At 38.7% G+C, this 234,939-nt stretch overlaps 5 protein-coding genes across 14 annotated transcripts; 1 reads left to right on the forward strand and 4 right to left on the reverse strand.

Moving 5' to 3' along the window:
* Positions 1-10,449: 10,449 nt before the first annotated feature.
* Positions 10,450-14,076, reverse strand: MRPL44 (mitochondrial ribosomal protein L44). The gene is made up of 4 exons (XM_027650502.1): positions 13,883-14,076; positions 13,102-13,570; positions 11,990-12,168; positions 10,450-10,787 (listed from the first exon to the last, which is right to left on the reverse strand). The coding sequence occupies exons 1-4, from the start codon at positions 14,059-14,061 to the stop codon at positions 10,616-10,618; spliced, it is 999 nt and encodes a 332-aa protein (XP_027506303.1). The 5' UTR covers positions 14,062-14,076; the 3' UTR covers positions 10,450-10,615.
* A 1,496-nt stretch (positions 14,077-15,572) lies between these two features.
* MFF (mitochondrial fission factor) lies at positions 15,573-38,115 on the reverse strand. Of its 7 annotated transcripts, XM_027650494.1 has the most exons (10): positions 37,979-38,113; positions 33,506-33,723; positions 32,469-32,641; positions 31,408-31,496; positions 27,829-27,903; positions 24,530-24,688; positions 22,171-22,188; positions 19,058-19,120; positions 16,772-16,856; positions 15,573-16,421 (listed from the first exon to the last, which is right to left on the reverse strand). In XM_027650494.1, exons 2-10 carry the CDS (start codon positions 33,720-33,722, stop codon positions 16,290-16,292), a joined length of 1,011 nt encoding a protein of 336 aa, XP_027506295.1. In that variant the 5' UTR covers position 33,723; positions 37,979-38,113; the 3' UTR covers positions 15,573-16,289. The 7 variants fall into 7 exon arrangements, with proteins under 7 accessions (XP_027506295.1, XP_027506297.1, XP_027506296.1 ...); XM_027650496.1 differs by lacking the exon at positions 27,829-27,903 and having other exon boundaries at positions 37,979-38,115; XM_027650495.1 differs by lacking the exon at positions 22,171-22,188.
* A 2,435-nt stretch (positions 38,116-40,550) lies between these two features.
* On the reverse strand, positions 40,551-101,759 carry COL4A3 (collagen type IV alpha 3 chain). 2 transcript variants are annotated; one of them, XM_027650600.1, is made up of 52 exons: positions 101,679-101,759; positions 88,225-88,281; positions 85,382-85,471; positions 83,440-83,484; positions 82,924-82,968; positions 82,567-82,629; positions 81,817-81,870; positions 80,989-81,015; positions 80,296-80,373; positions 79,152-79,214; positions 78,606-78,641; positions 78,446-78,487; positions 78,168-78,245; positions 76,661-76,723; positions 76,339-76,395; positions 74,266-74,310; positions 72,867-72,920; positions 72,399-72,440; positions 70,970-71,057; positions 70,578-70,613; positions 70,072-70,236; positions 68,851-68,943; positions 68,017-68,112; positions 67,611-67,681; positions 66,261-66,449; positions 65,195-65,363; positions 64,222-64,314; positions 63,040-63,144; positions 62,037-62,134; positions 60,554-60,704; positions 60,322-60,435; positions 59,360-59,527; positions 58,233-58,322; positions 57,516-57,650; positions 56,722-56,820; positions 55,547-55,636; positions 55,035-55,174; positions 54,144-54,270; positions 53,793-53,873; positions 53,030-53,128; positions 52,019-52,069; positions 50,897-51,082; positions 50,072-50,202; positions 49,563-49,635; positions 48,862-48,933; positions 48,621-48,740; positions 47,704-47,802; positions 46,907-47,119; positions 46,101-46,278; positions 44,973-45,087; positions 43,508-43,680; positions 40,551-43,251 (listed from the first exon to the last, which is right to left on the reverse strand). In XM_027650600.1, the coding sequence occupies exons 1-52, from the start codon at positions 101,757-101,759 to the stop codon at positions 43,167-43,169; spliced, it is 5,013 nt and encodes a 1,670-aa protein (XP_027506401.1). In that variant the 3' UTR covers positions 40,551-43,166. The 2 variants fall into 2 exon arrangements, with proteins under 2 accessions (XP_027506401.1, XP_027506403.1); XM_027650602.1 differs by lacking the exons at positions 80,296-80,373; positions 80,989-81,015; positions 81,817-81,870; ... (4 more) ...; positions 88,225-88,281; positions 101,679-101,759 and having other exon boundaries at positions 78,592-78,641; positions 79,152-79,208.
* Positions 101,760-101,905: 146 nt separating this feature from the next.
* Positions 101,906-171,759, forward strand: COL4A4 (collagen type IV alpha 4 chain). Of its 3 annotated transcripts, XM_027650597.1 has the most exons (48): positions 101,906-102,065; positions 107,184-107,369; positions 109,566-109,605; positions 111,652-111,729; positions 120,730-120,864; positions 121,696-121,740; positions 123,381-123,497; positions 126,201-126,269; positions 126,487-126,522; positions 127,232-127,294; positions 127,762-127,797; positions 127,968-128,009; positions 128,947-129,027; positions 130,439-130,492; positions 131,709-131,768; positions 132,401-132,445; positions 133,506-133,559; positions 137,340-137,409; positions 138,819-138,923; positions 139,512-139,676; positions 140,229-140,321; positions 140,649-140,812; positions 142,768-142,840; positions 144,060-144,166; positions 144,528-144,711; positions 145,276-145,344; positions 146,260-146,364; positions 146,883-147,101; positions 148,013-148,174; positions 148,790-148,960; positions 150,143-150,286; positions 150,656-150,763; positions 151,048-151,226; positions 152,338-152,401; positions 152,936-153,010; positions 153,474-153,581; positions 153,784-153,891; positions 157,701-157,772; positions 158,565-158,693; positions 160,467-160,574; positions 161,053-161,208; positions 161,823-161,921; positions 162,226-162,234; positions 163,668-163,799; positions 165,537-165,653; positions 166,382-166,570; positions 168,357-168,643; positions 169,259-171,759. In XM_027650597.1, exons 2-48 carry the CDS (start codon positions 107,314-107,316, stop codon positions 169,520-169,522), a joined length of 5,046 nt encoding a protein of 1,681 aa, XP_027506398.1. In that variant the 5' UTR covers positions 101,906-102,065; positions 107,184-107,313; the 3' UTR covers positions 169,523-171,759. The 3 variants fall into 3 exon arrangements, with proteins under 3 accessions (XP_027506398.1, XP_027506399.1, XP_027506400.1); XM_027650598.1 differs by lacking the exon at positions 162,226-162,234; XM_027650599.1 differs by lacking the exon at positions 127,232-127,294.
* Positions 171,760-178,005: 6,246 nt separating this feature from the next.
* Positions 178,006-213,155, reverse strand: RHBDD1 (rhomboid domain containing 1). The gene is made up of 7 exons (XM_027650683.1): positions 213,098-213,155; positions 205,642-206,160; positions 203,963-204,095; positions 200,514-200,602; positions 198,854-198,904; positions 194,286-194,408; positions 178,006-180,135 (listed from the first exon to the last, which is right to left on the reverse strand). The coding sequence occupies exons 2-7, from the start codon at positions 206,072-206,074 to the stop codon at positions 180,020-180,022; spliced, it is 945 nt and encodes a 314-aa protein (XP_027506484.1). The 5' UTR covers positions 206,075-206,160; positions 213,098-213,155; the 3' UTR covers positions 178,006-180,019.
* Between the last annotated feature and the right edge of the window lie 21,784 nt (positions 213,156-234,939).

A 234,939-nucleotide genomic window follows, 5' to 3' on the forward strand; every position in this document is an offset into this window, starting at 1 on the left:
AGAGAAATTGTGGAACTGATGTGAAGAAAACAAGGATACAAAAACCTCAGCTTTAGGGGACAAAGAGGTGAAAGACAGACCTTGATGGTGGAAAGATAGTTCAACTCTAACTTTTGGTTCTAATTTAGAAGACGGAGAGACAGAATCTAAACAGACATCTAAACCACCAAGAGCTTCTGTAGTGTTTGGCTACATAAAGTACTGAACTAGGAAATGCTCTCCCAGCAATCAGAACAGGAACAACTTAATTTTTCCATTAAAGCTTAAAAACATAAATTATTTCTTGACCTACAAATAAGATTTGTATTTAAAGCCCAATGTATTTTCAAGTTCAGTTCTTCAGTACCTTTTCCACTTGATGCTAAGCATTTCCTGCCTGTTTTCTGTAAAACTCCCATGGGAATAAAGAGAGGCCTTTGTTCCTTTCCTCTGCTGATTCTAAATTATTGATTAACCAGTCTAATTTGTGGAAACCACTATTGGCTTATGCTGCCTTAGAAGTGCTTTAGATTGGGCAAAAAGGATTACAGGTCATTTGACAAATATCTTGACAAATAGTGAGGGAAACAACGTTAAAATAGACGGGAGAAACTAGCATGTTCTTTTGTTTGCCCACACTTTATGATACTCACATATTCTCCTTCAGACTTCCCTAGAATTTTAATTATTTTGATAAACATCACTTGAGAGCTGATTTGGAGAACATTAAAGTAGAACGAACTGTTCTGAGTAGACATCTGTAAGTGCCTGTGGTGATCGTGAAGCAGTACCTACAATTGGAATCTACAAAAGAGGTCCAAAACTTTCTAATTCTTTAAGTCAACCTGAATATATAAAGAATGAAAGAGGACAAAAAGAAAGAAAACAGTGCACTGAGTCACAGATATAAAGACAAGCCACAAAATACCTATCAGGCACTCCATGATCTGGGATGGTAAGTCAGTGACTCCAATGTAGCAGTGTTTATCGAGCCTGATAAACAAAGAGATCTTGTACACTGCACTGAACAAATCAGTGAATGTAACAAGTATCAGAATAACTAAAAATTGTGGAAACATCCCTTTGAATTTGAAATGAGATGCAAAAGAACAGTATCTTAAAGTGATGGAGATGGACATTAAATAGAGAAACTTGGGAAAATAGAGCTTTTTAGATATCAGACATTCAAACAGAAGAATAGAGAAGATAATCTATGTAATGTGGACATAGAAAAGTTAAGTTTTCTAGTCACTCTGTTTCTGACAGAAAATATTTTAGAAGACGACTACAAAAAGAAACCTGGTTCAATGACCTTTAGTGTAATGTTTCTCATTGCTATAATTTAAAATCTGAGACATTGTCACCAAGATTTTTTCCATTAATCTTTGAGAATTTCTCCTGTTCAAAGAGCAGAGAGAAGGGCTTTAGGACTGGTAGCACTAGCAGGTTAAAAGTTAAAGCACCAACTAGATGTACAAAACCCAAAAAGACCCCCCCAGAGAATGTAGCACAGGCCAGTGCAATTGGAGTGAATAGATCTGGATAATCCCTGATAGCTGCAAATATCCTCTTACGGGAGGTTTTCTGCAGGAGAAGCCTAATCTCAATCCACACATGGGAAAAACAGAGCTAAAACTAGTAACGTTTTAGCACTTTCTCTATGTCATTTACTTCCAACTGTTGTTTAGAATAACTAGTTTAACAGGAAAAATGAATCCCCAGATATTCACTCCTCTTGTACCTTCTGCTGTACAGCAAGAGCACCTGCAGTTTCTTGCCTTGATCTGTTTTCAGCATTGTGAGCCATAGTTGTAGTTACAAACAGCCTTAAAAAAAAAAATCAAGGTTTCTTTCAAGAATGCATTCTTTGGTGAAGTGGCAATGACGGGCACATCTCTTTGAAACAAGGTGTGGGAATTTCAACTGAGAATGCAGATCTTGAAAGCATTTGTCTAATAGAAAAACTCTTTCTTAAGCAAGAGATAAAAAAGAGAAATGCTTATCAGCATGTGACTTAACCAGAAGGACTTTACATGAAAAAGAAGCCTTTTTCATGACACCAGGAGTATTGAATATTTACTAGCTACATGCTTAAATAAATTAAACCCAACAACAAAACAACCACCAGAAACATTTAAAGAATTAAGGCATGTTGTGCACAGTAATATTCCACGTACTGTGTTTTGGCGATGGGAAAAGAGTAAGGGTTCAGAATATTATTGCAACCTGACTAGAACAAAACCTTGTATTGGTTTGTAGACAAAGAGTTAATAGAAGAGAATGAATAAATACTCTGAAACAGCATAATGAATGAAAAATTGGGGAAAATGGCTGCTCAGAGCATAAAGAGAAGTATTTTACTGACGTGAACACAGGAATTTTAGAAATACGCCCCCTGATGTCCAAGAGATTTTAAAAAAAATTTAAAAAAAAAATCGAAAACAACAAGGTTCTCTAGACTACCATGGATGAGAAAAATTGACGGGGAAAAGGAATCTGACAGTTAATAGATTATCACAAGTATGGAAACGAAAGTATTTCAGAAGCTTTTAGGGAAGCATAGCATTTTTTACAAATTAGGACTCCTAATGAAGTCTCTTGTAATTGTTAGAATTGTAACATTGTTACTAAAACATTTTTAGGGCTCTCCAAGTCTACTTTGACTTCCCTAAATTATCAAGATCCACTTTATGAATACACAGAGGTTTTACATCCTGCTCCTCCTTGTTGTGGTTGTTTCAGACCTCAGTGTTTTACTACTTAAGGCCCAGCTTTCTAACTTTTCAGGTTTGATCTATTCATACCCAGCTTACAAATACTGCTCTGATGGCAGAACTACCCTTCAGGTTCTTGTCCCCTCCCTGCAGGTCCCTCTGTGCCCACAGATAAGTGCCCAACTGAAATGTCACATGTGCAGGCAGGAGATAGAGGAGTTGTGCCCGGCCATGCCCATCAGCTGCGGGCTGCCCTGTTCCCCTCACAATTTTGCTCATTCAGAGACAGGATTAGGAGTGTTATCATTCAAAATAAAAACAATTTAAGCAAAGTAACAACAGAGAAAGGTTTCACTAATGAAAATTTTCCATTGTTACTGAACTAGACATTTGCCAGGGTAAACTCTTGTTTTACACTCCCACTCTTTCCTTCATGGATAGAGATCGCTGTTCAAACCCACTTGCCAAATGGTTTAATTCTTTCTATATTTCCTCATTATAAATTGAGCACCCAACAGTCAATGAATGTTCAGATTACTCTCTGCAATCCCAGTTTTGCTCTGACGTGTCTTTTGTTTCTTTGCTAGAACCCCTCAGCACTGCCAGGCAATGCCCACAAGTGCCCTCAGCCCCCTCGACAGCCAGTCCCCTTGTACAATGAAATCCAAATAACCATTTGTCACGGTGAACTCTTTGGAATGACATCTTCATGTTAAAAGGATGTATTGTTATGCTTCAAAAATGGAAATTATCTTGAAGCAGAAAAAGCATTCCTTGCAGGTTTCAAAACTCATTCATTTGGTAAGAGTCAGGTAACTCAGCGGTGGGTACTGTCACTTGCAACAAGTCCCTTCTGCAATAGGGGGAATTTTTCTCTAAAGGAAGATTTTGAAACTTATTCCAAATTTTATCATACTTTATTGTTGTTATTATTGTTATCATCTGATCCCTGAAGTTTTTGGTTACTAGGAAATTTTGAGTACAGTACTAAAATCAAGAAAAAAACATTCAAATTTGTTATTTTTAAATAGCCTGGTTTCGTCTCTCACAAGGTAATGAGATCAACCAAATTCAATCTGATCCATGATCATCTCCTAAACCCTTGATCTTACAGCCAAGCTTGCAGGGGGCAATTGAAATAACCAATTAGGAACTAACAAGTTCAACAAGAAACCTTGAAAGAAATAAACCATGAAATAAATGAGCTAATTCTGAAACCTGTGAATAATTAACAGTTTGCTACTGGTCTAGATTTCCATGACCTTCAGCAGCCTGCCTGCTGGCTGTACAGCACACAGCCTGAACCAAGGAAATCCTCAAAAAGCTTACTTGGACATCATGCCTGCAGTCACAGGACACCGAGTGTCAGTGCAGATTCCCAGCCCCTGGGAGAAAAATATGCAATGCCGTGGGTCTTGAAGTGAAACTGTGTGGGTATGTGCATCTAGGGTCATCCTAAAGCAATCAAAGCAGCAGCAGAAGCAATAATAAATTACTATGAGGGGATCTGCTAAATGACATTATTAATGTCATCTTTTCTTTTTTTTTCTTCTCCAAGTGTTGTCTCATTGCCTGGTGGATACAGGTTGTTGAAAACTGCCTGATTAAAAACATGCTGAAATAGCATCACATGATATTTGAGACAAAAATGAAATATTTAACATATGTTTCTACTGCAAAAGAAACATAAAAGCATAACTGAACTGTACTCTGATATTCTAAACAGAAAATGACAGGGAAATCACTCCAATTTAAACCCATCAGTTCCCTAGTGATGAAAGCTCAGTCAAATTATAAAAGGAGCTCTACCAAGCTCATTGTCACAGTTATTACTTGATGTAGAAGGTCTGTGAAATGGAATAAGAAGCCTTCAGACACACACTTTTAGATTAGGCAACCATATTTTTCCTGAGGGACTATAAAAAAATATTTTGTAAACATTTTTGGTTCCCATCACTTGAAATTAAAGAGAATAATTTCCATTAACATTCAACTAGCACTCAACTAATGAAGCCATTTTCTCTCTGGACTCTTTTCCTCCTTAAACATTCTGAGATGTTGCAATTATTTTCACAAATTGTTTTGTTAGTTCTATTGAAATAACCACTAAAGTAACCAGATTTCTTTATTGAACCAAGCCAGCACTTTTAAACAAATCCTTGTCCTCTGGTGGTGGGAATGCTTCCTCTGGTTAATCCTGCTCTTACATGACTAACTCCATGTCACTTCCTCCGTTCATTGGTATTTTATTAATTATGTAGGACAGCCTCTGTGAAGAAGACAATCTGCAAAAACAGATTCCAGAATGATGTCTTTGAAATCCCATTACTCTGAATTTTCTCTCAAAGGTTTAGGTCTAGTGCAGGGCAGTAGTGCTCCACCAGTGTGCTTCCTTCAGCCTTGAGGAACACACACTGATTTTTTAATTCAACCTGGCTTAATTGTTTGATTTGGAAATATCCCCCGCATTGCCTCAGAGATATCCCTCACAAATGCAGACACCCCACAAGACTGCTGTCTCAGTGTGGCACCAGGTCTGTTATCACTCACCATCTACTACAGAAATACAGGCATTACTCTCTAGAAATCGTCAAATAAGCAAGTGCAGAACATTTTAAGTCTTCCAAGCTTAGAAACTTCAGAAATGATCCCCTGTATAAGTCAAAAGTATTTATTTTCTCATTTCAATAAGGTTGAAAAATTGCCAGTGGCACTTTCCCCCCATGTCTCCGCCCCTCTGAGTGCAAGTACAGAAAGCCACAAATACACTGGCATTGAGAAACTGAAGATTTGGTTCAATACTGATCTAAATAGGTGGGAATCATGAAACTATGGAATCTGTTGCCAGAAGCAAAGGCCTACAGCTGACTATTGTCTCTCTTCTGAAATAACTTGCATTAAACAGTGTTGTTTCTTTGAAGATGGATATCAAAACGTTTTTTTTCAGAACTTTTTTCTTGTAAGTTGCATGTTTTTAAGATTTAGAAATGCTACATAAATATTGGCCAAGTCATTTAAATGACTATTGAAAATACCATTTGTAATAGACACATCCACCTACTGATGTGATTCATTTTAGTTTCCTATGTCAAGTACCAAAACTGAGTACTTTAAACCAAAATCATGCCTTCAGGACAAAGAGTACTAAACTAAAAAGGTCAGGTAATGATTCATCTAAAAATGTTACTCAAGTTACAAAAACAAATGTTGCTCTGATTTAAATAACCATCCCAGGCTAATTAATTAATTAAACACAGGACTGCAGAGCTATTAAGATGCCCTATAAAGGGGAGCTCTCAAGCATGTTCAAAACTTGAATTAAATTTCAATCTCATTGGAATTAAATGCAGAATTCCCCAAATGTCAATAAAATCTACATTTCTTCTGATAAAGAACATTGGCATAAGAACAAGTGAGCACAACTGGCAACAAAAACTTCCAAAGGTAAAGCACAAATTTTAATTTCCATATCAGAAAAGTGAGGTTCTGTAATTGTCCCCAGCTGGAGCAACAGGAGCAAAAGATGTAGTGCATCTAAAACAGAGCTTAACCTCTATAGGAAAAGGATCACACCACACAGCTGTGATGGTGATGGATGGATTGATGATCCAGGATGTCCCTGACAGTCAAACAATACCTGCACTGTAGCAATTCAGGTGAGATGTTTGAACATAAACCTGGAAGTCCGAGAGCACAGTCACCAGCAGAGCTGCCACAGACTGGCAGAAATATTACACTTATTACACAAAAATAGAACGGGATGATAACATTTACCTTCTCCCTAGAGCCACCCTTTTCCCAAAGAAGACCAGCCCCAGTTTTCAGGAACACCACAAAGAGCTGCATTGCGGTGTGCCCGTGATTTAAGGATCCCCCACAGCCCTCAGTGCTCTGATTCTGTCACACAGATCAGCTGTTTGCACTGTGCAGCCTCACACTGTGACAGTGGCTATTTACTGACCAACTGGTGAGCATTGTATCTTCAATTTCTCAGGCAAACTGAAATGGGAAACATGGAAAACTAGCCATGAGATCAGTGGAATCGATCAGAAAAGACAAAAACAATCTTGTAGAGGGGTGTTTGCATCTCCACACTAAATGCAACTCTCAATATTAAACTTCAAAGCTCTGATGTAAGAAAAACCAAATAGTTTAGAGCCTCTTTAAAGTTTACCACAGCACTCAGTAAAGTTAAGGACAAGGAAAAGTAGGGCTCTTCTGATGTTTCTGTACCTGCACCATCCCTCTCCCCCTGCCCTGCAAAACACAATGACAACAGATCTTTTGATGTTTCGAATTCTTTGTGGCTTTTTATAGCAACATAACACCAGAGCACCTTATTTAAATTTTTGATTTATCACAAAACCTAAGAGTTTGTTATAAGAAACATCAATAAAAGCTTTAACTTTTCACCAGCAATTTCAAACTCTGAATCAACATGGAGATAACAGTGAATTGACTGCGTTTTAATCTCCTGTCTTTAAGTCACAGCAACAACTAACATAGGAATTATTCCTGGGCTATTTTTTTAAAGAGAAGATGACAGCAAAATATCTGGTTATTGTAACCAGAAGAAGCTGCAGTTAAAAACAAGGACATAATACAGAATGCTCAGTCACATTGCTGAACTGCCAGAGACAAAGGAGCAAAAGCAAAAACTGAGAACAATAGTAATTTAATAACAGTGCATAAAAGTATATTAAGAAGTTTTACTCCAATTACTTAGCTGGGACCAATGCAACAGAACTTCTCTTACCTTTCTTAAAATAAAACCACTTTTAAAACACTTTCCAGAAAAAGACAAAGGATGCAGATGACAGGAACAGAGTAATCCAAGATCACTCACACATTGAATTTATCTAACATTTGGAGAAAAACCAAGTCTAGGCTAAAATCAATAGCAAAACTGCCATTGCAGTATGGATTACACCCATTGCAATGGATTAATCACTAGTGGTCCATTTATTTCATAATTCAACTGATACTTATGTCTAAGCATATTACCAAACTTTTTGGAATCAATACAAAGGTCACAAAAAGAAAGCTAAAAAAAGGGTTAGCATAAAATACTGTACTTCTGTTGAAACACAGCTGTTAGTACATGAGATATATTTTAAGTTACTGCAGAAATATTGTTGTCCTGTGTTCTAGTTTACCAATTTTTCACTTAACATAAAAATCTTGTTTAGGAGACAAGGTTTGAATGAGTTAAAGGAAGGAGAAATGCAAATGCAGTAACAGAAATGTCTGCATCAGGTAGGGCTATAAGGTATTATACAGAAAAGCATAATCAAAGTTGATTCTTGGGATTATGTTAACCTATTCCAAAATTTCATAAATGCTAAAGAACTACTTTAGCATCCTACTGTTAAGTAATTTTACAAACATAATACTCATAATCAATGAGTTCTTCAATGGGTTCAAAGAATAAACTGCCCTGATTCCTTCCTGTCAGTCATTATTGACATGCTGCTCAATCTATTGTCTTCTCTGAAAGATAAATAAAACGTGACTCTGTGAAAGGAATGAGCACTGGGAGGTGGAAATGCACTTGTACTCAGCACCTGTGTCAGAACCAATGCAAGCAGCTCACAAAGCACTTTTCAGACAACAAAACTGTCATGGAATTTCATGAACAATGTTTCTGAGCTGCCATTTCCTCCAGACTTTGTAGATATTGATTTCTGTAAATCTAAACAATATTTTAACACCACTTAGATACTGTTTATGGCTACTGATTCAAAAAACAAGGAAAAAAGTTATTAACCTGAAGTGTGTAAATTATTCCACTACTACAACTGTGAATCCTGAAATATATGCTTAAGTGCCAGAAGTCAAAGCACAGGTACCATATAAAATGGTTTTTTGACCTTTGGAAGCTTGAAAATAGGACATGTTTTCTTACAAAAACTCATTTTTCACTCACACCTCTATAAAAACCCAGTCCTTTCTTTCCATGTCCCCAAACTGTCTTTCCATTTGAGCTCAATACATTTCATACATGTGCCACACAGTACACTGATTCATCTTGCATTACTCAGCTTTTTTCAGCACAGTATTCAGTAATCCTCTTCTCCTATGACTTAGGCCCATATTCCAAACTATAAAGCCACAGCAAGCAGATCTTAAATTAAACTGCCAGAAATTTGCTTTTTTCTCTATCTCAAAATACATAAATATGTATATAAAAAAAGAGTAGGTAAATCAAATTTTGGCCATAAAAAACCCCACCTTCACTACTGTCCTTTTAAAATAGGTAAAGAGAAATAACCTCATCTGGAAACTAAAAATAGCATGAGTAATTTTACCATCTTTTTCAAATTTTGCTATTATTCCCCTGGAACAGACTGACCTTATTGGCTTTGCTTATGTAAGCAGTAATAGATTACCTGGCTGGAATTTTTCACTTAAGCGATTTTATGCACATTTTATGCTCCACTGATCCTTCTGCTCTCTTTTTTTGTTTTCCAGCTTTCACACCAGTGATCCCCCGGCCCAGAACGCAGCAGGAAGCTTTTGCTGCTCTCCAGCCACATCAGCGTTTTGTACAGGGGTAAGATGCAGGTCACAGCAAGTCTGGAGACACTCCTGGATCACAGACAGACCCTTCTTTTGCTTGGATACACCGATAACTGTGTTTGCATCGGGCAGAGTCAGCGCTCACTGTCACGGCAGGGCCGGGAGGGAACGAGCCACAGACCTGCTCAGCAGCCACGGCTGAGCCAGGACCTCTGGCTGCCAAGTGTCCTTCACTGATTCCATCCCATGAGCCACAGGCAAAAGGATGAGTGTTGGACAAAACTTGGAGGAATTGCCATCTGCCTACGCTTTTCCCACCCCCAAAAGTGAAAGTACATTTACCTGGTGTCTTCTTTTGCTCACAATGGGATAAAACAGGAAACACTTCCTGAACCACTGTCCTACATCCAGCTTCTTCCTTTCAGGGTTCAGTCCCAGTTTGTAATAGACCCTTCCACATTTTTTAAGAAAATTATTTCAAAAGAGCCTCAGTCCTCACATATCTGTAGCCCTCTGGTAGACATGCTCAGTTTCTATGGCATTTAACAGGAATATCATGCAGGTACCGGAGTTATCCTTAAGTGTCTTTCCATTTACTTGGAGTTATATTAAAATAGCTACAGATAGTGCAAACAAAACACTGATTTCACTAAATCCAGTACTTTAGTCGTGATCACTTAAATTAAAGTACATGGACTAAACAGAAGTACCAAAAAGAGAAAAAAAAGTGAAAATAAGAAAAACCTTATTTTATAGCCTATCATGAAATCATGTTCCCCAATATCTGTGAGTCAGGCCTTCATGATCCTTATTTTCACTTATTTCTAGTTTTGCAATAGAGACATTATTACAAATTTTAGAAACCTTTCGTGCTCCAACAATAGCAACCAATGTGCATGGCAAATAAAATTTGCATGCAAGCAGTAAGACCTCAAAAGTTTGGATCATCACCAGTGTCAGTATCATCATCACATTTGATGTTTTCACAAGGTTAAGGACAAATTATTCCAGATGCAATCCAAAGACTGATGTTGCACACATAATTCAACTCCTCTTGCTAACAATCCTTTCCAAACAATCACCAAGGAAGCATTCATGACACCTGTTTCTATACAGGTTTTGTCACACATCATTGAACATCACTAAAAAGGTGATATATGTAAAAACTCAGCCAAAAGGCAAAAGTTCATATTAGGGTTATTTTTTTATGTTTAGAAAAATGAGAAAATATTAAACATTGTGCAAAACAAAAAGACTTTATTCATTTTAATACCGCACTTGACTTGAAAGTTTCAAGCTCTGAAGGCCAGAAAAACCAACTGCATTTTGCTTTTCTAAATACATCTATACTCAGCATGGAAGCCTTTAATTCTTACGAGAAACCAGAAATGTCTTTTAGCATCCTAGTTACTGCTGATTGCCTTTTCAGCTGCCAGTCCTTGTTTGGGTTTTGAGTAGTCCCAAGGTCTCCTGTTCTCTGTGTACCCGTAGAGCTTCCGCAGGGCCACCCGCGCAGCTTCTTCCTCTGCAGCGAGCAGCGTCTCCCCAGGGCCTTCAGCTAAAATCTTCTTATCACTTGGGGAAAAGAAAATAAAATTACAAACATTTTCATCGTTCAGCACTGCTGCATACCATGAAAAAAATAGACTGTTTTTTCCTCCGGTGTTCTGTGAATACTGAAGGTAATTTCTATACACACACAATCTAAACATTCCTGTTGGTCTTTCCTGCAAAGATAAGTGATTGCATATTCACAATGGAAACTCAGGTCAGAAATGTGCCCATTTCTTGGAATAACACCACTCTGTTCATTTACATTCCTAGCATATCACTGATTCTTTACAGTATTCAATTTGTTAACCCCGTTAAAAATATGCAAATTCGTTACTCTGGTTCACTTAAACAGGAACTGAAATGCCTTTGTCTTGTCTCCTCCCCTGGTAAGGAAGCATTTTCAAACTGCTTCAAAAGGACTGATAGCAAAACTCTCTCTGTTATGAAGCATGTGCTCAGCTCTGTTTAATCAACACCTGTGGGCACTGAATAGGAGCAGTTTGTGAAGGGACACCAGGGATCCCAGAAGAAAAATAATCCAAGTTCCTTTCTTTTCTATAAGATAAATCTCAGAAGGCATATAAACCAAATAATGATAAATCAGAATAAGTTAAGGCAACCTTCCCACGTGTTTATCTGCAGCTCATTTAGCAAAGCAGCAGTGATGTGGGTTTTGTCCTGCCCCAGAGAAGCGATGTCACCCTGGGGCAAGAGACCACGACAAGGGCTGACCGAACCTGACACAAATGCACCAGGGACAACTGGCACTTCCTAAGTCTTCCCTGGACACAGACACTCCTCTTGCCTAGCTTTCAGTGCCTGTGATTTGAAAGTTAAAAACCTTCTCTGGAATATAAAATGAGACTCTCTTCAATCCCACCTCCCTTGATGACTCTACCCTTCCCAAAGCCCTGGATATGTGATCCCTCCACAGCCACACAGTTATGATGTTCACAAAATTCCTGTGACAGGTCACCCAGAACACACACCCAGGCTCTCTGGTGTACCCATTTAGCCTCTGAAGCCCTTTAGAGACTGTCTATGCATCACCACTGAGCTATGGCCAACACTCAAATGGCTGATTTTATACAGAAGTCACTGTAAGGTTTCTTTTCTCTAACAACTTGACCAAAAAGCATACGAGTAGAAAAGTAAAAGATCATCTTCCCCCTCCCCTCTCCCCCAGTCAAACCCATGTCATTTTAAATTAATATTGTACTAACCAGTACAACCCAACAAAGTACACTGGTAGAACTGTGCTGACTCCCAACTGTCTGGTAATTCTTGGTTCTGGAGCAGAGATGTTCCTCTTGGTCAGTTCTTCCACCAGTAAACCCATAGGATTTACAACTTCCCAGATCTCAAACAGGTCTTTTCCGATCAGCTGGGGAATTAAGAAGTCCTAAACAAGAATATTTAGATATTACAATTAATGGCTTGAGCTTCAGGTGTCTCCTAACGAAAATACAGTGTGAAGAGGCATTAATAGAGTTGACAATAAACTGTGAAATGAACGAGGCAGCTGCCTCAGTGTCCCATCCCAGCGCAGCAGAGCTGATACATTGGGCAGCTCCAGTTCTGGTTTAGCCACTGACAGATGTGTGTCCAGGGCAAAGTGAGCCCCCAGACCCAGGGAACGGACAGCACCAGCCTGAGAGAGGACCTGTGACAACGCTTGTGTACAGACATGAGTTCAGCAACAGGCTGGGGCTAAGCAAGAACTTGAGTTCTGCACAGAGGCTGAAGGGAACAGGCAAACCCTTAGGACTTCAACCTGTTTGGATTATTCTCTTGCCTGTAAACTGCTACTTGCTCTTAAAGAGACCTCCCAATGATTTTAACAAACGTTTCTCCATTGCAAAACTAAAAATAAGTTAAAAGCATGACTGAAATTACAATAGCTACTAAAACTACTTTGTTACACTGAATTCAACACTTTTGTATGAAATATCTTTAGGTGCTCGCACTCCTACATGCAAAACCTATAAACTCAGTCCCTGATTATGTAATTTTTTTCTTTAATTTAAGATATATGTGATCTCACATGGAATAATTTCATTATCTAATAGTATAGGTGCATGGAATATAATGCTTTCCCTTAGCAAGTGTCAGCAAATACTAATATCACCATTATAAACCAGAAATGTGTGATTTTATGTACTCGACCAGCCTGTGCTTCTCAATGAAAAAAACCCCAACACGAAAATCCCAAAACCCCACCTGACCACTGCCACCAACCAACAGATCTCATTATTAAATTGTCTTGTTACAGGTACTGTCAAGCTTCTGCCGATGTCCCCGGATCGAGGTACAAAACAATGTTTACTGGACCTACCCGGACAAAGATGCCCGTTCTCTCTGACCCGCTGCTTTCCAGCAGGGCTCCTATCACCGCGAGGAACGTCCTCTGCAGCACTTGTGGTGGGGCTGGAAAGTCCCTGCAAAGCGTCAGGTCTTGGATAGCCAGGTTTTTAGCCACGTACGAGACCAGTTCCTGACCGGTAAGAAAATTAACAAGCGCTTCTACGCCCTTGGCAGGTAAATGTGGGTAGGCGCCCTCAAAGCACTGTGTCAGGTAATCGCGGGCGAAGCGCAGCCCCTGCTCCGCAAGTTTGGTGTTATCCTGGAGGCTGAGGGCAACCGTGTCCTTGTCCACGCCGAGCTGCCGGCGCCTCGCCTCCTCGCTCTCGATGTAGCAGGAATTGACAAACGCCGTCTTGAGAAGGTCCAGAGAGAAGTTCTCCTGCAGGCGGTGGTTGAAGGCCTGGATCTCGGCGTGGTAATCCCAGTTGGGCTGCTCGGACCTGCGGGAAGCACACGGGCTCAGGGACAGAGCGAGTTACCCGCGAGCAGCACCGCGCCCTTGGGCTGCTCGACAGGGAACGAAAAACTGAACTGTGTCTAAGCACCAAACCCAGTATTTAAATCCGCATCACGTCGGTTCCGCATCACCCCCTGCCTGCCACGTTCAACCGGGGCTACGCCGACCTGCGGAGCCAAACCCATCCCGCTCCAAAGCGTGACGAGACGGTGCCCAAACGTTTCGATTTTCCCGATTTCTGGGGCCGTTGTTGCATCCTTTCCCCAAGCCCCGCCCTCCCCCGCCCGGCCCTCACCGCCGCTGCGGCGGCGCCTGCAGCCGCTGCATCTCCAGGTACGCTCGGAGCCATCGCTTCTTCTCGGGGGGCGGCCCGGAGCTGAACGCGGCGCCGAGCGCGGTGCCCAGCGCGCCCCGCCCGGGCCCGGCCGGGGGCAGGAGCGGCCGCGCCGCCCGCAGGAGCAGCCGCGCGGCCATGGCGGGTGTGGGCAGGGACGGGCAGGGACCGCCCCGGGACCGCCCCGCTGGTTCCGGGAGGAAGCGCTCCCGGCCGGGGCAGCGGAACCGGCCCCGGGCACCGCCGGGGACAGGAGCGGGGCAGTGCAAAGCCGGGTGTCCCGGCTTGGGCCCTCGGGGTGTTTCGGGCCGGGACCCTCAGGCCGGGCTCCCGCCGGCCCTCGGGCAGGAGAGCCCTAGGAGGGCGGAGCGGCGGCGCGGGGAGACCGAGGAGCTCCGGGCAGGTCCCGGGGCAGCGGCGCTTCCCGAACGCGCCCCACGGGCGGCCCCTCCGGGGTAGGCGTTCCTGAAATCTCGTCGAGTTCCATTCCCACGTGCAAGACAAAGTCCGGTTTTGTGCCTTTAGAAGAAGCTTTATTTTTAAGTATCGCGTGTACAATTCTTTGTACAATCTCTCAACCCTCATTTGCACCATCAGAGTTCATACAGTACACCTTCAGCATAAAGGTCGTGGTATAAAACTCATGAAAATACAGGAAATGTGCAAAGCAGGCCTGGCCCTTCATATTGTCTTTCACTAAAAGACAAAGGCACGCACTTCAACATTCATGATAAGAAAACATGCACAGCAAACACCCCAAATTAGCCGATGGAGTTACATAATACAGTAAACAAAGCTCAGAAACAACATATGCCACAGCCATATGCAGAGAAGCCAAGGAAGCAGGGACAGCAGCCTGTACAGCAGGGCAGCAGCCACACACCACCACGAGGACACAGAGCACAGGAAATGTATGAGGGCAGCATTCTTTCAGGCACTTGCAGCACTGATATCAAAATCCTCACGGCTCCTCATGCTGATGCTCCCGGAACCACCTGTCCTTACCAGGACCAGCTGTGCTGGGCACCTGCAGCCATCCCAGCCTGGGGGTCCCTCTGTGTAGAGGCAGCCCCGGGACTGCTCCGTGCCCTCTGTGCTGCAGGGTGAGCGAGGACAGCGCTGAAATGGGCTCTGGGTCCTTCTCTTCTGCAGCCACTGAGGATCATCATCTCTTCACCTGTCTGTGCACCTCTAGAGCCCAAAACACGGTCCTGCACAGTGGTCTGGGTCCAGCTGTTCTAAGGAAGGTCGCCTCTGAGCAGTGTTTTGGTGTCATTGTACACGGACAGTCTCAGTTGTTCCATACGCCCTAGGGAAGGGGCTGTGGCTGTACAGCACTGCAGGGCAGTGGCAGTTGCAGCCTTGCAGGGGCACAAAGCCACCAGCACCCCCCACACAGTGTCTACCAAAAAAGGTGCTGGAGCATGGGATGAGCAGGGGATGTCTAAACTGACCCGCTGCTGGAGGACAGCAGGCTGGCTTCCCAAACACCACCACCACACCAGCAGGGGAAGGGAGCCTACACCTGCCCCCCTGCTGCTTTGGAGCTGTTCAGGCCACCACTACTCATTACTCCAAAGACTAACAGTTTAGACAAAACCTCAAATAACTTTTCTTAAAATAATATTAAACAATGGTTTGGGGTTGGGGGTTTTTTTGAGAGAGTTTTATTAAATATACTACATCAATATCTTGTACTCCATAATCTTCTGACCACTCATAGACTGACTTGCTTAAAAATGTATTTTTTAGAAAAACATCTGCAAAATTAAACCTAAAAAAAGTACATATTACACACCTCTGGACAATCTGCATGTTAGCAAAGAATTCCTTTTATTATTCGACCCAAACAATACTTAAACAAGGAACGTACTCATAAACAGGACACACTCCTTGATTATGGCACACCTCAAACTACTTGGACTAAAGGAAAACTAGTGCAATTGTTTAATTGCATCTAACAACAGAACAATAAAAATGAATTTGTATTCCTTTGTTCTTGTTTTTTTTTTTTTTTTCCAAATCCATTTTATTTGTTCTCTTCACGCCACAACAAAACCTCCAGTGCTTAGTCCTGGAGATTACTCAGGAGTCCTTACACTGCATGAAGCAAACTTCCCATGGGCTGATCCATGTTTACACAGAAGCATGCAAAGGAGGATACTGCAGTATTTGCAATGCAAATCTATTAAATGCGTTACAACTGAACAACAAGGTGTCCCTTTAACACTGCAATTCTAGAGCCTTTATCTGTGGTGGAAGTTTCCAGTGTATGAATTATAAAACAGCATACAATTTCAGAAACAGAAATAAGGAGTTTTGTAAATTGTTTTTGTTTTCAACTATGAAATCTTTCCGAGAGCCATGTCTAGCGCCGAAACCAAAGCCAGCTATTGAGTAGCCAGAAAGCTACAGTAATTGAGTACATGATCATTTCCCTCTTGGCTCGCTCTTTGTTCTCTTCTTCCAGAAGTTGTAGGCGGCGATTAAGTTTGATTATCTAAAAACAAATAAAGGCTTTTAATACTTCATTAAAAGTGGCCAGACTTTTTAGAAGCTTCTGAATAACTACGTAAGATTAGCATCCCAAAGAGATGGATGTTAAACAGTTGATAATTTGACTTTCTATCTTCAGATCTTGCTGCCCCTACTAAGTAGGAACAGAAATGGAGTCAGATTCTCTAGATTCCCAGAACAATATAGGATATGTGAGGGCAGTCCAGCAGGGGCACAGAGAGGATCCCTTACCATACCTGTTATGGATACCTTTGCAGTCACACAAAAAACCTGTTACCCCATTTTACCACTACAGCTTTGGCTTAATATTGTCAACTACTGTGCTTTACGTACCTGTCTTCTTAAGGAAGCAGCATCCACAACTGTCATGTCATCTGGTGTTCCCTCGAGTGTCGTGTCGAAGTTGGTGAGACCATATCTACCAAACAAAGAAGATGGCTTAGCTGTCTCAGCCACACAAAGATTAGTAAGTACCCTATTTTACCAGCATTCCAGTAGATGTATTTCTTGGTGGTGACAAAGAACTACAGAGTTTTTTTGCAGCTGTTACAGGGCCATATTTCAATAGGATCCTAACTGAGTAAAGCACAAACACATATGAAATGGGTAAGTGCTGCACTGAATTGGGGTTGACTGCTCTCCACAGTTAAATATTTTTGAAGATTCTCCACACAGACAGACTTCTTGCTGACATACAGTTCCTCAAAAGACTTTGCAGTTATTTAACTGATTCATGAAACCCGAACATTGCCTGAGCTAAAGTGCCAGTTGCAAGAGACCTGGCAACAGAGTAGAAATATCCAAATGGAGACTTGGAAAGAATTGGGTGTCTTATGCTCAGTACCTACTTAAATATCCCAAGGGGACATTTACTGAGATTAAGAACCTCAGTTACATTAATCTCAGTATTATAGGCAGAGAACCTGGCAAATAAAGAGTGCAGTGCAGAATCACTCACTGCTTGCTGAACTTTGTGTGCATTAGAAAGTTTGTTCCCAGGGTACTCTCAGTTTATGTAGCAATTCAGAGAGAGCATTATTCTAACTCCAGGGCAAGGTAATTAAATACAGAACATTTATTATCAGTTGGCAAGTGGCAGAAAGTCTACACAGAGTATGAGTTTTAATCATCCAAGTGCTATTTCTTAATCAGATTCGTTTCCAACAACTAACAGGTAAATCCACCTGTTAGGATCCTCCACCTACCCTTGAGCTTTTCACTTTCTATCTTAAACCTGTTTTCAATTTTAGCTCCCCTTGACTTGCTTTCTCATTAGGACCCAAGAACAATTGCTGCAAACAGCTTAGGAAATGGAACAAAATAATGTCAAGGCTGCCAAATTCACAACAAACACACCTAAAAGAATGTTTAACATTTAATGACAGTTAATGGTCAACTAATGAGAATATGAGCAGAATTCCTGGAGCTTGCAGAATGCACTTAAGTGCAGAAACTACCTTTACACTTTATGTTCTTTCATCACTTTGAGGAAACTTCTCTAGAATGCCCTTAGCTCAGGCAACACCCTCCCCCCCAAACAGACATTGTCAAGTTTCCATGTATCGCTGTTTCTTAATGCATTGTTTCTTAATAGGAATTGCGATTTCAAGATCAGAATTGCATTAGTCTGGACTTCCAATAAATATGAGATCCTTGAGCTTTGCACACTCAAAAAAACAAATCGAGTTCTCCTTACTCTACAGGTCCTATGAAATCCGAAGAGATTTCTGATGAGGGTCTTCTCATGGACAATTTTTTATTTGTAGTACATGGTAAAAAATTTAGAAGATTCCACCATATCTACAACACAGTTGTCCTTCACCATCTCCTGAAACAGGCAGGGAGGCTCAGCATTTCAGTGAGATGGGCATGGCTCCCTCTCAGGTCACACCAATTTAATATAAAGTCACAGTGTATCACTGCTGCTCTACCAACTTCCAAACCATTCCAGATATTATATTAAGAGGGTTACCAGAATGAAATCCCTTGAGATATCTCTTGGACCATTCCAAAAACTGAATTATGGAGTTACAGAAGAGTCACCTGCTTGAATCCAGTTTCTATTTAAGCCTAAATCTAACCTCCATTTCTATGAAAACACGGAATTGCAAACAGCAAATGGAAACAACAGATGTAGAAGGGACTGGGTTTTTTCCATCATCCTGCCCACGAGATTATGTGTCACTCTTACATCCAGTTCCACTGAAACAATGTCAATCTGCCAGGACAATGGCAGGGAAAAGGCATCCAGCCACAACTAGCAGTCACAGGCATGTTACTGAGAACACCTGCGAAAATTAGGTGATATAAGGCCAAATTTTCTAGCAAGCTCATTACTAAATAGCAAATACCTAAACTGTACTGCCAATGTAATTTCAGAGCCTCCTCTCACATATTAGTCTGAGTCAGAATTCTGCAGCATGTTGTACCTATTGGACAACTGAGGCCTGTGCAGGTGACTTGGATGGGTAAGGAATAAAGGCCTGAAATATCTCAAGAGTTGAGAGGGAGCACAAAAATATTGTGTTTTAAAATAAGATTACTAGAAAGAGGGAAACAGAAACCTGAATTTTAGAATCTAAATTAGGGGGTCATGGCTAAAAAAAAAGTACTCTTTACCTGGTGTTGTCATGATGAGGGTTAGAGGAAGTGGTAGCAGCTGACCCACCACGTAACACTGGCCTACAGCAGGTTTGTGTAGATAGAAAGCACGAGACAGAAACAGGAAACGACAAACAGAGATAAGAGGTAAAACACACAGAACAAAGGAACTTCAAAATACTTCCACATATACTCTATAATGTTTTAATACAATATACCTTCTATTTATTTTCTTGTAAATTGCACTTTCATATTCTTCTTATCAAATTTAATCAACACTGAATGTTTTTTGCAGCTAAGAAGTGTAACAAGTTTTTGATGATACAGCTTCATTTATGGAAGACAAACTACTGGAATAGAGATTTGAATGGAGATTATCAGCCTTATAAATAACCATGGGAAACTTCCAGTTAAGAAAACAACAAAAAAATACCCCTCAAAACTAAAAATCTCACCCAACAACAATGGGTAAACAATAAATGTGTTTACAAATACTTTTAAAAGCCCTTTTAATCATCCTCTCCTCCCTCTAGGGAAAGGGGAGATTTGTCTTTTCTGTATTCATCTATGCTAGATATAATTTAGATATAATTAGAACACCTGGGCTAGTACCTAAGGACCATGGATAGTCTGAAGCGAGGTACACCTCTCCAGGAAGAAGCGACTACAAGGTTCAAGCGGATGTATGAACATCCTTGTAAGTGTTGCTCTTTAAATTTCTTTTTCTTCCTAGGCAAAGAGGAAGGAAAGGTAGGGCTTTTTAAGTTGCTTCAACTCTATAATATACATTAGGTTTGCAGCAAGAAGCTCCTGTGTTGCAGTTTACAGAAGAGGTGAATACCAGCAGTACCTTCTGACCAAGCTGGTACTGTGTGTTTTCAGTGCCTCTGGTAATGAGACATTAGTGTTGCACATCACAGATGTGGAACAAACTGTTCAGGAGCATGAAATCCCTTTCATTTTCCCAATGCCAACTGGAGATACTTGTACCATGCAATTAACCCACGTATACTGCAGGCTGTAACATTAAACACAGAGAGAACCTTGGCAAACTCTGCTACCTGATGCAATACTTACTAGGACTAGGTCCTACTCTAGTCAGCACCATAAATGCATACCAGAGTGTTCTTCCCTCTAGTACTTAAGATAAGCCAGCATGATGTGTTTTACAAAACAGGAAGCCCCATTTCCAATACATACACTAACAGAATATTCTTACCTAAATGCATGAGGTCTTCCAAAAAGTTACCAAAACAAAAGGTATTCCTAATAAGAGCAATAATTCAGGTAGCCTGAAGTATTCACTGACAGATGCTACAACTACATACTTTGAGGAAGTGTAAGAAATGGAGCAAACAGCAGCTATGGAAAAGGTCCCAGAATTTCTCTGCCAACGTAAGTCACCTGTAACTAACTGGCAGATATGGGAATGCCATTGTGCCAGTATCCAGCACGCATTTCCCACACCATTGTCCCACAGGACAACATTTGGAATTCGTGCAAGGAGAACAACAGGTCTCAAACGCTCTCTAAACTCAGCCTTCTGTGCTATTTTTCGGCAGAGTTTTACAGATGTTGTAGAATTAATGACTATTAATTCACAATACCCTTTCCAAGGAAAGCCACAGGCTTGGAGGCAGTTGAGGGCTACAGCAAGGCATAAACCCAGAGCATTCTGGGATCTGTGTAAGTCTTTAATCCCACTTCCCAACACAGCCAGGCTGTTAGGAAGCTGCACATGTTTTCTTCCTTTTCTTTGCAGTTCACATATTTTCTTTACAGGTGGACCCAAAAGGAACACCACAATATTCCCCTACCTCTCCTGCACTCCTTGCTTGGTTTTATATATCAGATTTGATTATACAGATCATAGTGGCCTCATAACTGAGATCACCTTATCCCAAAATCAGCAGTAAGTTTTTTGGTAAATACAGAATGTGCAAGTATAATAAAAGAAAGCTATTAAATATATGGCCTTCTTTAAAAAGAAGTGTACCATAGAACTTTGAGTTTTCTGGCTACTTCTGTGAATTCCATCCTAAACATTAATGCATGATCAGAAGAAGCCATAGCTCCAAGGTCATGTGTACTCCCTGCAAATACAGCAGCAGCCTGAAACTTGAGGGGAATGCACAGTAATAGAATTTAACAACAGTGGGAAGAGTGGCACTAAGGCAATGACCAACTAAGCCTGGTCTGTCTTTTGCTGGTTAGAGCAGAGCATGCAACAAGAATACCACAGTGAGGATGGAATCAAACACATGGGCTGGGAGGAAAACAGCAAAGTGTGGACAATCTCAGTACCTGGGTCCAACCTGCACCACTCCTGTGCCTGCACACAGGGGACACAAACACTCTCTGCTCAGCAGAGGCAGTACCTGTGTTCACTTCTTGCTGTACTTAAAACACCTCTGCAAGTCTCACAGAAGCCATAAGAATGGGCAGTAGGACTTGATGGAGAAGTTCTGGACATGAACTGGGTAAGCTTCTAAAGTACAGAGAGGACAGGAAATCAAACTGCTCTCCTTGCCTCCTGCTACAAGCAGTTACTTCAAACAGCAATAGCTACTGCTTTTCCAGCCTCCTTCACATCTGCAGACCCATTTCATTTTCTTCTGAAATTACCCCAGTCCAAAGTCAGATGTAGCCCTCTTGGATGGCCTTAACTTGCATCCCATTTTATTTCTACAATGAAAAATATAATTAATATTCTCAATATAAAAAACGACCTCATTACATCTCAGGATAAGATTATGTGGGTGGAGTTTGGCATTTAAAAAGAACGGTGGCTTTTTAGAAGAGATATCATAAAGGAAATATTAAGTTTTCATGCTTTTTTATTGTAAATAAAAAGGTACTGACCCAAGAGATGAAGAACACTTTAGATAAAGTACAGATTTCAACACAACTCTATACAGATATGAAACTGCCTTTATTCCTGCGTTTAAGACATCTCTAAAATCTCCTTAAATGCAGGGAGTTTTTTGGGGGCTTGTTGCTTTGGTTGGTTTTGGATTTTTTTGTTGTCTAGAGCATAAAAGATCAGTCTTTGAAGGGCACTCAATAGGCATAGGCCCTACAGTCATTTGAAAGAAACTGAAACAGAAAAAGGGTTAGAAAACAAAACTGACCTATTGTCCTTGTCCAAGCTGAAGGAAATGCAAGAGCAAACAGACAGTGTAAACAGTGATCATTAAATTGTTGCTCATTTAAATAACCATTATGTGAGCAGTGCTGGCTGAACTAGGCATAACTCATTCTCTGCAGCAGGACAATCAGCACCTACCCTTAGCAGTTTTAGTGGATTGGAAAATGTTTGGGGGGGGGGGGGGAAAGACAAGCCATGAAACAAGTTAAAAATATTTCCAGTGAGTAACCCACAGCCAGATCTTGTTAACTTTAAAAGATCCATTCTAGGATTAAGCATAACATATTAAAAGAGATAAGGTTTTGAGATAGAAAGCACGTTACACAGAGCAAAAGAACAGAGTGCAGGTTTGGAGCAATTTAAAATGAACAATATTTTGCAACCATGCAAGTGGATCATCCAAATTTCACATTCCTACGCCAGATGTAATGGTGGGTGTCTGAACACCCAGCCACAAAGAAAACACTTCCACCTTATTGAAGAGTTCATTCGTTTGGCACCTATTTGTCCATAGGTGACTAGAAACAGGTTTCCCATTCCTTCTAGGAAGGTTAGTGAGAAAACCTCAAAAATTAACTCAAACCAGGGTAAGTAATGCAGCTTTTGAAGTATTCAGTATTCTAGAAATTTTCTGATAATGAAAATAAGATGAAAGTGTATGTATGCACATGTGTTTGTTTTCCAGACTCCAAGAAAACATAGGCATGAACGTGCATATTGGAAGCCAGGAATAAAACCTGTAGCTCCACTGCAGACTGAGAAAAGGACTAGAATTTCAATCTATATTTTAACAAGGATTCTTGGCACAATATCTGTAAGTGCTACTGTTCACAGACAGTACAATTCCTCCTTATCTGGGAGCTTTAGTTTAGTAAAACAAACATGTAATTCCATCTAATTTTAATATTGAAAAGGAAAAGAAGTTATTGATGCCCAGCTCTTGACAGGCATCAAAATTTTAACAGCTGCAGTTAAGCACCCAACTTGCAGAATTTCACCGGGAACTGTGCAGCTAATTTTGTTTGTTTGATTTTTTTCAGTCCCCTTTAAGAACATAAAGACCAGCAAGACTGGAGTTCTCTACAATTTGGGGATGTTAATATGGGCATTTATTTACTGTCAGATCAGCAAACATGGTGAGCTATCAGAGGTGCCAGTTTGGCAAGTGACTGCAAACACACAGACATTCACAGTAAGATTGGCTTGATAGTCACATTTAATTACCAAAACAACCAGGAAGCAAATAATTTAACTTCACACTACAAATATTAAGCGTGCTGCTGGGATATCAGCAGAGGCAGATGGCAAATTTCAAAGAACTTGCTAGCACAGGCCACACTGAAGGGCTGCAGGAGCAATGTGCAGTTCCTCCCAATGTTCTTGCCAATTATCTTCTCTAATTCAACCTCTTGGCAAGCCCAGAGGTCTGAGATAACCCTACACTAGAGACTGTCTGCAATTCTTACCTGAATTTCTGTGCTAGCATACTACTGAAATGAAAATTGCTTTTGGTAAATTACCATTGCCATTATCAGCCTTTGTAAATGTCTCTATAGTGTTAAACATGCCATTCTTGTAGTGCTTACAAGTGCCAAATCACAGCAGTCCGAGGATGCATCAAGCGGGCAAAACTCCACTGAAGAGAATGGAAGTACAGGGATTGCCACGAGGCTTGTTCTGGCTCATCACCTCTCAGAATGTCAGGTTATCCATAAAACCAGAGACAGCAATAATCAGAGGAGCAACCAGCTTCTCAGTGTTCATTGCCTTTCTTGCTCTCAGCATCCAAAGTGGCCACCATCAGTCAGGTGTCAGCCAGAGATAACTATTCCCAATATAAACTGAAACAGCCTCAAGTCTCGACACATTACCAAAAGCAGCATCTACAATGCCTTGCATGATATTCTGCCCCGTGTCTGCACATTTGCTTTAATGCTTTATGACAACATCAACCCAATCTTATTGATTTGCACCACTGCTCACCAACAGAAAAGCAGAAGACAAGGCTAGTAAATTTGCAGGCTCAGGGTCAAGTGTTAATTGCAGAAAACGCTGACAATCTCAGAAGAGCAAAACCCCCTGCAGCCACAGGCTAACCCTTCCTATTTTAATTTTTATTTGGAAGGGAACCAAAACAACCCTATATTTGAAACAGAAGCATTTTGAAATGTGAATTTTGGACATTTAAATTGCTTATGAAGAGTGAAAGCAAAGGAAAGCAAAAGCAAATATTTTCATCTCATTATTTTGTAAACAGAAACCAAACTCCACTAAAAAGGAGAACAGAAAAAAAAAAAAAAAGAAGCAGCAAAAGCTGGCAAGAACCAGTGACAACCAATCACCTGCGGTTTTCATCCAGCACATCCAAGACCTGCTGGTAAGCCCTACGAGTGGAAGACTGGATAAACGACAAAATGCCACGAGCAGAGTAAAGATTAGTTCCGTCTTCAGGTAACATATTGGGAGGACAGACACGAGCCTGTTGCAGTGATGGTGTCACACTGTTTGTATAAGCACAGTAAATGAAGAGAAAAATACTGTAGTCAGATTTTAAATTAAAAAAAGCTTTTCAGATAGACCCCATTGCAAAATGCTTATTGCTTGCTTTTGGTTTACCCTTCTCCCACCACTATAAGGTAACACTCTCAAATTTTAGTAGTGTAGGGATTATGAGCTACATTTACATATGTTCTTCAGAAACAAACACGTGTAATCCAAGGACACAGTTTTGATCTGTTATACAAGTTAGTTTTAGAAAGTGCTTGTACAGCTAAACCTGTACCTGTTGAAGTCAGTATTCAAGTCCCCAGTGACATCAATGAGAACTGTCTTAAAAAGCATTAGCATTTTAAGAAAATCCTACACAATCTCTTTTAAAAACACAAGCCTTTTTCAATAGGGAGAATCTCACATAGAGCACCTTCAATAAAATTGTTTTGAAGCTGTGATGAAAGATCAAGATGGTATTTTGGTTTGCACATAAACAAGTTTAAAGGCAACTACAACAAATTCAAAAAATAACACAAAATTCATATCCCAGTGAAAAAAATTACATGATCTAACTTGTTGACCGTGATGCAAAAAATATTACTTAAAATATGCAGGACTGAAATTCAAACATGATCACTTGGATTATACAAACCTTGTCTAGCAGAGAGAAATTAGTTTTGATAAACTGCCTGTGATTTCCTCATGTTTCTTTACATTCAAGTTGACTTTATCCACATTTTTGTACACATATAAAGGCTCTTTATTTTTTTTAATCTGGAAACTTTAATTAAAGGTGAGATGCTTTTTTAATAGGAAGAAATTTGTGTTAACTTAATTGTACATATTAACACAAATGCAAACCAAGTGCGAGCCACTGTAGCCTTTAAATATTGGGATAGTTTTTATTCCTAGATTAGCACCCATAATTCAACACATTTCCTTGCCCTTTTTGCTTTGCTCCAACAGCTTTTGGGTTTAGAATGTCAATCTTTCTGCCCCTGGCATTTTTAGTAAAACATTAGTGGCTGAGTGCTTGGAAGCTGGTTTGATATTTGGATAATCTCTAGCTGGGTCAGAATTCTATGGATACTCTCACACTGAACAGAGTTGCTCTGCAACTGGCTGGCACCAAGATCACAAAATCGAGTAAAAAAGAAAAATCAGTTGAACAGACTGACTGAAAACACGTTACAGGAATGTCACTTCATCCACAGCAGAGTTCAGCCATCCTGTGCTTCAAAGGAACTCAAAGACTGCAGTGACTGGTGCCTGACTGACACTGGGCACTGTTTATTACCTGAACTGCAGATACCTTTTCATGCTGCCCTAGAGTACATTTGGACAACAGCAAGTAAGAAGAAGGATACAACAGTAAATAACTATCGCTTCTCTACAGCTTTTATTGTTCTCCAAGACTTGCAGAATTCACCTTTCTCCTCTATTTACGGTGACTTCTACCTTGCAATCAATGACAGTGGTCACACCTACACATTCTACTCTTGAATTGTGCTGGAAATGCCAATGATCACCAGAGAAATATCAAGTAGGGGCAAGTATTGAAATATTGCCACTAAAGGGAATTTATGAGAATTTTTACCCCTTGTGGATTTGCTGGCTGGAGGCAAACCAGGGAGGAGCTTAAGGCTTGAATTCACAGTATGTTTTACTTCAAAAGCAATTTCTCCTGTTAATCACTTCAGATATGCACAGAATAGGCTGAAAGATAGTTTTGCAAACAGTGTTTAGACATACTGCAAAATAGACGACATTGTGGAATTCCTGTTGCCCAGAATGGTATTACCATAAATACCACAGTAATGTTATCTACATACAAAGACTTCTGTAGATACTAAAAGTATTTTAAGAAGTGAAAAAAACCCCAACCTAATTTAACAACAACTGTACAAAATTCCCTAGAACTAAGTTACATGTACTGATTAAATTCAAAATGTATATAATAAGGAAAGATCAAAAATTGAGAATAATTCCATGAAGAGCACAAATGCCAGGGAGAGAGAAGCCAAATTTTTCTTCCATCTTCTTTTTTCAGGGTTTGAAATTTATGTCCTGTAAACATATAGTACTCCTTTGAACTATGTCAGAGACCATAGAGAAGAAATATTATAAAGCAATTATCTGATATACAAATCAGCCCAGATGACAAAAGAAAAAAATCTCTAACATATACCTAGTATGAGCATGTATCATTGTTGTGGCTATGCCTCTTCTTCATTTCTAGTTAAATGGTCTTAGTTTTAGGTATAACTTTGTTTCAGATTTCTGAAAAGAATTCTTACATACAGCTCCAGCCACTTATTTTACCACTCCCTGTACAAACACCACTCAATTCCAGAGTTTGGAACCCAACCAAACAACATGGAATTACAGTCATTACTATGAAAGTGTACATTCTGCTATATGGAGAGTTCTTAGCTTAGCAGTAATCTCTCCTAAAACTTCTCAAAGCATTTGTGATGTACACAGGCTTTATTTCAGGTATTTCTCTGACTTTCAGTTCTGGAAGTATGAAATGAGAGGTAAACAGATTTAACTAGTTAAGGTTACTTTAAATTCAAGCACATAGACAGACTGTATTCTGGTTAAAGACATGCACACCATCACCTTTTCTCCATGATTTGCATGAAGAACAGAATTTCTCAAACCGTGAAATTGAACTCTAGAGAGAGATGTGTTTTTCTAAGGAAAAGGCTGGAACAGAAAAAAATATTAAGTGCTGTCCACTTTTCCATGCACTCTTGGTGATTTGGTGACTTCTAATACAGAAGTGGAATCCTTGCATTCAACATTGCTGGGCAACGACCAACAAAATGCTTGGTTTCTCCAGCTATTCAAAACCAGCCAAAGAACAAAGAGTCAAACAAACTAAAGCTATTTTGAAATTTAATTTTTTTTACTGTCCCTTTCATTGGCTGTCAGGTATTTTTCCCTATGCTCTTTACGGAGGGAAATGATATGGCCAAGTTTGAGAAACCCTGAAGCAAAATTAGAAACCACATATTCAGTGTAGCAAAGGCTGTTTCAAATTTTATCTTCTAAACTACAGATACTTAGTCAGAATATTAGTATTGCAGAGAGCTATGTAATTAAACACATTCTTGATTTTCATATACCAGGTAACATTTAGGCTTACGTGCAATCCTTAGTCGAAAGAGGTGACTGGAACCGTGGCATTTTATTTCTTGGGACAGTATCTGATCTGTGCCACCTTGAATAATAATTGTAATCTCTTAAGTAAGCATCCTTATAAATAGAGGGATTGTAATTTAGAGAGCTGTCACTATTGCTGTGCAGACAGTTACTGTACCACCAGGTACCTACTTGTTAGTCTCAGGTTTTCTAAGAGCATTTGGGAATTACTGTCTTCAATGAAGCCTAAGTGCCAAAAAATTCTCAGAACTGTCTCTGCATGCAACTGGATGACAAGAAAGACAACAGAAGAGAAACTACTTGTTCCATATGGAGAACACTGTGATAGGGAGCCCAGCCAACTCTGCTTCCATCTGACAATCTACTCCAGAATATTTAATTTTGTCACTTTGTAAGCCAAGCACTGGAATTTCACACAGTACATCTGAATATTTTGTCCAAGAAGGACAACAGTGCCCTAGATTAAAACTTCAGAATCACAGTCTTGTTTAGAAAACAAAGGCATTGAAAGGCAGTGTTCCCTGTGCCTTTTAATGGAGTGGTCATCACAGCATCTGAGCTGACTATCATGTCTGTCAGGGAGTTGAATCAAGGAGGTAAGAGAAACAAGTGTTTAAAAAAAAGGTTTTGGGTTTTGTACAGGAATTTAATATTTCAAGTAAAACGTGGACTTTCTTTCCTATTTGAAGGTGTGAACTAGACTCACACAAGCACAGGAATAAAGAGCTGATCTTTGTCAAGTTACAGCACCATAGCATGTTCCTGCAGAAGTAAACTATGTAGACATGATATGAATTCACAAGTCAAGCCAGTTTTGATGAAGCAGCAATGTATCATTACAGTAATTATAACAAGGCTATTTTTTCAGCCAGCAACACCAGATGTAAGAACTTTAGGTACAGTAAGTTTCTTGTGGCTTTGTACCATTGGAAGATACAGTATTTCTAGATAGTAAAGAAATTTCGAGGTGATATAAATGAGGTAACAGGTGCACAACTACTTTTCTGTAGTACAAAGATTATATTTACATGTATTTACATTTACTGCATTTGTGTGAGCCACACAAGTTCCCCTGGGAACATGGTATTTCAGCAACCTGAATTCACAGAACACTCTCCTGGAGTGAGCCAGTCCAGAGTCACATTCTCCACTTGGAGACTGACAAAACCTAGATGAGGGAGAAATGTCCATAGCATGTTCAAAGTGACTTCATCTTTTGCATTGTACCAAGTCAGAAGAAGCAATTATGTCAGAGAAAGAAGCAATTTCTAGGAACCTCAATGATTTCAAGGCATGTGATCTACACTCGAGACACAGCATAACTTCTCTCATAAGGAAACGAGAACTCAGGAGGACAAGAGAAAAATGAATTTCTACTAAAATACACCATCTGCAGGTCAGCAAGTGTGCAATGCTGCGGTGGGGAAGGATAGCTTCTTCCACATGGGCAGCAGAGTGTGGATACAGCAGGGTCACTATCGGCTAGCTGGGATTTTTCATGCAAGCAAGAGAAGAGATCCTGGATTAATCCAAAAGACATGCATAATGTAAAGTGCTTGGCATTGGAAGTTTGATTTATGTGACAGACCTTATGCAAGGACTAGCATGGGTATCAAGAGAGCAAAACTACTCTCCAGGGGTGTCATAATCTCCTGGCTTTTGTAAATGATAAACTCAGTCACACCAGCTACCAGTTATATGTTCTTTGATCACATCCTTTTTAAATTTACAGGATTCCAAGTGCATATTGTATTGCTAAGCTTCTGAAGGACTGCTAGTAGATTCAAAATCTATGACACCAAATAATATTCAGACCATTTTAAACCAGTAATTCTATACATAGCTACTGAGTGACAGCAAAGCACACAGTTTTAGAGATTTAGGATTTCCACATTCAAGAAACCCCAACATGTGAGAAATCTCACAGCAACTGGATACATCCAGTCCAGAGCTGATCTTGCTATTTCCTCAGATGTCTGGCAGGGCAGACATGGCCCATGACTTTTGTAAGACTAAACTAACCTGGGAGCAAGTGTAAAGCAGTATCAAGAAATCACAAGAATTTCTGTACCATCTGTTCTTGCTTTAAGTGCAATACATCAAATATATCAATACTGGCAAAGCAGCACTGGCAGCAGCAAAGGGATCAACATTTTCTCAAGCAGCTTCCATCACAAAAAGACCATCATGTACCATGTGCAAGCCATCAGACAGGCAAGAGAAAGCCATTCCTGCAGTGAAATTCCAGTATGTCCGGTCCAACAGGACATAACTGGATAACTGATACCTCAGGGAACTTGGGCATTTAGTAGGCTGATAGAACACTTGGAGACTGAGCTGAGCAGGAGATAAGGATGCAAATCTAGTTTTGCCAGCTCAGTGAATAGTCTGATTCTGCAGACTTGAGTGCCTAGACATGTGCAATCCATAAGCTTGTATGAACCAAAAGTCTGATTAAGAAGAGGAAGATATGAAACAACATTTCCATAAAGATGTGGAGGAAGAGAAGGAGACTTATGTCTGGAATGTGCAGAGTCCATTTCACTAGTATTAGACAAACTAACAGGTAGACAGATATGTAGTACACATAGTGCCCTCGCTCTAAATAGAAGAAAAAAAGGCATTTCTAGGGCATAATTCACTTGATCTACTTTAGATTAAAAATAGGTAGATCCAAAGTAGGTCCTGTACTTATTTTCCTCATTACTGAATATTAAGTTTATGGTGATCTAGCAATACTGTTACACACTCTACATTGGGACAAATGAATCCCATCTTTAAGTCTTAAATCTAAAATCTTTTCTAAGGCAAATATTCCTTATGGCAGCTGTATTAAAACTCACAAATAAAAGATTGCTATGTGTTACATTGCAAAACCAGTTATTTCCAGGTGGAGAGATAGTGTCACTCAGAATAAACTGAGATTAATCAAAAGTTATCATATCCAGTAAAACTTTACAGGCATGTATGTCTTCAGAAAGCACCCTAAGAATTACTACCTTGGATGGTAACAGTAGATGAAGTTTCCAATTCTAAATGCTACCTGCTATTTTGGTCTCAAAAGGTTAAGATATATACTGACAGATTCCAATATATTAAATACATTGATACCAAAGAAAAATTACTTATTCTAATATTTATGAAGAAATAAAAATACTCCTTCTTCTAAGAGTGAAAATCATTATAATATCAACAGTGAGAGAACTGGGAACATTTTGATGTACAAAGAACTCAATTTCCTAAAAATTCAGGGAAAAAAATATTCTACCAATTCAGAAACTGAAAAATCTCCTGAAATAACAATTGATGGTAACTGGTGAAACTGTGAACCTACAAACACCCCCAACTATCCACTGCAAGAAAATACTTCATAAATTACTCACCTCACTAAACAAAAAGCATAAGAATTAAGAAAAATGCTGGCCTTGTAACTGTTAAAATGATGTACTTGCCACAACATACAAAATATTAGTTGGAAAAAGCAAATAACAAGGAGATAAGGAACAAAGGAGGTGTGTAACAAAGCTCTAGTAGTGCCCCTGCACTCTGTTGCTCTACTCACATGGAGTCATTCCGGGCCAGTTGGCCGTTCTGCCGCGTGGCGTTTTCGCTCATGGAACGTTCTCTCTTCAGTCTTCCCACTGAGCGGACCTGCATCGAAGGGAGAGAGAGGGACAGAAAAGACAGAGAGTTCCAGGACACAGTAATGTGCAGTGGAGGTCTGTAGGTTAGATCTGCCCTCAGATAAAAGGCACGTTTTCATGGGTTTCACAATGATAAGGAGGAAGACAACTGATGACAGGATCTGATGCTGGTACATGTAAAACCAAGCTCCAACCTTATTGCAATCCTGTTGTTATCTATCCATGTGATCTGACGCCAAAATGATGAACCGACAGAATTTTTAATAGTCTCTGGAGATATTCAAAAGCCCTCTGGACACAATCCTGAATAATGTGCTCTAGGAGACCCTGCTTGCGTGGGAAGGTTGGACTAGATGACCTCCAGTGGTCCCTTCCAACCTTACCCATTCTGGGATTACTTCCTATCACGAGAGAGAAATGTATTTCTATTGTATTTTGTAAGTCTACAGAATATGCAGTTTCATAAATATTTTTCTGGTTTTAAGATGTCAATTACCATCATTCACCTGGATGCCAATGTCATACCATTCTAGAGAGGTTGGTTTTCAGAGTTTTAACAAAACTCATTAATTCTGTGTGGTGTTATATCATCCGGCCATGAACTCCAGAGGTCAACTATACACATTAAAAGAATGTGTAGTTCTCTAGTCTGTTTTCTGATAATCTGTAAATTTAAAAAAAAAATCTTGCAGTTTTCTCTTCATCAAAAGGATGGGTTTTTTAAAGTATTTAGAGTAGTTCTAACTATGACTTTATTTTTGTAAGTACTGAGTAAGCCTACTGAGCATGGCAGCCCCATGCCATCTGCCACTTCAAAGGCATTATAAGTACCACAGAGCTAATAAAAATATTTTTAGATTTTCCCAACTTATGTTAGCACCAAGTTGATCTTCACCACAGTAGAGAAATCATTGGTCATTTCACTGTCTTTAATAGTAGAATGCTTCTCATCTAAGGAAAAAGCAAAAGAAGTACTGGCCTCTTCACTTTGAGGTGTCTGCTGTGGAGGTTTTTCTAGGTCCAAAAAATCTAGCGGTCGATCACTAAGAGAAATAACACGGGGAGGAGTTTTCAGTGCCAGTGGTTTGAATGGAGTAGATTGAAGAATGTCAAGGTCTGCTGGTCTGGAAAATGGAATGTCTTCACTATTACCTGCAAGAACATCAGTTGTCAATAGCAAGTAAACCGTTCTGAGGCCTGAGGGCCAATGCTAAAGTTCAAAAAGACATCACAGCAGTTACTTCCCTGGCCCACGCAAAATAATCAAGTATAACTTTCCTTAACAGGTCTTGTATGTTAAAAACTATTGATAAAGCTCTCATAAAAACCACATTATTGACAATTATTTGAACAGTTTCTCTGGGAACAATGATCCTGAGTAATCCTGGACCACATCAACTGCTATTGCAAGTGAGAGCACTCAAGACAAAGTCCTATTAATGGTGCATTTGACTGGGGATGTCAAGGCATAAAATACACATGTCACATATTTTGCAAATTGCAAGACCTTCAGCAGTTCCAGGTCTGTCACTGTAAAGCCCATGACCATAAATACTATATTGATAGAGTCCACCCAAAACCAGATAAGTTCTTAACATAATTAGAATTCTGATTATGATCAAACAGATTTTGCATGACTAATATATACAGCAGATCCCCAAAACTTGTTATAGTTACTTTAGCTTATAGTTAATTAATAAAAATTAGGTGTAAATCAATAAACATTACCTTTTTTCCTCTAAAAATGGTTTAGTAAGATGAAATGTCAGCAATTAAACCTTCTGTTCATAATTAATTCATTAACTGTCTCCATTAAAAGCTACACCAAAACTATTAATAAAACATTTTCAGAGTTTAAGAAACTTCCTATGTCGAAGTTAATGAGCATTAACTGTTTGAAAACCAGAGAGCATTTTACAGGTTGTTCTTTTAAAAATGCATCAATATATATTTTTTTCCATCCAGAAATTTGGGAAACCAATTTAAATTTTCACCTGCATCGAAATGCAGACATACCTGCCACTACAATCCGCTCTGGAACCTGCATAGTTACACTGGCATTTGGAAATCCTTCTGGCATGTCCTTTTCAAGGTCAGCATTTTGAGGAGCTACTTTGAGTTTTTCGGGGACCCTCATGCGCTGACTGATCCCTTCTGTGTATTCCATCTCATACTGAAGGCGGTTCATTTCTGCCATCTCGGCAGCTGGAGACGGGAATGCGGCTCCACTCATTCTGGGAAAAGAAGACCAAAAACTCTAAGAGCAATATAGGAAAGCAGCAGAAAGTATGTAAAGGAAATGCTTTGTTCTTATTACTAAGCAAGTGGTAGAGACTTATTTAAAGAAACAGATTATGCAGTAAAATTCCTAGGAAGTGTAGTCTCAAAGTGCTGAGAGGTGCAGGTGATGAAAGAAGAACAAATTGATGCTGCAGACAACGCTCAGAGCTGCACTGAGGGTCCTCAAAGAGAGCCACGACAAAAAAACCCCAAACCTAGAAATTCTGCATGTAAGGTATTATTCTTGCACTGGCTGGCACAAAAAGAAAAACAACCAACAAATCCCTGATAGGATTGATAGGAAATCTATTCAGAATTGGCAAGAAATCTAAGTTGTTGGTTTGCATTTACACAAATCCAGTGTGCTGGTATTTGAGAAAATGGCTGAAGCCTTACAAAACTGCATGTTGAAACAGTGGAATGACAAAAGGCTCAGCTTGGGCAGCAGCCTCCTGCTCACATTCAGTCATCCAGACCTCGCCCCATCTTACAAGGACAAAGTTCCTATCAACAGCCTGTCAAATCAGCTTGAACACTGAGTACATTCATAATCATTCCCAATCACAGCAGTTCTGTGAACTTCTCACCTCTGTTTTTCTGTAAATTAAAATCTTACTTTTGCAGAACTGATACAAGACGAGGACAGAGAGAACAAGACTTTATTTAAATTTAAAAGAGTTTGCCAATACTTTATAGATACATTTTCCTAGAAGAGGAGGGAGATTTCAACTGAAGCAGTGGGGGAGTTTCCTAGAAACTGGGCTGTGAGAAACTTATTGATGTATTTGTTGTGAGCTGTGTCAAAGACCAGGATAACTGGGGTTTTGAAGTTGGATTTAAGGTTGAGAGAAAAAAATCCTAGAGCTGCATGTGGAGGTGGGCTGGAAAGGGGCTGCTGACGGAAACTGTGGGCTGGAAAGGAACCTCAGAGGGCTGGGAGAAGTTGTTCACCTGGGCAGTGGCTGGCAGACTTTGCTGATGGCTCATTCTGAGATTATGGTTATGGACTCAGCTAAAAGAGACATGCTAAAGCTGCAGCTGGAGTGGGGCTGGGAAGGGGCTCCCAGAGTAAACAGTGAGCTGCAAGGAATTGGTTGTGGGAAATTTTTTATCCAGGCAATGGCTCAATGGCTGGGGGCCTTGCCAACAGCTCAGACTGAGATAATGGTTATTTTAGGGTTAGGATTGCAAAAAAAAGCGTTTCTAGACATATATGTGCACACACAATATGTAAATACAGTTCTCCCAGCAAACCTGCTTGTGGGAAGCGTGGTTTACTGCAGCAGGACATCTTCTAGTGGTGTTGCTTAAGCAGTTTCCTAAATGAAGTGACCCATTCTGGCAAAAAGGCAGGGTTTGCCACTAATATTGCAACTACATTCTTTTCCTATTTTTGGCAGCAGGGCTCTATCTGCTGCTGTGTGTGCATTTCCCTGAGCTGAACATGCAGAACTCTGAGCCTCAGTGTGGAGACGCTGTGTGGCAGGTGAGGCAGCCCACAAGCCCTTCCTCCCACCAGCACACACAAGCAATACCTTCCAGATTTACCAATAAAACCTTGAACTAATAGTAACCTTCAGACAACAGGAAGAAGCACACAGAAGGATCTGGACTGTGTAACACTTAAATGCACACACTGAGTATATTCAAGATGTGATCCACTTGGCAATCCATCCCGGGATCCTCAGCGTTATTTTCAAGACTTCCTATTGCCATGGATCAAATGAAAGAATCTCATTAATCTCAAAGTCTCACTGGAGCACAGCAGGAAAAAAAAGTGATCAGGGACAAGGCAGGAATGTCACTGTTCTATGTAAACTTTAAAAAAACTCCACAAACTTATAAAGAAAATACCTGAAAATTTAATCCATCTGTATTAATTCTCACTATTTGTATGTATCAAGTGAAATAAAGTTAACCCACTTTGTTAGAAATAAACACTTTATAGGAGTTCAAGAGGTTCTTAAACTTCTCTGCCACTTCAAAGTTTTTAACCTTTCTCATGGAGTTTTTTCATCCTCTGATTTTGCAAGCTGGATTTGTCTCTCTTGCAGACATTGGCTGGATCAGCCAGTGACATGAAGAAAATAGTCTTCTGACATTTCCACATTCCAAACAGTGCTTTTCATTTGAAAACATTCTCTCTGATGAGAAAAGTATCTCCAGATCAAATAAAAATGTCAAAAAAAGAGACCAAATTTTAAGAAGAACTTCAAGTACCCAGAATATCGAGTGGCAGCACTTCAAGCACACTTATTGCTCACAGGACTTGACAAAAGGTGTTTCAGTGCTTGCCCACATCCTCATTTTGAAATACCTGTGCAGCTCTAATTTTGGCAATCAAGTATCCCTTCCCTGCAGCAGTGTTTGCACCACAGCTTCCCTACAACCTGGCATTGCTTTGAGACACAAGTTTACACCACAACTGTTTTCCAGCCGCAAGGTAAAATACACACAAAGCCATAATTAGAACAGTCACTTTATAAACTATTTATACATTAAATAGCACTGTGTGGGTTTAGCTGTACTTTCCAAGGACCTATAGATACAATACCTCAATGTCTTCCTACTTCTTGTCTACTTTCAGTCACTGAGAACTGGATTTGCTGTCAAAGTGATTTCAGTTTTTACTCCTTTTTACAAGAGAATAGCAAAACAAGAAATGGTGAGATTTCACCAACATAAAACTTAAAATATTTTAATGGAGCTTGAGAACAAAACAAACTAATGTTTTCTGTAATGTCTTTGTTACACAAAGCATTTTACAGAAAAACATTAATAATAAATCAGGGACAATGAGGATTTTAAAATTGATATTTACAGACCTAGGTAGTTCTTAAAGAGGCATGAGAATACGAGTCTGAGAACAATAAGACAATAAAAATACAATCACAGATACAGGATAAATAGACAGAAAGCAGCTGAAGTGCAAATGAGCATCAGTGGCATTTAATGAAAGAAGGCAGGGAGGAAAGAAATCCAGAGAAGGACAAAGGAAGAGACAGCAAGAGGCAAGGGGTAGGTACCTCCTTCTCCCTCTCCTAAAAAAGAACATCAACAGGAGAGATGAGGATGAAGCAATGCATAAAAATGTTAGAGATGACTCTTTGCCAGCATTCTGGCAATAACCAGGCATTGGCCATATCTGTGCTGCAACAGGGAATGTTCTGCACAGCGAGGAACCCGAGATACAGGATGAGCACTGGTAACAGTATATCTGTGCCAGCTCTGAGAGCAGGGCAGGTTTTACGGCCGACACCAAACTGTAACTTCTCCAGCTACATTACTGTTTGTTCCTGATGTGGTTACTTTACAGCTCGTCTGTTCATGTGCACATAAACTGCAAAGTGCTCCTTTGGCAAGTGTCCACATAGACAGGAAAAAAGGGGAAGAGGAGGACTTAGAGCAAAGTTAAGGCACGAATGAAGGACCCGAAGTACCTATTAGAGGAGCCTAGAACTGTCAGAACATGTATCACGGAGGCAGCGTGGGGCAGAGGCTGTGCTCTAACAAAGCACCGACAGAACAACCCGAGGGGAAAGAGCCCCAGGAGCGGCCAAACGCTGAAAGCTGTTCTGCACAGCACAGTCACAGGTGCTGAACTTCTAAAATACACTGCCCTCTCTCCTCAGCACATGAACAAAACGTACCCATTATACACGAGGAAAGCTATGCGGTCACAGAACACTAAAGGCTGAGCTCTTTCAGGTCTATTTTACTCCAGCTGAAGGTTTTAACACAAAATATTTTAACAGAAAATAAAAATGCTGAGGAACGTTAGGAGAAAAAAACCGTCACTGTGAGAACCATTTCTCTGAAACACCCAAATATTCCCTGCGCTGCGGCGGCATTAAAAGCATTCCGCAGCAGACCGGGGGAAGGTCCTTCCTTCCCCTAAGGGAGGGTCGTCAGACGATAATGCCCGAGGGCAGAGGGGACTCCGCGGCCTCAGTGCCTCGAGTGTCCCCGTGAGGGCTGAGCGTCCAAACCCCCCCGGGCCGCTGCCGACCCCCAGCGCGGCGCTGCTCCCGCTGCCGAAAGGCTTCCAAGCACTGGGAGCGCCGGGAGCGCCCCCGGCGCGGGGACACACGGGCTGGGGGGCTCCGGCTGTGAGCGCGGAAATGGGGCCGGCTCCGGCCCCGCGGGCAGGCCGAGCCCCCCGCGCGGAGCTGGGGCGCTGCCTCCGCGCCCCGGGCGGTCCGTACTCACCCCGAGTGGCACGGAGAGGCCGGGCAGCACTGCGGGCCCGGCCCGGCCCGGCCGGGGAGCGCTTCAGGCACCTCGGCTCCGCTCGGCGCTCCGCGGGTCAGCCGCCGAACGCGGCCTGCGCGTCCCCATCGGGCTTCCGTAACAGCCGCGCGTCACGTGGCAGAGAGAGGGCGGAAGCGGCGCCCGCCGGTGCCTCACGTGCGAGGCTGCCGCGGGGCATCCATTTTTGGTGAGGGCGGGGGAGCCGCGCGCAGGCGCACTGCAGTGTCCCCGCCAAGGTCAGAGCTCCGGGCCGGGCCCGCAGAGCTCCGTGAGGGAGAGGGGTAGCGCTGCCCGGGCTGGGTAATAGCACTGGGACAGGGACAGGCTGGGCTGTAACATTATGCTACGGGCGTGGAAAGTGTGTCCAGGTGTGTGCTGAGAACAGGCACCGCAGGGCGCGTTTTCTGTCTCTGAGCTGCGGCCCTTTTAAAATGACCAAGCGGCTCGTTCCGCCTCACGTCCCGCCTGCCCCATGGCATTAGGGACTGTGGCAGCAAACCCCGCCACACACCGGCTCCGACCAGCTCAGCCCCATCCCCTGACATCGCTAAAACCCTCCAAGGGCACCATTAGCTGACCCTGCCTGAAACTGGCAGGTTCCTTCTTGAAACTCTTCCTGAGCAGCTGCTTCCTCATGTTACAACTCAATTTTCCAATCCCATCCAAAAAAATAAAATGAAAGATGCTATTATTACTATACAGAGCAGAGCTTTCCCTATCTTTTTGATTTGTGGTCACAATGTTTCGGAGGTCAGAAGGAGTAGCAGTTCCAGAAGTATAGAAGGCATATATTGATCCAAGGCCTGCAACGAGCTAATTCAGCTCTTTACAAGTATCAACAGTGCTGTTTTACAGGGGCAAGTAGTCAGAAATATGATCTCTTACTAAATAAAAGTTGTATAACATTGAGAATTATCCATCAGTTGCCTTAAGATACATGATCTTGCACTTGGCTTCCTTCAAACCCAAGTTGTTGGCACATCTTACCAGGCAATCCTCATCATTCTGGATGAGGAGTCCTCAGTTTTACCTCTTCTCTAGGCTTTAAGATTTACAAACTATCAATAAGATTTCATCTTTAAAAGAAAAAAACCCCAAAAAACAAACCCAAACCTAAACCAAACAAAACCCCAAACCAAATGAACAACCCCCCCCCAAAAAACCCAAAGTAATTATAAGTAGTTTAAAAACTGGTTCTTCAAGCACACTAGAAATATGGGCCATCTTCCGTGTCTCATCACATATAATTTCATGTTGAGATCAATGATGTGACTGGTTTTATTCCATTGAATATGTGACTGTTGTTAATGAAGTCAGTGGTGATGTAATAAAAGTGGTCACAGCCTAGTGGTCACTTGAGTTGTCCTCATTCACAGAAAATCCTCCAGTAGTATCACATTATGAATTACCACCAGGGGATCACAACTGCCCAGCCCCTTGTATTCTGTCCAATCTCCAGAAGAACTGAAATGCATCAGGCTCTACCCCTTCCCTGTCAGGATGTTCTTTCCATTTTTTTCATTGTGTAGAAGTCTTAGCACAAGTAATTTTCTTTGACAGTTTGCAGATCCTGCTGCAGATATCCTTGATTTTCTTGTTCAGAGATTTAAAAGGCCATCCTTAAGAATGTTGCATGCAACACTGTTCTCTTGGTTTGTCTTTCTTATTTTCATGCTGAAATCTTGATAATAATTTTAGTTGGGCCCTCTTCTTTCTGCTGCACCCAATCTGCTGGTACCAAACACCAGGCAGCCACTCGCTCCCTCCCCACACCCCACCCCATCATGGGATGGGGAGGAGAATCGGGAAAGAAAAGAAAATAGAACCCGTGTTGAGATAAGAACAGTTTTATAATTAAAACAAAGTAGTATTAATGATCCTAATAATAATAATTGTAATAAAAAGGAGAGAGAGAGAGGAGGAGATAAAACCCAAGTAAGGCAAGTGATGACAATACAGTTGTTCACCACCTGCTGGCCAATGCCAAGCCTGTCCCTGATCCACCATCCACTTAACTTCCCCAGTTGATGTACTAGGCATGACATCCTATGGTGTGGAATTGCCCTATGGAAAATTTGGGGCACCCATCCTGGCCATGCTCCCTCTCACCTTTCTGTGCACCTCCTCACTGGCAGACGTGGGACACTGGAAAGTCCTTGACTGAGACTAAGCACTACAGAGCAACAACCAAAACATCAGTGTGGTACCAACATCAATTATCAGTTATCAGTTCTCAGACTAAATCCACAGCAGCCCTGGACCAGCCAATAAGAAGAAAAAACCCACAGCTCATCACAGCATCCTGTGTAGGAATATATCTAGGAAGACAGAGAGCATGCAGAAATCCAGCTTGGGCATTGCAGTGAAGTGCTAAACTTCTGGTGTAGTCCAGGTTGGAGAGAGAGAGTGTCATTTTGAGGGTCTTTTAATCAGATGACACTATTTTTTTTGGTATGCACAGGTAGTGGACAAGATCATTAGCTCTGGAAAGAACAACAAAAAAAAAACTAACAGGAAATGGGTCTTTTATTTAGTCAAAATATTTTTATTTGGCTGTATTTAGCAGAGTACAGCCCTCATGGTTTGCTCATTATTTCCCATTTCTCATGCATCCATTCTTTCAGTACAATATATTAACACCTTGCACCTCATCAGCCCTTTCCAGTTAAGGCTCCCAAAGCATTTACAGACATGAGTTAACTAATCCTCACAACAATCGTTAGCAGTAGGGGAGTAACATGATCTGCATCTGCAGAGAGAGGTTTAACACCAACTTTTTTCAAGTTTTAATTTGATTTCCAGTGTCCAGCTTGTAGTATGCCAGGCTTGACGAACACGTGTCCCTGCAGTTGTATTTCATGCTTTGGAAAGAAAGACTGACCTTGAGCAATCAAAATCTAAAGCTATTTATGAACATCTTTCTTTAGTAACTTGTTGAAGGCCACACAAAAAGTGAGCAGCTGAATCCAAAACTGGGAGCAAGGCATCGCTTCCAGTTTTGTGCAATACTATGAAACATAACCCCTTGTAACTTACCTTTTGGACTTTAAAACCACAATCTGTTCCCTTCTCCTTACACATTATCCTCTGCTGGCCATTTCCAGCAGACTTCAATCTCAGGTGCTCACATTTGCATTTTACTAGCAAGTTTTACATGAGGGTTTCCAGGTCATTGATTGTGTATCATATACAAGGGCCTTTGGGTGACTGGAATGAGCCTTAATGAAAAAAACAAACCACTGAAACCACTAAAACCCCAACAACCTAACGAGCAACAGGTGTGGTCTTTAGCTTTGAGTATTTAAAGCAATCTTCAGCATTTATGGAAAAATCTAGTATGTGATTGTTTTAAGGAAAACAACCTCAACCTCAAGCCTGGTTCAAATAAAGGACTAAATATTAACTTGACATTAATACCTTCTTATCAGTAGTGCATCTGCATAGAGATTCTTCATAAAACCCTGCAAATTCACAATTATACCTTGCAAACAGAAGTACTACGACTGTTCAAGCAAACAATAATTTTAAAATATCCATTCAGTCCATGTAAATGTTATCCTCACGTTTGCTCCATCGTAAGGTACTGGCATGGAACACAGACAAAACCTTTTCTTAGTTAGGTTAACACTGAAAATTCAAACAGTCAGACAAACACAATGCAAGTATTTTAACAGAAACAATATAAAATTTCACTGGCTTAAAAAACACCTAAATGAGAAATCTTGGTTATTTCACTGAATTGCTAGACCCTACATTTAAGTGGTGCATTTACAGAACTATTCAGATGAGTTAAGCTTCTTCTGTAACACTAAATACTGGAATTCTGATAGACTGTGCAAGTATTAAAAAATATTAACATTTTAAATGTCAACATTACAATTTTAAATAGCCTTGCAAGTGCAATGTTATAAATATTAAAAAAAAACAAACTTCAGAGCTACAATTTTATATAAGTTATATGAGTAAATGAAAGTGCTTTTCAAGTATTTATGTTCATTTACAGTTGGATTCTCTTGTATAAGTCAGTGCTTAGATGGTACAATTTAAATATCAGTCTTTTTTAAAATTTTGGATGCATACATTTGTCTGGATGGAATAAATGGTTTCATTTCAGAAATGTGTGATAAATATTTAAATACAGAATATAATTTGTGATAAATATTTAAATATGGACTATTATAAAATGGAAATATTATAGATTTTGTTATCTATTAAAAATAAAATAGAAAGAAATCACATCCTGATGGGTGATAACTTCATAATGCCACGGGAGCCCTTGAGCCATACAGTAATTGTTAATTCCAACAGAATCCCAAATTATGATATGGTAAATAGTTTTTCTTCGGGAGAGATGAAAGCATGTGATCATAATACTGTCAGCTTTTGAGGAACTTAAAAGATCTCATGATCTAATCACGGAATCTAATGAAAACTTTCCATCACTTTCAATTAGTCAGCCCTTAGCCACAGTCACTCTGGAGGACACAGCCAGTGCCTGTCCCCACTGTCCTGCCTGCCCAGTGCATGGTGTGCTCCCTCCTGGCCAGTCAGGAACCAGCACAGTGATACAACAAAGATCGGATTCCTGTTTGCCAGCCAGAGGAAGGGTGAGGGAAGTGGGGAGATACTTGTTTATTAGACAAGAAAACCAAACCAAAACAACTCTCAAGGAATCATCATATAGTTAAAAGTGCACTGAAAATATTTCCTATTGAACCCTATCGCTCATAAGTGCCAGATTGTCATCTTATTTAAATATCCACTTGGAACACTGAACATATGTAAGCTGATACAGGAGCTTTAGCTTGTCTTGCTGTTTGAAAAGCACATGACACAAGGCAGCATTAACATCTTTCATTAAAGATCTGGTGATGCTGTGGTTTTATCATGGAGATGCAGCTCAGAAATGCCATGGTTCAGCAGAAGCCCCTGCAGATTGCCTTGACAGGCTTCCTCCAACAAAGTGCTTTGTCATTTGCCAAACACAAAAGTCAAACTGTTGCCCTGCCTCACCACAGTGCTGCACTGGCAATTTATAATTTTCTCTCCAGACGCAGCTGGACTTTAATAAATTATAGCTCTTCAGAGTTAGGCAATTTTTTGTAATAAAAGCAGAGTTTCATGTTCTATCAAGAGTGGCCACTGTTTAGATTGGTCTCTTCATGCAGACCTGACAACGACTGATGATATTTTCTAGTTCTCCTGCTTTCAAAGTCTGTGGCACTGGTCTCCTAAAAGAAAGAAAACATTTAATTTTTTTCTTTAAAAAACATGGAGAGATGATGCAATTTTGGATATGGAATTATTGACAGCAACCTTGAAACGCTTGGCTTATGAAAGCACCTGCATGCTACAGACCCTGAACCTAACAAAGAGGGATGTCTACCCTGAAGGGAATTATGGAGGAAGCCCCCACAAGCACTTAGTGTCTCCTCAGGCACTTGCAGCGTGGGTGTGAGGGGTATGGATGCAGGGAAGTACAGTTACCTGAACATTCTTCTTGGATTTAACGTTGCCAACCAGAAGCTGTAGGAATTTGTGTAGTAGTTGCACGTTCCCCTGCCGTGACACTCTATGAATGGGACGGCCCGGAATTCCTCCAGACAAGATCCAGGAGATGCCAATGCTTGGCCAGAAGCTTCTGAGCCGGCACTCGTGTACTGTAACCAACAACGCATTTTTTAATGAGAACTCGTCCAGCAGCTTTTGGTAAACTGCAGGCAAAAAACCAGTCTCCTTCTAAAACATACCATATGTTCTGTGGTGTATCTTGGAGAAACCAAACTGAACATTGATTAGTTTGATAAAACTTAAAATGAAGCACAGAAGCCTTATGAAAATTCAAACATTTATGGCATTTCTCAAGTCCTTTTTCTGCTGCATGAAAAGGCATGAAACTAACCATTACAAAGACTAGAAAGTGTCTGGCTTCTGTACAGTCGAGGACTACAGTAAATAAATCAGAAATAAGCCAAATGGGTGGGTGTGTGTTTTCATATTTTTTGTTGCACTGATTGCTTCTTGAAACACAAAAAGCAAAAAAAGCATTTTCCTTCTCTGATGTTGGTAAATGCTTGTGAGAAATAGCTCTAAAATAATTTATGACATTAGAAAATTGGCTAGAAAATACCATTCAATTTTGCTGATGTTGGAAACAAGCAAATTATTTTAACCAGATGCTGCAAAATTTCTCTTACTCTTTTCCAAGTTTATTATTATTATTACTACTTAGAGCCAAATTGCAGGACAGACAACAAATTTCACACTAGTCCTAAAAGGACTTTAATTCATTAAAAAAAAAAAGAAGGTTTTTTTTTTTAATTCTGTCTTTTATGTTCATTTGCTGGCATGTCTATGACATTTCACAGGCATGAATAACAAAGATAAAGTGCTACATCCTCTAGTATAGATATGCCTTTATTCCCATAATTAGTTCTCAATTTGCAGTCACATTACGAACTTTCTTCACTCCTATCTCATTATGGCATCAAAATTGCTGAAGCAGTTTTTTGCTTTTTTGATTTTAGCTTTCTGTGTTCAGTCCCAAGTTCTGATTTTTTGAAGAACTTCCTGGCATACAAGTAGGTCAGTTATTTCTGTGTTTTTGTGTTCAGCACCAGTTTAACCACTCCACTCTCCAACTCTTGTCTCCTAGATCTTAACATGACATATGAAAATGAGTGCATGCAGTTATTTTTGTCAGATTAAAATCCTATGGTTCTCTTTTCATCTTTTCCTTTTTCCTCCTGCCACCTATTTCTGAGGACACATCAGAATAGTTGTTTCTGTGCTTTTGGAATGGAATAAGAATTAATAGAATTATTGTCTACTTCTTGGCAAAGGCATAAAAAAATTTAACAACGATTAAGAAACAAATGAGCTATGAACAGCTGAAAATGCCAATGAAAATCAGAGGACATAAAACTAATAAATCAAATCATTATATCCTTACCATTACAAAAGAAAAACCCTTCCAGAGAGATATCCAGCCTTCTGGACATGCAGGAACTACAGTTGTTTGGCTGTGAACTGCTATTACCATTGCAGCTCCTTCACACACAACACACCTGGGAAGGAAAGCACAGTGCAGATATGAGGGAAAACACGAAAGCAGAACAATTTCTCTCTTCTAGGTCAGTAGCTACCTCATGGCAGGGCTTGCTGGAAATGTTACAACTCATAAAGGTTTTCTCTGTTTAAAGAGGAGGTAAGTAAATTGGAGGTAACCAGTATACCTCACTTTGCAATTGCTTTGTAATCACTATGGGTAACACCAAACAAAAAATTGGTTTAGGATGGGAATTAATCCCAGAACATTTGAGCTACCTAATTTTGCCTTTCATGAAGTAAAAAGTGAAATTTTACCTTTTTCATGTGCTCATTACTTTATGTTGCTATGGTTTAGATGAAAGTTCTGTACCTTTATTTGCTAAAATTAGAAAAAGTAATCTTTATTTCCTGTATGAGGAAATTATGAAGCTGAGCTACCAGATTGCAACAACTGGGTAGGGCAGGACAGATGCCTTCCCATTTTGGATTTTGCTGTTCTAAGCCTTTCATGCTTTTTCTGTTAAGTTGCTCTTCATCCTTCTCACATGCTCTAAGCAACTAGAAAGGGCCACACTTGCACAAGGATGTTTCATAGCAGAGACCCTTTAGCCCCAGCTCACAATGTTCTTCACCAACTACAGTAAACATATCGCTCATAATTGAAAGCAGAGTTTGATTTACTGTATTGTAAAATAACATCTTTATTTCATTTTAGTCTGCCTCTGATATACAAAATGACGGGGTTTTAAAAACAATATCACTGCAATCCGTAGGACTGTGCCATCTTCTTGTGTCGGCAGAGAATAGGCTCTGTGATCGGCCCCCAGCTGTATTCTAACTTTTCTGCAGTATCACTGCATATTTGACATATTTAGGTGAGTAATCAAAAATCAGGTTTTTGAACTCAGTGAAGTCAGTGCTTGTACTGGCTGAGATGGGCACGTCTTTGCCTAAGACCTTTGCCACTCGAAACAATTTATGATGTCTTTGTGGTTCCAGGGCAGAAGAGCTGAAATTCTTATCCTCTTACCTGCTTATATGGGGCTCCAGTGCCCTGCCAGAAATAGGTGCCATGTCTGGGGGCATTACCACCGCAGTGGACAGCCAGTAGGAATAGTCATTGCGAGAGGCAAAGCTGCAAACATCATTGGGGCTGCAGAACAGGAATGGCATGGTGGTAAATCTCTGCAGGCAGCTGCCAGCTGTTCCTAAAAGACAAAGGAGGAGAGGTTTGTGACAGACCAGAGGTTATATTTAGTGCAGCAAACAGAAGAGCCACACAATGGCACCCAGTCCACTACAGTAGGAATTAAAACAGCTGGTCTATAAAAAGTGTCTGTACAGTAGAATTATCTGAAAGTAACATGCTTATGGTTTATATAAAAATATCTATATAAAAAACAAGGACTAAGAACAAAATCTGTTAAAATAATATGTTCTTGAATGGTATCAGTCCTTGACACAGTGATAGGAATTCAGCTGCTTTAGCAGAAGTTTCTGGTGACATTTTTCACACATTTTTCAGCATCCCATTTAGTCTCCAAAAATGCAAGATACTCCCTCAGATCCTGTGCAAACATTGGGAACATTTATACTAGACATCCATCCATAAGTAACTGAATTCTTCCTCAAAATCTCTAAGGGAATATAGGAGTGCTGGAAAGAAAGGGGTCTTTCAAGCCATGATTGCTGAATTGTCTCAGAGCAGCAGATCGCTGGAGACAGATGGTTGACACCAATGTTCATCTGGGACACTTACTGTAAGTTTGGTCTCATGACAACTTAGCATTACTGGACACTAAAAAAAGGATCTGAAATTTTTTACTAATACAGTACCGAGGTCTTGTCCATGTGCTCGTTCGTTTCCTTGGACAAAAAGCAGGGAATAGCCAACATAGATCTGGGATGTCCCACGTGGGCACGAAGGAATCTTTGTTGTCTGACTGTGCCGGGTAAAGATAAAACCTCTTCTTGTTGGACCAGCAATGATAGTACCTGGTGAGCCAGGTAACCCCTGCAGACCTGGAAAGCCAATCAGTCCAGGTTGTCCTGTGGAGGGGAAATAAATATGATTGCAAAAATTATCATTTTGTTTGAATTTTCACTTCATTTAAATTAGTGAAACCATTTGAAAACTAATAAAAATTTATCAGTAAGAAGATACAACTTGAAAATTGGTAGTATTTGTTGCTAGATATGATAACTCTTTCAGACCTGGCTCAGGTATCTTTACACTGTATAGTTTCATGGAATAGTGAGGTATTTTAAAGAACTATGGCCATTTTTACAAAAAATAGCTTAAAAACATTTTGTCATGCCTGAATAAAAACATTTAGTTCTATTTTGATCTAGTAAAAAGGCACTCCAAAACCTAGGGATTTCAAGAAAATAAATAAATGTGATTAACAAAAGAGTAGCACAGTCAAGGCATATTTTTGTAAATTATTATTTCAGTTGTGAACATGCCTCTGTTAAAAGCTAAGAATGTGCTTACACATGCTTGTGGCCCTACAGCTACTTAAATGTTACAGAATCTCAATACAGGCAAAAAGAAGGATTTACAGAAATCAGCAATACAGTTTATCTGTAAATTCAGTAGTACCAATCTAAGAGAGATGTCTGCTTTGCTGTACCTCTTTCTCCTGGAAATCCCCTGTCTCCTTTTGGACCAGGCAGTCCTGGGTGACCCGGATGACCGAAACTTCCTGGTAGACCTTTTACTCCTTTTGGTCCTAAATGAGAATCAACAAAAAACCAGAAGCATATAGCAGTAGTTACTCTAGATTTTACTAACTGTTGAAAAATAACGTTAAAATCCCCACATAAATGTAGCTGTGTTAGAATAAAAACATCAGCATGAGTTTACTAGGTTTTGAGACTGTCTGCAGTGCTACTGCCATCTTATTTCCTAACAGAAAGATTACAAGGAGACATTAAATGTACTAAAGAAGAATGCCATGTAGCATTCTGCCCCCTGAAGAGCTCCCTTCCTGTGGGGTGCAAAGCTGTGGTACTGGGAAGGGTGGCCAAGTACTCCCTGCATATCCTCCTCATCCTACCTGCTCCTTGCTGCCCCGTTCCTCACAGCTCTGCCAGGCTTCACTTCTGTTGCCAATGGAAAAGTAACCAGCCTCTCCTTTTCCTTCCCACTCCCAGACTATGACAGACACAATCGCTTTGTAGCACATCTAGAATTTTTATTATCTAGACTTTTATTACATGTGGTCATTTCCCCCACAAAATGATAAACATCCTGAGTGTGGTTCTGGTTGTATGAAAACAGTGAATGTTTTGATCCAAGTTTACTTATTGCACTAGGCTTATGTTGAGGGACATACTCACTCATTCACTGCAAGGGAGGACGGTTGGTGAAATGGGACAGGTTATAAATATAAGGGTGTTAACAAGGTACAAAAAGCTATTTTTAAATATGGTGAGGTTTTTTTAAAGACATGTCAATTTTCTATGCAGAAGCATGTTTTCCCACCAAACCAAAATGTTCCACTAAGCAGCACATACAAACATTCACAGAGATAAAAATATAGATCACCTGGTAGTCCAGGAATCCCTTGAATTCCTTGATCACCTGGTGTTCCTGGCATTCCCGGCAGTCCAGGAGGACCCTTGCTTCCTGGGATGGAAAATACTCTCCCAGTGACTCCAGGAAGGCCTAGGAGCAAAAGTATGTAGAAGACCTATTGCTTTACATTAAAAGAAAGCAAACAAACTACAAAACAAAATGAACAAATCAATTTAAGTCAGTTGGTATTGGAAGGAGAAGGGTTGGTTACCAGGCTGGCCCTTTGGTCCCCTTGGCCCTTCTGCACCTTGTGGTCCAGGGGGCCCTTGATTCCCCTTTTCTCCTAAAAAAGAAGATCAAAGATATATCTGTCTGGTTTAAAATGATGTCAAACAACTGTCAAAGTTTCAGAGGCTTATTGAAGGGTCCTGCATGATCCATGCAAAGTTCCCAAAGGGTAACACAGCCTATAGACTCATCTGGAATGTGAAGTGGACTTCTTCATCTCTGCTGTTACCATAGAATTTATAGGTCAAGTGCACTCCATTTATGAGGAGGTGTTGTCGTGCCTGTCTTTATACAATGGCTGGTCACATAAACCTAATTTAAAATCTCAGCTATGCCCTGTATATCTCATATGTTTCTGTCATTGAATTTACAGGTCAAGTACTGCCTTCAAGTGCAGTTCCACCCCTTTTAACCCTACTGTCAGTTATGCTGAAAGCTTTAAGAGTGTTGGGTAGTTTTTCAAGTGTTTGAAATTCAATTTGGACACACCCATAGGATGTACCTCAATGAAAACACTCTTGTAGTGAGTGCTTCCATTTGGAGCTCACCTATACTCTGATCTTCATGGCAAAACCTCATGTCTCTAGAACCACTCCTCATACTGTTTAACAAATAATACTATAACACAACATGTAAATGCTTGTTTTTGACACACAGAAGTGTACATAATAAATATATGAATACCTTTTACTCCTGGGAATCCAAGAAATCCAGGGTTCCCTATGGCACCAGGATAGCCTGATCGACCTTCTATTCCCTGCAAATCACATAATATCAATAATAAACAGGAGCAGCATCTGCACACTATGAAGTGCATTTTCTTTTTGTTCAGAATATTCGAAGTATTATGTTCACAGAATATGCTGCAACTAGAATTATCTGCTCCATTTTTGAGCATGTTAGAAATAGTTATGTCTTTGTTCACATTATTCTCTAATAGAGAACAGCCAAGGAAATGACATGCCAGAAATTCAAGAAAATTTCTTTTTTATCCATTAAAATCCATAAAACCTACTTCTCATATTCATTTTGGTCTTCCCTCCATTACAAGTTTTTTTTTAAAGATATGTGGGGAGTGGGTTTGTTGGTTGGTTGTGGGTTTTGAGGGTTTTTTTTATCATCATAGGTATTATTTTCATGATAAGAACAAATTATCAATGCAGTAAGAAACAAGCAATATTCCTTTCACTGACTTTTGGACCAGGAGGGCCAATGTCACCAGCTGGGCCTGTTGGCCCTGGTATTCCATCCGCTCCTCTGACACCTTTGCTTCCTTTCATGCTGGGAGTGGAAAGACCAGGAATCCCTGGAAAACCAGGAGGACCTGTACAGAAACATCAGAGTAAGTAAAGGCTACTGTCAACAGCTTTGCACACAGATTACATGCAACACAGGGAAAATTCAGTGGCTCCATAATGATACTCATGTTTACCACCTCACCTCAGTGATTTCCAAGGAATTATATCCACTTTAAAAAAAAAAAACAAACAATCAAAGACTTTTTCCTAGCCTGCTAATTTAATCTGAGATCAGAACTGAGTTCTTGCAGTGTTCTATAGCACTACAGGTTTTTGAATATCCTTCAGTTGTAGTTAAGCCTGGAATCAGGATTCATTTAGGTTGGAAAACACCTTTAAGATCATCAAGTCCAATTGTAAACTCAACACTGCCAAGTCCTCCACTGAACCATGTCCCTAAGTGCCACATCTACACATTCTTGCTGTGTCACTTTAAAGTTGAATCTCAGCTGTCCTACAGACCACATGGGAAGAAAACAAGATAATGCAATTGAGTGGACTGCAAAGCTTAGAGTTATTTCAATTGACATGCCACTGCACAGATCATCTTGTTGTTTGCAAGGGTAATATTGCACTAACTGCTAAAGGAACTACCTGCTTAATTATGAAGCTCTCTTGGGGGAATACCTCTTTCAACCTTGAATTCTGGACAGGCTAACTTCTGCTTTCAATTTTGTAATTTCAAATAAATAAGTATATAAATAAGTTATAACAACACACCTGGTCTTCCATGTGCACCAGCAATTCCTCTATTGCCTTTTTGGCCAGTGATTGCCATGCCTGTTGGGCCTTGAAATCCAGGTAACCCCACTAAGCCAGGAGGTCCAATGGGTCCTTGATCACCTGGATGGCCTTTCATACCTGGAGGCCCAGGGAAACCAGGCAGCCCCATGTCCCCTTTGATCCCTGCAAAGTATAAATGTTACATTTTGGGAGTGCTGCCAAGATAATGAGGTGATGTGACTACTCAGAATATGTGTTTCCGATAGCACAAAGGTGGAATTCACCCTTTGTTTTTAGTATGGAGTCCCCAGGGCCACCTAAAGAAAAGCAGTTGTGAGAACACAGGACTCACTGCAAGGCACTGTACACACTGTGGTTTATTTATTTTAAAACTCCACTTCAGAGATTGCTCATACCAAGGAATAAACTTGAGAGAAGAGTAGAAAGACCAGAGAAGAGAATATTTATTGATGCATAAGTAGAAGAAATGCTCCTATGTAGATCAGAATTAACAAATTCTTTTAAACTGAATTCCAGGTAGGAGCATCAATATGAATACAACAAAATTAAGAGACTACTCCAAAGGGATATTGTTCTGAAGTTGATCTTGAAGTGCTTTAAATTTACTTTTTTAAAGTAAAGCAAATCCATGGATTTCTACCAGCACAATGCAAAACATAAAAAATGTGAAGAATCCCCTCAGTCAACTGTTCATCAATATAAAAAGAAAGATAAACAAAATTAAAATGCAATCACTGCAGTTTCCTGAGAGGATGCTTAGTATTCAGCACCATCTTCTGTTTGCATGGGGGTATGCTCTATTAATCAAATTATGTATCACAATAACATTTCAAAAGCTCTAGAATGTGTATGTCACCTTCACAAGACCATAGAATTCAGATTTCTTATTTCCCTTTTACAGTAATCTAAACTTTATTAGCAAGAACTCTTGACATTATATATATAGGACCAAATCACTGACCAAAACCACAGAATAACTCGTGACTTCCTCTGACACTCTTGGTGCCATTTCAAGCATCTGAAAGCAGGATTTGACTTATAAGATGGTGATTTGGGCATTTATAAATTAAGGTTTTGCTTTCTGAAAAGCCAACTCACCTCTACGACCAGGAATACCTCGAAGGCCAGGGATGCCTCTCCCTGGTGCTCCTACAAAATATTAGGTCACATTAAGTCCTAAATAATTGTTAGAAAACATCACAGTTCTCTAATATTTCATACATTTCTTCAGAATTTACTGAATAAAAATGTAGGGTTCAGTTACATGTAAAATATAATTTATTATTTCCATTTCTTCTCTACAGAAACACAAATTTAATTTTTACTTTTTCTTTGTAGTAGAACCTCTTATTGTTCAATCATATTTGAGGTACATTCCACAATAATAAGCTTCATCTTCTTTTCAAAAGAAAAAAACCAGAAAACTCCCTGCATTTAAGTTAATTATCAAGAAAAATAGAAAAATAAATGTAATTACCTACAGAAGAAAATATGTTAACAGTGATTACTTCAAAGTTTTTATGAAAAAAACTTTCTAAATACTATGAATGCCTTCTCAGTATCCTCTTATACTAATAGGCAAAGAAACATTTTCAGTGTAAAATGTGAAAACATTTTCTGTCAGAATTCAATAGAAGACTAAATCTATCTGTGGACAAGGTTCACATCAGGAGTGACATTTAAATAGGAGGTTTTACAACCCAAGGTCCATGGCATGGAAACCTTCACTATTCATATAAGGAAACACTGTGATTCATTTTATTTCCATGTAAAACAGAAGACTCCTTTAAAAGGGTTTTGGTTCTTTTAATCTCTTTGAGATTAAACACATAAGACTTGTTAACAGCAATACTTTGACTCTTGCAGACATTAACAGTTTCAGGTGACATTAGCAGTAATCACATGTATAACAGAGTATTTATAAAGCATTTGAGTTGTACAGCAAGTACAATAATTACATAGAAAAAGCTGTGAATGACCTTCTACTTATAGACTTATCTTTGGCTCCACAGAAGCTCCTTATTAATCCTTCCCAAATAATTCTTGTCAGTTTAATTGTGGAAAAAAACCCAATTGTAAAATAGAATGAAAATATTTCAGTGGTGTTACCTGGTTCTCCTTTTGCTCCTGGGGGACCAGGCATACCATCCTGACCTTGAGTACCTCTTTCACCAACAAGTCCATTTTTTCCAGGGACTCCAACAGCACCTGTGAATTACAACAGACCACAATACCATTTTCACTTCCATTATTTTGCATTTCAGTGGGAAAAGACATGACTCCCTTTTATTAAAATTTAATTAGTTCAGCTACTTCAAAGATACCAAAGATGTGCTGGCATATAAACCATATAAGATGGTATAAAGAGCAGCATATAGTTTTTATTGAGCTCACTGGACTTCAGTGGATTCAACACCCCCACTGTTTTCACAGGCATAATAAAGCCTGCAATGCATACCTACCTCTCTGTTGCTGTATATTTACACACTGTCCCTTAGGTATATTTTTAATTCTGTTCTGATTGTTTCTTCAACAAACAACTACAACTTTGTCCCCTCCTTCTACTCTAATTTTCTTCTCCTCATCTAGCTATCTTAGCTTATTATTCTTTTTTAGGAGGTAGAGCAAACCTTTCTTATAATTGTGTGCATATCACACCTTGAGACCTCTGGATATATATTAAAAAATAAAAAAGGACAAAAAGCTTTTCAGTACTGGAACCAAATTAAAGCTTCTTGCCTCAGCTGAACTGATAACATTGCAAACTGGCTGTTAAAAACCTTATCTGGAACCAGAGGAGGTAAACAACTTCAAGTTGAAATAAAATCCCAAACCAGGGGCAGTGATTCAGGAGAGATGCTCTACACCATACCAGGAGGGCCTGGAACACCCCGCTGTCCTGGGTGGCCCTGCTGTCCTTTAGCACCAGTATCTCCAGGGGGTCCACACTTTCCTGGAAGAACAAAGAGTGTGGGAGAGGAGAAGAGGCATTATCGCTAGATGCAGAGTCAGATCGAGAGCTTTGCTGCCATTTCAGCTTGTGCCAGCTGCAAAAGGCATCTAGGAGACATCAGCTGGCCTGGCTGCACTGCCCACAAAGGAGCTGGGTAGGTTACAGCAGTCCAGTATAAATGTGCCACCCCACAGCACTCTGTGGAGCTTATTGAGAAATTTCTTTTACCAGTATGTCACCAGCTCCCCACCCCTCCAAAATACCCCATACCTGGCATTCCTGCACCTCCAGTTTCCCCTCTGATCCCACGTGGTCCTGATGCTCCTTCAAGTCCTGGATGACCCTGGGATCCTTTTTCTCCTTTGCTGCCAAGAACTCCTGGAGGACCTGGATCTCCCTGAGAAATAGCAATTGCACACAAGCAGGTAAAAAGTCACATTACATTAAATACATTACATTCCATATTTGAACAATAGAAGAATCCCATGCAATTTTAAAGGTTGTGTAATCATGTCCCGTTATGATTTTTAGACAAAAATCAAAGCAGACTAATATGAGATCTTCTCATAATACCACTAATCCTTTAGACATAGCTAAGAAACAAAGATCTATCTTTAACCTGTATAAACCAAGTTCTGTCTTTAGGTATTTTCACTGGCATGTAGACTTCCCTTCAATTTTATTCTAACAGCTCCTCTTTTAATCTAAACATACATTCCTACTTATCTGCAGCATATATGACTGAACGTAATATATACTGAATGTAACATATTTTGCTAAGGAAAAAAATAATCTTGTGCAAGGATATTACTAAACTTTCAAACCCAACCAGTACAAGTTCAGATTACAAAACTGTGGCATTTAATAAGATGATTTTTAATGTACAAGTATTCCTACTGCTGACTTTTTCAGTGCAAGTTCTTGTTCTTAACGCATGAGGAACTTTTACAGAAACAAAGTTGTTTCCAAGATGTTCCACCTTTACAAATAAGAAATTTTGGCACAAAAAAAGTGAAGTGTGATGAATTAAAAAACTTCTCCTAAGTAATGACACAACAGAATTTTCATATTTCATGTCACTAACAAATAATCTACTTCTTGCTAACATGTTGTTCTGTTTCTAGAGTCAAAGGCCTATAGGACAATATTTCCACTGCATACCTTTGGACCAGCTTCTCCTGGAGGCCCTACACATGGGTACCCAGGATCTCCTTTGTCACCTGGAAAGCCACCATAGCCTGGTAGCCCAGGGTCACCTGATGGTCCTGGAAAGCCTGAAGATCCTTTCTGCCCTTTTGGACCTGGAAAAATACAGATACTGATATGATTCTTAAAGGAATCATAATTGCATATCACACCTTGTGTTTGTGAACTACTGCTCATATATTCAGATATTAATTCTTCAATAAAGTAATTTACAGAGCCAGTGTTTTTATTTCTAAACATATTAAAAAGAGGTTCTTACTTGTAACAATATGTAAATTAAAGGAGTTCTATTTAATTTAGAGAAAGAGAGAGAACTTCATTCTACAAATGCTGGGGTGGTGGTAAGTCTATAGGTACTGCAAAGAATAAATCCCAGTCTAAGTATTGTGTGGTGTTCCCAGCTCAGACCTGTACAAATGCTTCTATACAGCTTTATGAACTTGTAATATGGCCTGACAGAAAATTACCTGGAATTCCCATGTACCCTTTGTCTCCTGGTGCACCTGGAAATCCATGTTCTCCAGGAATCCCTGGAAGACCCATAAATCCTTTGACACCTGCAAGATGAAATAAGTGTCATCTTCCCATGATTGCTTTAGACACTGGCTGGCTGTTAGAGCTGTCATGAATACAAATCCTCTACCACACCCCTTCTTCTGGTATACTACTATTTTATAAATAATCAACATGCAGCCTCTTGCCCTAGACACAGATAAAATTATCATTATTGTTGTCAGAAGGTTAAGGAAATAACAAACACCTTATATATCAACATTAAAATTAATATTTTAATATTAATTAAAATTCCTCAGCACTTTGGGGCAGGAACTGAAATATACTTTTGCAGAATTTTATCAAGATCATGAATTTGTATTTGTGCAATGTACTCTACTTTCTTACCTCCAGTTCAGTCTGGTTTCTGGGCATGTCACAACACATTATTACTCATTCATTATGGATTTCTCACAAGTAGTATGTAATAAAAACCTCCTGAGTGTGATTTAGGCACTTTTTCCCCCAGTCACTTATCTTTAAATTAATTTGGCTAAATTAACATTCAGTTTAATGACTGAAAGATCTAGATGCATCTAGAATGTTTTTGAACATTCTCTCTAAATTCCAGAGTACTAGCAATGCCTCTCATTTTAAATCTACTTTTCACTGAAAATCTGCAAAATTTCAAAATACAAGCCAAACATGTAGTTTTGAAAAGGAAAAATTAATCTGAAATTAAAAAAGCTTCTAAAATATTTTTGTGCACAATTGCAATGTTGATATTTTAGAATTATTTTTTAAACAATATCAGTAATTCAAACTCCACCTTTTATAAATATAAATTTTTATTCATTGGCTTCATCAGCTTTTAGATTTTAAAACTATTGTCATTCAGGATTTAATATTGTTTTCTGCTTGTCACCCCAAAACAGTGGTCTGTATTTGAAAGAGAGCAAAGCATCATTTGGTGGTCGCTGCTGTGACTTTCAAAGAGCAGTTTTTGAAATTGGCGTTTCAGAATTCTCAGAAAGGCTGCAGAGTTAATAGAGAGAAGATGGTGCTGCTTCTGGAGCCAAGTTGATGGGCAGAGTCAGCAGTATCTCACTGTCCACACGACACAGGAATTTTCAATATACATATTCCATACCTGGGAGACCAGGTATTCCTTCAGACCCATCAAGACCTGGGAGACCTTGCACACCGACATCTCCTTTTTCTCCCCTTAGACCCATTCTTCCTTGAACACCTAAAACAAAGTTTCATTACCAAAAAAAAAAAAAAAATACAAAACAACATCTTAGGATGTAAGTTTTAGGCAAAGTTTAAAATTTTATCACTCTTAAAGCTATTGAAACAGAAGCAGAGCATAGGTTTTTCACTCTGAACACATAAGCAAAACACAAGCTCACTTTTAATGCCTTCTGAAAGCTTCCATAGGAAAATATTGGCACAAAAAGCCAGATAGAATTAGTTAAGCATGTACAACTCATATACAGAGAGTCCATATTAATATTGCAAACAAAGGAATTCTTCTGACTGTCAAGTATTCCTGAGCAGATTCAATATCTTTGCAATCCAAAATCCAGTTGGGAAGTGCATCCCTTTCTGTGCACAGGATACCAAATGTGTAAAACCATGAATCTATAGCATATATGAATATAAGCCTCCTGGTGCTACTGACATGTTATTACTGGTGTAGTATTAAAATAAGAGTTTTTTAAAGGAATATGGGCTTGTTAAAATGGAAATAAATATTCAGTGTAATATCCAATTATCTCATAAATAAGAAGGCAGTTACAGTGTTTAGCAATAATTATTTCAAAGCCATGTGAATACTCTCAAATAGTAGAATCAGTTTGTTCCATGTTTTAGAGTCCACTGGAACTGCCACATAAATGACAACCCTGACTAGTTTTGACTGACAGCACAATGAGTGTGTACCTTTTAAGCCTCGTTCTCCTTTATCCCCAATAGCAACCAAGGTCTCAGATGGTCCAGGAAAACCTTTATCACCTGGTTCACCTTTTTCTCCAAGAAACCCTTTTCTTCCCTTTATTCCTGGGAGGCCAGGAGAGCCTGCAGGAAAACAGAATGAAATTTTCTGAAGAAACCTGACTAGATGATATAATAAATGAAGCAAAGTAACAGCCAGTTTTCAAGGGCAATTGTAATTTACACATGTAAATATACATTCCAAATCAACAACCTATACTAGCTTAACTGCTCCTATCATCAATAAAACAGCTATGAGTACAGATTATGGCAAGAGATAGTAAGGATTTCTCATACCGAATATACATATGGTGTATCTGTTCAATAGATATAATAATGATATCCTTAAGGAATGGAAAAAATAGAGCAAAAAGCTCCCTGCTGTTTATTTAGCAAATCACCAGCCACTTTTACAGATACCAATGAAACAGAAAAGGTGGCAAGTCAAAACTGCTAAAAAAAAAATATAATGTTGTCATTCAGTCTGCAGACTGCACACATAGAGAAGACAAAGATTTACCAAGGCTCAAAGACATTCCAGTAATTCCAGGATGACATGTGTACTCAGGAGTGATAATACACATCAAAATGGATCACAAGAGTAACTTCAGCATGGAAGTTCCTATATTCTAAGTAATAATGAAGGCAGATACTATAGTTACTTGCCTCTGATACCCGGGTTGCCTGGTCTTCCCATCACACCAGGGGGTCCAGGAATTCCTAACAGGCCCATTACACCTGGTTCTCCTCTCGAGCCTGTGGAATTGAAGCAATTGGAACATATTTGTTAGTATTTGATCAGCTAAACAGAACATTACTTTAGAAAACTACACATATGTCTGTAATTTCAGTGTTTAATTGCTTATTTTATTTTTTTTTTATCAATTTCTGCAACAGTCCAAGCCAGTTTTCCCATCTTTAAGCACAGGAATGGGACTTACAACTCCCAAACTACATAAATTGGTAGCTGCAACAGCTTCTATCAATGAATGAAATAGCTGACAGTGAGGACAATGACTGAGATAACCAACAGGCATGAGAGATCTGTCATGAGATGTATGGGCTCAGGAGTTCAAGGCCAGCTGGGACACGACAACTCCCCTCAAAGGACAGCAGAGGTCTGTGTTTGCATAACCGAGCCAAGTGCTACGTATTTAACATAAGTTTTAGAGATTCTCTATATAAAAAGGTAGGTACCATCTCCTTCCCACAGAGTAATGGTGTGATACTAAGGAAAAATCTTTATAAGAAATAAGAAGCATTACATGACTGATTTATTTTATTCTTCAAATTGAATTCGAACACATTTCTGAGAAAAACCCAAACAAATCAAAGTCAACCCCACAGGGATTACTTACTTTACTTAAAATTATCTCTGGTTAGTGATGGACCTTGATCTGATTCAACTCTATCAGACTCAAGATCTGAACTTGCTTTTTAAGACAAAGATGGCATTACAAGCTATCTGTTTGAAAAGGGATGCTGAAAAAGAACAAAATGCTTTACACTTCCATTATGCTGAGGAGTTGCTTTGAATTCTATTTCATGTCCTACTACAGGGATACTACTGTACAAGAAGAAATGTAAAACTCTGTTCAAAGAAGACTGTTACAGAAAATTCCATACTGTTTCACAACATCTTCAAAATATGCTCATCAGTTAAGGAAGTTTTCCATTTAGATCTCAAAGATATATGAAAGCTACTGATGGAAAAATATTTCAGCAGGACTAATACCTTTTTGTGAAGACTGACTTAATTGCTATGTCAAAACAACTATTTGGGGAATCCTTACCTGGCACACCAGAGATTCCTGGCCTTCCAGGCTGCCCCTTGGGGCCAGGTAATCCTGCATTTCCCTGAAGACCTATTATTCCAGGTTCCCCAGGCTTCCCATGGATTCCTGGGATACTCAAGCCAGGAGGACCTAGTCTTCCTTTTGAACCTTGTGAACCTCTTCCTCCTACAAAAAAAGCATGACAGTGTAGTATGGTACATGTCTGAAAAATAAACCTTCATCTCTGTCTTGCTATCATGACACATGAAACTCTTCTTGAACTCTGTTTGAGGGCTACATATTAGATCTGTGAGACAACACATCCATTCAGAAAATATTAGAAGAGCTAAAGGTTGAGTTTTCTGAAAAGGGAGGAGAAGAAACAAAAAAGTGAGAGTAGAGAGTTCTGTTCTTTCTCAGAAAGAGGAAAAAAAACCCCAAACATAAAACCCCACCAATTCTGTATTCATTCTCAAAAAACTAAAAAAATAAAATCCTTTTGATATCATACGTAGGAGAAGGACTGTGCAGGGTATCTGAGTATGCAGATATCATATGCAGTATATGATATATATATATATATATATCATATGCAGGTATATGCAGGTACTTTTGGGACCCCAAACTGTTTTCCTGCCTAGCTGAGCTCTTCCTTTATTTCTTTATCAATCACATTGCACGACAGAATCTAAGTTTGGTCCCATAGTTCAAATGACTGAAATATCCTTTTTTTCTGTGGAATTTGATTTGATTACTTTTTATACTGTACAAAGGAATCTGAATTTTAACCCACCTTTGTCAGTGCATTTTCTTCCTCCCATCTTGCAGAAAGACCATCTTTTAAATGGGCCCATATTTTCTTACATACTATTCTATAATCAACATCCAAAAACAATTTCAGCTCCCTCAGGCCATTGGAAGGCAGAAACAGAACCCAGAGTCACACAGCCAAATGGCACTTTTGGTTCAGAAGGTCCTACCTGGTGGGCCTGTACCTCCCTGGCCACCTGGCAAACCTGGCAGGCCAATAAGACATTCGGCAGGTTTCCCTGGAAAACCTGGATCTCCAGGAACTCCCGGTGAGCCACGATCTCCTGAAAGAAAGGAGACTGGATTCATAACTATATTAAGTAGAAGTTTCAGGCTTTCAGTGAGAATTGTTTGACTTGGCTTTCCTTAAAATAATTTGCTGAGCTCCTTTGACAACGTTACCTCTTAGGCCGTCAGCACCATCATGTCCAGGATGCCCCGGTGGACCTGGAAGTCCTGGAAGTCCACTTTCACCTTTTGAGCCAGGAATGCCATGACCTCCTGGTGAACCCAGTCTACCTGGCTCTCCAGGAATAACCATGCCTGGCTCACCCTGCAACACAGAGTGAAATGTAAACAAGCTGCTCTACTTTGCAAATCTGCCAAAATGTTTTCTCCACTCTACAAACAATTAATTAACTTATTTCATTAGAATAATTCTCTTTATTTCTGATGGCTTCAATTCAGAGACCAAAGAATGTTCCTTACTGACCAGCTGCAGGTTCCATACCAAAGCAGTAATTCATCTAGATAGCTTTTCAAATTTGTCTCCTAACTCTAAGAAGTTGCTACTGAGCAATGCAAGATACTTCACCCTTTTTGGTCTTTACTGCGCTAGGATGCTTTCTATAGCTGTGAAAATCTTTGGACCTCTATCTGAAAGTATGATTGAAGTTTGTGCAAATACACCTTTTCCTTTATTTTTATATGATAGCCATATTTTTATCAAAATATTTATTTAAATAATCAAGGTCAGCACCCAGATATGTCTCAGAATGCTCAGTCAGTTGTTTTTGTGTTTTTTTTTTTTTTTCTGTCTGAACTGCTGGTTGCCTTGAGTACTAGCTTTGTGTGTCAACATATCAATATGTTCATAAAGCAGGTCAGTAGACGTGAGCTTCTACAGTCACTGATGATATACTTGGACCACAGAGGTCACTTCATGTCCAGCTGTTCTGTGGCATCAAACAGATTAAATAATAATAGCAACAACAACAACAATAATAATAACAATAATAATAAAAATCCCACAGCCTCAAGCCCCTCAATTTGTTATATCAAAAAACACACAGAAGAATGAGCACACATATGAGCACATACAAAAAAAAAAAAAAAAAAAGGAAATGCTACCTTATCCAGACATTTAGGTGTTATTTTGTTCAAATTTGAATCCTGATTACAGAGCGGTAAAGAATCTTACATTTACATATGCCAGCAGCAGATTAGTTTCTGTTAATCAGCAAGAGTGGCTGCAGTACTACCTCCAACCTACTTCCTTCATGCTTCAATTCAACAGAGCATTTGCTTAAATTAAATATATACTTACTTGCCACTGACCTCCATGAAAAATGTGCTTAACTGCAATTTCTGAACAGTTATCTTTTCAGAAGCTGTGGACCTAATTTTTTTCCCATAAGCAATGCAATATCATCCTTGTGCTCTGAAAACTGAAGCAGGAAAACTTCCCAAAACACTTAGAGTTCCAGAATTCTTTATTAGAATTTAAAATTTTGGCTTGAGCCCCTTTTTATATAAAGAATTTAATTTCATAAGTTGTGCATCACTGGTCAGGAAATATAGAAACTCCTATGTTCCTTAAATTTCCTAATTTATTTGGAATAAATTGAGACCTATGGAAAAGTCTGTGCCGTATTTCTAACCAAACCTTTTCTCCTGGTTGTCCTAGGTTTCCAGCTCGGCCTGGATCTCCAACCTTTCCTTCAAAACCTGGTGCCCCTCTGCCTCCTGCAAGTCCTTTATCTCCTGCAGAAGGAATTAAATGGCAGTACAGATGCTGTGGTTATCACTTTATTTTACAAATGGGGATTTGTATGGATGCAGTCATGAGCCTCTGACACTAAGGCAGCTTACACGAGCTGAAGAGTACATTTGGTTCAGAGTTGATGTGACACTTTGCATCTTGTTCCTTACATATTCCCCAATAGACATTCCCTCAGTGTTGACTGTAACACTGGTTACTTGTTTCAAACCAATTATTTAATATGGCAGTCCTTTTTCTAAAGTCAAGCTATTCTGATGTCAGTTCCCTTCTTTCCCTACTTTCTTCAACAAGCAGCTTGGTAGTAGTTTTGGTATCAGAGCTTTTATTTTTTCATCCTGTCCTTACAGGATTATGAGAATTGCTAAGTATTTCTAGTGTTCAAAGGGTGCATGGGAATGACTTTGCATGGCAATGGCCAAATTTGCAATATTCAAAATGTTTTCTATTACCTGCATGTTAGAACAGGTATTGCATTGTACAAAACCAAAACTGATTAAAAATAACTGACAGTTATACAGCTCTGTCTTTGTAAACACATATCCAGGTAAAGAGAATCCATCTGAAATAAGGGTGGCACTCAGATGAGATGGCTGCACCTGTTTGGGCAGTATTCCAGAAAGCATCAATGTCTTAAAATACCTTCCTTCTGTCAGCTTTGATACTTGATACTCTGAAATACTTCAAAATATTTCAAACTTGCAATTTCTAAGACTTAAAGCAGTAAATTACAAGACTGCTAAAAACATTTACCTGTCTGATAAATGTTCATTGATTTTTATTTTTTTTTACTTGCTAATTACTTTTAGGGTATACTGAAAAAAAAAAAAAGGTAGATTTCCTTGGTTTTGCTTTGTTTTTTGGAAGAAGATCAAAAGGAGTATTTTACCTTTTGGACCTGGGTTTCCAGGAAACCCAAGTCCTGGATAGCCTGTGTCACCTGTTGGCCCTGAATGTCCTGAATCACCTGGCTGACCTCTTGCTCCAACCCTACCTGTACAAAGAAAAAAAGTAAACTGTGAAATACCTTACCACAGAACATCAGCTTGCAAGATTAGTTGTGTTATACTTTATTATTGTTAATTAGGACATGACTGTAGATCATATTAGAACTTAGACACTATTTCTCCTCCACTGCAAGCTTTCACAGTTAAAATGCTAATTGCATTCCCAGTGTCAAAGCAGGTATGAGTCTGTGAGTTGTTTTCATACAATCTGGCCAAATTCCAGATTCCTGGGAACAGCTACGTGCAGATAAAAACCTTCCACTTCTTGAGAGGATACAAACAGATATTATAGGCGTGAGGCATGGAACAGAAGCTACCATAAAGCTGTCAAAAAATTTCCTATGCTGTTCAGGGCTGTTTTAAGGACTACTGTTCTACAAAACCCATGCCAAGACACATTATGGTTACTGTCACTCACTGTCCTTTGGTCCATTCAAAAATTCTGCAAAATTTAGAACACCAACAGCCAAAAAAAATCCCACCAAGAATCCAAGTTGAAACCCCTCCCCAAAAAGGGGAAACTCAGGTTCTTAATATTTCAGTTCAAGGGTTAGTAGAAGTCATGTCAGAAAGTAACCAGAAACAGAGTAAAAATACTGTTACTTTTTGACTGTGCCTCTGCAAAGCATGAGAAGGGCCAAGGCCTTCACAAAGAGTGCTTTAACCTAATTTTATTCCTCCTGTTTTAAAGGTTGCAGCAGTCTCAGCATAATTTAGGATATGCTTTTGTCAAAACTATGCCAGAAGCACCTTTCTGGATATACAAGCTGCAGCACATGCACCAAATGTTTCTAGTTCTTGGAGAAACCAACTCAAGCATAGGATTGCTCGGAATCTCTGCCATACTGCACACCTTGGACATGGTCCTGTGTGCCCTTCCTATTCACATCCATTTCCACTAGTTTTCTAGGGAATGTTGCAGCTAATTCCAAAGTTTCTGTACCACAGAAATCCTTTTTATAGCTTTTTCAAAGCAACCCAACAGTTTTACCTGGCCAAAGCTGGGAGAGAAATCCTAATCAGTTTATCCCTGATTTTCCTGTATCTAGTGCAGATGTACTCACCAGGCACTCCTGGGGGTCCAGGTAAACCATCTGGTCCTTGAGGTCCTGGCAATGCAGGTAGTGGAGCTGCCCTACTGGTCTCTCCTTTCAGACCTTCAGGAAACATATAATCAAATATTACAAAGGCATATAGCTTGGCAATATGTAATCTTGAGCATTTAAAAATATTAGTGATCAATCTAATTGGTTAAAAATGTAGTCTTCTACAGTTTTCCATGTTTCTGAAAGTTCAACAGGCTTTGAAAAGCCTTTGAATCCTGGCTTCATAAAGTAAAATCATTTTATTGACACCAAGCCCACCTGCAGTCTTCCTCTCAGCCCTCCTGCAGTCTACTGGAGACCCAGAAAATGAAGCAGAGAGTCACTAGGAAAATGATGCAACTGAGAAATGCTTAATCTGCAACTCCATGGGCATTATCTTTAAGCAATCTTGACTATATCTGTTGTTCAGCTGAGTTCTTCCAGATTATGCTGCCTGTAAATACATTCACTGGTATGTTTTCAACACTCAGAAATTATTATACCCTTCCTATTTTATCCTGCTGATTTAGCTCGCACTACTGATGATGACTGGGCACATGTTAAAATTCTTTTTTTTTTCACAATGAAGACAATCAAGCACTGGAACAGGTTGCCCAGGGATAATGTGCTGTCTTTGTCCTTGGAGGTTTTCAAGGACCAACTGGATAATGCCATGATTAACTTGATTGACCTCACAAATGTCCCTGATCTGAGCAGCAGTTTGGAGTAAAGATTGCATAGAGTCCCTTCCAACCTCAATTATCTTATGAACCCAGGACTTTTGCTATTATCTTCAGTGTGACCAAAGTTGGAACAACACTATGGAAACATCATGGAAAGGAAAAATATCCTGTGTTTTCAAAATTATGTATTTGACTTCAGTCTATCTCTGCAAGTTCAATCAAGTGCTCTTTAACATTGGTAAAACAGAGTAAAATAGGAAGTTACAAACCAGCTTCTCCAGGTAATCCAGGTGGACCTGGTATTCCTTTAGAGCCTTTAAAACCTCTTATTCCTGGTGGTCCATATCCTGGCAGTCCAGGAAGCCCCATTTCTCCAGGAAGACCAAGTCTGCCAGGCAATCCAGGTAGTCCTCTATCTCCTTTTGAACCAGCCAGTCCCTAATGATTACACATGCATACCAAGAATTACTTGCTTTCCACACCAGCTTTCATAATACAATGCCTAATTCTCTGACTATAATCTTGTATTATTTTAGTAACAGAGTAGCTCTGCTAATTTAAGAGAAATTTTTGCTCTGATTTACTTGTGATTAAAGGAATATAAATTTTAATATCAGTGGTTACAAATAGAGGGCTACTAAGAGGGAAACAGTACAAATAAGTACAATAGCTTGGTTTTTTCAATCACTGTGGTGTTACACTGTACACTTTTTTTTTTCTGTTTTAAAACTGATTTGGCAAAAAAAATCCCTAAAACCACCTCAGCTCTGATTCTCCTTGAATGCTGTCCAGTCAGGTTTAGAGACAGTTGTATCTGAATCATGTTAACAGTTTCACAGCCAACATAACACAACAACAATCATCACTTTTTGTTTCTGCTGAGCTCTGCTCTAACGATTCTAGTTTTAAGGTCAGTCCTCCCAGCTTTTGTGTTCTCTCAGGCCTGACTGAAGATTAACCCTTAAAGACTGAACAGGACCTATTTGAATTATTAAGCATTATATGAAGTCAGGAAAAAAGTGTTTTTTTAAAAGATCTTATTCATCCCAGGAATCCAACATAATGCTCCAATATAAATACCCAAACTAACACATTAATAGACTGCTGAAGTTTTCCAGCACCATGTACCTACACTGGCCTCTCTCTGGTATTACATAAGAATATTTCCTCTCATTCTTTCATTCATATTGGTTGGTGCAGCTGACAACAGTACCCTAAGTCAGGCAGGGGATATTCAGTTGAAGTATCTGCACAGATTAAACAGAGTGTTGTACAAGATAAAATACTGACAGGTTTTCATGACTTCTATATTAGTTGCAAACAATGCATACCCACCTCTTCACCTTTAGAGCCCTTGGATCCTTTAGAGCCAGGTCTTCCCAGAAATCCACTTGAACCTCTTCTTCCTTTGTCTCCCCTGGCTCCTGGATCTCCTCGCTCACCTTTTGGCCCTTCTGGATGCACATATCCTGGCTCACCTTTTGATCCTTTCTGTCCTTGATCTCCTCTAAAGCCTGGAGGTCCCTGGAACAGAGTAATCAAAACAATTTCAGTGCTAGACATATGTCAGCTGTTTTAAATTTTTTTTTCTTTTTTAATTAAATACCTCAGAGGGATTCTCTTCATTCTCATGTTTACTCACTGTAATGGCACACTCCAGTGAACATGGGGTTGTGTTGGTTTTTTTTTTTTCTCCTGCCTTTACTCCTTTTGGACTTGATTATCATTTCATTTATGCTACTATAAGATGGAATGATGCAGGATAATTTAAGACCATGTCACAAAAAGAAGGATAAGACACTACCTTAAAACCTGATAAGGGATTTCTCCTCCACATGGAAGTATCTCCCCAGGGGACACTGTATGTGCCATAGCTGGCTCTGTTCCTAGCTAACTTTTTCCCACAGGTTACAAAGTGGGAACTCTATCCCAGCCAAACCAGTACAAGCTCCAAGCACACTGGGCTCTTGTGATCTTGGGCTCAGGAACTCTTGGGAGCCTCCTAGAAAACCCCTGTTAGCAGACTCATTCTGTACAGCAACCACCACAAAGAATACTTGTGCATGATTTTTTATTGGACAGCACTGACTGTAATTTCCCTAAAATAATTACTACTGCAGGCACAAGTTAGAACCACCAAACAGTATGTATATGGCAGCAGGTGTTGGCCTTCCCTCTTCATCATATTTCCCAAGAGGGACTGTCCTTTGCACTCCTGACAAGGGCATTATGAGAAGTAAGTTTCTCTGAACAGCTGTGGCTTTAGCAATTCCTGGAAACAAGAAACGTAAGAAGTCTGACAAACATCACCGCACACAAAGCTCCAAATATGCTTTACAGCCACCACCATAATTACAGAAGAACAGAAGATAACTATAAACTCCCCATACCAGGCAGAAGAAGCAGTCTCACCACCATGAAATGCAGCACAGCTTAATTACATAGGTATTTACCTGCCTCACTGCCTGGGCTGAACTTGCTGCCCTGAGCAAACCAGGCTCAAGTAAGGGTGTGTCAGCCATACATCACAGGCTCTACCTCACCTCCCAGGCAGACACACTCATTGCTACCTGAAAAAAACCTGTTGAGATCACCCAGTATGACACTGGGTGACACAAGCCATGAGGTTTCTCTGAAATAATTCTTGTGAGATCTGGACATTAATCTGAAAAACCAAAGTCTTACTTGAGCCCCTGGAAACCCTGGTGCTCCTGGAGAACCTGGAGAACCTTTTGGACCTGTTGTTCCTTCTCTACCTGCAAAAGAAACAGTATATTTTGTAAAGAAAATTGAAAGAAAGGACATGGATTTTGACAAGCTCAGCATTGAATGTTTCTGCTTGTTACATCGCCTGCATTGTCATAGACTGACTCAGCTTCAGGCTGTGCCTAAGCCTATTAGCACTCTGACTTCTCTTGTAGATTTGTGCTGCTCTCAGCAGATGGAGCTGCATCAGGCCCTCCCACTCATCACCTCCTCAGGGTTAGTCCAAAGACTGCATCCTGCAGACATGCCCATACCTGATTCTCATGCTTAAAGCAAAATTATTGGCATTTCCTACTACTCTGTTAGGAACAACAAGATAATTTACCAGGCATGCCATCCTGACCACGTGGCCCAGGAGAACCAGGAAGACCAGGTATTCCTGGAATGTAGCTGCAATCAACACACATGCCAGCATCATCACCTAGAATGAAAATAATTCATTAGTTGTTCCACAGCAAGTCACGGTCAAGCTTAACTAGAGTGCTATACAAATTGTTATAGAGGATGGTTAACACTTTTTAGCCAGAAAGCAATAGAATCATTACCTCAATTTTGTTGGAAGATCACATCCAACACAGTACTAAATTACCTGTGCTCAGACAGCAAATCAGAACTGACTACATTTAATTGAAAAGGCAGGAACATTTGGTTTAAATCTCTTGATTTTTTCAAGTTAAGCTTTAGTAAACAATTTGGATACAGTCACTCTACTGATAAGCCAAATTCTTGTGAAAGGAGAAAGGAACATACTCTTTGAACTAACATGGCTCTGTGACAGCCAGGGTTATTCTAATGTCTGACAAAAAGCAAAGAGATTCAGCAGCTCTTATGGGTGAAATTTGCAGCAGGAAGCTTCTTTCAGAGACCAACTGTTAGCATTGACCGTACCAACAGGAGAGTACAAAACCCTACCAGTCTGTAATAACTGTTTGTTCCAGTGAAGATCTACACCCTGTGCAGTGCTGTACAACTGGTGTGCAGTGCTGGCACATGCACTGCTCTTTTAGGTGGAGGGGAGATGTAAGGTGAGGAAGACATCTTGCTATCCCCAATGAATTTTCTTAAATCTCTGAAATTGTCAAATGTCTTTAAATAAAATGAAGATGAAGATTAGTGGATTGTACCATCTACTTGTGAGTGATACTTTTCTGGAACTGACCTTTCATGCCAGTATCTCCTGGAGGTCCTGGAGGTCCTACACATCCTGGTTCTCCAGGAAATCCTGGCAGGCCTCTTCTTATTGTTACTCCACCTGTTAATGAAATGAGGACGGCATCATTACATCAGCAGGTTATTCAGACAATTCTCTAGTTGTTAAGAGAGAAAAAAGTTGCAGGGATGAGCTGGACACAGTATTCTGACCCTTGTGGGTCCCTTCCAACTTGACATGTTCTATGATTCATCTAAAAGAGAGAACTACCTGGAAAAATCCAAACCACCTTCAACTAGAAGTACTTGAGGATAAATATAGTAGTGCCAAAGTAAATCTCAGCAGATTATTGGATCCATCTATCTAGACTTTTAAAAGCATGGTCCCTTCTGGAGAAAGTATTTCCATTTCATTTGAATCAATAGGAACATAATTCTTTCTTTTACCACAAATGGAAGGTAAACTTTTTATTAAGCCTAAATTATTAATGCTGTTCATTTATCTTTCAGAATTATTCTGCTTCATTTACTATTACTTTAGAAAAACAGAACATGCATCAAGTTCTTCCTAAGATAATATATTTGGGGACAAATACATTTTTAAAGAGAGATAAAAGAGTAGGACTACATTAGTGTTACATCAAAAAACCTTTTTTGGCAATACCTCATATAAAAGAAACATGATCCTGTTGGTACTCCTAGTTAAAGAGGTATTCCTAGATAATACATTTTATAGAAGTTTTATAAAATGCTACTGATACATTTTCATGCTGCCAGAACTTCAAATCTCCTCTAAGGCCTGCTAAGACCTCTGGAGGTACGCAAGTTCTCTATTTCTCTAGCTTTCAGATTAGCCCCTTCTGAATTTAGTTTTACAGATTTACTACGACTTTTGGAAGAATTAATTTTAAGAACAAATTTTCTCTTATTAGTCTTCCTTGGTTTTATGTAGACTATTTTTACAGTCACAGTTATACAAAAAGGGAGAAATGTTTATTTTGGGAAGTCATTGTATATTCCCAGAGAAACTCAATAGCAATGGAGGACAGACCTGTGTTACATACATGTTTTCATGGATATCCTAAAACAAAATTTCAAAGAGAATTTATATACAACCACATTACTCAAAATATACTCTATAAGTGATATATTTGCATAATCTCCTGCATTAGATATTAAGATGACTCTGGATTTGTTCTTCTTCATGATAAATACCGTACTGACACATCACCTGGTTCTCCTGGAGGACCTGGTAATCCAATAGAACCAGGTCTGCCAGTAATACCAGGTGGTCCTGGAGGGCCTACAATACACAAGCCAGTTTGTCCTTTCTCTCCTTTTGTTCCTTTTGGCCCAGGAAATCCTGGAGGACCTCTCAGACCAGGTCTTGACACACCTAACCACAGAGGAGATAATACAAGAACAGAGTTAAAGAAGAAGTGGAATTTCAAAGCCAAGTAAGTACTCAATAGGATGAATGACAGACAAGCACACTGTGTTCATCCCAGAAACCTTTTTTATCTTGTAATATATTAAATAATCACAATGAGAATCTAAAGACATTTAACATGATCTTTAACCTAAGTACTTGACCCCTCAAAGCTTTTACATGACAATTTTTTACCACTTAGAGATAGATTTAAAGTCACCTGAAAGTAAGATTTCACAAACCTGATTCAGTGTAACAGACAGGAAGAACAATGTATTTTATTATTGGTACTGGATTATTTTACATACCTGGTCTACCAGCATCTCCAGGAGGACCCTGTGGCCCTGTAAAAGAACTTGAGTTAAACCACTTTATCCTCTTCAAAGTCACTATTCAATAAAATTGACTACAGACTTTGATCTTCTGCATTTTAAGCTTAAAAGATAAAATAAGAATTTTGTTTTTCCTGAGTAGAATTCTAACACTCATGCAACTGTTGTATACTGACAATTACTTTTAAGAGGAAATAATGCCATAGATGAAAATCTTAAAACCCATTTCAAGTCTGCAATTTGATGGGAGTTTAGGAAATGTTTTTGTAAAGGCAGAAGAAGGTTGCTGGGTGCTCAAAGCATAGTCTGCAACAAGCCCTTTGAGTGGTCTGCTGTTGCTAAAATCCTAGTTTTGATGTCCCACTCACCAGGAATGCCACGTTGACCTTTTGGTCCAGGAGGTCCAGGGGGTCCTTCATCTCCTTTTTCACCAACCACATAATCATAATACTCCGTCTTAAGAGAAAGATGATAAGAAAAGAAAGATTTGCAAGAAGAATTGAGAAGCACAGTCCCTCACATTGAACATTTGGCTAAAACAAAGTTACAATCTCATTCATAATTTTGATGTTGTGACACCACGAGCCCTTGCTAATCACATGGTAATTACAAGCAATCAGAGGTGAAATCATAACTGCTCTACAGAGACAATGCCAAGAGACCTGTTAAATAGATGGGGCTGAGCTTTCAGCTCAGTTCCTCAACACTCAGAGAACATCTCTGCCTGCAGATGCAATTATACAGGCAAATTTTAAGTTGGAGGCCCAGTCATGAATATGATGGTAGCCATGAAATAGAAAATATTCTGGAAAGAAATCTTTAGGATCACTCAGGCTAATCCACTGGCTCAAAGCAGCATCAGCTATATCTAGGCTAGTCTTTTAAATTATCGTACATGAAAATGGACAAAACTCAACTACTTAAAATCTAATGATTTTAAAAGTAATTCCTATAAAAATTAATACTTAATTTATTAAAGTTTAATATTATGATGTTTCAAAGTTTCTACAAATGACAGGCAAAATCAAAAGGCAATTTGCTGTAACTCTTTTTTATAACTACAAATTTTTGCTCTTTTCTGGATTATTTTGCATGGGCACCACTACTGGCAAATCATTGTTACAATAATTATTGTGCCTTGATACATAAACATCACATTGAAATTTAAACTGACTACTAATGCACCAATTTTAAAATTAATGAAAATTAATTAATGAAATTAATGAAATTAATTAATTAATGAAAATTAAAATTCAAAATTTTTACTTTTCTCCTACAGATTTTTTGAAAGCAGTGGTTTGTTTAGTATTCTATCAACATCACAAAAAAATCGAGCTTTTTACAAAGCTATTTCTTTTAAATAATTTGGGCAGCAGGTTTCCATTAGGTGCACATGGGGCCTTTATGAAAGCCACTAGGGAAACAGCATGGCTAGACAGAGAAATCATACTCATGGCAGCTCTTGCTTTCTTTAAAAAGTCTTAGGATTTTACAATGAATGCCACCTGTTCTGGAATTGATTAGAAATTGGTTTAAATATTAACTCCTGTGAATTTTTGTAACTATTCTTTGACAGTCCAATATCCTGCCAAAACTGCAGGATCAGGCACTTATCCTGCATCCAGCTCCACATGAAGATGCCATCTCTGTGAAATCCCAGCAGTACCAGTACCTTGTGAAAACCATGCCTCCATCAGAGCATCACAGAACATCCACTATTGTCTCATATAGTCAATTTGGCTTATTCTTATTCTAATGGTTTAGAAAAACAGTATCATGAAGATAATTTACACTTACTCGACCACAAGCTCCAGGTGGACCAGGGTTTCCTTTCATCCCCTTCATCAAAGGACAGAGATGGGTTTGTTTATTAAAAACAATACATGGAATGACATTTACCCACTGGTACTTCAGCATGTTGTTCATAACATTAAGGAAGAACTTCTGCTCCTGACCAGTCATTCACCACCCTGTCTGTTGGTTGCACAACTCTTCAGCCACATACACCAAAAACTACAGGAGCTCAGCAGGCATAGATGGACACCAGTTCAAACACACAGTCCATTTCAGCTGATCCATTCCTTATTCCATGATATCATTACTTCTCATCTCTTAGGTCAAGTAAAACATGTAGTATATACAGTGATAAATGAAATGATTTAATAACCTTCAAACATAACTTATCCTCACCCTCAATTATATAATAACCCCCAAGCATAACTTATCCTCATTCCTAAAAGCAATGACAAAACCACTAGATAATACCTTAGCTCCTTGCCTTCCAGCCAGTCCTGGTCTGCCCTGTTCACCCTTTTGTCCCTGCAAATGACAGTACACAATTTAATGAGGATGAATCTTTTAGCACTGACATCGATAAGATCTAAAATGTAAAACTTTAATCTTTCATGTTGCTGGCAAGGTGAATGTGACTTGCTCAGGGGAAGAATTCTCAGTGAAAGCCCCAGTTTGCAGCAGAGTTCCCTGTCTGTACGAAATGCCACAGGTCTCCCATCCAAACCTGCCTTTATTATAGCACACTCCAACACTCCCAAGATGGAGACTCTCTGATTTGTTCTCCCTCTGCAAACTATTTCTCAAAGGGGAGAAACTGAACACAATGTGAGGCTCTCACGTTCAACAATCCTCTCCCAGAACTTGGTCAGTCTGTGTGATCTCAAGAGGTGTCAGCAAGACCAGGCAGAACAGACTAAGGCTTTCTGCAGTTGTGCATGTGCAAGGCAAAGGGACTTCTTGGAGGCTTATGCAGCTGAATGCACTGCTGGTTAGTGAAGTTGAAATGGGAACAGAGCAATGACATGTCTTCGCCATGACAGAAACCTTTCTTTCTGTTAACAGAGCTTTGTAGTCTGTCATTCCATGTGCTCTGTCAGACTGGAATGTGTTTAGACTGTCTGTGAAGGTCATTTTAGCATGACAGAGATATTTTAGTAGGATACATGTGAAATGGGCTATTCTGGCAGGAAGAATGTTGATAAGGTATTTGTAAGGTCACTGTGGTTCTAATGACGTTGTGCAAGTGGAAGTGAAGTAAATAAAAGAATTGATATTTTAGCAACTGAATATAGTATTTCAAATACATTTGAACAACTTCAGCTTTTAAATTAATCCACAAATGAGATAAAATATGCCATTCTATAAGCAAAATTAAGAATTATATGCTGACAAAATGACAGTCTAATATCTATTAGTCATCTTGTTTCAGGCCAAGACAGCTGTGACTCTGACAATAACTTTTCTTTGTAAAAAAATTTCTTTGATTCAAGTGATTAAAAACTATTCATTTTTCTTCTCAATTTATGTCAAAGGGAAGGTATAACTCTTTTCCAAAATTTCAATGTCACTAACCAGAATAAAACTCAGCAGAATTAATTTTGCACAACTTTGAGTGTGTCTCAAATTCATTAGACAGTCAGCAGCAAGCTGCTGACTTTGATTTCACACAGAAGAAACAACATCTATGAACTGAGCCTCTCTATGAGGACATGGTATGTTCCATGGTGTGAAAGGAAATGCTTCAGTGTATGCAAATTAACATTTTCAAACATTTTCATTATGCAATGAGAAAAAGCTGTGACAGGAATATACAACTGTGACAAAGAGATGACTATTACTTAGAAAACATTTAGAAGGCTTCCTTCATTACCGGTAAGCCAGGTGGACCTGGGGCACCTTCTTTTCCAGGTTTACCCTACAAAGGAAAAACATAAAATAAAATTAAAAAAATTAAACTGGAGTCATTGCATTCAAAGACCATAGCAACTAGATGCTGTGCACATAACTATATGCTAGGTCTGTATAAATTGTAAAAAGCCATTAAGGTTATTTTTAAAGTGTTCATTAATCATAAGTAATGTTCTTAAAACTCTATAAAACAGGTAACAAGATATTCCATAGACATTCCTCCTTTTGTGGAGGATTATTTGTGACAGACTTCACTAGCAGAAAGTGCCAGGCAAGTGCAGAAAGTTTGGTGCAAAATTAGGTTCTTGCAGAAGGAAGACAAATCATAAAACAACAGAGCAGCAAGCAGTTGTTCTAGTGGTGAGGATACTGAAGGAAAACTTCACTCTTAACCCCATTTCCTGCAAGATGAGACTGGAAGAAAAATTACTTCATGAAGAAGAATAGGGAGTGCACTTCAAAGGTATCTGAAGCATGGCAGTAGATGGAAAAGTGAGAACAGAGGGAGGCGGCGTGCCAGAGGTATCTGCTGTTCTCAATGGCACAGTGTTCTCCTGGGGTCTGGTGTCTGGTGTGGCAACAAAACAGTTTTAAGCAATTCATAACAACAATAAGAAAAGAAAACAAAGGAAAGGGAGAGAAGGGGGAGAAAGGGCAGAGAACTAGAATGAAATGAAAACACAATTCTGAATATGGATTCCTAGCTTGCCACCTTGAAGGCAGAAATGAGGAAAACCTGGTTCATTAAAATCCACAGCAGAAAGACAGTGAAAAGACAAAAGGGGGGAGAAGGGGGATGTTGAGCTCAGAACAACCAAGAAGAAAGAATTATTTAGATTTTTTTCCTCTCTACAGAATAACAACAAAATATGTTAGAACTTATTCAAAGATGATAATAGAGAAGAGATGAAGGGGAGCTGGAATGTCATCACCACAGGCTCAAAACTTGCTTGCACAAAATAGTATGTTTTTTTCTGAATGTAAAATCCACAGCTATTTGATATTTTGTGCTCACTGATGTAATTTTTTATTTTAGAACAATCAACACCTTAACAACAATTTGTATTTCCTTAGCATTCTTCCAGAGCAATATGCAGAAAAGTAAGGGTGCTCTACTATTTTCTCTGCAAGGGGGGAAGGGAGAGGTCAATTAATAAGAGTTAAAAAAAAATACTGCCTGACAGGACAGAGCTTTCACAAACAGAAGACATAATGTGGAAGAAATGCAGAGTAATAACATACATTGGATAGTGAGAACTTTTAGTACTTTACACCAGTAACTCAAATGGAAATTAAAATTTTCATCATGTTTAGGAATAACAACCAAGTTGCTCTGTAATATCATTGTTGTTATAGCATCATAAAATTGAAGAAAGAACAATACTCAGGTAGTACCAGGGTCTTGTCTTCTACCTTTCCTTGAGGAAGAAAATTTATTGCAACCAAAAGAAGCATAAGAAAAGTCACAAAAACATATACATTTGGACTGAATGAAATATTTAAGTTGAAAATTATTTTTCTTAATATTGCTTCCATACTCAAGTAAATTATATTTTAATATGTATGATTTTTAAATTAAACATATTATTTTTTTACATACTATCCTGGTTAACAGAATAACTCTCTTAGGACACTTTTTTCATATCTCCACATGGCTGCTGGTTGAGTGTACTAATTTCAGTCTGCTGTCTTAAGTAAACTCAGTGTTTTTAATTCTCTTCTACATATATACTCACACTATAAAGCCTGTACATGTTTAGAAGAGCACATTTTTTACTAAGTTTCAACAGCAGAACCTATATAGCAAAACAAATAGAAGTGCACCCACCATCACTGACCTTTACTCTGTGTACTCATGGTGTGTGAGCCTATAGGAACAGTCACCTGACTATCAGCTCTCATCTGCATGAAAGAGCTTTTGAATCTAAGAAATTTTGCTCAGAGTGGCATTGAAACAAATACTGGACAGCAAAACCAGTTTAAAACTGCGTTGCAGAACAGACTAACATATTTGTATCCAATTGTTTGCACACACCTCTGCTCCAGGTTCTCCTCGGTCACCCTTTTCACTTTGAGAATCACCAACCGGCCCCTGTAACAAAACCACACTCAAAATACTCATGTTTTGAGACTCCCATTTGCTAAATTAAATATATATTTTATAATTTTTTTAATCTTAAAATAATATAAAGTACAATTAGAGTGCTGTTAATAGGTGTTCTATTCTATTAATTAGTTTTATTCTTGTCATTAAAGGTTGAAATAAGTGGTGTAAATACTGGACTCTAAAGAGTACCATCTAGTAGCTGATGCTGCCTGAACATCTGGATTTTAGGGATTTACTTCTGGTCACTTACTGTAAACCCCATGGGCCCTGGAAGTCCTCTTGATCCTTTTTCTCCTTTCTCTCCTTTCAAATCCTATTACACAGAAAAGAAGAATTTACTATGGTCTCTTGGATTTTTCTGTGCTTACCATAATGCCCCAGTTTTACAAATGGGAAATCCTTATGTCACCAGCAAGCTTCTTTAAGCAGAGATGGCTCTACGTAAATGACTAAGAAACAGAAACTTCCTATCAGTGCTCCTGACTAAATCTATGATGTTTGAAAAAGAAACTGGTTCTGCACGTATTTCAGAACATAACAAGGTCAAAATAACCTACTTGTGATTGCATGCAGGAGGACTGCAGTAAATATCCCCACAAAGGGCAAAAAGTAGCAAGCAAAAAACCAAATAAACCTTAGTTGCTTCACTGGAGCTACAGTTCCTTTCCAAACATAAATGCAGTGGCTGCTCACACCACCCTTGCCTCTGTGGACAGAAGATTAGATCATTGTATAGCACCATCATGTATTGGGCCACAACCTAAGATCACTGTAAAGCCAAAGTTCAGGGACTGCCTAATCATTGCCTTGTTAGACTGATGCTCCAAACTATTTATGGAACGATTTTTGAGGTTTTTTAAACCTTAATCCCAATGTCTCTGAAAAATTGCCATTTCCCCATGATCAACTACCACATCTGTGACTGGAAAGTGCTCCAAGTGGTCCATATTTGATTTAAACAGGGAGAGCTGCTGTGCCTAAAGGCTGAATCTTGCTTCTGTGATCCTTCTCTTCCCTCCTCAATACAGTTTTGTGCAAAATTCACTTTTTATTTTAGCACTAAATGGAGAAGGAGTTTTGCTACATCCATGGATTAGTTGAAAATTGAATAAGAAAAACAGAGTCAAGATCAGGTTGAGGACTTGTCCTGTTAATATGTGAATACTTAAAATAAATGCTATTTAATTTCTATATAAGGACAAAAATCAAGAATTTTAATTCACAAAGCAATACTTAAGATGAAAGCTGAATCAGAATATTTCCTTTCTTCAGTATTTATTGTCCTCTCAACACTTTCCATGATTACTCATGTTTCAGCAAAAGCAATGAGAAAATAAACTACAATTTGTACATGAACACGTTGCAAGCTTTTTTGTCACTCTGGTATCAGAGTCCTGATATTTTCAGTGACAAGGCCGGGAGGTTCAACACAGCTGTGGCTTTGAGAGCCATTCAGAAAATACATGTTGATTTGGGGAAGCTAAAAGTGATTTCCTCTTCATGTACTCCAAGATCCACAGCAGGTGGATCCATGCAGCATTCCAGTGGCATCGTGCAGATGAGCACATGGACACACAGGCTCCAGCTGAGCTGGCTGTACAGACACACTCTAAGCAGAGCTTAATATCTAACTGAACAAGCCTGGAAAATGTTAGGGTGGGTAAAAGTAAATGAAGAAAATGAAGATGAAAATGTCCCCTTGAAGTGAAACCTAGGGAGGTGGCTTATCTGAACAGGATATGTAACAATTTTACTACCGTCATGTTGTCTGGTCCACTCAGTGTCACAATGACAGTTCCTGGTGGTCCAGGGGGGCCAGTTAACCCCGTGTCACCCTAGAAAAAAAAAAAGAAAAATAGAGTCATTAACAGACAGTGTGGTTTTCCAACATTTTCCAGCAAAACATTTCCACATATATACTGAAAACTTTTATTTCACACTACGTACTTCCCTAAACATTTCACCACAGCGTATCAGAACATGCAGAACACAGATGCAAAACTTACAAAATGTTTTACACTTTTTATGGAATTACCTTTCTTCCTTTGCTTCCTATTACTTTCAGTCCCATAAGACCCTGTAAAAAAAAAACCAAAAATTATTTTTTAAAAAATTTTAAAAACGCATATAAAAATGAGTTAATTGATGTTACACATAATAGAAAGTCTTCATTTTTATTACCAATCTGAGACTACCTTAGGTCCAGGAGGTCCTGCTTTCCCTGGTATGCCCTAAAGAAAAGGAAAAAAATTATCCTTAATTAAAAAAAAATCACAGTCTTTAGCACTGATATAGGTGTTTTGAAGACCTCATCTTCAAATGATGAATTATATCACTATTTTTATTTTTTCTTCCACTTTTACAACCACAAGTCATTTGTCAGTGGGTGACAGACTGTTTATACAGTCTAGTTGCAAACATACATCTCTCAAAGTTATATATATATATATATATATATTAGTATTTAAAGTGAATGAATGGGTAGTCATTTGGGAATTAAAAGTTATGCCTATGTAGACAAGGATGCCTCTGAAAATATAGAAATTATCATGCATAAAAATAATCAAAAGAAACTGAAAACAAAAAATCAGATGTGTGCAGAGGCACATGGATTTTACATACACATGTGTCTAGACCTCAAATAAGTCTGGGAGAGTCAGGTACTTGTATTTGTGTAATTCCGTAGGGTTTAGGGAAAGTCAAAGGTTAAAGTAACAAAGGAGATATAAGCTCATACTCACTAAAGGTCCTGGAGGGCCCTGTGGCCCAAGTTCCCCAGGATATCCTTGAGTACCCTGAGCACCCTACATATTAAAAAAGAAACAGGAATAAATCTCTGGCAAGATTATGAGCAAATCACCAATGAACTGAATAGCAAACAGAAGAGCAGCACTGTTCCTGAATTTCTTTTTCAGGTCTCAGGATAACACAGAATTTTAACTCTTCCTCACTGCTTCTTTGGTTGCTGTATGTTTTGAAACATGAGAAAATATATCTGTTCTAAAAGTAAACTACTCAAGTGAGGATGTAATTCTTCTGAGAAATGTGGATTCATAAGCCATATAGTCCTATTAAGGGTCCTAATAAGCCTTCAATCTTTCAAATATTCTATTCAATAAACTCTATATTTTAAAGCTTCACTTTCAAAGAAATGAAAAAATATTTTTTAAATTTTCTTTGTAATTTAATGTTCTCTGCTTATTGCAATACTCAAAAGAAATGTCAGCTCTGTCTATTAATGTACATTTTTAAAATATAGACCATACTGTCCTTTGTTAGTACTCTAGAAGTTGAGTTGGTCTAATCTGTTCAATCTTCCTTCACTGGGAATTTTAGCAGTTGGACTAGATGGCTGTTATAGGTCCCTTCCAACTATTCTGCTCTATTCTATTCTATTCTATTCTATTCTATTCTATTCTGTTCTATTCTGTTCTATTCTATTCTATTCTATTCTATTCTATTCTAATGTAGGGGTAAACTCATAAATCTACAATCAGTTTTTCTCCATATCTAAAGAACTGTTTTTCTGCAACCTGACTGGCCCATTTCACTTTACTAACACATAGTGGACACTACTGGCTCTGATGGCAAAGTTAACTACAATTGTCTTGGTGTACTCTTTTTGTAAAGCCAGAAGAGAGACTTCTAATGTATAGTATTGATCAGATTATATAAAGTTAATACTTTAAGGCAGAGAATTGTTTTTTGTTTAGAAATTAGTGACATAGTTGTGAAAAATACTGTCTCTATATTAAATAAATAATACATTTAAATTATATAAAATACAACATATTTTTAATACCTACTGATATTATATATAATGGGTTTTTAATATCATTTTATATTATTACATATATCTGTTTCATTGTCTTAATTTTGAGTTACCTGAAGTCCAGGCATTCCTGGCAATCCAGGATCACCTTTTGCACCATACTCTTGGCTATATCCATCTGCAGGGGACCCCTGGACAATTAGATAAAAAGAAAGATAAAAAGTTATGCTGTAGAACTCTCTAATGAAACAAATCTTCTAATACAGTTTGTAGGGAAATAAGCAGCATCAGAACTGCATAATGATGGAAATTGTCCACTATGGATAATTCTACATTAAAAAAAGATTTTATTAAACAAAATATACCTTTTTCAGTCATTCCAGCTCTCTGTTAGGAGCAGTCTTCTTTCCCGATATACCTACATTACTCATGCACTGTCCTTGCCTTCAATTTATTTTTGATTCTTTTTAACCCTTTAAAATACTCTTTAGTCCATCTGCAGATTTCCCTATGGATTCATAACCTGTTTGGGGGAGGAGCTTAGTTCCTTGTGTGCTTGAAAGTGTTAAATTCCTTGCATGCAGTAACAGTAGCTTAAGGGAAAAACAATTATATACCATTTTGTAACCTGAGGTGAATGGTACACATAAAAATGAAGCACCAAACTTTGTGGTTGCTTCCTCTGGACAGTAAACCTTCTGTTTCCCATGAATGGTGATGTTAAGAACTCTTTTCCAGCAGCAGACATACACACAAATTGTTGATAACCAATAAATACTTTGTATAATATGATGCAAATAACTGACCTTCTCTCCCTTGATACCATCAATACCCTAGGAAGAAGAACAGTCATATTAAAACAGAAAAGTAAAAGAGACAGTGCTCAAAGGATATGCTAAATATTCTCTAAGCTTGGTGCCCTTTGAGTTATTTATTTCCACGAAGAAGGTGTATAGTTGGGTTTATTATGGCAGACTTCAATTAAAGAAGAAAGGTCATATTGTTAAAAAATATGTCACAGGTACAACTCTACGAGTGAAGGTAGAACTGTTTTGAAGCCTGATCTTAATAAATGAATAAAAAAATAAAATCAGGAGAGCTGGTAAAATAAAGATCGTGTTTAGAAGTTATTAGATTTGTAGCCACTGGAACTTGACAGAGAGTATTTCTTTTCCATTTGTTCAGAAAAACACATTTCTACAGAGAAAAAACCCAAATCCTAGGGTTAAAGCAATGCACCCGGAATGAGAAGTTCTGGGTTTAATTCATGATTCTTATCAATTTAATTAAGCCATTTCTACCCCAAAGATATTTATGCAATATTTTATATATATTTTTGACATGGTTAGAGATGTAAGTGGTAAATTTTCATGAATATCCCTTGAGACTAAAGAGCTAACTCCAGTCAATGAATGTCATGCACTCATTATCTAAGAAGTTGAGGCAACACGGAGGCAGTAAAGCATTACTTTTAACTTTGCTCTCTTTACCACATAGTTTTCATACTGATAAAATGGAGATATCTATATATTTCAACTGTTGTCAATATGAGCTAATGTGAGGCTTTACCCTCCTTCAGTGACTGGCTCTATGTGGTAGGAATGCCCCCAGTCATGAATTTCACAGACACCTACTGGAACACCCGGAGCACCTCTTCTGCCTGGAGGACCTGGAAATCCTTGGTCACCCTGAAAGCAGTAACAGTGATTGTTTATTGTTTATTATTTAGTCTGCTTTTAGCAAATGTGATTATAAAAGAAGTTTTTTATGCCACCACACTAAAACTGTGAGTGCATTACCACCATATTTTGCTAGAAGGGGAACATAGCAATGTATGGGTCTCAAGTTCTGCCTCAGACACCAGGCTTTATTTGCTGTCAGCTCAGTTCACTGTTACACTAGAAATGTATGATTTTCTGTAGGAGGCAGTATTCTGCTCACAAAGCAAAGAAAATCCAGTAAATCTGTAACTTAACATTATGTCTTTTAATTACTTTCAGGACTTATGAATTGTCAACTGCAAGCTAGATACTGGAGAAATAAAATTAATTAACCATCTCTTCTATAACCCATTGCAACAGAAGGAGATGTTGGACAAAACTGATTGGGTCTTCTGGATTAAACGAATGAAGTTTATCTGTCAAAATATCAAACATTATTCTTAACTTTTAGCAAAGTTTAATTATCTATCTTGCACAAAAAGGCAGCACTTTTCCTTCCTCTGGCCTCATGATTCCAGTTTTTTTTAACTGATAAAGTCACAAACCAAAACAAATTGAGGTTTTTGTATATTGAGGGAGGGGGGTGGGGATGGAATTTAGAATACTTTTGGCCATTCCCAAGCACAGCCAAACAATCTCCAGAACATTCAGCTTGGTTTGTACCTTTGTGCCGTTGCATCCTGGAACCCCCGGGCGCCCAGGAGGCCCAACAGATCCCGGTTCACCCTAAACAGAGGCACAAAATTGACAAAGGCTTTGTTTTTGCACATTCATATTGCCCTACAGAAACACTGAAAAGTTTATGTTGGAGCAGTGTTTCACAAGACTTGACAGATTACAATGTATTCTTAAATCATTACAATGAGTAAGAATTGCTGATGCCAAGATTTTTATCTCTAGGCCAATTGACAGAGACAAAATTGATGTTGAGACTACAGTGAGCACATTGAGTTGAGGATAATTGGGCACTGAAGGCTGTAACAAGAGACAAATGGTTAAATTGGTTTCGTTTTTACTTACTGGAAGGCCTGGAGGACCTGAAAATCCGGGTATTCCTGGGAGTCCCTAATCATATAAAACCACAGGAATAATATTACAAATATTAAACAAAAGCAGTTTTTCTTTGATCACATTCATAAGAAGATGATTCTATCAAGAGATCATTATTTCCTTAACTCTTCTGACTGTGAATCAAGCAGAATGGTAACTTACACACTGTTAACATAAACTGGATTTGCCCACAGAAAAAAAAAACCCAAAAATAAACCTCTTCATGGAATTCTAGTCTGACTTTTTCATAGCACTCCCAAATATTAAATACATACAGCATGAACCTACATAAAGTCTGGCAAAAAAAGGAAAAGCTCTAAAAATAAATAATGTGTGTGCATGCACTGTGTCATAAATTTTAACCATACTTTAAAATCATATACAATGTTACAATGTTTTGCTTTTATTTTCACATATTATTGAACCAAGTTGGAATTTAACACAACATTTAAAACATAAAACTTTGTTTAAAATGTAAACACTTACTCGTATACCTTTGGGTCCAACTAAGCCTGTAAGCCCTGGAGAACCCTGGGTCACAAATGGAAAGCAATGTATTTCAATAGAAATGAGAAAAAGCACAAATATGTCAGTGGGACATGCAATATTTTTAATCTCAATATCAACATGTGCACACAAAACTAACTATGTAGATAAATAAATTATTTGCCTATTACAGACACTAAAGCAAACAACTGTTTAATACAGCTTGCATAAATCTTGGTGTCCTGCCCTCCCTTTCAGTGTTTTCAGAGGATGTTTCATGGAATCATAGAATGATTCAGGGTGGAAGAGACCTCAAAGACCATGTAGTTCCAACCTCCCTCCCATGGGCAGTGACACCTTGCACTAGACCAGATTGCTCAAAGCCTCATCCAATCTGGCTTTGAACACTTCTAAGGATGGGGAACCTCTTCCAGGGCCTCACCATCCTCATACCCTCCCAGTGAAGAAATCTGTATGATACGTCTCATCATAGGTCAAAAAGGTAACAGTGTATGTTGAGAAACAGGTTACTACGGATTTGTTCAAACTGTGAGAGCTGGAAATGCTTCCCTGGGAGGAAATAGCTGGAAGGTTCCCAGATATGGATGATGTCCACATATAATGTACTCTCACCTGGACTGTTGAACTTGGAAAAGAAAACCAGGAGCAGGCTGAAAGGGGGCTAAACAGAGTGGAAGAGCAAGGCTGAAAGATGACAGCAAAGAGTGCAGCAGTGACACAGCACTGTCACAGAACCTGTTAGAATTCTTTCAAGATGCTTGGAGCTTTATTGCTAACAAGAAAATTTTATTGCTCCCAGAAAGGAAATGGGAAACGTGGACAATAACTTCTAAAATGCTGGGCCACGTTTTGTTTAAGAAAATGTACAGGCATGGACTAGAAGCTGACTGGCAAACACTACAACAGATGGTATCAAGGCTAACAGAGATCTGTTTGCTAGATAAACCATCCCTACTTTTTGCCATTCTTGCAGAAGTTATTATCAACTAAACACCTCAATGAGTTCAAAATAAATGGCTCATCAACATGTATGAAATCTACCCTGGGTATCACTTCCACAAAGTATTGCAGAAACTAGATAGGGCACAATAATGCAACAATACCTAAGCAAATGAAAACTATAAACCCCATTTGTTTAAAGCTGTGGTTAACTGCTGTAGTCACATTAGTGCAGGTCCTAGACATGATGTGATTGGGGCAGTACCTTCCTGATTTATACTGTGGTTGAGTGAACACCATATTTACAGGGAAATAATTTATTCTCCAGCATCGATTTATTGATGACAGCAAGATTACTGTTCCTCAAGTCAAATATAAACAAAATGTTTTAATGCACAATTTATTTGATGTTGGGGTTTTTTTCTCCTTATGCAGAAGTCTTTCATATTCAGCCTTAGTTTAGACATACAGGAAAGAAAGCAAGCTCGAGTCACTGGAGCCACTCTCTCTCCCTGCTGCAGGCAACTAGGTATTACCTAAATAGACCAAGATTTATCTTAAAAACCACCTTTCCCTTCACATTTTCTTAAACCTGTTTTTTATATTTGTCTCAATAGTAGCTTGTTTCCTTTTTTTTTTCCCTGACCCATGTCAAAATATTAATAGATGTTAAGACAAAAATTGAGGCTATGCTGCAAAAATCTGTTCAGATCCATGTTCATTACCATTCAGTGCTTTAGCACTGGCCAATGGACAACTGACAACAAAAGCCCACAGTCGCATCAGCTGCTTTGACTCAATCTAAAATGACCATTTTAGCTGGTGAACAAATAATATCCCTCACCAAATGAGAAACTCTGAAACAGGTTTTAGTTTGGTTTTGGTTTTTAAAACAGAATCGTCTACACAGTTATAGCTGACTTTCACAGTAGAGCACAGTAGTTTCTGTGTGTGTCTCTCTCTGTCTCACATACATACCTACCTTTGGTCCCTGTGGCCCTGGAGGCCCTTCTGGACCAGGAAAGCCTCTTTGACCAGGTGGACCTGGAACACCAGGAAAGCCTTTTTCACCCTGTAAATATTAAGAGAATTAAGTTCTTAAAATATCCGTGAATTCTCCTTTTGATAGCCTATTTCTAAGGCATTAATTACTTTCAGTACCCCTTAACTTTCTGCTACTGTGGTAGATGTATTACTCTTGCCCACACTGGTCTGTTTTTGTGGCCCATCTATGGGCTGCCATGGCACCGCTGAAGGAGGTAACATGCTCCTAAGTATGGCTGAAGCCCTCAAAACACAACAATACTCAAGATTTTGCAGAGTATAGAAGTCAGCTGGTGGCATGAAAAGTTTAAAAAAGCAGCTGATATTTCTGGTAGTATTCCTGGTTAATATTCCTCCATCATGTTTAGCAGTGCAAATCCAAATCCATCATAGCAGCCCTGATTTGTAGTCAGCAAACTTAATGGCTGCTGCTCTACACCAAGGTCAGTTCCAAACCACCAATACCTCTCTTCATGCAAGCCAAGGAAAAAAAGCAGTGGGAGACAAATGCTACAAAACCATTCAGACAGACTAAAATAAGCTTGCTTTAAGTGACAAACTTTTAAAATTGTTCTGAATCTCAGAGATTAAGACAGCCAACTACTTTTTCACGTGTGGTTTGTTGTTGTTGTGGTTTTTTTTAAGATCTAGTTCAAATGAAAAAACTATGTAAAGGAAACAGAAAATTGAAGTTACACAAACAGAATACAGGAGGCTGAGCTACAGTGGAAGGTGCATTTTCAGTTCTCAGTTAAATATAATGAAGATGTAAGTCTTGGTTTAAACAAAGTGCTTCAAGCCTAGAAGCTCACAGAAAAGGTGTTTCAGCTGTTAAGACAGCAGCAATTTAGCATGTTCAGTTTTACAGCAGTGAAGAGCTGTCTGTTCAAGGCCTTTTACATCACAGTATGATGTAGGAGAGAGAGGATGCGGTTATCAAGTCTCTCAGAGTCTATTTTCCTTCTGCTTTATATGAAGTTTTACAAAGCAAGCACCTGAAATTCTGCTGTGCAGAAGTTTGTGTGTCTTATTTGATGTACAAGACAGGATCCAAAAGACATCTCCGGGAAGCCAAAATTCTTGGGCTTGTCCCTCCACAAATTCTCGCTCCTCAAAATCCCACAAACTCACCAGATTTTAAATAGCTTCTGAATTAAAATAAAATAAAAATATATCTAAAGATAGAATATAATCCCAGAATAAATTAAAACGAGTGTAAGAATTGCATTATGAAGTGATGGTGAGATCTGTATCATAAATAGGCGTAGCTTTTTACAACAAATAGTTTCTTTCATCCACCAGCGTCCAAAGAAAGACAAAAGGATTAACGCTATCCCAGGATATGCCGCTGGAGGGGGTGCGGTACCACGTCACAGGAAAACCAAAGTCCTGGAGCTGCCTCCCCTGAGCTCGCTCCCCCTCCCTGCAGCCAAGGTGGGCTGCCCGGGTCCAGAGCAGCCCTGCGCTCTCCTAACACCCTCACTCCCCTTCATACAGCACGGGTAGTTTTATTCACACCTTCTTCTCCACAGATCAAAAAGAACAGAAGATTTTCGGGTTGGAGAATTTCTTAACATTCAACAGTTATCAAAACATATTGATTAATGTCATCGTCCTGATTTTCCAAAGCTGCATGAAAATCTTCATAAGTGTAAACAATGACTCACTCCTCCCTACAAATTGCTCAGTGATTTAACGTGGAACTGATGAAGGCAAGTTGTGAGTGTTCATTCTTATTAATATTTCTCTATTAGTGGGCAGCTTATTTTTTTCCTAGTTTTTCAGCTGGTCTCAATTTCATTGGTTAGGAGAAAGTCAGGTTAGACCAACTAAGACGATTAAAAATAAACATGGAGATTTTACTGAAAATATTACTATTCTCCTTTCCCACTTATGAAAATGTATTTTAATAATGAACATATTTACTTTGAGAGAAAGTTTCTCCAACACTAAAATGAAGCTTCCTAGCAAGACTAACAGTGTTTGCTGTGGTGCAATATGACATTTTTCTTGGTACAAGAACTACAGGAGTAAAGTTGTAATTCTTTAGCAGCCAGATGTGCCAATCAGTGGGAGTAATCACAATCCTAAATCTTTGTAGATGTCTGGAATCTGTTGCTAAGGCTTAATAGGGCAATCCCTGTGTTCAGGGTGAGCCTGAATTGCAACCATGACTCCTTCAATAATGGCTCTTTCATTTGTGAATCAGTTGTTTTTCCAACTGCAAGCGGGAGTTTCAAAGAATTTTTGGCATTTGCGTAATTCAGGTTTGAGTAAAAGCCACTCAGAGCCTCTGCCAAACTGCTCCTGGCACCGGGCAGAGCCATGGATCTGTTACTGCTGACGGATTTGATGCTGTTCCTTCAATGCTGGCAAGGTGTTTGTGATTAGGACCCAGGAACTCATCCCCCGTTTTGATCTACAAAAGATTTATCTGTTGGATGGCAGAGAATGTAGCTTTCCTTCAGGAACTGCAAAAGGGAGGGGGAACAGGGTCCAAAGATGGAAAGAGGGAAGCATTGAACATGACACTCATGACACTCTTGATGGCATTGTGAAATTTGTAACAGGAGAGCTGCTGCCAGGGAAATGGAGCTGTGGGCATTTGTTAGGAGTCTGTGAAAGGGACCTAGTGACTCAGGCAGTGGTTCTGTTGGTGTTCAAACATCATGTAATGTTGTAAACACACTAAATATACTCACTCTATCAACTGAACTAACATATTGATAATTTCCAGGTATATAAACTAATTTTAAAAAAGGAAAATGTAGTTGTTCTTACCTTGCTACCTTTTGTGCTATCACAAAAGCAGGGACTTTTACCTTTGCATACACAGCTCTGAAAAACAAAAAAGAAAAACTTCATAACAAAATGATTTTTCTCATTGTGTTGTTTGGTGAGGGGCAAATGAAACCTCAGTGATTTTAGTAAGGTAATTGTTTCACAGATAACACAACTTTAAAAAAAAGTTTGTGAAGTGGAAATTCTCAACAGTGGAAAGGAGCTCATTATTCCTCTATACTGTATTTTAAGACAGAAAAGGGCACTAATTTCATTTCATAGTTGGGGTAAAGGCCAAAAAGCCATGCTTGCCACCACCAGGGTAATAAACAGTAATGCAATAACAGTAATAACAGTATGAAGTGTAAAATTCAAGAGCTTGGGCTCATAACACTAAACATTGATGATTCTTCAAAAAACTTACTGCAGAAATGAATAAATATATTGCTATTTTTTTTAGATTACAATTCTATTCCTTTTATCCTCCTCTATTCCTGAGCTGATCTGTGTGACAGTGGGTGCCCTCACACAGGGATATCCCTACTCCTACAGCAAGTCTGGAGCTGTAGCTGCTTCCTGAATGAGTCCAGGTGAGCCTGGTGTTCAAAGCCTTCCTTGGAGAGCTGAGTGTTGGACTGTAGCACCCAAACTCCTCTGTGCCTGTGACCTCTCCTGTGCAGTGTGGCAGAGCTCTGGGAGCTCAACTAACAGTGCTCATGCCCTGGGTGCTCTGGCAGCAGGAGCTCAGCAGAGCTGCAAAGCAGAGCTGAACTCCTGGGAGAACATGGGAACACTCTGCTTTCCTGGGCCCTTCTCCTGCTAGAGCTGTCATGAACTCAGAACCTCACCAGCCCAGTCTGTCAGGGAAAGCTCTGCAAAGAACTTTTCTACAGGTCATGTTCACGTATCCTATTTCAGTGGAGGGGAGAGAAAAACCCCTAAACCATTGTTAACAGAAGTATGATATATACCAAAACATTACTGAGGTTATTAAAACCATGATTTTCATAGAGATGGGGAGTAAACTGCATATACTGTCCTACTTGGTACATTTAAATTCTTTCATTTGCTTTTGAAGTTCCTGCTGAAGGACTTCTATTGAACCCCTGTAGCAAGAGGGTAATTTTTTAGTTTATCCTCCCACTTGAGTAAATATTTTTATCATAATATACCATATAGTTGTACCATGTACTAGGATATATATAATTAAGTTATAGTTACAGACAATAGGAATTGGACAACTATCCCATATTGGTTATGAAGATATTTTTCTAAATTGAATAAAATTCAGAAAAAAAGGAAGAGCTGTATTTTTTCTTAAAACATTAAAGCCTTTAAGATGGTATGATATGAGATTTCTATTTAGATCTTGCAGGTAGAATTAATTAGCCCCTACAGCTGGTCAGATTACAGCAGTCACCCTGTTTCTAATTTGTAACTTTATCAGTGGTGTTCTCAAAAAAATAGAAAAAAAAAGGCAGAGGAAAAAAGGTACTCCACTACATTTTAAAATTATAATGTCAGTTGTCATTAAATTTAAACTTTCCTATAACAATCTGTTCAGGGAAAATACTTTACGGAATTGAAAAGCCTCTTTTCTTCCCGCAGGTGAGATCAATTTTTTCTATTGTTTCCATTCAAAACTGGGGTGTGTGATGTCACAGACACATTTCATGGGGTTTGCCTCTTTCCTTTGATTAGACTGGGAAATTTGACATCCAGCTAGGAACTCCACATCCAGTCACTTTAGGTGTTTCTTTTAGGATGGAGGAAAGATGCTGCAAGTAGTCGCTGTTCTCTATGGAGTTGAAAATTCCTTATAGTTGCTGCTTGTCTTTTAGGTGCCTGAAAGTAGGTGAGATGATGCCACCTATCAATTTAAGAACAGGTGCAGGGAGCATTCCTCCAGTGAACAGCTGCTTAAACATTCATTTCCCAAATAAAGCAGAAATTAAATCAGTTGGCCACGAAAAGCAAATCCCCCAAGGAATTATTTTATCCGCCTGTGTTCTAGAGACAGATCAATAGGTGCCCTTCATGTTTCAAGACAGATTTTTAAAGAGTTGCAAACATTAAATACTTAATTCTTTGGCATATTTAAAGAAGACTCACTCTTCCCCTGATCTGACAGAGTTCAAGTGGTACTGCATCAGAAATTTGGAAAACAAAGGTGTCATGTAGGACAGAAAACATGTAGCTGTGTTACCTTTACTGTTATGTTAATCAACATGGTTATATCACCAGAGGCACAAGAATAAACACTAATGCAGAATTAATAACAAACTAAGTATCCTGATTTCTTCTTGTTGAGGTCAATCAGTTTGGTATTGGATTATCTAAATTCACTAAGTCAGTTATATGACAGATATTTTAACCCTTTAAACATCAATACCAGAGGATAAAGTGACGTATATCTCAAAATAAATTTGGAATAATCTATATGACAATCAATTTTCTTGATCCCTATTCAATGACAGTACCTTCCACCCCAAAGCACTTTCTTCAAAATAGGTGACACAGAATATTGGTACAGCTCTACTAACCAGTATAAAAGGGGTAGCTGCTCAAGGAAATACACAGTGCACAATAAAATTAGCCTTAAATGGAAGGTATTGCATTCCACTGCTGTCCAGGGCTGGTGAGTGACTCAAACTACCACCTTTTTAGGGCTTGCATATGACAATTGTCAATTAACTACAAGCCCTATGAGACTCAATTACCCAGCAATCTCAGGTGCTGATTTAGCTCACAGATTCAGTAGACACATGTCTCAGTTCAGGAAAGGTGCTGTTTACCGAGGAAAAAATTGCTTAGAGTATTCTAAATTCTCAGAACTTCTTCAGTGTAACTGGGACCTGGCTGACCATAGAGAGCTTTCCTGAGAAATACCCACAAGTCATTTACCATCATAATTCTATGGACCTTCATGGAGTTGCACCTTATTTCTGCCTGTGAGAGCAAAGCCAAAAGAAGATTCTTTACAGTATTTGTATGCAATGCACAGTTTTCCACATGTAGAGGAACAACAAAATGAAATTACTCTTCTGTAAGAGGTATAATCTGCAGAAGACCTGAGGTGTACAGATACAGAAGAAACCTTTTTCTTTTATCTTTTAATCAAAGACAATCCAGTGTGAAATTAAATGCATGAACATGTAGAAACTTATGGTGCTACACAAGTAATCAAGGTTAATAAACTATGTAAAGAAAGAGAGCATTTGCTCTTCAAGAAGTCAGAATACTTAGAATGTGTTTAATTTGCCATTAGTAAGCTTTCAGATCTATTTAGGTCTTTTTGTGTACACATATCACTTTAAACTAAACTGAAAAGACCAAAGATGATTTTACATTACACAGTCAGTTAGCTGGATAATACTAAATGTTTTGGCATATGATTTTTTGCGTAAGATTAGATTATGACTTCTGTAAAGGAGCTTTGAACCAAAAAATCATTGCTCATTTATACTGCTGGATGGTTACACATCCTTGCAAGATGCCTGAAGCTCCTTTAACAAAGGATCATAACCAAACGATAGGATGTTGCCAGGTTATAAAAGAAGTAAATTGAATATTAGTTATTAATGGTTTCTTCAAAACTCTCACAATAACATCTACATAAGTATGTATTAACAAAGCCACAGTTTTTTTGTTTTGTGATTTTCATAATAATAATCTGTGTTTCTTTCAACTATTTAGATATGGTAGATGGCACTAGATTTTTGACCTAAAACCTATGTAAAAGGATGAAGATCACTGTATGAATACCAAATCAAATTAATTCACCAATGAACCGAAATTTAAAAACCACAGCACTTCCTTAGAGTAATTTATAGAGGAGCTCTTCTCAAAAGTGTTTTCAGTGATAGTTATAGTATTATATGCTTTTTGAATAATTACAGTTGTACACGTTGAAGAACATTTACTGCAGTGGTTAATGTTTTGTTCGGTGGGTGCAACCTTATCTATAACACTGAATTGCCCTTCCTACACTATGGGATTGAATCCTATGGGGCTCTAACATCTTCCTGGCTCCTATTCATAGACTAACTTAACCATCTGTTTAAAAGTGTTCCAGTCCTCTCTTTCACAGAATTCCTCAAAGAAATGACAAAAAAAGAAGGAATAAATAACATACTACAGACTATGTTGTCACCTGTACAAAGCTTACTGTATGTTCAGCATGGCACTGCTACTCCTACCACTGCAGTCGTGGCAACTTAATCTGGAGCCTCAGAGAGAATCTTGCACAGCCCCCAGAACTTTGCCAGTGGCTCTGGTTCTATGAAGGATGTCAGAAAATGTATTCAGGGATGTTATCAAACCTGAAAATGTCAAAGGATGTGACAAAGTGTTAATGTAAGGAAAAGAGCCAGCAATAATAGGCCTCCTACTCTGTCAAGAGCACAGGCTTTGAGTCCTGTCACTCACAGTGGTGGGGCAACACAGTCATCCTGGGAATGGCTTAAAGGCAGGGAGATGGAGAGCAGACAAAATGAGCCAGTGAGGGTGATGAGCCGGTATTTGTTTGTTGATCTCTTTTTTGAAATGACTTATACGATGACAAAACAGTCAGAGAATTTATTTGTTTTTCTAGATCCAGAGAGGATCAGAGTACCTCAGCTATTATTTCAAAATACATATTTGTATTAAAAATACTGCACCCAGGACAGAGAGTCAACAAATTTTGCTGCTGCAGGAAACAAGCATCATACTGTTTAAGTGTATTTCAGATCAAGACCACACAAGAGGACTTAATAAAGACATTCAGATGAAAGCTGAGATGAAATTAAATGTATTCTGTAGGAATACAGTAATGAGGCTGCACTGAGGCTGAAGTTTACACTTTTGGCCTGACTGGTCTTTAATTTCATGGGCAAACTCCACTGATGCCCAAAGTAAATCCTGGTTAACAGAAATGAAAGAGGACTGTGCAACATGAGGTATTCTAAAATGAATTAAAAGCAGTGCAAGTGATATCCATTAATTACTCTGGACAGTAAAAATAGCCCAGGTGTCTTCTGTCAAGTTGGTGATGAAGCTGTTGCCTTCCATCTCTGGTTGTTCTAACTGCTGAGCAGGCTCATTTTTAAAAAGGCAAGCCTGATTTTTCATTTCAACTGGATACTTATTAGCATCTCACCTATCCTGCCAGAAGGGCTTCATCTTCTAACACCTAGAATGACTAAATCAGAACTCCATCAATACATGCAACAAGACTTACTGGACAATATCTATTTTTCTGTGATGCTACTTTTTTTCTTTTCCATCTTTCTCCTCATTAACAATATCCTGAACAGCCTACAGATATGCAGGTCATCTCTGTGGTCCTTTCTAAGTGGAAGTAAATTATCAACTAATTTCCAGTTTTACATGACTTCTCTTAAGTTCCAATAGTTATTAAAAATTATGTATCAGTGAGCCAGCTCCTTTAAGAGTCTTGATTATGAATTTTCAAGGGCTGCTGACACACCGAGATTTCTGAATTCTTCCTGAGCTGCCTCAGTGCAGAGCAATCACTTTACACATCCCAGCTGCATCTATAAATCACAACTGAGCACATAGAACAATCCTGCTCAAACAGTTGTTAATACAGTGCTTAAAACTACAAAAGGCCCGTTTTCCTCATGTTCTCTACTACGTTTTCTATTACAGTTAATAAAAGTGGGTGTAATACACTATGATTACAGTAAGTGGAAAGTTTTGCTTTAACATTTATTGACACTACAGACTTGTGTAGATGTGCTGCACAGAGGTGTTAAATGCTGCACTTTCTGAAGGACACTATGGTGGTAGCTAAAGTTTCTAGCTTGGACACAGTTATGGTTTTGAAAATTTATCCTTCCCTCCTCAAGCAGAAGTTCTGAGAGCGGAGCTGTATAGGAAAAAAATCCCACTGTGAAAAAGGCTACATGAGGAAAATCTTTTTTTTTTTTTCTGATGCACCTGTGTTAGGATACTTAGCTAGACCAGCACAGTCAGTAATTCTAGCTAGACATGGTTGGCAGATATGTGACCCTGGCAGTATATCCCTCATGTTGCACAACTGCAAATCACCATGTAGTGTACAAGGTACTGGAGAATGAGGTCCCCTCACTCCAAAATATTGCTATCAAAACAAAATACCAGTCTCACAATTACAATCTGTATACTAAAAGTTTTTCATGCATTCTAAGCATCAAACATGAATTCATTAAAATTATCAAAGACCACGAAGAACTTTGTGTTTTTATAGTGATTGCTGGACCAGTACAACAAAACCAAATTATTAAGCCTTCAATAAGTATAGACAACATAGAGCAGAAATAGGAGATGATGAGATGAAGGAAAATATGTCAGTTCCTAAAGCCTGAAACATTGTTTAATGATTTGTGAACTGGAAGGCAGCCAGACATTCCTACCTTAGAAGACTCCTGTTAACAGCCATGTATGCTACCAGAATTCACAGCATTTTGCCCACCAGTTGAATACCCAGCACACAAAGAAAATTATTTCATTTGGACTTTCCACTATAAAGGAATACACCTTTAACCTAACTAATAAACAACTTGGTCAATAATATCTAACACAGAGAGACTGTGTTAGAGAGGACACAGTAGGAGAAAGCTGTTATGCTACAGGCAGTGCAGTTGTTGAATAAGCTCCATTAAACACTTGTAATGGGAACCTTGCTCAGGGAATAACTACTGAATCAAGATGTCCCCTTGGTGACACAGGTCCTGTATTACTGGCTCTGTTCTGCTTTCAGTGTGAGGTGCAGGAGAGGAGTCCTAAACATTTATGATCATAGGGGAAAACATAACACTTCACAGAAGCAAGATTTTGCATTTGACTGACAGACTGACAGACAGTCCATGATCACACCATGTTAACACACGTGTCCTTCTGAACTTGGTAAGAATTTCCTTACTTTGTATCCACAATTTTAAACTGTTATGAGTTCTTTTGGAAGGAGTTTGCTCTTTCATGGAATATAATGATATATTTATCATGGCACTTCAAACCAATTAAGATAAATGACACATAGGGAGAAACCGAAGAAGCTGCTGTACGTGAACATTTAAACAACTTTCTATTATGCCAAGGGAATATGTGCATAAACCCCCTTTTTCACTTCAGAGATTGAAACCACTTTTATAAACCTTTTCTTACTTTTTAAAGAAAAATCTTGTTGGGTAAGAACTTTGTATTATAACAATTTTGTAGTGCTAGCCAAAACTCTCATAAGTACCCATATTTAACACAACAGAAAAGCAGTAACATAAGCCTTAATTTAAACAGTATAAACCAGAGGGAAACAAAATTTTTGTAGAACTGGTGTCTCAACTATGCTTGATAAGCATAAATTAATGTCCTTGGGAGGCAAAAACACTAAACAGAATTTAAAAAAAAAAAAAAAAGAAGTAAACATCCTACAATTCTCTTTTTTTTTCTTGAGATATACTTACTACACAGCATAACTTCTTCTGCTATGAATAAGCCTGTTTGTACAGATGTTTCCAGAAATCACTGTAACATAGCTGTTCATACTATTCTCATGAAAGCACACACCACTCTGTCATTGGGTGCATGCCCCACATATAACTTCCATGTTGCCAACAATACTCTTCTTCAAGCAGTTACATTACAATTAATTATACTGAGCTTCTCCCTTGTCTCCAACTCACTATCAGTAACCAGTTAGGAAATGTGAGAATAGGAGGGCTTAGCAATCTTCACTCTGCCCCTACGTCATCATCATTGCCTTAGGACAAAACAGGTAAAATATTGTAATTTAGGAAAAAACAAACACGCTGAGTTTTCACAAACTCAAATCATTTGCGAGCTCTGAAGTGATGGCTGCTAAGGCCTATGTTGTAAAAGTTGCCTAAAATTACTCATTATCTATGTAATTAGAGCTGGCACACTGTGTGCAGTTTTGGAAAACTGTAAGTTGAGGCTTTCGAATCTCTTGTTTTTGTTGGGGGTTTAATTCCTTTTGGTCTATAAAGAGAAGATACAGAATTACTCTCTCTTTAAACAAACAGAATGGTAGTTTTCCTTCTTCTAAAACCCAGAATATTTTGACACTTATATGTTTATAATGACCAATATCTTACCCTAGAAATAATCTAACTAGGGTGGAAGTCACTGTGATGAGGACTATCAGAAATTGAACCAAATTGTTCCTGATATATTCAGATGGGTAAAGTGCCCATAGACAGACCCATAAACCCCATCTCTGTGGGTTTCTTCTCCTGACCTTGAAGAGGACATGGGGACAACAGAAATAAATATTCTTCTTTTCCCCTAGAAAAAAAAGACTAGGCAGTTCAGACCACAGAATTTTGTTTTGTGTAGCAAAACACCTCTTTAAGGGTGTTTAATCAGCTTATTCATCCGTGTTCTTCTTTTCTAACAATCACCTTAAAAGAGCAATTTAATAACAAAGAATACACATCATTTAACTAGAGAATTTTTGCTTTCCTACCATAATATACTTAGCATTGCATGACACAATTTGTATTTCTTCCCAACTTTTGAATGTGGGAATAGTTTTCACTATAATTTTTGTCTCCTCAGGCCTGTATATTTGTATATTCATAAAATTCCTGGTGTGCATCTTCTGTTAAGTGGTGCAAACAGCAATGAAAGCAACAGTAGCTTGTTCAGAGAAAGCTTATTGCACATGCTTTAGTTCCTCCTTATTTGAAAGGCTCTGTGATTTCACAGAATGAAAAAAAAAACCCAAACAACGAAAAACTAAAAGGTCACTTTTTCTCGCAGCTTCCTCCAAAATGACACGTGGAAAAGAAGCAGAGTAAAGCCCCAGCTAAAAAGCCTTCACTAAACCAGGCAAAATGGAAAACCTGTAAACCCGTGAGACATGTGCCCTACCAAAAAATTTCTAAGACAAATAATGCAAATGGAACTAAAAATATACTTGGTGTGACAAAACGGAACTTCTTCAGTGTGAGTGTGACAGACTGGGGCTGCAAACAGTTAAGAAAAGAGGCTTTATGTGTTTCACTTTCCTCCTAGGCTCCTGTAATCCATGCCAACATACTGAGCCTTCTAGTATTACTCTGTTAGGCAGCAGGGTGAGAATGTGACAGTAAAGCAGATGACCGGACATCCCATCCTAGTTGCACTTAATAGCAAAGGATTCTGTTTCAAAGACATGTTATGACAGATCAGCTCTAGGTATTGCAGAAGAGACTGCTAGCAGAGATCATGAAATAAAATGGTTATATCTCTACAAAATGCAAAATAATAAAGAAAGACCCAGTGTTTGCCTGCCTACTCTAACAATTTTAGTGACATTATTCAGCCAGAAAAGTAACTTGAATTATAGAGTTTTGTCCAAATGTGTATTTACCTTGTACCTTGTATATTTGCTAGAAAACTGTTCAGTTTTCACAGATGTTTACTAAGGTCACCTAAGAAGGTTCATCTTCCTTCAGCTGTATGAGACAACATACACACAGGCACACTTCACATTTCTTGGCCTTCAGAGCAAGCCTCCACGTGGTATAAGACAGCAGAACTCCACTGATTTTGATGCACAGACTTTAGGGTAACTGCTAATTTATGCTGACTCTTTTGGCCCAGTAGTAAAAGCCTTGCTCTGCAGTGCTCTGACATTGGCCTGTTCCTCCATGCAGATGATGGCTGAATTACAGCTCACTACAGAGGCAACCAGGGGCAGAACAGTCCAGTAGAAGTTGGGTCCAATTATCAGAGCAACAGCCTCCTTGACTTCAGAGCTGGGATCACATTCACCAAATCAAAGAGAGTACTTCACAAAGGACCTGTTTTTCTAACATGCTCAGTGAACTCCCGTTTGTATATTCAGGTGCACATCTTCCCTTCTCAGCTGCCTTGTGTAACAAAGAACCTGGGCACTTCCAAAGGCTGACAAAGGAGGAACATTCTCACTGGGACACTTGGTCCCTCCAACACCTTGATTCCTAGTTAAACTAAGCAATTCAGCCTGCATCCCATTCTTACCAGCCTTGGACATGGTCATGGCTGAGCTAGAACACTATTTTTTTCTGTCAGAGCAATGTATTAAGATCTATTTGTGACATTAATGTAGGTTGCATATAATTAAAAAGAAAATATTGCTTAAGGAAGAAGATTAGTTTATAAATATTTGCACGCAAATTCTAACACTTGTAAGAAGTAAAATTAATTGTGAAATATGAACACCTGCATCTAGTCACAGACAAGAAGCATGAGAAAGGGAATGCAAAAAATCTTCCCAAGTCTTACAGTCACCTAGTTTGTTATCTCCCCTCCTGTTCCAGCAGTGCATGATGGGAAATATGAAGTGTAATTACGGAGGCAAATATAGAATAAGGAGCACCTAATTTTATCCTGTGGGCTAACAAAACATTGCAAAAGTATTTACAACACAAGTTAAAAAGCGGTAGTAACATAAGGTGCAGCTAACTTGCAGTGGAGGAATCTTACTCAAGTAGAAACTCTCTTTTGTCCTGTTCTGAAAAAATATTGACATGATGCCATCACAAAAATTATCAATGCCACTAAGCAGCACTATTGATTCAGTACTAATGAACATGACTGAGGTATTTTTCTTATTAGTGTCATTCAAAACAGTAAATTTCAGGAAATATTTTTAGATTAGTGTTTAATTTCAAGATATACAAGAAGTACATGAATGGTATCAGAAGACAGGACACACTTAGGGGAATTAATTGAATTGTACATGTGCATCAACAGCACCAATTCCAGCTGCTGTTAAACAAAATGAAACAATGCGAAAACAAATCCATTTTTTTTCTGAAAATAAAAAAAAAAGAAATGAGGAGTAAGAAGGATCTTGTACCCTGTAAAAACATATTGATGCTGATGATTATAATTATTATTATCATTGGTTTAAATGAACAGTGGAAAAATCTGAAGAATTATAAAACCAGTATTTGTAGTGAAGGAATACATCAAATGAGCTGAAAAGCCTTTGACATGGGAAGATGCTACTTCTGCTGAGTTTTCAGAAGATTAGAGCATGCCAGTGGCCAAGAATGCAGATAATAATACTCCCTAGCAGGTGCCAGAAAGTTCAGCCTCCTCAGGGCAGGGAAGTCTGGACTCTGTGAAGAGCTGTGAGGACCAAAATTTGCTGTATAAACAGCAGCAGGCATAAATTCACAATTTTCTTTCTCGTCTTCAGGAATAAGCTACACTTAAAATTTTCTATATTGCAACAGTTTTTAATTGATGCAAACAGCAAAAGTATTGCTTGCTGGTCAAACATCAATTTATTTTCATATGAAAGTGTAGCATGAATTTAAGACATAAACAATACTTATTTCTTTGCAATTAGCAGTTTAGCCAAGATGCAATGATTTATTCATCAGTCATTTCATGTCAATTACATTAGCCACTAATATTTAATTAGTTTAGATAAAACTGCTTTTTAACAAGTTCTCGTTTGCTCCATCATCTAGAATATTTTGTTAGATTAGACTTCCTCTTCTGAAAAGATCAGCATTTTCATAAAATAAGAGAAATTATGACATCTGAATCTTAAATTGCAAGCCTAGTTTAAACTAAGCTCAAACATTTGAGATCTACTGAATTTTCAGAGCATCACTGAATCAATACATGATCAAACTTTGCTTAAACAGCAAGATTTCTGTAGAAGACACTTCCTACCATTCCAAATCCTGTCCTTAAGACCTAAGTGTAAATGAGGATCCTGTAACAAGAATGCTCCAGAAAACTGGTATTTCAGAGCTCTATGATTTACCTTCAGCAGAAAGTTTGTTAAAGAACTGTGGTACACGAGTTGGTGAGACAGGCAAATATTCCAGGACCACAATGAGGTTGCTAAAAACGAGTTGAAATGCTTTACTGGGCCATATATGGGGTCTTACTTTCCAATATACCTCTTTTGCTCTTCATTTGTAGATAAAAACATGAAACAGGATGACAAGATTAACACAGCCAGAAGAGAGGCTTAGAAGAAGTGTGAGTGTGTGTGTTGTGGGAGGGGGAAGGCACTCCTGGAACACAGCCTGCCCTCTCTGACTGCCATCCAGAAGCACATATGAGGATGTCCAGCTCTTCAGAGCAATAAGAGCAACAGGTGGAAGGCACCAGCAGAGGAAGAGAAGAATGGAATAAAACCCAGAAAACTGGGTAGAAGAGAGAGGCAGGTCTTGAGTTTATTACTCTTCCACAGCTTGCTTTACACTAGGCATCTGATGTAGGCAGAACCTGAAATAACTCTGCAGAAAACATGCACTTTGCAATTAGATTTGGTACCTCTATTCTACATAAGAACTAAGAGGTATTTTAATTCCATTACAAATACAACAATTGTATCTTTGTTAAATGACTAAACTTCACTGCACGTTAGAGTGCTATTAAAAACAAAAAGAGAAACATATTGGGTGAGGTGCTTATGCTGTTTCCAGACACTTTACCCAGACTGGGTGATTGAAAGAGCTGCATTAGTTTAGAAGAAATGTTATTACTAATCAGTCTGCTCCCGATAATTACAGCAGAATGTGGCTCTGTTTTAGCAACAAGATAGATCACATTTTTTCCTTATAAAGGTGAAGTTCAACATGTTTTGATAGACAGTAAAGGATTTTGGTGTACTGCGTTGGAGCTTTACACATGCAAAGAAAAATTAACACTGTTGACTATTATGGGAGAAAGAGAACTTGATATTTACTAAACCCGGCAGTTTCGTGTGTTTGATGTCTCTCAGAAATTTACTAAAACTGGCAGTTTTCTTTTTGGTAATTGCCAGAAATATTGAAAGCCACACTGGCCCATGTACCCTCGCAGCTGACTGCTCTTCTCCCAGTTGGGAATGTACAATCCAAATCTTATAACCAGACACAGGAGAGAGGAACAGCAAAGACTACAGCACTATCTAGGAGAATTTATTGACCGAACGGTGATGCACACTCATCGTTAAACCTGAAAGACAATCTGTAAAATGAGTTTGTCATGAGGGTGGCACAGCGCTGCTCCGGGAGTGTTTACCTCGGAGAGCATCCACACGCGACACCGCTCCGTCCTCGCCGTCCGCATCCCCCGTGCCCGCAGGACCGGCCTCCGCGGTTCGGGCTGTGCCCCCCATGTCCTGCCCCATCTCCTGCCGGGAGCCCCTCAGAGGGAAGGGCAGGAGGCTCCTGCGCACCTGAGACCCGCGGGGACGCGGTGCCCTGTGCGGGGCCTCCCCGCCCTTCTCCATCCCCGCCCGGCGGAGGAGCCCAGGTAGCGGTGCCCCGCAGCCGGGCGAGATGCACCAACCCTCCCCTCTCACCTCTCCTCCCCTCGCCCTGCCCGGCCGCGCGTACCTGGCGCGGGGGACGCGCACCATTTTAAACGGACACATTCCCCTTTCTTTCCCCGGCAGCGGGGCCCGCGGTCGGGCCCGCTCTGCCCCGGGTGACGCCGCTCCGCCGTCCCGTCCCGTCCCGGCGCTCACTCACCTCCGCCGCGGCGCGGCCCGGCCAGAGCAGGGCGAGCAGCAGCACCGGCGCCAGGCGGCCCGGGCAGCCCCCGCCGGCCATCCCCGCCTCGGCGCTGCCCGCGCGGCGTCCCGGGGCGCTCCGAGTCTGCCCCCCGCCCGCCCTCCCGCGGGTTTTGGCCTGGGGGCTCCTGCTCCGCACCCGCCTCGGCGCTCGCAGCGCCCCGGGGTGGGGTGGGGACAGGGGCCGGGGCCGGCCAGGGCGGGGCTACCCCCTCCTCCCCTCTGCTCTTCCCCCCCGGCGCCTCCTGCCTCGGGCACCGCTGGCAGCCGCCGTCTGTCCGTCCGTCCGTCCTCAGCGGGCATGGAGTGAGCGAGGTGTCGGGGGCTGTCCCGCCTGGGAGCCGAGGTGAGCGCGGCGGGCGGGCAGCGCCGGGCGGCGGCACCTGGCGCTCCCGGGGACGGGGCTGGGCAGCGGCTGAGCGGCAGCTCCGGCCCGGCACAGCTGGAGTGTCCCAGGACAGCTGGAGGTGTCCCGGGGTTCGGGCTGGCTCCGTCCTCCGCCGTGACGGCGCAGGTGACGGGCGCGGGGCTGCGCGGCGGGAGCGGGGATGGGGCCGGAGATCCGCCAGGGCCAGCCCCGGGCACAGCCCGAGCACGGGCACGGCTCGCCCGGAGCGTGAAGCCTCGGCGGGGAGAAGGGCTCGGAGAAAGCGGGGGGAGCGAGGCGGTGCCGGGAAAGGCCGGCGGCAGCCGGGCCCGCAGCGCCATCCCGCTGCCGGGGCGCTCCGCGACGGGATGGGACGGGAGTGTTTTCCTTTCGCCTACGCTTTCCCTCAGGCGTTTTCTTAATGAGGCAGCGGAGATCAAGAAGTCCCAGAAGAGACAAAATGCTGCCCCACTGCATAAATGGAAATCAATGAGTATTTCTCTCTAGGCTTTCCGCGTAGTTTAGCATGATATAAAGCTTTTGTGAATGGAATTGTGATTCGTAATGTGTTGGCAATGTGTGAAGTTTATCACATTTATGCTGTTGACATAAGATAACATCTCGGCAAATAAAGTGCTGTTCTAATGTGGTGAAAACTTACGTTGGCGGTTCCAGCCGCAGCAACCTTACCTTGTCTGTAGCGTTCATGGATGCTGTTGAGGAAATCCCATGTTACAGGTTTCATTAAGCACTAGAAGTGATACAGAAAAAACAACAATATAATATGTGTATAGAAATCTAGGACTACGCATGAAATACAAATCTAAGGGCTTTCATCAAAGCTAAAAGAGCATTAAGAGCTTTGTAAAACAGCTTCTCTTACAGGCACTGGAGTGGAGCTGAATCTCCTTTCAGTAGACAATATTGTCAGCCTCCTATGAAATCTGCTGTGAAAGCTAGTTAGCAGATGTTACTTTTCCCAAAAGTTTGGTGCTACCAGTGAGAACACATCTTTGGAAGATGTTAGGTATCAAAGATTTTGTACATAGAACCATGTTAACAACTTGGCTCAGAAATATCCAGCATCTGTGACAGCAAGCTGGTATAGGCAGCAAGATATAGAGAGAAAGGAGAAAAAAATTCCTCTGTTTTCAAGCCAGATTGATGGTGACCATTTGGAGGAAATAGTATCTTCGTGATAAAACCATGAAATGACACATTTTGTTTGTCAGATTTCTAAACCTGTTGACTCTAACAGTGCTACATTTTTTACACAACAATACTGTATTAAAGTAAAAAATGGTGTCTACAGTTGTTTATAAGCCATAAGCACTTACAAATTATATGCACCTAAATCTACCACTGGAATTTAACATTAGAAAAAGTGGCGTTACACAGAATGTAGCTGACAGCCATTTATACAAAAGCAAAACCAAGAGGTGCAAGGTTCTGTGAGACAATGAGGTCAGTGACTGCAGTGAAAAAGTGATCAGTCCTCAGAAATGATACCAATTTTGATGCAGAATGAACAGCACGACTGCCACTGAGTAAAGCAGGTAGTGCTCAAAAGGAGAGCTCCTGAATACTGGGACAAACAATTATTGGAAGAAACAGAAGAAAGCAGGCAGACCACTGTTAGGGGGAATAAATGAACTCACAGAGAATACTGAGTGAATGAAATACTGCTCTAATGGATGCTGAGCCAATTTTCAAAAGATGAAAACTCTGGAAATTTCAAAAAAAAAAAAAAAAAAGAAGCAAGCTCAAAGCAAACATAGGAAAGTACTAACAAGGGAAAACATTTAAAAAGAGTCCTCTTCAGTCCCAGAACCACCTGTTTCACTGACCTTGAGCAGTGGCCGCTGAGCAATGTGGTAGTTATGAGCAATGTGGTACGTGTTATAGTTAAGAAACAGCAAGAAATATTGCATTATGAGATTGTCACAAAAAAGCATATATGCCTCTGTGTGAATTTCTAGGACAGATACATGCCTTCAAAGTAACCCTGAGCTGTAAAAAAGGTAAGATTCAGCTACTGCTGTTCTCTCTCCTTCTCATTGTTACCATAATTGACAACATCCATCCAAAGAAAGTCTATGAAACCTTGGTACACACAGTGTTGCTGATGCTGTTGTCCACAATATCTTCAGAGAGTTACAAACTCAGACAGACAGTCGAAAGAGCTGTCCAGGCAGCCTTAATATCAGTTGGGCCAAAATGTACCCCTGCAGCTGCTTGTAGAGGTACTTTACAAAAAAACCAACAAAACCACCAGTACGTGAATAGTGGAGGTCAACATTAGTACTACACAGCAATTGAAAGCCGCAGATCATTAAAGTTTGGCTTCTTCCACAGTGATTGATATTTAATTATTATAGCTTTGCTTTTGTTTTGTCAGTTCTCTATGGTAAAGTATAAGGAATATTTTTGTGGGAAACGTTACATGACTTCAGTATGAAATGCAAAGTTTTACAGGGCACTGTAAGTGAAAAAGATAGGGCTTAATGAGAAGGATGCAAAGAGTATGGAATATATCCATCATGAATGAGGCAGAAGTCCTATGGAAAATAACATATATGTTCACGTACTTAAAATTACTATCCTGATCACATGCACAAAGGAACCACATTAAAACTGAGCAGGCAACCCCAGTTTTTGTTTCTTGACTTCTGAATCCTTGACTGTGCAATTTCAGCGGTCTTATTACATGTGATGTGGGTTTCTTTGGATGTCAGGAGAATACAGTTAGGACTACTCTAATTTTTTGTATCAATAACTGTAGCTGTGTGTCTGCCTCAAACCATGCCTCATGTCCCATAGTCTTATTTTATGAGAGTCCGTAAGAATAAAATTGTCTTGCTTCTTGATTCTTGTCTAGGAAGAAATATCTAGGTTATGTTATAGTGCCAGTTTCCCCCCCTCTATCTTTTGAGAATTTTATGAGCTGAGTTTTGGTGATGCTTATAAAAAGCCTATTCCTTTGGAGGTATTGAGTGTGTTACCCAGGGGGTATTTTATCTTCTTTTGAATTAGGTTAGTATTCTATTGAGGTAACTGTTTTAATTGCTTCAAAATATAAAACACAAGATCCATTTGACCCATCAATCTAAATAACACTTTGTAGTCCTTATATCATTGCATTAGCCACTGAAAATTCAACTTGTTTGGCAAATGATGGGGTTTAGATGGCCATGACAAAACAGCAAGCAGAGAGGTGCAAGTTTTCCACTCATGCATTAAGTATTATTTCAAACTGTCAGTGGGTTGGATCAAAATGGATTTTAATTTGAAAATGAAGTTTCACTGCTAACACAAAGCAAACATACCAAATATAATTTTCTTCTTAATTTTCAGAAGCTGTTTGGGTAATTAAGTAATGGGATGGATAGTGAGCAACAGGAACACATTTCTGCAAAGTCTAACACTTTATGACTGGCTTGGATTTTCCATTTGAGGCAATCTATCCCTGCGGTATTATATTGCTTCACAATTTTGCTTATAATTGCTTGTATGGTTAATGTAAAAAATCAGTGAGGTAGGAATGCTATTGGAGTATTATTTTATTGTTAGGGATGTTGTTATTTTGTCCTTTTCTTACAGATGGGGAACTGGGGCAAAGAAAGAGACTAAGAATTTGGCAGATGAATGGAGTACTGTACAATACATGTAGGGTATGATCTTGCAGCATGGGTTGGCTGCCTTTAGGCTATTTATTCATCACTGAGTGCACAGTAGCTTGCAAAGTCTCTTCTTCGTACTGTGGGATTTGGATATACTGTCCATACACATAGGAGTCAATATTATTTAGAGATTAGTTCTGGTTAGAAAGATGCCACACTATCCAAATAGTGGAAAGCAAAACAGTGATGTTTCAGGACCTGTACACTCATTTGTTTAACAAAGCAAACACAGCTACTGGTTGAACAGCTATCAGAGAGCAGCCAGTTTGCTGCAGTTCACATCCTTGCTCCTTTCTCAGAAACTGATTGTCTTTGCTCCCTCAGGAGACTTCTCCAAAGAAAGCAAACCCCTGTCCACTCACTCCAGTCAGTGCTGTCTCCTCAAAATCACCTCCCTATATTTGAAAGTCTAGAGCACTGAAAAATAGAAGCCTGTAACAGCCTGTGCTAACACAGGAGAAGCCCAGCCTCTCAAACCCTCAGTTTGAAATGACCAGTGTGAATCATTTGCCAGATGTGCCTTATTACAAAGGATTACGGCTTTTCGCTTATTTGGGGGATATAAAGATTTGCACGAGCCGGCCATTTCTCTGGATTTGTGAAGCCTGAGCTTACAAAAAGCTTGGAACAGCATGTTTGCACCTAAAACAGCATATATGCTGTTGACCTAAACCATAGGTCACAGGTGCACTGTGTAGTTAATTTATGTATGCAAAATTTGACTCTGTGGGACTGTAGAGGCCACTGGTCAGCCCTGCACATAGGGCTTCCAGCTTCCTGGCAAAAGCTGTGGAAAAAATGTTCTAAAAATAAAGCTTAAAAATCTCTAGGTAATATTTCCAATGATTGTCATCTATCCATGCATATGGGTAGAACTCTTGAGCTGTAAATGCACATAGCTTATTTTGCATTCAGAGTAGTCCTACCTTGCTCAGATGCTCACACAGAGTGGTCCAGCCCAGTTAGCAAATGATACTGCTGCTAAATCTGGTCTTGAAACTATAGCAAATATTTTTCTTGATTTTTTTTTAAAGTTCAATAGGTTTTTTTACTGTAGATGGGTGTTGCATCTTTTGTTTTAATGCCTTTAACTAAAATGGTGACTATGGCAGCTTTTTAAGAAAAAGCTTATGATGTAAGATGCTCTTTGTTCATTATTTTAAATACTGAATGAAGACTATCTCTTCTGTAGGCTGAAATCTTGTACCCTTTTTTATGTTGATCTGTAATTTTATATATAGTCCCCTTGAAATAATTGGATTGCTGGTAAAATAAAATGCATCCTGAATAGGAATAACATAATGTAATGCCAACACAGAGATGTGCAGTGTGACATATATAAATGAAAAAGGCTTATTTTAGGTTATCCAGTAATAATTCATGTTTGTACTTTGGATGTATATTTAAATATAAACAGGTTCAGAGTGGAAAACAACACCAGGATGGAACAGTGTTTATAGACCATCCACAAACAGAAGGAAAGAGAAGACCTGCCATTTAAAGACAAAAAAAAAAGTGCTGCATATACAGATCCTCAATCAGCGTGAATGGCATTAACAAAGGATTCATTTGAACGGATTAAGTGGCTTATTACAGCTGCCTGGTGAGTTTTACAGATCACTAAATTTTTTAACCAGATTCTCTGAGTTATATTCTTAGCTATCAATTTAACAGTAATAACAAATCAGAAGTTAAATCATTTGGAGCCTGTCATAAATTTGATAAGCCTAGATGATAATTTATTGTATTTGAGTTTGGTTGCTGGCCTGTAAGTTTATACCATTTAAATTTTAGGCTTTACACTTTTTAAATAGTAGGAAACAGGAACTATAATTTTGAGTCTGTTTCAAGAGGAAAGAGATTCCTACATTCTAGTAATGAACATGTTTGGAGAGGAAAAAGTAATGACCAACTCCAACCTATAGGCCTGTCCCAAAATAGACAGTCTGTTGTGTTGATATGCCTGACCTCCCTCCAGTGTCTTTTTCACATTTATTTGGATTGTACAAACCCAGGCTGCTTGTTATTCAGGTGTTACCCAATGTAGCAGCCTTCTATCCCAGTCATCTCTCCAAGGTAGCTCTTCTTGCCTTTTTTCTTTATTATTTGTGACTGGCTTACCTCTAACAGTCTTTGCTGATTCGAGTACATAGTAGGAAAGATCTGCCTGGCTTCAGGAGGCAGGGATTTTGAAATGACAAAGAATCTGGCAAACACATACCTGCCATGTATGACTGGAAAAAGGGAGACTGTAGTACTTTATATCAAGAAGAGCGTCATCAGATTTCTATTTCACATGTGTGAGGGCTTAATGAGAACTTGATGTCTTCTTAAATGGAAAATAACTCACCCCTGGCCAACTTTGATATGGGAAAAAATGTTTACAGAGACTGTCTGCAAGTTAGGAAGGTGAGCAGCAAAAATGGGCTTAAATTAGTAACAATCACAGAACAAACCAATGCTATTATCTGCTACCTGGCTGAAGTGTTCCTGTGGAGTTAAATCCTTTCTGCACAAACTTACTTTATACATTAAAGGATGAACCACTGGCATGCATAAGACATTTACTACTGTAGCTGGTCATCTGGCAGTCTTACATTGTTTAATTGGTCCTTTGTTTCTTATTTAGCAAAGGACAGTGTGAGCTTCTCTCTTCAGTTACTACTAACTGTTTGCATAAATGATTTGTTTCAGTAAAATTTGTGTATTTGAAAACAAGTAGCAGGCAATATAAGTGTAAAAAGTATATAGAGTAAATGCACATAAATGGCTAAAATATGTAAAAATTTTCAGTACTGAATTTATAGTATATCTCAGTGCATATACAAGTTATATTACTTCCAGTTTGAATCTATAAATAATTAATAATCAGGGAGAGTAATCAGTTTGCTGGCACAGTTCTCAGTTCTCCAAAGAGTTGACCATATGGCTAACAAAGATAGAAGTTGATCTCAGTAGGACTTTGGGAATTTTACTAAATGCCTATGTTTTTGCCAAGTTGAAGTAATTTTGAAATAAGCTTCACTGCAGCCTGCAGTGAATATAATATTATAATACACAGCAGTCTACCTGTTATGGCTGTATCTAATTTATCTTTTCGTATAATGATTAAGCACCTTAGTTCTCATTAAAAATAATATTACTGTTAATACTAATTAAAAATAATACTTATTTCCTGTACTGCTGCAGAAATTTTGGGCTACCTTTTGATTTTAGTGTATTCTCTCCCTATTTTTTATTATATTTTCTCTCTTTCTCTTTTTTTTTTTTAAATTGCAGAAATTATTTCAATTCTATAATCCATCCCTAGCAATGGTTGGCAGGGAGTTGGGATTCCCCAGCAGCTGCTCTGGAATCATATTTTGAGTGAGGCTTTGCTCTCTACCTTCTCTTGTTCTCTCTCTCCCAGTAAAAGAAAACAGTACCAGCAAACTCATTTTGGGGCAGATGCAGATCACCTCCATCTCTGCTCAGTCTTCATCTCGTGGTGTCCATGGAGAAATCTGGAATGGTTCCTCTCTGTCACCCTGTAATTATGGGGTTAGAAAGAGGTTACAAGAGGAAGTTACAAGGACTTTTACACAGCCTTATTCATGCCTGTCTGTCCTCAATCTCACAAAGATATGTACCATGTGCTGACCATCCCTTGATGGTGTGTACCCTTTATAAAAATACTATATAATCACCCCAAACAGGACTTAACCATGTGTACACACTTCTCACTTTCTAGAGGCTGAATTTTTGTGAAAGTTTGATGCTGCAAGTTTAGTTTTAATTTTGTTTTCTTCTTTTAAATCAGGTGGCTGCTAATTGTTTTTGCAGCACAGGAAATCTCTGGGGTAAGTGACATTGTGTTTACTTTAGACAGGTGAGAGGTAGGATGGTGCAGTTCAAAGAAGTAACACTATATACACCAAAATGACCTGTAGTTCTCTGGGAAAACTGTAATTTTCTTTTCAGTATTTCTGCAGTTCTAACTTTCCTTTCTGTGCCTGTTACTCGGCTTAACTATTTTGTAATTTTCTTCTCTGGATTCTCCTAGATTCTAATTCTGGAATCTTTAGATGCTTTTGGAAAGCTTCATGTATAAAAACCTCTCTTTTACACTGTCTGTCTCCTTCCTCATAAAGTCTCTTTGATGGCTCTGCATTATGGCATATGTCTCTCTAGCTTTCAAGCTCTGCTCTGTATGTTAGCCTAGATCTTAAACTGGCTTCCCTGGTCATTCCCATCTCTCTGAAGCCAAAATTTCACATACAATATAGTTATTTTTCCTCTCTGTACTGGCCTTCATATTAACCTCATGTTTGTAATGCCATCTCTGAAATTTCTTTCAAGTCCATTATATTTAACTCTTTCAAATATTTTAAAGTGCCTTTTTTTTATTGTTTTTATTCCCAAAGTCATCCTTTTTTAGTTGAACTGTTGAAAGTGGAAATATTTTTTAAAAATAAATGTGTTCAACTAGAACAAAGGGTAACAGCTTACATGTTATGGGAACTTACATTCCATTGACATTCCAGGAGAGGGAAGTTTTTAATAACTAGGTGAGGGACTAGAGTGGAGTAGATTAGTAATTTCATGGGAAATCCAGTGTGTGAAAGAGAAGTAGTCTGTGAGAGAGACCATCATACCCTCTTGTTCTGAGATTTGGGAGTTCCAGATATTCTAAAAATGTTTTAGATAGAAAGAACAGAATTTTTCCTCCTTATCTAATATTTGTCGGTGTTTTCTCCTTGAAATGTTGAAGTATGAACATGTTCTGTCGGGTATTAAAACAAGTAACAAAACAATGTTGAGCTTGATAATAATGAAAATCCACACTGAGCAAATATTTTTGTTATCACTATTTACTTGCTTACCTACGTTATTCTTAAGTCTTTTAACCCTTGTTATCCTTTTTGAAAAGTCTTTGATAATTTACACAGTTTTGCTGAAAAAATTATGTTATTTAGTGAACATTCCAACCATCTATGTGAGCTTATAAGTGCATATGGTGTGTGTAATTGGTATATGTTTGTTACTACATTTTGGGAAATAGAAAAGAATTATGAAATAGTGTTCACTTACTACACAATAAATCTATTGAATTTACATTTTGTTGTGTTTTAGTTTATCCTTGAATATGCTTTCTTTCCTCATTGCAATCTGATGAAACAAAGTAAGCACATCTTTGCTATTAAGAGGACAGTGACAGACACTTTTAATAAAAGAAATAATTAATTTAATAGTAGGGGATGCATAATTACACCATGCACATACTTCTTGTTTCATTTAATAGACAATAATTAAATACAAGGCTTTATTGCTGAGTGAACTTCTTGCTCCTTCAGCTTGTTTTGCCTTTTATAATTTCTTTGTAGTTAAACAAACTCCTGACATAATGTGATGGGTTACAAATTTCACATTATTACAAATTAAATTCTGACTCTCTTAAAATTTCTTTCTAGGTGCAACCTGTCACCTAAGTTGTATTTGCTTGTAATATTTAGCTTTAAGAATTATAACTAATAGTTAATTTCTTTCAGCTTCTACAGCAACAGTAATATGCTTTTACTTATTGCTTCTACCCTGCCAGCATGTTTATGCTGATGAGAGGTCCAAGAAAGTTAGGAGGATTTTAAATATAGTATTGATGTTTGCATTCTGTTAAGCAAGCATTAGATAAGTTTCATATGTGTCAAGCTGAAGATCTACACAATATTCAGATGTTTGCTGCTGTGCTGTTTCTACATCAGAAGGAAATTGCCCTGTGAGTACGGAAGGATAGCCAAATTTTTTGCCTTGAAAATCATCTAATTAGCTAATATGTCCAGTTGACAATATTTGATGAAGTGATTGTTTTCTGTTGTGTATTGATAAATCCATAAACTTTTAATTTTTAGGGAAGATATGCATATGTTGACCCATGTGGGGGACAGGATTGTTCAGTTTGTCGGTGCTTTCCAGAAAAAGGATCAAGGGTAAGTGATGATTAGAGCTAATGTTAATTACTGTTTTAAATACCATTCATTTTCTGCACATTGCTGTTCTTGAAAATCAACATAGTTGACATAAATCAATATTCAGACATAGACACAGCTGACTGTAGCAAACTAGCATAATTCTCTGAATGGTATGAAGTACAGCTATCATCAAAGAAAGTTAAGATTGTTGTAAAGAAGTTTGTTTATAATAATCATCATATCTTTTTAATCAGTTAAGGACTCTTTGAGATCAATCTTGTACTTAGACAGATGTAATTCCTGATATATGTTGTTTAGAAATCTATGCTTGTTTTCTACTAAGAGGTTGGTTAAAAGAGAATGTCTATGCCATTCACTAGTTTTATGAGAACTTAGTTATTTCTTATTTGGGCTAGGTGACTCTGGAAAAGCTTGCAGACTTTTTATTTTACTCACTTAATATATTAAGTATAAAAAAAAACCAAACTGTCTTTGTCTTCTAAAGAATTATAAAACATTGAATGAAGCCGAGGCATTTTCATATTATACACTAAAATTAGTAACTGTGCATGCTTCTGATTGTTAATTGAAATATGGTCCAGTGATGACTAGTTAATCTTGGCTGTTCTTTCTCAAAGTACTTATCTATATAGTGATAGCAAACAATTTAAACATTTTATGAGGAAAAAACTTATATATATACATGTCCTGATCAGTGATCAACTGAAAAATTGTCAGTGATGGAAATTGTTTTCTATCAAAGTACTAATGTTTAAGTTTAGGTTTAGAAAGCTTGAACAAGGTGGATCAATTTTAAAAGAGCTGCACACCCCATTTGTTTGTTGGCAACCTGTGTGGCCAGAAAAGCAAGACACACCTTTTCCTTCCTGTGCTTCTGCTGTTGGCTGCACACTTTGCTGTGTCATGATCACTGCCCTGGTGTCCTTGGATCCTATCCTAATCCTCCAGGATTATGTCTATATGAAAGTCCCCCATACGGTAGGGTTTTAATAATAGAGGCCTGGGGTGGGTATATCTCTGTAACATTGTGTTAACAAAAGGGCATCCCAGGAAAAGTATTTTGACTACTGCCATTGCAGTGTCTCTCAGCACTACTGTATAGACTATTCTGGATACCAAAAACCTGATCTGAAGTGCCATTAAAAAACAACTGACTTTGAAATTAGATGCAATTCCTTGATTCTGGTTCTCTCTCCGGAGCCTGGAAGTTCTGAATTACATACCCATAATGAATCAATAATAAATACTCCCTGCAGTCATTGTGGCTCTTTCCTAAGCTGTCCTCCCTATCACAGGTAAATTGGAATATGATTCTTGCATTTGCAGTTAGTTTTCTAAATAATTCCAAGGATCTGGACCTCAGTGCCAAATAGAATTATAATAAACATTTCAAAATAAACTCAATGTCATTATATAAATATAAGTTTGAGAATTGTACCCTTTTCTGAAACAGCTCTGAAATAATGTTGTACATGTACACTGCTTTGTAGCGGATAAAGCCTCTGCAATGTAATAATAATTTATATTGTATGCAATCATTTCTATTAATCAATATGCAAGAAATAGAAATATTTTTCAGACCCTACATGAAATATGGCTTAACTAAACACCACTTCAGATAGATTGTTGCACATATGCTAATCTATGGTGATGAACAATTTTCTATAGGATTACATAAAGGTTTTTTCAGCATAGGATTCTTTTGATTTCTAAACTTTGCTGTGTTCTGCCTTTACACTCTGACACAGTAATTTTGCTTTCCTAGCTTTTGTGGAGACTACCCATTACAAAATAAAAGATTTTTTTTTATCTTATTGTTAGCTTCCTAGAATGCAAAACATCTGCTTTATCTACTTTTCTGTCTGAATCCTGCTCCCAGGCTGGCTCCTCTGAGTTTTGCACCTTCCTCAATCCTGTCTTCAAAGCGTAAGAAATAAATGATCATTGAAAGCCTCTGACATTGTGCAGTATACAAACCTAAAATTTTGGAACTTTTGGAATTTTGCCTTCTAGTTGCCCATTTGAAAATATTTTAAATTTCAACACCAAAAGCCTCCTTCATTGTAATGGACAAGATAATTGAGATTTTAGCTACAGAAAGGATGACCATGGGAGTAAGAAAAGGAAACTGCCATGGCCATACTTCAATGTATTGAAATTGGGCAAGTTGGAAGAAAAGTAGAAGCAAGAAGCTGAACTTCCATTTAATATTTATATAAACCCAGTATAATTATGCATCGTTTGCTCTGTTGGTTTTTACGAGAGCTTGTGTACCTGTCATTTTTTTATTCTCTCAACTGAGATAACTGTGCTATAAACAGGTTTGAACTCCTATTCATTAGCAAGAAATCACTATCTGAAAACATTCTATTCACTACTGCTAGTAATATATCATTACAATTGTCCACATCACAATGAAATTTTGATTTCTGTTCAACTGGTATTACAGTCTTGTTGGAGTTACTTTTACATTATACTATTTATCTTTTGATCTCATGTCACGACTCAAAAGGACTCTTTCCTCCATAGGACACCATTAAAATCTATTACTAAATTGCTTTTTGCATACTGTGTGCTATTATATCTATTAATTAAAGAACTGTAGAACGGATACATGAGAGCAAAACATCATTAGTGAAAGTATATCCGCCAGTAAATGTTCTACATGATTTTGAGTGCCAGCCTGGAACAACGGGGAATCCTGCCTCTTTTTTCCCAGTCAAGATGTATGGTCTTCCAGCAGGCAGCAGCAGTCAATGTTTTTAATTGGAGGCAAACAGCAACTTGTGTTGGATTCTTTTTCTCCTCTTTCTTTTTGGTATGCCATAAAGTTGTGATTTAATTTTTTGTTAAAGATACAGTGAAACCTTTCCACTATTCCCTCCTCTTGGGAAGCTGTTTCCTAGATAACTCCTGCTGTGTTGTATCACAGGCTTCCAAAAATGCTGGCTGCTCTAACAGAATTTAGATAGTTAAAAAAATGTTTGCAGTTAGCGCTGACCAATTGTAAACGTGTCCTGTGCCGACCCCGGAGTTTGATCCCATTCAATTCCTTTGGCTTTGTTTATAGCATTAAGTAGATTTAGAAAGTAAGCATCTATTCATGACCCAACCTGATCTGGCTTCTATGAGATCATGTGAAATGCCTGGATCAAAGTGAATAATAAATATAACTCAGCAGGACCAATGTTCGTTCTTTTGCAGATGAAGCGTGAGGGTTATTTTTGTCCCAGTGTAGGGGAGAACGTAGCAAACAAATCTAAGAGGGAGGTCTCACACTTTCTGGCCTTTCAGATATAAGGAGTAAGCACCCACAAGAGATGCTGAGTCAGTTGGCTGTCACAGGTAAGTTAGAAAGTCAGCTGCTTTCAGTCACTGCAGTCAGTGGGGTAGGAATGGGGAAATGCACCTGTGCATTGCTTCTCTTGGAACATCTCCCCAGCAGATCTTGGGAGTGTCAAAGTTCCCTAGTAGGTCCTGTGGGCTCTCTGATTATTTAAAATGCGCTAACTGGGAAACTGTGCAAATTCTGTCTGTTTTGAGGAGTAAGAGGCATTTATTAAGTCATACTTTTTTGCTTATCAGTCTGCAGTGTCAGTCTGTAATTGACATGGAATATCCAGTACTTGTATTTGAATTTTCAAGTTGTACACTCAGGAAATAATTATGTAAAATCCATCTATTTGATCTCAAATGCGTGCTCTTAATTGAATCCACTATCAGAGATGTATAGACACTAGCATATAAGGAAATTCAGGTTTCTCCCACTATTTGCCTCATACTTGATCATTTTTTTCCCAGTATATTACCTGTGGCAAGTTTTAAAATAGAAGATTCCTGAGACCAGTTATACATTTCTGTAGTATTTCTATTGCATTTCACTTACATTCACTGAGAACCATAGAAAACAGACCCAGAGAAATGAGGCCCCTAAATCTATATATGAAGCAGAGCACACAGTTTTGCTACTAGGCAGAGGAGTAGGCAGTTCTCTGGTTCCAGAAGTCAGGATTTAATTTGAATTGGTAGGCAATGGAGCCCACTTACCAGAATGTGGAATAGGAACACAGGCACTCCAGTCCCCTCACTGTAGGGTTCCTTTGAGGTTGTTCTGTGTCCAGCTACAGCGTCTGTAAATTAGCATTTTTCATATTAGACATTTGTCCAAATTTCTCACAAGTTTTGATCTTGTTATATTATCTCTCCTTTTATTCTTGAACATCTTTCTTTCCTTAACACTTTTGGTTCCCCTGTCCCACCATACTAAGAATAGTGTTTTTGTCAATTGCAGCAGATTGCCAAGATTTTCCACATCAGGCAAGATAAAACTCTACAAAATCATTCCTTTTTTTACAGACTGGAATCAATCAAAATTTGCCAATCAGTGTCTTGTTTCAATAAAATTGTTCAGAGCAAAACTCCATTTTATTTCATTAGCTAATCTGATGTTAATTATTTGTGGTTTACGATGCTCTATTTGTAGCTCTCTGCTTTCAACTATGAACAGTTTCAGTGCCAAATTATCATTTGTTCAGAGTTTATTTAACACAATAGTGACACCCACTGGCTTATTGAATAGTTTTTCTTTTCATAGTCTCACAGTATTAAAACACAAAACAAAGTACACTGTGAAGAATGTTTTCAGCACTTCACAGTGATTTGTTGTGCTTCTGTGATGTATCACAGTGAATACTATGCTGCATCATCAGTTATTATGTTCCTGTAGCATATTAGACCATTGAAAGGTATGATAAAAAGTCACCAAAATTTCCAGTAGTTTGCAGCATGGTTCACATGCTTTTTACAAGAAAGATGGAGAGAGACAATTTACAAGAGCATGTAGTGACAGGACAAGGGGGAATGGCTTCAAATTTAAAGAGGGTAGGTTTAGATTAGATATTGGGAAGAAATGCTTTACTGTGAGGGGTGGTGAATGCCCCACCCTTGAAAGTGTTCAAGGCCAGGCCGGATGGGGCTTTGAGAAACCTGTGCTAGTGAAAGGTGTCCCCCCCGTAGGGGAGTTGGAACAAGATCCTTATGGTCCCTTCCAACCCAAACCATTCTATGATTCTATAGAAAGTCAAGCTCTAAGAGTTACTATTGCATTTAATTGGCTCAAAATCTGACTATGAAAAATAAATGATCTATTTTGCTCTATTAAGGACAAGAGAGTGGATTTAATGCCAATTTGCGTGATTTCTCAGGTTTATCTCATCTTTATCAGGTTCGTATTTAGAAGAGGTTTTTTTTATGGAGCCGTGACTTACAGTAAAAATGGGTTTGGTCCCAGTCCTACACAGTTACAGTGAGGAGTGAAATCTTCCCAGAATAGACGCCCCTCCAAGCCCTGGAAGCTGTGGCTTTGCCTTGTTGTAGACACACTCTTTGGAAAGGGGAGAGGACGTGGGTGGAGCTTAGAGGAGCAGCAGATGCCCCCACCTCACTAAGCAAACCACAAAAGAAAACATCTGTCTGCAAACACCGTTGTGAGCTCTCCTCTCTTGCCCACAGCCTGCTTTACTTTGCTCCCTTTCTCTGTCCTGCTACTGCTGGAATGAGAAAGGTTGGCTACAAGCCAGAGTCCCGTGCACAATAAAAGGGGTGTTGTATTATTTGCCTACAATCTGACTGTGTGGAGTTGATGGGCATTTTCATTTTTGTCCTTATGAACAGAGGTAAGTGCATTTCCCATATCATGGGTACATCTCCATAGCCTGTAACATAGGGTACCATCCTAACTGAAGGAGAAAACTGGGCTTCTTTTGACTTTATTGATAATGAGAAGCAAGAAACAATTCACTCTAAATAGCATGAACCATTTTTTTTAATTTCCAATTAAGACTCCTTTAAAATCTCAGGGCACTTTAAAAATCAAGTGCTCTTCAGTCTTAGGCATCCAAAAAAAGTAATTCCAGATAACCTTGGCCACTGCCTTTTCCAAACAGTATTAAATGTTTCATTGCATGATTCAGAAGTATTTGCAGTCTTAGTTTTAGGAAGCATACTTAATTAAAAAAAAATATAGCCTTGTTTTGCCAAAAGTCAATTTCTTACTGCAGGTCAAGCCCAGGATATGCTAAAATAACAGACTGTAGTCTTGGCATGGGTAGTTCCTGACCTAGACAATTAACAAGGCATTGAAATCCTAAAGGAATTTATTGGCATCAGATGGCAGAGCAGGCATAATATTCTGTTCATTTTAACTGAGCTAATTTGTCATTTCCACATGAGCATGACTACCTTCATCCTCTTTATTTGTACAGCTGTCCTGAGACTGTAATGCTGTGTAGTCACATTGGATGGGCACAAATAATAGATGTGATAATAGATGTTATGACATGGTATCAGTTTGGTCTTAACAAAGCTCCCAGTCATTATTAGTCTTTGAGCTGAAAGAAAGAGAGACAATCCACCAGCTTCACATGGCATGCTAAAGTTGTATCAGCTGCCAAACCTATTGTGAATTTGGGATTCAGTGCCTCTGTTTTATGACTTCACTGCCTTCTACTGAAGACATAAACCGTGGAGTCAATTAAATTCACAGGGCAGCAACAAACGAAGACATTTTATGAATCTAAAGGACTACATATCCTGGAAGTGGCTGTTGGTTAATTGTGATAGATAATTACTATAGAATGCATATAGTGTCTCAACTTTTTTCTGAATGCAATGAAAATCATGTTTCTTTAACTGCCCAAAGGATAAAACATGATTTAAAAATTTTCAACACTTGATTTCAGAGCGTTTACACTATATATTGAAAATATTGAAGTTGCTACCAAAACCTGTTGTTAATAAAATGCAATAAGACAAAGGTATTAGAACATTATTGATAAACATCTTATGCTTTTTTTCCTGCTGATGAATGTTGCATTGTGCATGGTAGTAGCTACTTCAGAGTACTAAAAAAACTGTACCACTTCAGGTAGAGTTAGGGCTTCAAACAGTTGTATTTTATTGTATTATTAGGGTCATTCATTTCACTTATACAAAAAATTATTCTTTACTTAAAATGGTTGTCAAGTCTTTTTTTTAATCAAGTATTTAAAGGGCTTTAAAAGTACTTCAATGAGTAAATTCAGTTTTCTGACAGAGGATGTGCAAGGCACTGCCAGTAGACAGGCTGCAACTGTTCATGCAAGCAAATGCTCAAATTAAACGCCCAGAATCCTGACTGTCCATTCACAGTTAACAAGGATGCAGAATCATGAGCTTTTAATACAAGTAGCCCCTAATTTGCATAATATTTGATGCTCCTCAAATTATGGTATCAAGAAAACTGTAACTGTTAGTGAAGACAACATACCAAGTCTGCCCTGGAGTTTTTGCCAGTGACTTCACTGGAAGCAGGATCAAGGTTGAAATGAGATGAGCCAGTAAAGATAAATGGAACCTGAGTTGTATGAGGATACTTTTTTTTAGGTAGTCCTTATTTCTAAGTGTAGGACTTCTTTTTCCAGCCTCTGGACCAAGTTTCTATTCGTAGCTTAAGGGCCAGTGGTCACCTAGTCTTGCTTCCACTACGGTATAAACCTGTAGTATGTTCCTGTGCAAACATGTAATAAATTACCTCCTCTCTTTCTTTGCTGATTTGACTGAATGATGGATGCCATATATCTCTTCATTTCCAAGTATCAAATCACACTGATTTTAAAAGACAAATAGAAAATAAATAAAAATAAAAAGAAGTGTAGGTTCCTGCTTGCAATTCACAAGGTAAGATTTTGTTCAGACAGATTCAGTCTGCGGAAATGTTTACACTGAAAAACAAGCATTCAGTTCTTTTGCTTCCTGAAGTTACATATCTGCTTAAAATCATCTTTCATTTCTGTCATTTTTTTTTTGTTTCAATCCATTCTTAGAAATAAACATATGGTCTGTTATTTCTGTGGATACTGAAATATCTTTTACTGCCCTCAAGTGGTCCTAAAACCTTATAGTTTTCTCAGGAATGCATGGATCCCATTTTATTCTCTTTTTTAATAATATAGTATCACTGATTGATGAATTCTGAAATTGAAGCACTTCAGTTTGAAAACAGAACAAGTTATAGGTAAACAAAGATAATGAGGCAGAATGAAAAAGATGAGTAAGAGAAATAAAGAGCTATAAATATTTAGATTTTGTAGGGTGGAAATGTAGACAACTCACATGTGAAGTCTGATTAGAAAGCTTGCTTTATTCAGCACTTTGAATCTATGATTGTGTAGTTGTTTAGCAGCACAGAACAAAACCTGCAACAAATCTGAAACAACTCCACACCAATTCTACAGACCAAAAAATTCGGTTGGCATGGGAAGTAAAGAATAAATAAAGAATATATATATTACCTTGGAAAAGTTAATGGAATTCCATGGAGACAGTCTGTATGGTAACATAGGTACAGATACTCGATTTAGAGCCATTTGTAGATAAATGGCATTCTGCAACCTCCAAAACCATTTTAACACAATCTATTAAAATTGATACTTTCTGTAAATATGTTGGCTAATAACTTATCATTTTTTCCTGCAGGAAACTTGACAACTTTTAAATAAGGCATTAAGATTTTAGAGTGATGATGGAAGATATAAGCTAGGAAAACTTAAGATAATTACGATATCTTAACTTAAAAGAAAGAGAGAACTCCCTTGATTTGTTCTAATTGGGTACAAAGTCCCTTCGTGTAAAATTTCTCTTTTCTCTGGTGGGAAAATACAACATCCAGTGGAGTCTCTACATTGGTAGAGCCAGAAAGACTTGCAGTTTATCCCAGGCATCTCATCTTGGAGACCTGATGAAGGTGAAAAGAAACAATCACTTTGAACAAGTTGTTAAATTTGAAGGTCATGTTCCTGTGGCAGGTAATGCATGGCACAGTTCTGCAGGCTGTCCAGCAACCTGTTCTGAATCACGAGTGTTTACACATTGTAAGCCTTGTTTTAGCCATAGTCATCTCTGAATTGCTGCCTGCTGCGGGGTTTACAGCATATTCATTCACTTCTTTGGACTTTTCAGGGTCAACCTGGTGAGCTGGGAGCTCAAGGGCCAATTGGGTCCTTGGGATCCACAGGACCAGCTGGTCTGCCAGGGGAAAAAGGACAGAGAGGTGAGAATGGGCAGCCTGGGCCAGCTGGAGAAAAAGGTGATAAGGTAGGAAACACTACAGACTACTCTTTAAGGTGTAATGTTGACCAGTGATACAGAATTCTCACTGAAATTAATTACAGCATTCTCGAAAGAATATTTCAGGAGTTTTTTGCTGTGGATTGCAAAATTAGAATTGTCAGAAGACATAAAATAAGATTAAACAGACTCAGTCTCTGATTGTTACTTACCATGTCATTCTCTTTAACGTCAAATAGGTTTGTGGAAGAAATGTGGAGCTGGAGGGAGCTTTTGGTGCTTTTAAAAGTACTGCAATAAAAAGAATTTTATTGCCACTTAAGGGTATAAATTGTAGTCCAGATTCATATCTTTCACAGTTGTACAATCCCTGTGCTCTTGGTACTTTATATTAGTTTTAATGGCCTAATTCCGCTGATCTCAGAGGATGACTGAAATCACTAATGTCAGTAACTGGCACACCTGAAAATGTAGGTGCTATAAATAAAAATCGTGCTACTGGTAATATCAAAACAGGAGCAGGATTGTGAAATTATGAATAGATTTAGTTTATAAGTTACAGGCAACTTCTCCTTCTCTGTGATTTTATAATCTTAGGAGAATGAATGAGTATGAGTGTTAGACATTTGTCCTGTACTGCACCATCTGTCACATGTTTAGCTATTGGCACTAGTCCTCTGCTAAGCCCATATAAGTTTTTTGGAGATCTTTATTTCTGACAATTACAGCTTTTGATTCGTATTTCAAACTTGACTGTTTTTTGTTTCTTTCTATGTAGTATCACATATTCTTGGTTTTCCTTATTTTTAAGATTTAATGACCTCAGCAACTCTGTTTTTTCATATCACCTGTTTTTAGGGCCCAACTGGAGTCCCAGGATTTCCTGGTTTAGATGGTGTTCCTGTACGTATTAAATAAATATTTCTTTATAAAAACTGCAGTTCCTATAAAGTCATAGCAAGTCCTCTAACAGAACAATACACTCAATAAATTGTTTGGCTTTATATCTATTGATATCATGTCACCTACAGAATTACATGCTTTGCAAAAACGCAAAATAACCAGGTTAACTTCAACTGTGTTTACTATTGATAACAAATTCCACAAAACTCCAATGAGATAAGTACATAATTTTCATGCAGGAGTGGGGCAATGAAGGCAGAGGCTGCCCATGCCCATTTAGCATGGGCCAGTGCTAGGATTAAAAGCAATGAGCTTATTTTCTCAGGCTCTATAGCAGGCTGTAGTCTCCTTGATGCATTCTTAACATCTCTGGAAATACCTCAAATATACTCAATATCTATCTCAAATGATGTTTCTGTTTTCTATTTAAATGTTCTGATTTTTCCATGTAGTCCTTTTGCAGGAAAAAACCCAGCCACTGAGCCCATTAATTTTAGCCTGAATAGAGACTGAATAAGCAAAGTGGCTCCTAAATATATCTTTATAATTATATATTTTGCAGAATGTCTTCCTCAGTGTGAAAATGGTTGTGGTAAAAGAGATAACATCTTACATACAGCATTTTTCAAAATACTGTATCTATTAGAACTGAATTCCTATGTCCTTACTAGTTTCATATGAATCAAAGTTAAAATGTTGAATTTTGAAAGTGAAAACAGAACCAAAAACTGAGTGGGTGTTGTAGCATCTGCTTGTCAGCTGTCCACACTTGACAGTGGGGCTGTTGCCAGAATGTCTGTATAATGTGGAGGCACAAAAAAAAAAAAAAAAAAAAAAAGTGTTCCCAAGAAATGCATATACTTTTTATGAAAAATGTCAATTAAAAAACGGTGTCCACAAATTGGGATGAAGAACCTTAAAGACAGGAAGAAGTTAAAATTGACAAAAACATATCAGGCAAATGACCAGGATACTTTCCTGATGATTTTTCAGAACCCCCCCAAGAAATAATTTTGGGGTCAAAATTAGTATTTGTCCCTTACAAAAATGTTTAATTCTGTGGAAATAAATTTTTTCTCCAGTGGCAGGATCATTGCCCAGTGCCTAATTTGCAGTAGAACTAATCCTTATCTGGACCCTGGTTAGCTCTTGCTAGGTTAGAAAAGTCACAGTCTCTGCTATTACTCTGTGCTGTGTCCTGTTTTTCATTGTTTTATCGTATCAGTTAAAAATGTAAGGCTGTCTGAGATGACTTTTGGGGGCTTTTTCAGCTTTTTTTTTACAGCCACAAAAAAGGTTATAGTTAGTTAGAGTGTGCATTCTCTGAGAAGACAGCACATTACTTTTTGACTCAAGTGAGAGTTCAGTCTGGTCCTCATAACCAGTGCTGTCCCTGTTATATTTGCTATGCATCAAAAAACCCCAAACAAACAAAAAACTTATATCATTTGTTCTACAGAAAAAAAAATTCTATTCAGAATATAAAACATTTCTAATGCAAAGACTATGAAACTGGGACCACTGGGACGTGTCCTTTGATTCAGATCTGAAGTATTTGTTTCTGAACTGTTCTGTTAACTTAAGAAACAATTCCCCATTGATCATGATGCATTTCTAATAAGTATTAAACTGTCTTTCAGGGATTACCAGGAAGGGAAGGACCCAGAGGCAAGCATGGTTTAGATGGCTGCAATGGCTCAAGGGGAGATCCAGGATTTCCAGGAGAAAATGGTTACATGGGACCAAGAGGTCCTTATGTACGTGAGAGGCTTTCCTGCCATCCATGAACACCGTACATGTGCATTCCCCTTCAAGAGCCCTTAAAGAAGTTTCAGACTATGGCACTAGCTTTGCACTGCACAGGGATTCCCAGGCATTCTTACTCAGCTTAATGGGAGTGAAAGACATTGCCTTACCAATTAACTTTAAGCTTGAATGTGAAATAAGTTCCTATATCCTTGAAGTGTATATATATAACCCTTGAGGGTTAAATTCTGCCTGGTTTCCCCAGTGTGTGACCACACCAGTGCCAATACTGGGCACTGAAGTACAGCTGAGGAGGAGTAGGTTGAAACCATCGTGCCATTCATCAGGACTTGAAATTTCTCAAAAGCCTTAATAGTAGGGACATACATGAGATGAATTAGCAGAAAGTGGAAGCTTCAGCAAGTCTAAGTCCTGTTACATTCTACGATTTTTTGCCACTTTTTACACATATCTATCCATGACTGCTCTGTGCACACCTAGTCTTACCTGGGTGTTTATCTGTATATGTAGATCATTTCACAGTAAAAATCTTTAAAATTAGCTCTTTAATATTTGTTTACTTTTACTGGTAAATTGGAAAGCATTTTAAAATTTTTTAGGTAGCTCTGTTAGCAGTGCTACACTAATGACAATAAAAGAAATTCATGTCAGTAAGCAACATAAATTACTGAAGCTCCAAAGAAATTTTGCTGAGCTGGTTTAGTACCCAGTCTTTGACTTTTCATGGAACCAAATTTTAGTTCTGAAGGAATAATAGCTGATTAGTTGGTCTAAGAGCTTCCCTGAAATTTTCCAAGTAAAACAGTTAAACCAACTGCAATTTACATGAAAAATCCAATGCGTTTTGTAGGAGCTAAATAAGATGCTGAAGTCAGACATTAAAAAAATGTGCAGAGGGTGCCAGAGTGAAAAGATGTTATCAAAAAATATAGCAATTATAATAAAATACAATTTCAGTCTTGGACTTGTAATAAATGCTATGCGCAACATGATGAAAAACTTAATGATAACCTCATTTGTTATACCTCTGAAAGTAACTCGTTAACCTTCCAAATGATAAAATAACATGCTCAAACTCTAATTTTACCTGTATTTTCTTACTTATTATGGCCTTCAAAAGAGAGTTTTATTTTTTGTAATTAGCCAAATGACATAAAGGAAAAATGAGACATGGGATAAATTACAGCATAAATCCTACCAATTTCAGGAGCATGCTCTTTGACAGGCCTAGAAAAATATTTGCAAAATACTTTTGCAAAAACTGAGAGACACAATAGGCATGTAGCCTTGGATATGCATACTAAAATTCCAGTGAAAATTAATTTAGCTACTCAGAAAGACAAGACATAGTAACCATATTTTCTTGTGTACAAGAATGCTATTCCAACCTCTCTATGCCCATTGCCTATTTTGAATCAATTTGTTGCACCAAGTATCAGCTTGACTGTACATGACAGCTAAGATTTTTATGTTATTCTTATTTATAACATTGTCCTGTATAATTTAATTCAACACCATGTACATATTCATCAGCTTTACTTCTGCTAATTTGTTGGAAAAGAAAGTGGTTCCTATTTGTAAGCCCTTACCTAGTTCATGTAGAAGATAAACTGAATCTAACAAAGATGTTTTACTACACCAGAGAGTACATATAAAATAACCAAAGATAAATACAATTTTTTATTTGTTTAATGTGTTCCCTAGCAGCTGTTGTTTACCTGTAATCTGTATCCAGTCTAGTACAGATATATCCAGCTGTAACTCTTCTTTTTATTGTACCATTCTAGAGATAAGTACCTTCCCTGTTTCGTTCCAGCTGCAGGATTTGAGTAGCCAGTGTATAATATCAGAAAACCTGTACAGTCTAAAGCATTAACAGTATCCCATTTTATTGAAATCAATAGTTAAGTGGTTAGCTTAGTTAAAGTATATCCACTGCATTTGGATTTCAAATGAGAAAACTCCAGAAACAATGTCTTTATGAATCTGTTCTTCAGATATGCACATGTCATGGTCTTAACAAGAAATTGAGCACTACAGTTAAATTTTGCTAAAGAAATCATCTGTCCTTGCTAAGTCTGATTGAGGTTTTGAAGGTGCTCAACTTAGCAAAGTTTTATAAAGGACCCCACAGCAAATACCATGTGAATTTAGTTTAAAAAAAAAAGGACCTTTAGGCATCAGATTTTTTTAATAGACTGAAACGTGTTTCCTTATAGATGGAAACATTGAATATTACGCATCTAATACAGTCCATAGTTTTATTTTTTTAACTGTATGCAGAATCACTCTAAATTCTTCTAAATCACAACATGAACTTTGGAAGAAGGCAGACTACTGATACTTACAGTCACTGCCTCACTGAAAGAAAAGGTAGGCATAGGGATAGGCTTGATAAAGGCAAGATTTGTGAAGAGTGTAGCTTAATCAAGAGCCAAGAGCAAAGGAACACCTAACAAGGCAGGAGTCCAGAAGCTGTGGGTAGCTGGTTTGCTCAACTGTACAGAAGGTAATTTTACTTTTAAGGGTCTTGATAGATAAAAGAACTGCAAAATGGTCATGCATGATCATAGTGGATCACCTTCTGATGTAGGGGCACCAGAAAATCACAGCCTGAGAACTTATTCAGTCTCCATGGAAATGTAGAGTATCAGTAAGTGGATCATGTTTTAAGATACTTTTTTTCTTTAAAGGGAAATCCAGGGCAAAAAGGAGAAAAAGGAAATTCAGTGTATGTTGCACATTTTGGAAAAGGACCTCCAGTAAGTATCTGATTGTAAAGAAAAATCATAACTTGCAGGGAAACATATATGGTAAATGTAATTGTTCCATTACTCCTCACTATTTAATAAAACTTGGTTCAAAAAAAGGATTAAAAACACATATACAGTTGTAGCAGATAGCTTGTGATCTTAACATCTATAAAGATAGAAAACACTCACTTGGGCTGACTCATTTGCTAAATGATTGTCATTACAGGGAGAGAGAGGTGATCCTGGGCCCCCTGGCATGCCTGTAAGTACAGTCAGTAGGTTCTGTACCTACTTTTTGGCTTGAAGATCTTAAAAGTTTTCCTCTTTAGTATAGTGAGAAATACTGGGGTTTCTCCCTACCTGCCTTAAATAGCAAAATTCCAGAATAAAGTCTAAGAAACATGGAGTCACTCTACTCTGCCCCACAGCCAGTTCCTGCTGACTGAACAGGATGAGAAATAGGCTGTTCCCATCTGCATCAGCTGTGTATGGAGCAACTGATGCCCTGGTACTCACAGTTTGCAGAATATTTTCTTCATGATGTTCAAGATGAGTAGGAGGTGTGACACCTTCTACACTATTCTGGCCATAAAAACACAAAAAGAAGAGAGAGCTTAATTTTGTTGCAGAATCACACTCTTAATGGCTTCGGGTTTCTCTTAAGCCCTTCACAAAGGTATTCACTGATGAACTGTATCAGCTCACCACATTGTAGTACAATTGCTGACAAAGTAGCTTTCAATTCATTAATAACATATAACTGTCCAGTATCTTTCCAGTGTTACCCAGAAGCTGGTGCTGAGCTGTTCTAGTCACAGTGAGGTTTCAGGCGTGGTAAAATCCATGGGTGGAATCCAGAGGCCAGTAGACTTGAGTCCATGTGATGTAGGCATTTTGGAGGGGCTGGTTTTGTGGAAAAAGGTTCAAGTTCTTGGTGTTTTCACAAACAGACCTTTCACCATCTTTTCCAGGGACCTAGAGGGTCAAGAGGTACAATGGGCCCAGCTGGATACCCAGGCCATCCAGGCTTGCCTGTAAGATCAACACGGTTAAACAGCCTTACATTTTTTGGATATACATAAATTCTGCAATTTTAGAACCTTCCTTAATGTGAATCAAGGCCTAGAAGTAATTTTTGAGACAGGTGCTAAAAAAAAAAAATGGATTTTTGCTTTACCTTATGAGTTTGGAAGTTGAGGAATATGTTGTTCCATGTCTGCATGAACACGTTTCATCCGGGCAGTCTGTGGTCACGGTGGAATGGTGCTAGTGCTTTCTGCTTATTCCCTTTCCCCAAGACCACCTATGGGAGACAGGAAAGGGGGAAACCAGAGTTCAGCCATCCTGAAAGCAGTGACCAAGTGAAGTAAATAGCACTTTGGGATAGGTACACCCCAAGGGAAAATTCTGCTGCTAGGTCCTACTGGCAAGAGCAGGTAATTTTAAAAACAAAGCCATCTCTAAATCAGACATATTAACTTGTCTTTACTCTCTTTTAAAGGGTATTCCAGGTTACCCTGGTTTGCCAGGTCAACAGGTAAGCAGTTACTTCTGAAGTTTTTATGAAATAATGGAGTAATTTATACAATTATTTGAAGTGTTCCTTATGTTTATTGTTACCAAGTTTTTCACGGGAGTTACTTGATTAAATTCTAATGTCAGCATTTTCTGATCATGTGCAAACTGTGTACATTCTTTGTCAATTAGGGAAATCCAGGTATTGGAGTGAATGGACAAAAGGGGGAACCGGTAAGAAACTAAATAATATTAAATATATTATTGCTGTAGAATTAAAAGTATAATAGAGTCTTGTTGCCTTCTCTGGAACCCATTCATTTGTGGCTTTGTGCTCCCACTAATTATGTTAGAATGGAAGAAGGAGTAGTACAAGCTCAATTGATTCTGTGCAGAAGTGATTCCTTCAGTGAGCTGCATGCAGGAATCAAACACATTCTGGAGATTTTGAAAAGCAACAATCAATATGTTAGTTAGCATTTACATAGCAGTTACCTGCTGTACAGACATTGCCTAAATAATCACACCAGTACCCTCCAGTGAGTGTGCCTGTACCAGGAATGTCAGTGAATCTTGTCTCTTGCTGTGTCCAGCAACAGATGCAAAGGAAAGGGTGTAAGAAAAGGACAAACACATAATAATAGTTCCTCTACCAGTCTCCACCTATATTAGCATACTCAGGATTTATTGACCCAATATTTGATTTTTCTTCTATGAATTTGTCCAGTCAGTTCTTAGAATTTGTGCAAGTGTCTAACATGCACAACTTTCCATAGCAAATCAGTAATTTCATTTTACACTCACAAGGCCTTGTGCTCAAAAGCTTTGGTCTAGAATATGAAACTGTATATACACACAAGAGATTTGACAGTCCTCTAACTATCTCCACAGCAGATTTGGAGCAGAAGCCATGAGTTCTCATTTATTTCCTTGGCCATAACATTATTTTTAATGAATGAGGAGAATAGGAAATTAGATTGTCAACCTTAGTTATCTTGGGAAGATGGTAAAGAGGTTTACAGATCTCAGTGCAAACCTTTATTTCTCTGCAGTTAATTAGTACATTTCCAAGGAGTACAGAAATATGTAGTGCTGTAGCACAACAGGAGAACAAGTTGAGTCTCACTGAAACAGTTCATGGTCCAGAATGTCTCTCCTTTGGCTTCCACAGGGCGACATTGGGCTTCCTGGGCCACCTGGGTTACCACTGTTAGTTGGACCTCCTGGAGCTCAGCTGTTCAAAGGAGAAAAGGTGTCAATTTGTCATCGTATTTAACAGTGCTCAACTTGGCAAGTACAATCCTGCAATGTAATTTTTGCAAGGATGGGATAAGACAAATCTGTCTTTCTATAAGAAATCATCAGCTTCAGCAGAAATCCTGAAGGCTGTTCAGCACGCTTCCTACAAGCTTTCAGGAGAGGAGACTCCAAGTGTACTTTAGCTCATGTGCTTGAGGGAAGACTGTCTTGATGCAGAAAGGAGATACTGCCCTTGCTTTGGTTTTCTTCACTTTTTGTCATTAGCAAATCATATTTCAGGCATTTCAGGTAAACTTCATTACTGTGCTATTAAATCTCTTTTGTGGCTCTTCACTAACACTTTTAATTTTGCACATCTTGCTAAACTATACTCCAATGCACAGTTTTGACCTATCAACCCTAACCCTTTTAGAGCGCTCTTTTAATATAAAAAATATGTGGGATTTTCTTGTCAATTTTTATTGCAAGTTCCTGTTATTTACCATAGAATCACAGATTGGTTTGGGTTGGAAGGTATCCTAGAGATCATCTAGTTCCAAACCCACCTGCCATGGGCAGTAATACCTTCCACTAGACCACATAGCTCAAAACCTGATCCAACCTGGCCTAGAACACCAAGGATGGGGCACCCACAACTTTCCTGGGCAACCTGTACTTCCTCAATATCACACCTACTATAGCCACAGTTGTTTGGCTTAAAACATTAGAATATTCGTAACTCCTGTTGTTTAAAAAAAACCACCATCTGCTTTACAGAGCCCTATATTGGAGCCACTACATCCTCAAGTCTGATTTGCCTAAATACACAAAGAAAAAAAAGTGAAGTTGGTATTGCCAGTTCCTGCAGCCTCAGCTCAGGGAACTGGTAGGCTTCACATATTGGATCTTAGGCTTTGATTATGCAAATGGCTGCTATGTGCAGGTGTATGAGGAAAAGGGAAAGGACCAAAAGAACCTACATAAACTCCCCATGTTGCTGGGAAGTGGGACATGTGCTGCTGTGCAACACATTACATGGCCATGACCATGAAACCAGCCCTGCATCCCAGTCAGATTGGGGCTGTGCACAAAAGTGTAGATTTACGTTTGTGAATACCTATATCCAATCAGGAAGAGCAGCAAACAGTAAAGAACTACTGTCATGCACAATTGTAGGAGCAAAGCCCTGATTTGCAGGTTCCTGCAAGAGAAAACATATGTCTATCTCACCCCATAGTCAATATGCTGGTTTGACAGTGTTAACAGAAATAAAGATGAGTACATTTGTTTTTCTTGTGTCTAGGGCACCTAGAGAAACAGACCCAGTACTTAACAATATACTGTTTTTCAGACCAAGACTTAAAAGAAAATTAACCAGCACATAGGCATATTAATATACACAAAAACTTTCCTTTTATACATAGGGCCAAAAAGGATTACCTGGAATAACAGGATACAGAGGGCCACGTGGACCCAAAGTAAGTAATGGGACTTTTTTTTTTCCCATGGTACGGGCAAAGTCCTTCTCTGGTTATTATGTTAATCTTTTAAAGCACAGCATTTTAGCTGTGAAATTTAATCACCACCTAAATCGGTGTGAGAGCAAAAATATTTCAAAACCTGTTGGAAAATCTTTCTGAGTCTGTTTTATACCTACCTATTGAATGTTGCCTGGTAGCAAAAGGTCAACCTTGTTTCCAGCTGGGCTGTTGACACATAGTGGATTGGAACTGTGAAAAAAATAAAAGCATAGATTATTTTTCCTCAAGAAGAGACACAGACATGATCTGAATGTGTTCTTAATGGAGCATGATGTATGTTTACCTCAGTATGTTATGGAAACAATTGAACTTCACATTATGAATATCCTCAAGGGTAGAGAAGGCAGAGCCACCTGTTTGTAGAGAGTTGCTCTTTATGTCTATTCTACATTTTCTTTCTGTCAGCATGAGTAATTTAAACATTGATGGGCCAGTTCCTGGATGCAGAATAGAAGCAACCACAAAAAATTCTAGAGTCTTCATTGCTGATAGATTTGGAGGAGGAAAACCCACAGGCAGGAAACTACCATATCTCAGAAAAATGAAGGATAAATGGGGACAAAAGAATGAGTGTAGTTTATGTTAAAATCTCGTTTAGCTTTGTAAGCAGGAGAAATGAGAAGCCTGAACATCACATATCTGAGTTGTAAGTCTGGCACTCATTTTTGGAATTTCATTTTCCATCATAAAAAGACTGCTGTTAATTAGCACTGGAAAAGAGGACAAAGCCGGTCTTTTTATATCAGATTTACATTGAAAAAGATGGACTTTATATGCTTGCTCCCGTACTAGTGGTCCATGTAGGTGATAATACACTTGTTAGTCATAAGCAGGAGCTGAGAAATCAACTGATGCAGCTCAAAAGATGCCCAGAAATGAAATAAAAAAAAAAATAAAAAATTCAGCAGCTGAAAATACCTGAAGCTTGGAGAAGAGGCCAGAGCAGGTTCCTCAAATAGCTGGGGTTTCTGAGGCACTGCTTAGTAATGCTGCATGAAGTAACCCCTGGTGACTGAGCCTGGCAAGGGAGACAGGATCCATCAACCATATATATATATATATATATATAATTTAATAAACATGCACAACTATTAAAATTTATGGCACACTTCACTGAGCATCTTGTTTAAATAAACTATTTTGAATGCTCCAGGGTATACTTGGGAGAGGAGAAAAGGGTGAAAAAGGCCTTCCTGGATTCCCTGGATTGCGGGTAAGGAAGTCACAGAATAAATTACATCACAAATTCACTATAATTACATTCATAATATGTTTGGCAATTTGAATTTGCATTCTTAAGACAGATTTTAAGGATTTTTTATTTTAACTAGTCTGTCATGCTTCCTGTATAGAATATTTAGGAGTCTTGCCCTGGCACTCACCCTGTCTCAGACAAACATAAGCTCATATAGACTTTCTGTCCTTGGAAAGAAAGTAAATCTCCAGGGTTATCCTCTAAATATTTAGAACTGCACAAAGCTGCTCTGGAGTAGCACAGTACTAACACAGTAATCTTAATGTTTTCCATACATATCAATGGCACTTTTTTACAGCAGTTTGTGCTTGATTTGCCTGACAGTGCTCACATGGAGCATCACCTCAACTGCTGTGCTTGGTGCAACAGGATAAAAAAATTAAGTGAAGACCTGACTGATTTGCTTTGGTCTATAGTTCAAATTTGTGTCCATTTCTCATAGAAACTATTTGAAAAAACTTTGCAAAGTTTTTGGGAAATATCCCAAGTAATATTGATCTAAGTTACATTAACTGCTCAGCAGTTCTGAATAGGTTTAATTTCAAATAAGTTTTTATGGTTTTAGCTCACATTCTACTTGCTTTTATCAGGGTCATCCTGGTGCTTATGGACCTGCAGGTTTTCCTGGAATGAAGGTACGAAGCATAAAGTATAAGCAGCTCCCTGAACAGTGGGATCAGTGAGGTTTGGTTTTCTGCAGATTTGTGCAGATTTGGAATTTCCACATACTTCATAGCTCACTTCATTGCATTCCTTCCTTTCTCTTCTGCTACCTGTTGCCACAGAATTTGTATGATCTCTGTGGCTTTGAATTTCTGCCACTCTCTGATATTTGGCTGAAATTTGCTTATGGAATCTGAAGTTGCAAGGAGAAGGGAAAGTTAGTGGGACAGACATACAGCATGACAGAAAAGTTATGCAGCATGTTAACTTTGTTTGCCATGGTGACATTGTGTAATTTTGTGTTATCTGCATGTTTTATTCATCTTTCTGGCTCAAGAAATTCCAGTTGTGATGTTAAGTCTGCTAAATTTTACTTATGAACTTAAAACATCTTACTGGGGTAAAAAACAATAAAGGTATGTATATAGATCTGTATCTTTCCCTTTTTCCTATCTTCTCTCCCCAGCTTATTTTCAAATCTAGTTAAGGTAATGATCATGGCATTCACAAATCACTTGAATGTACAGCTATTCACCTCTAGAATTATGTTCCAGGTGACTGTTTTATCTGCAAAATTAGTTTTTACTATGGTCTTTACTTTTGCCTACCTAAAGAGTTTGACTACTGGATGGATGAGTGTATTAGTAAATCATAAAAAGAGAAGCTGATATGCAGCTGCTTTCCATGCAGTAATAGTTTAAGAGGATCATTCAACAGGCAGCAAACCAATTTCAGCTGTATTAAGCAGACAGCCTATTAGATCCTGCTGGTATGTATTCCAGCTAGTTCTGTGCCCCAGCTAAGCTGAATCTGCTGACCACTGTCTAAATTACCTGGCAATACATGTTGTGGGGTTTTTAACACAGGAGAGTCTATAAAACACACCATCTCTTGAACAAACCCAGGGAATTTTCTGAAACAAACTGTGGGTGCAATTAGAATGTGACAGTATTGTTTGACTGCCTTACAGGGTTTTAATTATTTTAATGTCTTAACAGATTAATCAAATTATATTTATGTGATCCTTTCCAGGGTGAAACAGGATTTGCTGGTTTTCCTGGACAACCTGGCTATCCAGGCATACAGGTAAAAAACCACCACACAAGCACACAACCCTATACTGATGCTACCAGTTCCTCCCAAGTGTACCCAATTATCAGACCATTTCCTTTTATGCAATCATCATTTCTTTTTAAAATTTACTGGTTTTCTGATGGTCATAGTTACTCATCATCATGGTAGTAAATAACAATGTAAGTAAACATTCCTACCTGGTGCATATGAGAGCGGGAATTCTATTTTGCATGCCACAGGAATTGTTAATCCTGATTGCCAGTAGTTACCTTTACCAGTATAACTATCTGATCCATGAACTCTGCAAGGTATTCATGGTTGAGCTGCATTCCCCAGAGAGCTTTGTGAGGTAAAGAAACCTGCTACTTAGGTAATAGTTCAATCCTATAAACTAGGATGAAAACTGGTCCCAAATGAGGTGACAAAATTCCATTCAGACAGGCTGAGTGATTTACCAAAATCTCTTGCATGCATTCAACCTGTTCACACAAGTAGCTGTTCCAAGATTGCTTACCAGAATGGAAGTTCGACTCCACACCACCTGTGGTTAAACATTCCCTACTTTTGCTCACTTAGATATGACACTATTTTTTTATTTTACAATACATGCTGCTTTCCATTTGTCTTCTGCAGGCTGCAGAACCTATGATACTGTAATTCTGACTGCTGGATCATATTGTAATACTGGGTAACAACAAAAACTTGAATGATGGGAATTATTGTATTTTCTATGGAATCTACAGTGCTAAAGCACACTCAGAAGGAAAAAGCTGTTCTGGATGCTCCTCTAGAGGGAACAAAGGAGCAGTGAGTCCAGCCAGAGGGAAGGGCTAGGGAGTGGCTGGGATAGGGTCCAAGTGGTCAGCATATACGAGCAAGAGGAGAAGTAAAATGCTCCAAACCAGAAGGCGGATGAAAGAATCATCACTAGAGACAGCAAGGTTGAAAAAGGTAATCACCAATATTACCACAGTACAGAGGACAAAAACAGTATTGCTGAAATTTTGACACTAATGAACTTGGCTCTAAATATTCTTGAAATACCAAAGTCAAGGAGTGTTTATTTCCCTCTGAAATAATCTTTTTGGAAAGCTGCATATAAAACAGTAAATTTCCTTAAAGAGATTTGGGCAAGAATCACCTCTGTTATAAACTAAATTTTAAGATTGGAACACACTGTACATAATCTGTGATGACACAAGGAAGTAAACTGAGGCTGGTCCAAACTTGTCATAAGCAATAAACAGCTTTTCAAGAAGCATGTTTACAAATGAGAAGTGACAAACACATGAAGTAAATAAGTAAAAGTACAATAAAAACATCTGGTTTAGTCACAGACTTACTTGTTTCAAAGTTAGGCCTGCCAAGAGAATGTTAAATCAACCTTTTCAGCCAAGATTTCATTTATGAGGTCATACTTGGGGGGAAGAAATTGCCCACGTATATCACTTTTTCTCCCATTTGCCCATTATCAGCTTCACAACAATGGGGGATCACTTAGATACTAATTAGACAGAAACATTGCATGTTTAAACAGAAGACTCATTGCAGTCCATTAGTCCTAAAAAGTAGAATCAAACCTTAAGTGTTTTGTTGTTAAAAAGTTCTCACCCTGATGTACATATTGTTTTAGTTTGGGGCATCATTAACAGACCTGAGACAAGTAATTTTATAGACAGAACAGGACATTCTTCAGACTCCACTGATTAGCCCACAGTCTGAGTAGCCATAAATCAACACAACAAACAGTAACCAAAAAATAATTAATTGTTAGCAGATTATTCTAGGGAAAAGTGTGAAGCCCTGTAGTGATGAATCAGAAAGATGAAATTACAATTGCTAATCCAAGAAGCAAACAAATCAAATATAGACACAACTTAATAAAAAACAGGTGTACTCAGACAGATATGCAAAATTCTGAGTGATTGCACAGATGCTTTAGTTTTACTTGGGAAACAATTGGAGAAATCTGATTGTTCCTGAAAGGAGCAGATCTATCTAGACTTCATCAACTATTCATCTGGCCTCACCAGCTGTTGCTTATGATCTGCTGAAAATTACATAGACTGGAGGAACAAGCTTATGATTAAAAACACACCTGGGAATAGCCTGTCCTCACATAGATTTTTCTGAAACAAACATGCTCAGAGAGAATCTAAGATGGATTCAGATTTAAGATATAGAGACTCAGAAAAAAACCTCCGTCGCTTTCAAGGTAGATCTCATCTTAAAAAAATATTAACTGTTGCTAAAAGCAAAGAATGGTCTTCAAGGAATTGTTGTCAATTTTGGTCCCCAAGTCTGGACACTGGCAACACTATTTTTTTTCGATAAGATGTTGGTAAATTGAGTCTCCTAAAATTTTTATGGGAAAACAGTATCAGTCAACAAAATAATCCAAACATTTTCAGGCCACTATATAGGAGTGTATCAACAGTGAAAACAGAGGCAAAATGAAGTTGCCTTCAGAGGAGTCATTAGACCTGACAGCCTAAAAACAGACTACAGTCAGAATTTGTCACTTAAGGAGATACCAAGAACAGAAATGTTTGACCTTGGCTTATTGACTCCTCAGTATGTTCTTGTGTTCTGGTTGTGTCATTTTAAAATCACTATGAAAATCATATAAGACTTGGGCCAAATACATCTATAGTACAAATCTTTTATACTTTTACCATCATTAAATTAGTTTTAAATCTCAAAATCCTTTGTAAATCTATCAGCGGAGGGAAAATGCTAGGTTTCCTTTTTCTTTCCTGCCACACAGAAGGCTCTTCTATGTCATTAGGGAAGACAAATTTATGTTCCTGTTTAAAAGAGCCAAAGATGACACAAGGATATTTTTTCATTTTGCAAGATACAGTCAAAGGAAAAAAACAGAGGTCAAGAGGACAGCAGCCAGTGACAGCTCCAGAACAGTTTAATTATTGGAAACATATAATTTTTTTTAAAAAAGCCCAGAAAGAGGGATGGAATCCTTGTTTTTACTTATGTAAGAATGGATATCCAATTTTGCAGTCCCAGTCCTCCTTGTCTGTGTCCTAAAAGGACCTGAACCTCAGTCCCAGGAATGCAGCCTCACTACGCAGTTCCCACATTGACATTCTTATTTTCTCAGTTCCCATTTGCTGAAAGAGCAGAGTTGATTCCTAATCTACAAAGCAAAACCTCTAATACAATTTGCCACATAAAAGACCTCCCCTAAAGTCCACTTCACTTGCAATTCTAAGTATCAAAATCCAAGCTAATTTAGAAATCCTCCAAGCAGAAGTGATTTTCCTCTCCATTAGAAGCCACTTTTATGTTTCCCTAATGCAGATGTTTTAAACTTATAAGAGCTTTGAATATCTCTTACCATTGATATCTGTTAGACTGTGAAACCATTTTTCTTAAAGCTTATCTGTCATCATAGAAGTAATTTCTTAATTCTGGTATAGAATTTTAAGGCAAATAATTACAGCTTGGTTGTTAAATCCGAGTCTCTCAATTAAATGAGTACTGATTTACTGTAACTGAGTCATCTTTACAATAAATGAATGAAATCAAATACAGCAGTCACATGTTCTGGAGAGTCAAACAGATATGTGTGATAGGTATATTGCTGTTTAGTCACTGGTATCGTGAAAGATAATGATTATTTTAAAGCTTTTTGCTTGGTTTTAAGTGTCAAAGTCAAGTTTTCCAGGTGGTGTGTGTCACATGCTTACACACCTTACAATTGTGAATTTTCAGTTACATGCTGGTGCATTTTATGTTTGTATCGATCAGTAAAATTTATTGTTGGACTTACAGGGGGATCCAGGAGAAAAAGGGCCCCCAGGTCCTCCTGGAGCTGTTGGAACTCCACCGCTTCCTATAAAAGGTTATATCTAGTTTTAACCAGTCTTTCTGCTGTATGAAGTGTGGGACCTGTTTTGCTGAGGTGTGTCAAAGTGGTCACTTGGTCACTTCCAAGGGATTCAGGGAACAGGATCCTAAACCTTTACTACCTGGTGGTCACATGATGTACTTGTTTGTCCCACTGATCTCACTGGTACCAAGTTAAACATACAAATTTCAGATTAAATATTTGTTTGAGAGATCTTTGTGCACACAGTCACAACTGGATCTGAAGGCCTGTCTCTAGTTATTGGACCTAGGCATATTTAAGACAAAACCATGAGAAGTAAGCCCATGCTGTCTACCCACTGTAATTTAGGATTCCTATTTTCAGAATTGCCACAACACACAGATTTTTAGATTACAATTAAGCTTCCTGTTGCCTAGTAGAGGCAAAATCTTGGAACTAGAACCCTCACCAGAATACCTGTCAGTCTTATTACCTGCCTACTTAAACCTCAGGCTGGGTTTTTATGTCCCAGCTCCCTCTATCTCCATCTTTATCATCTAATCAGTGAAAAGATGTGTGGAAATTTTATTTCATAGCAGGAAACAACAGGGAACAACCGAGTTTGCTGCCTTTTGCATGTAACACTTGGGGAATCTGTATTGTGAGGATGTTTCAACAGACAAGTCACCATAAATTGTATTCCTACTGCAGCAAATGCTGATTGTGAACAGAAGTAAATTACAACAAAACCTTATTTCAGCAGAACTCTCCAAAAATCAATTACATTTTTCCCATTGACTTTCCAGCCCATGCAATAAAAGACATAACCCCATGCTTAATATCTCAAGTAACATTTAATCATGTGCATGGTGTATGACTGGATACAATCTTCAGAGAAAGAGGCCCTTAGCAGAACTGAGAACACAACTAGTACCAATATTTTGTTTCTCCAATTTAATGAAGCTGTTTATATCTGATTCAGGTTTTCTTTATCAGCATGTAATTGCAATTTTAAATTTTATTAATTGTAGCAATTTTGAAAATATGCTTTTAAAAATTTGGATAATTTCAACCAAGACAATCCTGAAATGACCTCCCCGTGTGCACTTCCAAATGGGCATAACATGAGATGCCTATTTATTTTAAATGCCAAGTGTTTTTATTTTGGGCAAATATTTCTCTCAGCATTCTGAAATATGTAGCACAAAGATACTACTAGAGACTGATGAAAAGTTAAAAATGTACCCAACAAAATGGGTTGGAATCCGTAGAAAAGTAACCAAATCCTCCCACCTTAAAATTAAATTGTTACAGATTTAAAAGTGTTTCATAAATTGTTTTACTCTTATGTAGTTTCCAAATTATAATTTTGATTTCAGTTTTATTTAGATTTAAGCTGTCAATAAGGTATTTGACTCACATGGTTTTATAATTCCCTGTAGGTCCACGAGGAGATCCCGGATTTCCCGGTCCTGTTGGTGATATGGGGTCAGTTGGACCAATGGGTCCTGCAGGCCTGCTAGGAAGACCAGGACTTGATGGAACAAGTAAGAGAAGTAGGGTATAAAATATGAACTATATAGCACTAGTAGAGAAAGCAACTAAAAGAAAACTACTTTGTTCTTGCATGATGAAAGCCACCAACAGTAAGGATTTGAGCTCTACAGGTTGTTCAGTAAAAATATTAACTTAGTGGCCAAAGAAAATAATGAAAATTATCCAAGCAGAACATTAGGAGATACTAGAAAAGGAACAGAAGGCTAAGGAGAATATTACCATGCACTGTAAACCCACAGTATGCCTTTATCTGGACTGCTGTGCTCAAAAATTCTGTTCTCCATCTAAAAAGAAATAAAGGAAAGTGATCAGGATGAGTTTGCTCTGTATAAGGAATGAGAATAACTGGAATATCTGGAAAAGAGACAATGGAGGGGAGGAGGAAAAGAAGCATTTTAAGGTCTAAAGCAGAAGTCTCCTTTCCTGGGGATGCTGGAAAACCTGAAGATCTAGATTTAAGTCTTTGTTATATAGAAGCTCTTTTTCAGGGCAGTTCTGCATGGTCTGTGTTTCCTCCTTGATATCTCACAGTAATCACTATGAAGCTGTATGGGCTTTACACCTTTCTTTTTCTACAGGTCTACCTGGCCTGCCAGGAGTAAGTGGGGCACCAGGACCTCAAGGTTTTCAAGGTGACCCTGGTTTGCCTGGAACAGGTGAATTAATCCCAGGAAGACCTGGGTTTCCTGGACCACCAGGCCTACCAGGACAGCCAGGAAGACAAGGCTTACCTGGACTACCCAGTAGGTTCAACAGCAATTTATGTATTAAGAACATAATTCTGCAGGTTAATAGATCCACTGCTTTTGTTGGTCCCACAAAATATAAAGGTGAAAAGCGCATTTTGACAGATATATCAGACTTTACACGGGATGTTGAAAACATGTTTTTCCTATTAGCTGTTGATGAGTGAGATTTCAAGATTTTCATTGTTTTCTGGGTGATTCAAGCCCACAAAAGCAACACATATAAAAAAATTCTTTAAAAATATATCACCTGAAGTCAAAAATACAGCAAACTGAGGAGGAAACCCAATCAGCATCCTTTAGAAAAGAAAAAATAAAGTTCTAAGTGGAAAAAAGTAGTAGTGGCAATGAAAATCCATGTGTCAACATCGACTTGAGTCATACTGACTCTTGTAGCATAATCTATAAGCAATAACTTGTAAAGCATTTAATAAGATCTCTAACCTTTCACACGAGTATAACAAGATAAGGGAGAGGAGAATGCACGACCTAAGCTGTGGAAACACTCAACCTTATTTACACTTGCTGTACAATTTTTTTTTATAAAAGGTGTGATCTGTACTGACAGAGGGATCCCTGGAGAACCTGGAGCAAAAGGTCAGATAGGCCTTCCAGGAAGAAAAGGTGCAAAAGGAGAAAAGGGTAAGCATGCCTGGATAACAAAACATTTGAATATGAGACCTTTGCCAGTTATGTCAGATCTAAATGTGCAAGAAGTTTATGGTAACTTGGTGGATAAGGCCCATCAAAGTGCTGAGTTAAATGGTCAGTTGGCACTGGGGCTTCTAAGTCAGTAGATGATGTCAATGCAGCAGTTACTTAGTGCTGATAATGCTTCACCTCTTTGAAGGAAATCAAATGAGATAAAATGGTCCAGGCACTACTCACACAGAAAAGAAAAAAGGTAGCATTATTTTTTGTGTATTAATTCTGCAACTTTTTCAATGTAATTTTGACACATTCATGTAGGAAGTCAAGGTCTGTGCTCGTGTCGTGCTGGTCCTCCTGGTCCCCGTGGTGTGCAAGGACCTCCAGGTATTCAAGGAAAGAAAGGACAAATGGGATACCCTGGAAGATATGGAGAAAAGGGAGACCCAGGCTTATCTGGTGCAATGGGATCACCAGGGCTCCCTGTGAGTAGTTTTCATGAATTTTGGTAAATAAATAACATGAAGTTACCTCTCAGCTCAGGAGGCATTTAAGCAGAGTAGTTGAGAAAGTGCCCTGGAAAACTATCTGAAACTTTCATCTACTTTTGCTTGTTACAGTCTAGTGAAATGAGCTATTACTTTTGGAAACAGACTTATTTTCTTTAATGTACTTCATATAGTTTATCTCATTCCCCACAGTGAGCAATAATTCAAAGCACCACTTAACCTAACTGCTTTAGAAACACTTTATAAGATAAATTATTGGACTTGATGTGATTTTGATCCACTTTTTCTGGTCTGACATGCAAAATGTACATCCAGGATGCTGCATACCAAAATAATGCCAAAGAGAGGTTTTTTTAATATACTTTCTTGTGTGTGAGAGGAATTTCTTTGAAAATACAGGCAGATATGCCTTGCTTTATGACTGTTGAATTATGGCTGGGGTTTTTTTTGTTTGTTTGTTTAGTGGTTTTTTTTTTGTTTTGGGGAGGTGTTTTGGAGGTTTTTGTGCTGTTTGGGGTTTTTTTTGTTTTGTTTCATTTGCTGTTTTTTTGTTATTGTTGGGGTTTTTTGAGGTTTTAATAGCAGAACTCTTTTTGCACATGACGAATTGCTTAAAAGTTTCCAGAACATTTTCTTTCAAAAGAAAAAAAAAAGCTAACAAAACCATTGTGAGTCTAAAGGAAGGATGTGGAAGGGCTCACTCATTCTAGTGCCAATGGTTTCATTACAAACTTTACATTTGCTCTTGCGGGTTTTTTTGTTTGTTTGTTTTCTTCTTAAAACACCACTACCTGTGTGGATTATGTGAGATTTTGATCTTCTTGTTACTTTTGAGAGTATAATTTAGTCCCTGTAGTTTTGAAGCAAAGCTTGAAGCCTTGTCCTGAACATTTTGCTGCTCTTAGGTTACTTAAGTGAGAAACAAGAACAAAATAATCACTTTGGATGGAAATAATTCAGTTCAATACAGAAATGTTTGGTTTAATGGACCATTTTTCTCCATTTTTCTGCTCTCCTTTCTTCACAAATATCTCATTTTTCCTCTCAAACACTAATAACTGATCTCTGCCTACATAAAGATCTACACATTGTAAGAAATAGCCACTGCTAGTTTCAGATACAACGTGTTTTTCAGAAGTCTGTCTGATTTAAAAGTGTCATGATTTACAATCACATTATATTCTCTCCACCTATTTTTAGGTGAAAAAATTTGAAGAACAGAGGAAGCTGGCTAAATAATACCCCAGTTTTGCACCTTAGTGGCCTTTTACTTCTGTTTAAATTTCCCATGGTAAAATATATTTACCCACATGCACTGTTGCAAGATCACCAATGATTACATGAAAACTGCACTCTGTTTGGAGAGCTGAGAGCACAAATCAGCATAAGAATATAGAAAAGCACTTCTTTTCTCCTCTAAACCTGTCAAGTCATAGATTCTTCTCACAACACCTACCTAATTAGATGTAAATGAAATTTCTTATTGGCAGCTTTGTGGGTTTTCATTCAGAAAAAAAAGCATCACTTACTTGCTGCTGTGTTCAGTTCTGGGAGAAAAGCTTCATCCTGCAGTCACTACACTCCAGAGATTCCCTTCCTCAGTGGATTGTAGGTTGAAGTCTGCAGTGGGAACAGTTTCTGAATCATTTGGATTTTAATATTGCATTTACAGCCATGGACCCAAATCTTCAAGCTTTACAATTTTAGTTGTGTATCCATACATTTGGCAGAGTCGGGCTGAGAAGGACAGGTGCCTTTCACACACCTCTTTATAATCATCAGAAGAGATAAGTGTTTCTTTTTGGCATGTCACCTTAACTGGTTGGTTTTGGGAAACCATACAAGAGATAGATATCTAATTTTCCCCTCAATTCCCACATTGATTCTGTGCTGGAGACAACTGACACCTTTTTTTCCTTGTAAATGTTAAGGGGACCCCTGGTTCTGCTGGACAGCATGGTGAAAAAGGAGAGAAGGGTGATCCAGGAAGAGTTAGGATAAAAGGTAACCACACATTTTATCTTTAGCCTTTTTGTTTCCTATACAATGTCTAGGCAATAGTGTGAGAAAAACATATTCATCTAGTCTTAATAAATTCATTAGTTCAGTAAGTTACTGAAACCTAGAGGGCATGTATGTCCAAACTGCTTTCTTGGTACCATCTCTTCTGGCTAAACACAAGATCAACACAGCATTTTGTGGTTTTTATTCTATAGTTGAGCCATAAAACAGTTTTAACAGCGTGTTATTAATGCTAACAAATGATTTTTCATGTCCTGTGATTGATAGTTGGGATCTTACAGAGGTTTGTATAGCAAAGACTCAGCGGAATACAAATACTATTGTACAGAACCACCTCCTGAAGTGTCATATATCAATATCACAGCTGTTACCTCAACTTAAGCCACCAACATCCTTCTTGGGAAAAACTCAAAGTTTCAATGACTATTCAGATGTCTGCTCCTATTTCTAAAAATTACTCTTGACCAGGCATTGAAGAGAAACAATAGGCCACTAGTTGCACAACTGAAATTCTTGTAATTAAATAGATCAAAACCTCTCCACAGTTATGGTTATGATTTGCAAAAGCAAAAGAAACAGAGAGCAATAAATTACAGCAATCTGAAGGCAAAGCTTAGTTAGAAATGCTAAACTAATTATTCAAACAAAAGATTGTCCATCTTATTGTTTATAAAAAGCTAGCTTAGCTTTGGATGCCTGTGGGTTTTTTACAGATGTTAGAGAGGGGAAAACATTTTCTTCTATTTGCAAAGGATTTCTTGACACAGCAAAAGTTGCATTTTCATAAATATCAGTGCAAGAGAAATCTAGGGGGAAAATAAAACCTTTGGGAAATATTGATGCAAATATTCTGCATCATACGACATTGCTACATCCTGATTTCACTGAAATTAAGAATAAAACTCAGACTGATTTCAATATTTTAACTTTCTGTATAGCACGAATAAAACCCACATTCTTGTGGTGCCTCTAAACATGTCTTTTACAGAGAGACCAAGTTGTTCCATGAGGTGTCCAACTAAAGCCTTCCTAAGCCTAAAATACTTCACCAAGGAAATGTGAATTCAAGGACCGGGAATTATCATGCAGATACGATGAATGGTTATTCAGCATTTACCTAAGAAGAAATAACCTCCACCTCCCCCTCAAAAAATAATTACTGTAAATATTATACTTCTTTCTCTTTTCAAAATATTTTAAGGATTAAAAGGTGAAAGAGGACCTACTGGGGTTCCAGGATTTCCAGGCCAGAGAGGTCTTGATGGCAGAGATGGGGAACTAGGATTGCGTGGGGAAAAAGGAGTTGAGGTATGTTTGACTCTCCCAGATTTTTTTTCCATTTCAATTAATGTATTATCTTATGAAAGGTTATCAAAGTTTTTATCCACTGCAAAATTATTTTCTTGTAAATATCATTGCTTATTTTGGTATTCCTGAATATAATTTCTGCATATACTGTGTCCCAATATTATGGGATCAGGAAACAAAAAATCCACTAACCCCTTTGTTCCTATTGCCCTTAAATATTTACAAATACTAATGTCATCCATGTAGTCTCTTAATTGTGGAAAGTGATTTCTCCAGATAATCCCCTAAACATGCTTTTTCATAATCAAAGAGAGGAGAGAAATTAGGTCTTGTTACTTCTTACCAACAAGTTTTCTTTCAGGGCGATGCTGGAGTATCGCTTCCAGGTGATAAAGGATTCCCTGGGCTCCCAGGACCTCCTGGGGTAAAAGGACAGATAGGATTGCCTGGTTTGGGGTTTCCTGGCCCTCCAGGAGCCAGAGGTAGCCCTGGAGACTTTGGTGATACTGGTAATGTTGGGCCACCTGGTCCAAAAGGCCAGAAAGGTAATTTTGACTCTTTACATTAAGAATGAAATAACAAAAACACGTTTGGTGCCATCCATTACAGTTTCATGTGTATTACATCAAGTGTTATTCATTTATAGTGAAAGTGTTCTTAATTTATAGGAAAATATAACTTATATTTAAAGCTTGGTCTGGTTTTTGGTTATAAAAAGTGCTTAGCCAAACAAAAACATCTACACTGATAGTGATATGTATGAACCAGAACTATACATAGAATTGAAATGAAAATATTATTTCTTTCTTGCACTAAAAACTATTGTAAGGACAAATTTCCAAGGCAAGTGAAATAAAACCAAACCTTTGTCTTTAAAAAATACAACTGTATTACAACAATTTGAAATATAACCAATATTATATAGAAAGTGTCAAGAAAAATGTATTTTATGATTCTCCATCAAAACTTAAATAATATGAAAATAACAATGTGCATAATTTCACATTTGCACATCTAGTTGGTTAGTTCCACAGAAATATTACAGTAAGTGTTCAGACTCCATTTATTCTAAAATTAAATAGGCCAGTTTCTTCTCCCTCTTGCTTCAGGTGAAACTGTCTGCATCACATCACCATACCCTGGAAATCCAGGTCCCCCAGGTTTTAAAGGTGTTCAAGGTATGTTTATATATAGGAGAATTTTTGATTTTAATAGAAATTTAGGTTGCTAATTTTAAAAAAGAAGGTATCCTAAAAAGCTACAGTATTCCACTTTTTCAACAGATACATGTCTGAAAATGTAAAACTGCAAATACACAGGAGTATAGTCATCTAATAGAATCAAGGGCCAGACAGCTGCAGTTTGCATGATCAAAAGGTGTGCAGGCTGCCTCCATAGAAATAATTAAATGAAGGTAGTTTCAAACTCTGTCCTGCCTCAATTAAAATGCATGAGAGAGTCTGTAAAATATGCAGAGGGCTGGAGTTGGATAAGACCTGGAGTATGTACATCTGGATACTGGGAAAAAGAGATGTGCAAGGCAAAGATATGCTGCAAGGCTGTAATTTCTAAAACTATATTGCTCATGGCAAGTTGAAATTGAGCCCTAAAATCTGAAAACTTATTACCATTATTTCAACTTTTTAAACTTAATTGAAATTCAAAGAACTCATCCAGGAACTGGCAAGACGTTTCTTGTGATCGCCTCCAAAGCATTTGAAATTCCTCAGAAAATCCTGATCAGAAGAACTGGAGCTGGTGGATTTTCAAGCTCCTTAATATGGTATTACCCAGTTCCCTGACACCAGTATTGTGGGTGGGAACAAAAATTTATACAGACATGAAAGAACAGGGATTTGTGTATTGAGCTCATCTGCACCATTCCAGAAGCAGGATATAGCACGGGAGAGTATAAGAACTTGAGCTGACACCTGTCATTCACTGGGTTAATACTGTTGATGTCCTGTAACACTGAAATGTTATAGGAAAGATTTTTTTTCTAATTGACTCTGGTGATTTGCAATCTGCTGTTTATGGAGCAGGGAGCACATTTGAGCACTCTGTCAGTTTATGTACTTCTTTTTCATTTTCAGGACCAAAGGGTTTAAAAGGACTCCCTGGGCATCCTGGACCAAATGGCTTTGAAGGGCAAAAAGGCCGTCGAGGCAGGCCAGGAGCAGGAATCCCTGGGCCAGAAGGTGAATTGTGCTTCTCTTAATCCAGGAGACCTGCTGGAAAGATAGCTACCATGGTAGAATGCTGTAGGATAGAATATAGAATAAAACACAAACTTCAACAAAAGCTAGTGGAACAGGAATCTTCACCAGTATCCCTTTCTTTATTCCAGCTTTGCAGGTGCTACAATAACCTAAAGTTCAGTGTCCAGAGAGGAAATATTCTCAGAAAACTGAGAACAATTAGTGAAATCTTAGGAAAGGGAGTAAACTGGACAAGAGTGACAGTAGTCAAGACAGATGCTGCTCCAAAGAAAACCCCTGTCACTTCCCACAGGAATTACCTCCTTCAATCCTCATGTATCATTAGCTATAAATGAGAAACCTGAAATTTAATGTATGATGTCATTTTTCTTTGCAAAGTAATAATTTAAATCTGGTTACATTTGGATTATAATATAACAGCTTGGGGAGAAAAACAAACAAAAACCCAAACACCTCCTGAATTATGCCTTATTTGAATTTAAAAATCCTGTCAACAGGCTTTCGAGGCACAGCTGGTGATCCTGGTGATCAAGGTGAAAGAGGATCTACAGTTGATGGTAAAAATGGCCCTCCAGGTCCACCTGGCATAGATGGTCAGAAAGGTCTTCCAGGTGACACCACATATGGCCCTCCGGGAATCCCAGGCAACAGGGGACTGCCAGGGCCCCCTGGTGCACAAGGAGCAAGGGGTAATCCAGGCATTCCTGGGCTTCAAGGTATGGGCCAGTTTTTATGAAACAGTTTATGAAACATTTTGTTAAAGGAGAAAATCTGAGAAAAGATGGTCCTAATTCAGATAAAACTTCCTCTTACCTGGATCCATCATGGTGACTGTGAACAGTACACCCTGATTTTACATTTACATTTTCACAGTTTAGGTTGACCAGCCAGTGAGAGGATCTGCACTGCAGGAAGAGACAGATGCCTTTACCCAGTTCATGGAGTAACATGCAGCTTCCTATTCTTACTATTACTTGCTGTCTGGTGCCCATCTGGGCTTGGGGCTTCCTGCTCTGCCACACAGATAGTCCATGCCTCAGATTGTTTAGTCAAACCTGAACAGACTGGAAAAGGGCAGGAGAACACTCAGGGAGAGAGGGGTGAATTTCTTTGCCCAGAGTTATGCAATAAAATCCTCAATGTCTTGTGCACTACACTCCTTGCTTCTGCAAGGGAGTTGTGCTGATTGCTGCAAAGAGATCTCCACAGTGCATTTCCTTCCCACTTTACAGAGGATATTGCTGTTTCCTTTTTTAGGTCTTCCTTTTACCCAGCCCTAAGCATTTCCACACATCCTTCTGTGCAGGGAACACCTGTAGAACTGACCCCAGAGCTGTGTGCCTGGTGCAGGCCAGTGAGCTCCTCCCACTGTGCTCCTACTCATCAGAAACTATCATCCTTACCTAGAGATGAGGGCTGAATTCATATCTGTTCCTTAAAGAAAGGAGCTTTCCACAACAGCCAATTCTAAATTGTAGGAAAGCACCAGTTTTCACAAACTGCAAAAACTAAAGGACAATTAAGACACTACAGTAACTGAACATGTACATTTCAAAATTAAAATTAGGAATTCTGAGGGATGGTGAAGAATGGAACTAAAACATTTTATAATACTGTTTTTTCCCAGGACAACCTGGCACCCCGGGATTTCCAGGTGCCAAGGGTTTTAGAGGCCCAGAAGGTGACATAGGAGCACCAGGCTGTCCAGGCTTCCCTGGTCCACCATGTGTCACAGGTTTACCAGGGCCACCAGGACTCAGAGGTGCCATGGGCCTGCCAGGACCTCAAGGTATACCACATCCATGGGGTTGCCTCACAGCACTAAGCTTTGCACATATTTTCTGGCAGATTTCATCACACGGGGCCTGCCCATTTCTGGGGGTGTACATTATATTTTGCACATTTCTTTAAACTCAAGAAATGTAGAGTGTCCATCCCAGATATTTCCCAACTTTCCTTTCTTTCCCATGGTGTTCTTTAACTGGCCAAATCACAGTGTGCTCACTATTAGGTAACAAATGGAAGAGTTAACTCTTATTCTGTTGTCCTCACAGCTTAACTGAGCTCCTGTCACTACTGTGATACTTTTATCTTCCTTATTCTTAAGTGGAATAAGTTATTTAGAAAGAGCTAGGAGACATATATATCAAATGTATTTACAAATTAGTAGGGATTTTTCACTGCTCTTCTACTGATATGTCTATCACTAAAGAAATACAAGAAAACAAACATTCCAAGTGATAAATCTAGGCAGGGCCAGGATTCCAACATGGTAATAAAGCTTCCAAGTAATTTTGCCATGTTTGCTGATATTTAAATTTATACCAAAACTTTCTGCTTTTTAGATACAATTGCTGAACCTTTTCCTGCATTTACATACATAGATTAAAGCTCTTTTTCTCAGGTTTACCAGGCTTTAAAGGTCAGAGGGGAGACAGGGGCCTAGCTGGGCCACCTGGAATCAAAGGTCTGAAAGGTTCTCCAGGCTCACAAGGTCCCCCAGGTCCTCCAGGCTCACAAGGACTTCCAGGACTTCCAGGCAATAGAGGACCTGCTGGTTTCCCAGGAGAAACAGGTCTGTCAAATATCCTGCAAAACACCTCATCTGTCACATCTCTTGTAGAGAAAACTATTTCTGCTGCTGTTAACACTAGGAAGTACTTTGCACCCTCCTTTCTTTCCAGCTTCAAGAATAAGACCCTGCAGCAGGGTAGAGTCAATTAACCATAGCATCCCTTGTTCTTTCTCTTATGATAAAATCAAAGGGATGGAAATAGTTCAATGCATGTTGGTGCATCCTGATGCTTTAGCTGTTTTACAGCACTGACCTATTTTCATCTATTATTTCCTGGCTGTAATAGGTTGTAATATGCTATAGTAACAACAATATGTTTAGACATTGGCCGATTTAGGAGACTGGTTAACAGTGCCTTGGGAGGCAATTCTGAAGGGCAAAGAAGTCCAGGAAGGCTGAATATTCTTCAAGAAGGAAATCTGAAAGACACAGGAACAGGCCATCCCCATGTGCTGAAAGACGAGCAACAGGAAAGATGACCAGCATGGCTGAACAGAGAGCTTTGGATGGAACTCAGGAAGAAAGGGAGAGTTTATGAAATTTGAAAAAATGGCCAGTCAGCTCAGGAGGATAAGGGTATCATGAGGTTATGCAGGGAGAAAATTAGAGGGGCCAAAGCACAACTAAGACCTCGATCTGGCTACTGCTGTAAAAGACAATGAAAACGTTTCTATAAATACATTGGCAACAAAAGGAGGGCTAAGGAGAATGTCCATCCTTTATTGGATGGGAAGGGGGAAACATAGTGACAAAGGATGAGGAAAAGTCTGAGGTACTTAATGCCTTCTTTGCCTCATTCTTATGTAAGACCAATATTTCTCTGGGTACCAGGCCCCTGAGTTGAAAGATGGGGACAGGGAGCAGAATGAAGCCCCCATAATCCAGTAGCCACATGCAAGGTCTGCTGGTGTGTTGGGGGTAACAGCTTGGGTAGTAAGTGTAGCCTAAATCTCCAGGAGGTGGCAGCAGGTAGGGGGAGAATGTTTGTTTCAAGGGAATCTGGGTTTCAAGAGATGTTTGATCTTGGCATGAAGCCAAGCTCCAACTGTTGATTCTCTACCTCTGCTGATTTCCTAAGGAGTCCTTCTGAACTTCCTGCTTTTGCTTTATACTCTTCCTTAGAATATGACAGTAACAGTATAAGCAGACTGAACATGTAAATAAAGCATTTCATATTACCAGGAAGCAAAGGGATTCAGGGACCCCAAGGATTCCCAGGACTCCCAGGAATACAAGGCACAATGGGAATCTCCGGTGTAAAAGGCGAAGAAGGAAAAATGGGTCCACCTGGGCCTAGTGGAGAATGTGGGGATATAGGAATAAAAGGTTTGTAAAAATCCACTTCACTCTGTAGTTATGTTGATGCTGTGTTCAGTTTTGCTACTGCTGTGTTAGGAATATATTTACTTTTTATAGGGAAGAGAATAACCATCTCCAGGGTGCAATCACAGGCAGTACACAATTGCCATCTTTGGAAATCTTTCATAATTCTGATATAATATCACCTGGGTTACTACTGAATTACCTAAAAAGCAAGAGAAGTAGGATAAATTTTGTTAGCAGTGAGCCTGATGAAACAACTGAGAACCACATTAGTATTTGAAGACTTTCTCTATTAGTGAAGTCATTACTAAAATAATTTTCAGGACGTGTCATTCATGAGATATACTTATATTCCATATTTTTGGCTCAAAGGTGAAAGAGGGTCTCCAGGAGACAGTGGCTACATTAACATCCGTTTAGAGAAAGGACAAATGGGAGACCCAGGGTTTCCTGGTGAGAATGGATTTAGAGGTGAAAGAGGTAAGTTCATAAAATAAAGCCCTGGATTCATAAAATAAAGCATGGACATACATTCATCTGCTATAAATCACTGGTTTTCACAGGTAGGGACTCATGGCTGCAGAAACACCCAGCAACCTTATCATGTTTATAGATTCTTAAAGTAGCAGGATAGTTTCCTTGGACAATTACACAATGCACAGAGTGTGGCAATACACAGTGTGAAAGCCTTGCCATAATCAAAATAAGTGACAAATAATGGCTTGACTTCATTGGTCATTATCTTGATCTGCAATTAACTTCAGGTGAAAAAGGCAATACTGGTTTCAGAGGCACCCGAGGATTTCCAGGGAAGAATGGTGTTCCAGGACTGCCAGGTGACCAAGGTGACACTGGAGTGATGGGGTTTCCAGGATCATTGGGTTTCCCGGGACCAAAAGGCTTTAAAGGAATTACAGGTTTTCAAGGAGAACCAGGTGACCAGGTAAACAGAGTGGTAGTGAAATATCCTGGACTTTGCAGTTATCTCCTGCCTCTAAGAAATAGGATGAAGGGTACATGTACTGTACTCACCTATTAGATCTTCCCCCTCAGAAGAGACTGTCAGTATAGGAGGAAATGTAAATTGCCTAATACCTAAATGCTTTGATTACCTTTTAGCAGGAACTGTAGTTGGAGTCAGCTAAGGGCCTCTCCCAGCTGCATGTTCTGAGTTTGTTCTCTTGCCACTTGGTGGAAGTCCAGGCTACACTACACTAATTAGGGGGGAAAAAACAGATGCACCATCAAGCTTTTACCATTATTCCTAAGAACAGATTGCCAGATCACTTACCACAGAGATCATAACACAGCAGCAGTATAATTAGGAGATTAATATGTAGCTGCTCCTTCATATCTTGCTGTGGCCAAGCCAAGAGACACAGCAAACCAAGTCACCTCTGGCTGCAGTGCCAGTTTGCCCCAGGCAGACCCCAGGCAAGCAGTACTGCTCAGGAACAAATATACAAACTCACACATATATATACAGATATAAGGTACAATTCTTCACTTCTTGTGTGCTAGGTAGGCAGACAGTGAGATTACATGAAGCATAAAACACAGGGTTTTTTGGTAAAAGGGACATATTTTTGCTTGATTTGTATTGTATGAAATTTCTTTGAAGAGATAAGGTGTGATTTGCTGATTATAGGTCATTATTTAAAAGGAAAAATAGGGAAATATTTAATTTTTATTGTTACAATACAACATATTGCTGATTAATGTTTATAGCAAATTTTGGGTAACATACAACAATATTTGATATATTTTTATGGTACCTTATAATCAAATTACTTAGGCCATCTGTGAGGAATTTAAGCTGTTTGAGCCAAGAGTTAGAATAAAGTATAAAAGCAGAAATTCAAAATTATTAGCAAGTCTAATCTACAGTTTCTTGGAAGTGTTAGTGGTCAGTGCTAGACATGTAACAAAGACAACATGCTTTTCTGTTGATCTTAAGATACAGTTTTTCTAAGAGCACCAAATGCTCTTATAGATTATTCCTGCTACACATACCATATGTCAAACATTTTTATTTTGTTTTTTAAAAAAATCAGGGTGACATTGGCTTACCAGGAATCCCTGGAAATCCAGGACTGACTGGCCCAAAAGGATGCAAAGGTAATGAGTTTATACAGATAGGCTTTGAAAAGAGCAATATTGTTATGATGTGTGTGCAATAGATGGCAAGGACTCAGTAGAAAATATAATGTCACTTCTGTCCTGTGTTCCCTTAAAACATGAGTGTAATTAGAAACAAGGCTGACTTACCTGACAGCAAAAATTGCATTTCAGTATACCCTGTGACAGTTTTTTCCTTTAAAAGATGATCTTACTAATTTAGAAGATAAATTTCTGTCCAATTTCACAGAGTTTAAAAATTCCATAAAAAACCATGTACAAATCCATTCTTATGGATATGGAAAATTAGTCAATATCCATTGACTAATTATTGATCAGTTATCCAAGAGAAAATGCAATCAAGGTGAACTGTCATAATTTGCATGGGCCAAAGCAATTTTCATTCTGTGTTCTCTCAGTCCCTTTTATAGCTGTTAATATCTACTAGTATTCTGATCTTACAAAATCGTCCAGCTTTGCTTTTGTGGATGAAAAGGATACTTGTATAAAATGGAAGTTGTTGTACCTTCACAGGTGAGAGAGGTGACCCAACTCCTCTGCTTGGTGCACGTGGTCGGAAAGGGGCTCCTGGAGATCCAGGATTACCAGGTACCTCTGTCTGACTGATGAAAGAATCGGATTTAAGACCTTGTTTTCTCTCAGTTTTGTTAGCAGAGAGGGAGCTCTGCTTCCTGTGCATACTGAGTGGTTCTATAGTGAACCACAGGGACTAAAGAGACATCCCAGCGTGCAACAAGCGTGGCATGAGCATAGGAGGTGGAGTCTACTGGGGTGCAGTACAGCACTGATGGACACAGCAACACTCACTGGAATCAAACCTGGCCTGGCTTTCTTGTGCTGGCCATTTCTGCTCTGTCAGGTATCACCAGTGAGGTCTGTACAACTCACTGCTAATAGGCAGATGCAAAGATCTGAAATATTTGAATAAGATTCTCTTTCTAGTCAAGTAACCCTTTACTGAATTTTATATTTTTTAACTTATCATGAGATGAAGAATGGGCAACTTTTAACAAATAAATGCTAGATTACTCTTTTTTTTCTTTTTTTTAAGGACTCTGTGGATTCCCAGGGGAGAAGGGTTCACCAGGAATCCAAGGACAACCTGGAGGGCCAGGATCCAAGGGTGACCCTGGATATCCAGGAATACCTGGATTACCAGGTAACACCAAAATTTAAAAAGTAGTGTGATAGCACTGTTGAGAAGGCCCCTCTGTGGAGGAGGCTAGAGAAATCAGAGATATTAAGGGGGTGTATTGAAAGCTATTTCTGTGCCTATAGACAGCAGAAATTGTCTGCTCAGTCTCAGAGAGCAAGACTTAATAAATTTGCATGATCACAGATTATTTTTTTTCCGCTCTCAGGAGCTACAGGTCCTCAGGGATTACCAGGTGAACCTGGAGAAAGAGGGAAACATGGAATTTTGGGGCCTCCAGGATTGCAAGGGTTACCTGGATCCCAAGGCAGAAAAGGTAAACAGTATACAGTGCCATTCTAGTGGTAATGTAGCAGTATCAAACATAAATACCCTTTTAGGAGGAAAAATGGAAAAGGCCTAAGTGTGACCATGATTTGGACTCTGGTCTCTTAAAGTACTAGAAGAATTAAGCCAGTTCCCATCACCTTTGAAAAGTAACATAAATGCTACCTCAGAAAATTGAGATACAATTTAAAAGGAGAAAGGTAGAAACAGAGTCGGGCTCAGCTGAACTCAATAGCAGAACTCAAGAAAAAGGAGTTTGCAGTAATTCAGTTGTTTCACTTAAGTTATGCTGTGTTCTACATTTTCACCATGGAGTGCCACTGTTACTCTACAAACCCAGCAGACTGCTATGGACAGATTTGTCTAACAAACTTGTTTTAACAAATTATGATAACTTCAGTTGGTTTTTGTTGTTGGTTTTCTTGTGTTGTTTTGTCCCAAAACTGAATTTTGAGGGATTTAATGTAGAAGTGTTTCCTCCAAATCCTAATTCACACTTCTCACAATGATTATTGTGTTTAGACTGAACAGTAGTTCATCTATAGAGTTGTTATTGTTGGAGAACATGATTAACTTTTTCTATGCTCAGAATTGAAATTTTAAGTTACAGTAATAGTCCATGAAGAAAGTTATCAACTCTGTATCCTCTCTCGGTTATATTGTGTTTCATAACCCGTTCCAGAACAGGAAAAATATTAGTGATCCATATACAGAAACCACAGTAAAGTAACACTTGGAGCTGTGATAAATGGTTAGAGAGAACAACAGATCCACTTTTTCAAATTCAGCCTAAGGAAAAATCAAGAAGTTTTCTTATAAACTACTGAAAATGTAAATGAAAAATGGAAACCATTTATGATTGTCTGCAGTAAATAAGTGGTGCTGATTTAAACTGTCATGAGAGATTCCCTGCTGGTGCATAATGTCCAAGAGAACATTTCAGTGTTGCAAACAATATTTGCTGTAACAAAGGCAAAGATCTGCAGTGGCAGGGATATCTGAATCGAGAAGGGTCAGAAAAACCACAAAACATTCTTCTGCTGAAAACTTCTTCACAGCAGATGGACTCTTTACTTCCTGTCATAAGTGATCAGACACTTCTTCTCTATATTGTGCAGAAGTTATTCCAAGTCTTGCACAGGAACATAAATTAACACACGTGCTGCAGAGGGAAAAGTTCAGTTCCAAATAGTGGTTCATTAGACACCGAGTTGCCTGCTAAGCCTGAGGATTCTATATATTGCCAGCATAGTTGAGAAGAAGGGTAACAACTTTGAAAGTATACCTAGTAATGAAAACAGAATGGTATTTGTATTTCAATTCAATTGGAGAATATAGATCTTAGAGCTGTTTTCAACAAGTGTTGTTGCCAGCATTAAAAATGAAATTGGCTGTGCATAGCTAAGTACAGAGCCTTGTCCGTCCCACTGGTTCTCATTTACATGAAAGGCCTTGTGCCTGAAGAACTTGAGGATTTTTAAAAAATTAGTTAAACAGCATCTACCAAAGCATAATACCATTTTCTTTATTACAGTAGTTTTACTAGTTAAGGGCTTAGTCTGGCAAGCCTTACTTGTCTGAGTAATCTTTGATGAAGAAAGTAATATTAAGAACATCAGCAGAATGACTTATAGAAGTAGAAGCTGAATTGGGCTGTACAATACAGAAACAGTAGTTCATGCACAGGTCAGCCAATTCAGCTGTACCTAGAAATATGGGACTATAGCAATCCAAAAATCTAGAATTACAAGTGCTGATATTATAATGGATTGTTGGCAAATGTGTCAGAAATTCCCTGGAAAGCAAGTAAACCAAGCCATCAATCTTGCCTGAATGAGTCAAAGATCAAAAAAGTTTTAAATGGTGACCTGGGGACCAAAATTAGTTAGGAGTTGGTAATAATTCTAAAATACCACTGTTAAATTCCCCAAATGCAACTCTTACATAAATTTGAAAATGGGAACATGTCCAAAGCACAAGGAGGCTACAGAAAGTAGGACTTAAACTTAGAATGTCATGAAAAGTTAAAGAACAGTTAATTAAGGGCAAGAAGATATTACAGGTTAGATTACTAGTACCCCACATTATAAAGTGGATTACACAGAGAGTATGTTATAAATGTCTTTCAGGTTTTCAAACAATCTTCTGGATTTAAATTTTTTCCAGTCTGGTGTTTGCTACAGGCTGGAATTTTTTTCCTTTTCAATTCATCCATTGTTAAATTTTAACTAAAATAATTCAACAGTTCCTGAGGGCAGAGCTATATGATTATAATTTTTGATGTGCCTGTTAGAGAACTCTAGTGCCTTTTTATTTTTCCTTTCTCATATGACCCATCTGTGAACTAGGGACCTTTAAATCTGGCAGATGAAGTAGTTGATGAAGGGCATTTGTGTTGCTGTTCCTACAGCAATTTATCTCTGCCAGATTTGACCAGTTCATAAACTTAAAAAAATATGTCCATTCATATGTGCTTAAGTAGAGCAATAAGATTCATTCTCTGGATATATGGCAGATTGTTGTGCTACAGGACATGCTGGGATCGAGCACCGGCACCAAGGCACAGAACTTACATATCTTCTGTGCCAGGAAGGAGCTAGACAGGGAAAAGGAGACAAAGACAATTCAGACTTGTGGAAAAAAAAACCCAATGCAACTGGACTGGGAATCCTGCATGACAGGGAGAGGAATTGGTGGGGAAGGAAATGTGACACTGATGAGCAGCAGAGGTGGAACAGAGACAGGAACAGGCACTGTCAGTATTGTTCAACTTACTGGTGATCAGTGTCCACTCCAATCTGTCCCTCTCTGGAGGAAGAGGCATCCCAAGTCCATTGCTCTGTCTGAAACTCCTTTGAAACCTGTGACCAAATGACCCATCAGTTTTGCCAGATATGTTCCTATCACCAAGTAAGATACTGTATGTTTTCATATTTAATAATTTATATCTACCATTTAGGAAATTTTAAGTGCTGAAGACATGGAGATATTTTTACCCTTCACTGCAAACAATAAACACAATCTCAAATTAGTTCAACTTTAAAAAAATGGATGAAAAAATACCATCTCTGTTTTTAGCAATTTTCAAAAAAGCACAGATTATAAAGCAATAGCTGTATCTGACTAGATTTAAGTCACTGTCATCTAGTGAACATACTATCACATGCCATCATGTCTTAATTACAGATTTGTTGTCTTCAAAGACTTTGTGCTGTTCAGTTCAGAAAAATTTTGTAATAGTGTGGTGCAAAAAAGCAGAGTTTTCTGTGCGTAAACTGCAGGACCAGAGAAAAGAAGCTGAGTGAAAATTTAGCCTCTTTTTAGTGTAGACAGATTAAATTGCACTTACATTTTTAACAGAAGCTGTAAAGAAGTTCCAGCTTTAAAGGTGCTTTAGGTGGTGTCTGCAACCCAATCACGAGGTCGTGAAGGGATAACACAACTAACTTTGGACAGGTTAACCACATGTATCAGTAGCAGCCTAGACACAGACACAAGTTCACTATAAATTAGCCCATACCAAGCTTTCTACTGCAGACTGCAGTGTGGAAATACCTATAGGATTGAAAGGTATGTTTTCTGCTTTGATATGAAACTGTATTCTCATTGCTATTTTCAGTTTGTTCACATTTTCCTTTCCAAAAAGGCTTCACCTTCATTTGCCAATAAGAATCAAATTCAGCAAATACCCCATCTTGATCCAGAATGTGTTGTCAGATTAAAAAAAAACGGTATAGCTTTTAATTGTGACTTTAAAGGATTATTGTGGCACCCAGTCATGCCTGTAATACCTTTCAGGTCTTCCTGGACTTCCCGGACTGGATGGCTTGGATGGACTAAAAGGTCAAAAAGGTTCTGCAGGAGCTCCAGGTAAAGAAAGGAAATAGCAATGTGGAACAGAAAATCTTCTCTTAAATGACTGAAGGTGCAAGGAGTGGGGCGTGTTATTTTGATGTTTGCCTTGCCCAGAAAATATCATTAAAGCTCAGACTAAACTTTCAAATAGAATCTAGAATATGCCTAATGACACACCTGCAGTTATTTGTGAGGAAAACTTTCAAACTTTCATTACTCACATAGTTTTGTTGGAATGGTTCAAGGCTGTTTATAAAATTAAGATGTTCAGTGCAGATGATTAAAAGGAGAGCCAAGTCTCCTTTTTTTTATATGTAAAAGATGAAACTCACAAATTAAAAGGAGACTTGTGAAATCCCAGCCCCATTCTTTAATGGGAGTTGTGCCACAAACTTAAGGGGAACCTGGATTTCACTCACACTGATGTATTTGCAACTTTCAAAATGTGCTTTTGAAGCATCATTTCAAAAAACAATGCTTACCATCTATCTACAGTTTACAAATATATGCTGATAGGTAATTAAATTTAGAACCATGTAAGCAGTTTACATTTCAAGTTACAGACAACAGTGACACAATATAAAATAACCCCTGAAGAAGAGCATTAAAGCAAAGAGATTGCTTTCTTTGAAAGAGATGAATTAGGGCCAGATTCAACAAAACTCTATCCAGCTTCCAAGAGAGAACCAGAAAAACAGCACTAGGCAACCCTTGCAAGGAGGAACATCTGCAGCTGGTATTTCTATTCTGCACATCTGTATTTGTACTCACTGTAAGCTTTATGTACATAATTGTTTTCTTATAAAGGTCAAAGTGAAACAGGGCCTCCAGGATACTCAGGAGAAATTGGACCAAAAGGAGACAGAGGTGAACCTGGATGGCCTGGTATTTCTATTCCAGGCCCCCCTGGAGAAAGGGGATTCCCAGGATTCCCAGGTAAGAAAGGGTTTTCTCCTTAGTGCTGCTTTGCAGAATTGAAATGAAGCTCATACAGGCTCTTACCCTGCTTAAGATGAACATTACACACACCCAGAATATTCCCTCCCTAAAAACATTGCTGTTGTAATAACACGCTGATGTTTCCTGAGTAAAGATACAGAGACCCTGGGATTTCTTGTTTATTATGTTACAGGAGAGAAAAGAATAGAAAATGATGGACTTGGACAGACTCAGGTAACCTCTAGGTAGGGTTGTCTCTTGGGAAAAAATTCCTTAAGAAAAAGAATGCAGAAGATTTGGTAGTCACAGAACTACAGGAAATCTATCAACTATTACGATGTAAATGCAAGATGGCACTGCATCACAAGATTGCAATGATTATTTAAAGAGATTGGTGACATAAGAATTACATAAAAATAGGAAAGAGCAAGTGTTTGAGGAAGGGCCACTGAGAAAGTTAAGAGGTTTGAACACCTGTCCTATGAGGAGAGGTTGAGGGAGAAGAGAAGAGCCTGCAGAAGAGAAGGCTCGGGGGAATTTATCCATGTGTGTCAGTACCTGATGGGAAGGACACAGAGACAGTTTCTTCATAGGGGTGTCCAGTGACTGGACAATAGGTAATGGGCACAAACTGACATACAGGAGATTCTACTTAAATATAAGGAAAAGTTTCATTTTCCTATGAAGGTAATTAAATATGGGAACAGCTTGCTTGGAGAAATTATGGAAGTGTCTGTCATTGGAGATACTCAAACCCCAGCTGGACAGAGTCTGAGGCAACCTGCTCTAGCTGATCCTGCTTTGAGGAGAGGGTTAGACTAGACAGTCTCCAGAGGTCCACTCAAGCCTCAGCAATTCTGTGATTAGAAGTGACATTAGCTTTATGCTGCCACAGTGTCACATAACACACAGAGGAAAAATAGCAGGAGGAGAATTCTGGTGAGGTGAATTATTCTAGGATGAAGACACAATTTTTTTTCAGTTTGGTTACTAATTTGTGATCTGGAGGAGTCAACAGAATGTTGGTGTTGAGGAAAAAAGAGAAAGTTTAATTCTGAGATGTATTAACACTTCTTGACATAGGATAGGCAAGCCTTCCATGGTGTACTGTGATCAGCTTTGGCAAATTAGGGAGTACTCACTAGAGAGTAAATGAAAGGGTGGGGTCAAAAGCAAGACTGAAGAAACTAGACTTGGCTTTTTTGTAGAAAAGAGAAGGCAACAGAATGTAACATGCATGTTAACAGGCTGTGATTGTTCAAAAGTGTTATGCAGAGGATAGTAACCTGTAACTCTTTCTGCCTGTAACATATAAGGGCATTAATGTCTTATTTTCCAGAAGTCCAGATTACAAATTAGGAAAAAAAATGCATTTAAGGCTAGTACGTTCATTTTGTTCTGAGGTTTTTAGGAATCAGTTGAACTCCCTTATGCTGGGAACAATCTGTGAATGCTTATCCTGTTCCAAGCAGAATGACTTCACAGTCCCCACTCACCTTATATTGTTGTGACATGCCAAAGAGCAAGGATGCATTCTTTAGGTTACACAGATTTTATGGGAAGAATTAAAAATTTCAAAAGATAAATATTTTCACTTTGACAAGATGGCTTCATTACCCTGATCACTGGTATGTTTGATATACAAGTGAGAGCATACATCACCTCCATGACTTCACATGTCAGCATTCTTTTACTTAGCAACTTCTGTCTGTGATCTAAAAAACCTTTAGATAATTATTTTCTTTTCAAAAAAACCCCATGATCCTTTAGGTAGAAGAGGACCTGTTGGACCCACTGGACCTATGGGAAGATCTCCTGATAGTGCTTCTCCTGGTCCTCCGGGCGATCAAGGACCACCTGGCTTAGATGGCATCAGAGGTATTAAAACTAAAAATACCAATTTTTATCATATAAAAAACCCTGAGGCTACTAGGAATTACAGGGTTACTGTCTGTGGAACAATGTATAAAAGTGCATAGGGAACAAAGAAACCCATCAATATCTCAGTGCATACATAGAGAAGGGAACACTGGATAGAGCAAGGACAAAATACAGATCTCCAGACTAAGCAACATAGTAATAAATCTATAATATAAAATATAAATATAGAGAAACAGTATTTTAATGCATGTACCACTAACTTGCTGCCTTTTGCTTGCACAGAATCTAAACAGCTTTGGGAAATATTCCTATTATTTTCTTCCTTATAAAGGCCAATGTTAACATTTCCCAAAACATGCAAGGGCTGTCCTACATCCTAGGGGAAAAAAAAAACAAAACAAAAACCAGTGGAACAATGCTATTTTTAGATGTTTAAACTTTGTGCATACATTAAGGATAAAGTTCTATTACACAGGTCATCCTGGGAATCCTGGTCCTCCTGGAGAGACCATCTTTGTGCGAGGAGATCCAGGCGATATCGGCGTTCGAGGGGCACCAGGTAATCCTGGGCAGCGAGGACAACAAGGAGCCAGAGGTCTTCCAGGGAACCAAGGAAGAGAAGGCCCAAAGGGTATGATGTGAGATGTTTTTAACTACAGTGTGCACTTATGCCCAGCCCCAAGCAACTGAGCCTTGTGCCCAGGGGATTGCCATTGGAGACTGGGCCAGGTAGGAGGGGCAGAGGCTGGACATTTCCTAGCTCTGCCTGGTTACCTACAGATAAGATAGGATTGGGGTGGAAGGTGAGAATAGAGACAGATTCACATGCACTGCTTCCAACAGCTTGTTGGAAGACTTCCCTACCAATCTAAGACAGTAAAATATTTGAGTTTGCCAAACAGGCAAACCTTGATGCCTCCTTAGGGGTCTTGAGAAACTATGGAAAATGCAGATGTGTTTGAATTAACAGTCTCACATCTACCTCATATCAATAGCTTTGGACTTTCAACAGATCCTTTAGTTTGAAAAGAGGAATCTGGATATTCTGTTTCTTCCACACACTGTAGAGAAATCCCATCTACACCAATCACTTCCAGTCTCTACAAACAGAAAAGTCATAAATTCTAATTCAGCTCAGGACCAGGGAAGAGAAGAGAAAGCGAGCATTTCTTTCTGGGACATTACAGAGTTGAAGTGTCCTAAGCAGCCAGACTTCATTTTATTTATGTTTGGTTTTATTTCCAGGTCCTATGGGGATCCCTGGCCCACAGGGTCCACCTGGTGCTACAGGACAACCAGGAGATCAAGGTTTTCAAGGAAGACCTGGTCCCAGAGGTCCCACAGGTAGTTATGAACCTGTCACTCATTGTCACTCAAATGTAACTTTGATCCTTCTATTCATATATAATCATACTAATGTTTACCTGCATACAGACAATTTAAACAAGCTCAGAAAAAAAACCCACAACTGCCAACTTGATTTCTGATTTGAGTAGCATAAAAATTTCTGAACTAAGTATTTGTTTCTAATGTCACCTCATGTAAGTGATTTCACTTCTCATTCCATTCTTTAATTTACATGCCTGAAACTCACTTCCACCTGCACCACAATGGCCACAAACTGCTTTCCATTTTTCAAATCCTTCAGGTTTCATTGGTAAGTTCACGACTATTGATTATTATTCTTTTTGTGGGACCTCCCTTATGTATAGATACATTCAACTCTTATTAGAAGGCATTTTTGGTGTGGCTGCCAGGAATAGTAGATACTGCTACAAGGACAAAGTTCTAATACCTGTTTCACAAATAGCTCTAGCACCAATATCATGATAGTGCCGTGTTGAGAAGTCCCATGCTATAATGTCAATTAGAATTGTGAAATATCTTGTTTCTAGTTAGAATTGGTTTTTTGGTTTTCACTCAAGATGCTTTTCTAACCAAAGGCTTAGCAAAAGCTTGAATCCTAACATTGGATTACTACAGACACTAAACTCTTCATCTGACTGAATTATGTTCCAAAATGCAAACAGGCAACAGCTCCCAGTAACTTTCATTATATAAAATGTGGCTATCCTTTATTTTTGTATATATGATAATTATTTTAAATGTCTATTATGGGCTAGCTTTTTTGGCCTGCTTATTGATGGTCCTGCAGCAACAAAATAGGCAAAATGCTATAAAATTTTACATGTGCTAAGGTGCTTGCACTGAAGTTGGGTAGAATTTAGGCTGTAAGTCAAATTAGTTTGGGGCATATTACGACCAGAACTGTACGCCAAATATTTGAAACATAGAATTGTTTAGCTTGGAAAAGGCCTTCAAGGTCATCAAATCCAACCATTAACCCAGCACTGCCAAGTCCACCACTAAACAATGTCCCTAAAGGACCACATCTACATGTCTTTTAAGTACCTCCAGGGACCCCCACTTCCCTGGGCAGTCTGTTACAGGGCTTGACAACCCTTTCCATGAAGAAATATTTCCTAATATCCAATATAAGTCTCCCCTGGTGAAACTTAAGGTGATTTCCTCCTGTTACTTGGGAGGAGAGACTCACTACAAACTCTCTCCAAGTAACTGTAAAGAGCAGTAGAGTCTCCCCTGAGCCTCCTTTTCTCCATGCTAAACACCCCCAGTTCCTTCAGCCAATCCTTATAAGGCCTGTGCTCCAGCCGCTTCCCAGCTCCATTGCCCTTCTCCGGACACACTCCAGCACCTCAATGTCTTTCTTGCAGTGAGGCCCCCAAAAATGAACACAGGATTTAAGCAGTAGCCTCACCAGTGCCCAGAACATGTGGACACTCACTGCCTTGGCCCTACCATTGCTGATACAGGCCAGGATGCCACTGGCCTCGCCCACCTGGGCAAAGATCACATCAGCTGGCTTATGCTGGCTAATGCTTGCCATGCTGTTAAATGCTATGCTAAAAGACTAAGAGTAAAATTAAAAGCAGTGAGACTTTGTAATTCCAGGTTTTAAAATACTGAAAGTATTATCTTGAACACCAAAGTCAGCTCATGTTTATGTTGACTTTTCGCATGAGAGCCATTAACCAGTCTTCCAATTCACTTTCCTGTTACATATTCCAGGTGACCCTGGTGAACCAGGAAAAGTAGATGATTCATGCCCTAAAATCCCAGGCCCTCCTGGGGAAGCAGGGCAAAGAGGAGAGGATGGCTCTGCAGGATTACCAGGGCCAATAGGCTACCCTGGACCCCATGGTAAGCTCATGTTTTGAAACTCCCTGCACTACATTCCCTTTTCCTAGGCCAGGGAGGGCAAAAGCATGAGGCACTGTTGAGAAAAGAGTTCTTCAAATGGTATTTTTCCTTTTTCCCAACAAATGATAAAGCAATGCCTCAAACCACTTCCATGGTTTAGACATATTTGAAGGATGTTAAAAGTATACATGCTTTAAAATTTAGCAGTAATGAACCCCAAAGCTCTGCTAACCAAAGTCCTAAAAAGACACTGAAGTCAGAGAGGCAGCTACAATAGTGCTCTTTATCTGTTAGAACATGGAAAAGTTAGCAGAAAAGAAAACTGACCAAGGAGATCTTAAAAAGAAATTATGAAAAACTGAAACATTCTTCTGACAGATAAAAAGAAAACAAAGGTGATGCTGGTACTGACGATTCCAACAGAGAGACCATCTTCATGGATATAAAGCACAGCCTGTCTGCAGAGTGTCTTCAGTTTAGATAGTGGAATCCCTCGTGTGGTTTTAGGTTTTTCCTACTTGGGAAACTGAAGTTTGTTGTAGTGGCTGCTCTGGACATCCAGTATCTCCAGAGGGAAAATCCGTTATATTCTTCCAGGAGATTCCATGCAAGAGTTTCTGTAAAACCAGGTGATATAATGACACATATTTGTACTGGTTTTATGAAAGAAAGAAAGAAATACTTAGTAATGCTTCTCCTTTCATTAAGATAGGAGAAGTCCAATTTTCTTCTAGCTTGGAAGGCAAACTGGAAGTTTTACTGGCAAAAGCAATGTGCTTTACTAGAACTTCAGTGTGCTTAAGCTTTGGCAGAATAACTGCGCAATCAACATAGAACTGCTGTTAATTGTTTTGACTGGTTTAGGTTTTCTTAATGAATCTAGTAAAAAATAACACGGGGAAATTTTGAATGTTGTGAGACAACCTTGAATTACTCAGTCTGCAGGTTGAATAGCAAAATCTGCAAGGAGTGAAACACACCATTACTGAGAAACAACCGTGGTGGGTGCTGGAGACACATCCTCATCTGAAAACTGGTTTTTATCAAAAGAGGAAAACCACTGCTAAGTGCAATAATACCTGACAAGTGTAAATATTGAATTCAGATTATGTTTTAAGTAGCCAGTGAACAGGCCCATCACTATCTGTGCCCTGCAAATGAGACAAAGCTTTTACTGTCACGGCCACACCTCATCTGCTAATGTGTAAAAATATATGGACACATAAGAAATACAGAAAGGTGAGGACAGCAGGAGCCTGAAAATGTCTTTACCCTTTCCCCCGGATATAGTTCAATTCTGCGGTCCCTCCCTGTTTTGTAAGTACTCCAATACATCCCTTACTTCAAGGAGAGTTCACTGTGTGTTCTAAGACTTTGCTGAATTGGGTTCTAAGGGATGAGTTATAGCTCATGAGACAGTACAGATCCTGATGGCAATTCCACAAGAGGCTTGCCTGATAATGTTTGGTAGGGAGTGCTTTAATATCAACTGTAAATCACAAAGCTTCTGGAGAGAGGATGTAAAACCTTATCAGGAGCTGCTGTTACTAAAGTCATGCCTCTGAGCTACTACTGTGGTCACAGAGTGGGTAAGTTGTGAAAAGAATTACCAGCAGAAAGGGGTTCTGCACCTCCCTGGCCTGGTGTCTTTTCTGTGACTGGCCCTTTGTGTTTGGACAATGTATAACCTTAAATGCAGCCACATGAAGGAAAAGCACATCCTTTGTATTTATCTAGGAGGAAAAGGTGAAGAAGGGTCATGTGGCCTGCCAGGTCAAGATGGCTTACCAGGGGCACCTGGACCACCAGGTGACCAAGGGAGCAGAGGAGAGCAGGGATATGCTGGGCCACAAGGTAAGAATGGAACATGACTCTGGGGGAGAGATGTGTGAGATGATGGATAGACCAAGTTTCCTCTCTACTCCCCCAGTTCACACATGGATGCATCCACCTCTAGCCTGAGATTCCATGATGCTTTTCCCCTCTCTCAGTTCAAACACTGATATAGAGACATTTGTGAATTATTTCATAACAAGACTTGTTGGAAGAAAATTTATCTCAGCATCCATTATTAAGCAGAAAGGCAATTAACCACAGAGGCTCAGACAGCACATATCAATAGGCATGCATCTCTGAGTCAGGGCTAATGGGGCAACTGTCTGGGAGTAATTAAAATTGTATTTTAACTGTGACTGCTCCTGAATAAATGAAGGGTTTAATACATATGTGAGGAAGGGCCATCGACTGTTACTGCAAAGATTCAAATTCTGTCCAGAAAAGTCATCCTACTGAGTAAGTCTGGGAAATCATTGCCCACCTCCGTTCATTTCTTAATCCATACAGCACAAGACAGATGCACAACAGAAAAGCCAACTGCCAAGCATTCAGTGGCAATCCAGTTCATTTGTCTCCCATAAGAAGGATAACATAAGTCCACTGGTGTCTTTATTGCCCATGACAGCCCGTGGAGTTGTATTATATTGAGTCAGGAACTCCTTATTGAACACTTAACATATAGCTAGTGTGAATTTTTGCTATATTTTATACAAGTAAATTTCTTTTACCTTTCTCCTATGGATAAGGTCCACCTGGCCAGACTGGTATCCCAGGACCACCAGGCCCCCACACGAGATCTGCAAGTGGATTCTTGCTCGTCCTTCACAGTCAGTCAGACAGAGAACCACTCTGCCCACAGGGGATGCCAAAATTATGGACTGGCTATAGTTTGCTGTACCTGGAAGGACAAGAGAAAGCCCATAATCAAGATCTTGGTATGTATTGTAATGATAATTGCTCTCCAGCTAAGGTCTAATATGGTGTGATCTATACAATGAAGGATAAGACAAGACAAGAATCTTATTTACTACAGTCTCAAAACTAATTTACACTGATGATAACGAACTTGGTTATGCTGCCCTATAATGTGACCCACTAAAAATGGCTTTCTGCTGCAATGCAATTGAACGAAAAACTATTTCTATCTCTAAGTAGTTTTGACTAGAAGTTGGAGAGATGAGTGGTTTATTTCACTTATCCCAGGGAGTAATTTTGGGCTGTCTTTGAAGTGTCTGGAGAGATTTTCCTAGCTCAGAAATCTCATTTGGCCACACTCAAATAGCTCCCCTTTTTACAGTAGAGGTAGCTTGGGCAAAAGAGCTGGTTAAGTTGGGTAGTTACAGTTGGACCCTGTAAGTAAGCTTTACAAGTAGATTATGTGCCATGTGTACAGCAGAATTCTGTGCTTTTAAGAGTCAGAAGCTAATATTTTCTGGAAAAGCCAAAGTGAAATTTCTCCCAGAGACAGCTCCTTTTGGTGTCCTGGGTCATTTCTTCTACATCCTCTACAGTTCTGACTAAAATCAGCTGTCTAAATAAGCTGCCCGATTTGCAGTCTGAGAAACTGATTGGTGGCAATTTGCACAGAAAAAGTTGCCTAAATTCTTGTTGACTTGTTATACAAGTCAAAGAAGTCTCCGAGGAGAAAAGATCAAGGACCTAATAAGCTGAACAAAACAGAAGTGTTTAAAAGAGCAATAAAAAGAGATATTTTTAGAATAGCAGTGTTGTTTTAAAATGTTTTCATTGTGTGTTTGCCGTTCCCCAGGAGAGCCAGTTGCTAACAGAATGTCTCCGAACAGCAGTGAAAATAAAATTCAAAGAGAACAGAGTCCCCATCTCCTGTGATTTTGCAGGCATTTTCCCTCCTCAGGCTGCTCCAGATCCTTTATTACTACTGGAATGGAAAATTATCAGTGATAAACAAAACTGGCTTCTGTACACAAATGTCACATGTCTTTAATGAAGGTGTTTGGGTTTGGGGGCGTTACAGAAATAACTCTTCACACACAAAACTCAAGGCAGAACTTTGTGCAGTCATTAGTGTTAACTAAATAGGTCATCATGAAACTGTTCTAAATTCAGTTCTGGAAGAACTTCACCTCTGAAGTATGCTGAAGTATGCACTAGTCACTTCTTCGTTCCCACTGATGTCTGCCTGATGAGAATTTTGCAGGATTGGCTCTGCAAAATCCCTCAATCCTTTTATTTCACTTTGAGATTTGGTGAAACCTTTCTGGAAGGCAAGAGAACAGCTGCTGAAATTTCAGCTTAATGCACTGGTAGCAACGGCTTGTCATACTTTACAAAAATTTTCTATTTATCAGCATTGGCATTTGGTTTCTCACTGCTCCTAATGAGTTTGTAAATAGCTAATCTCCTTTTAAACCAGCCACCACCTCTTGCTTAATTTATTTTTCAGCGTTGGCACAGCTAAGAAATTTGTTATCATAACTGTTTCCCATGGTGACAAACTACATCATCTTTAAATACTGGATTGTGACACAGTTAAATATTATTGGTCAAAGGGAGACACTTATTGGTTAAAAAAGTCTCTGTTTTCCATATAACCAGCTGTTTTGGTAAAGGTCTGGGAGGTTTAAGATCTGTGAACTACCTAACTGCTGTTAAGATATACAGTTTTGCAGCAACATTGGGCAGGATACTATTTTCAACTTACCTAGAAGTGGAGTAATTTGCATCATTTGTTATTATTTTCAGGTCTGGCAGGATCTTGTCTCCCTGTGTTTAGTACCATGCCCTTTGCTTACTGTAACATCAACCAGGTGTGTTACTATGCCAGCCGAAACGACAAGTCCTACTGGTTATCCAGTGCTGCTCCTCTGCCGATGGCGCCGCTCTCCGAAGAGGAAATCCAGCCATACATCAGCAGATGTGCTGTGTGTGAGGCCCCAGCCCAGGCAGTGGCAGTTCACAGCCAAGATGAGTCAATTCCTCCCTGCCCAGTGAACTGGAGGAGCCTTTGGATAGGATATTCCTTTTTGATGGTGAGACTCTGGGCGCGTGATCGTATAGAAAAGTTTCTTTCGCACAGTTTTTGTATTCTGAAGGTTCAAAGATTTTTAGGTCTGAAAAGTAAATTATCCGATGCCTACTGAACATCAAAAAGGAAAATTCACAACAAGAAACAAGACGAGGGTTAGTTCCAAATTGCAGAACCTGGCTGTAGCTGCATTTCTGTACTCACAGCCTTAAAACACACATTTCTTAAAATTACAAAGGCTTTGCCTGCTTGTCTGGAATAAACAATGGGATTTTCAGATACAAAGACACAGTTTTCAGAACTAGAGCTCCAGGTCTTTTTAATGCCATCCTCAAGTTACATTTGCAGCAGTTTGGATAACAGAATTGTTCAGAATCAACCCAGACTTCTTCTTTCTTCAGTTCGATAAATACCTGAAAAATAAGTGAGCTGGCTCTAGACTTTTGAGATTAACTCATCAGAGAGCAAATTAAGATTTTCTCCAGCAAAAAAGCTTACTCTAATTTAAGATTACCAAACCAGTACAATTAAAAGCAAATAAAGTAAGAAAAAAGACAGATTAACATAATTTACCTATTTTTCATGCACAGTTGTCAAGTTCTCTCATTGTTCTTTCCAGCACACTGGATCTGGTGATCAGGGTGGTGGACAGTCCCTTATGTCACCTGGAAGTTGCCTGGAAGACTTCAGATCAGCACCATTCATCGAATGCCAGGGCCAGCGGGGGACATGTCAATTTTTTGCTAATGAATACAGTTTCTGGCTGACAACTGTGATGCCTGAACTGCAGTTTGCATCAGCCCCTCTGTCAGGAACTCTTAAAGAAGGACAAGAGCAGAGGAAAAAAATCAGTAGATGTCAGGTATGCCTGAAGCATGGCTAACAAGCAAACCAGCAATGGACAGCCAGACTTGCATAAGGATAAACAACACGATAAAGGTTTAAACAGCATTTCATATTTGAATGTGTTTGAAAGTGTGCAGAACTGTTCTCTTTGTTGGAAGACTGAAAGATGAAGGATCTGTTGAGCCACCCATCTACACACATCTACAGGTAGAAAAATCTAGTATAAATTAATTAATTTTAAAAAATTAAACTCTGTCAACATTGGAGTCCACTGCCATAAGGTACAGGGAACAGAGCTTGGAGGGTTGAGTCAAGTTGGGAATACCAAGGACACCATACCCGTAGTGCAAGACAGTGAATTTCTTGTTAGAAGTGGCATTTACAGCAGGAAGAGTATGTGCATTTATATGGTATATTACAAATATTTATCCATATCTATAGAAATGTTAAAATATACAAATGTCAAAGCCCTGTAGCTGAATTTCCCAAGCAAAAGAAACTCTGCACATGCTGTTTCTGACAGAAGGGGGGAAATATAATTGTTAAAAAAATCTCATAATAAAAACAATGAAGATGAAAGCCTTTACTGACCAAACTGTGAAAGAACTGTTAATTGGGCTTTCATAAGCAACAAAAAAGTTGCAAATCCATTTAATAGCAGATTATGTAAGAAAATAAAATTAGTTGAGATAACAAATCCTTAAAAAGCTATATCTATATTTACAATTAATTTCTAAGAGCAGTTACATTAAATGATTAAGCCCCAATCCAAGTAGCTGGAGAAACAAAGCAGTTTCTAGTATTAAAATTGAAAAGAAACAGTGGGATGTTGATAAAATGGGTGAATTTTTATGAGTGATGAATATAAGAAGTGTTAGGACAATAAATTTTGTTCATTTTTTGCTTCTTTGTGAATACACCACCAATACAAGCATCATCACCTTTGAGATCCTTATGGAATGATAGCACTAGAGATGCTCTTTATTTTTCAAAGCACTGGTTGTTAAAACGTTCATAAGCCAAAGCACTAATCACTTTTTGAAAAAGTTAAAACACATCTATACCTCCTTCATTCGGGTATAAAACCAGTACTATTTAATGCATATTTGAATCATGGGAAACATCTGAAAACACAGACTGCAAACAGAGAATCCATCATGTGCAGAAGGACCACAAATGCTCTTTTTACCACTTAAATAAGCTACATTTTACTAGAATGGAATCAAATGCTTTTCCCAGCTCTATTCATTTCAATTTGTGTTCACTGAGGTGCCCCCAACAAAAGGATTTTCAAGGAAACCAGGATCCAAGAGTCCTAATTCAAAGCAAACTCCCTCTGAAGCCATCACGAGTACAACAGGCTGATCAGCCAATTTAAAAGCTGGATACACAAACTCAAAGAGCAGGAAAGACAGACATTCCAGTCTCAGCCAGAGGAAAATAAAACAGTCAGAGGGTAAGTCCACTCAAGTGTAAATACATCTGACTGTGCAACTTCCTCCTGACATACCAGCCAAACCTCTCTGATCTGCCAGGCTTACTTGGGCTCACTGACTCCCCTGCTCTGTCACCTGGGCAAGGGTCAGGAGTCCTCTCGGGGCATGTCCCATCCCCACCTGTGCCAGGGAACATTTCCATCTTGGTCCCAGTGCCTGCTGGGACAAGGGACACCTTGGTTCACTCCTTGGTGATCCTGGCTGGACACAGCAGATGGGACACACCACATGTGACACACCACACAGTCTCCTGGGGAGGGATCAATCCCTGCTGTTTGAACTGTATGAAGGAATTCACTCCCCTCCTGGCTTCAGACAGCACCCCACACCCAGGGGAGATCAGCGCTCCTGTTCGACATAAAATCCAATGTCTCAACTCTTCAAGGTGCTGAGTAGCTCAGGAGCTTCCTGTGGGAAGAAAGCAGCATGTGGAGAGGAGACTGGGCTGCAGTCACCTGTTCTTCAGGGTGTGCAAACTATTTCCACAGCTGAAGCCACAAGGGGCTGGTAGCTTCAGCTTATGTGAACAGTCACAGACAAACACCCAACATCCTCAGGTGATGTCCCCCCTTCCTTGGTGGATTTAGGTAATTCCACGTTAAGATCTCATGAATGAGCTTTACCTGGCAGTACTCACCAGCTCCTCCATCACTCATTTACAACTTCCTTTCAGGTGAGAAACTCTCCGGAGAAGGGTTGTGGCTTTGCTGGAATGCAAAGTGAGGCTTTTGGTACAAACTGCACTGAGGTAAACAATAAATAAAACCTTATACATAATGTTATTGCAAACTTTGTCATTGAGACAAGTTGAAGACAACAGGGAATAAAATGGGAGTTTGGAATCGGATCTGTGTTCACCCAACTTGAACAAATATACAGAAAAATCTTAAAAACATCTGAAAGAATCAACAAAAAGCCCAACAATAATTTAACCAAGCCAATTCACAGTATTTTACCATCTTGCTCTTTTGCTTTAAAAAATCACGCATAACAGTCATATTTCTATATTATTTTGATGCAGAGTTTTTGCATCTCTGCCAGTTAAATTTTACTAGGGTCTATAAGAACATACAACCCTGAGATTAGCTCAGTTAGTTAGAGCATGGTGCTAATATAAGAGATGTATTTTTAAGCTACCACTGATGTATCAAATATTTCATAGGTGTGTAAATTTCTGTTTCATGCTCAGCTGACTCCATAAGGCATTTGTCAGAAATATTGTACTAATTCAAAATGAAATTGCAGATAAATGGCTTAGTATTCCACAGCAAGTAAGACAGACCAAAGTAAAGTAGCAGATGCTTTAACTTTGCCATCATTTGTCCAGTGACTATAAGCAGAAAAATATGTGGTAAATTATTCATAGGGAACCTAATTATGAAATTAAGTGTGAAAAGGCAGAGCTGAAACTGTTTATGAGAAAAACCAGTAAAAACTCTGAAAAGCCTTGTGCTAATCCTTAAAGTCCAATTTACCCTTCCTATTGCATCCCAGAGCTTTGGATCTTGTGTAGGCCCAGTGAAGAAGTGAATTTTATCCTAAACAGCAGGCAGGATATTAACAGCAATGCAGAAAATTATGCTGGCTACACTCGGAGGTCATTGGAATTAGAGCCATTTGGGGTGAACTCAATTTAGAGCCAGTAATTTGCAATGAGGAGACTTTCCCATCCCCCTGGCAAACCATGGCTTCTGTGTGGCCAGGGAGCAGGGAGAGTGCCTGGCTCTGCCCCGTGGTAAATCCTCAGGGCAGGTGGCAGCTTCTTCTCCCTCACACCAGCATTTCTAGATGATAACTGGTGGAGTTAAAACACTGAATACCCTGAACCCTGTTCTGCTCTTAAGAAATGCAGCCATTTTTGCTTCATTTGGTGTTTTTCATAAGACAAGGAAGGAGGTACACAAACCTAATACTGAAAATGTCACTTGAATGTGATCTTTTGGCGTACACAAAGTGTGTCAAAAGGGAGAGAGAGACAAAAGCAGAACTGACATCAGGCATCACTGATTTTATCACAGTGGTGCTGTACTGTAAAAATGGTATTTTTAAACTGTACTTCAAATTCATTTGTGTATAGCAGAACTTTCTGGATGCGTAGTCCACAATACACATGCAAAGAACAGGTATCAGAATGATATCATCAGAACGATGTTTTAGCTCCAGACAGAGAGGGTGATTGGCTGGGCCTTTGAGCAGACACAACTTGCAACTTCTTACAAAAGCTGTGCCCCAGCCCTGGCCAGGCCTGCTACTCCAGGTCCCTGCTTGTCACGTGCTGTCACATCAGCAACATCGTGTGCCTAAGAGTTGAACTCCCGTGGGGAGCTCACCCTGGCTGGCAGCCACATCTGTCCAGTTGCTTCATCCCCCATGCAGGACAGGAGAGAAAACAGGAGGAAAAAGAACAAGAAAACTCACTGGTCAGAATATAGACAGGGCAATCACTCACCAAGTACTGTTGGGGGCTATGCACACTCAGCTCAGGGAATTTAATTTATTGTCAATTAGCATAAATTGACTGATTCAGGTTTTGGGGAGAAGGTTGACAAACCTTAACAGACCTTTCCTCCCAATTTCCCAGGCTCAACTGCACTCCTGACCCTACTCTGCTCCCTTGTCACTGCTGTAGGTGACACTCAGTCCCTTCAGTGAGACAAGAGGTAGTGAGGAGCTTATAGGAGGGTGGGTGTTGTTCCAGGCACAAAGTAGTTTCTCTGTGCTGCCCCTTCCTTCTCACTCTTTCTGTGCTCTGACATAATTCCTTCATGGGCTGCAGCCCTTTTTTAGGAGTAGCTGCTCTGGCATGAGCCATTCCCAGAATCACATTATTATTTGCAACAAGTTTAAGCAAAATTGGTCCAGGAATTCTTCCAGTGTAAACCCTTAACCAAAAACCTCTCTCCTACTTTGGCTGGTTCATAAGCACCAGAGAAACACAAAAGTATCAATGCAGTCAAAACATGAATGCATACAGTCCATACGTTTTTGGCCTGTATTTAACACAAATAAAGCAAAGCTTTTATCCATTACCCCAAGCTGCTCACTTGTTTGAAAAAGATCCAGTGGGCCATACACAGAAATTCAGTAGGCCATACACAGAAGAATGCTGTGCAGATGAGGACTCCTCTTCTAAGGCTTGACCTACATTAGAACTGGGCAAGAAAGAAAAAAACATTCAAGACCGTGGGGAGGATCCGTAATGGGGAACAGTTATTTGCAAGAAAAAGGATCTCTCCAAAGCCAGCTGTGAGGAGTAGCAGTCAGGCAAGGACAGAGCCCATCAGCCTTCACTCCAAAACAATAAGAATATTCTGACAACTCTGGTAAGATCTTTCCAGCAGGTGAGGCAATTGCTTCATCAAACTGGGGATCTGTTTCATGACTGGATCTGATTTCAGAAATCAGCATTTTAAACCGAACAAACAACAAAACCAGGCATTGAAATTCTGCCCACCAGAACCAGCTGGAAAATTAGCCAGGTGGAGAAAAAAAAAATCACCATCAGCACTCCAACAGATGCTGCTCCATATTCATACTTAACAGCTTTCCCTTTTCCTAGCCACTTCATCCAGATGTTCCAGAAGGTACTGGAAGTTCAATTAGAGGTGATATTTTATAAGTGTAAAGTAAAAACAACTCCATATTTATCATTCCAGTCAGACTGCATTAAACAAACATGGTTCCTCAGTATGACACAGTCAGCCTTCAGCAGCTCAGGGCACCTCACAGCAAAGCTCACCTTGTGCTTCACAAAAGGAGACAGGTTTGAGTTTCATGGGATTTGGAATTCCACATATTTTAATGTTTTCCACAGATCCAGGGAAGCAGAAATGCGGAAAATGTGAGATGAAATAATAACCAAGTCCTAAAGGAAGGGACACAGTAAGGAACCACCCTGATGAACTTCATGTGCAGGGTGAGTTGCCCAACAGAGAAAAGTCCCTGTGTGTTACTCCCGGTTTATAGAAAGATTTGGAATGAAGCACTCAAACTGACATCATGTTCAGCTTGGCAAAACAAAGTTTCAGTACACAGAAAAACAAGATCTTTTCCAGAATTTAGTCTTCCATGCACTGATGACAAATACCACTCCTATTGCAGACACATGTTCCTTCTTACACAGTTCAGCATGATGAAGACAGAGGTATTTTCATTAAAGTGGAAATTAAACTTTCTCAGAGGCAGAAATCAATTAAATTCTGATGGGAATTGAAGAAATTAAAAATGGCTACTCTGAGGCAGTTGCAGCTGTAATCTGTTAGACTCTGTATTTTGCATTTTAAAAACTACAAAGCAAGTTAGTATTTCAGAATGTTTTAATTTTATCGTGCTTGAACACTTAAGATGCATGTAAAAAGTGACATAGATGCAATAAGTGGTACCAAATGTTATAGAACTTTTGGCCACAGACAGGTTATATCTCTGCATAAATGATGGAACAACAGCCTTCTCAGTTGCAGAACTGCATACATAAATACTTACTTTAAAATAAAATTTTTAAAAGTTGGCAAACAGGTCATTCCATATTCATTAATACTGTATGGATTTGGGTGCTGTTCTTTACCTTGTTATGTGGATAAGGAAAACAGGAATTCACAGAAGTGGCCACCCACCAATAGCTCTTAAATGGTCCCTGTAAGGAATGTTTTGGTGAAGGACCTAAACTAATCCAACATTCTCCACTAGGGAAAACAACATTTACTATTGACCTGCCCAACAGCCATGAAGAGATACTTTTGTTTAACAGGCTCCAAAAAGAGAGAAGAAGGAAATTCTGGAATATCCCCAGCCTATTAGGAAAGTTCCCTACCTGCATGTTTAGAAATCCTTCATTTACACACATTTTGCAGCAAATGAGGCCAATTTCTGCTTGTAAGTAGACAAGAGACATCTCTCGGTGATAGATGCTCAGTTTACCACTGTTCTCGTGCAGCACAAGACTGCTGTCATATGTATCCTTGACCTTCTCTTTTACTAACCCAGTTGCTTTACCAATCTCAGACCATCATATAAACAAAAATACCCAAACCACATTAGATTTGTATGGAAAACTATCTCCAGTTTTCACAGCTCCTGAAAAAGTAAATGGATATCAGTATTCACTGTAAGACCCTTTAGAAAGCTTGATACTCCTTTAGAAACAGCTCCTCCAACTGAAAGCTCAGCAGTGTTAATATTTTCTTGCCCTCTGAAATCTGGTAACAAATAAGAAATAACTGGTGGGGGTTTTTTTCATATGTAGGAAACAATGAGAAGCTTGTAATAAAACCATAAGATGATTCTGTCCTTCATGTCTGCACACTCAAGAAGCCACAGCACATAAACATGAGGATCTGTTCGCCAGCTGTTGTGCGGAAGCGTGATTCACACTTAGTCATTCAGTGCTAAACAAAACTGGTTACAATTCACCAGCCCCAGAACCAGAAGCGAAAATGAACTGCAACACCCCTTCCCATCACCTCACAACAACAGCAAAGGCAGCTGTACCCAAACTGCTTCCCAAGTCACTCATTCACTGTTTCACTCAGACTTGCTGTGTTATCTTCAGACGCTCTCACCTATTGAGTGCCAGGTCCAGACACAAGCAGCAGATTCAAAGGTTCAACAGTTCTTCGTTTTTGTATTAACAGTATATACACTTGTCACATATGAGGATCATAATTAAAGAGAGCAAGAGATGACAAAAGAAAGTTAGTTTTGTCCTGCAGGCATTCCCATTCATGTTGTCATCGCAGAAGAGGTAAGTTGTTCTTCCCTTGGTGGTCCAGGTAACTGCCTTGGGCTGACAGTGCTCACAGCTGCTCCATCAGTCACTGGCAATTTAAGTTTCTTAATATATAGTTAAAAAACAAAGGCTTTACCTCTCTCAGGTATGCTCTCTTCCCTCTTTTCTGCCTTTTTTTTTTAGCATAAAACCTAGTAAGGTCTGCTTTAATAAAGAATTTTTTTCTCTACCCAGACACATCATCATTCCATCACTAATTTAATGAATCAGTATTTAGGCTCTTCTTTCCTTATTTGCCTATCTGTGGTATGAACAAATTTTATCAGTGATAAGAGTTAAAGTCTCCCTTTCGCTTTTTACAATTTGCCTGTGCTTAAAGACAAGATGGAAGAGGAAAAAGAATTTTAAAGTTAAACACACAGTTCTTTCATCACATCTTAATTCTGGACTACAAGAAACCCCTATTTATTAACAATAATATGTTAGGTCATTCAACCATTAAATTTCAAGAATGTGCCTGTTAACAAGTCTGCTGATTAGGATTAATTAGGGGGTGGAATTTCTTACATGGTGCCTGATCACAGAGTTTAGAGGAAGTACAAAAAACTCACGAGAAATCACAGCTCCTGCAACAAAGGAATCAAACTGCAGATGCTAAAATATTTTATACAAAGCTACATTTTCTTAAAGAGTCCTTACTTGAGGCTTAATCAGGCACTAAATAGTGCCAGAGAATATGCAACATGGAACACCCATCTGTGGAGATTGCCCTTAATTTTTGTCCCTGAAGAGATGAAGTGCAGCAGAGCATATGGCAGGGATTCATCTGCTACATCTCCCCTCACTGGTGCTCCAAAACCTAAACTTGTGGGAGCTTTAATGGTAAAAATCCTGCTAAGGAATCACAGAATAGTCTGGGTTAGAAGGGACCTTTCAAGGCCATGTGGTTCAACCCCCTGCAATGAGCAAGAATCATGTTGTTTAATAAACTTTCCAAATACTGTAAGTATTGGAACTTTTTAATAATCTAATTCCCAAACTGTCACTAAATTAAAAAGAAACAAAATTAGTCCAACACAATCCATCTACCCCCTTGGTATCACAATTAATTTCTAACAACACGGCAGCAGCTCTGTAATTTAAAATATACACCTTATTAATTACTACAATTAAAACCAAACAGCTTTAAATATTAAAAAAATATTTATTTCAATTTTATATACAAAAAGGTCAGAACAATGAACAATTATTAGTACTGAAAATTTTTGTGAATATTTAATGGCATGTATTTCTAAGTTCACTTTACAAAAACAAGTGCTTATAGCATTGTAATCAGATTTTTGACTTTCCCTAAGTATTTCTCAACTGACAAGTGGCTAATCCAGTGGTTTTAAATAAGTTAAATATCAGAACTTCACAGACACGGTGAGTCACACAAACTTTTGACCAGAGCATTAAAAGATTTGTCTGAGGAACCAATGCTACTTCCTTCTCATTTCAATCCACCTGTTGAGAAAAATATGTAGGTTTTCGACACTTATTTTTGGTGAGCACAGAAAAGCTGGCCTTCCATAAAAGTATGTGCTGTTTTATTCTATGGCTATTGCATATATACAAAAACAACCAAGCCCAAAAGCACCAAAAATTAACATTCCATATGTACTAAGTGCCTTAGAATTTGCCAGAACGCCCTTTGCAGAATATTAGCAGTGTTCTTACACTACTGAACAAGACACCCAAACTCACATTGCAGTCATGGCCAAAATCTGCATCACAGACCTGAACAGCTTGTGCATTCCTCAGCAAACAAAAGCTTTCCCTACATACATTAGCTACAAACTAAAGTTGTATTATTTATTTAAAGAACACAGTAAAAAAATTTATTTTCAGGTTATTAGGGTATATCAAAAATACAGCACTGTTTTTTTTACATTCAAGTGATCAATCCTGTAGAAAATTAGACTTCATAAAGCACAGGTTGGTGAAATCCTTAAATTGCTCATCCTAATGCTCTACTACACCAGTGCTGATGAAGAGATTCCAATAGGTCTGTACCAATAACCAAGTTATTCTTGGGCAATCACACCTCTCCAGGACTGAAAACAGGAAGAAATTCTTCCATTGTGAAGATAAAATGCCAGGAACCAAAGCCCTCCAGGTGTGTTAGTTAACATTGCTCAACAGGCAGGACAGCTGCTGGGTGGAGGGTCTGCCCAGGGGGACAACTGAGCTCTCAGCTCTCCTATCAACTCCTCTAGCTGGGTAGGGAATTTCTTTCTAGAAAATGAGGAATTCAAGGTAGCTTATATTTAGGCATGGTCTCCACAAGTCTGCAAACTCTCACCTCTGCTACTGGTCTTCAAACAAGATAAATAAATAGTGGAATTCCCAAAGCTGCATGAACAGCACATATACAATACAATTTCCAAGCCTTCTTAGAGAAATAGATGCTTTAGAAAAGTATGTTACTACATAAATATATTCTTTGTATGGCATATCCACCTCCCTTTCCATAAAACTCCTAACAAATTATTTCAGTTCTGTAAAGGGCAGCACTTTTTGATTTAAAGCATATTAAGAATATTTAATATTTAAAGATTAAGAAAGGCTTTAGGAAATCATAAGTATTTACAACCCAGTTTTATCACATATAAGCTCAAGATAAAATGGTGTGTTTTGAGGAAGACTGCAACACTAAAGGTTGTATGAAATAATTCCACAGGGTAGGGATAGCTGCAACTATTTTTCACACAGTTTGGAAGACTGCTCAAAAGCTTAAGCCTGGACTCAAATGGTCTAGCCATTGTCATCAAAGCAATCTTTTCAAATGCCATTTCACATGCCAATCCCCCCAAAAAAGTTGGTCATCATGGCTAATGGAGAAAGGCTTGTAATGAAAAATTGCATAGTTTTAAAGTTACATAGAAAATTTAATGTTTCAGCTGTGACAGACGAAGAAAACTTGTTGTCTGAGAACAACAGCAGTCAAAAAGCCAAGGAATTCTTAGAGCTACACAAAATAACTTAAGGAATAAAAAGACAGTTTGGCAAAACCATCAGTCTTGTTCCATAATTAAGGTGCATTAAGATGGAGACAGTCAAAGATCACATTCTGATTCCCACCTCACACTTTTTGTTCAAGTTCCAATTCTGAGCCTGAACTCACAAGACCCTCTGCAGCTTTGCGAGTAGCAGTAAAAATAATGGAAGAAAGATTATAAATTAGTCTGTAAATTGCAGCTTACAAATGAATCTGCAAATCTTTCGGGAACTCTGCAGAGCACTATACAATTCCCATGCACACGTGGCCATTTCATCGTCTCTCAAACCTGCGGAGCCTTTGCCTTCTTATTTCCTCCTCTGAGCGCTCAGGTGGGAACCAAAACCCGTACGGCCGCCGCTCGTTGTTATACGTTGCTCCACCAAAATCTACAAGACACAGCAAAAAACAACTGTTATTTGGTTGTGTAATACGAGAAAAATGCACATATATCCTGTAAGCCAAAGCACCACAACACAAAGGAAACGGGGAGCTGAATGTTTTCAATTCTGATGGTTTCGGGGCAATTACAGCTTCCAGCAACTGCTCCTAAAGTCAAATAAAAAGCAAAAATGAAAAACCAAACAATAAAACTACCACCACTACCCCCCCAAAAAACCCCCAAACCAATCAAAAAACACAAATCAAAAAACCACAACCAAAGGAACATCTAACAAGTATTAACCTGTTAATAACAAGTATTAACAAGTATTCACATTTTTATGATCCCTGCTTTACACAGTAAACTCCAGATTGTTAAACTACTTAAATGTCCTCAGCAGTTACTTCTGGCAAAATAAGCTTTTGTTTTTGCTTTTAGCACCAAGTCCAACATGTGCAGACCCACACCAGATGCACATACAGCTCCCATCCTCAGCTGGCAACAGTTTCAGAAGTAAAGGACACGTGGCAGCTCATTCAGACAGAACTGTAAGCAAAATAATCTGAGCAGCAAGAGCACATCAGCACTGACAGTTCTCTGCCCTGGCACCCCAAAAGGAGGCAAGAACAGGCTATTCCAGCAGCTGTCCAGAACTCACACAAAGTCATTGAGCAAAGAAACAATTCCAAGGTTGTGGTTACACACACCAGCTCAGCTGAGGAGCTCTGGGGAACAAAAATGAAAGTCTGCCTCCTGAGCATAATTACAGTGTTAAGGATAAGTAAATTAGCTTTAAAGATAATAAACCAGCCTTTGTAACATTCAGTATTTTTTAAACTTTCACCTGCACCACACAGGGTCAAAACTGCATTGCAATGCTAAAGTTAGATAAACTTTTTTTTAAATCATCGTAATTAAGAAAACATTTGCAGTTTTAAAAAATTCTTTTCAGTAATGAAATTTTCAATTAAATATGAGGTTTCTTATAAAACATTTCTTTTACTATACAGTATCCTTGGTTAATTGTTATGCAAGAAAACAGATACCACTTATACAGTGTATACGAGTGCTTGCATAGTCCCCATAAAATATGCTCAACCTTTCAAATATACATGTGCTTTAATAACCACTAGGAACAGAATTAGGTGCTATAAAAAAAGATGCAAAATGCTCTTATATATGTTGACCTAAAAATAAAAGACTGACATTACATTTTGAAAAGTTCTATATTCAAGAAAAGATCTTATTTTATATCAAAAAATACAGTGAGGAGTGAAGTTATCTGGATGTGAAGGCTCAAATACATGTATTTGCATCTGTATGTATATATTTAAATTATCCTGTTACCTAAAATAGTTCCCTGACACCTTTTTTTTTTAATTACAGCAGAAATATTAATGAAATAACACCTTTATCTTACCAAAATATTTATAAGCCACAGTGTTCAGAAATGGTAATTAGGCCACTGCTACTACTGAGACACCACCTGATGTCTGAGCAAGAAACAAACACAGGCTTTTCAGCACATCAGCAAAAAAATGTCAAGACTAATGGATTTTAAGATTGTATTTAAAGTATTTGGAAAACTGCAAAAACACCAGATGACAGACAAAACCAAAGGATATAGCACAACAGAGCTAGAACAAAACATTAACCCTTCCATAGCATATTTTAAAATTAATTCTTGTGAACTAGAACTGCATTCTGTCAATACAGAAGACTGAGACCCTCCATCCTGTCACTCTGTGGAGGGGTTGCTTTTGTTACTGAAGTTCACAAAGCACTTTGGATGAAGACAAGAAAAGCACTGTAAGTGCAAGAGATGTAACTAAACCTGTATTAACGTAATACAGACAAAGCTTTAATAAGCTTAAACATTTTCATCCACATGTTAAATAAAAGTGCCTATGATGTCTAAAGCACTTGCTGTGTTTAGGCATTGCAGCACATCCCTCTGAACCCACAGTGCCCCACAGGCACAGCGGACGGTGCTTCGGGCACTGGCTCAAAGGTTGCTCAGCACGACACAATCAGAAAGTTGATGAATCACAGACATCAAGCCTGACATGAAGGTGCCCACACTGTCTGTTATCACTTTTTAACGTATTTCTCCTCCACTATGAACATCAAGCAGCTCTTGCATGAGAAGCTGAGGTTTTACACTCAGCTCATCAGTCTGGACTGCCAGTGTCGACGCTGAGCACATGCCCAGCTTTGCTTCCTGCTCTTCCTTTGGCACCTGATCCACACCAAGATTTACACGAGGAACTCCTTGTATAGTAGCCAGCACAACCATTTAGACTGTAAAATTTTTTATACAGACACACGAGACCATCTTAATGAGTTTCAAAAAACCAACACATATTTGCAGATTGTTACTCAAATTTGCACCCTTTGTCTTGGATTTAAACAATACAGGAAAATAGAAACTATTGAGCAGAAGTCTCCTCAAGTCAAAAGATACAATTAACCAGGGGAATCCCTCAAGAAACTAAAGAAAGAGTTTGTCATACTCTTTTAGTTTCATTCCAATTTCAAGTTTCGGAATCAAATTACTGGCATGTTCAACACAATGTGCCTTCTGGATTTGTATTTGAGACATTTATGAAGTAAACCCTGAACTTTCATTTCATCACTGAACTGATGCTGAATAGCACTTACTTGTATCAACTCATTTGCAAGTAAAAGATTATTTCTAATTAAGTACTACCACACTGAGTACTTATAGGACCATCAGGTTGGCAGTAGATTAGTATTCTTGATCACTCTTCAACTAAACCACATTTGTTTTGAAAAAAGGTAAAATTTGGTTTCTGTTACTATACCCACTGCATGATGTATTTGGAAAATATAAGGTATAATCACAACACAAAATATAATACTTATTAGTTTTATTCCATGTGCCATGGATGTTGCCACACAGGCACCTCTCACTGCTGTACAAACAGCAGAGGTTTCTGCTGTGGACTTTCAGAGCTCACATTACACTGAACCACCACAGCATGGTCCAGCCCAGAAGCACCCTGCCCACCAGAACCAACTCCAGTCACACAGCCACAAACTCAGAAAGAGGAGAGATGTCAGCAAAGAGGAAAGAGCTGATTCTATCTAGGCTTAGGCCATGTCTTTTTCATTTGGAAAGATCTGATCATGTTCTTGTGAAAAGCAAGGAAGCCAGACACTATTACACACCCAACTCCTTTAAGCAATTCAGAGGGAGGTGCTTAAAGAGCAATTTCCTCGTCAAACAGTGCAAGTCCAGCCCATGCAGAGGGATTGGTTTCAGTAAAGGATGCCCAGGATGACAATTCCAAGTGGGCCTCTGCTTCCCTCCTCCCTCAGGAAATTAAACAGGAGGAGAGAGGGCACATCTTAGCTCGCAATATTAAACTCACACTTGTAACCATGGACAGATGACTCTATTAACATGCAAGAAGATGATTAAATAATGAGATGTTAGACACACCCTTACACCATAGGGCACACTGGTTTGGGCTCCCACTATCCAGGACACTCCCAATAGATGGCACCGGGACCGCCCTGGCCACGTGGAAATGGGGACAAACTTCAGCCAGCAAAGTACTCTGCCTTGTAAGCAGAACTGGGGTTATTTTCAAACAGATGGGCTCTAGAGAAGCTGCTGCACTGAATATTACAGAGTTGTTTATTGTCTGGCTGCTTTGAAACCCCAGGATCATTTGCCAGCATCTAGCACTTTCTGTCACAACAGGTTTCATCAAAAGGAAGGCAAAGTCAAAGCCACTGGAATACATATACACTTTGTTCTGTGCTAAAACCAGCCCTAAATTCAGAATTTAACTTGCTATTGTGACCAGGCCAAGTGCAGAACCAACATCATACCCCTGACGCTGAAGAGCAAACACTGTCTTATGTACAAGAACCCTCTACATTTTGCATATCTTGTTACCAGGTAAGATTTGTCTATTGCTTTTCTTATTTTAAGCATCTGCAATACAACACTGTCACACTTGAACATGCACAACACACTCCAAGGCTTTTCACTATAAAAGTGATCAGCTCAGTGTCCCCTTCTTCAGATACTTTTCACATATTCTCAGCACTTCAAGTACTAAAATACAGTCCCCAGATGCATGATCTGAGAGTAGGCAGCAAGAGGTGAAAAAGCACTAACACTGTTAGTGACAACAATTCATCACTTAGAGTACCTCAGAAGTAGCTCCAAATGTGATGGAAAATATCAGCTCTTCTAGTAACAGTCAATACTAGGAAAAAAAAAAGAAAAAACCAAACCCAAACAACTCCTGTTTCCCAAAGAAAGCACAGAGGGCAAAGGACATATCCAACATCACTGGAATTAGTAGTTCTACTACTTCAGTAACAGATAATTCAGACCTGCTCTGCTGAATAAGACATGTGACCCTCCATCCAGCCTCACTGCACAGGCCAGCAGAGCAGTGCACAAAGCAGCACAGATTTCATAGGAACACCAGAGCCATGGATCTGGCTGTGGCACTGCACAGCAGAAGTGCTGCAGCCAGCTGGCAGTGCAAATGACCCAGTCATTTAGTTGTCACCTATACAGTGCCCCCTAATCACCAAGATCAGACACAAGGACAACTTGAAATGTGCCATCCTGGCAGTGTGATAGCAATACCTGTAGAATGTGTGCGAAGTGGGCATTTTTTACTCCACTGCAGGAAATTCAACATAAGGAAGACAAATTGTCTGGTCATCTTACAGAGTGAGCCAAACAGACAAAATCTCCACGTGGGGTTTCAGTTCTGCTTGTAGTTCAAGCCACAGAAACGTTACATCAAAAACGCTCACTTGATTTTTTCCTCTTCTCTGAAGTTATGGCCTTAGTTTTACATTAGATAATAGGATTTGCAAGAGAGTTTCTGTAAGATTTAGGAACAATTTATCAAGCTACCAAACCATGAAACTCTGACTAGCAGAAATATGCAATTAGGTCTTTGATAAATACTGATGATGCTGGATAAAAGAAGGTGAGTGTAGCAAACCAGTAGCACTGTTACTACAACGCAGCACGTCTGCACTTCTTTCTCATGCTAGCTTTAACTCTGTTAAAGAAGAATCTAGAATATTTCAGTTGAATAGCTTGCAATTTTCAGTATCACTATTTGCCGTGGAACTAGTGAATGTGGTACCCATACAAAACCCAAACTATACAAACACTCACATACCCACACAGAAAACAGACATTGCTCATTTCCAAAAAAACTCTTATTTTTGTAGAAGTTTTGCTATAGAAGGTAACCACAGACAAGCAATAATCTCTTTTGAACACAGCAAGTAACACACAGCAAACCAAAATACAGAGAGCTCTCATCTGGATGAAAAGAGAGGTCTGTGCCAAGAGGAGAGTCCTGACAGGTGCCTCATAAATAACCATTTCATGCCCAAGTGTACACAAAGATAATCCTGGCTTCGATTTTCTCAGCCTTGAATTGTGTGAAATAAGAAAGTCTGCCCTTAGCAGAGCCAAGGTTCAGGTATTGCTTTGGTTCATTGCAAACTCATTGTGGGATTTCTTCTTTTTCTTGAAACAATCTTTCCTGCAGCCAACAAATTGCTCTCTCAAAGACCACTATCCTGGGTCCTCCCAAATGCAGGTCCATCAGGATTATCTCATGTAGATATCACCATTTTATACAGTGTCATTGCTTCACTGCATCTTCCCCATCACTGTGTCATTCCATGACAGATCACACCTCCAGTTCGGTACCTGTGCTGCTGTCAAAGAATAAGAGCAATAATTCAGTGGTCAAAGAGCTCACAGACCTGGCAAGCTCTTTCAATAATTTTTCTAGGAACTGTTTTGAGTTTAAAGACAGCTTACACAGTCAGCAAAACTAGGATATTTGTTCAGCCCCTTCAAACCTTTCTTCCAGGAAATACAGACACTGTAGAGCCCCTGTTTCTCTACCCTCAGGAAACCCTCCTGTGGCTCACAAAAAGAAGGTCGATTTTCCTCCTGAAACGGAGAATGGAAATATGAAAAAATGTATGGGAAAATGACCACATGTGGAACTTTCCTCAAGAAAAAAAGAGCTGTTGATGTCCTTTGGGGAGCCTAGAATGACATCCTTCAAGAAAGAGACCAAGATTGTTAAAACAGGTGTGAAAGATCTACAGTTTATTTATTGATACTACTAAGCAATAGTGGTTTGAAAATATTTGGTCAAATGTCATAACTTTGAACACTTGTTCGGTTTTCATTTATACCAGTTTTATATAAAGTATTTATTCCACAAATAGCATAGCCCTGCTAACTATGGTATAACAACTGTATAAAATTGAAGTTCACAAACCACTCTTGGCCACGTTACAGATCATATCCAACATGTTACATTGTCATACCTGTGGTATATACCTGATTTACCTTGCTTTTTTATGCAAAAATACCAATATTTAAAGTGTTATATTTGAGAAAACGGGAGTTCTCTCAATTTAAAAACATCCAAACATATAATTTTAATGCATAATCAACCAGATATTTTGGATGCATTTGGAATTGGAAGCAGCAGACTGGAGGACAGGGAGAAGCTCGAGTCAAAAGCCCAGTCTTGCTCTAGTTCTTTCACATCTTCCAGCCAATTAGTAGCCAAGTCTTTAGGTCACTTTAACAACCACCTTCTGATTTACTGAATTGTACAGGGAATACTAGAGAAAGGTAATGCATGTATTTTTTCTCCTCTCATGCTTCAGAAAGACTAGGAGCCTTCCTGAGGGAGTTGAGACAAACAAAACACAGCAGCCTTTTCACTGTTTTGTGTCGCACTAGAAGCCAGACAGGAACTACAACTGAATAAAAAATATGAAATGGCAAAACTGTTTTTATTCTTCCATGTCCTTCCCTCTGCACAACACAGACATGCTATACAATCTGAGAGATTTGGCTTTTAGCACTTATCACTGTCCAATTTTTTCCTCCTCAGCTCCAAACAGACCACATTTATTAGCCTACACTATTGTTTCCAACACTGCCCTTTGAGTTTCTGTCAATGTATTAAAGAATTCTGTCATGCTATGAAGCAAACTATTCTTCCTGGTGCTGGTGCCAATGTGCCTCATCTACAGACTTGGACATAAACTGGTGAAGAAGAGAAATGGAAGTAACTCCTGTTTCTGTGCTGTGGAACAGTTGACAAATGAAAAATCAAATTAGCAGGAAATTAGTTGAGGGTAATGAATTTCTGAGGAAAGAAACATACAATGAATGAATCCAGATACAACTGGAGTGTTAGAGGAACAAGCGAGAACAATCTTGAACAGTCTCCCTCTCTCTTGTTTTTAAAAGAGATGACAGAATTGAGAAACACACAAAAACCACTCCTTCCCAAATGTCTGATAACTTGTTTTGGTTAGAAGACATGGCTAAGACTTAATCTTTAATCCCTTCATAATTGAGTATTTTTGTATTTATTTTAATGATGCCTCCAAGTCTCATCTTTGCTGTATCTGTATCACCAAAATAACAAACTCTTGTTAAAGTTATATAAATTGTTAAAAGCACATTTGTAACATTTTTAGAGACCTTCGGTCACCACCTCAGCATAAGCCAAAAGCTTACTGCACCCTCAGATCACCCATTTGCTACAAATAATCAATGCTACAATGTAGAAGGAGGAGGATATGGACCTTGTTGGACTGGATGCCCTTCAGTAAAGAATTAAGGGGATTAGTTTCACAGCTACCTTCCAGCTCGTGCTCTTTATCTGGATACTGAAAATACCACAGGAGAGATGGCATAAAATAATCTCACTGCATTTTCTAACCATCTAATAATCTTCTGATGTTAGCTAACCTAACCAAGGTTAAACTCATTATTAAATGGCTCATACACAAACCCAAATATATCTTTCATTGCCAAGGACTGAAAGGGATTTACGTACCAACTCAAAAAACCTCCATATAAACATGCCACTTAACCAGTCTCTAGGCTAAGACAGACAGACATCTATTCCTCTTCAGAGTAGTAAGAAAGTCATGAATAACTTCAGTTAAAAGAAGAATTTCAGGTTGGTTGTATATTTACCATAACATAGTAGAATTATTTTGTTCAGCTGCATATAGCAAGGTATCCTTTTCATTAGTAAATGACTAATTTATTCAGTCAGACATCAGAAAAAGACCTCAGAACATCATTTTTAAGATGGTCCCAATGAACAAAATGTAAACTATACACAGTCTATAGAATTAATTCAATGACAAACCACAGTTAAAATAGTAAATCATGGACAAATCTAAAATTAGGAATATTCACTGACCTTAGTTTACCAGTAAAAACATTCCCAGACTAAGTTAGTTAACAGTTGCAAGAATCTTAATACATAAAAAACCACTTTGTTTTCCCTTTGCTGCATTTCTGCTTGCCTAACAAAGACCCACAACAACAAAGACACTCTGAACAATACCCATTTCCCAATGCCAAGACTAAGAAAAACCCAGATGGACGGATGGAGACACCAGTGCAGGCTGGAGCCACTCCACAGCAACTACCACTTTCTCCAAAGGGTAAGGAAGTGCTCTGATGGAGCCCACATGCAGCTTCTTCTGATTATGCCACAGCTGCTGAGCAGATCTGCCTGTTCCCCAGCAAGGTGACCCTGCCAAACCCTCTGGGAAAGGAACAACTTTTGTTCCTTTAACACAAAGTTCAAGTTACTGAAGGAAATAATGTTTCCAGAGACCACTGAAGTCAGAGAGAAGACTCCCATTCACATCACTGAGTCTTGGATCATAACACCAAGAGGTCTTTATCTCCATATGCAAACTTTGATTTTATAACAGATGGAGTGTGCATGTAAGCAAAACATCTCTAGATACAGTCAAAGATTTAACTATTCCTATTGTTTTCCTCCTATTTTAATTGTCTTCAGCAGTTGAAACGTTTGCAAGAAGGAAACCATCCAAAAGAAAACTGCATTGGCAGGGCCTGAGGATGTATTTGCATATTCAGGAAGTCACAGGAAAAAATACTCAGCCCTGTTTATACATTTTAGCACGAAAATTTGAATAAATTCTCATCTCAAGATCTTTTGTAGCAATAATCAGAACCTATATCACCAACTATGTCACTGTCAGCTTGTTGCCTGAAGATCAAAGGAAGTTAAACCCTTTGGGCAGCATTTCCAAAAGTATACCCACCTTACAGAACTGTTCTCAATCCCAGAGTACTTCACAGGTGCTCATGCTCTGGTTTAAAAGATGTGCCCATGGTGACAGACTTAGTGGTACATCTTACCTATTTGGTGAAGTTTTATCACCACTATCAAGAGAATCAGGAGGTTTCTGGTTCTAATTTTCAGCAAACCTAGTTTATCCTACATCAACCACTGTATTTATGAGGACACAGATGAAAGAACATTCATTAAATATTTGTAAGAGAATTCTGGCCACACTTCTTGTTGCAAGCTGTTTGCTACTTACACCATTCCCAAAGCTTTGTATGGAAATGATAAAAACGTGCTGATTTATTTTCCTGGAAATTTGCCTTAAGGAAGTGCTGGTGATCAGGATCACAGAGCACAGTTGCAGTTATAGAAAGATAGTTAGAACATGAGCTCTACTTAAAGAGGAAAGTTTTTTCCAAGAAGTGTGTTGGATATCTGAGACTGTACATAACCTGAATTAAAAAAAAGAAAAACAACAAAACCCACCAACGAACAAACAAACAAAAAACCCACAAAACCCAAACAAAACCAACAACAACAAAAAAACCACACACACAAAAAAACCCAAACCAAAACAAAAAAAACCCAAAAAGTAAAACTCAACAGAAGTTGTATCTGATTCTTGAAGTCCAAGTCCTAGCATATGGCTTTATGAAATGTATTTTAATCTGATATCACACACTGCACATTTGAGCTTATTATCTATTTTAAGGTATTTCTACAGAAAACCAGCATAACCAAATGTAAAGACTGGCACTTCTACATTTGCGGAAGGGAAAGATAACACTGACTGCAGAAAAAAAAAAAAGATTATACAGTATTTCTCTAGTCTAATCACACAAGTTTTATTCTTACTGCATAATCCATGGATTTGGCAAATTTCACAGACTACCAATAAAAAGGCCTGTCTCAGTAGAAGCAAACAGAAATAGGAACCCTTTCAAACTCAGAGAACAGGTAAAGTCAGATGCCAAGATATTGCCTAACTGCACCAAACATACCTATAACTAGCCCATACTTGGCCACCTAAAAACTGTCGAGTGGATGGGGTTTTTTTGTTTAGTTTTAAATTAAAACTAAAGAAATGCTTATAGAGACTGTTTCATTATAAAATATAAGAGGAATATCTATATCTGATACTTTCTCTTTAATTACAAACTATAATCACCTACATGTTTAAAAAACAGTCTTTCGAAAAAGAGGGAAATTCCTTTGCGGAGAAACAGGAGCTTGCAAGGGATTCCTAACATTATTGAGATTGAAACTCAGACACTTAGAAGTTCAGCTCACAAAAAATCCCAAACACCCACCACAACAAAAATCCAAATCCACATCCCACACTAATCAAGATATTTCTTGTGAGCAGAATAGCAAACAAACAATAGATCAGAGATATAGTTATACTGGGGTTACATTAATGGTGGCTGCTAATAGCAATATTAAACTAAAATGGCAATAATGTATTTGAACTTCCTAGCTAAAGGAGTTTAATATCAAAGGATATGATTTTTTAAAGCCAAAAATATTTTCTTAAGTAAAGGAAGAATTATTGCAATTTGAAACAAACACAGACTTAGGGGAATAAGAATAAAAATTTCAAAAAAACCCAACAAGCCAAAACAACAAACTCTGGAGAGAAAAACAATTAATGTTGTGTAAATGGATACTTGTTTGAAGCAACAACATATCCAAAACTGGCAATGGAAAAAAAAAATAAGTAGAAGTTCCTTTCAGCAAATGGACCTAAATCACTAGGATAGTTTGACAGTCTTGAAAGTGATGCCTACATCCATCTCAAACAAGCCTAAATTTCTCTTCTTGCATTAGACATTAATTATTATTAGAGAAATTTTCAGGATCTGCAGTTCAAGAATGCCTGAATGTACAATAAATAGAAATGTTGTATCTTTATGGTGGGTTTAGATAACCCATGTATAGGATTATAGAATAGTAACTACTGAGCTTAAACTCAATGCATGTTGTAGTATGAATTAGTTTTCAGTTGGGGACAACAACTGATAGGAGGAAATACTGTATTATGTCACTGACTCTAATTAGCTCAGCAGGATACTATCACAGCAGTTTATAAATCAGTTTATAAACATTGGATCAACATTCTAAATCCATAATGCTACAGTTTGTGGCCTAAAAGACAATAAATGTACTTGTCCAACTAAGCATGAAAAATACTAATAATCCATCGAAGTTACTGCAGTACTTTGTTGTCCAAGTTAACGAGCAACTGTGATGGTTTAAGTGTCATAGTTGGGGAAAAAATTAATATGAAAAGAGAGCCCTAAATTGATTGTGGTACCTGCTTTTACAACCATTTAGTTCTCTATTTCAAATTATTTTATGCAATTTTTTGTCATGTTAAGTACCTGTTTCATCATCCATGTAATTACAAGAACCTCTGAATGTTCATGCTTTAGGGGAAACGTATCATGTTCAAAGGATAGTGCTCATTCAAGCTAATTATTTTTCAAACTGACAGGGAAGAATATCCTAATTCCCATTAGCACAGCAAATTCCATCTCATCCTTTATGTCCCTAAACCAGGTCTGATCCACGACACGCTCTGTGTTCCTTCCTTTGTGCAATAAGACAGCTGCCCAGAGGCAAGTTTAACCTTTACACAGCTTGTCTAAGGAAATATTTTAAAGAGTTCAACTCTAAAGTCTTGCTTCTCCAAACTAAAGTGCTCCAGCAGGTAGGAGAAAGAGGTGTAAAACAAGGTACTCCTGTGAAAACACCGAAAACAAGATCTCTGTATATTTGATCACACCAAATTATATTGGAAGCAATATGCAATGATATACTTACTATACTTACTGACTGTAGCATTTTAGATTAAGGCTCCAAATCAAAGTTGCAAATCTTTCACCCTGATAAGTGGAAGACTTTAGAATGCATAGTGTCTACTTATTTATATTATCATAATTTTATCATTGTTATTAGTTTTCTGTTTCCTTGATAGTTTAAAAATAGACCACAAACATGGCTTATTCTTGCAAGTCACATTTCAAAATGCTTCATATCAAAAGCTTTGAAGGATTTCTTTCTCCAGCTCCACATTAAAAATTACGAAAAATGTGTTAAAAAGACAGTAAAATAGACAGTAGCCCTTAAAATAAAGCCCATTTTAGACCCATTCCCTTCCAAAATTACATAGGGCAACATATTACTTGGTTAACTTCTAAAAATTCCTAAAATAGCACAAAGAGTAACTCATTCGCTATCTTCTGCTGACAGACCAGATGGACTAAGTGCTATTTTATTGACTTATTTGAAAGCTAAGATTTCACTGTCTTAGATTTGATTGAAATGGGACTGCTCAGACTGCATTAATTTGTAAAACAAATACAATAAGGCAATAAACTTGCTGTAGAAAATGTTAGGGAATTTTTTAAGTTTCTAGCTTTACAATGCTGAGGGACACTTAGGCAGAACAAAGGTGAACAAAAAAAGGAAGATAACTAGAAAAACCCCCTTAAAAACTCCCTAATTTCCCTAAAAGTCCACACTTCTTCCTCCCAAGTCACTCTCACAATAGATACAAACCCAATAAAGCAAAGAGCTGTATTTACTTAAAGCAATATGTTAATGAATTTGTCCAACTGAAAAAGTCTTTTTCTACTATAATTTTGCCTCATCTGCTGACTCTTTAAAACCATCTTCCAGATAACACATGTTCTTCATAATAAAAAATAGGATCACAGAAGGTGTGAAAGTAAAAGTGATGATGATTTGTCAAGATATTGGTTTTCATATTTTGCCTGGTATTTCTCTGACAGCCATAACAGTGGTGTAAATTAATTTTCTGAGCGGAGATTTATGAATGGTGCTCTGCATTTGAAGGGTTGCAGGTACAAGTAGAGGCCTCTGTATCTCTTTCCTAATAAATGGCTCCTTGCACCCAGGAAGATGAAATACCAAGATTATGAAAAAGAAAAATTATGTTTATGACATATTCAGTCATATTATTATTTTTCTTAAGATTAAATGTTACAACTTCACCAGATTTAAAAGATTTAAAAGAAATCTTTCAGATTTCTTAAGGAGCATCTAAAGCCTGTGGCTGACTTCCTACAAGAATCCATATTGACATACAACACATTCAAGATGAAGCAATGCTTGATATGAAAAACTATATCAACACCAAAGAACACATACTATATTCACTTCTGACCTTTACTTTAGCATTCAGTATAAAAACACTGCATAACCATGGCGAAAATTTTACATGTGATTCTCTAATCATGTGCTGTCAGTCACGTTAAACAGATTTTCCCTCAAGCCTTGAAGTTTTTAGAAACTGAGCAACAGATTCTACAAGGTATTCTTTCCCTCTTCATTACACTTGCATCATAAAAAGATAAAATATATCCCACTGAATGCATTTTACACATTTTAGACTAATACATTTCAGTTAAAAACAAAACACCATTTTTATTACTAAATATTTTTTCCCAGGTTTTTCAGTCATGTAGAATATAAGCTTCCTTTGAGGTAGAAAAGGATAGTGTGAAGAGTTAAGAATCAGCACATTGCCTGTCCATTACATTTGTACAAAAAGCAAAAAAAAAAAAAACACACACAGAGAAAGTTTAAATATTGGCAACATCATTTTTTTTTATTACACCACTTCAATACTTCTTTTTAGAGAATTGTAAAAATTTTTGGCACAGAAACTTAGTTTAGTCAGGGGGTTTTTGTCAGAAACACATTTCTTTTACTACATTGGTAGTAAGATAATCAAACAGTAAGCAATTATGAATAAATGTAATTACACTAAGAGAACGACACTGCATCCTCACACTACATTCTCTGAAAATTCTACCAGGAAGTTTTCATCTGTTTCCAAAGATATGTCCAAAATACTGAAAACAAATAATGAGGAATACATCTTGTTTTCCCTCCTGACTCCCCTCTTAGTATGAATCATAACTTAAGATATAAAATGCAATAAAATTCCTACCTCTTTCATTAAGACTGTTTAGCACTGCCCTTTCAAGCTGTTCTTCTTCAGTGAGCCCACCAGTATAATCATAGTAGTTCCTTGGAGTTCTGTATTGATAACCTGGATAATAGCCATAATAGTCTGTAAAATGAAAACAAAAATCAAGAAAATAAATTGCTGCTACTCAGTAAGCAAGTTGAAATCAGATATTATCTTGACACTATCTATCTTCACTTCTCACTTTAATTTTGGAAAGAAAAAAATATTAGGATTCAATTACTTGTATGCCATGAATTAATTTCTAATTAACAAAACCAGAGTATGGTAACAGGAGAGTGAAAAACAACAGAAAGATGGATCAAACATCTCAATTTTGTAAAACTGTTGTATATAAGTATCCCAGAATTGTCATTATTAAGAAGTTTCACATGAGAGTTGAACAATAGCCTTCATCAGCTCCTTTGAACACTTAGTTGTCAATGCTTAGACACCTTATTAACATCTCTAGAACAGCAACAACAAAACAGGTAGATTTCAGGCTTTTTCCTCATATCTCTCCCTTTCCCTCATCATAAGTTCAAGTAATTCTTGGACCTAGAGAAGACATGGGAAAAGATTCCCGCAAATTTCTGCAGTCCTATATCCAGCTCATGTTGTGCTACTGCACAGCTAAACCTGCCCTGGAGAAACCACCACACCTTGGATCTCGTGTGATGTCCCAGGGAGTGATGCTGCTCTGCTGACAACCAGCTATTCCTGACCATTTGTAAAGTTTGCCAAAGCCAAGCACAAACCATCATCCACCCAAACACATGGGATTTAAAAGAAAAAAAAAATTACTTGGCTAGAGAATTGAGCTAGACTCTCTTCCTTTTAACAACACAATCTGATCTTGCCTGAGCACAGAAAACAAACTGAGAAAAAACTGTGGAAAAAAGTCCATTTTTGCATCTTCAAAAGACAAAGGTTTTATGGCATTTTAATTTCCAGACAGTCAAACAAGGGATTTTGAAGAACTAAAGTACAGAAATGTTGCTAGTGTCTTCCAACTGATGGAAAATTATACCCATTTTCTTCAAAATTAGAAAAGTGGAAATCTGTTTGTACAAAACAAGCAGAGCATGCCATTTCCTTTTATCTTCAGATTATTGCCATCAATGATAGTCTTGTGTTCTCTGACTAGTTCTATCAATTCCATGTGTAATGTGTGAAGGCTCTGTGATTAACAACAAGCACAGATGATGAAGTGAGGACAAACAAATAATTTCTTTTTAAAAATTATTGTGGTAAGGAAAAAAAATCCAGAACCTTAAACCAAATAAAAATAGCAATAGCCCATCTTAAAAGCTATACAGGAAAAGTAGGAAAAATTGAACAGAGTAACTGCACAATATGCTATAGAAGGAGTATACATATTTGTATTACACAAATATGCCTATATATTTGTGATACACATGTATCACATGTATACACAGATGTAGATATATTTGTATAAACATTACACACACACACATAGAAAAAATGCAGTTCTGTCCATTTCCAAATTTTTTTTTTTTTTTGGAAATTACAACTGATATTGGGAGAGTTTTCCTACACCTGCAGTGAAAACTGACTGCAGGACAGCATTCAGCTGTCTTGTCTATACACTCTGGATGTAATCTTCACGTATTCCCCTCATTCTCCTCTGCTTTATGTTCATCTGAATGAACATTTCCTCAGCTAGAAATTTATATTCTGGAGGCTTCAGAACTGCATGCATGAAGACTATAAAAATCCCAGTACTAAAAGCACGAAATTATCTGATGAAAGAAAAAGGATGTTGTATTTTAAGTTTGTTCTATTACTGTAAATTTTTCTCTGTTTGATGTTTCACACTGTCATCAAGTTTTAAGTGCTCAGAAAGCTGTAATCTTTTATTTTTTACAACGAGAAACAGTTTGGTAACATCGACGTGTTCAAGGTGTTCCTATTAATCAAAATAAATGTCCTAATACTTTATTCATGAACTGCATTTAGAGAAAATCTAATTCAGCTACTAAATACTAAATGTGTTAAAATTACACTTAAAGCCCTTTTTCTCCTAAAGCTGTTTCCTTGTACTGTTTCATAAAATCTGTTCATCTATTTTTCTATTTAAATGGGCATTTAAAGGCAGATCCTAATAAATCAGCAATGCCAGAAAGTGAAAAATTAATCAAGATATGCATCATTAGCCTATGACACTAGAACAAGTTTCCTTAATTCACAGATGGCCAAATTTATTACATAAATCATACACCAAGCAAAAGGTTAAATCTTCCATTAAGACTTCTGCAGATAGGATGAAAGACAATTACAAAGTATATGAACAAGGAATGAACAAAACAAATATATCTGTATTTTTAATTGCAGTTATAAGTCATTTTAGATAAATTAATTTGGTACAAAAAAAATTAAATAGCTACATCTAGAGCCAAGCTTGGAAGACAGGATAATTTAGGTTAACCCTCTCCATCTGCCTTTTGTCCACAACAGCTCAAAGCACCAGCAAGGCTATTTTGGGGACTGCCCAAAACATGCAAAAAACTCCCAGACTTTCTTGTTGTCAGCATGCTAAAGCTTTTTCCTCAGGTGCTGTGCACTCCCCCATCGTGGTAGATTTATTATATGAAATCTCTTACATTTTCCCTACTTAGGAAGAGCTGGAAAAGAAAACATAAAGGGCTCTTCGGAATCAGCTCCTCTTCCACAAGGGTGGCCTCTTACACCCACCCAAGCTCCAAGCAGCTGGTGTTCATACAGTGGCTGTAATAGATTATGGAGTTTAAATGTCAAGTACAAATTCTGATCTTCATTAGCTATTAAAGTACTTTTTCCAACATAAATCTTCAGAGTTCCCATCCACCCTGCTACACTGGGATACTGAAGGAAGATTTAGTGTCTATGGATGTGGAATACAGAGCAAAGCAGCACACCCAGGCCCTGGTGGGGGATGCACCTGCAGCTGGGTGAACTTCTTTAACTGGGCTGAGACTGCCAGTCATGGAAACAGGCAGTTCATGCTCACTGTATGTTCACATCTTAGTTCACTTCACTGTATTAACTGTCTCTTATTTCTTTGTTGGCCTTTAGATCAAATGTTTTTCAACTTGAGAACTGGATAATGAAAATCCTGGGTAAATATACTTCTAAGTTGGAACAATCCTTGTTGCTGTTGGTAAGGAAAGCAGGCTAAGATAGATTGTTTAGAAATTACAAAATAGACGCTTCAAAAATATTCAAGGGTCCAGAATCTTGCCTGTGGGAATTATGTAATGTAATAATAAAATTGGACATAGATCATGGAAGACAAAATCCATCAGAGAGGATAAAAGCAGCTATAACCTTGGCTCAAAGTAACCACATCTCCATGATAAAAGACTACACAAAATAAAAAACCCTGCATGACCAAACACCAGAGAATACTAAGAACGAAGTAGTTTTCTTACAAGCAACCATATATACTCCAATTTTCCAACTGGAGAGAAAAGATGACCACTGTGAGTATAGAAGAACATGAAATACATAAAGAATGAAGGTTTAGTTTCCCTTCACAGAGAAGAATTAATGTGCATCAAATTAAATTAGCAGTTAGCAGATTCAAAACAAACAAAAATGACAGATTCGACACCAGGAAACAAACTGTGAAATTCTTCTTCTCTGATGCTGTAGGTGTTAAAAGTGTTCAAGTCTATTCAAAGAGTTTTTGACAAACGGATGGAAGAAGAAACTACCACGGGCTATTAAAGACAAAATTCCCCCATAAAACTTTCTGCTGAGAACATCTTTAAGCCACAAGCCACTGCACACTGGCAGATATTTGAGAGAGTTATCTCTATGTATTTATCCTGTTCTTACAGCAGATGCCTTGGAAAGAGCATAAATCCCTGCAGGAGATAAGATACGCATCCCTTAGCTCGGATCCAACACAGCCCCTCTCACAGCCAGCTCCAGTTCTGCCCCTCACAGACAAGGCCCTCACCTATTATTTGTGTGCACTCCACACAGAATGACTCAATGTTCTGCATGAGAAGTAAATCAAATGTGCTACACTCAAAGTGTGCCAGTATTCCAACTATCCATCTATAAACTGTGAAGCCTAAATTTATCCTGGGGGGGGGGGGCCTTTTTGCACATAAATTACTTCATTTACAAGAAGTGTTTGAAGGAAGAAGTTCCCTGTCAGAAGGGAAAAAAAACATCCTAGAATGGAACAGATAAATTTGCCAGATGAGGGTAGATTTACCAAGGTCCAAAGGGCTGCTATCAGTAGACAATCTTCCCACTGCTACGCCTTCTGCAAAAGGGATGATATTTCCCTGAGGTAGCATTTTAGGAAGTCATGACCTTAATTTGAGGCTTAAGCCTTTTGTACAAAATACATCCACACACTTCTCTAAATAGGAAAGGTGAGGCATGCCCAGAGAAGTAATACAAGTTTAGTAAGTATACATATGTGCAGAATATTTTGTATATATAACTAGCTCCTGTATAGGTTTTCTATCATTAGCAAGAATTATTTTTAAAGATGGAATAAGTTTTTTTGTTCAGCTGATGAGAGTACTTACCTGAATAGTAGTCCCTTGGCCTGCCAGGGTCAGTGAAGAAAGAAAAGCCACCTAAATAAAAGAATAATGCATGTACTGTTGGAATAAAATAATCACATTGTCTTTCTTTATAGAATACAAAAATCAAATTTAAAATATTCTTTCTTTCAGAGTCTGTTTCATGATACAAAAAAGAAATTATGGGTATCTATAGATTTTTTTTTTCCCGCATCAGTGGGAGAATATACTATTGCAACCTTGTATGTTGTTCTAGATTTTATAGTAGTGTGTCATGTTTAAGCAACATATCCATGTAGACTAGAAAAATGCAAACCAACCTGTAATGTTCTCTCCAGAACATATAATGAACAATATCTACACTGAGAGTGTTCATTGGTCAAAATGTGTTAATACACAGAAAACAGAACTGGAGCAACACTGCGTTATTTCTGCTCTGCTAGAGAGGAGAAAAGAATATTGTGTGTACTGTAACACTCCTTCCTACAGGTCTTAGTCACACAGCATGTTTCACTAATAATACCACAGGTTTTACCACAGAATCCCAGAGTAATTCAGTTTGGAAGGGACTTCAGAAGGTCCCCAGTTCAACTCCAAGCCAGAGCAAGGTCAGGGAGGAGATCAGACCAGGTTACTGTCAGGGCTTTATCCTGGCAAGTCTTGAAAGCATCCAAGGATGGAGACTGCTGAAGCTCCCTGGGCAGCTGATCTGACGTGGATGTTCTACCAGCCATCAGACAGTTCCCCCATCCCTCAGGAACACGCAGTGTTAACCTTTAGCTAATGTGGCACCAGACATCCCTCCGAAACCGATGCTTCACCCTCCTCTCCTTCCCTTAAAACTGCTGAACATACCTGACTGACAGGCTGTATCCCCAGCCTGTGACAAAACCCCCTGTGAGGAGCACACATCTGAACAAATAGTTCCCCACTGTACAAACACTGTATCCATGCTCAATTTGATGGCACAGTCATGAATAAAGTACTCAACCTATCAAGTAATCAGACAAAGAGTCAAATATTCTGACAACCAACCCCAGCACAGCTGTTGTGACAGGGCTTAGACTTCCAATTAAAACACTGAAATTCACAGGAACGATCAGGTAAAAATTTGCAAGGCTGTATTTAAAACAATTGCTAGACTAAAGATGTCTAAAGATATAAAAATAACTATTACTAAAATCTGAAAAGCTGTAATAAAATGTTGTTGGAAAGCTTGAGAATTCCAGTAAAAATTTCCCAAGCATCCCACCACCTTTTTCAAACTGCTGAGACTTCCACTAGAATTGACACAGCAGCAGACAAAGAAGGAAACATTTTATGTCCTGGCATATTTTTACAGCTTCACCACACTTCACTTGAAATGACATTTTCATTGACATCTTATTTAAACGATTTTACTCTAAATAAATATTTTAAAAGAAGGGTAAAAGGTATTCTTCTATATAAAAATATCTGAAAGTCACATCTACTGGTTCTTATCAACCATATTTAAGAAAAAAAGTTGATCTATTTTCTTCTGCATTCACTTCAATAATGAACATATCCTTACTCGTCTAAAAACATGCAAGAATGGCCTGAATCTCTATATGCAAGACTTACTGAGTTTTAAAAATAAAAGTGTTTCTTATGCAGATGTTGTAAATTCAATAAAGTTATATACCTGCACAGGCTTTCATGATCTTTTTCAGAGGTCCCTTAGTGTACATCAATCCAACAAGAATCCCTGCTAGATGCCCAGCAAATGAAGTCCTACAAAATAGGAAAATCTTGTGAGTAATGGAAAGGGAGACTCTTTTTTTTGTAGGGATACTGAAGGAAGAGTGCAGAATTTGTTGTAACCGAGGAAGTCCCTGAGTGAGACCAAGCACAGAGAAATTACTTGCCTGCAAGGACTTAATGTCAAGTTTTCTTTCTTCACAACTACCTTAAAGTGGGTAGGATATAGAGATATAGAAAAGTATCTAACAAATATCCCTAAAAAGCTGGAAACTAATTGGAGAGAACATTTTAATTGCTTGTTCAAAGAACAGAATACTCTTTCCCTAAAAACATTTAAAGACTTACCAAAGTAGTAAGCTAATTTTAAGCTTAAAAAAAACACCACAGACTTACACTGAAATGTCTGGTAGGACTTACTAGAACCATTGACAGTTCTGAGTAAAAGCATAAACACAGAACTTCCTACTGGACTATCAATAAAATTCTACAATTAGTCTGAGGCAAGCATGAATATACAGTGCCTTCAAAATAAAAAGGGGAATTGAAATGCTGAGAACCAAATTCTTTTCTATACATACCAACAATTTGTTTAGAAATATTGCTACCATTTGCATACAGAATGAAAAGGCTCTGGAGTCTTTTGAGGGATCAGCACAGAACCATATGTTTCCAGTAAACAGGGAGATTGGCTCCAACTATTGCCATGACTATGGGGTACTCTATAAATTCATAAATCAATTTTCAGCATTCAAATTAAGAGTAAACTCTTTTGAGTTTAACCAGGTTTAAAAACTATTTGCAAATTTTCCGCCTCTATTATCAAGTTAGAGAAGCCAATACACTAAACATTAAAATTTCCTACTATGTGCAATTATAAATAACTCATTTATACTGGTTGTCCAAAATTCAAGTAATATGAGCTTTTCTGCCTTTCTGAAGTAGAAATTAAACCTCTGTTTAATGTAAAAATACACTTAAAAATTACACTTTTTACATTCTGGTCAGAAATCCAAAGGAGTTACACAGATGGTATGTGCACTCAAGATGATGCAACTTCCAGGCATCTCTGGTAAAAGGATACAGGGAAATGCACGTCACTAGAGGGAGGTAAAGATCAAATCCAAATGGACTCTTTTGCCACCTGCTTTACCACAGACTTATATTCTGCTACATAGAGCTGTGGTTCTCTCCCACAAATAACCAACATTTTTTTGTAAGAGTAACATGTAAATGCTGATGTGAAAATTTATAGGTAAAACAAAGTATCTACAAGGAACTAATTTTTCAAACAGATTTTTCTGGAACAGATTTTCCAAATTTATGAAAAATGCATGCCTGACTTGGAAAATGTCTGCCCTCAGAAAAATTAAACACTTAAAAATCAGCTATTCCAGAAATCACCAACATGATATGGATTCACTTAGGACTTAAGATACCACATGCCCAATTCTGGAAGAGGCACAGAGATTAAACATAAAGTAACTTTTCACATGTCTGTTCTTCCACCGAACAAATGATCCCAAGGACTGCTATGCAAAGCCTACATCTCAATATCCTTACTTTATGGAAGGTGAAGATTAGAAGGATACTGCATGCATTTTAAAATTTCCCCAAAACAAAATTATTAATGAGAAAGAAAATCATTAGATGCCAGTAAACCCCTAAATCCTCTCCTACCAAACAAATCAAAGTTTTCAGTAGTCTCAGTTTTACTTCAGGATCTTTCATTGGTTATGGATTCTCAGGTGATCCTGATAGATCAATCCAACAGGGCAGGTCCAAGTTTACTGCAGGGGTTTTTGACTGGACAGAATTCTGCCCCCGTTACTGACCTCTTATCTATTCAAAACTAAATTATGCAACTTGGTCTACAAAGGGACACTCCAAATCCTGTAACTTGCCCTGAGCATGTTAAGAGCAATTCCATGAGAGCTACAGTTGTTATGGTTCATTTCAAATCAGTTGGCATTAACATGTTTAACATAATGGCATTAACATAATTAAACATGTCGTGTTCTAGGACATGAATTTCTGGAGATTACTACCTGTTTTCTATTATCATTTAAGTGCTGTGAAATTGCTCTGTGTAGAGGACACTGTAGAGGTTTAGACAAGGCAGCAAGCTAAGCTTCCATAAAATTATGAAATGGTTTTTGACCTTATTTCTGAACTTTTTATATTCTCTCTACCCCAAAGGTATTTCTGCAATAATGCAACTGAAAAACAACAGCACCCAACCTCTGAAATCATGTTTTTCCTCTGCTATAGACACTATGATATCCTTATGGCTTGACTTCATACATAATGCTCTTTTGTTATTCTTTTATAATAAAATAAACAGTAGTATTAAACATAATCACAAATAAAAACTGGGTTTGTAATACAAAAGTTTATATTTTTCAGAAGAATGTTTTTAATGCACTCAAAACTTTGGGTTTATACTTGTAGCAATGCCATGCAGTGACCTCTCAGCTCACAAATAAAATTGCATTTGGAACAGAGTGCTCTGCAGATCTTTTGTCTTTTATCCTGAGCTTCCTTGTTTCAGTCAGTAAGGCATAAAGCAATAAAACCAGTGTTTAACCTGAGTAAGATCTAAATTCTCCTTCAGGTCTAGGAAATGTTCTATCTGCTATATCATAGCATCTGACAAGGACTGTGTCAGTATTGCTGCACTTTTTTTTTTTTAATCTTTCTGAAAAGTGGGAAATTGTATATAAACTGTGATTTGGTAGTTTGTGGGGTTTGTATCTGTACTTCACATATATTCTCCAATATGATTTGCAGTTATAAAATATTATATAGGAAAAGTGCTGATTTGCAAACAGAACTCTAAAAATGAACTGTCAAAGAAGAGAAAGGCCCTGTTCTCACAGAGGAACGGGTGGGTGAACTGTACTGGCAGACCAGAGCACACAGGAAAATAGAGGGAGATGATCAGCAAGACTGCAGGATAGTGACATTCCATAAAATTTGTGGAATACCAGATAATAGTTTTATCAGAACTCAGCAGAGGGACTAAACCAGACAGAATGGAGCAGGATGGAAATGGTAAGCAGCCAGTGGAGTGCTGTTCTGCTCATGAAGCCTTCGGCACTACTGTGTGTTAGTCTGGTTACTTTGTTGAAAACACACATCCCTTTTCCTCATCCATCAGCTTTTGTTATCTTCCCTCCAATACTCAGCAACACCTTCTGGGAACAGTATTTCAGTTTTTTGACATGTGCTCAAAACAGAGGGTGTTAAAGAAAAAGAAGACTGTAGCCTCAAGACTTAATTTTGTAGCCCTGACACTCCACTTGGATACCAGCTAACACTACTCATGCCTCACCACACATTTCAGAGAGCCCAAACCTTTTCTCCTAACTTAGAAATATTAAAAGCACTTACCCTGGAGCGATTAAATGAATAGCCACCAGCTCCACCCAACAAGCATATTTACTGGACAGCCGCAGTCCAAGGACAGTGCTGACTCTTCCTGGATTGTAATGGTTGTTAAGAACTTTCAAAGCAAACAAGACTCCTGCAAACAAGAAGAAAGCACATGAAGAGAGAGGTACTTGTGCATAAATAATAAAGAAATGCAAGCAATTTAGCTAAGGAACTTGAAGTACCATGCAGTTCCACAGCACCATGAAGCATATTGTTGCGTGCCAGAATAAGAGTTCTAAGTTGGTTTTTCAGTGACTTAAAAAAAAAAAAAAGGATATAAAAATGATGTATTTGTGTAACAGCCAATTCTAGGTAGCTTTTTAATATGCCTACTCACTGTAGCTATTCAGGTATTCAAAACAATACAAATTTTAAAATGGGAGTTCCAGTTGAAATAATTGACAAAATTAGTAAACTCAAAAAAATAATCTGTGAGTTGAGAAAAGCCATTACTGAAAACAAGACAAATAGATATGTGTGAAGCTCAACAGTAGGCTAAAATTCTAAATTAATGGGAAATGATCTTACATATACTCCAGAATCACTTGTTTCTGAAAAAAGAAGTAGACAAATCACCTTTAAACACAGTAAATAATCATTCATTTCTAATTGACTGCAATTGTTTCATCATGCAAGCAACAGCTGATACAACGGAAGGAATTCAGAGAACTTATTGGAAGTTACAAGCGTTTGTGAAAAAAGTTCCTCTCAAGAGAAAGCTCACAGTGGTCTGATAAAAACCCTGAAAAATCAACAAGTACAAGGGACACATTGACATTGGCACAGGCAGCCAAACCCCTCAGGGAGAAGGGGTTTGTACTCAGGGCCCCTAAAGCCACCACAGAGGCAATATTAGAACTGGGCACGACTTGTTACCCAAGGGTGGGTGACCAGAGAATATCTGAAGCTCCAAATGAGCAACTACCAGGATGTTCCAACTAGTACCCCCTGAAATATAACAAAGAAACCCTCAGAGGTGTTGAAGCACCTTAGAAGTTAAAAAGGAGGGCTTGCCTTCTAAGGCTAGATCCCAGTGACAGCAGGGAAAACTACTTTTCTAGAAGAGCAGTGATACTTCTCCACTTGACTGCTCCTTTTTTTAAAGAGGAGTTCACTGAGTTATCTCCTAAACCCAGATCTCCTGAAGGAGAAGACAAGACCATTACTGGAAGGAAGTTGACCAAAATCAGATGCTTGGATGTTTCTAGCAGAAGCAAATCTAGGGGAGTCTCTCTAAAGACAGGCATGAATAATTGGTAATTGAAGATAAAAATTTTAAACTGGGAGGTTTTTCTAGAAGCCATCTAATGAGCATTATTGACATCAGAAAATGAAAACCCTCAGACTTCAATCAATCAGTGATATTAACCAGGAAACACAGTTCTACCGGGATGAACATAGTTTTTATGTTCTCAGGTAAAGTCACTGTTGGTCACAAGAACATGAACTCAATTACATCATGTTCATACCCAGAGTATAGGCTTTAAATGAAAAAATAGGAAAGCTTTACTGACATGACAATCATATATATAGGGAAATGGACACCCATCCATTCTCTGCAATTAACAATGATTTTTATATAGCACCTATAGATAATTAATTTTATATATGCAAATTGGACCAACTTTGTGCCTTACCTGAAAAACCTACACCACAACTCATTTCATAGGAAGGGTCATCCAGAATTTTCACAAGCAGGAATTCCAGTACCACATAAACAACTCCAATCAGCACTGAAAACACTGCAATTATGTAGGCAAACCATACGCTCTTAAGCTTTTTTTCCAGCATTATCCCCTTCCAAAGCATGGAAATCATGTTATAATACAAATGCCAGTCATCTGCATGGTGGAAAGGAGAAAGTAGCAAACGCTGCCAGTTCTTTTTGTAGATGGCTTCATTTACACTGATGCACACTTCAGTCAGTGGTCTCACAGGATTCAGAAAGAGAAAAACATTCAGTGCAAGTACCCCAAGGGTAACAGGAGGAATGTTCTGGAGTCCAACTTGAGAAATTTGATAAAGCAGCAAAAGCAGTCCAGCATTGACTCTTCCCTGCCTTCGCTGCATTATTACTTCTTATTCATAGAAATATGAAGATTATTCTGATTTCTAATCTTTTGTTCAATTTCAAACCCATAAAAGTTCTGGAAATCCTGAAAGAAAAAAAAAATAACTTGTTATACACATATAGGGGTGTTTTCAAGCTCATCACTGACCTTCTTTTTTTTAAACACTACAAATTTATCAAGGTAATCAGCTGAGACCTCTTTTTTATATCAGAAGATAAACTTAAGTGAGAATGAAAATGAGAATTTTTAAAATATGAGACACAAATAAAGATTTATACATATAATCCAGACAAGCATTGTGATAAAAAGCAGCCTGCAACCTCACTTTCACATCCCAGGACAGGTTTTAATTAATCCATAAAATACCTGAGTGTTCTAGATGTGTTCTCATTAATGTCCTGATTCACTCAGAATTATTAAAATTTCAGGAAGGAAACCAGTTCAAAATTCTCTAGAGTCTGTTTCCAGGCTTCCTATCTTTGCCACATATTTATTTTTTCCATGACCATTTTGCAACTTTTACAAATATTCAAAACAAGCTAAGCATGAAAATTAAAAGTTACAGCTTCAAAAAGTAACAGAGACACAACTAAGTATTCCTAAATGTAAGCTTTGAAAATTGTTACTGCTTTCCTAGGGATTAGAACAAAGAGCTTAGTTTAAAAGTATGTGATGGAGAAAGGAAAACTGCAGGAGGAAATCATATACAAGAGCAGCACATAAAATTTCCAGAGTTACAGCAATATTTTCATCTCTCCTTATTTATGCCAAAAAAACTAGGGGATTAAAAAGGGCTACAGCAGTAGGAGATCTGGCCAGAAACAGAGTCACTATGACACAAACTGAGAAGAGAGGAGGGAGGAAGCTGCACTGCAGAACACAGCACGAGGTGATGTGGATTTTCCAGAGTGGAACCACCTGTGGAACACAGGAAGAGACACAGAATTTCCAACAGGTTCCAAGGGCTACCCTGACTCGGCCAGTCCTGTTTTGAGTTCTGACAACTCTGCAAGGTGGCACAACAACAGCACAGCCACCCCTCACCTCCAGGATGTCAGTTCTTTGCAGAACTACTGAAGACACACAACACACTATTCCACATGTAAACATCAGTTATGTAGAACAACCAACACACAGTTACTCTTCAAAACTTTGCGACCAGGTTTCAAATGAAACTTCCTGAAATACCCAGACATACACAAATTCTCATCTCAACACACCACTAACCTTCTTTTTCACTACATAAAAACTAGTTAAACTTGCTAATATACTAACTTTACTTAAATTCTTTTCCAATTAATCGTATCAAATGCTTCCTCTGTAACATTTTTATTAGATAAACACACAACATCCTAATTCTTCTAGAGGACAGCAGAAAAAATTACACCTTTGTTAAGGACAACTCAAGATGCAAAATTTAACCTTCCACATTATGTCTGTTAGGATTTACTAAGCCTCACATTTCTACAGACCACTGGTGTGCCTGCAAACACCTCACTAAACACTTGTACTCAAGTATTCAGAGTACCATTAATAATTTGGTCGGGTTGCACCACACAAAGTAAGTGAGCACACGAAAAAGAAGGAAAGCACCTCTGAATGATGTTATCCTGAAACAGCAAAAGGACCTGTGAGAGCTGCACAGGGCTGAACATCAGAGATTACCAGCTGAGGGCCAGCCCACCTCCTCTGCTTAGATTTAAGTAAGAGGAGCACATACTTCCATGCTAATTCACACATGTAACTAATTAACACCATTTCTTACAGTTAAGTATTCTAGTCTCTGCATTTCTCTTGAAATTACATTTCTGTTTATTATAGCAATCTAAGAGAAGAAAAAAACAATTTGGTTGGGGTTTGTATCCTCAAAACAACTGTAGTAAAACAGAATGCAAGTAAAATGTCTTTGCTACATTACAACAAAAGTCACCGCATTTTTTCCCATGGTCTTATCTTGGACATGCTACATAATATCTAAGCTTTGCCCAGAACACAGTGGAAGCTGCAGAAAGGGGCTTATACCAGGCCTCTGGAACCCAGAACTAACTACACTGGTGCCTTCAAAAACCAGCTTCTAATCCTCTCATTTAACTCCAGAGGCCACAGCTGTTGCCCCCACAAAGTTCAAATGAGCCAACCTGCTAAAGTGTAAATTGATCGTTGCAGATAATTGACACCATCAGCCTTGGATGCTAAAGTCAACATTACAAAAAAAATACTTAGTTAATCAAAAGTTTAATCAATGTTGTTATCTTTTCCCACACTACTTGCTCTGCTATCAGGTATACTGACATCCCCAAACTATTCTCATATTCCCCTGCCCAGACCTCTGGCTTTTCTTGTACCACTGACACAGCTGCATTTCTTCTGTCACAAAACAGTCAACATAAAAACTTTTAGAATTTAAGTCATTTGAACACAAGTTATATGGAAATCTCAAAATCTTGCCATACCACATCGTTAAAATTGCCAAATACTACAGTCTTACATTTTAAAGTTTCCATCTCCCTTTTGATACTCTTAAATTGTATTTTAACATACATGCACCTAAGAAATGAACCTCATACAACACAAACCCATGCAACAATCATGTAACATGACTGGGAATGGTTTACACCATGATTAGAGCAGTGCTAGGTATTATAAATCATTCCCATTACTGGGAACAATCAAAAATGTCAGCCAAGACACATTATGTGTTCGACTGTAAGGGAAAAAAAGATATAAGAAAGAAAACAGTAGTTACTTGAGAGCCTCCTGGAATGCAACTCTCAGAAAATACATAGAGCTTTCAACTGTTCGAACATTCCTTCTCAGCCTCTACTCTGTTTATTAAAAGTCTAATGAGGCTTGAAACAATGAAGCACTCTTTCCTTTTTCTTTCTTTGAAAACATGCCACCCACTTCAAAATGTACAAATTTCCAGAATAGACCTGAAATGGACATTTGTCTTGCATCCAGGCTGCCACGTGTCTGCATTTTTGTCACCTACTCAAGATAAATGTCTGAACTAAGCATTCTTGGAATTTGTTTGTTTGTTTTGTACTAACTGAGTGTTGTAAAACATTTAAACTTTTATTTTTACTGTGACAACCCCTCTCGCTCACTTGGCAACCATAAAATATTATGACTTCATATTATTGAAAAATCATGTAATAAAGTAAATATTTTAGTAAATACCAGTTAAAATGAAATGTTATGCTGTCTTTTCCCACAGCTATAATTTGACTCCAGAAAAGAATCTTCTTGTACCCTTGCTACTCCCAAAATGGACAGAACTACCCTGAAATTTTGATTTACGTTTATGTGAAACCCAGTACAATCCAGAAAAAATTACGCATTCTGTCTGTGTGTCCAGATTAGAGCTAAACCAATGTAAAAAACACTTGGAACACATGAAGGGTGAATATCAGATCCAGAGTACAAACCATTCCACACTACAGATGAGTCTCAACAAGCCCACACCACTTGTCTGTGAAGACACAGTCTCAGAGTACAAAGGCTTATCCGGGTATACACAGAAACAGAGTTTTTAGGACAAAAGAAGAGTCCTACAAAGGAAGCAAAAGCAAATTGTAACCCATTTTACTATGGCCCTCAAACTTGGAAGGCAGTGGGGGAAAGGCATAACAGAAAAAAAAAAAAACAACGCAAGGAAACAACCTAAAAATATGAAACTAAATGAATCATGCTGTTTATATTTAATATGTATGCATGGAGAAGGTCAGCCACAAGCTGTCAGCCACAATAAGCTTTGAAATGTACACTCAATTACACAGTTCAAAACAAAGACAAGGTTCTGACTTCATTATAAAATTAATTACTTCATAAAGAATGACTTCTGCATTCATCAAATGTGCCTTTAAAGAGCATAACATGCTTTCATTCACAAAGAAACACTGAATGGTGAACTGAAAAGGCACAGCTTTTCAGAATTTGATAGGAGAAGTCACATATCTTCCATACAAAAGTTTTAAAACAATTTAAGTCAATAACTACCTTGTTGAAAGAATACAAAATTAAATATCAACATAAAATGACTGCATAAAAGGCTACATCACAGTCTTTTTATTACGTAACATTTTAAACTTCATTCGAAGTTCTCTCAGAGAATAAGGAAGTTCTTCTGCCTCTTATGTCTGCTTCAGCATGAAAATTGAAAATTTTTTATAGTCCTTTAATCCTCTTAAGTACTACTAAAAAGAAGTCCTTAACAAAATAAGCTTTTAAGCTAACAACTCCAATTTAAAACTGAAAATTGTGTTCTGAAGGGTGTGACAATTACTATTCACAATAATATATACACGTTAAACAATACATGCCAAGAATAATTTTGGACACCTTATCCCAAAATAAATGAGACAGCTTTCAGTGGAAAGAACCCAAGGAACTAGGTCAAACCTCATACTCTGCCACACATTTTAAGTATGAAATCTGAGACACTCAGCATATTTAGATTTTTAATTGCCTCATTAGTTTGGCTACTGCTAATTAATCTAAAAAGAAAAATACTTTTAGGCTGCAACCTCTCCATCCTGCAGTAAAGACACACAAAAAAAAAAGTTATTCAAATTGTTTCATTATCATTATTAACATGCACTGGAAGCCCTGACAATTTTGGACCCAGGTTTTCATTCACCAAAGAGAAATCAATTTGTTTTATAAGCCACCTATTTAAATTTAATTAGCCTTAGTATACCAATCTAAACATCAGAACAAGCATCCACTGGACTTTTCTTTAAGGCCTATCATTGTAAATACCAGTTGCATTCTGCCATCATTTGAGATTACCAGCAGTCCCTAAAAGGTGCTTGAAATAACCATATTTTAACTATCTGCCTTCATTTCCTACATGGCAGCCGCTTCTAATTCAAAGCCTTCAAATTATTCAGTTGGCTGCAGTGGCACTGAAGTCATAGCAAGCAGCATTTCCTTATGCCAGACCAGGACACAGCACGTGGAAACAATGAGCTTCCCTGGGGAACAAGCTCTCAGGAAGGTATAAACCTGCAAGTTTTAATTCTAGAGAGGTCACTCTGACTGTCCAAGCAGTCCTTTGGTTCTAAGGAGCTACTCCACCAACAGGTACAGCCAGAACCAGCTGCACACTTGCTCTGCCCTCACAAAGCATGGACTGGAAGACTTATTCTGGAAATTACTTTATGCATTTCAGACACCAGTTTGACCCTCGAGCATTACAGGCAATGTGGGTGTTATGCAGCAGCCAGAACTTGAACAGAACCACTATCCCAAGATGCAAAAAGAAAAATAAATTACAGAAGCTTTAAACAGGTCAAACCAAAATGCCGTAGCAGCAATATGATAAATATTATTTGATGTAACAGTCTTCAAAACCGCTTCAGTTTCTGAAAAATCAGAACAGCAATTACTGAAAACTTCTTTATATTGTGATCCAGGAAATTATTGAAAATATACTCATTATGTGACTAATCCACCACTAATTTTATTCCTTCCTGATATTTCAGTTTCTTTGTAGCCTCTCTCATAACAGACACCAATTAGTAATTACCCCTCAAAACACTACGATACATCTGTGCTAACTGAAATTAGAGAAGTAAAATAACAATAAATATTTATATCACTGTACTGGTGAAAGTGAGGGTATGTCATAGTTTAAGAAAATAACAATAGATCAGATCAACAGTGAACTTCAGATTAGGCCACGGACAGAGTTTTAACTTCACAGATGTTTAACTCTAATTAGGGTCAGGGATTTGGTTTTCCAGTTGAATATTTTGTTTTACTTGAATGCAATAGTTACACTTGTGTAATCCTAAAACTGAATAATTATACTACAGGTGTATCCTCCTTTATCTCAAGAATTTTGTAATATAATTAAAAATGAAGCCACCAATGATTGCCTGACTCCACCTCAGAAGTGTGAAGCAGAAGGGTTCTTAAAAGTTTAGCATTCCTTAGTCTGGGTTGCTTTGAAGGAAAATTTGTCTGCAGTTTGTAGGAGAAAGGTAGGACAGGAAACTTACTTTCTAATTAAATCCATTTTAAATAATATGGGTTAAATATCCAAACAGTTCAGAAACACACATTTTCTAGTAGTAGTGTTCTGGTACTCTTGCCAATACCTCAAATCTATCTCAATTAATAAAATGCAGTACCAGGAAGAACATCTTTGTGCTATTTCAGGAAATCAAACCAGCTCAGGTATTAATTACATTTTATAAACACCTCAATTACTGAAACTCCACGTTAGACAAGCATAAGAAAGTTTATCAAATATAGCTGAGGTATATTTGTCATAGTCTTTTTTTTGTTTTTTATAGCTGCAAGTTATTTACAGGCTTGTTGCTTTTTGTTTGTTTGTTTTTACCATTTGATCACTTTAACAAAGAAAGGGGTACAGCTCTGGTCAGACCTTATTTTTTTAAACGAATTACTTATAGAGTATGTAAAAATTATTGCTGTAAGAAAATGTAGTGAAACGAGAAAAAGAAGCTGTTGAAGCAGTAAGGAGCGGCAGCACATGTGAAGGTGTCGCTGCATCAGGGGCAGACTCGGTGCGGGCACTGAAAACTCTGCGGGTTCCCCGACTCCTCCGGGCGCCGCTTCCTCCTGCGTGGCGACAGCGCCGGGAGGAACCAGCGCCACAGAAACGATGGGGGGGAAGGTGCATATCAGGTACCAGTACGACTCCCGAAACTCACTTCACTTCTACAACTTCCCCCGCCACTAAACCGTCGGGGAGAAAACCCGAGCGGAGAACGCCCAGCCCGGACACCTCCGAGCCGCGCTGGGCTGGCGGTACCGGGCAGCCCCAGCTCGGCTGGGCGGCGGCTCCCCGCACACGGCCCCCGGGCCCCTCACCGCCAGGGAGCCGCTGTGAGCCGGCAGGCAGCGGCAGGGCAGGAGGGGAAGGCAGGGGAAGGCAGGGGAAGGCAGGGGAAGGGGCGCAGGCAGCGCCGCGGAGCCGCCTCCTGCTCCCGCTCCCGCCCCTGCCCGCGGCGGCTCCAGCGCCAACCCCCCCCCCCCGCCCCGCACTCACGTTCTCCGCCGGCAGCGTCCGGGCCCTCGCGCCGCACCACGTGACCCGGGGCCGCCCCCCGCGGGGCCGCGGGGGGCGCTGCGCGGGGGGGGGGGGGGGGGTACTGAGGGCGGGCCCGGGGCCGTCTCCGCTCGTTATCCGCCGGGCAGGCGGGGCCGACAGCCGGGGAGCGAATGATAAGCGGGTGCCTCTCATCAAAACCTCTCAGAAGGTGCCCTACTGCGCAGCTGGGAGGTTTAAGTTGCGCTTACTCTAGTAACGCCTGTAAAAATATGGGTTAGTGGTGCTGCGCGCCATTAAAATGCGTAATCAGGTTGCCTTTGAAAGTGTTCCACTGCACGTGCCAAACAGTAGCTGGTTCTGTAAGTTTAATGGTTCGAGGGCTTTTTTTTCAAGTAAAAAAGGCAATTAGATGAACACATCAGAGAGTCAATTAGGTTGGAAAAGACCTCTGAAGTCATGGAGTCAAACTGTGTGACCCAACACCACCACATCAACCAGACCATGGCACCGAGTGCTATGTCCAACATTTCCTTAAACACCCCCATCACCTTCCTGGGCAGCCCATTCCAATGTCTAATCCTCCTTTCTGTGAAGAATTTCTTCTTAATATCCAGCCTAAACCTCCCCTGGCACTCATGTAGAGTACTACTCACTGCTGTCACTAGTCACTGCATTGTTCCCCAAATTTGACACAGATACCCAGACCGTGAGTTTTGTTATTAATACTCACTAGGGAATACACTGAGCAAATTATAAATGCCTAAAATAATTGGTTATCATAGAAATGCTGGCAAGCCGATGGTGCAAATATGTGACCAGAAATGAATCATGCAAACCCCATAGCCAAGGCTACATGTAAAAGGCCCTATTTTGCTGTCATTTATGTGGCACTTAGGTTTCACAGAACATTTTGGCAACTTGTACAAGTATGTCATAGAATTTATAAGAAAATTGCATTCTGCCCTTCCAAAAACAGCACACAGCTCAGCAGACTGGCAGGCATGAAAGGGGCTGAATTCCTAGAAATAGGGTGGAGATCAAGTTAAAGGAACAGGCTTTGCCAAGACAAGCAACTTCAGCATAGTCCTTGCTTCCAAGACTGAACAGAAGCCAAAAGAGGAGGGCTGACTCGGTGTGTGCCACCATTTAGACACATTATCTTAAGCTTCTTAGTTTTGACACATTTAGATCTGTTACCTCAATTAATGCTAATCATAATAATTCATAGAAATCACAGCACGTGGGAGTTAAAAATGCCTAAACTGATAGATTTTCTATCATACACAAGGTTTTCTACAGTTGGCACCATTTTCTGTAATAGCATACTCCATTTTCATCCAATATAATTCCAGTCTATAATTCTTAAAGATGCAGTATTTATTACCTGGGTACAGGTCCAGATCTAATTATTGGATGTGCAAGTCCTGAGGTTGTGGTTCTCTTCTGGGACCTAGAAGAACCTAGTTCTATTCCTGCATCAGCCTGAGAAATCATGTATTAATATTCACTCTTCTCAGGTCCTTGTTGGTATGGCAGGGATAATAGAAGTCACAGGAACAATGAGAGGGGAAGTAAACAAATCATGTGTTCTGATGCTATAATTAATGGGCCACATATGCAGCTAGATATAAAAAAAAAAAATAAACACTGTTCTTGTACTTTTTACCCAAGTGGGGGATTTTATGCCCGTTAAGCTCTTCAAATTTGGTGGGTTTTTTCTTGTTCTACACAAATTTTGCTAAAAACCTATCAGCTCTCCTGGGTTATTTTATACTTACATAAATAGCTAGTTATAAGAAAAAAAGAAACACCTGCTGCTCTCTTTCTTTAATCTCATGCTGCCGTTCACCTCATGGATTTCTTTTACCTCTTTGTCTAAATGTTAATTTTTCTTACAATAAAATTGAATAAAATGAGAACTTCTGTTCACAAACTACAACTACTTCTTTTTGTGTGGAAAAATTCAGAATTTGACATACATGTCCCATATGTGCTATTGCCCAGCTTTCCTCAACATGAAAGGCATCCTTGAGTAAGAATAGCTGAAGGGCTGACACATAAAAGATTGGTAGAATTCATGTAAGACCTTTCCATTTAAGCAACTATTAACAGTATAGGTTATGTTTCCCGGTTACGTCTGGCCTGATCAGAAAGAGAATTCAATACATGGAAAGAAAATAAAGAAGAAAAAAACCAAAAATATCACTTTCATAACCCATGTACACTTAGTACAGGAGTGACGCATACGGCGAGCGCTGCTTACGCCTTACTGCTAACTATATAATCCATGTAAATATTTATCATACAGCTATTATCAGGGTAAACATACAGCTTAGTCATATGTTGACCCATAATGAAAAAGTGACATTGAGATCTTTGCTTAATAGCACAAGGTTTAAAAGGGTTTTAGGAGCAGTAGAGCAGATCTCAGAATACTCTTTTTTTTCAGATTTGTACGGAGGCTTTACAACATGCAACAATTGGGAAGGAACATCCTGCTATGAATGCTTAGATGCAAATTAAATCCATATCTGAAGGATTTATTTTTTTTTTAATTAATGCTGGGAATCTGATAGCAGCATATTTGAAACACTGTTTATGTTAATCTTGAAGGAACTAGTTAGGACTAGCCTGTAAACGTAAGAAGAATGTCAGAGTGTAGTTATGGTAAAGGAACTGTGACTTTCCTGGACTGTCAGTACATGACAGTGTTTACAAAGAGTAGAAGAAGAGAGAAGCAGTAACCCAGCATTTGATACACAGAATATTATGCGTCTATCAGAAAATTAACAAAATATAGATGATTAAAGGACCAGTTTAAACATGTTATTAGTTTATATACAGCTTATTGTACCTCTGCTACCAGTCTGGTTCTGAAAACAACATAATGCCTGTGGAAACTGTGGAGGCAAGACTTTTGGAGAGATACAGATGGAAATATGATCTGATAGCAAATGTTTTGTATAAATTCAGGGCTTACTCTTTTAGAGTCTTTGATCTGACATTAACACTGCTTTTACATTTAACACTGGTAGCCCACTCGTACTAATCTCTCCTTAGCTGGCGATGTACTTTCTCCAATTCAGCTGCCATCATCACCAGCATTGCAACTTTATGATACCATATGGACAAATGGAGTGAAAAATGGAGATGCTTTCTCTCCAGCTTATAGAGATAAAACAGAATGTATCCTGGAGGATCTTAATTTGTTCATATAGTCTGCCAGAAGGAATAGATGAAACGTCTGGTAGAAAATGAAAGAATGTATTGGTCTGAGTTTGGGCTGGAAGAAATAGCCCAACATCAAAAAAGTTTTATAACACAGCCAAAGGGGTATCTGCTCACCCAATCTCCTCCTGCTTATCCAGATACTTCCAATTGCATTGAGACACTTCAGTTAAGTCAAAAAAAAGCTCTAAAGCCTGAGCTGTTGTATGTGACCAGAAAAGAAGGGAGTAGACCAAATAGCAGTGTTAAGGAAATTAATGTGTCAACTATGCCAAGAAGATGGTACCAGGCAATCCCTTTATGCAATTGAAAGGCTTTCTAAAAATGGTATCAAAATCAAAGAGAATATAATTTGACATCACTGGTGAAAACAAACTATAATGTAAGAAGTTATTTGTTATGGAATAACAAGAGAGTTAACTGCTGTCATTTAAAACTGATTTTAAAAAATGTATATGCAAACATTTATCTTCATTTTGCTTGACCACAGGAATGTTAAATAATCATTACTACAACAGTTGAAAAGTTGTTATTCATAATAATACTATAGGCAGAAAATATTCTGTTGAATACAGTTCTTTTTTCAGTGGCAGCATAATTTACATCTCATCATTCATAGTATATAAAAATCATGAAGTTAAAGTATATTCTTTAACTGCTGCTGGCAGGGAATTTTTGTTGATACTCTAACTGTGAAAATTTTGTGATTATTTCCCATTTCTATAAAGCATTCACATAATGTTTTCCTTTATGGAAACATGGGTTTTGATCCAATTTTTTATGAAATTTGAACTGCTTTATAATAAGGATGTGTTAGTAATCTGGTGATATATTTGTGTGCTCCATTGGTCTGCAGGATGCCAGGACAGTGGAAGCAATGTCCCTCCCAAGGGAGATGAAATGTCAATTTGCAGTACTCCCAGGTTCCCAGCTCTCAAAGTTGGGCTAATCCGGAGGCAATACTGGAGGGCTTTATCTGGCACTCCTTGTAAAGAAGGATTTGTCAAAGACAGTGCAGGAATTTCTCCAGAAATTACGTTTAAGCCTCTTTTTGGAAGTCTTTTCTTGCTTTGTATTTTCTCCTGGTTATATGAGTAGAATTCAGGCTCTGCATGTTTTTGTCTTTTATGCTAACCTTGATCCTACAATCATATATGCTCGCAAGCCTGACTTATGCCCCCTGCAGAGAGGTTGAGAGGCAGAGGCAGGGGTAGGGAAATATTTGGAAGAGGGGCTGATACCAGCAGAAGATTGCTTCTAAAATTTTTCTCCACAATTCAGGCCTTTTATTTGTTTTCATACAAAGAAGGAAGCTTTATTTCCCTCAGAAGTTTAAACCCCAGAAGGAGTGAAGAGGCATATATGTCATGACATTCGTAATATCCATAATATTGAAATAGGCATTGATTATTGTTTGGGTTTTTTGGATTTCTGTGTTGTTATTTTTAACTTAATGGGCTTCCTAAAGCTGTCTTTAACATACTAAAATTTATTTAACAAAACTAAACCTAATGAAAGCACCTGTCATGTCTCAGTGTGCATTGACAGCCCTTAATTGCCCTGACCAGCCTCACCTGAGTCCCCCACCCACACCCCCTGCTTGTGGGCCCAGAGACCCATTTAAGGTCACACCCAGGGCTCTAGTCCTTTCCTGAATGGAGCTGTAGCCATGTTGGTCTCCAGCTTCTCCCCAGCATTGCCCTGGCCATGGGCCCTCAGCTCCTGGCTCGGTCTGCCCACCCTGGTGCAATGCCTGATTTTGACTTCCCAAGCTTGCCTCCAACCTGCCCTATGCTCTGGGCTCTCGGTTGAACCAGCTGCTGCCCCTGGGCCTTTCCTGCCCCTTGCTCGGGTACCTTGGAGCTGAGTCCCCTTCCCAGAGGTTGCTCCAGAGTAGGAAAGAAGCAAATGGAATATTCAAGGCAGTGAATCTGAAAGTGGTAATTCAAAGTTGGTAAGCTCTATCAAAGTGTTATTCTATTTTTTTCTCACTACTGGTTCTGTTTTTACAACATTCAGTAGAAATTGCAAAGCTGCTGTGGAAAGGAGTAAAGTAAAATAAGTCAACATTAAACTGGCTTTTTGAAGCACTGTAGTATTTTGAGCATAGAAAATAATGTATGAGTTATAATCCAACTAAGTAAAGCTACTGAATGCCAACAAACCTCGGAGCTTATGTTTTGTAGCTGGGTGTTACTCAGGTTCAGCTCAGGAAAAATGTCACTCTAACTTGGTGAAGCAGAATTTTCTGGCAAATGTTGTATTTGATCAGGTAGTAGCACTGGGAAAAGTAGGCAAGCTTTCAGGAGCACAGTGCCTTATCCAGATCTGGAATAGAAGCAGTGGTCTTCAAAGCTTGATAAAAATTGAGGGTGCTTTTTTTTTTTCCAATTATCTCTAGAGCATACTGGAAATTACCCATAGCAGGTGCTGGAAATAACTGGTGAGCCTGTTGGGGAGGATGCTTTTTGCTGTGTATGTATAGGAAATAAGCTTCAGTCTTTAGCTGAGTTTCAAACAGCAGGTTTCACCCCGGTTTTTGCGGTAGTGCTGCTGTTGCCATAATAATCTCCTGAGGAGAAAGGCAGAAGTGATTAGGCAGACATACTTCTCCTCGTTGGACCAAGAAATATAGGTGGGAGGCCTCCTTCAGAGCTGGGGAAGCAGCGGGAGGTGGTTCCGTGGTGTCCTCCTGTGACTGCCTGTTGTGACTTGCAGCTGAGGCTCAGAAATGATCTGACGTGGTGCAGTCACTGTGTAAACAGCTGCAACAGGTTGCTGTCTTAGTACTCTAGTTTATTTTCCACTCTGCTGAAGATGATTGCCTGTCAGTCCTCTGCTGATAGAGCTTTCTAATCTTTTTCAAACAAAATCACAGGGCTAGGTGCTTGGGATCGGGTTGGGGCTGTCTCCAGGGACTGGGTGGGGCTGGAGCAGGCAGAATTCACACCGTGGTCTGCATGTGCTGAGAGGCAGCACAGCTCCCAGCTGGAACAAGTAACACAGCCACGGGCTGCCCTGTCCCACAAGGGGACATCTCCACAGCGGGGATCTCGCACTTCAAAGGCCACCCCTGGAAACAAAGCAGAGGTCGGGGCAAAGGCAAGGAATGAGCACCAACAAGGGCATAAAGATAGTGCTCAGCCATCTGCAGGGGTGTTTATGCAAACTTTCTAGGACTTGTTCAGGTTTCTGGGAATCTTCCAGCTTTCTAGGTAGAAGGGCAAGTTTTTCAGCCATTAGCTAGATGAACCCTCCCATTTCCCAGAGTCAAAGAATTCCCGTGGGGATTGCCCTGGGGACCTCTTCCTCCTCTCCAAAAAACTCGTGAGAGTCTATTTGCAGCTTTTTCTTTCAGCAGCTCGGTAATATATATATTTCTGCTACCTATCACATTTATTGCGATTATTCATCCTGTGTTTGAATTTTGATCTGTGTCCAATGAGCTTGAGAAATATATTTTTTAATTACTTTCCTTGTTCTCTTTGCTGGCTTTCCATCTGTAATATAATGGTCTCTGGCAGCTTTCTGGCTTTTGGCACTGCAGAGTACCTAGATCAGTTACAACAAGGTGACTTGGCGTTCTGCGCAGCCGCCTGCGAGGATTTCAGCCAGGCCTTTGCTTGATTAATGAGCATTGGCCTATTCTTGAGATAAATTCATGCTGGACTGTGCCCAAGGTCTACAGAGTGGGCACTCGAGGGAATTTAGTGGAAGAAATCTGTACTTGAAATGACTTTTCTTTGAGATCTGTTTACTTAATGATTGCTTGCTTGAAGGTAATACCACTGATAAGGAGGAAAAGCCAGTCAAAACTGCAAAGAGAAGTACATTCATTAGATTTTTTTTTTTTCCCCTCTTATTTGTGTATTACAGCCAGTTTTCTTTTGGAGGAAAGATTATATGGCAGAGCCTATGCTGAGCCAAATCCCTGAGGTAGGTGGGAGCTCAGGAGGTGTGAGCTTGCATCTGCATGGTGCCTGTCAGCAGTGGCATTTGTACATCAGGGACTTGGCAGTGAGCAGTAGTTCCCCTCCTGCCCCTGCCAGAGCCGCTTTCCTTGGTGATGACTGGCGTATCCATGTTGATATCAATCAACAACCACATGTATGAGCATGTTTCAGTTGATTTCCTAAAAATTAACATGTGGCAATTTTACCTGCATGCTGGCCCTCCCAGTGACTTGTGAATCAATCAACTGGTTTCAGTCTCATCTGCCAGAACTGTGGGTTTCTTGTGTGCTGCAGCTGCAGCCCATGGTCAGCCTGTTTGGTGAGGGGAGCTGCTCTGTGCCATGTGATGGGAATGGCCAGGGTGTGCATGCCAATCCCAGAGCTGAGCTCAGGTACTGGAGAGATGGCAGGATACCAGTTTGCTCCAGCAGGCCTGTCCAGCAGCACTCGTGTAGCTGTGCCCCTCGGCAGCTGGGGGCTGTGCAGCAGTGCGTGTGTGAGGAAGCTCACGAGGCTTTACCTGTCCCTACCACGTAGTGGTTCTTTTCCAGACAGCAGGTCAAACAGAGATGGGTGGGAGAATTTAGGGAGACTTGAAAGCATTGCTTCCCAAATGGGAAGCAGGGAGAGCGAGGGGTAAACAGTATGAAGGGAACATGCTGGGCAGCTGACAGTATTGTGATTGAACCTGATATTCAGAGCAGGCAAACAGGGCTAATTTTTCTGCTATTCATGACTTCTGCATTTATACAAGAAGTTGGACACCTGTTTTGATGCACCATTGGGGGATGGGTGTCAAAATACTTAGCAAAAAATCTACCAAGAATATAATCTATGCAGTATTTCAGTGCTTCTGTTGGTGTTTCAGAGAAGTGTTTCTCTGAAGGAATCATATGTGAATCTGCAAATCCCAGGTTCATTTGCAGAAGGAGAAGAAATAAATGGATGTGTGCACAAAAAGTCAATATACTGAAATGAAGAAAGCAACAGAAGACAAAACACAATATGTGTGTTTTTAGAGTATCTGTCAATCTAAAGTTATAAATAAGCAAACAGAACCTTTTTAATTCGTCCAAGTTAATCCCTTTCAGGGCTGAATTAACTAAATCATATCCCTATGAAACCACCCTCATTATATAAATCAGTGTGCTGATGGATTACTGAGTTTGCAGCCAAAAAACCTCACCACCATAGGTGTGAAGTTTCCTGATCATCTAATAAATTGATAACTTTGAAGCCTAGTTGTGACAATTTAAATGTCATCACTATTAAACAAGTTGCCAAAATGCAAACAACCATCCTAAGTCATTAAATTGTAATTATAAAGGACAGCTGGGTCTACTATCAATCTGGGCTGTGGAGACTCATAATGGGGAAAAATATGAAAGTTTCACACAAACAGAATGAGACTGCTGTATGTGCCAACCCAAGCCTGCTCAGGAAGCAGAGGAAATGTGTATTTTGTGCATACACGGTTACTGATGATCATAAAAGTCTTGCATGGCTGAGATGGACACAAGAGTCTGTGACAGGGTGATGTCCATCAAACATCTTCGCTATCTCATTGTCATCTATGAGAAGCCTTTTGCTTATTTCCAGGGTTGGCTTTGCTAATGAGAGGCAGATAGACTGGGTGGTGGTTATGGTCTACCAGACATGACAACAATGTGGGACTGAATTTGGGAATGGCAGCACAGGTGCTGTAATCTTGGTTTTGAGAACCAGGTGGACTCTAAGTGGTGATGAAAGTTTGCTTTTTGGCTGAACATAATAAAGGAAAAAGTGACTACAAGGCTTTGCAGGCATAGATCTGATATATTTGTAAAAGCTGTGTTTAGTCATATTGATAATGAAGTTAATGAACTTTATTTTTATGTTCATTATTTGCTTGATACTTTGATAAGGCCATGATGCAGGCAACAAGCCCAGTCCCTGCTCAGGACTCACAGTCCTACTACATATGGCATGGCTCTACATTCACATTGGTTTCGGCTCCATCCCAGTAGGTTCTTTCTTTTATTCAGCGATGCAGCGTGGAGTCGATTAGATTTACTGCTGATATGTACCATGGAAATGGTGGAACGAGCTAGAACTGTGCTACTGCTTCATTAAAATAGTAACCCCAAAAGGAGGCCCTGCAGTCTTTTGGTGTTTTATTTATATGCATTATGGAGCTACACCAGCTGCTTGCTTCCGTAATTAAGCCTCATTTTCCCTAAATGTGGTGGGAAGGGTAAAATAAGTGAGAAATGCTGATAACTGGGAAAATTCTAAAAGAAATCTCTTATGTATCTTAATGCCTGTAATAACTCAAGTATTGGATAGCTACTTTTTTTGAGGCTTTACAAATCTAAATGGATTAAAAAATATGTATGGATGCTAGCATATTATTTGAAGCAATGTGATTCTTTTTTCCTGTAAGTCAGCCTATAACACATTCTTCTCAAGAAAAAAAAAAATTGTGTTGCAAATAATTGCAAAGTGTCTTCTAAGGGATCAGTGTTCCTAAAATGTTTAAGTATCGAATTCATGTATCTTTTTTTCTACTATGAAGTAAATCCTTGTGGTGCCTTGGGGCATTCATTGTGCTGAAAAACTTTCCATTTATTCTCACTGAGAACCATGTGCTATTGCATATGGGCGTTCACAAACCATTCATTTCCTTCCTTTTGTGTACTTGGAAATGGTCTAATAACTGGGTGTTCTACTGTAATTACCTACCTTTCACTTTTGTAAATTGTAATTATTGTTTGTTTTGTAGTGAGAATAGGTTGGTATGGAGCTTAGAGAAACATTTAAGATTATGAACTGTTTCTAATGAACAGATTGTTTTCTGATGCAAATGGAAAGCCAAGTTGAGAGAGGTTTTTCTTTTTTCATGCAGAAGGATGCAGCCTCTCAACAGGCTTTGTCCTTAATTTTTGGCAGAATTGGACTGCCCTACTCAAAAGCATAAATAAGCCTCAGCCTATCAACAACAGAAGTGGGACACTAACCTGCCAAATACAGGGAAATGAATAAATGGAAGAACAATAAAAGTCAGTAAAGTAGGAAATCTCATGTGGTGTGAATGATTTCCTATATAGTGTAAGCAAATTTTTTCTGCTGTTTGTTTCACACAGCTACACTAAGGATGAATAAATTTTTGTCACCAATGCTGTTATGCAAAGCATTCACTTTCCAGTGATCACACTTGCTAATGGACATAATGGTTATTTTGAAAGGAAAACTAAGCTTTCCTGTAATTTTCATTCACAGTCTCCCAATGTGAGATGACAATTTACTGCAGGTTTAGGAAATTAAATGTTACTTTTCCAGGTGTACTGAAGAGGTTTGGAAATGAACTTAACAAAGGTGAAGCTACATGGTATTTCTCACTGCACAGTGAGAATCAGCAAGATGACATTGTAAAATATCCTTAGTAATAGGCAGTTAGAAAGTCTGCAGGGGATGAGGTCAAAGAAGGGTTAGCAGCTGACATCAAATCAGAAGCCAGATGTGCTGACCCTTAATCATAGGCTTTTGCAGGCTTTTTTTGGACTGCAATTCAGCATAACATTATTGAATTCACCTTTAGATTAAGCTGGTCTGCTTTGACATATACAAGCCCATATGCAAGTTAATGGCTGTGTCATCCACTTCATTATGCAAGCCTTGATAACAGATCAGTGAGGTGACCTCTGCAAGTGCCACTTTTCAAGGTCCTTAACCATTTGCATTTTCAATGAACAAAAAGTGGCACTCCCCACTTAGAGCATGTTGGATCACTAGTTTTGTGTATACAAATTAAAATGGGGAATACTAATCTGTGATATCTTTTTCTTCTTGCAAAATTACTTAGAACTGTTCAATTCAGCACTGTGTTATGAAAGTCATCTGCTCTTGTACTGGTGCAAAATCTTTGGCTTTGCAGAGGAAACTTTCTTAGAGACAGTAGTCCCAGCAAAGGCACAGGTGTTAGTGGACTGAAATTAAGCATGGTCAGAAATTTCTGAAGGATTAAAATATTTCAGGAAAAACATACATTTTCATTAAGGTCTGGGGATGACAAGGTTAAAAATGTGTATGCAAACTTTAACTGTTCATTGTTGCTTATATATAATTTTTCAGTCTTAGCTTGTGAGATTATTCTGCAGGGAATTTTTGCATTAGAGCTGAAGTGAATGAGAGCTTCCAATGGTGCGGTTTCTACTAGTCTAACAAACATTTTTGGGTTGTTAATATAAGCTTAAAATAATGATCTATTGATGTAATGTTGTCTTTATTCAGAGGATGTGCTTCTGACTTGCTCACTCACACGGTGCTTACTCAACAAACCGCATAGTAATCGGTACAATTAAGGTCAATGGCAACAGATCTGTCTCTCACACTGGGCACTGGAGACGACATTTACTGAATATTGCGCCAGTAATCTCATTGCTGATTCCCCTGAAACTACTTCCCTTTCATGCAACTGTGGGAAAGGATTTAGCCAGGAGCTTGGCCAGTGGGCTGGTGCCCTTTGCAGTCCTCATTGTGCATAGTCCAACTCGCCTCCTGAATAAGGCAGGTATGCAAGAGAGAGAGATGGCTTGTTCCTTATATTGAATAATGTGTGACCTTCCAGAGAGGTGCCTTCGGTGGGAATTGTGGGCTCCTACAGTGAGAGACCTTGATAGCATCCATAATGACCTGGAAACCCACACAAAATATTATCACAGCCATTAGCATAGAATCCCAGTTCTCAGATGCCGAAACTGCAGGACTTGATGGTCTGCTCTCTCCTGTTCACAAGGCAAGGGTAGGCACATGTATGGGCCAGGCTTTTCCCATGCCTGATTTTAGACTCCTTCCTGTTTTTCTTAGCTCCTATTTCACTCTTACATTTGTATTTCATCCTTTATTCCTATTAACTGTTGCTGTGGGAAAGCATAGTTAAATTATTTTAATACTTAAACATGACTTTTTGGTCCTTATTTCATCTATATGAGGAGTTTGAAGCCAATAGGGTTTGGTGGTTTTGTCTTCTGCTCACAGAAGGTTGATCACTTAATTTCTGAGCAATGCAGCTATTGAGGAAGTTTGTCATCCCAGATGAAAAGAAAATGGCTCTATAATGCTGCCTCCATAGGGCCAACTTCAGTTCTCCAGTTCCCTGAGAGTTTTGGTGAAGGCTTTGCACCTCTAAACAAATACATTTCACTTGCAAATCTTATTTCTTCAGACTATAAACTTATTTTATGTAGGTTGCGCTTTCTCTTTGAGGTTTGATGTGCAAAAGCCATGGATATAAAACACAGGATTTTAAACCATGGGATAGGCATCCATGTTGTGTTGCTGGTCTGTTGGGGCACGAGGCACTGTGTGAATCTCCAGCTGCATGGCAGAGGTAGACACTGCAATCCATCAGCTGTAATCCTCAGAAAGAGGACACCAATAAAGTAACTCATGGGTTTATTCTCTCTCCAAAGTGACTGATGCCAGTTTAGTCACCAGGCTCAGCTGAGAGGGAGGGCAAGACTGGTATCTTTTCATGACTTGGTTTTAGAGTTCCCTCTGGAACTCAAAGAAAAGCAGTGAGGGGAATTCCTGCCAAACTCAGACCAGGACTGTGGCTGACTGGTGATGCTGTAGCAGCTACACACAGGACCTCAGTGCATGTATGTTTAGGACACTAATGTTGTTTTGCAAACTAGACCCATGTTTTGCACCAAATTTTTACAGAATTCTAATGTAGCAGAAGAAACACTGGGTACTCTACAGTAGCTTGATTAATGTTAAGACATTTGAAGTTAGTTAAATATGAAAGTGTTTTATAATGAGAATTAATTCCTCTGGGATGTTATTTTTTATCACTTTTCCCACTGCATGGACAGCTTTGGACTGGAGGTTAAGAACAGAAGCTGGATGCTTCTGCTGGAATTCTCCAGGTAGAAATAATTACTGAGGGCAATGTTGTAACTTATCTTTCCATTCCAGATGTGACAACCCTTTCAGGTGATTAGGAGGAAGGAGACCTTTCCATTAAATTTTTTCAGGTTGTTCTGCAGATTCAGGAAGATGTTATTTATACTCTGTTCATGTATTTAAGTTGATCTTTGTCATTGTGTGGCCAAAACCATCTGTTTTAAGCAACAAAAGTAGAGATTATTAATCACTATCATATAGGAAGGATTTAATTCAGTAACAAACTGCATAGCTATAGAATCATGGAATAACTGGAGCGTTGCTGATAGCACGGATAAATTGAGGGCTTCATTGTATTGAGATGTCAGTCTTGCATCTGTCATCACTGCTAAATAATTTTTAAAGGCTTAAAAAGCCCAAGAGGTATCCTGTCCCTGTATGAAATTCCAAATTCATTTGTTCCTATCTCCTGGGTGCTATTTTTAGAAATAGCAGAAAAAAGACACAAATCATTCTAGTAACTATATTCATATTTATAGTTTAATTCTATGAAAGGGGGAAGTAATAAGGCAGTTTTAGTAATCTGCAGAAACTGGAATATCTTTAGTAGCATGTTCAGGTTTTCTTTTTGTTGAAAATACTGAAATGGGAAAATTGTATGATCCTTAAAGATTTCTCTCTGAGGAGGCAGAGGAATTGCAAATGGATGCAGCACGTCTGGAAGGAACCTCTATTGATGCTGACAGTAACAGGGAAATGAGAGGGTGCAAAATAGACTAAATAAAGTCAAATATTTTACTTCACAGTATTTACACTGGTTTTGTACTTGTAGCATGAACCAATAAATACAGAAGTGATCCAAACAACTAGATAAATCTAACTGGTGGAAACCTGGGGAGATCTTGGGTGTGAAGATAACTAGAACTGCTCTATATTTATGTGAAATCTAGTCCTTGAACTAAGAGCCCTCAAAGAAAAGAAAAAAGCTGAGGTTCCTGCAGGGAGTAACCTCATATGTAAATACCATATAGAATGAGGAAACCTCAGCTTTGTGTTCTGTAAATGAGCCCCTAAGTTTTAGGCCTTTAGCTCTGGCTTTCTTCAAATCCAGGATGTGCAGTCAAGAGTGTGGCCCTGCCAGTCTGTGCACCGGGCTGAGCAGCACATCTCCTAATCACCCTGTAGTTACATGAAGAGAAGCCCTGAAAATCAAATAATCAGTCTATTTTACCACTTTCTCCCCCTCCCTTTAATAACCATCTTGATTTTCCCAGATTTTACAATTGGGCTTTACTGTCTCCTTTCAGTCCACCTAAATCCATCAATTGACAAATGTTTTCTTCCAGTGTATATCAGAGAAATACAGATGCAGATGTTATCCCCTGTGAGACCCTCCTCTCCACAGCTGGGCTCATGTCTTGGGTGAAAACAGCTACTTGCTGTACTTTTAGTGTAAACACCAACATGTAAATCTGTCTCAGGAGACCATGGAAACAGGGTCTGTTTTTCTGGGCTGTGTGGCAAGGACAGTGTTCTCTCAATCTGTTGGCTGCTGTTGGCAGTAATGCTTTGTAAAAAGTAATCTAATGCATGTAATAACATAATAGGAGGGGAGGATGTGTTTATGTAAATCAACTAAAACATCCTCAAGGATTAATGCATTTAAGTGGTTAGAAAAGCCAGCAGAGAATAATAGGTGTGGAGACCTTCTCCTGTTTGTCAGCAGAGACTGGGAAATGGTTGAAGCTGCTGTAGCCCCACACATGCCAAATAGATACCAAATAATTGTCAGCACTAGAAAATCAACTGATACCAATAGCTCAAGTAATATGTTGTACTTAACTCATATTTATGAATATTATTATTTAATAAGTGTGTGTGTGGTTATATGTGAATTCATAGCAAAATAAATTTATTTCATTTATTAATACTAGCATTACAAATGACTCATTAGCATTTTTGTGGGCAGTCTTTCTAGAAATACACTTTCTCTGTTTGAAACTGGAGAGAATTAGGTTCCTGGATTTCTTTAAAGATCAGCCTTTTGGTGTCCAAAGTTTACAAAAAATGTTTTGTTTGAAGAAAATGGAATTGGCAGCTCATTTTTTAAGTTACATTTACAGGAGCAGTCTGAAAGATGTGGAAATCCTGCTCTACTTCTATTACCTGTGTCATGCTGCGTGCAGTATTGGAGCAGCAAGTAGTTGTTTTCTAATTTTAGCGTACACACAAAGGAGACCAGATGCCATTCAGTTTAGATAATTTGGCTTAATTTTTGAAAGAAACAACTACATTTGACAATACTAACAGCTAGTGAGGATTTTTTTGTTTATTTGTAATTATAGCTCTGGGGTTTGTAAAGATGCAGGTCTTGGGGTGAGTACAGATCCTGGCTGAGAAACAGGAGAGAATGGAAGAGCCTGAGAACTCCCCCACAAAAACAGTAGAGCCCCTTTATCCTAATTATGTGACTCCAGAGGCTCTGTAGATTGGACATGACATTGTATATGTCTTCTAAAGAGCTATCAGAATTTAAAAAATTAAACTCTTGGGTGAATGTTTGATTTGTATTGTTTATTCTCAGTTTATGGTCTCTTTGTCTCAAACTACTCAAGGAGATTTTCCTTAATACAGCTTTTCCATGTAAACATATGTGCATAAAGTACTATTTCATTTTCTTTCTATATATGCACTTTCTGCTGGAATATTTTCACAGGGAACAGAAAGAGTTTACCTTGGCCCTGGAATTAACAGTAATTTGGATCTCCTCAGTTTACTAATGAAACAGAGATTTAACTGCTACATATATATATATATATATAAATTATTTAAATTTATTTATTTGAAATAATTTATTTTTAAAAATTAGCTCAATGACTGTTTTATGGCCAGATCAGCACTGTACTGGGATGGCAGGCTTTTCCCCATCTTCTTGTTTCTCATATGCAGAAAGAAGGATATATTTTTCTATTATTAAGCTCAGAAAAATGTCAAAAGACAATTTTTGGAAGGAAGTTCCAGGATCTGTTAAATAGCAATTTTTCAAAGTACTTGTTAGAAACAAATTATGTAACAGCCCTGTGACAGATTTATTTAGGGATAAACACACATACTGGTTTGGTAAACAGCTTTTAGTTGCATAGATTCAAGTTGTTTGCTTTGCTCATAAAAGACAAAGATTGGACCTTTTTTATGATAGTCCTAAAGTTATTTCTAATTCAAATCACATCAGATGTAGGAATGAAGATGAAAACCAAACCCCCCATTATTTTATCACAGTCTTTTTCGAACCTGGTACATCTTAGACACATCATAAACTGAACTCTGTGTATTTCAGTAATTTAATCTATGTACAATTCTACAATAATTGAAAAAAAAAAAAAACCACAAACAAATTTTAGCCTACAGGGCAAACCCACTGGCTTTCTGGGACCAGTGTCTGATTTTCTTGCTCAATTCTAAGCTGTCTGACGTACTAAAAATAAACAGAGAAATGTTTAAGAAGGCAGATAAATTTAACATTTCTTCCTGTTGGATTTTCTTCCTCATTTGTTTTTTGGTTTTAAGTTGCTATTCCCTTTACTAAATCCTTCATCGAACAGAGCTGTTTCCCACTGATTGGAGTCCCACTGATCCATGTGTTTATGGTAATATAATCCACATTGTTTGGCGTTCCTGAACTTCAAAACCTCAAACCCCATTGCTTCAGATCCAATCAGTTGTTCTGTGCCCTTGAATCAGATCAGGATTTCTGATCTGTGAAATCAGTGTTTCTAACCACCTCTTTGGGGTGACCAGGACACTTAATGCTGTGGGGCAGGTGCCATTTCAGGTGCTCACACAGCTGAAGTGTTTGCACGGGACTGGGGGGCATCATCCATGCTCCACGCAGGACCTCTGTCCTTCTGCAGGAGCACCTGCACCTTCAGCTGAGTCTATAAAACATCTCCAAGGAGCCAGGATCAGGCACTGTAAAGACTGTTCTTGCTCATGACCTGTTAATTAAATGTGACCTTATTTAAGCAGCAACAGTAAGGATGTTCCAGGTAAGCAGCAGCAGTTATTAACTTCCATTAGGCTGAAAAGTTTCTTCAGCAATGTCCCCAAAATTGTTTTAATTTGGCAAGTATCATTTAAGTGGTAATTACTGTAGTAGCATTTTAAATGTTGGTGGTGCCTTTCATTTTAAACAGCAAACCTGCAGTAACTAGAGGTTAAAGCTGAGAGAAATTAATGGATTTTGACTAGGCTATTCAGAATGGGATAGAAAAAGAAACATTTGAATAGTGGTAAAAAAAGAAATGTAGCTTGGATTACTTTTTCATGCAGGTAGAATTCAAAACAATTGATTAGGTTTTGTCTAAGATTTCCTAAATTTGCTTTTTGTCTGACATCAGTCAAGAAAATTTTGAGTCCTGAAAGTATGAAGAAAATTGAACAATGTGAAAATGGGTTTTAAATTCTTCCAGTGCCTTCCTTTGCATGATGAAATGTATGAACTTACAGGCATACTTACTCATCAGTGGGCATATATGAAAGTAAATATTTTTGGTATTTTATACACACCCCCTGCCATCCACCCTGCAAATCCTCCCCAAAATGCAGATAAATCCTTTTGGCAACTGGGGAAAACTAAAATATAAGGCATGCTAATTAACATGCAAAAGTGTGCTTACACCATCTTTTTATATTTAAAATTTAAAGGTGACTTGCTGAAAACCTGCACTTGAATCAGCTACACGTGCATCTAGAAATCAAGGAGAAAACAGACTTTGGATGACAACTCGTGCCTGAGTGTTTTACCATACACCTCCTTGATCTCTGATGTAGGGTCTCCTTATCGGTGTAATGGTTAAAAATGTTTAGCAGAAATCCGCAAAAAGGAGCAGATAAAAGATGAAGACTGGTAACAACTACTTCCAATTAAGGTGATTCCAAGATAAGTCCAGTTTGGACCATCCCAGAAAGGCCCTTTACTATGGCACATGTCACAATCATATTTTCTGGGATATTGATTGCAATGAGCAAAGGCGTTTGGCGTGAAAGGTGTAATGAAAACCGGTGTATAAATAGTGAAATTATAACCAGAACTGCTTGCATCACACACTAGCATATGGATATTTTCTGGGTCTTGTCCCAGAAACTGTTGAGATAGTATGGCTTAGGAGAGGTGTGGGATTCTAAGCAAGTCATTTAATTTGTACTTTGAATCATTCTCTGTCCAACAGCTCTTTTTAAAAAATCATTGGATTTCTTACTGCAATAAGTAAACAGGATATCTGGCAGGTTCCTAAATGTTTCTGTTAAGTAAGGTAGAATTAACATAAATGTTTACAACTCTGTATGTTTCTTAAATGTAGAAAATTTTGTTTTACAAATGCGTGTATGAATTTCTCTGGATGAAGGAAACTATTTTATCAGGGTTTCTGTGGTATATTTTTAAATGGTACAATGCAGTAACTGTGGAAAAATGAGAGGGGGGTGTCCTCATTTTCACTGCTTCATCATTGGTTCTGCTATAACTCTGCAGAATACTCATATATCTCTTATTTCATGTGTCCAGAGGGTTTCTGAGATACATCCCCTTGAGCTTGTGTTTTGAAATATCAACATTTATTTAGCCTGACAAAACCTTCTGACAGTTGGACTCCACTGACCTTCTGTCTTCTTGGGATGTCCTGTGCACTGCCAGGAGTTGGACTTGATGATCCTGATGGGTCCCTTCCAACTCAGCATATTCTATGATAACAAAAAAAAAAAAAATCAATAAGCAGTATATACAAAATAATAGGGATTTAAGAGAATGTAAGTTCAAAAGTTATCCAATGAAAAGTCATGGTGCAGGATCTCCAGTGTGATCTCAAAAGACATACATGCAGTCTAATACTGTAATTAACTATTTGCAAATCATGATGGTTTTGGGATGAATTTTTCGTTCTTACTGCCTAGGAAGTGAAGGTTAGTAAACTGTGCTTCCTGACCAAGAATAAACTGAAGCACTGGAATAATAAGAATTTTAAAACTGGAATACACTTAGATTAATAATGCCCATTATGTGACATGAATATGAATTATCATTAAACAGAGTCCAAAAATCTGGTTCTGTGGTCCCCTCCAGTTAATGCTGCAATTTTGTTAATTTTGAGTCAAATGATGGCTCACAAGTAACAGTATTTCTTACAGAACTTTGTCATACCATAGGAGGCTGTGCACAGCCCTGGCTATGGATTCAAACACAAAGTGTGAAGATATATCACAGAACTCTTACAGGATCAAGTGAAATTAACCTTAAAAGCAGAGGCATGTGTCCTGCATCATACCAAGGTCCATCTAGGCTGTTCATTGCTGACAGAGACACATAGAGCAGTAAGATCCAGAAACAGTGGCACTTCCCTGAGCACCCTCTCAGCTTCTGTACCTCGTGCAGTCCCGGACCTGGCTGTGGGATCTTTCTATTGCATGGACAGACTTTACCAAGTACTTGTCCTGTGATTTTTCAAGTCATGGCATTCTGTGGGCAGTGATGTCAGAAGTTCATTGACATTGTCTGAACAAATAACTTTGTATTTGTTTTGAACCTTCTACTTTCAGTCCATGTTCTTTATCTTTTGTATTGGAACAATCAATCCTTTTCACCTTCTCCATGCCAGTAATGATATTTCTGGGTATCTGTCACATCCCTTCTCAGACACTCTTTATCCAATCTGAAAAATTTTAGTCTGCTAGCTCAGTTTGAGCTGTCTTTGATCATTTACTCTTATCTTTTTCCAGTTCCTTAATATTATTTTCAACACCAGAAAGTAGAATTTTTCCATAGTAGGCAAGGACAAGATGTGCAATAGATTTTACATGTAAATAAAGAATTGTTCTCTATTTTGTTTTTTTCTCCTCTACATGATAATTTCTAATGTTCTATTTGGTTTTTTGACTGCAAAAGAATTTTGAGTTGATGATTTCAAAGAGCTAACTCTTACAATTCCAAGACAGTCTTCAAAAGTAGCTGTAATTAACTTGGAGTGTGTCATTGAATACATAAAGTCAGACTTGCTTTTTTCTGCATGCATTTAAGCTTACCATTTTATTGCCCAGCATCACATAGTGCCACTAGGGCTTTTCTGCAACTCTTTGAAACTTTAGTAATTCTTTGAAAGAGCAGAGACCAAGAAAGTACGTTCCATTTATGATCAGCAGGCCCTGATTAAGCTTGATCATATCACACAAGTGAAAGCTCAAGGAATTCCAAATCACAGCTGGAGCCTGTGAATTGAGTCCATGCCTTCCTAGGCTGATAAAAATCAATAAATTTTGCCCACTATCACGGGACATAAGTCAGGTCTTTAGATAAGCTCCACTGCTAAACTCTTTGAAGAAAACACAGTAATATTCCTTTTTCTCTGGAAACCATTGCTTATTCTTTTGCTCTGTCATCCCATTTTTCAGTCCCATATTTCCTGACAAACACAACTGAGGAATCAGTCACGATCAAACACCCACAGTGCATCCTGTTTGGAAGTAATGAGCCCTGAGAGCAGAGTGCAGCACAAGAACTAGCAGCAAAGCCAGCTGGTCACAGCAGTGTCCTTATGGCCAAGGGCAGGGGCTCTGACTTGGTGCTGCACGCTTTCCATGCAGCTTCTGACACAGGGAACTGCAGAGCACAGCTAACCCACCTCAATGGCACAATGTCAGAGCAGGTGGGTCGGCACAGCCCGGCTCTGTTTGCTTCTCTCCAGCAGAGCAAGTGGACAGGGAGCTGATTCTTGCCTCAGAAAGGTATCACCCATGGGATCCTGTCAGGATCAACATGTTTTCTTCTTTTCTTCTATAATTATTAAATAGCACTGTGAGCAACAGCACACACATTACCTTCTGCTTTATCTGTCATTCATGGTTAAACACTCTGACACCTCAAAGATGAAATAAAGCTGACTGAGCAAGACCAAGACTTGCTGCTGTCATCAAGTAACCATGGGCAAAACCTTCTATTTGGCTTTCATTTTCATACCTCTGTGGACTTTGCAACAGTGGTAAAAAACCAAACCCCTATGGACCTATGAAGCTCCCTTCCTCAGTCAGAAACTGCTTGAGACCATTGCTTTGAGCCATGCACAGACAACACTTATTATAAATTGGATAAAAGATTCTGTAACTTGCCTTTTGAAATTCATGCTTCGGGCAATTTTGTCTGTGGTGAAGGAGACAGAATTAAAGCACAAAAAAAAAAAAGTCTGTGAAGCATTTGAAACATTTTTTGAACATGTTACAAGATGGAAATCTAAAGATAATAGATGCAGAGCTGAAGGTTGATCAGTATAGTCTGGGAATTATCCGAAAGTATTACTGAGCGTCCTGTTAGTTTAGTGATACTTCAGTTGGGATATCCATATTCCCCAATGGAAAGCATAGGAATGATGTTTTATCTTTTCTGGCTTCTTTAAACAGAGACATATGAAGCTAAATAGGGAGGTAGTAAAATACAAAAAATATAATCTGTATGAATTAATAGCATGTTGTTTAAGATGAAAACTGCCTGATTGATCACTAGAACATAACTTAAATATTTCATATAATTAATGTGCTCTGTCTAAATGCTGATATGAGTAAAGTTGTTCTACATATGAACTGGAGAATACATGATAGAAACAATCCTAATAAGTGAGGTATGGAAAAGATGCCTTAGATTTTTCCAGTTCTCATTACTATGATAGAGTGAGATACAGCTGTGAACATAACTGTTTAATGCAACACATTTGAAGATCCTAATCAGTCATT

Source organism: Corapipo altera, unplaced genomic scaffold (assembly GCF_003945725.1).
Source record: "Corapipo altera isolate COAL_440 unplaced genomic scaffold, ASM394572v1 54, whole genome shotgun sequence".
In the NCBI taxonomy this organism is placed as follows: domain Eukaryota; kingdom Metazoa; phylum Chordata; class Aves; order Passeriformes; family Pipridae; genus Corapipo; species Corapipo altera.

Excerpts from the sequence above, each read along its gene's own strand:
- MFF (XM_027650494.1), bottom strand. The coding sequence starts at position 33,722 with ATGAGTGGAGCCGCATTCCCGTCTCCAGCTGCCGAGATGGCAGAAATG. Across the intron at positions 27,904-31,407 it reads CTGGCCCGGAATGACTCCAT|GTGGCACAGATCAGATACTG; the intron begins GTGAGTAGAGCA and ends TTATTATTCAAG. Across the intron at positions 24,689-27,828 it reads CTTTCGACTAAGGATTGCAC|TGTGACACCATCACTGCAAC; the intron begins GTAAGCCTAAAT and ends TTATACAAACAG.
- MRPL44 (XM_027650502.1), bottom strand. The coding sequence starts at position 14,061 with ATGGCCGCGCGGCTGCTCCTGCGGGCGGCGCGGCCGCTCCTGCCCCCG. Across the intron at positions 13,571-13,882 it reads CAGGCGCCGCCGCAGCGGCG|GTCCGAGCAGCCCAACTGGG; the intron begins GTGAGGGCCGGG and ends TGCTTCCCGCAG. Across the intron at positions 12,169-13,101 it reads GAACGGGCATCTTTGTCCGG|GACTTCTTAATTCCCCAGCT; the intron begins GTAGGTCCAGTA and ends ATTCTTGTTTAG.
- RHBDD1 (XM_027650683.1), bottom strand. The coding sequence starts at position 206,074 with ATGCAGCGAAGGCAGGGAAGAGTCAATGCTGGACTGCTTTTGCTGCTT. Across the intron at positions 198,905-200,513 it reads GATCATGAAAGCCTGTGCAG|GTGGCTTTTCTTTCTTCACT; the intron begins GTATATAACTTT and ends TCTTTTATTTAG. Across the intron at positions 194,409-198,853 it reads GCCAAGGGACTACTATTCAG|ACTATTATGGCTATTATCCA; the intron begins GTAAGTACTCTC and ends TTCATTTTACAG.
- COL4A4 (XM_027650597.1), top strand. The coding sequence starts at position 107,314 with ATGGCATTAACAAAGGATTCATTTGAACGGATTAAGTGGCTTATTACA. Across the intron at positions 132,446-133,505 it reads CAGGTTTTCCTGGAATGAAG|GGTGAAACAGGATTTGCTGG; the intron begins GTACGAAGCATA and ends GATCCTTTCCAG. Across the intron at positions 140,322-140,648 it reads AGGTGCAAAAGGAGAAAAGG|GAAGTCAAGGTCTGTGCTCG; the intron begins GTAAGCATGCCT and ends ACATTCATGTAG.
- COL4A3 (XM_027650600.1), bottom strand. The coding sequence starts at position 101,759 with ATGGCCGGCGGGGGCTGCCCGGGCCGCCTGGCGCCGGTGCTGCTGCTC. Across the intron at positions 67,682-68,016 it reads TGGTCAGGATGGCATGCCTG|GTAGAGAAGGAACAACAGGT; the intron begins GTAAATTATCTT and ends TTTCTTTTGCAG. Across the intron at positions 56,821-57,515 it reads AGGAGAACGAGGCTTAAAAG|GTGTTCAAGGAAGAATGGGT; the intron begins GTACACACTCAT and ends ACTTTGTTTTAG.